This window comes from Adiantum capillus-veneris, chromosome 20 (assembly GCF_014529385.1).
Source record: "Adiantum capillus-veneris isolate H3 chromosome 20, ASM1452938v2, whole genome shotgun sequence".
NCBI classification, from domain to species: domain Eukaryota; kingdom Viridiplantae; phylum Streptophyta; class Polypodiopsida; order Polypodiales; family Pteridaceae; genus Adiantum; species Adiantum capillus-veneris.
The window spans coordinates 151,982,621-152,270,978 of NC_140950.1; the positions used below are offsets into that span (position 1 = coordinate 151,982,621).

The 288,358-nt window shown below is 44.5% G+C and overlaps 2 protein-coding genes and 1 pseudogene across 3 annotated transcripts; 2 read left to right on the forward strand and 1 right to left on the reverse strand.

Moving 5' to 3' along the window:
* The first annotated feature begins 28,196 nt into the window (after positions 1-28,196).
* Positions 28,197-154,639, forward strand: LOC147433412 (uncharacterized). 2 transcript variants are annotated; one of them, XM_086492981.1, is made up of 9 exons: positions 28,197-28,359; positions 28,428-28,527; positions 67,083-67,260; positions 67,357-67,429; positions 153,215-153,394; positions 153,486-153,583; positions 153,730-153,827; positions 153,906-154,076; positions 154,157-154,639. In XM_086492981.1, exons 1-9 carry the CDS (start codon positions 28,293-28,295, stop codon positions 154,335-154,337), a joined length of 1,146 nt encoding a protein of 381 aa, XP_086349107.1. In that variant the 5' UTR covers positions 28,197-28,292; the 3' UTR covers positions 154,338-154,639. The 2 variants fall into 2 exon arrangements, with proteins under 2 accessions (XP_086349107.1, XP_086349108.1); XM_086492982.1 differs by having other exon boundaries at positions 28,201-28,359; positions 28,428-28,523; positions 67,162-67,260.
* LOC147433413 (uncharacterized) lies at positions 56,403-57,633 on the reverse strand. The gene has a single exon (XM_086491762.1). It carries the CDS (start codon positions 57,631-57,633, stop codon positions 57,136-57,138), a length of 498 nt encoding a protein of 165 aa, XP_086347888.1. The 3' UTR covers positions 56,403-57,135.
* On the forward strand, positions 100,910-101,634 carry LOC147433414 (uncharacterized; annotated as a pseudogene).
* Positions 154,640-288,358: the final 133,719 nt, after the last annotated feature.

Consider the following 288,358-nt stretch of genomic DNA (forward strand, 5'->3'; position numbering starts at 1 on the left):
AACTGGGCATGCCATTGAACATAAAGGAATCTACATAATTGACAAGAAAATTATCACTGCAAAGTTGGATAGAGATGAACTAGTATGTATCAGTTGTGATGAAAGCACGGTGTTGCGATGGTTCAACCATTGTCTGCAAAATTGAGAAGCTGTTCTCATTCTCCACTTTAGCCATGAGATCAAAGGGCTGTAGTTCAGCGTGACGTTGGATCATATCGCGTAAAACATCTTCAAACAATATGCACACGCGTAGTCTCTTGTGCCCTCTTTCAGCCATACACTTGTACCTTTGTAGTGTCGGATTGTTCGGGATATTAAAAGCCAGAACATCTGAGATGCTTGAAGTAGAAAGTTCATGGGTCGTTGAATGCAAGGCACTCCTAGTTTTCCACGACAGCAATGGATTACCAAGTAGTGACCTCTTCTCTAGCAATCCACATGCTATAGCATGAGTGGTTCTCAGCACACTGATGGAGACGTCAACAACATTGAGCCCCCATGCACATTTTACTTGTTTGTGGGCCAAGTCATCGAGCAATAGCACTGGCGCTAGGGTTGCAGAAGTAAGCGGTTTAGATGTCGGGTATTGTTGTTGATCATTATATGTGAGATCTAACAGGTCGCAAGATGAACAAATTTCTAGATTGTGGACAAGAATGTCACATTGTGTTGTCCAATCTCTATGCAAATTCAACCACCTTAAACCATGATCTAGCATATGGGTGTTGGGCTAGCTTCATGTTTGTTGTGACTCGGTATCTAGCTTTCTGACGTTTGGATTGAAGTATTGCATGATGAGAGCTCCTCATTTTTTTTGACTGACAGAAGACAGAAACATTGTTTATAGAAAATATCTACTACGCATCACTCAATAGAACATGTATTACCGAACGATTACAAAAGTTGGTGTCAAATATTGAAACTCTATAAGAATGTGCAGTGTCTGAAGGGTGTTATTAGAATTGATTTTAAAATTCAGTATGTAAAGCAAAAATACCAACCCGATATCTAGTTGGAGTGGATTTGAAGTTCAAAACACAACCCAGCCTTATTTGTAGCTACCAAAAAACCATACGACAAATTATAATTTTGATCATGTACTGAGTACATGAGGGAAAGAAACTAGAGCATGAAGTAGTGGCAAGTGCACGTCATGCAAAGGTGCCATAGAGAAGAATGGTGGAGAGTATGACGAACCTTTCAGGAAGTGCTACTCGGAAGATTTTGGCACTATGCGGGTGATGTCGACATCGAGCAGGACAGGTTTTTGTGCAGCTAGACAACATCTAGTACCCTATGAAAAAAATGAGTCCTTAATCATTTTTTAATTTCCTCTCTAGAATACACTCACAATATTTTGGTATCTACTTCTTTCCATGGACCTATTTTGTGAATGTCATGCAAAAAGTGATTATTGTGCTAGGAAATTAGCTAGGATATGTGTAGATTAAAGGATAAAAATTAGATATTTGGTCTACTTTACTACGACTTAAATTTCAAAAGAAAAATATAGAACATGATTTTAAAGAGTAATTAAAAACCATAGCTTAAAAGGAAACAACTACCTTGAATTATAATAATTACATAGAATGCCAGATCAATTTAATCCTTAGAAGAATACTACAAGTGGAGGAAGATGAATTTGAAGAGTGACATTATCAAAAGGAGGAAAATCACATTAGTGATGTGATGATACCTTTTGATACTTCTGAACAAGGAGAAATAGAATTGATGTGTGTAGGCAGTAGAATCACAAGAGATCACGGTTTTTTCATAAATTTTATAATAGTGAATCTCAGAATTTGTGTACCTAGAAAACCATATTGCATAGAGTAACATGCCTTCAAGATACAAGCGTAAGTGCTTGCATCTATCTAGAGAGAGGTCCTATGCAAAAAACAACACAAATATTCCTATGCTTCTAGTGTTGTATAGATCTTGCAATGAGTAAATTCCAAGAGATGAGGAAAAAAAACCGAGTCCTTTTTGCATTCTGATGCCGGAGTGACGTGGGAGATGTTGTTGCTACGTTATGCTACCGAAGCGACGTGGGAGATGTTGTTGCTGCATTTTGTTGTTGGAGTTGCAAGTCCCACTAGTGCAAGTCCTCATGAAAGCTTCAACTTGTAGGTAGGGGACAACATGTTATGTTCGTAACTTGTAGGTCTAGGATGACAAGGTAGGTCCGTACTGCGAGTACAAATCGTCACTCCAAGTGAATTTTTATAGGCTTTGAAAAACACCATCGATGAAAGGAAACTAGCTATGGTACGCGAACAAAGTAGCGCAGAGTTGAAAACGCCGGTGATGAAAAACATCAATGATAAAAGGCAATTAGTTAGAAAAGAGAACAGAGTACTACGGATTTGAAAAGCAAAGTAGACAAGGTTGAGGATTGGCCGTACGATCATGGCAGTCACCTAACATCAGACAATTGGTTTACGTGGATGAGCTTGCATGCATATTTGAAAAAAAGACCTTAGGCCAACCAAGTAAAGAGGATATTTTTGCATGGGCTATGAGGGGGAGGGAAAAGCATGGAAAAAAGGGAGCAGAGGAGAGTTTTACGGGTAGCCGATGAGGGATTTTGAAAGGAAGAACTTAGGAAGAGAGGAGAAGAGAATCAATTCTCTCTCTCTCTCTCTCTCTCTCTCTCTCTCTCTCTCTCTCTCTCTCTCTCTCTCTCTCTCTCTCTCTCTCTCTCTCTCTCTCTCTTGGTGAAGAGGGAGGGGAGGAGTTTTGACTCTCTCTTCTCTCGAACTCAAGGGAGAAGAGGGGAAAATTTTTTACCTTCTCTCTCATACTTGGTGACGAGGGAAAAGAAGGGGAATTGACTCATCCTCTCTCTCTCTCTCTCTCTCTCTCTCTCTCTCTCTCTCTCTCTCTCTCTCTCTCTCTCTCTCTCTCTCTCTCTCTCTCTCTCTCTCTCTCTCTCTCTCTCTCTCTCTCTCTCTCACTCACTCAAAACTCTCATCAGATAGATCTTTGAGGTCTCTTGGGATAGTTTCCTACAACGTTAAAATCCTCTTCTTCTTCTTCTCTCTCAAACTCGATGAAGAAGAAGGGCAACAAAGGAAACAAGAGGAAAGGAGGGTCGAGGAGAAATCGACGAGATGCTAATGAAGAACGCAGGAGGAGAAGAGTTTTTGTCTCCCTCTTAGGATGAACGAAGAAGAAGGGGAGGGGGAGTTTCTCGATCAATTCCATCTCTCGTGAGGAAATTGGGCAGACAAAGCTAAAGATGAGGAGAGTTTTCTTCATTTGTATGTTGATCTTGGTAATGAAGCACAAGACGATTGAAGTGCAAGTTTAAAGGAGGGGTGAAAGAGTCAACAGTTTATAGTTTATGCTTTATACGTGGTTGATTTTTGCAGGATAGATTTCTGAGTATTGGGTTCGTAAATGAAGGTGCATACAACGTGGCATATGCAATTGGACTGTATTTGGGTTTTCATTATCTAATATAGAAGCTTTTGCTATTTTTGAGCTTAAATTGTGTGTCTGTTCTTATTTTCTACTAATATTATTCTTATTTTATTCACTAATTATCTTTCATCTCCTACAATTAATCTCTAATTACATTCATATCATGTATTAGCTCTTGGATGCCTCTAGCTACACCATATTCATATGGTTCTAGCCTTGGAGACCTCTAGTTGGACCATGTTCATTTGGTTCTAGCCTTAGGCTAATTTCCATCCACAGCTAGAGGCTTGGTGCCTTCTTGCTCTCCCTTTGGAACTTTGTACACTCCAACACCGTACAACAAGTAGCCTAGATTTTTTCCATAAGAAAGTCCCACGATTGTTTATCGACATAAGACTCACCATGATCTTCATCCTCTTGAGAATAAAGTTGGAACTTGCAACAAAGCCAATGCAAGGATGGTGTGGAGAAGTGATTGGAAATAGACAATGAACTCATGAAATCACTGATTGAGCAAAGGTGTCCTTAGAGCTTCCTTCTGTGATATGAAGTCAAGAAAGTGCTCTTTTAAGGATCCCTTGGAGTAGCTGGTTTGAAATTATTTTCCCTAGTCCCTTCAATTGAGGCATATATCAAATTGGAGCCTTTAGAGGTATGGCTCAAATGAAACACGTGTGGCTTTACCCTTCTCCTTGTCATCGTGGTCCGAGCCTATGCCTCCTCTTAAATTTCAAGCTCTATCATTATATGATGGGGTCTTGGCCTCATATTGAATTTGGTAGGTGAAGGCTATGGTGTAAAGAGCAAAGTGGCATTCATCACATAAGTGTAATAGAGAATAGAAACTTATTACACACTAATCAATGCCCCATCAAAGCATGCACTGAGAGAGAGAGAGAGAGACAAAATGGACACAAAGTAAACTTGCTTATTGAAGAGGAGAAATGATAGCACATTTAAGTAGAGCTAGAGAAAATAGTAAAAATGAGCATTGCAAGTGCATGTAAATCCAAGATCAATCCAAATGAAGTTGCTAGAATTTGCAGTTGACTACACTTTGTAGGACACCTGTCCTAGTATACATCACATATCCCCTAGTGCATGTGGAACTAGGCAAATGATAATCACATGACTCTTTGCTGCCCCAACTGGGATTCGTGTAGACAAGTAGTGGCACACACCAACAAGCATATAGCATAGGCCTAAGCCACCTAACTTAACATTCCTTCCTAGGGGTTTGGGCATTACAGCCGTTGAAAACATTTCCAAGAGCAGGAACAAGAATAACTTCTCAATGTGTTATCTCAAATTGTTGAATTTTGTTATATATCACGGCCTATTCATCTTCATATTACATGATTCTTCAGTCATAAAAGAATAGGAAAGGAACATGCATGGTGACATTTACATAGTCATGGCCATTGCTTGTCCTACACAAAAACCGATTCTGAAAGCGGGAATTACATGGCTCTATGGTTGTCACACATAGTACATGCTTAGATATTGTAAAGAGAGTAGTAGCTAGCCTACACAAATAACTCTTTAGAGTCTATGAATCTGTGCGCTCCTTGCCGCACTGTCGAACCAAGGGCCTTGCCTAACACTGTGTGCGAGCCATAGACGGCTCCAAGCACACAACTAGCTTAACTAGTAAGCTCAAAAGAGGGCAATGGTGTGTCACTCACCGCTCTATGCTCCTGCCGTGGAGGATTCCTTGCCGCGAAGAAGAAGAGACATCGCTACGTCGCGCTCAACCGCTTCACCGCCGTCGTGCCGCCGCAATGCTCGATCGCTCTCTCTCTCTCTCTCTCTCTCTCTCTCTCTCTCTCTCTCTCTCTCTCTCTCTCATACACACACACACAAGGAGGTGAAGAAGAAGAAGATGGAGATGGAGATGGAGCAAGAGCACTCTTCTATTGCACAAATGAGAGAATGAGTGAATTTTAGGTTTAATTGGCTTTTATATGAGCTCACCCCTTTCACACTTGGGCGCCCATGCTTAGCCAACTAATCCCTTGAATGTCCCGGTTAGAGTGCGCCTCTCATCGGCGATCACTCTTACCCTTTTCCTATTGGTCCGACAAGCCCGGTACCTGACTCTACCAAATACATAATACACGTCCGTCGTAGGTGATGGGGTGTCCATGAGCCGTGAGGGTTAACATGCCCCCCTTCCTGATGTAGATTCCGTCCTCGGAAGCTATTGAGTTGAAGCTCGTTCGTCGAGGTGGAAGAGCATTTGAGATGAATGTCCTTAGCCTTCTTCAGTCACTGCAAAATCAAACAACATTGGCACAATAATTGCATTCTCATAAGTGAGTAAAAAGCATATGCAGTTTTAGGTAGACAAATTGATTGGTAAAAGAATTTCAAACAATTTGTCAGCAATGAACATTAACTTGCAATGTAATCAAATCCATACACACATGTAAAGGTAAAAAATTAAACAAGTCTGGGGTCGCTAATTTGACGGTCGAAAGGCACTAGAGATCGAATATTAATACCATGGGTAATCTTCTTAATTTTCTGTGGTCAATTAAGTTGTTTAATCGCGAGAGCCAAGTATTCATGTTCGAGGGCTGACTAGAGGCTATATCTAGAAGACCTTGTAGTTAATCTACCATAAAAGGAATTTCTCATGAAATCATCGCCTGACTGATTACTTTTTCTTTGACCCCCCAAAGTCTTTTCACATTGATTCAATTTGATGTGTGTGCTTATTTTGTATGCCTTGGGTTTTTTGCTTTTCAAGGAAAAGCGCCCACATTGGGAACCTCTAGGGCTCTAGTACCATAGGCAATACATGTGAGTGAAGTACCAAATCAAGCTGAGATTTCTCTTCCAGCTTAAGATTTTATAGTGTGGCACTTTGATTTTTTGTTTGTTCATTTTCAGCATTTTAATTTTGTAACTTTGGGGGGTCATATAACACTGATACACCTCCCCAGGCTCATCACACTAGTTAACTCCCTTTATGATACTTAAGCTAAAGGTCAATAGGGTTAAGCCCACTAGAAAGCCCTAGTACATTTCACACAATGCTGCCTAAATCGGATTAAGAACCTAAGTAACCATTGATTATTAGGAAGGCATTCCCCATGGTATTAAGAGAAGATTTCTAACACCTAACTTGGTCAAACTAGCTTAGTCGAACTGCTTGATTTTTAAACCTAGACAAGTGATTATGACAAAAAATTACATTGAATTAAATGTTTGATACTAAGCAAATGCGGTGAATATTAGGCTACCAATCACAATTAAAGCAGACAATCATAGATGCAAAAAAGATAAGGGGCAATGCTAATGGACAAGAAACACCTGTTTGTGTCGATGGTCGCGCTTGATTTGAAGAGTGAGTCAAGATAAAGATTCCATGAAGGTCCAAATCCTACCAATAGCAACACGCTCCTGTACACACTAGGAAACAAAAGGAATACCTCCAGGAGGCACATTAGTGGGAAAAGGTACCAACACTTATTGAACACAACAAAAAACATAAGGAACCCTAACCTAATTATTTGCACTCCCCCTAGAGAGTCAAGGGAATAGGATATTGTAGAGGTTGGGGGGAAACCCTAAGGCTAAACCCCTATCCTCGTCGTCGAGATAAACAAAGTCATCATCCATGAGACCAAATGTGCCATCCGTGTAGTCGTGTAAATTTTCTTCTTCATCATAGGTGCCCATGTTTACTAAGAAGGTCACTAGACGCCTATAGTCATCTTGGTCAAAAGGGTAGGCTTGTGCAATGGGAGAAACGGTCTTTACGAAGTATGGATCAGACGTGGTCAAGAGACGTATCAGCCATTCTAACTCCTCAAAATTCCTCTCACATGCTAGCGTACCTATCAAATCCCATTCACATGCAAGCACTGGAAAGACCATGTGAAATATTTGTGAAAAGTAACGAGGGTACCTCTCACCCAAGGCAGGAGTGGATGACTCTAGCGTACTAGCCATATCTGTACATGCAAATAGATGATGGTTAGAGTGCAAATATTACAAGGGTCGTGTTCTTGTGCATAATTTGTTTTTATGATTTGTGTTATGGCTCTTGCTCTTTTACTTTTTTATCTTGTTTTTGTGAGTATAAGGCTTTATATATACATTCCCTAAGATTGGAGATTAAGAGGTCAAGGAGAAAGGTTGAGAGGGAAGCAAGTGAATGATGGATGTCCACAAACACTCCCCCCTTCCTTGGGTAGATCATACCGTTTGAAGTGATGTCGTCACCCTTTGAAACCAATTGTTCCAGTTGGTAATAGGTGAGGATTTTTGCCATTAGTTTTCTATTACCCTAGGTGCCTCGTCAAGTTGCAAGGGTGGTAAGGTACTCTCCCAGGATCGAACTTGAAGTGGTTCATTAGGTGATTCTTGAACACTGGGAGGTGTGGATTCTTTTGTAGCTTCATGGAGGTCCACTACTATAGATGGAGGCTATGTAGAAGCTTTTACCTCTATGGATGTATTACATGAGGATCTAGAAGCTTCATGGAACTCCCCCCTTCCTGAGCTAGGTGGAATAAATTGGTTTTGCCTTGGAGCCCAAACTAGCTCTGGACTAGGTGTGTAGCATTCTGTGATCTTTCCCTTCCCACGGTCTGCCATTGGCTTTAGCGTTACATTGTTTGACTCATATGGGTTTGTTGTCGATAGGGAAGGACACATTTTACGTTTTGGTACCCAAATTTGCTCATTTCCATCATAGTAGCCTTCGGCTTCTAATAGTTGTTTTGGAATCCATCGTGATTTGGTCTTGACTGGTCTTGACTCTCCTAGGGCGTGCTCTTGGTTTTCCCGGGAAATTCTTTCTTGGAATGGATGGGAGGGTTGAGGTAGTTGGAAGTAAGGCCTTGGGGACCCATTGATATGTACTCTTAGGTCGTGCAGGTTGAGTACTTGCAATATTACTACTTGCTGCAACTACAAGTGTTGAAGTGCTAGGTTCATGGGTAGCCGGCAAAGACGAGTTAACCACCTTGGCTTGTGAATGTTGGCTATCCTTCAACTTTGCTAGAGTTTGCAACGTAGGTGACTTTGCTTGAATGATAGGGGTAAGAGTCGGTGGTCGGGTCGTGACACTACCAGTATCCCAATCAATAGTGCATTTGGTTGCCAACATCCACGTGCGTCCCAGGTTTACGTTGCCTTCCATAGCTCCCGCGGGCATGACTAGAAACCTCTGCACTATGCTTCCATTGTCATAGACAACAGGGGTCCGAAGGACTCCAAGAATAGCAGTTTTCTTTTTATTAGTTGATAGGCCATCTCATTGATTGGCCTAAGAATCTGGAAGGGACCATAGTACCTTTTTGCTAGTTTAGCATAGTACTTTTGGTGGCCCGTAGGATTCTTGCCCGTCGTGTGCCTTAATCGAGCCTTGGGAAACTTTAACAAGACCCAATCATTTTCTTTAAAGGCTTGGGCTCTTCTGTGCTTGTCAGCAGCAGCCTTTTGCCTTTGCTGTGAGATAGAGATAGCATCCTTAATCTTTTGGAAAGATTCTTGTAGGTCTCGGCTATACTCATCTGCAGCGAAGATCTTCCCATGTACCTTAAGTAGCAAGGGACTTTTTGATCTTCCCTCAATTACCTCGAAAGGTGCTTTTCCTGTGGAAGTATGTACAGTGTTATTGTAAGTATACTCTACTAAGGGTAAGTACTTCTCCCATTGGGATCTTTGATCTACTTCCGTTACATAGGCTTTTAGTAGATCGAGAATGGTTAGGTTAGCTATTTCACTTTGGCCATCAGTTTGTGGATGATAGGCCGAAGAGAAGTTTAGCCTTGTTCCTAAATTCTCAAAGAGACCCTTCCAGAAATTACTGGTCATTCTAGGATCTCTATCCGACACTATGGACATTGGCAAGCCATGGTATTTGAAAATTTGTGAAATGAAGAGGGTTGCCATTTGATGGGCTTTGATAGTCTTTTTGACAGGTATAAAATGAGCTTGTTTACTGAACCTGTCTACTATCGTCCATATTCCCGTATTCCCATGGATAGACTTAGGCAATCCAAAGATAAAATCCATGGATATGCTCTCCCGTGGTGAATTAGGGATTGGCAAGGGTTGAAGCAATCCAGGTTGCTTCCCTCTATCAAATTTTGTCTTTTGACATACCACACATTTGGAAACATACTCTTGTATGTTCACTTTCATGGTAGGCCAATAGAAATATGTTTCAATTCCCTTTAAGGTAGACTGAATCCCTCTATGCCCCGCATACGGGGGAGCATGAGATTCATACATTACTTTCTCACGTAGTGAGTTAGTAACACATAGTCTATTTCCATAGAGAAGATAACCATCTTGTAAAGTAAATGGTTCTTCTTTCTTCCCTAATGCAAGGGCTGAAATCACATCCCTAAAATCGGGATCAATAGCATACTCATCTATCATTGAAGATAGATCATTGTGAGTTGCTATGGAAACCGCATTCACTCTCGGTCGTCTTGAGAGTGCATCGGCTACTTGATTATGCTTGCCAGCAATGTGAGCAATATGAAAATGAAATTGCGAAAGGAAATTTTCCCACCTCATTTGTTTGTCGGAGAGCTTGGTCTGTGTCATGAAGTACTTAAGACTTTGGTGATCCGTTCGCAGAATGAAAGGAGTCCCCAATAAATAGTGCTTCCATGAGTCTAAGGCATGTAGAACTGCAAGGAGTTCCTTTTCGTATATGCCTAGAGCTTGCTCAACAGGGTCGAGCCTTCAGCTCTCATAGCCTATGGCGTGCCCTTCTTGGAGCAAAACAGCTCCAAGGCAATCACCACAAGCATCACATTGGACCTCAAATGGTTTTGAGAGATCCGGTAGTGTAAGCACAGGTTGAGAGATAAGCTTTTCGAAAGCATTGTTCTCCTTAGCAGACCATGTATACCTAACGCTTTTCTTTGTTAGGTCATGTAATGGTCCCACAATTTGTGAGAACTTTTCTATGAAGCGTCTATAGTATGCACACATACCTATGAAGCTTCTTAGTTCATGAAGATTCCTTGGTTTAGGCCATCCTTTTATTACCTCTAACTTGGATGGATCCATTTGGATGCCATCTTGAGAGATAATGTGACCTAAATACTGAATCTCTTGCAAGAAAAATTCACTTTTCTTTCGATTAACATAAAGTTTATTCTCTCTTAAAACTTGAAATATTACCTGGAGGTGTTGCTTGTGTTCCTCCAATGAATTAGAGTAGATGATAATATCATCAAAGAACACTCCAATGAAGGTTCGATGAGGCTTGAACAGCTTCTCCATCAAGCGGTTGAATGTGGCTGGTGCATTGGTCGAGCCAAAAGGCATGACAATGTATTCGTAAAGACCAAATGTAGTATGAAATACGGTCTTTACAATGTCTTGATCAACTATCCTTATTTGATGATAGCCACTTTTTAGGTCAATCCTACTGAAGTAGGTCGATCCTTGTAGCTTATCAAATGGGTCTTCTACTCGTGGAACGGGAAACCTATTCTTGATAGTGATCCTATTTAGTGCTCTATAGTCGACACACATACGATATGTGCCGTCTTTCTTTTGCACTAATAGCACAGGTGAGCAAAATGGAGATGAGCTAGGCCTAACCATGCCCTTCTCAACTAACTCATGCACTTGCCGCATAATCTCCTCTTGTTGAGCTTGAGAAACTCTATAAGGAGGTTTATTAGGCGGTGAACTTCCTGGAAGAAGTTCAATTGCATGGTCATCATTACCTCGTTTAGGAGGTAGCTCACAAGGGATGTCGTCAATAAAAACATCTTGAAACCCCTTGAGAAAATTGGATAACTCTAATTCCTTTTGGTTTCTTTTATTTTCTTTTGCTAAAGCATTAGGTTCATTTTGAGAATATTTAACAAAAATCATGTACACGGAAATAGAGCTCTTTATTGACTTGTTGAAAGCTGGTGTATGTACAATGGGGATGGTGTTACCCATCTCCTTAGCATCTATATACATGTCTTTTTCCCTGAACTTAAAGGAGATTCTCCTTTCAGGAAATTTAACATCGGCAGCCAGGCGGTCAACCATGGTGCCCCTAGGATTACATCCTCATGCTTGAGAGGAGAGATAAAGAAGTCCTCTTTGTCCACATAGCCTTGGACATGAAGCCTCAATTTCCCAATTAAGGGAGTGACTGAAGCTTCTTGCCCCTTGAAGGCACTGTCTGCAGGTAGGACATCTCCCATCTCGTAGGATTGTATTCCTAGCTTGGTGGCCAACTCTATAGATATAAAATTGTGAGTAGAACCAGGGTCAAAGAGAATAAAAGCATCATGTTCTCTTACCTTTCCCCAAGCATGTCATAGAGGAGATCCTTTGTGGTGAGTTTGGTGAGTCTCCTCCTCTTGGATTTCAACCAATGAAGCTCTAGGAGGATCTTGGCGGTTGTTCTTTTGGGGACAAGCGCGGTACGCATGCTCTTGTTCGCCGCACTTGAAACACCGGTTATCCTTACAATAACGCTCAAGCTCTTCAGGAGAGAGTTTATTCTTACCTTTGTAAACTCCCTTCTCTTTAGCTTTGTTGGAGTTGCCCTTAGGAGACTTTTGGACATTGTCCTTCCCCTTAGGCTCATTGGAACCCTTGTTTTCCGGGGGCTTATTATTTCTTTTTGCCCCCGTTTGGAAATTGATTCGAGAGGCGACCATAGTGTGGTGTATTACCGCCGATATGGTACGTGGTCTTTGGGAGTTGACATACTCCGCCATTTCTTCGGTTAAGCCCGCACAAAATTGTTGCTTTTGCTCTCCAAAATCCAACCTTTTGAAGACAGTGGCTTTGAGTTGTAGGTCCCAAAACTTGTCTACATATTTGTGGATGGATTCATTGGGAGAGAGCTTTAAGCTTCGCCATTCGGTGAGTACTTTGTCTTTGGCATCGGTGGCCAAAAATTGCTTCATAATGGAAGCTCTTAAAGCCTTCCATGTTCGTGGAGCTTCACCATTGGCTCGTAGGCTAGACCGCCATTGTCTGGTGGACTTTTGAAAGTGCATAGCTACATGGCGTAGCTTAGAGGACTCCGTGAAGCCCTCATCTCCAAACGCCGCATCGAATTGCTGGATAAAGGCCAAGACTTTGTCCGTAGCACCAAAGGTACCATCATAGGTAAGGAAAGAGATGCTCTTCCCTCCCTCTTTGAATTTCTTCACCTTGGACGACCTCTTCCATGCGGCATAGGATTTCCTATGGCCTCTTCTTTTTGATGGTTCAAAAGTTGCACCATCACTTTCTTCAAAAGGTGAAGAATTTGAAGAAGGTGGAGAAGAGGGTGACCTGTTTCTCGCCTTTTTCTTGTATTGATCTTTGTCATCTTCACCATAGTTTTCATAAGAGGAAGAGGATGAAGAAGATGGAGAAGAGGGTGTCCTCTTTCTCGCCTTTTTCTTCTCTTGCTTTTTATCATCCCTCTTTGAATTGTGGTGAGGAGAAGAATACGATGGTCTTCTCCGCTTTGGTGGTGATGGAGAGCGTTTAGCCCGCCGTCTTCGTGGAGCCATCTCCGCCGAGGTGGCGGGAGACTCGCTTCTTTCTCGTTCCTTCGGTGGAGGCTCTTGAGTTCTCCTTTGGGAAGGAGATGCATCATCAAGAAGTAAATTCTTGAGCCCTTCATATGGATTCTCTTCTTCTTCCCGAATCAGAGAGAGACCTCTTTTGGTAGTCTCACAAGGAGGCTTCCTATGTGTTCTCTCGTCATGGTGATGAGCTTGGAGAATCGCGTGAGCACGGAGCTGCCGTTGCACTTCACTTTGGAGAGATGGATTGCCCATGGCTTGTTGAAGCCTAGAAACAAGATAGTTAACAAGCATTGAAGCATCATTAGTAGCTTGCTCATGAGCAAAATCAAAGGTATCAACATTAATTTCACTCTCTTTACTATTGTCAGCCATTCTAACAACTTTTAGGTGTAAACTTTTTAGGTGTACTTTGGCACTTCAAGCCCTAGTTGCTACTCCTCTTTACCCCTTTAGAAAAAGCACTCAAGCTACTGTACCCGCGGCTCGAATACCATTAATTGCAAGGAATAGAAGAGAGGGTCTTTCGACACCAAAACAGCACCGGCTCCTTTCAAGCTTCTAATAACTCAATAGTGGTTAAGCTGTAGGTAAGCCCCGTAGGACTCCATTATTAAGACCATAGCTCTCGACGGTGATGCCCCGTTAACTGCACGAAGGCAGGCACACTGCAAGGCTGAAAAATCCCTATCCTACTTACTCACATGCAATTAATAATACCAACCATTTGTAGCTAGCTTGAGGACCTCCCTTCTTGAGCAAGAAAAGAGAAACCTTGAGCTCTGATACCAATGTAACATTTAATGGCCTAATAACTTATGTGTAGCGGAAATTAGCATGAACATAGTGGGCATTTCATTAGAATAGATTCCTAATGAGAATTACAAGAGTGCTTGGGTGGAGAGAGCAACAAAAAGCATAACACCTAGTTAGATAGCATCGACAATACTTTCAAAAGAGAGAGAAATTAAGCTATTGACAACAGTTGAGGACCGGATTTTCATGGAGCCGGTCCCCCCTCCAAAAGGCTTTGTATTATGGTTTCTCCCATCAAGAGAGACATTGTACAATACAATTCTTTGTGTTCCTTCAAGACTAGCTAGTGCAATGAAGATGGAAGCTTCATGCACCAAGCAAAACACTTAATCAAACACAACTTGAATTATCCCCGTTCTGAGACCCAAGACCTCACACACCTTCGAATATGGTGAGAGCTAGCAGGGTATGAGAGTAGATTGAGAGGAAGAAGGAGTATCTTACGAGAAAGATGTACATCTCCTCACATAATCACTCATATTAGCATAGCTTAGCTTAGTAATTAGCTTGGTAGAGGAGATGAGCATGCATTGAAGCTTGGCTCTTGGATGGATTTGCATCCACATGCCAAGAGAGTGTTGATGTAGGCTTCTATCTCACAAGCTTGGAGTAGGTGATGAGCTCTCCATTAAAGCTTGGGAGGAGATAGAGTATTCTTCCTTCACACATGGTCAAGTGTGAGTGTGTGTGTGTGTCAATGCCAAGCAAAAATCAGCCCCCTCTCTCTCTTGGGCGAGCCCTTGTTGCTAATTTGGTCTGGCTTTTGCCTCATTGGACCTCCCCAAGTCAAGCCAATGGGTATTAAGCAGCATAAGTGATAGCCTTCTGACATGTGTCCCCCTTTCCCCTTTTGTGAGAGCTTTAGGTAATTAAATAGTTAAACTAAACTCTCATTGGACCCCTTTGCCTCCTAGCCAATAGAAATCAGGCAAGCCATGGGGCTTCTGAATGCTCATTGGACCCTTTGGGAGACTGCCCAATAGTCTTCTAGGAGACTTAATTCTCATTGGTTTCTTTTATTAAATGTTTTTAAATTAATTAAACTACATTTACTCTAGCTTAATTCTCATTGGTCCACTTCAAGGGTCTTCCAATAGGAATTGGGCACACCTTGTGGGCATCTGGCCTAGGGAGCTGACATGTGTCCCTCATTCCCTTTGTGTAAAGGGAGCATGTGTGTGTGTGTGTGTGTGTGGCTTTCTCTCTCATCCCCTACCTTTAGGGCTCGCCCCCTCCCATGTAGGGATGTGCAAAGACTTTTAGGGCACACACAAAGCATCCAATTTTCCCTAGGGTTGACCTTTGGACACAACCTTTGAATTTTGGAACCTTAGCATTTTGGAAGTCTTAATGGGCTGAACCTTAGGGTCTTTTTAGCCCATTGTTGCACATGGCTCTTTTGCAGATGGCCCCCCCTTTGGATCCCTATTTTCCCTCCTTTGGATCCCTACTGTGGCCGGTCTGCTAGCTTAACCAATATTCTAGCTTTTTCTCCCCTGGCCTTCCCCACATTAAATGATCAGTTGAATATGAGAAAATCATTTAGGAGAATTAGATATTGATTATTATGATAGGTACCTTGCGGGGTAATTTCACACTCGATATGGTCCCTTACCAACGTATTTTAATTTCTTCTTTTCATTACGTACCCTGTACATAAGAACTTTATCACCAACCTTGATGTCTTTATCCTTTAAATGGCTATCAAATCACTTCTTTCTCCTATCCTTCTCCACTAGAGCATTTCGCACAGCTAATTGCCTCTCTTCATCTAGCCTTTCCAGGATATATAATCGCTCCACTAAGGGGTTACCATCCCAACCTTCTTGAGAAGCTACTCGAAGACTAGGAATGACAAACTCCCATGGCATAACTACTTCTTGGCCATACACCATCTTAAACGGTGTGCAATTAATAGCAACTTTATACGCAGTACGATAAGCCCATAAAGCTGATGTAAGCTTTAGGTCCCAATCAGTGCGATGAGCCTTGACTGTCTTTGTCAAAATGGAGATGAGAGTTTTGTTGGTACTTTTAGCTTGGCCATTTGCTTGGGGATAATAGGGTGTAGACTTTTGGTGTGATATCATGAAGTTTGATGTGAGTTCTTTTATTACTTCATTTATAAAATGAGTTCCATTGTCACTCACAAGTTCAAAGGGGCATCCAAAACGTGTGATAATGTTCTCAAAGAGGAACTTAGCTGTTGTTTTTGCATCCGCCTTCCGTGTTGCTTTTGCTTCAGCCCATTTGGTTACATAGTCGGTAGCCACAATGATATATCGTGATTGCGTGTTACGTGCAGCCGGACTAATCGGTCCTACAAAGTCTAAGCCCCACTTTTCAAATGGTTGGGTTACCTTGATGGGATGTAGAGGCATCCTATCACTTCTTTGTGGCTTCTTGAAGCGTTGGCATTCATCACATCCCTTTGCAAAAAGTGATGCATCCTTAAACAGAGTGGACCACCAATAGCCTGACTGTAAGATCTTTCGGGAGTCAAGTTTCCTGAAAAGTGACCACCAGCTACGCCCATGTGTGCCTCTTGTAGAATATATAAATACTCATCCTCGCGGGCACAGCGTCTAAGAACATCATCTTTTCCTCTCTTATAGAGAGTTCCAGCCAGTAAGCAATAGGGTTCGCATTCCTTGATTAATTTTCGAGCTATATCTTTTCGCAGTTCTTTGGGTGGAAAACCATTAACTAAGAAGTTAACAATCTTTTCACTCCATTCAGGCATTGTCTCAACAATGAACAAAGGAGTATCAGGCAATTCATCATCAACCCCCGTAGGAGCTTCGCCATTAGGGATACGAGATAAATGATCCGCCATGACATGTTTCCTCCCAGGCCTCACAACAACGGTGAAGTCGAACTAAAGAAGAATTAACAACCATCGTGTAATTCGACCTGTGGAACACGGCTTGTTTACCAAATATAGCAATGCTTGATGATCAACATAAAACACAAACTTGGTAGCAAGAAGGTAATAGAGAAATTTCTTTACTGCGTAAATCATAGCTAGACCTTCGCGCTCTGTAGTAGTGTAGTTCATCTCGGCATCATTTAATTGGCGACTTGCAAAGCTAATAGAGTAGTCCAATTTATGTTCTCCTGGTTGAGTTAGAACACACCCAATAGCAAAATTTGATGTATCAATATGCACATGAAAAGGTACATTCCAATCAGGTGTTCACAGGATTGGAGCACTTGTTAGGGCCTTCTTTAATAACTCATAAGATTGATGACATTCTTCCGTCCAGTGAAACTCGATAAGACGCTTGTACAATGGACGCGCTATCTCGGCAAAGTTTAAAATAAACCTTCGATAATAACCAACATGGCCCATAAATCTTTGAACTCCTTTATAGTTCGTAGGTGGTGGCAAATCGGCAATGGATTTAATCTTACTCTCATCTGTGGATATCCCATTCTTGGACACTATATGCCCTAGAATGACTCCATGCTTAACCCAAAATTGGCATTTGAAAGGGTTCAATGAGATGCGATAAAATCTGCACCTTTCAAATATTTTTCTTAGATATAACAAATGCTTCTCCCAAGAAGAATAAACACAAAGGTCGTCTAGGAAAGCTTCACAAAACTCCCTCAGAAATTCTTTAAACGCAGTGTTTATTAATCGTTGGAATGTAGCAGGGGCATTCGTTAAGCCAAAAGCCATAACACGAAATGCAAACACTTCAAACTCTGTGATAAAAGCAGTTTTAGCTTGGTCCTCTAATGCAATTGTGATTTGATTGTAACCAGAGTACCCATCTAAAAAGCTACAAGCTTCCTTGCCCGCAACTCTTTCAAGCACATGTTCTGAATATGGCAAGGGATAATGATCTCTCCTAGTGGCTGCATTAACTTTCTTGAGGTCCACGCACACTCTTAGTTTCCCATTCTTTTTTGGCACAATGACTATTGGAGAAACCCATTCTGAGTGCTCAATAGGGTATATGAATCCACATTGGATAAGTTTTTCAATCTCCTCTTGTACAATTTTGGCGTACTTAGGATTCATTGGATAGGGTCGTTGCTGGACGGGTTTAGCAGTGTTGATCATGGGAATTGTATGTTGCACCACAGAAGGTGGAACGCCCTTCATGTCATGATATGTCCAAGCAAAGATATCCTTGTATTCCTCGAGGAGCTCCTTAAGTACAGCCTCTTCAGTTTCGGTAAGGTCTTGAGCAATAAAGACTGGTTTAGACTCCTCACCTGGTTCTGCTAATTCTATCTCTTTAACTACCGCTGGACCATCATAGACTCCACTGCTTCCATTGGTAGGTATTCGTTGGGCTTTGGCATACACAACCTTTCGCTCCTCCGTGGTATAAGATTTAAAATGTTCAGGAGCCGTATGTAAGTCAGCAGGCTCTTGTCGTGACGGAGACCTTTCTTTTAGTTCTGCCTCCTTTTGTTGTTGTGCTAACTCTCGGTTTTGACGTCTTCTTATAGTTCGACTCAATTTCGGCTCTGTAACCTCCAATTGAGCGAGGTCAATGGGTCGCGGGCTACACCACATGACACTCTGGAGATGTTCACCCCAATTGTCCACTAGCTTTCGATGAGCATCACATGCCCCTAGATAACTAAGCCATTCTGCAGTAGATCTTTCCTTGTTTATCATAGCTCTCACATTTGCTCGATATCGTCGTCTCTTATATAACCTTTGTTTCTTGTTAAGGTTTTGATTTTGGTAAATGTTTGAACTCGACTCGCCTGATAGGTCTTCTCTTGTATCTTCTTCACTCTCATATGAATTACCATATATGGTCGTACTAGGCCTTGAGTGTTCAGTTTCTATACTTGGCTCACTCGATGTTTCCTCAGGTTCTGAATCCATTTCTTTCTGAGATTCCGTTTCCGATGTGTATTGGCCTGAAGCCTTTGAGGAATCATCAGTTTCACTCTCAGGTAGGTGTGCCTCTTTCTTATCATCGGATGTTACATGCGCTACACCTAACATGTTTACTGGTGCAATGTGTGGTATCTCTTCCCTATCTGGTGTTACCCAGGTTGTTCCTCTAGCTCCCCATGTATCTATAGTTGCCGCTAGGTGTACCCAATCGACATTGTCTGACTCAGCCATTCCGGGTAGGATATCCATATAAGGAGAGTTCTCCCCAATATCCGTGTCTTCGTTACACGTGTAACAATACTGTAATGGAGCTGAGTGAATTGTTGTGTCTGATCGATTATCAATGATGAATTTATTTCCTAGAGGATGCGTTCGACCACTTAAAAGATCAACTCGAATGACAGAGTCTTGGAACTGTAAGTAGACGTGGTTTTTGGACCAGTCATGCACCATTTTTGCTTCCCTCATGAATGGACGCCCTAAGATCATCTCAAATGACATAGGATGCTTGGAAAAATCCATAACAATGAAAGTTTGCCTTACCTTGTGTCCCAAGACCTTGACTCTGAGATCCTTTAGCATTCCAATAGGGGTAACAATAGATCCATTAGCCATTTTTACCACTACGCTTGTGGCTTCAAGGTGAGGTCGCCCCATAGACTCCCAACAACTCTTTGTCACCATGCTGACTCCCGCACCACCGTCAAGGACCCCCTTTACAGTTAATCCTTTAGTAGTGATTGGTAGAGTAGCATTAGATTCATCACCTTCAAAGTATTGCCCCAACTTGTTAATGGGTACTTCAATTACAGATTCATGTCCCGCTAGGTCAGATGGTGGTGCTAAATGTTCCTCATCATCCATTACCGAGTCAGGTTTGTTCATATGTGCAAACTGTGGTAATCAGGCCTGTAATTCTCCATTGAGGAAGGCTCGAAGAGCTGAGACTAGCTCGGGGTCTTTATATAGTTTGGACATGATGGTGGTTCTAACTTCTGAAGACATGAAATCCATCAATTTGGCAACATTTAATGGCATCTTGTGGGACGTAGGACCCTGACAAGAGAATGGTGAAGATGGAATCTCCACTTCCTCAAGGGGGTCGGGCATTCCCTCACCAAACATTCTCTCTAGTAGGAAAGGTGTGTGTCCACTTTCGGATGTCCTACCCTCACTCTCTTCCCGAATGATACTGGGTATAGCTAACGGCCTGTAGTTCTTGTGAGGTTGAACTTGTGTGGGTAACACTATGTCTGACATCTGGATATGTTTGGGTTCAGGTTCTAATGTTCGTTGAGTTTCTTCCACCAAACCCCTCAGTCGTTGGACTCGTTCAATTTCCACTGTTGGGTTTGGATAGGTTCCAATCTTTCTCTTGCAATCCTCATTTTTTGTCTCTCGTGGCTTATCTTGGGGGTTCGCAACTGGGTGGTTTAACTTTGAATACTCTTTTGGTGTTCGTCGTAATTCCCTCTCGTGATCCTCCTCACTGGCTTTTTCCTTTGTAGTAACAGTTTTGGTCTCCGTGGTCTCTATCGAATCTGAGTCATCCTCAGGGTCATACATATACACGGGATCCTCTCCTGTCCCTATGTTAGTCTTTGAACTAAGTTTTGAGCTAGAAGCATTAAGGGATTTCTTTCTTCGTGTTTTCTTCTTTCTCTCTCGGCCAATGGATGCAGCATCTCTCTGTTCGAGGATGTAATTTTGCTTTTGGAGCATCGACCGTGTGAGTGCATTCACTGGTGCTATGTTTATAGTTGGTGGTGTCCCATCAACAATCTCTATTATGTTCAATGGTGTGATTTTCGGTGCGTTTGGATTGTTAGGACACTGTGCGATCAAATGATCTATGCCACAACGATTACAAGTGAGTATTGGCATTGCCAATGCACTCCCTTGACTTGTTTGCATTAGTGCGGCATTCTTTTGCATTCTAATGGGGCACTCGGCTACTCGATGTGGTCCACCACATTCGTAGCACTGAAGAGGTGGTCTCCTGGAAAAACTATTAATGTTTTGGCCTCTTGCTGCTAGCGCAGTAGCTTGATATACCGGTTTGATTTGTCCCCAATGGTCTTCCATATAGTACATGGGACACTCCTCAAGCATGTCGACTCCATAGGTGATACTAGAGTCTATGTCCTCTTCGCAATCTACATAAGTACTAGATGACTCGCAACCTATTTCGTTCATAGGTGTAACTCTTGGATGAGGGGGTTGCGGTCCTAGCACTGGAGGTGGCAACGGTGTGGTTTGGACCACATTTTGGGTTCTAGGGACCATGTGTTGTAATGGCAACTGTTGCTCCATGGGTGGGGTAGGCATCAATGCAGGAACTCGATGTGAGTCTGCCCAAGCTATAGGCGGTCTATTTTCCATGATGCGTTTAAGCATTAGGCAATCCTTCGCTTGATGGCCATACCTACCACACGCGTTACAAGTCCCGTTAAACTTTACTCTGAAAGTAGGGCATTCACTCGTAGTATGTGGGCCCAAGCAAATTGAGCACCATTGTTGCTCCCTTCTTGGATACATATGAGTGTTTTGTGGAGCACGATTACCCCTAAGGCTTTCTTGGATGGCCTTTGTGAGATCTGCCAAAGTCATCTCAGATATCGTTTGCTCTTTCACGATTGGCTTTATCTTCATTGGCTCATGCCCTGATGCTTGCGAGCTACTAGACTTCGGCTCGGCAGATACTCTTTCTCCTGCAATCATTAAATTATCCTCCAATTGGATTGCATTCATGGTGACTGCTTCCCAAGTAGTGATACCTCTAATGACTAGGCCATTATAAATACTTTCATGTCGTAGTCCCCTAATGAATCTATCGAGCAATTGGTTGTTGTTGAATCGCTCGTTTGGATTGCATCGAGAATTCAAATTCTTTAGGCGACTAATGAAGTCTCTCACGGATTCACCTTCTTCTTGTTGGGCTTTCCGGAGCTGAGAGGCTACACCCCAAAGTACTCCCTCTCGTATGTATTCTTTTAAGAACAGTCTCCTAAGAGTAGAGTAGATCGTTTTCTCTTCTACTCTTAAGGTTCTATACCAATCTCCAGCCTTTCCGCTTAGGGTCAGACTCAAAGCCTTACACTTATGTAGCTCATTGTGCTCTTCCAAGGAATCGTACACATGTTCAAAGACTTCCATATGCTTTCTAGCATCTCCGTCTCCACTGAATTTCTGTGTGAGCTTAGCTACTTGAACTGCCTTGCTCCTAGGCTCTCTATCAGGTGCACTACGCATGTTTTCCGCAATAGAGCGACCGATAGTTTGAGCAAATGCTGCCAAATCTCCTATTTGAGCAGGTATAATGGGTGTATGTGCTCCTGGAACCACATGTGACATGGGAGTTGGCCTTGGCCTTGGCATACGCGCGGCTCTTGGGTCCCATATTTCGTATGGTGGTGTACCAGACGGTGGTCCAAAGTTTACAGGCGTGGCCCTAGGCATAGGGGGTGCCTGATATGGCATGTTATTATTAAATGGCATGGCTCCACTTGTATAAGAGCTTGGATAATGTCATTGTGGATTGTAAGCTCTTGGAATAATCGGAGGTGTAGGAGCTACATGAGGCTGAGGTACGACAGGTGCACATGATTGATACATACATGTAGGTATAGTTGGGGGCACTGTGCTACTAGGCATCGGCGCAGTGTTAACAAATGAACTCCATGGTGTATTTCTTGTCATGCTCACCACTGGGATATGCATGGTAGCCGTAGTGTCATTAAGAGAAAGATGAGCTAGATCTGGGAAGGTAAAGCTGCCACTTGTGGCCTCAGATTGTACTGAGGCCCCTGGCGAAACAACATATGGAGGATCAATGGGGCTCACTGAGGGAGTCTCCATTTGTGATAGGGTTGGTTGGTTGGCCTTTCCCGTATCCAAGAATCTCATTAGGCCTGTTGAAGGCATGTTGATCCCTGTGTTCTGTCTTTCTAACTCGACAATTCTATGGAGGACATCACAGACTTTCTGTTGTTGCTCATCTATGCTAGTAGCACCCGATGTGGATTGTAGAACATCTAACCAACCCACATGATAGGTGTGTCCTGTGTACCGATCAGTTAAAGCTTCTGCTTGTAGGTCATACTCCCAATTTTCGTTTAGGAATATCCCATCTAGGCCTCGCGTGCTGGAGGTTTCCCTTGAAGTGGAAGCATTATTGCTCCCCATAGCTTGCCCCTCCGTGACTGCTACCTTGGGAGCACTCGATTGCTCGGCTGGCATGATTGTTTTCATAGGAGCCTTTGCTTTCAGGGCTCAACTTTGTTCTAGCCTTCGTAGGTTCTCAATTTCCCTCTCCCTTGTTGCTTGCATATAGCGTTCGATCTCTTGCACTTTGGCAAGACTCCTACCATCGGGTAGTAGAACCTCAGAGGGAGATAGTCCTAAAGGATCAAGAGGTGCAGTGGATGGAACATTCACATGCACACTTCAAGAAGCATAGGGTCTATTTTAGGCATGAATGACGAATTTACTGTCCCACTCCCTTCATTTATTTCATTAACCGCATGTTCGGAGTAGCTCTACTAAGGGTCTCTTTTAAGCGGCTAAACACGGTGGACCCGGGCCATGTGCCCATGGCATGCATGTCTTGACTTGAACTATCAGGGTTTGGTGTAGGATACCCCTCCATGACTTCGTAGTCAGAGGAAGAATCACTAGACGCGATATGAGGATCTTGGGTCGCGCTACCTTGAGTCCCGACCGAAGGTCCAGAACCTAGGGTGGAGGAATAATGGGTGCCCGCGTAAATGGAGGCACTAACAATATGCTCGTGCTCTAACACTCGTCCAGAGCGTAGGTTCATATGACTTGGATCCCCTAGAAGTGTCAGTGAGTGCCCGTGAAGGCTGCTCACCTAGTATTTTTGGGTGTTTTGCAACCCAAGTCTTTTCTTTTTTTTTTTGATTTTTTGGTCCTTTTTTTTTTGACCCAGCTATAGAATAGAACTTATGATAGCTCAAAACGAGTGTCTCGGTCAGAGGGACGTGCCGTGCTTTACAGCCCTCCGTTTGGTCACTTTATGCCCTCGGAATCCCTAAAACCGTCAATTTCTAGTAGGGAACTAGGCCCAAATTAGAAAGTCTAAGGGTGCAAGTGGGAAGAGAAGGGAGGAGAGTGGAGGACTTGCCCCACATGCTCTCATTCCCTCTTGAGGGGGTAGGGTATATATATAAGAGTGAGTCTGGTATATATCATAAGACTGAGGATTGGGGCTTGGGCTTGGGCTTGGCCAAGGCAAATGATCCCGATCCCGATCAAAATTTTAGTGTAGCCGCCCAGTCACTCACGCTTAAATATTTTCGTTTTTTTTTATTTTTTTTTAATTTTTAATTTTTAAATTTTAATCCTAGTCAACAGCTCACAGTTTTTTTTTTAAACATCCTAGTCAACAGCTCACAGCTCACTACCTTATCTACTTCCTAACAATGCTGCTAACCACTAACTAATCTACTAACTAATCTGTTAACTGCTTATTGACAGTGAGCTAACTGTCCACCTACTTCCTCTCTCACTACCTTACTGTGCAAAGACTATGTGCAGGCAAACCTTGACAGAAAATTGTGTACAGACTGGGTGCAAGCAGAAATTGTTAATTGCCTTCCTACTTATTCATTCACTGCAAACAAGCTAACGACTACTAATTGTGCAAAGACTGTGTGCAAACAGAAAACACAACATTATGCAGAAATCACAGAACTTGCAGACAATACAGAAATTAACAACTTGCAGAAAAACAACTCATTCCTCTTCCTCTTCCTCTTCTTTTCTACTACAAACAACTCATAGGAGAAGCACAAAGTGCCTCTTGGGCTTAGTGCAGGGCGATTCCCCGGCAACGGCGCCAAAAATGTGCGCTCCTTGCCGCACTGTCGAAGCAAGGGCCTTGCCTAACACTGTGTGCGAGCCATAGACGGCTCCAAGCACACAACTAGCTTAACTAGTAAGCTCAAAATAGGGCAATGGTGTGTCACTCACCGCTCTATGCTCTTGTCGTGGAGGATTCCTCACCGCGAAGAAGAAGGAGACATCGCTACGTCGCGCTCAACCGCTTCACCACCGTCGTGCCGCCGCAATGCTCGATCGCACTCTCTCTCTCTCTCTCTCTCATACACACACACACAAGGAGGTGAAGAAGAAGAAGATGGAGATGGAGATGGAGCAAGAGCACTCTTCTATTGCACAAATGAGAGAATGAGTGAATTTTAGGTTTAATTGGCTTTTATATGAGCTCACCCCATTCACACTTGGGCGCCCATGCTTAGCCAACTAATCCCTTGAATGTCCCGGTTAGAGTGCGCCTCTCATCGGCGATCACTCTTACCCTTTTCCTATTGGTGCGACAAGCCCGGTACCTGACTCTACCAAATACATAATACACGTCCGTCGCAGGTGATAGGGTGTCCGTGAGCCGTGAGGGTTAAGAGAATCCCTCCAACAGAGAAAAGAGAGAAGTCTTTCTCAAAAAATCGTGTCTACTTCAGTAATCCGTGCATTAATATATCATAGTGTCTATAGGACAAAAAAGTTTGCACAAAAAAATCATCCTTTTTGTTATTTTGGATATGCACCACAAGTGTTTTTTTAAAGCTAGGCTTCTTTCATGAGATCTCTCGATATCTTTCTACCTTTGTTTTTGATAGTTTTTCTCCTTTCAACCCTCCTCTGACATTGCTCATAATGAGGATCCATACCTCCTTTTAATGATTTGCTCAGGTGGTTAAGGGTCTGCATCTTTTATCCACAATCGTTTTATATGGACGGACCATGCTTGCTATTCTAAACAATTTTTACATGAAGTATACTTTTCCAATGTCTTTTATCTAAGTTGTCACAACTTAGAAAATGGATTTACTCGGGTGGTTAAGGGTCTGCATCTTTTATCCACAGTCATTTTATATGGAAGGACCATGCTTGCTACTCTAAAGCAATTTTTGCATGAAGTATACTTGTCCAATGTCTTTTTTCTAAGTTGTCACAACTTTCTTAACTCATTGAGAAGCATTTCAAAAAAAAACTTTTTTCGGCATGCATATAGATATAGCATGTTAGGCATAGTTTTATTTGCTCCACACCAAGACATTGGCGTGAGACACAAATGATATTCTAAATCTTTGGTCTTATTTGCATCTACCAAATATAATTTGATGCTAACAAACCAGAAACCCACTTTAAGGACAATCAATGACCTACATGGGTAGCCATTAGATGTCAGATCCTGCTTGATTAGCATGTATGGGTAGCCACTAGCAAAATAGTAAACAAGGTGTTGTATAAAAAGTTGATATAAAAGAAAGTATTATCATTTGTTCAACCTCTCACCAATTACACGATCAATTACTACTTCAAAACATCTTCACTTATCTATTCTTACCTTTTTCAAGTTGGTTTAGATTATGTGTGCATGCCTTGAACCACTTGCGTCATGGGTAGCAACCCAAAATTTTCATCAAGATAATTAAGTGTAAATATTTAGTGAACATTAGCTATAAAATAAGAGGTATATGATGAAGTAGAAAAGAAAACAATTTAAGCAAATCAGTTAGTAGATTGAATGTGTTTAAGCTGAAAAGCTATGGCACTAAGGATGACTTCAAAAGATTGTGGCTACATGCCTTGTTATGTTTGAATGATCTTTTGTGAAGCAGGCAAAACATAAGTGATTTTACAGCTGTGGTCTTGCAATGAGTTTTATGATATCGTTTGCATGTCATAAACAAGGTTGTACTTTTCTTGATGGCATAACTAATTAGAGGTGTTTAAGATGGTATGGAGTAAAATTGAGTCACTTCGATAAGTTGAAGGTGTTATCATGATATGGTAGTGATGCATGTGAACTCACTTGCAGTTTATTGGTTGAAGTTGGATCCACGTCACTTCTTCACATGGGTTCACCCTTTTAATGCATTTGGCAAATTCCATTCAACAAACTCCAATCCTTCTAAAGAATTTTGTCAAGTCTGTAAGTAGGAAGCATTCTCGCAAGTGGCTTCAGCCTTGTGCCCCAAGGGCCTTTTGGTTATTGGCTTAGGAGCCCCTTCTCGCAAAGCTCTACTTCTATTCTCTTAACACTCGTGCTATCTCTTTTACAAAGATTGTTCTCACACAAGAATCTACAACAAAGCTTTCACATGCAACTAAGGGGCCTTTTTCACATGCGGCAAGCAGAGGCTTTTATCCAAAATTGTTATCAACTTAGAGGGTATTCACATGGGGAGACAAGAGTAGCCAAGGGACAAACGCACTTTCATATTCATATCAAAAGGGAAAACTCTCTCTCTCTCTCTCTCTCTCTCTCTCTCTCTCTCTCTCTCTCTTTGCCCCCCCCCCCCCCCCCCCCCCTCAAATTAAGACTTGAAATCTTTCCATCCACAAGCACAACATCAAAATGTATGTGTTTAGCTTTCTTGAAGGAGGTGATTTCATCATTGTGCTCTTATGAAGAGGATATAAAGTGATCAAAGGAGAGTCTCCTTGATGAAGATCCCTCTATAGCACATCATGGGACAAAGGGGAATTGAGTGATTCAATGGTGACATATTCATCACCTGGGAAACAAAGCTCAAGGGTTATTTAATGAAGAAGGGTTTATGGGGGCATAGTGGAACCCACCATTAGTGATTCCTCTTTGAGTGAAGGTGCACAAACACATTCCATGAGTGTACAAAACCTAGCCAAAGACAAGTAAGCTTTAGGGATCATCATCACATCCTTACATGACAATTATGTGTACTTTATAGATGATTGTGAGGCAACAAACATGGAACATACTTGGAAAGAATTTTGAGGCTAGGAGTAGAGTAAGCCTTAAAAAGGAACTTTACAAATAGAAATGGATTCTCTAAAAAACAACTAGTCATGTCAACCGCCTCAAGAGCATGATCACATCTCACGTATGTGAAGTGTGATGTGCCTGAAATGAACACGATTGTTTTTCATTTGTGTGTTTTACCTTCAAGTTTTGACCACATTGTCTCTATAACTAAAATAAAAGACCTAACTCTCGACATGCAAGATGTCATTATTTCCCTACAATCTAAAGAAAATAATCAATGAAGAGATCAATCATCAAGGGGGGGGAGCATTAGTAGTTGCATCTAATAAGCATTTTTTAAATGTGGGAAAGGACATTTGGCCAAGGATTGTTTCATATGCACGGCTTGCACAATTTGTGGGAAGCAGGGCCATCCTCCTTCCAAATGCTTCAAGACGGAAAAAGGGAGTACTACCATTAATTCAAAGTCCAAGGCACTAGTTCATGTAGCAAAAGGATACAAACAAGGAAAAGAAGTCAAAAGAAACAATCATGTTTCTTGAGGCTATGAAAGTGATGACATTCTTTAGTTTTCTTTAGCCTTTACCTTCTTGTAGTGTGGTTTTGTTGGAGATTGCTTGGAGTAGCATGGTTTGGTCTTGGTCTTGCATGCATTTGTTCAAGGGGAGGAATCTATAATTTGTTTCTAGGATTAGAAATGCTTCTCTGTCTCCTGAGTTGAGGATGTTATTTTGCTCCTACATTGAGAGAATAAATGATAAATGATTCTTTGGATTATTGGAAATCCTTTTTGGAGGCACGAATCTTGTCATGTGTGGAGTCTGCCACTAGCCACTAGAGCAGAGTGGGACTCGGCTCTTAGAGCTCTTCATTCAGTATGGGTTCGTCAGCTCTTGCGACTACGCTCACAGACAAGCTTGTGGTGGCCGTAGTGGGCGCGGGAGGTGGGCATCTTTCTAGTTTCTCTTCGGAGCGAGTTGCACTCTGTGTAAAATTTTGTGGGCTTTCGCAGTTGCTGGACTTGCATGCGCCTCTCGGCTTGCCGAGCATGGGTTTTCGGTCACCGTCTTTGACAGCGGACGCGGCCCTGGAGGCAGAATGTCTCAACGTAGGTAGTGGCATTTACCTTCTTTTCTGATTTCTCAGAAGGTGGGAAGTGAAAGATACCTACCACTTTGCTTCTAGTCTTACCGTGTTACCAGGTAGAAAGCTCAAGGTGAGGGAAACCCACAATAACTAATATAGAGAAAACCAAGGAGCACGAAAGAGGTAAAAAGCTGAAAGAGAGACTAGAAAAATCAAGAAAAGGACCTAAATGTGCACGGTGATGTGTCCCATGTTCCATTGGAACCATAGAGACCTTCATAATTGAATTGAGAATCGTGAAAGGGGTACTTACAGGAAAAGTGTTAAGCTCATAACACAACTGCAACAACTTATATATATATATATATATATATATAGAGAGAGAGAGAGAGAGAGAGAGAGAGAGAGAGAGAGAGAGAGAGAGATGTAATATTAACGACTTCAAAAGGCCAAAATGACCTATGAGACCAAAAGGTTACATGTGTGAATCTAATACCAGGTCTGGGTACAAAAAGTACAAAGAACTGAAAAGAAAATAGTGGATAGGGGTGGGATGAAAGCTGATACAAAGGGTGAGTTGATACAATGGAGCTCTCTAATAGTCAAGGCATCATATACATATACATCAGTATCCGGGACGGCTCCTATGTTGCGCTAGTATGGTATGGATCCTCTGTCGCAATCTGCGTCGATGTCGAGAGGGCCCCCTCATCCGTGGGCGACGGGACCGCCCCAACTCTATCGCCCGATCAAGTAGTATGCCTTTGGTGTGTCTGGTGTTGTTATGTTGTGGAGGATGCTCAAACTCCTCTGTCTGTGACTAAAAGAAATCTGTAATCTTCCGCTGTCTTTGGATCTCTCTCATTGTGCCCCTCTTCAAGAGGTCTTCTCTGTGTTTCTCCAGTAAGTATAATCGGAGGCATCTTTGATCCTGGTATCTCATGACTCTAGAAAGTGGCCCAAAACCCTCTCTGAATAGATTGTGAAAGCGGCCTCGTATCTCATAGTATACTAGGTAGTGACATATGTAATGTAGCTCTGTCTCTGGCTCTATTTGGCACACGTGACAAATCCTGGACTCAACGGGTACTCCTCTAAATCTGCCTGTCTCGATCTCTAGCTGATGTGAGGATGTGCGTATCTGACCAATAGTACATCGTATCCCGTGGGATAGATGAGTATCCATGTATCCTGATCTGATCACAAAACCATCCTCCGTGAGTTGGAGAAGATGCTCTCTATAGAAAGTCATCTTTGTACCTAGCTCATGTGTAGGTTGTATCCATGTCCTCTTCGTATCCAACTGAATCAAGTCCTGTCTGATGAGCCTGGTAAACTCTGCCCTAGTGAGGGAGATGGAGGGTGCATCCAAAGAGTATTGAAATGGGGGTAGCCGGTCCATACTAAAGCCATGTAACTGAAACCAAGATGCCATCTCTGCATACCAACATGATCTATCTTCCTGCAATGCCAGCTGTCGCGAAGACTCTAGTGCTAATCGAGCATATTTGTCTCTAGAGAGAGCCCAAGTGCTATTGTCACAAAGTGATGACGTGGCGGACAACAGAAACCCTAATTTCTGTCAAAAACCCTAATTTCCGGAAATCACAGAGGCTAAAAAAATAAAATAAATTTTTTAAAATTTTATTTTAATGATGAGCGACGTGAATCTTGCTTTTTCTGTACGCAATGAGAAAGAGAGAGAGAATGCTTTTGCTTTCAAGTTTTGACTCTCTGAGAGAGAGAGAGAGAGAGAGAGAGAGAGCAGTTGCTTTTGATTTGAAGCTTTTGGGGCTCTGCTTTTGGGCATCCCTTGAAACCTTTAAATTAGTGGTGAGGGCCTCACTTCTCAGAGCATTTGGACGTAGAGTCTGAGAGTGAATCCCGACCCACTCTCTTGTACTTTGAACTGATTAATATAAAAAGAAATACCGAAAGGGGCGCCAGTCTTTGGGGCCAATATCTCTAGGCACGGAACTCCGTCGGGCCAATGCAAATCTATTGTGATCTGTGAATTGTTTGGAAGTGGTTATTTGGTGCTGTCGCAGTTGATTCTTGACTTGGAGTGTCCAAGTCTGTTACAGTGGTATCAGAGCACGCGGATTTCTCTTCTACGGGAAATCCGATCCCCAATTTTTTTTCCGCGGCACCTATGGCTTCACGCAAGGATCAGTCGACTCCCTCTGCATCTGGAGATGCGGGCTGGGATCACAATAAAGATTCAGACAGAGAGTATGGCCCGCCTCGGCCTACTCAGGCGGAGCAAAGAGAGATGAAGCGTCATCAATTGATCGGCGATGCAACAAAGATGATGCTCAATTTTGCGAAGGACCCAAAATTTGCAAAATATATGAGCGAGACTTCTTTTCAAGAAGTGCATGAGCAGTGGCAGAAAACCACTACACCCACTCTCAAGAAACCTTCTGCTCACAAGAAATATTCAGACAAGGAATTAGAAGAGGTGGTCGATGCATGGATTGCTCAGCTTTTTGACGCGCAAAAGAAAGCCAAAAAGCACGACAAAAAGTAGAAGAAAAGCACTGACTTCCCGGGATATTTGGGTTGTCAGTCTACTTTGACAAGGCAAAGAAACAGAAGAAGCGTGTTCGATTTGAAGGAGTACCCGGTTCTTCTTCTTCTTCTTCTTCTGACAGTTCTTCTAGCTCTTCAGATTCGATCGAAGAAGACAGAAAAGGTAAAAAGCGAAGCAAGAAACAAAGCTTCGGAAAGGGCAAGAAAAGGCAAAGAAGACTAAATCTCGCCCAGAGACTGACAGTTCTATTGAGAACTCGTCTACAGACAGCTCAGATTCTGATGATGGAAACTTCTATGTGAACAAGAAGAATTTTTACAAAGCCAACCAGTACGACTTTCTCGAAGATAAAAGCAAGAAAGTCCGAGAGTTTAAGGAAGGTGGCCACTCGATCAAGTTTGATACTTTTTCAGGATACTCAGATGCTTCGAAGGCTTTGTCTTTTATACAGCAGTTTCACATCGCTTTCGCAGGAGGACGCTAATCAGAGCACTCCAAGATTCGGAGAGCTGCCTCTTACTTTAAGGGGAATGCTCGTACTTGGTGGTCCATGCTTCTTTTATATAAGACTGCGCCAGTTAAATGCCTGAAATTTAAGAAGCTTTTTATTTCTTCTTGGTTGACGCAAGAATATGAATGAGATATACGAGCTGCTTGGAACCATCTTCGGATGACCAAGAAAGATACAATCAATGCTTATTGTGAAAGATTCTGGAGCTCTTTTCTACCCGCCTCTTCATTCAAGAAGATCTTGTTCAGAGAACAGATTGAGCGGTTTACCTTGGGTCTACCTACAGAGATCCGAGATCACTGCTTGGAATAGAAGTCAGCTTCTATTCAGGAGTTGATGAGTCATGCGAAGCGGGGCTTTGCCATTCACTCTGGCAGTGTGACCTACCCCACAGATGAGGCCATGCCACAACGAGCCGAACAGACTTCTGGAAATGAAAGTAGAAAGAAAAAAGAGCAACCCAGAGAAAACGGATGCTCGACCCAAGCTTACTCCTGAGGAGAGAGCTCGCTTCATTAGAGAGGGGAGGTGCTTTGGATGCGGGGAACATGGACATTTCTCCGCGAAGTGCCCTAAAAAGGCACAGAAAGAAGAGAATGATAAGAACGACAACAGGCCTGAGAGTTCGAGAACTTTGCCGCTTTTTGGGGCAAAGTGAAGGATCAGGAAGCTCTTTTGAAGGAGCCAAGGCCAACTTCTTTTCACTTTAAATTGGCAGCTCGATTTGGAATTACGCCCGACAGACTGACGCCAGAGGCGGAGGTAGTTCGATTGGTACCCGGATAAGATGTTGCCATCACACCGAGCATTGGCAAACTTCGTTTGCAATGACAGGGGTGTTCAGGGCACACGAGTGACGTTCTACTCAGCATCCCTTGGTACCACAATAACTACGCCGTGGTTGACTACTGGGGCGAGAAAGCGACTTTGATAAATGAAGGGCTTTGAGATTGTACTTGATGAACTTCAATTTCTTACTCATTATTTTGGGAAAGAACTGAACGATGGATAAAGGTTGAATATGTTTTGACCTGATCAAAAGAACGCCAAGATTTTTCTCCACACTCATGCCGATTGCTTTTCAGAGGGCCTGAAGATCAAACCATTGATCTGATACCTGGAAGCACGCCACCGAATCGGCCACCTTACCGTACGCTCTGAATATCTGAACATTATATATGATGAGGATGAGCAATTGATTCTGGATTCAGAGATGAATAGCTACATGAACAGTTTAGGACCCACCTTTGTGCGGTCCGTAGCATTTAACATGGTGGCAGAACTATGGACGCCAGGGCCTTCCCAAGTTGTGCCACCTTGCATTGCACATCCTTTCTCAGGTGAATACTGAAGTCTGAATTATAATTTATAATTATTGAATGATGAATCTATATTGTCACACGTGACACTTGTGACCCATGAGTGTTCGCTATTTGAATTGTTGTAGGATTGCTCAGCTGGGGCATGCGAGCACAACTGGAGTGCATACTCTCTTATTCACACGAAGATCCGCAATTGTCTTAGCACCAAAAAGTTAGAGAGATTGGTTTATTGCCGTGCTAACATGCGGCTTGTGCGTAGCTTTCATGCCTTGGGGACACCCAAGCAGGTGAGATTTACATGCACATTTATGAAAACAAGTCAATGATCAAAAGACAGTGTTGAATCATGGACTCTGTTTTAACTTTTGTCTTGTCATTGTAGGTGGATCCCACAGAGTTGAAGATGGTGGCAGATCCTACTACGGAGAAGGTCGATGCACGGATTAGAGATGAGCAGGAGAAGATCCTTCGAGAGTTGCACAGGGAGCTAGAGAGCGTGGATCGCCGGGTCACTAGATCTCGCTCTCGAGCTTACAGTATTCCTCTTCGCATTGCTGCTGCAGATCCAGAGGTTGCACACAGAGAGAGCATTCGCAGAGAAAAGTTACCCGTTCGGCCTGCTCGTAGACGAGCCAATGAGGCTGTTCGACTCATCCACACCCAGAGTTTAGAGGCTGATGATCCAGATGAGGGTGATGCACCCCTAGCATCTATGCCAGAGGAGAGAGAGCCCGATTATGATGATGAGGGCAATGTCTTGACAGATGGAGACATGCTCTCTAAGTCTTCATCAGCCTCTGATGATGATTTTGAGTAGTAGTGATTGCCCAGTGCTTTGGGTCTTGGGACTTGGACATTTGTCATGACTCATTTATGCTTTTTATTTTGTTGCTTGAGCCACCTAGACTCTTTATTGAGTGACTATGTTATTTTTGTATCAGGATTCAACATTCAGTTATGTACTTTTGAGTCTTGACTTACACTATGCCATGTGGTCTGGACTCTATTCTATCGGTTACTTAACTTGTGGGGTGATTTTAAGTGTTTTTTGAAAGTTGTGGCTATGTTTAAGTATTTTGCAGTGTTTTTAAACTAGATAGGTTGTATATAAATTTGAAATTCTTTGTATTTTTAGCTTTTAAAAAATATACTACGAATTCACGTACCTTATGGCCCAATCCATACAGTACAACGTACAATACATCCCGAACATGTACTGAATACTACGTACCTTACAACCTTGCTCTGCCTTCAGTCTCACCCACATGTACCTAGCATGCTCATCCCTCCGAGCAATATGTGTCAGAGACTGTTAATGACTGAAAAAGGACCATACATACAAAAAGACAACTTTGGACACTTCTTTCTTACTTCCTTAAGACGTTGCTTCATGATCCTAAGATAGACCCAATCCCCTTCCTTGATAGTAACATCCTAACGATGCTTGTTAGCCTGGCGAGAATAAGACTCTTGAGCCTTGCTTAGCCGAAGCTTTACTCTCTCAGTAATCTCATCCAAAGACTGGCTCTCAGCATTGGCATCACGCAACTAGCTGACCGACCGAGTCAACGAAGACTAAAACGGACGGCCAAAGGTTGCCATGGAGTTCTTCCAATGGGACTGGAATATGAGTCATTCAAAACATCGAAAGCCAACTGATTGTAGATCTCAGTTTGATCATCGGATTGTGGGTGAAATGCGGATGAAAAATTCAACTTAGTACCAAAATTTTCAAAAAGTGTTTTCCAAAATTAGACGTGAACTTAACATCCCTATCTGACACAATCAACTTTGGCAAACCACAAAGGAGATACCAATGCTTAATGAATAGACGTGCTACATCTTGTGTTGTAACTGTGGCCTTGTAAGAATCAACATGCAAAATTTGTTGAAACGATCAACGATGGTTAGACACTGAGTGTTCCTTGAATGCAAACTAGGTGGAAGATTAGTCACAAAATCCATAAAAATGTCCCGAAATGGCTCGTCGAGAATAGGCAGCGGTAGCAAGAGGCCTTGTTGCTTACCCTAAGGAGCTCTTCATTCTTTTCTTCAATTCCCTTGCACTTTTCTTTGCTTTCCCGCTGAGAGGTGTTAGCTCTGTCAGATTCTCCACGAGAGCCCATGTGTGATTTTGGGTTCTTTATGGCTTGTGCCCCTTAAGACAGATGAAGGCGGGAGCGTGCCCGATGCGCAATGTACTAAGGGTGGGAGTGGCTAATAAGTCCGGGGCAAGGACATGAAGATTCCTTGACAAATAAAATCTCTATGAGATTCTCCTCAAGAATCTATGCGTGCTGTAGAAGGGATCGGATCCTTCGTAGAAGAAGAATCTTTCTGAACTCTGATACCACTCTTACAGGCTTGGTCACTCCAAGCGAGAAATCAATAGCAACACATGCACAAAAATTGCAAAATCGATGAATATATATTTATATATATATATATATATATAGAGAGAGAGAGAGAGAGAGAGAGAGAGAGAGAGAGAGAGGGAGAGTTGACACAGCACAGTGGAGTTCCACGCCGAGAAGCACTGGCCCCAAAGACTGGCGCCCCTTTCGATATTTCTTTATTATTTCTCACACCAAAGTACAACTCCCAAGAGTCCTCTCTCAGACTCTACGTCAAGATGCTCTGCAATTGAGAGGCCCAAGGGCTCTTTTAAACTTACGTGCGTGGCCTAAAAGCAGAGCCCCAAAAGCACTTCATTCAAGAGCACTTAACCCCAAAAGCATCTCTTGCCAAAAGCTACCAGTAGCGCGAATCACGGAAATCTATGCAGCCTACCACGTCATCACAGCAGCGCAAATCATGGGATTCCATACAACTGCCACGTCAACATGACCAACGCAAATCGCGAGATTCCGTACAACTGCCACGTCAGCATGACCAACACGATTTACAGAAATTGGTCCTAGGGATCAAGCTTTTGTGTTTTAGGTTTTAGGCCCCTCGGCCCGTGCTCAGTAAGTTCTTCAAGGTGGTCGGTGAAGGAAGAGAGGGGCTGGCGATGGATGCAAACAAGCCCATGAGCAGAGAGAGAGCGTGAGCGCTATTAGAGAGAGAGAGAGAGAGAGAGAGAGAGAGAGAGAGAGAGAGAGAGAAGATTGTACGCTGGTTTCGTGTGAAATAAGATAAGGCACACTCTCAAAAGCCTTGGGTTTTATTATGTGGGTACATTTTGAGGGTCACTTAAGTGACCCTAAGGGTCGTTCACACCCAAGATATAAAAGAATGAAGAAATACATATGAGAGGTGTCCAAAAGGGCCTTTAGACCCAACAACCTCCCACTTAAAGGCCCGATGTGGTACCTTTAAGCAACTCCCACTAAGTGTAAGCAATGCTGATGTTGTGTCTTAGCAAGACACTTAGTGAGAACATGTGCAGGGTTATCGTGTGCCTAGACCTTTGTCAGTGTGACAAGGCCATCATCAATACCTGTCGAATAAAATGGTACCGCACATCAATGTGTTTGGTACGAGCATGGAACATGGCATTCTTAGCCAGGCATACAACACTCTGACTATCACAACCAAGCATTGGAGCATATGCAGGAAGACCAAAGTCTTTGACAAACAAAGTGGTGAACACTGTGAATGAAGGTGCTGAGACTGAGAGATAGAGAGAGAAGAATACGACACCAGACAAGTTGTTAAACCCTCCTCCAAGGGCCCCTCTCTCGATGGCGAGAGAGGTCTATGCTATTGATTGCGCAATCTGGTACAAGATGTTGATGCAAATGTATGTGATGCTATGTCGAGGCCGACAGTGATGCCGACGATGACAAGACTATAGCTGAAAACTGAATGCTTGGAAATGCTTGGCGAATCTGCAACTGTCGACGATGACGGGGCTGATCTGCTATCGCAAAACGCTGTCCTTGCTGTCTACAAAAACGTTGTCTTGCTTCTTGGAAAAACGCTGAATGGCTGGTCCCTAAAATGCTGATAGGCTGGGCTGAAATCTGTTGCTTAAACGCTGGCTTACTGCTCATGAAAAACGCTGGCTAGCTGAGTCTTAAAGCTGAAAACGCTGATGGTTTAAAGTCGAAAAACGCCAGGTCTTTGGGCTGGTTCTTGCTTGAGAGGGGGAGAGAGATGCCTGCTGCAAGTGGATTGCTTGGTGCACTTCTCCTCTTCTGCCAAATAAGTCTAGCGCTATCTTTTCTTATATAATGCTTTAGTCATTTTGCCACCTAGTTCCCAACAAAAGTCACTTAAAATAATAAGTGAAAAATGTCAAAAATAGGTTTAATGCACTGGAAAATGCTCCCGATGGATTCTGATGGTAATGTTGATGATCGTGTTGTGTGCAACCAGAGGATATGCATCTACTCTAAGTGTCTGGACATGCACGGTCTGCGAATAGACTCAGCTAGAACACTTCCTATTCTAGACCGACTTGACTGAACTGAACCTGGTCATGCTGTAGCTTGTCCACGGACACATAGGGTTGGATGTGTCACGTGACATTCCCTCCTTTTCAAAGTGAGGTACTGGTACCAAAGTGTATGGCGTCGAGGGAGATCGCCAACAGGGGCTGGAATCTTGGGAAGGACTCTTCGCCGGCCCACTCTGATGCGTGGGTCGTGCGATACTTGAACTTCATAAAGGTCTGCAACGCTTGCTTCTTTGGGCTGCGCCGAAAGCGACACAAAGTCCTCTTGTGGCTCCTTCAATGCTTCAACTTCGTCTATAGTCATGCGTCTACCTTCTTCAAGAATCTCCGAGGCTGAAAATTTCTGAAACCACTTCCAACACAAAAACATGAACATACCCATTCCATGTAAAGTGGCTGGAAAATTATACTCTTTTGTAGAGCCTGTGCATGCAATGTAGATGAACAAATAGATGGAGTGCCAACCTGTTCACCACAGACACACAAACAATGAGATCGAATCTTGTGTTTCTAATCTAAATCAATCAACTGTGGCAAAACACAATGGAAATACCCATGCTTGACACTCAATCCTTCTTGTGCTCTTTCGGATACTGTGTCATGCCAAGGAAGAGACATGGAATGTAAATTCCTTGAATGCAAACATTTCATCTTTTCATGAATCATCCGCATACATCCGTGCTCATTCATGAGTGAATCGTGCTCATCGAACAATATGTCATGCCTTTGGAAAGGGACCTCATAAAGACGCTGATATTAAAATACAGGAAACAATCACGAATGAAACACTCGAACAATGCATGCTGACTAATCATTCGAACACATAATACTTCCTGTGGGGGTTCTTTGGAGCTAGACTCGAGAGCCAAGATCGGGTCTTCGTGATCAATCGAATCTACAATGAGGTTAGCTGCACTAGACAAAGTATCAACTAAACCATCAACCTTGTGAACAATCACATCATCATGCTCGTGAATAATCACATCATCTTCCTGCAAATCATCATGCGTGTGAGAAATCACATCTTGATAATGCAAATGCTTGTCGTTATCATCCAAATCATTATCATGCAATTCATCATGCTTATCATAATCATACAAAGCATCTGTGTCATGCTCTGGAGAAGAAGAGACTGAGAGAGTCTCCTTTTCCGGATTCTTTGCAATCTTCGCCTGCACATTAGAAATGAGAGATGAAGAATGCACAACTTGCTCTCCACGAATGACAAGGGAAGAGTTGAATCTAATGAATCTAAAGAACCCACAGAACCCACTTCATCTGTCAATGCCGGGGAACACCCCCTAGCCCCCGTTCCGGCGTTCCGGGGGGCAGTTCCCTTCCCGAACGTTCCGAAATGTTTGACGTTCCGGGTGGCCAGTGCAAACCGGAACGGCCGTTCCAGAACGTTCCGGAACGCCCCCGGAACGTTCCGGAATGCCCCTGGAACGGCCAACGGCTACAAACAAATTTGGCAAAAATTGAAAAAATTGAAGTAAATGTTTGGGCTTCTTTTTGAAGTGTGCAAGGCCTCAAGGACTCATAAAATGCACCCCCCTCCCCCTTTCTCTCCACAAGCTAATCCTCAAGGCTCAAGCTCTCTCCCTCTCAAGACTCACTCTCTCAAGGCTCAAGGCTTCACGCCTTCAAGCTCTCTTCCTCTCCCTCCCACTCTCTCAAATCTCTCCCTCTCCCTCTCACTCTCTCGAGTCTCTCCCTCTCTCTCTCTCTCTCTCTCTCTCTCTCATCATCATCATCTAGTCATAGCAAGGTTGAATGGTCTTCAAAACAAGTTTTTTGTGAGTATTACAATCAAAGCACTCTAATACTCCTTGTATTTAAACACAAGGAGCTAAAAAATGCACTATTTGGGTGTTTTTTATACCTCCCGTTCCGTGCCGTTCCCGTTCCGGACCCCTAGCCGTTCCCCCGTTCCGCAGGGATCCCGTCACCGTTCCCGTTCCGCGTTCCGGGTAACTATGGTCCATAACGGGAGAGAAGCCAGACACCTCGAAAGGAGATGTCTTGCGAACCTCCAAGCGGGCTCTTTCGACAAGAGAGTCACTAATCAAATCATGCATATTGCTTGGGTCAAACAATATGACAAAACGCTAACCATTTACATGACCATAACACTTAATGAGAGACTCATCAATGAAAGGATCATGAGAGACTTGAGTCACACTTGTGTTCTCACTTATTGCGTTGACAGATGAAGTGGGTTCTGTGGGTTCTTTAGATTCGTTAGATTCAACCTTAGGACATGTTATTTTTATGTGACCCTTGATGTGACAATGAAAACAACGACCTTCCTTAGAATAAATGCTTTGTTCTTCCGACGTGATGTATCCACCTAAAATTCCTTGTTCTACCTTTTCATATGGAGTGAGCTTAGGTTTAGCAATTGTGTTAGCCTTACCCTTAGGTTCATTTTGAGAGTTCTTTTCTGAGAGACTATTGGAAGATTGGTTAGAAGAGTTACCGTTCTTACCAGTCTTACCGTTCTTACCGTTCTAAGGGTTCTAAGAGGTACTTGTGGAAGTCTTGTTTTCCTTAGGCTTTCCCTTGTTGTGCTTCGTCTCCTGTGCAAGAGCAATCGCTACTGCCTTGTTGAGATCGATTGGATCGAGCACCTCGACATCATACTTGATATACTCGTCCAATCCATAAAGGAATGCCTCCTTGCGCTCTGCATCCGATTTGCGTAATTGAGTGCCGAGCTGCAAAACACGGTCAGAGAAAGACATAACTGGCATACCATTTTGCTTGAGACCGCGCCAATCGTCCTTCAATCGTGCGAGGTACTGAGGTGGCATAAACCGTGCCTTGAGCTTGTCTTGGAAGTTGGCCCAACTGAAAGAAAGGGCCGCGCCATCCTCGGCTTCCTCTAGGTGCGCGGCCAATTCCTCTTGCCATGGGTGGTACCAATTGATGGCATCACCGGCAAGGTACATAGCTGCCGTCAAAACCTTGCTATTGCCTGTCTTCTTAGTTGTCGCAAAATAAGCATTAAATTGATGCAACTAAAAATGAATAATCGTAGCATCCATCTTACCATCATACTTACTGAAGGTGATCTTCTCTGTGACTGGGTTGTTGGATCCGAATCTCGGCTTGCGCCACTTGATGAACTACCAACATCTTTGGCTGGCTCGGACTTCGAGGCAAGAATGTACAAACTCTTGCATGCGTCGTTCACTCTGTGCCGCACGCTCTGCCTGTTGTTCTTCGGCCTCCAAGCGCGCTCGATCACGCTCACGCTCCGAGGTAACACGATTTGCTTCTTGTTGTGCCATCATTTCCATCATCAACTTGACCAAAGCCTCCATAGGATTCGATACAACTCGTGGCGTAGTTGGGAAAACCTCCTGGTGGGGAAAACTCTTCTTCACCACTCCCATGCTCACCACCTCCATGCGAAGTATCCATTCCGCTTCGGGTGATGACCATACACTTGAAGTCTTGGGTTCTTAAGTTCACGAGGAACTTGGGTTCTTGTGGGTCTTGGGTTCTTGAGGGTCTTGAGGTTCTTGGGTTCTTGAGTTCTTGAGGTTCGTGAGTTCTTGAGGTTCTTCTTTCGCTTGCAATCTGTGTTAGAGACTTCTCTTCACCCGAGTTCTGCTCTTTTCCGTGGGCTCACCCCTTGGCAGCCTTGCGCTCACACCAAGGTTGCTTTTTCCCACCTCAGGTCAATTGGCCGGCCGCTAAGTGCACGGTCCGCTCTCAATGAGTGAAAAGAGGCACAAGGGGAGGCTGGACAAGACCTTCTTTCTTGGGTTTCTTGTCACTCTTCAAAAACACGATTAGGAATCGACACGCCCAAGTGGACTTGGGTTACGTGCGACCGCAACAAGCAAAAATAAATAAATTATGTGGTTCTTTCCTTGAGTGATACAGACTACAAAAACGCTGTCTTGCTGTCTTGGAAAAACGCTGAATGGCTGGTCCCTAAAATGTTGATAGGCTGGGCTGAAATCTGTTGCTTAAACGCTTGCTTACTGCTCATGAAAAACGCTGGCTGGCTGAGTCTTAAAGCTGAAAACGCTGATGGTTTAAAGTTGAAAAACGCCAGGTCTTTGGGCTGGTTCTTACTTGGACCTTCGGGCTGGTTCTTGCTTGAGAGGGGGAGAGAGATGCCTGCTGCAAGTGGATTGCCTGGTGCACTTCTCCTCTTCTGCCAGATAAGTCTAGCACTAGCTTTTCTTATATAATGCTTTAGTCATTTTGCCCTAGCCAGTTTCCAACAAAAGTCACTTAAAATAATAAGTGAGAAATGTCAAAAATAGGAAAAATAGGTTTAATGCACTGGAAAATGCTCCTGATGGATTCTGATGGTAATGTTGATGATCGTGCTGTGTGCAACCAGAGGATATGCATCTACTCTAAGTGTCTAACATGCAAAGTCTGCGAACAGACTCACAAAAGTGCCAGAACACTTCCTATTCTAGATTGACTTGACCGAACTGAACCCTGGTCATGCTGTAGCTTGTCCACGGACACGTAGGGTTGGATGTGTCACGTGACAATTAAATCTCTCAAGCACTTTCTTGATGTACTTGTCTTGAGAAAGGAATAAAAGACGCTTCTTCCTATCCCTCGTAATACACATACCCAAAATATATTCAGCTGCACCCAAATCTTTCATGAGAAAACTGAATTCAGCTCCTTTTTCAAAGCATTCAAAGTCTCCTTATGCTTGCCAGCAATCAACATGTCATCCACATATAGGACTAGCACAATAAGACTACCATCAGGAGCCTTTTTAGTGTAAAGAGAGTGATCTGCTTGGCTGCGTTTGAAACCATAATTGAGCATAAAAGTATCAAACTTCTTGTACCACTGTCTAAGGGCTTGTTTCAGCCCATACAAGCTGCGTTTTAGTTTGCATACCAAATGCTCTTTCCCTGGAATGACAAAGCCCTCAGGCTGTAGCATATACAGCTCCTCATCCAAGTCACCATGTAAGAAAGTAGTGATCACATCCATTTGATCAAGCTCCAAATCCAAGATAGCACATAGAGCAAACAACACACGGAGAGTAGATATCTTCACTACAGGTGAGAAGATTTCCTGGAAGTCATTGCGTTTCTTCTGTGCATAACCCTTAGCATTTAAACGCGCTGTGTATTTGGGTTTATCATCAACACATTTGATCTTATAAACCCACTTGTTAGGAATAGCTTTCCTACCTTTGGGCAAATGCACAAGCTCCATGTATTATTTGCATACAATGATTGCATCTTAGATTTCATAGCAAGCCCCCACTTACTTTTGTCTTCACAAGACTGGGCTTTTTTGTATGTAAGAGGCTCTCCCTCATCAGTCAACAAAATACAATCCAAAGATGGCTGAAACCTCTTTGGTTGACGTCTCTGACGCGTAGATCTCCTCACCCAATGATCTACGTTAGCAGGTAAAGGGTCTACATCCTCATGAATGATTCCGTTATCGTTTACCGGCTGATTTTCAGCATTAATACCCTGCTGTAAATCATTTTCAGCCTGTTGGTCATTGTGCTCTACCCCATTTTGTGCATCTATTTGCTGTCCATTCTCTTCTGGCTGTTGCACAAATGGTTGCTGCTCATTTTCAGCATCAATAGGCACCATATTTCAGCCAAAGATGGCGGCTGGTCATTATGAAATCTGACCCTCTTTTTGTCATGGTCTACATGTGTAGCATTTTGTAGCAATTTAGCCTCATTAAATAGTACATCTCGGCTGCGTACTACTTTTCTGTAATCAGATAGCCATACTCTATAACCCATCTCACCCTCATCTCCATAACCCATGAAGATGCCTCTGATGGATTTCATGTCTAGCTTAGTCCTCCGATCCACAGGCACATGCACAAACGCCTCGCAGCCAAAAACACGTAAATGGTCATATGAAGTAGGTTTGCCAGACCAAACCTCTTCAGAGATGCCATTGTCCAAAGCACGATTTGGAGAACGGTTGCATACATGAACTGCAGTTTTCAAAGCCTCTCCCCAAAATTCTTGTGGAAGATTAGCCGTGGACAACATGCAACATATCCTCTCACAAATTGTGCGGTTATACCTCTCAGCCACGCCATTAGATGATGGATTATAAGGGGCTGTTAATTCCCTTTTAATACCATGCATCTCACGAAAAACATTAAACTCATGTGATATATACTCTCTCCCATTATCTGTTCTTATGGCCTTTAACTTAAGACCCTTCTGTGTGGTCACAAAAGCATGAAATCTTTTAAAAGCATCAAGAACATCACTCTTGTTTTTAAGTACATACACCCAAGTCTTTCTACTGAAATTATCAATGAAAGATACAAAATAGCGTGCATCATCATGTGAACTCACAGGCATAGTGCAAACATCTGAATGTACTAAATCAAGAGCATGCAACTTTTTAGAGACACCAGACGAATAAGAGAACTTCACTTGTTTTCCATAGATACAGTCTTTACAAAACTCAAGGCCAAGACCTTTTACGTCAAATCTCCCAAGAGAGGAGAGAACCTGTAGTCCTTTCTCACTCATATGGCCAAGGCCCTTATGCCAAAGTTCCATTGGACAATGAACTTCAGCCATAGCAACAAACTTGCCAGGTAAGGCCTTGCAATGCAAATAGTATAAAGTTCCCTTTTTACTACCCTTTACAATCAACATAGAACCCTTTTGTATTTTCCAAAAGCCACCACCAAAAGTAGTGAAGTAGCCTTTTACATCAAGCTACCTAACCGATAGCAAACTTTTCTTAATGCCAGGCACATGCCTAACATCATGCAAAACAAGTTCTTGGCCGTTTTCAAGAGCCAAGTGAATGGTGCCAACACCCTCAATGTCACATGCATAGTTGTTACCCAAGTAAACTTTACCCAGGCTACCTGCAGTGTATGTGGCAAAAGACTCCAAAGACGGAGTTACGTGAAATGAGGCACCACTGTCTACTATACAAGACTGAGATAGCCCATCATGTGCTGAAAGCTAAGTGTCAATAAGATATGGATTTGTGATATACATATCACTTGCCATAGCCACAACCTCATCAAACGTACTCGAAGCTACGACAAGTGCTTCGTCCACATCAACAATTTCCTCTATGACCACACTGGAGGCCGCATTGACCTTGCCAACATCCTTAGAAGAAGAAGAGGTGTCATCATCACCTTTAGCATCTTTTGCATCCTTCTTCTTCTTACCCTACTGCCGTTGCTTCTTCCTTTCAAGCTCTTGCTTGTAAAACCTGCAATTGGGCTTTTTATGCCCTTTGCGTCCACATTGATAGCAAGTTATGTCTTGAGATTTTCCCTTGCTCTTACTCCTGCTCTTGCCCCTATTGGCCACATGGTTCCTTTTTTGTGACCCGCCCCTTACATGATAAGCTGTGCCACTGCCTTCACCACTTGCTTTTCTCCTAATCTCCTCATTGAGAATGGAGCCCCTTACACCATCATAGGTTAAAGCAGCATTGTTTGACAATGACACAACAAGCGCTTCCCAACTGTCAGGCAAAGTCATCAAAAGAAAGATAGCTTTCAACTTGTCATCAAATAGTTGCAGCCCTGAATCCTGAAGCTGACTCAAAACACCTGTAAACGCATTCAAATGCTTAGATTTTGGCTTTGCCTCATCTAATTCCTTGTTTACAAGTTTCCGCATGAGATGAACTTGATTCATAGGAGTTTTATTCTCATACAAACTAGTCAACTTCTGCCAGATAGCATGTGCAGTGTCATGACGCTTAATGTCAGTAAGCACATCATCTGACACAACCATTTTGATATAAGCAATAGCCTTTTTATTCAACTTTGCCCAATCTGCATCTGACAAGTTTTCAAGTTTAGTTGTGAGCAATGCATCTTCGCAATCTTTAATGAATAGAATGCCTTGCATTCTTTCCTTCCACAAATCAAGACCTGTGCCATCAAATCTTTTGATTTCCATCAAAGATTTTGACTCACTGCTACTTGTAGATGCATTGGAAGCCATTTTGGTGCAAAAATTAGACCAAAAATTCGCTGCTTTAATTTTATAACAGCAAGTTGCAAGTTGTAATTTTAGCCTCTTACAGGCTTAGAAAACACTGTAAAAGTGCAAGGGAACGTAATAAGGTGTTACAAACACTTTATCCAAAGTGTACAGCAGTTAAAGAGGTAAATTTCAGTAATAAATACTGAAATTTCAATACACACATAAAGCATACATCCTGTGCATGAATACTCTCACTTCAGCAGTAAAACCAAAGTGCATTTGCAACAACCTCAAGCCTGCAATTGAGGTAAAAGCTGCTGCAAAATGTATTTTGAGCAACACATAGACTCAATGGGAAGCATCCGCAGGTGAATACATTGTGTATTGTTACATAAACCTCCTGTATATGTGAACGAAGTCTCAAAACTCTGCTCATTTGGACCATAAATTGTAATACATACTACAAATTGTCAAGAATTGCATCACATTTGCAAAAGCCCCAAAAGTTACTGTGAAATTTGCTGAAATTTCTGAAAAATCAGCAAAAAACCCTAAATTTCCCAACTCGAGTCCCCGAAATTTCTCTTGTAATTGCACCTGTAAGGCATAAACTTGAATAATCTTGCACAAATGTGCAAAACCCCCAAGTTTAAAGTGACACTTTGCTGCAATTTACTGAAATTTGAGCAAATAGGGCAAAACCCCCAATTCTACCGGTGAATTGGTGTTGCCCAAAGTGTCCCAAATGTACCTGTAACACTTGTGCTTGCTGTAATTAACAGAAAAAACAGCCCCAAATGACCTGTTTTCAACCTGTTTAGCACTTGTAGGCTGAGGTATTGTCGTCCTCGAGTCCGGGGAGGAGAGAGAAAATACTAACGTTGCTGTTTTTAGAGAGAGAAAATTGCTCAGGAGAGAGAAAATTGCTCAGGAGAGAGAAAATGAAAATTTCTCGCGAGGGGATGCGCGCGGGAGTAGAGAACTTGGCTCTGATACCAGTTTGAAGGAAGAGAGGGGCTGGCGATGGATGCAAACAAGCCCACGAGTAGAGAGAGAGAGAGCGTGAGCGTTGTTTTAGAGAGAGAGAGAGAGAGAGAGAGAGAGAGAGAGAGAGAGAGAGAGAGAGAGAGAGAGAGAGAGAGAGAGAGAGAGAGAGAGAGAGAGAGAGAAATGAAATGTTATATTAACGTCTTCAGAAGGTCAAAATGACCTATGAGACCAAAAAGTTACAATTGGTGAATCTGATACCATGTCTGAGTACGGAAATTACCAGGTTACAAAGTTACCAAGTTACAAAGAACTAACACTAAAACACTAAGGCACTAAGGAGAAAGGGAATAAAGGGGGGGGGGGGGGGGGGGGGGGGGGGAGGGGGGGTTTGTGGGTTCAGATGAAATCTCTCATCGGTCGCTGTCGGATTTCATCGACTTCCTCCATGGTCAAAACTCTGGTTGGGCGTCTTGCATGTCGAGCTAGAGTGATCTGTATCTTCTGTTGCAACCTTCGTCGGTAGTGGGAGACCCCCCGAGGTCGTGGACGTGTGGATCTGCCAAGTTCAGTGGCTCTGTCAAGCAGTGTACCTCTAGTATGAGTAGGCTGTAATGACTGCTCCGTTTGCTCTCCTCTGTTTGGTGTAAAGAACTCTGTGATTCGTCTCTGAGACTGTCTTTCCCCTGATGTCCTCAGCAAGCTCTCCCTAAGTCTGCGCAGCTCTAGCAGGAACAATCCGAGACACTTTTGATCCTTGTATCTCATGACTCTAGAAAAAGGTCCGAACCCTTCTCTAAACAAGCAGTGGAAGCGTCTGTGTATCTCATAGTATGCCGGGCAGTGGCATGTGTAGTGCAGTTCTGTCTCTGGCTCTAAGTTACATAGGTGACATATCCTGGCTCCTGCCAGCACCCCTCGGAATCGGCCAGTCTCGATCTGGAGCTGATGTGAGGATGTGAGAATCTGTCCAATAGCGCATCTTATTCCATGAGATAAGTGTGTATCCATGTATGGTGGCCTAGTCACAAATCCGTCCTCCGTGAGTTGGAGAAGATGCTCTCTGTAGAAGGCCATCTTCGTGCCCAACTCCTGTGTCGGTTGTATCCATGTGCTCCTGGTATTTAGTTGAATCAGATCCTGACGTATGAGCGTGGTGATCTCTGTCCGTGTGAGAGACAAGGAGGGTGCATCCAAGGAGTATTGAAGCGGAGGTAATCCATCCATATTGAGATCATGCGACTGGAACCATGATGCCATCTGTCCATACCAACATGCTGTATCGTCTTGTAGAGCTAGTTGTCGAGATGACTCCAATGCAAGCCGAGCGTATCTGTCTCTGGGGAGATCCCATAAACCGTGCATAAAGGACACCGATCTCGTCAGTGCCTCCACCACGAGGGGGGGGGGGGGGGGGGGCGGCTAGCTCGGCTCGGATAATCTCATGTGGTACTGAGGCCTTAGCCCGAATCATCCGAGCGATCATAGAGACCAGAGGCCTCTCCATACATCTCCATCCATCTGTATTACCAGATCTCCCATGGTGGTCTACTGAGGGTCCCCATACGTGAACTCCATAGAGCATAGCTGGAGTCACTAGAGTGTCAAAGAGCCATAGCTTTGTTCGCGGTTCCTGAAACTGAACCTGCGAACAGATCCTCTCCAGTCCTCCCAAAGCTGCATATGCTCTCGTCAGTCTAGTCTTTGATGGTCTCCTTAGTGAAAACACCGGTCCACTGAATACTACCCCAAGATAGGTATATGCATCTGTGTACTCCACAGTCTCTTGGCCAAACATAAATGTGGGTGCCGACCTCCTGACCCACTGTGGTGTGGTGTTGAACACCATAACCTTGGTTTTTCCCAGATTGACCGACAATCCACTGTCACGAGCAAATGTATGCAGAGCATCCAAATGACGCTGCATCCCCTCTGGGGAGTGTGAAATCAGCACAATATCATCAGCATATAGTAACAGTGGAATCCATGTCCCTGCTAGCTGAGCCCCCCTGTCTCTTTGCCGCTCTACATAGTCTGAAAACTCATCCACATACATCCCCAAAAGAGTCGGGGATAGTGGGCATCCTTGCTTTACTCTGATAGTGGAGTGGACCATGTCAGACATTCCCTTAGTGGTGCGTACCCGTCCCATCACTGTCCTGTATAGAGCCAGAATACCCCATATCAGCTCTATAGGCACACCCATGTCCTGTAGTCTGTGTATAAGTCTGGCTCTCGGCACTGTGTCAAAAGCTTTGCGGAAATCCACAAAGCTACAATAGATTCTCTTGCCGTGGTGTCTACCCTCCTCAGTAATAGCTCTGAGTGTCAGAATCTGGTCCAGAGTGGAGAAACCTCTCCTGAAACCTGCTTGCCCTGGTGCTCTTATTCCCTTTCGCTCTGCCCATCTACTCAGCTCCTGCTCAAGGACGGATGCATACAACCTAGCTAATGTGTGGCCAACCATGATGGTGCGATAATTCGCGGGAATCATGGGATCTCCTGACTTGAAAATAGGCACAATCGTAGACATACTCCAGGTCTCCGGGAAGCCTTCATACATGGCTCGATTAAACATCATAGCCAGGAGCTCTGCAAGCATATCCCTGGCATGGATGAAGTGCTCTGCTACTAGACCATCATGATCATGCGCTCTCCTTGTCTTCATCCTGTCAATGGCTTTCCTTACCCTCTCCGCAGTAAAGAAAGAACATGTCTCTAGGCATGTCTCTAGTGGGTCCGGCAGAGGTGGTTGCCCTGATGCTGTGTAGAGAGATGTGGCATATTCCCCCCATGTCTCAGTGGAGGTGACCGCGGGTGCTGGTGAATGCTCGTGGAATAGCCTCCATGCTTCGCGTGAGTCCTCACTTATAAATAGCTGATATAGATCCCGCTCTAGCTGAGATAGATAGGCCCTTTTCTTTTGTCGCACTAGGCGGCGAAAGATAATCCGTGACTGTCGATGTGTGGTAATACCCGTGAGCACTTCCCTCTGTAGTTTGATCCTCGTCTCTTTGCACTCCTCATCATACCAACTGTTCTGGGGCATGTTCCCAGATCGTCTCCGTGTGGGCTGGCTGTGGGGGTATGCCTCTGATGCTGCATCATGGAGCGTCTCTGTCAAAATCTGAGTGAGTTCATCTAGTGGCCGTCCCGGCTCCTGGGTGCATAGCTGCCTGTATATCTCATCCATATACACAGAATCCATCTCCCTCATGAAGGTAATACCGAGTGTGTATGGGGACCCCACCTAATGGAGCTGTGCTGAACTGAAAGGTCAGGGTGAAAGACACGATAGCATGATCAACTGCTATTCCAACTGGCCTAGTGCCCACCATGAAATCCTGAAAGAATGGGATGAGACCTGGCTGGGCCATAACATAATCCACTGTGCTCGCACCATGTCGGTGTGGAAAGCAAGTAAAACCTCCAGCTGTCGAAAATCTTTGTAGGCCATTCACAATGGCCAATCTGTGTGCGGTTCCCATATCTATCAAGTATCTACCATACTCAGTGTATTCCTCATCTTGTGATAGTTTGGATAGACCCATCTCTGTGACGTCCAGCTCCCTGAGCATCTCTTCGGAAGTATCATAGAATATTGTCTGGTGGTGGGCAGTCCTAGCATTGAAATCCCCTAGTATGATAATGTCCCCTCCTTGGAAAACTCCCATATGTCATTATCCAAAATAGCAAAGGGGGATTGTTCTCTAGGTGATGCATATACCGACGTACTAGGAGGAAAGTAACAAATAGCAATGTAGAGGTATCTGCCCGTCTCTGCCCTGAGCCTCACCCACATGTACCTAGCATGTTCATCCTTGCGTGCTATATATATCATTGGTTGCAGTTCCTCCCTGAATAGAACTGCCACTCCCCCTGAGCCCCGTCCTCGATGCTCCGATCGGGTCTCTTGTCTGCAGGTTGTCTCCCATCTATATCCGCTCACCTGTGGCATGGATTGTCCTGGTGCTTGATGCGTCTCATAGTAGAAAATGATGTCTCTCCCCATAAAGCTATCCTCAAAGGCCCCTACATCAAGACGGAGTGACCCGTTACAATTCCAGGTTGCTATCTTTAGTGTGGTCCCATAGGTCTCGCACCGTCATGCAGGGCGTCGCTCCAATATCACCACCTTTCCATCCCTGTAAAAGGCAATCTTCCCCTTTTCCCTTGCGGCTCTTATTTCCGGCATTACTTCTTGCATATGAGCAATCTGCGAGAGGGTGAGGTCATCTCCAAGAAAGATGCCCGTCTTCTTTAGAGTCGCTCTCTTCTTCAAGAAATCTTTCTTCGCTTCCATGGAGGGGAAGCGGAGAATGAGTGCCCTTTCCTTCGAGGTTTCTCCGTTGCTCCCACTTTTCTTAGTGCCCACTCTCCAAGCCCTTGTATGCGTCTGCTCGTTGACCCCCACCAAGGTCATGAGTTCTTTCACCTCTTTGTCTACATTATCTTGGTCTCTGAGGCCACATACCCTTACGTGTAAGGCCCGCACACGTCTCCTTTGCTCCTCTTCGAGTGTCAGGTTGATGATGGTTGGTGTGGGGGTGGGAGTTATTTCCTTGCCTTTCCCTTTCTTGACAATCTCGATCCATTTTTCGGCCTTTTTTGCTTTCTACTGGGTCTTTGTGATGGCATCTACCCATGAGGTTGTCATTTCTTTTTGTTGCTCCCCACCTTCTTTGATGGCCCGTACTTGTTCCTTGATCGTGTTAAGCTCTTCAATGACAGAGGGTTGAAGTTCTCCCTCTTCGAGGACATTCTGCGATCGCACCTCTGCAAGCTCTTTCTTGAGTAGTGCGATTTCCTCATCTTGGGCCTTCACGCGATCTTCGAGTGTACGTATCGTGATTTCCTGTGCTGCCACACGTGCGTCGAGGCCGTTAATAGTACCTAAGAGGTGGCGGTTGATCTTGCAGATGGACTCGCTCAGTTCTTCTTTGCATTTTTGGATGGCATCCTCGACCGGGTCATCCTTGCTATTCAGCTTTCTCATGGTTGAGAGGCCGCGTGCACCCACAGTGCCGCGATAGACAGGTGGGGGGGGAAAGGGGGCGCGCGATAGACTGAAGAGGGAGGAGGAGGGGGCGCCGCGATAGACAGATGGGGGGGAAAGGGGGAGGCGCGCGATAGACTGAAGAGGGAGGAGGAGGGTGCGCCGCGATAGACAGAAGGGGGGGAAAGGGGGGCCGGTAGACTGAGGGGGGGGGGGGGGGGGGGGGGGGGGGGGGGCGCACGATAGACCCAGGAGGGGGGGTTAAAACTAATCATTAAACTAAAAATTAAAAAAAGGGGGGGGGGGGGGGGGGGGGGGGGGGGGGGGCGCGCGCGATAGACGGGGGGGGGAGGGGGCAGCGCGACAGAGAGGGAGCGGGGCGGGCAGCGCGAGAGAGCGGGAGAGAGGGAGCAGCAGGGGGAAGCGCGAGGGGCAGGGGCGGGCAGGGAGCGCGAGGAGAGAGTGAGAGAGAGGGCAGCGCGAGAGAGAGAGGGAGCGAGGGAGCAGCAGGGGGTGCGGGAGCAGCAGGGGGGGGCAAGAGAGAGAGAGAGAGAGAGAGAGAGAGAGAGAGAGAGAGAGAGAGAGAGAGAGAGAGAGAGAGAGAGAGAGAGAGAGAGAGAGAGAGCTTTATTAACGTCTTCGAAAGGCCGAACTCGACCTATGAGACAATATCAAGCAACATATGTAGGGTAGAGAATGTGGTATATCGGTGGTGGCCTGCTCAGGTATCTCTGGAATGCTGGATCCCCTGGTGCTGGTACATGACTCTGCTCTAGATACTGATGGTGTAGAGCTAGTATCCTCGAGATCTCCCTTTGGTGACACCCATGTGTCCTGTATCCTGGGAGCCTCGGTCTCCGACGTGCCCTCTGAGACTCTGCCTGCAGAAGGGTAAGCCCTCTACTCTGTGTAGGTAGTGTGGGGGGGTTTGGCCCTGCTCGTCGGAAAAACTGTGTGATGGTAGTCTGTGTCCTGCTATCCTGACTCTGGCGTGGTTGTAACAACTGCTCTCGAACCTCTAAAGCTGCAACCAGGAACTGGCCAAACCTCCTCTACTCTCGGCCTATCATATGCTGCTGTAATGAGTCTCCAATGCCATATCTCTCTCTCAGCTCTGTATATGCTGGGCATCTCATGACAAAATGCTCCTCACTCTCCACCTCCGTCTGGCAGATCCGGCAGGTACGCTCCTCTCGTGGTATGCCTCTGGCTCTGCCACTCTCAATCTCTAGCTGATGTGATGACACTCGTAGCTGGCCAATGCTGACCCGAAGTCGGTGTGGCATGTACTCCTGCATGTATAATGGAATCTCAATGAATCCCTGCACTGAGAACCTCAGAAAATGCTCATAGTAATATAGAATTTTAGGAGGTAGGGTGTCTGTGGGCCTGTGCCATGTCCTCTGAATATATGTATGCCATATCTCCTGTCTGATGACCCTATTCCGCTCAGAGCGTGAGAGGGAATAGGTCGGGGCCTGGGTGTCATACTGGAGTGGTGGTAGTCTATCGATATCAAAACCGTGTTGAGCTAGCCAATCTCTTGTCTGGGCATACCATGAGCTAGTGTCCCCTGCCTGTGCCATCTCTCTAGATGCAATGAAGGCTCTATGAGAGATCCTATCTGGATCCATATCTTTGAATCTGTGAAGAAGGCAGACAGTCTGAAAGAGTGCCTCTACCAACATCGGTGGTGCAGCCAGCTCAGCTCTAATAATGTTGTGTGGAACTGATGGCTTGCTGCGAATCATCCTGGAGATCATAATAATCTGTGGCCTCTCTATCTGTGTCCATACTGAGTCTGCCAGTCCTGGTCCCCAAATTGCCGAGGCATACATGAGTGCAGGTGTGACCAGTGTGTCAAAGAGCCACCCCTTCGTCCGGGGCTCCTGGAAGTGGGCCTGGTGGCACTGTCTCTCCATCAGAGCTAGTGATGCGTATCCTCTGGTAAGTCTATCTCTGGCTGCCTGTGTCATGGAGAAGGTCCCTGATGCTGCGGAGAGAGAGAGAGAGAGAGAGAGAGAGAGAGAGAGAGAGAGAGAGAGAGAGAGAGAGAGAGAGAGAAATGAAATGAAATGATATATTAACGTCTACAAAAGGCCAAAATGACCTATGAGACCAATTGATTACAATGATGAGTCTAGTACCAAGTCTGGGTACAAACAAAGAAAACTACAAACAAAGAAACTGATAGGAGTGCTACCGACTCCTATGGGTGGCTGGTAGCTGATCAATGGTATCATGCCATAAAGGTACAAAGTGGGGATAAGTGTCACCATGATACAATATAGCAGTAGCATGAAGCCTATCCTGATCGACACTCTGGGTGTCGTGCTAGAATCCTGTGGATCTTCTGCCGCAATCTCTGCCGGTGCTGCGTGGCTCCCCTCCTCAGTCGCGGTCGTCTCGATCTCCCTAACTCTATAGCTCGATCAATGAGAGTACCGCTGGTGTGTGTATGGGTGGGAACCGAGCTCTGTGATGGTGGTGTCCCCTCTGCCTCTGTGGTACTCAGGCTGAAGAAATCTGAGATGCGTCTCTGAGACTGTCTCTGTCTTTGCCCACTCAATAGAGCGTCTCTATGTCTCTGTATCTCAAGTAGGAATAATCCGAGACATCTTTGATCCTGATATCTCATGACTCTATCTAACGAGTCAAAACCATCTCTGAATAAACAATGAAAGCGTCCCCGTATCTCATAGTAGACTGTGCAGCGACATGTAGTGAAACTCTGTCTCTGGCTCTGCATGGCATAACTGACATATCCTACTGTCTGCTAGTATGCCTCTGAATTTACCTGTCTCAATCTCAAGCTGGTGTGAAAATGTGCGAATCTGGCCAATAGCACATCGTAACCCATGAGATAGATGTGTGTCCATGTAACTGGGACGTGTGACAAATCCGTCTATCGTGAGTTGGAGAAGATGCTCTCCATAGAAAACCCTCTTCGTACCCAACTCCTGTGATGGCTCTATCCTTGTCCTCTTGCTATCAAGCTGGATAAGATCCTTCCGAATGAGTCTAGTAGCCTCCATCCGTGTAAGAGCCAATGATGGTGCATCAAGAGAATACTGGAAAGGGGGCAGCCTGTCCATGCTGAAACCATGCCTCTGAAACCATGAGCTCATCTGTGCATACCAACATGATGTATCTCCCTGTAATGCCAGCTGTCTAGATGACTCAAGAGCAAGCTTGGCATACCTGTCCTTGGTGGTGTCCCATAAGCTGTGTACAAATGATACTGATCTGGTGAGAGCCTCAACCTCCATAGGTGGGGCAGCCAGCTCCGCTCGTATGATGTCATGTGGGACTGAGGCCTTGGCTCTAATCAGCCTAGAAATCATAGATATCAAGGGTCTCTCCATATTACTCCATCCAGCACTGTCAACAGACGGTCCCCAAACCTGAACCCCGTAGTGCATAACTGAAGCGACCAAAGTGTCGAAAAGCCAGAGCTTTGTTCGAGGTTCCTGGAACTCAACCTGCGAACAAATCCTCTCTAAACCGCCTAGGGCTGCATAGGCACGAGTCAATCTAGTGTCTGCTGCCACTTTCAGTGCGAACCTCGGTCCACTAAAGACCACCCCAAGATATGTTATGCATCAGTATACTCCATATTGTCCTGCCCATATGTGAAAGTAGGTGCTGATCTCCTAACCCACTGTGGCGTGGTATTAAATACCATGACCTTGGTTTTACCAAGGTTGACAGACAATCCACTATCCTCTGCAAAACTATGCAATGCGTCCAAATGTCTCCGCATACCATCTGGTGAGTCTGATATCAACACAATATCGTCCGCATATAATAAAAGAGGGATCCATGTCCCCGCAAGCTGAGCACCTCTATCTCCACCTCTGTCAATATAATCAGAGACCTCATCAACATACATACCAAATAAAGTAGAGGACAGTGGGCATCCTTGTTTCACTCCGGTAGTGGAGTGAACTATGTTAGATATCCCCTCTGACATGCGTACATGACCCATCACTGAACTGTACAATGCCATAATCCCCCATATCAGCTCTGTGGGTACCCCCAATTCTATAAGCCGGCGCATCAATCTGGCCCTCGGTACTGTGTCAAAAGCTTTGCGGAAATCCACAAAGCTGCAGTATATCCGTCTACCATGTGCTCGACCCTCCTCAATGATAGCTCTGAGTGTAAAGACATGATCTAGTGTGGAGAAACCCCTCCTGAAACCAGCCTGCCCAGGTGCCCGTATGCCCATAATCTCTGCCCAACTGCTTAGCCTATGCTCAAGGATGGATGCATATAACCGTGCCAATGTGTGTCCTACCATGATAGTACGGTAATTCCCCGGTACTGTGGGGTCTCCTGTCTTGAAGATGGGTACAATAGTAGATAATCTCCAAGACTCAGGGAAGCCCTCACACATGACACGGTTGAATAACCGTGCAAGCATCTCTGCCAACAAATCCCCAGCATGTATAATGTGCTCTGCTACCAAACCCTCATGATCCTTTGCCCGTCTGGTCTTCATTTTGTCAATGGCCTCCTTTACCATCTCAGTGGTAAAGAAGGTGCTCGTAGCCGGACATGGCTGTGGTGGATTTGGTAGTGGTGGTTGTCCAGGTACAGTGTATAAAGATGCTGCATACTGCCCCCATATCTCTGTAGAAGTAATCACTGGTGGGGTAGACTGCTCATGGAATAGACGCCAAGCCTCTCCTGAATCTCTACTAAGGAAGAGCTGATATAAATCTTGCTCCATCTGGACCAAGAAAGCTCGCTTCTTCCGTCGCACAAGTCGTCGTGTACCAATACGAGACGGTCTATATGTGATCACTCCCAATGTAAGCTCCCGTTGTATCTGAGCTCTACTCTGTCGACACTCATCATACCCGTTGTTCTGAGGTATGTGCCCAAAACGACGTCTCCGACCAGGCTGAGTGTGTGGGTATGCCTTTGTCGCTGCCCCATGTAACGTCATTGTCAGCATAGATGTGATCTCCTCCACTGTGTATACTGGCTCTGATGTGCATAAAAGCCTACGTATCTCCTCTGCATAGATTGAGTCAGTCTCTGGTGTAAAAGTATAGCGTGGATGTCTACCACCCCGTGAGGCCTGAGATGTACTGTACTCAAAGGAGACTGATAATGCATGATCTACTGCTATCCCTACAGGCCTGGGCCCCACTGTGAAATCCTGAATGTGAGAGATAAAGCTCGGATGTGTTAGAACATAGTCTACAGTGCTGGACCCATGTCTATGTGGAAAACAAGTAAAACCTGTAGACAATGGGAAGGTCGATAAGCCATTCAGTATGGCTAAACTGTGAGTAGTCGTCATCTCCCTCAGGTATCTCCCATACTCTGTATGTTCTCTGTCGTGTGAGCATCTCTCAAGCCCCATCACCTCTGGCTCTAACTCTCTAAGCATCTCCTCTGAGGTGTCATAGAAGACCGTCTGTGAGGTGCCTGTACGGGCATTGAAATCCCCCAGGAGTATGATGTCTCCATCTCTGGAGAACTCCCAGATATCATCATCAAGTACAGAGTAAGGAGACTGTCCTCTGGGTGAAGCATATACTGAAGTGCTGGGAGGAAAATAGCATATGGCGATGTACAAGAAACGTCCAGTCTCTGCCCTCAGCCTCACCCACAAGTATCTGGCCTGATCATCTCTCCGAACTATGTGCAGTAGTGGTTGGAGCTCCTCTCTAAAAAGAACTGCTACACCTCTTGATCCTCTAGTCCCATGCACAAATCTGGTGCATGTCCGGCAAGCTGTCTCCCATTTGTATCCTGATATGTGCGGCATCAACTGTCCTGGAGCCTGATGAGTCTTTGAGTAGAAAACAATGTCTCTGTCTCTGAAGCTGTCCTCAAAGGCCCCCACATCGAGTCTATACGAACCATTACAGTTCCAAACCGCCATCCTGAGAGTGGTCCCATAGGTCTCGCACTGTCATGTAGAGCGGTGTTCTGTAATCACTACTCGTCCATTTCTGTAGAAAGCTAACTTTCCCTTCTCCCTTGCTGCTATAATCTCTGGCATGACCTCTCTCATATGTGCAAGCTGTGAGAGCGTAAGATCATCTCCTAAAAAGATACCTGTTTTCTTGAGGGTTGGCCTCTTCTTTAAAAAGTCTTTCTTTTCTTCCATGGAGGGAAAGCGCAAAATGAGAGCCCGTTCTTTTGAACTCTCCCCATTACCTTCACTCTTCTTGCCCACTCTCCAAGCTTGTGTGTGCGAGGGCTTCTCCACCCCCATCATGGACATGAGGCTCTTCACCTCTTGGTCCACCTTATCTGAATCTTTTAGGCCGGTCACTCTCACGTGTAGAGCGCGTACCCTTCTTCGTTGTTCCTCTTCAAGTGTCTTGTTGATGATGTCAGGTGTAGTCGGGGTTTCCTTGCCCTTTCCCTTCTTGACAACTTCAATCCATTTTGCAGCCTCATCCATCTTCTTTTGCGTTTTGGAGAGAACCTCCACCCATGAGGTCTTCTTTTCTCCTTCCTCTATTTCTTTGACTTGTGCTCGAATACTATTCAGTTCATCGATCATTGATGGCTGAATTTCTCCATCTTCAAGGCGTCCTCCCTCTTTGGTTTCGTCGAGTTCCTTCCTAAGGGCTGAGATGCTACCTTTTAAAGCTTGAATTTCATCCCGGAACTCCTTGCGTTCTAGTTCCCTTGCCTGTTCCTCCCTCTTTTTCCATTCAAGAATTAAATTCTTCTCTTTCTTCCACTCATCCATGTGGGCTTTGCATTCTTTCAACTCCTTTTCAATGGCTGTCATCCTCTTGCTTGTGACCATGTAGTGCGCCGCCATCCTTCTTGCCTTATTTGTTTCACTTATCTGATTCACTTTCCAATAGAGAGGAGAGAGCGACCTATACGCACCGCATTATGCATACATGTGTTTCCACATTCAGCCTACATGGCATATATTTGCTTTCTGTACGTGTCAATGTGCAATTTCTGCGAGTTCTGCTGTTTCTAAATTCCTTGTAGAAATCCCTGCAAGTTTGAAATATGTAGGATTTTGAAATTTCGAAGGTTCGGAAAATCTGGAAAAGCCGAGAGAGAGAGAGAGAGAGAGAGAGAGAGAGAGAGAGAGAGAGAGAGAGAGAGAGAGAGAGAGAGAGAGAGAGAGAGAGAGAGAGAGAGAGAGAGAGAGAGAAGATTGTACATTGGTTTCGTGTGTTTGATAAGGCACACACTCAAAAGCCTTGGGTTTTATTATGTGGGTACATTTTGAGGGTCACTTATGTGACCCTAGGGGTGGTTCACACCCAAGGTATAAAAGAATGAAGAAATACATATGAGAGGTATCCAAAAGGGCCTCTAGACCCAACAGTCGGTTTAGTTTCTCTTGTCCACTTGGCCGTTTCTCTTCCAGTTGGTCATGCCACATCATCACTTGTGACAAGATCATTGGATACTGTTGTGAGCGCATCAAGAGTTCTAAACAGGATAAGATGGCTAGATTGAATGATTGAAACACATTGTTCAGTGCGAACTAAGCGTGTGATTTTGTCAACTGCATGCTATGTGAATGTACTGTCTTGTGGGGATGGTCATGGGCATGGTTTGCTTAAAATGTGAAAAGAAAGGATATGAATCTAATAGTAACAAGATTTAGTAGATCAAGACATCCGTGAAAAGAAAGGATATGAATCTGATAGTAACAAGATTTAGTAGATCAAGACATCCGTGAAAAGAAAGTATATGAATCTGATAGTAGCAACATATAGTAGATCAAGACATCTGTGAAAAGATAGGCACGGTCCGGATGTGATTGCTAAATAGGTTACAATGATCATCTAAGACCCTCGATAGAAATGTGATTGATCAATGACTGATGGCTTTTTGAAAGTGCTCATGATGATTTGTATCTAAGACCCTCGACAAAAATGTGATTGATCAGTGATTGATGTCTTTTTGAAAGTGTTGGATTTGTGGAGTTTGGTGCCTGAGTACATAGAGTCAGTGTCTACTGAAGAAAGTTTATGTCCTTTGTTTGTTTTACAGGAGTAATCAAGGGCAATTGCAATTCTTTCATGAGGGGGAAATGTCACAAGTTGGTGACGTGGCGCGTCAGCCGAGCGGACAAGACTTGAACCCAGAAGGACTTTAAGATGTGGTCGTGGGGCCTAGGGGATTAGAGCTTAAAAACAACCCTGCCCAACTTATGAGCATCGGCCGAGGGGCCTAAACCCAAAACATCAAAAGCTTGAACTCTTGCTGCAATTTTTGCAAATTGCGTTGACATGATGACGTGGCAAGCTGTATGGATTTTCGTGTTTTGTGCTACCAAATTTTGATAGTTTTCACGTGGGCTTTTGAGAATAGTTGGGTGCCATGTGCTTTAAGAACCGAAGCTTTTGGGCTCTGCTTTTGGGGCATCCCTTGTAAGTTTTGAAGTCCCCAGAGGGCCTCACTTCAGAGAGCATCTGGACGTAGGGTCTCAGAGAGAGTTGGATGTCACAAAGTGATGACGTCACGTGCCCAATTGGAAAGAATTGGTCGAGTGGACAAGAGGAACTGAACCCAAAAGATAGCGAGGGGCCTTTGGGGGGGGGGGGGGGGGGAGGGGGTAGGGATTAAAAATCCCAACCCCTACCAACTTAAAGAACTTATGAGCACAACCTAAAAATCCAAAAGCTTGAACTTTGGGCTGAATTTCCATAACTCCTGTTGTTTGATGACGTAGCAAATCGTACGAAATTCTGTGATTTGCACTGGCTATTGATGTGGCACTCCTGTACGGATTTCCGCAAAAAGTGATGGCAGATTTTGGAGATTTTGCGCAAGCTTTTAAAGAGCAGGAGCTTTTGGTGCAAGAGATTTTAGAATTGGAGTTTTTGGGACTCTGCTTTTGGGCATCCTTGTAAGTTAAAAGAGCCTAAAACCTGAAAATCCAAAAGCTTGAATTTTGGGCTGAATTTCCATAAATCGCGCTGGTGATGACGTAGCAGATTGTATGGAATTCCGTGATTTGCAGTGGCTATTGACGTGGCACTCCTGTAGGGATTTCCGCAAAAAGTGCTGGCAGATTTTGCGTAAGCTTTCAAAGAGCAGGAGCTTTTGGGTGCAAGAGCTTTTAGAATTGGAGTCTTTGGGACTCTGCTTTTGGGCATCCCTTGTAAGTTTAAAAAGAGCCCACAGGGCCACTCTTCCGTAGAGCATCTCGACGCAAAGACTCAAAGAGAGTTGTACTTTGCAAAGAGCAATGATAAAGAAATACCGAAAGGGGTGCCAACCTTTGGGGCCAGTGCGTCTTGGCTCGGAACTCCGCCGTGCTGTATCCTCTCTCTCTCTCTCTCTCTCGTCAAGTTCAGTGATTTTGCAGTTTTTGTTTGTGTGTTGCTATTGATTTCTTGCTTAGAGTGTCCAAGCCTGTAACAATGGTATCAGAGCTCGAAACAATTCTTCTTCTACCGAGGATGCAGCTCATCATCCTCTAGTTCCAAAGAGGATGAAAAATAGCGAGAAAAGCAGATTTTTGAAAAAGTCTAGAAGGCACAGAGAGCCATCTAGCAGTGGAGGAAACTTCATCCTCTGTCGGTAGTTCAGACAATGAAAAAATGGACAAGAAGACCAAGGAGTTCAAGGATGGGGGTCAAGCACTCAAATTTGACATGTTTTCAAGCTAGCAAGACACGAGCCCTTGCAGGAACTTCCTTTGGTCAGGTCGCGACACTCAGATTGCCCGAGCCAAGGTGGCTTGGTCGGTCATCACACTTCCTTGTTCTCAGGGAGGGCTTGGGATCATTGATCCAGCACAGCAGAGTAGAGCCCTTCTTGGGAAGTTCGTCGTCAGAAGACTTCTTCCGGGCGAGGAGCCCTGGAAAGAGTTCTTGCTGCAGAGGCTTCGTGCCAGGGTGCCTCAGTCAGGAGGCCCTTGGCAACCTTCGACCAGATGGATCTTTACAGAGTTGCGCCGAGTTGGTTTGAGCAGGAGACTGGAGGACCGATTCGCTGTGAGTTTGCTTCGTTCTTGGGAGCTCTTACGGCGTGGCCTAGAGCAGAGCGAGTTGTAGTAGAGGCCCCGCAGGTAGCAGAGTGCTGTTTCCAGAGGATCCGAGTTGTGGGCATCTGTGGGAGGACTTGCGTCATAGACCCTGACCCAGCAGCTCTTGAGAGAGGACACTGGAGGCTATGGGCTTGGGAGTGCTGTCCACTGGCACGAGTACAGTGGGATCCTGGTGAGTGGCTATGGAGGGACCCCTTCTCTTTTGCAGACCACCCAGGAGTCCCTTTCTTTCAGTACACTGTTCGGCTTGGACGTCATATACTTGCAGCGCAGAGAGAGGCCCGCCCCGCTGCAGCACGTCATTGGCAGGAGGAGGGCCTCACAGTTGAGTTCTTGGTAGCTTTTTGGCAGAGGCTGTGGGACTCCAAACAGCCGAGGCGCGTCACTTTGTTCCAGTGGTTGGTTGCACACAGAGCCACAGCAGTTGGGAGCTGGCTTGTGCATAGTGGTCTCTCGGCCGCATGTACAGCTTGTGACCAGTTGGTGGAGAGTCAGCGTCACTGTCTTTGGGACCGTCCCTCGGCCTAGCAGGTGTGGCTACGAGTTCTTTGGCTGATGCCTGCCCTCTCCACGGCTCGACAGTACACTTGGGGGGCAGCGGCTTGGTCCACCCTCACGGGCCCGGCACTTCAGTTTGAACTATCTTCCACCAGCAGGATGATAGTGATACAGGGGGGGCGACCTACACTCCAGCCTGCTACAGATCTTACTCCACAGGAGTGGAGCAGTGAGAGAGAGGAGTGTTGGGAGCTCATCAGCGGCTTAGCTCTCTGGTTCATCTTGCGGGCCCGTTGTTTCCGCATCTTTGAGGCTCGCACCAGCAGAGACTGTTCGTGACTTTGGCTAGAGCTGATCCATACTCTCAGAGGACAGCTTGAGGGACTACAGGGCAGCTCCGACCGCATGCGGGAGCGCCGAGAGGCTTTCCTTCGACTCTGGCGCCCTGGGCCTTTCTACACCATGGTCCAGGGGGTGCTCAGATGGCACTACTGTCCACCTGTGTGGCTCTTCCCTCCTCCCATCTCTTGATTTAGCCCCATTGTATATATGCTGTTTTTTCATTGGGAGAGTCTCCCCATCATGCTTGTTGTAGCCCTCTCCTGCAGAGGTGGATATAGCCCTATGGGCAGTTTTCATTAACTAATAGAAGGATCTTTTTCTCGGAAAAAAAAAAAAGACACGAGCCCTTGAGTTCATACAACAGTTTGACGTCGCCTTTTCGGGGGGGGGGGGTTGTTTCTCGAAACGCTCCAAGTGTTAGGTGCCACGGAATGAATGTTGTATTTTCTCAAGATTAGTGATCTTTATTTCTCAAGGTTCCTTTTAGTTCTTAGGGAAAGAGAGAGCTTTCCGTCTTATGGAGAGTGCTTTGATCACGAACAAAGTGAGTGGATATTGTGCGTGCAAGTGAATGAGACTGAGAGAAGGAGAGAGAAGAGATACGATACCCAAGAGGTTGTAAAACCCTCCTCCGAAGGCCCCACTCTCGTCGGCGAGAGTGGTCTACTTTGATTGCACAAAGGCGTACAATGCGTATGCAATGGATTGATACAATGGGACTATGCCGATGACGACGACGATTCGATGGCTGAAATCTAAGATCTTCTAATCGCTGAGTTCTGGGACTGTTTCGGTGGCTGAAATTGATTGTTTTGGCTGCGTTTTTATGGCTGAAAATGGGGGGACATCTGCAACGGTCTAGGGGCTGATCTGCTACTGTGTCATAGGCTGAAAACTGCGAGAATCCACCTGCTGAATTCTGCGTTTTTGCTACTGCTGAGCTGGCGTTTTTGACAAGGATGAAAAAACGCTGAATCTGCAAGTGATGGTGGCGTTTTTGTCAAGGCTGAAAAACGTTGGCTGGGATGTATTTGCTGAGGTTGGAAAACGCCAGGCAAGAGGACTTGTAGGCGATGGCTTGCTGGGAGGAAACGCCAAGGGAAGGAGTGGATGGCGAGGGTCTACTGCTAAGGGGGGGTACTGCTGAGAAGTTGCCTGTTGAGCGGGAAGCTCCTGCTGCCTCTTCTGCCAGAAAGTGCTAACTTGGGTTTGCTTTTATATTAACTTAGCAAAATTGCCCTACCTACTTTTGTTGGAAAGTCACTTAAAAAGAATAAGTGAAAATAACCAATAAATAGGAAAATAGGCTAAATGCACTGGAAAATTCCCCTAACTGATGCTAATGGATTCTGATGGGAATTCCGATGATCATGCTATGTCCAACCGGAGGATATGCATCTATGCTAAGTGACTGGGCATGCACGGTCTACGAATAGACTCACAAAAGTGCCAGATCACTGCTAATCTAGACTTGACTGAACTGACTGAACCCTGCTGTGGTGTAGCTTGTCCACGGACACATAGGGTTGGGATGTGTCACGTGACACCAAGGTGCGAAGGGTGTCATCTTACTTGGAAGGAAACCCACAAACATGGTGGTCTACTCTATTGTTGCATAGAGAAGCACCTAAGAAGTCGATAAAATTCAAGAGAGTTTTCACTTCTGCCTCGATAATGGAAGAATATGAAGATGTCATCACGGCTTGGCATCATCTGAGAATGACTAAGAAAGACACCTTGGATGACTAGTGCCAAAGGTTTTGGGATACCTATTTGCCAATGTCCTCGTTTCGGAGGGTCACTTTGAAGGACCAGATAGAGCTGTCTTGTTGTAGATTGCCAAAAGACATTCGACGGTATTGTCTGCAACAAAAGTCTAACTCCATTCAGAGACTTATGGGACATGCCAAGCAAGGTTTCGGTATGCATGCCGGCTCATTGACCTATCCTATGGACAAGCCAAGTGTCCACCTCAACAGGGCAAGAGTCTTTCAAGGAAGAGAAAGAACCAAGGGAACGCCAACACGACCGAATAGCATGACAATGAATTCGTAACGATAGCGCTCAAACCCAAAGGCCGTCCTGTAATGTCTCGCTTTGAAATCCTAACCTAGTTGATGCGAGGCACAAGAAATTGGATCTGGATTATCATCTAGTTTAGAGCTTCTTTCTTACAAACAAACAAAAATTCTTTGGGCCACAAACACAGGTACAAGCGGGGGCTAAATCACAGTTGTACCGCCAACTTTCCTAATAACAAAGATGCTAGGGGACTTCCTAGCATGAGCATTTTCTGCCATTGGATAAACCCAAAGTTGCATTGCATATGAACCTCCTCTTCTAGTCACTTATTATTAAGTATTTATCAAGGGATATTTGAATGAAAAAATCGTGGGGGCTGGCTAATGACTGCTCCACCCAGTTGTGGGGAATACAAAAGAAGCACATTGCCTCCAACGTTTCCTCAGTAGCACCATCAGCGTTTTCAGCAAGGACAGTTTGCCTGGCGTTTTTGCCTCGACCCAGACAACGTTTCAGTTCTCAGCCCTTGGACAGCAGCGTTTTTTGAATTTTCCCTGGACAGCAGCGCTCTCAGCCTCGGACAGCAGCGCCTCCGATCAGCCACTGCACCCGCAGATCCTCACCGAGGTTGTCCCATCGCAGCAGGTCTGTTAGCGATCAGTTTTCAGCCCATCTCGGCATCGGCGTTTCCAATTTCCAGCCATCAGATCACCTTGCGTTTGCAGTCTCCGACCTCACCGTCATCGACCTCTGCATAACCTCCCAGTACCACCACAGTAGCAAATCCACGGCGGTAGAACCATCATTCTAGATCTAAGCCCTTCAGTCTCGTGGTCGGCATCATCGTCATTGTCGTCTTCATCGTTGACATAGCCATCATCAAGTACCACAACATCTAAAAGCATTGTACCAGACCTTTGTGCAATCTAAAGGAAATACCTCTCTAGCAATAGAGGGGGGGGGCCTTGGAGAAGGGTTTGGGACCCCATATGGTGTCATTTCTCATCTCAGTTTCACCCACTTTGTTTTGGTCATTGCACATTCTCTCACTAAGCACGGAAGGCTCTCCCTTCCGTTAAGTAAAACCTTGAGATCACTAATCTTGAGCCATACACCTTCATTCACTTCCGTTGCACATTACACCTAAGTTGACGCTTGATGAAAAATATGCTCAAGGAATGTTAGGAGGTAGGTTAACTCTTGAAGAACGAGCCGAATATGCACCAGACAAGATGTTTTGAGTGTCACACTAAAGGTCACATTACACGAGATTGTCCTAAGAAAGCACCTAAAGAACCCACAAAATCCACGTCATCTGTAGTGTGTGTGTGTGTGGGAGCATATATTGTTACCTAGCTCTACACCCACTATTTGGCACTGACAACGTTAGTGGGGTTGTAATATTTGTCTGTACTATGCATGTTGGAGCTGATGACTATAATGTCTTGTCGATGACTATCATGAGTCTATACCTTGCACTTTCCTTTACAAGTGAATTTAGGATTATCTTGGATTCATCTAGGTATAAAGAGGGTTCATTGGGACCCTGCAGAGTGTCATTGTGTCTATTTACATATAATTTGATCTCTCTCTAGGTGTATATTCATGATATTTCATGTCCCCGTATCATAGTTGCTGGGATTTTTGTACTTGTCCTTTTCCATTATGCCACTGACTCATAAGTGGAATGTATCAAACAGGATCTGTTTTCTATAGGCCAGAGACGCATGTACGTTTTGTAATAACTGATGCTGGACGTGTTCATTACCCACTGCTTGTGATAGTGTTGAAACTTGCTTGATGATTTTTTTCCCAACATATGTTCGGTTTGTGATAGTGTCTTCGGCATGTTAAAGTTGGTTGGACAGTACATTGAATATGTCCAGGTATTCTAGACCATTTGGGTTTAATGTTTTTAATTTTCTTCTTTCTACCTCTTATGTGGCTAAGTGTACATTTAAGCTACCATTTCCAAGCTTTTAATTGGCTGATAATGTCAGCACAAGAATTTTAGTGCTTGGATAGCAAACAAGCTTGAGCTTGCAATAAGGAAACATAGCAAATAATGTTGTTTTCCTATGCAGCATTGTTACTTTTTGGTTTTTTGTGGCTTTTTTTGAAACTTAAGTTTTTTTTTTTGTTGCTGGGTTTTTTGAGCAACGTGGAACAATATTTGTGTGTCATGTTATGATATATAATGCGGAATCTGAGCTTTGTCCAAGAAGGCCATCAAATCATGTCAGGTAGACAGTAGAGAGCACTGAGTGAAATGAAAAAAATTTGGGTGTCCATATTTCTCTATCATCTTTGTATTGTTTAAGGCTGCTTTGCTAAGTGGTTTCAACAGAAGTGCAAGCTTTGACAGAAGAGCAAGCTTTGATGTCATTACATGAAGCTGCATTTATTGCTGCCCGTCTGCTGCTGAGATGCAATGTTCTGTTTTGCTTGTCAGGACAGTTGACTCCCTTGGTGATTGTGTGGGCAAAGTCTTGTCTACGTAGTTGATAGAGGAAATGACGTGCATGGTACTATCAATCCTGTATACTTGATCGTGAAACAAAATAAATGGTAAGTTAGCCTGCAGAAATTACACCTTGGTTGATTGCAACTTGTTTAATTGGGTCAAGACACTAACTCAACTTGTTCTGTGAGGCCAAAAACTGTGTTAGAAAAAGCGCTTTCAAGCATGGAATAATACAAGGGTAATTTTGGCACCGTGATTTTTCCATGTCATGAGTTGGCACAAGGAGTTAAAGTTATACGTTTGTTGTAAGGTTACAAAAAAAGGGAAGGCGGTTAGATACCAACATGAAATATTGGGAAAACAAAATCTCCCTCTATTATGTTTTCCCTCCATGTCATGACTTGAAACAAGGACCAGAAGCTATTGACATTCCTAGGGAGGCACAAGATTATTGGAGAAACTTGAGGATTAGAAGCAGTTTAACATTAGTAAATATTGTCTCATTGTGATATCAAGACATTTTATTAGACTCTTTTCTTTGGGGCAGGGAAAAAGGTTCTGATGGGAGCTTTCTTTATTTTGACCATGGAGCACAGTATTTTACAGTAAAAGATCCCATGGTACAGGGCCTTGTTGACAACTGGGAGGCAGCTGGCATTGTTGCAGAATGGAAAGGCAAATTTGGGACCTATGATGCAGAGACAAAGAGGTTCAGCGAAGATACAGTGAGTGGTATTTTTGGACAAAAAAGTCTCAAATGGTGCTTTTTGCAAGTGCTTGAAATTTGTTAAGGTTTCTATATGACAAATTGATTGCTACAGGATTTTTCCAAGAAGCGTTATGTTGGTGTCCCAGGCATGAATGCCATCTGTCAGACTTTGTCTCAGAAGCCAGGTCCTCCAATGGTCTATTCTGCTTGATCAACATTATTTTATACTGTGATTTCTAATGATGAGAGTGAAGGCTCTGAATGGTGGCCATTGTACTTTGAGCTATGCGAGATAATGCATTTTGTACTTTTGAGCTGCGTGAGACAATGGTGGCTCCTTGGAAGTTGGGCTGTTATGAGTAGGAGCATTTAACCCTAGTTACAAATGCTTTCGGCTTTCAGTTCAAAAGAAGGATATGTTTATCCTTTTATTTCTGGGATGCCAAGGGTGTTACAGCTATGGCAGCTCTGCAAGGTGAGGAGTCAGATGTCTCCTGGATTTAGAGAAGCCCTATGGCAGAGTTGACAGGCCTTCCTTGAGGGCGCTTTGAAGTGGTGCTTAACTCCTATTCTCTTTGTGTAAATCTTGACATTTGGATGACACAGACACCTTGCATATGTTATTGTCTCATAAGTCAGTTCTCTCTTTGGTCTGCTACTAAAACCTATGATCATTTACCAACATGCTGTACCACCACCCTCCTCCCTCACCTCTGCATTCATGCATGAAGAAATACTGGAGTCAGGGTCCTTTCGTGAGGCTGGGATCTCTCTGCGTAGGACTGTTGTAGGAGTGGAAATTGCGTGATGAAGCTTGCTGCTTGGCTTGCTTAATGGTTTGTTTTGTCCACAGCTTTTGTGACTCTCAAGAGGTCCCACAATTATGTGTGTGCGCTGGATTGTGAACGTCGAGCAAGGGTAGGGGTCACATACGTCCAACTTAATAAGGAGCTTGGTGCAGATCGTATGGTGTGAGCACAGCACAATCAATGTAAACTTAATTTATACTTAACCTGGCCAATCTTTAGCAACCTTAGGAGGCCTGTGCTCTTCCCTGCAACATATATGGAAACAGATGGTGGGCTTTGGAAAAATTTGAGTTATCTTTGCAAGCATTGAGGTTCAAAGGAGAAATGGATATACTGGTAAAATTTGACGATGAAAGTACTTATCAGACATTGCCGAGAGCGAAGCACACTTTCGGAATGAAGATGTGAGAAAGCACATTATTGCTGGCCTGCAAAAGATGAACTCATGTATGAGAAAGTGCAAGTGATGATTAAGGCTGAACGGAGCCTTATGAGGAAAGAGATTGAAAGAGAGATGTAGAAGGCAATGAAAGCTTGCAAGAATGATACTTTGTACACATGAGGCAATGACCTGCAAAATGAATTAGGTGAATTTTGAGCTGAGATGTACACAGCCTCAAAGGGAGATATGCACTCCATTTGAGGGCAGAGGTGAATGTAATGGAATTTGTGGTGCAAAAGAAATTGGAAGATATACTTGCTCCTTTTGAATCTTGGAAGTTGAAAATGGAGAGTGCGTAAGTGAGAGTTGGCTCTGGAAGTGGATGTACATGTCCATTGGCACTACGAGTAATGTGCACATGGCAGCAGCGTCACCATGAAAACGCGTTTCTTCAGGTAAGGACAGGTGAAATGTTTCGGGCCTTGAAACGTTTCGCTCACCAAGTGAAACACAAGCCGTTTCACTAACAACAACTCACCATAGTTTTAGTTTCAAAGTCGCTAAACGCATGTTTCGGTCTCACGTTTCACTGTGCTCTCATTTTGAACTAAAACGTTTCGTGATGAAATGCCGCGTTTCAGGGTGAAACGTTTCGGCCTTGAAACGGTTCGCGGTTACGTTGCATGGCAGTTAGGAAGACGTGGTCAAAGAAAACTTCAGCAAAGAGGTGAGAGAGGAGTCACAAAAAGAGATGCAAATTGTTCACACTGCCTTGGAGGAAGAGAAGATGAGGCATGGACGTTGCTTGAACATACGAGTGATTGGCATCCCCGAATGGCCCGCCTCTTATCTTGAGGAGGAAGGCATTATGTAAGAAGGTTGGCTACGAGGGGAGGGCCCCTCCCCTATGAAGAAAGAATGGAGTGGTTCAAGCAAGGCAAATGCTTCACATGCCGAGAAGTGGGACATAAGTTTGTTGAATGCCCTACTAAAACTTCCTTCTAAAGCTGTGGAGAGCGCAAAGGAAAGAAAGTGGTTGAAGGAATAAAGGGAAAGACCTTGAATTAAACGCTAAAGAACTAGTTAGTCCTGATTGTACACGCATCAACAATTTCTAAGTTAATAAAGAAAGTTCGTGCTGGTGAAAGCAACGGTTGAATAGAAGTTGAGAGGTTTCTCATTTATTTTTGAAAGAAGGATCACAATAGATTGAGTAACTGGTCTTTAGATACTAAGTGGTGACACACTTTGAAGTATCTGCAAGCTAAAGGAAATGTAAAAGGGTAGTTACTGAATTAATTGGAGGTGGGCCAAGTGTGACTTGGTTGCCGAACAATTTGGATAGAGTGGCGGATGAATTGGTAGATAACCCTTAGGTTTGGGATCTATACCTTGAGACCTTTGGTTTTGGAGATTCCAAGGAAAAAGCTCGGTTAGGTCGTTTCAGTAGTTGATTTGGTGTAGTGCCTGCTTCATAGAGGGGAGCACTCTGTACGGGCGTGGCAAAAATGAGCACCTGTAGCGGTTATAATGTGTCGTGCTCTTAACAGTGGGTGCTCCTCAGTGCAATGTACGTGAAATCTCACTCCAACAACATAGAAACACTGAAAACACTGTAGACAATGACTAACAGAGCGAACACAGTGACTTAACAATAGAGCCTGAACAGCATGGGACTCGACTAACTCAAAGGAACCAATACACACTCTGGCATGGCAACACACACAACTCCACGCCCAGAACTCACGGGTACAATCGGGGTGTCGAGGCTCAAATGTGCAGGGATGTGCAGACGTGCAGTGCATAGACTCAAGACGCCAAACTCAAGATGCTCAACCATACAAAGTAGATGATGATGATAGAGTATTCGACGACTCGAACCAACCGCACATATGTATCTCCTGAAGAGCCACCAATGGCTAGCAGATATCCCAATCCAGCGAAGCCTATCTCCAAACTGAGGTGCTGGTGATCTGGCCATGGTGTCCACTAGATCACCGTCCGTATCACTTGCCACGTGTCATTGCCCAGTCGAGAGCTTGTGCAGTGTGAACTCCAGCCCAACTGCAACTAATTGCTTGTCTTGTGCCAGTGACACTGTAGCCCTCCTACAAGGTTCCCGCCACAAGACCACTCACCGTCCCGGTAAGAGAGAACACTGAAGCTGGAGAAAACACTGAAACTAGTAGAGACCACTGAAACTAGCAGAGAATCCTAAAACTGTCACAAATTGGTGACGTGGCTAGCCCCTGGACACACACACACTCCTGTTGACTCAGGCTAACAGACACGTGGCATGCCGTACGGAACACCGAAAATCACGCTGATGACGTGGCAGGCAGTACGAACGCTTGGAATTTCTGCCGCAGATACACTGACGACGTGGCAGTTCGTACGCTGTATGGAATTCCAAAAATTACGCTGGTTGATTTTTATGGCAGCTTTTCAGCAAATTGCTCTTGAGATTAAAAGCTTTTGAGTTTAGAGATTTCTGGGGCTCTACTTTTGGGCATCCCTTGTACTTATAAATAAGTGGGCAGGGCCTCACTTCTCAGAGCATCTGGACGCAGAGTCTGAGAGTGAGCACCTGCCTACTCTCTTGTACTTTGAACACAGATTAATACAAAAAGAAATACCGAAAGGGGCGCCAGTCTTTGGGGCCAATACCTCTGGGCATGGAACTACACCGGGCCGTGTCAATTTTGTGAACTGTTTGGAAGTGAATCTCTGTTGTGTCGCAGTAGAATCGCTCTCTGGCGGCAATTGCGACGGTAATGAATTAGAGATATAGTCACTAAACTCTCGCAAAAATGTGTAGCAAGCTACAGTGTCACTTCACAAGACAGACAGTTGGACAGTTAGCTACAGTTGGTCTGGTTCACACTGGAGGACCTTTGGGCTGGGAGTGACACGTTGCAGGTACCTACAGCGGTCTAGTGGACATCGTGGCCAGGTCACCACCACCGCTCAGTTTGGAGATAGACTTAGCTGGCTGGACATTTATGGGCCGTTGGTGGCTCCTATGGTTGTACATATCAGTAGTCGTTTTGGGGAGTTCTATCTTATCTTGTATGTAGTCGTCTAGAGAGAGTCTTACACAGAGCACGGCTTCACCATCCCTGCACATCTGAGCCTCGACACCCCATTTGTACCTGTGAGTCCTGGGCTGGAGCTGAGTGTGCTGCCACGCCAGAGTCTGTACATGGTTCTTTGAGCTAGTCGAGTCCACATGTTCTGGTCCACTGTTGTGTCTCTGTTGTTATCCATTGTTTCTGTGTTTCATTCTGTTTGAGAGAGTTTCCATTTGTTTGAGTGAGATTGTCACGCACATTGCACTGAGGGGCACCCACACTGTAGAGAGCACGACACATTATCCGCGCTACAGGTGCTCTCATTTTGGCAATCACGGTGGGACCTCAACTGAAATCTCACTCTGTGAGGTGCAAATCTTGAAGCTGGTTAGGTTGATCTAGCTTCGCATGCCTTCTTCGCCGACCTTGCTTTGCAATGTTCCCCTCTCACCTGGTCCATTAGTCCTTGGTCTAGTCCTTTCTCGCCCTGGTTCAACTTATCCTGGTCCCTGGTCTAGACCTCCTCGACCCTAATCTAGTCCTCCTCGTCCCTGGTCTAGACCTCCTCGACCCTGGTCTAGTCCTCCTCGTCCCTGGTCTAGACCTCCTCGACCCTGGTCTAGCCTTCCTCGTCCCTGGTCTCGTCCTTGGTCCAGCCGAGTCTAGTCATTTACCTGGTTGGTTTGGTGGAGTCTAGACCTGTCACAAGTTTCTTGCCCAAACTTGGTTGGACTGGTGGTCACTGCATGACACATACAAGGAGGTCAGTTGAGCGTCAAAGCCCACTACTGAGCCCTCTGAAGTACTATCACAGAAGACGACCTTTGACACCTTGTAGAAATCCTTCAACCTCATCACCTATACCTCCACATATCACATCACCCATTCCTTCATCAGGTTCCCCATCTTCCCGATCACCTTCTCCAGAAAAGTTCTCACCCATTCCTTCGTCATCAGGTTCCCCATCTTTGCGATCACCTTCTCCCGAAAAGCTCTCTCCTATTCTGCTACAGCAAGCTATTGTGCAACAGACCCAGCAAGGAATCATGGAGCCACTAGCTAGTGTTTTGGCCAAGGTGAACATCAAGTTTCCTACCTTCAAAGGGCTTTCTTCAGAAGATGCTGACGACCATGCAAGAAGATTTGTATCTCTCTGTAGGGGACATGGGCTGAATTGAGAAGATGCTTACTTGGTACTATTTCCATCCACCCTAGATGGCCTAGTAGATAAATGGTACAGCCAATTTGCAGAGAACCATTTTGCAACTTGGGCAGCCTTAAGACAGCAGTTCTGTGCAGCTTTCAGGCTGGGTGACTACCAGGAGAAGGTGTTGGATGAGTTGGCCAACATGGTGCTCAAGCCTGAGGAGACCTTTGCGGAGCTTATGACTAAAACTAAGTCACTGGTGGCCAAGCTTCCCCAACAACCCGGTGAATTCATGGTAAAAAGTGGATGGAGAAGGCGCTTCCCAAAACTTCTCAGCAAAAACTCCGAGAGAGTCTCCGACCCGACGCCACTCTTGACGAGTTCATCGCAGCTGCTACTAGAATAGAGGGGGCTAGGAAGCTCTTCAACAACTCTCCTCAAATAGATACTCCCTCTGTGTTCTCTGAAGGTAGTCCTACTGATCCTTTAACTTCTTTACGCAGGGAACTAGAAGCCCTAAAGCTACAACGAGCTCTTCAAGAGGAGAGGTCCTTCTCTCTTAGACAAGAGAAGCCTACACATAATGAGGCATTGGAACAGATTAAGCGCGAGTTAGAAGAGCTCAAGTGTCAGCAAGAGACTAAGGCTATGGTTTGGTGTAGCTCATGCCGCTCTCCAGGGCACCCCCCACAGGAATGCCCCCTTCGGGTTTACTGCCACTTCTGTGAAAAATCTGGACATGAGGATAAGGATTGTTACTACCTCAAGGGATTGCGACAAATACAACAAAATCTTGGTCCTTCTCTCCAACAAGGGCTAGCACCTGTATCCAACATGGTCTCACCCTACGGCCATCAAAACCAGTTGCCTCCTCTGCTGACAACACCCCCTATGCAGCAAGGTATGCACAACAACTTTGCACCCCACAGCTTTTATCATGCCAGTACTCCCTCAGTTCCCCAAAGTTTCTACACCTCAGCCTCCAACTCCGTGCAGCAACCACCTCGTCCCCCGTTTCGTCCTTCCAATCGGCCCATACTCTGCTACAGATGCGGAGAATTTGGGCATTATCAGAGCAAGTGTCCTTTACCCGAGGGGTCCCCTCCTTGTCGTCATTGCCCTGATTCGAAGGATCACTACAGTAAGGATTGTCCCAAGCAAAGGGCATCCACGTCTTCAGGCTTGACTCAGAACCAGCCCAAATTCACCTTTCCGAAGATAAATTTGATTACTGTGAACACCGTGCCGCAACCTTCACCTGCTACTCATGTGGTTAAGCCTCTGCAAGTGGAGGAGCCTGCTGGTGTCCTTACTCGGGCACAAAGAGCAGCTCTTGGTCTCAGTCTACCCGCAGGTCCACCTCGCCAGTCTCCACTTCCTCAATCTGGTCTACCTGACCCAAAGGACAAGTCCTTCCCAATTGCTCAAAGCAAACCAACTTCCTTGTTATGTGACATTGATGGAGCCTTCTTAGAAGTTGTGGCTGACGTGGAACAGATTAAGGTCCCAAAAGGAGCCCAGTTCGAAGGCGCCAAGCCCACAACAGAAGCCATCTTGAAAAATACTTTTCAGCAGGTGTCACTATACGACATGCCAAGGCTCGATGCAACACTTAGAAGTGACAGCCTGTCAGTCATTCAGTCTCTGTACCCGGGGGCTGGGCCTAGTGGCGGGCACCTCCCTGTACAGCCCTCAGAGTCCTATTTGATTTCCTATCCATCTGCTCCCCTCACCGATTATAAAAGTCCTCGCCTCACTGTATCTATTCTTGGGCACCAGCTATCCGGCGTCATCGTTGATGGAGGATCTGGAATCAATTTGATGCCCGAATTCACTATGATGGCCTTAGGTCTAAAGCCTACCCGACCTGCTTCTTTCACTGTTACATTGGCTGATCAGAGAACAGTCTACCCAGTGGGCACAGTCGACAAGGTGCCTCTGAAGGTACAAGATTTCACTTTTAACTTGGATTTTGTGGTAGTTAATCTTCCCCAGGTAGAGGGAGGTTATCCCTTGCTGATTGGTAGGCCATGGTTGCGACATACGAAAGCACTTCACGACTGGGGAACCGACGCCATGTGGATACATACTCCTGGCTCTCCAATGCAACAAATTCGTCTCGAAGGAGGTATGGATACGGTCGTTCAACATAGCTCTTTGTCAGTAGAGTCCAACCCTGACTTGGAGCAGCCGGTCCCTCCTGATGGGTCCGATGAAGACTTACTGCAGTGGTTAGAAGCCACCTCTTCGATGCCATGCTATGTAGTCTCTCTTCAACCTTTGCCAACAGATTCACGCTCTCCCCCTGATCCTACATCTGAAGCTACACCTGAAGCCAGTAATCCCAGTCAGCCAAGAGAGCCAGAACCAAGTGGACTAGTCTTAAGTGAGCCAGAACCAAGTGGACCAGTCTCTGGTGCCCATCCTTCAGAGGGTCCCTTGATGGAAACCGTCGGCCTGGGTGAGCCTATAACCCACCATAGAAGGGGAAAAAAGTCTCCCTTGCAAGAGTTGGCCAACACCGCAACTCCCTCCTTAGCCTCTACTCCATCTGACTCTCCACCAATGCCGGAGCACTTTGAGGTATCTGAGGATTTACCATTTGCAGAGCTTCCATCAGGATGGTTGCAGGAAGAGTATGCTGATTTCAACATTGATCAGACGCCAGCTCATAATGTCCAAAGGCTAACAGAGGCGGCACAGTCTTCTCCCCCTGACGCAGCCTCGACCACTGCACCGCCTTACCCAGTTAGAGAGGTCAACCTAGGCGGCCCTGACAACCATCAACCCATCTTATTAGCCACTTGGTTATGAGATCACCCCGCTCTACTCGACCTGGTAATCTCCTTCGTGCGCTCTTTCAAGGATGTGTTTGCCTGGTCTTACCACGATTTAGAAGGAATCCCAGTAGAGCTAGGAGTCCACACAATTCCTCCGGTTGAGGGGGCTAAGCCGGTCAGAGGACGGGCTTACAAACTGAATCCCAAGTATGCAGAAGCAATCAAAATCGAGTTGGAAAAAATGCAAGAAGCAGGTATTATTGTACCAGTAGAGCACTCAGAATGGTTGTCTCCTATGGTTATTGCCCCAAAGAAGCAGTCCAACAAAATTCGAGTTTGCGTCGACTGTCGGGCTCTGAATAAGGTCACAATCCCGGATGGATTTCCGACACCTTTCACTGAGAGAGTCCTCGAAGATGTCGTTGGCCATGTACTATATAGTTTTATGGATGGGTTCAGCGACTACAATCAGTTAGGAATACATCCTGACGACCAAATCAAAACAGCTTTTGTGACTCCCTGGGGTATTTTCATCTACACCAGAATGTCTTTTGGGCTTAAAAATGCACCGCCTTCTTTCAATCGCATAGTATATCTCATCTTTTGTCCTCTGCTTACTGATCACCTTCGCATATTCATGGATGACTTTTCCACCTTCTCGGCTGCTCAATGTTCGACCCCAGTAGAAAATCTAAAGGAGCATCTTGCTCAGCTCTCTGCAGTCTTCCTCAGGTGCAGAGAGGCACGGTTGAAGCTCAATCCGAACAAATGTCATTTTTTGGTCACAGAGGGTACACTGTTGGGCCATGTGGTGTCTGCTCAAGGTTTGGCACCTGACCCAGAGAAGATAGTGGCCATCTTGAAGTTACCTCCTCCCATAAATCCCAAAGGTGTTAAGAGCTTTGTGGGCCACACCGGCTATCATCGCAGGTTTATACGTATGTATGCACAGGTGGCTCAACCATTGACCCGGCTCACCAGTGCTGCTGTTCCCTTCCAGTGGTCAACACCTGAGGCCGAAGCATTTGCATACCTCAAAAAACGCCTCACTGAAGCGCCTATTCTAGTTGCCCCGGATTGGGCCCTACCTTTTCATGTGCATACAGATGCCAGTCTGCTGGCTGTGGGTGCTGTGCTGACTCAGCCTAGCAAAGAGTTCAACTTGGATCGCCCTGTACATTATGCAAGTCGCCTGCTCACCAAAGCAGAGCGAAACTATAGCACCACAGAGAGGGAAGGGTTGGCTATAGTGTATGCTCTACACAAATTTCGTCACTATTTGCTAGGGGTCCACTTCACAATTATCACTGATCACCATGCCTTGCGCTATCTGCTTAATAAGCCACAGGTTGCAGGTCGAGTATGGCGATGGCTCCTCCTATTCTAAGAGTTTGATTTTGAAGTGGTACTCCGTCCTGGTAAGCATCATGTAATGGCTGACCACCTCTCTCGCATTCACACAGGTGAAGAAGCTATCGGGATTGCGGATGACTTTCCAGATAGCAGTCTTTTTAAAATAGATACAACACCAGAATGGTACGGCGAGGTCCTACATTTTCAATCTACTGGGCTGTACCCAGAGAAGGCATCCCCACTGCAAAAGAGGAGATTGCTGTTGAAGTCCAGGCCTTTCACTCTGATTGGGGGCCAGCTCTACAAAGCGGGACCAGATGGTGTTCTGAAGCGTTGTGTCTCGCCTCATGAGGTGGGGCATATTCTGGAGGATGCCCACAATGGTCCCACCGGTGGCCATTACCTTGGTCACATCACTGCCCAGAAGATTCTACAGAGTGGTCTATGGTGGCCCTATGTTTTGAAGGATGCAATAGCATATTCTAAGGTTTGTGATGTATGCCAGCGCTGTGGGCCGAAGCCAAGTAAGCAATCCAACCGTCCTCTGCAGGTTTCGATGGCGTGGCTACCTTTTGAGAGATGGGGCTTGGACTTTGTGGGTCCAATATATCCCCCGGCTCAACTAGGTAATCACAAATATCTGTTAGTGGCTACAGACTATGCAACAAAGTGGCAGAGGTACTTGCGACAGTAGATTGCACTGGCAATACAGTAGCCAAATTTTTATATGAAAATATTTTATGCCGATTTGGATGTCCCTTAGAGATCACCAGTGATAGGGGAAGTCATTTTGTCAATGACATGATCTCAAATTTGCTGGCCAATTACAAGATTTTTCATCGCAAGTCGTGCTCTTATTACCCTAGAGCCAATGGGCAGGTCGAGAGCACCAACAAGGTTCTGATCGCCCTACTGAGGAAAGCATGTCATCTCCATCCAGCATCGTGGGCTCAGGCTGTGCACGGCACTCTTTGGGCATACCGCACATCTTTCAAAGCAACAACGAATCAAACGCCTTTTCAACTCGCTTTCGGTTTGGAAGCCATAGCTCCATTTGAGTTCAACTCCGGATCCCCTAGGGTGGGCAGTCTGCGTGCAGGTTCGGCTATGGAATGTGCTTCTATATCCCGTCTCACCTTATTGGAGGAAAGCCGTCGCTTAGCTTCACATGCTCTGCAAGCGGAGCAACTTCGTCGCAAAGCGTGGCATGATTGCCACCTCAGAAAGCCGAAAATAACGCAAGGCACATTGGTGCTACTCTATCAGGCAAAATATTTGAAAAAAGCAAAGAAGCTGGTTCCAGCTTGGCAAGGGCCCTTCGTGGTGGAAGAGATTCTGCCACAGGGGGCTGTGCAGTTAGTCACCTTGACAGGAGTTCCTTTGCCACTGGTCAACGGATCCAGGATCAAGTGCTATCACTCGCCCTAATCATATACAAAGCTAATGATGATAGCCATCTCACCAACATATGATTATCAGCTTCCCAGCTCGGTAATTCTCTAGGGCTTATCATCTTCATCTCTTCTCCAAACTTCATCATGGCAGTTCTTATCTTGGAAAACTCCCCTTGTTTCACTGACCAATAATTGACTCTGTCTCTGCTACATTCTGTTCTTGTAATTTTCGAATTCAAGTCTCATTTAATAGCCATTTTAATTATGGATAGTGTTCGCAGATTTAAGCAGCTCAATTGCATCTCCCTTTCAGCATTTAAATCTAGCTCTTCTCTCCTCCCTGTTCCTTCCTTTTCTACCGCATTGGTCCCTTGCTCAATAAGTATCTTAGCATTTCTTAACCTTCCCCGTGTTCTCGTGTGTTCCTTGGCTTAAATGGAAACCACATAACCCTGCGGTAAGAATCAGCCCAGATTCTTAATTCCCCTCACTTTTTCCCTTATCTCCACCTCATCCTAGTCATTCTATTCCCCGCCCTTTTTTCACCTATTTTACCCCTATACCACCCCTCCTCACTTCAGCCCTCGCCCTCTCTCTCCAGCCCTCGCACTCGACCTTCCCCTATCGACCCCTAGCATCAGCCCTGCAACATGCGCCCCTGCCTGAATTGTTAGAAAAAAGAATCTTGCCCAGAAACCCTCTCGCCTCCTACCCTATACCCTCGCCCCCTACCCTCACTTAAACCCCTCGCCCCTACCCTCTCCCACACCCCTCTCGCCCCTACCCTTAACTCTCGCCCCTACCCTCTCCCTGCCTCCCCTCTCGCCCCTACCCTCCCATCTCGCCCCTACCCTATACCCTCGCCCCCTACCCTCACTATACCCCTCTCGCCCCTACCCTCTCCCACACCCCCTCTCGCCCCTACCCTTAACTCTCGCCCCTACCCTCTCCCAGACTCCCCTCTCGCCCCTACCCTCTCCCACACCCCCTCTCGCCCCTATCCTCCCCTCTCGCCCCTACCCTCTCCCACACCCCCTCTCACCCCTAACCTCTCATAGCACCCCTCGCCCCTAACCTCCCAACCTCTCGCCCCTAACCTCCCACTCTCGCCCCTACCCTCTACCTACCCAATTGCGCCCCTGCCTGCCTGTCTTTTTTGGTTTGAATTCGACCCGACCTAAATTACTCAGCCCTTCTGTCCAGCCTCTGCATACAATCCTAAACGTTTTGCAGACCAAGCTGCGGACCGTGTGCTTTTCCATCACTTTCTACTCAAGAAAAGAACGTGTCTACTCAACTAATTGCTCTGTTTGTCATCCAAGACCCCACCATGGCAGGGGGTAGCAAGCAAGAGAAACAACACGAAGGAAGTAGCAAGAAGAAGGTAGAGTTGAAGAGGAGGAAAGCTCTGGTTGAAGAATCAGAGAGTGAAGCAGATGAAGTATCTGCAAGCAGCAGCAGCCATGACATAGATGACTTTACCTCCAGTGACCCAAGTGATGAGAGCTACAAAGCAGACTCAACAGCATCTGATGATTCAGATGTAAATTCCGAGTCAGGTGCTTCCAGTGATCAGGAGGAACATTCAAAGGTGGCTCAGAAAAAAGAAAAGCAGCAAATCATCACTCATGAAATAAAGAGGCCTGCTTCTTCAAAAAATCGCACAGCATTCTCATTACATTTTCATATGCAGCAACCTCGACCATCTCTCAATGAGGTGCTTTCGACTGCTCAGCTGCGGACTCTGGGCCTCACAGCATTGGCTGATGCAAATTTACCTGATACTGTTTCAGCAGAATTGATACATCAACTGTTGAAAAACTTTCCAAAGGTCCGGGGTCACAAGCTAACAGCTACAAGGCTTGGCCATGCCATGGGTATGACCAACTTTCCAGCTGTGAAGTCTACTACTCGCACTTTCTCTTTGTTGTCCAAGGATGCGACAATTCAAGCATGTCAAGAGCTATTGAGCTCGGATCACCCAAATTATGAGCGAAACAGACGGCTTCTCGCAATCTTCAAGTATTACTTTCTGGCTCGGGATGCCAAAGAAGACAAGGTTCAAACAGATATTCTCACTACATTCTCCCACTGCGACGGGCTATACTGTTTAATCCACACTTTCCCGTGTGGATTCCACCAAATTCTCTTCAGCTCTTTGCATTCTAGGGCTAAAAGATTTCGGGCCCAAGTGCAGTCTGTGCAGTTAACTTTTAGATGTTTTGCGGCACCTCTCTTGGCATGGATCATAAACATACCTATTAACATAAATGAAGTGGATGAGGAACAGGGAACCTCGAAAGGGAAAAGGAAAACCGTGAGCATGCAGGTTGACCCCATAGTCACCAAGAAAAAGAAGATCAAGGCGAAAGTGGTGAAGGATACAGTGAAGTCTGTACTCTCCTTGCCAGTTTCTGAGAGCCAGCAGACTAGGGTACATCTTCAGCGTCATACGTCTACTTCTACACCTGGTTCTGCTGTGCCGGCACCAGTGTCTACTGCCGCTCCTCAGGACAGGATGGTCACTTCACCCATACAGGATCCTCTTCCTTCTTTTCCCATCTTCACTCATACACCGGTCAACATATCACTCGCTCCACCTACAACAACAATCTGCGAGGCACCTACTACACCAAGTGTCCCTACTTCTAGCTCGCCGGCAGTGCCACATGTGCGTCCTCCAGCATCACATCCATCTGAGGGATCTTCAGGTAGGACCGACTCCACTTCTCTGTTTCAGCTTTCAGAGAAGTTGCTTCAGGACTCCAGAGCTGCTATTGCCACCATCGAGCTAGGCGCGGAGCAGCTAGCTGCAACCCACCAACATCACTCCGCCACATACGCAGCTATGGAGGGATCTCTGCGAGTTGCCGAGAGTGCCATCGCAGATCGAGATGCAACGATTTTTGCACTACAGCAGGCATTGAAGATAAAGTCGAGGATTATTGATGACCTAAAAGCACAGGTGCACGAATTTCAAGAAATGCTTATGTATGATAACAGGCCTACACAGGCTCCTGTGGGATATGGATGGACTGGGCCAGGGATACAGGTCCAGAATCCAGCAGGCTTTGGAGCGCCAGCAGGTCCCTCTCAGCCCTCTTAGCAGTTCATGGGACACTACCCACAGCCCCAGTTCCAGTACTTCACTCAGCAGGGGTCTCAGGTCCAGATGCCACACATGCAGAGCCAGAGTGTTCCTTGCTGGGACGGTGTTGCTGGTGCACACCGCCATGGTTGCGTTACTAGGCGTCCGGAGTTCACTTCAAGGCAGGTGCTCCCATCCGCTGTGCAGCAGATGGCTGCTACAACCACAAGAAACCAGGTTATGCAAATCACAGTACAGCAACCGAATAGTTACACTATCGATGTGATGGCTCCTCCCGATCCGGATACTTCTGGAGAAGCAGTGGCGACGACACTTTCCCTTGGGTGACAGGATTGTGCTCTTACCCCACCTTTCATTGTACATAGAGTTACTTTTGCAGTTTCATTCAGTTTTGGCTCACCGAGACGGTGACCAGTCTTGTGGCGGGCAACCTGTAGCAGGCTACAGTGTCACTTCACAGGACAGGCAGTTGGACAGTTAGCTACAGTTGGTCTGGTTCACACTGGAGGACCTTTGGGCTGGGAGTGACACGTGGCAGGTACCTACGGCGGTCTAGTGGACATCGTGGCCAGGTCACCACCACCACTCAGTTTGGAGATAGACTTAGCTGGCTGGACATTTATGGGCCGTTGGTGGCTCCTATGGTTGTACATATCAGTAGTCGTTTTGGGGAGTTCTATCTTATCTTGTATGTAGTCGTCTAGAGAGAGTCTTACACAGAGCACGGCTTCACCATCCCTGCACATCTGAGCCTCGACACCCCATTTGTACCTGTGAGTCCTGGGCTGGAGCTGAGTGTGCTGCCACGCCAGAGTCTGTACATGGTTCTTTGAGCTAGTCGAGTCCACATGTTCTGGTCCACTGTTGTGTCTCTGTTGTTATCCATTGTTTCTGTGTTTCATTCTGTTTGAGAGAGTTTCCATTTGTTTGAGTGAGATTGTCACGCACATTGCACTGAGGGGCACCCACACTGTAGAGAGCACGACACATTATCCGCGCTACAAATGTTGACTTTTCTTTATCTAACATATATAAATTTGACTGATCATTATCTGAGACATCACGTGCAAAAATCAAGTACACAGGAAGATGATTCTTTATTACAGAAGTGATAGCAGACGCATATATAATAGGGACAGACTCCCCTTTGAGCTTTACATCCAAAACATGAGTTTTGCCCCTATGCTGAAGAGTAATCATCTTGCCGAAGGCATCCAACACACCGTGTACTTTGAACATCGAGGGAATTCCAAGTAGCGCATTGCACCCTTCCAATGGCATGATATAAATTTCTTTTGTGTCCACATAAGACTGAATATGCAGACGAAGCTTTCCAATAATGGGAGTAACACAGTGAGTCGCTAGGACATGCCAACCTTGCCTGTGCTGTGTATTCCATTTCTTTAGCGCTGATTCCCAGCTTCATAGCTAGCTCTGGTGAGATAAAGTTTGCTTTGGCACCTAGATCAAAGAAGATGAGTGCCGTCTGATCCCTAACTTTACCCCATGCCGTGCATAACTCATTGGCATTTGTACTGGGCCTATCACCCACCATATCTTGCACCAAACCTGCCGTGGGTTTAGGCTTCTTGCCTTTTTGGTCCTCTTTATCATCTGAGTCAGCTGGTCTTTTCCTTTGTGGACAATTGATAGCAAAGTGACCACGCTGCTCGCATATAAAGCATTTGTTTTCAGCCATTAGGACCTTCTTTCCCTTGAGCGACTTGCGCACAAAAGGCTTCCTTTTTTGTTTCTTTGCTTGCGCTCCAGAAGTCCCGGCTGAATCCTTGCCTTTGGTGGCCTTTTCTGACCCCTGTGACGCTTCAGGAGCCGTTTTCACAAAGGGCTTCTTTGCTGAATTTTTCTTTTGCTGCCCTCCTTTCTCGTTGCTCGGAAACCCACTGTCCTCTCCTATCAACAAGGCAAGACCAATGTTAGCAACTTCCATAAGCTGAGTGAGGGTAGTCGCTCTGTTCTTGGTACAGTAGTCCCGAAGCCCTTTAGGCAGCCCACAACAATACTTCTCTATATGCTCTATCAATGGCACAAATCTGTAGGAGGTCACTGAGAGTAACGCTTTACAAAACCTTCGATTATACTCCAGCAAGCTCTTGCATGTAGCCGAAGTAAGCTGGTGTCAATCTGTCATGACGTCGGCTTCAAATTCATTTGACAGCCAAGCAGACGCAAACATTTGCTTGAAGTAAACCCAAGTGGCGGGTGCCTGTCCTTGCATTAGCAGTGTCGTCCACCATGTAAGCAAATTGTCCTTTAAGAAAGTGGCAGCTTTTCTTACTTTAGAGGCCTCTGTAAAATTCCCTCCTGCATAGGCTGTATCAAACTGCTGGAGGAAAGTGAGAGCCTTTGCTTTATCCTCAAAGCCACTAAAAGTGCTGAACTTTACAGCTGCACCACCTTCTTTGTAAGCTTTCAGCTTTTCCAGTGCCCCCAAGTTGTCATAAGGAATGGTCTGCAACATGGGCACTGTAGTAGGCATGATCGGCATATCTTGGCCATTAACATTTTGCGTCAGAGGTGCGATATCTGATGCTGTCCAGAAAAACCATCCATGCCAAAATGACCCTGTGGCACCCCAAACTGGCCCTGGTTGCACTGACAACCCTGCTGCATGCTGATACTACCATACATGGGGTTTGGCATCATGCCTTGCATACCCCCAAACATTGTTCCTGGCATGTACGGCTGACTTCCAGGCGCATAACCAGACATACTTTGGAACACAGATCCACCCCTGAAATACCCAGGATGTATCATGGGTGGTGGAAAAACTGGGTGCATTGCTTGGTAACTAGTTCCTTGTCCATCCAAGACAACATGCGAGCTTTGAAAGGTGGCAGGCTGAACTGACATAACCTGTGGAATAGCAGTTCTAGCCACCTGTTCAAGCACAGGAGGAACCTGTATTGGAGCCCCTGACTCCGCAACATGCGAGTGTTCCTATCCTGCCGAGTCGCATAAAGTACTTGGGCTTGAGTCTCGACAAGCTCTGTACGCGGTGTAGGTTGCCTATTTTGCTGTTGCACTGGTGGCGTTTGCAAGAACTCCATAAACCTTGGATTTTGCACCAATTGTTAAGACATTCACCGTAGCAACTAACCGAGTCCTGAACGCATCATCCTCAAGTTGCCCAGTCATAAAGCCTTGTACTACTGGAGGGACATTCACAACAACATGAGGTACAGTCTGACATGGCCGTGAGCTCTGGCCAATCTCGAAGACCATAGGAGTTTCCTGTCTGTCCTTCTAAGAGGAACCCTCTTCCATAATGCCCTTCCCTTTGTTGGCCATAGTGTAATCCCGCGTACCTGTACTCTGTGTCTTTACCCAAAACAACCGAGGCTCACTCTTTGCGGAAAAAGTGATTGATGTTCGGGCAACGGAACCTTGAAAACCGGCCTGTAGGGCGGTAGGCGTTGGCTTTCACCCGAAATTCTTTACTTTAGACACACACACACACAGAACGTGGAAAGGAAACCTGCGATGGGAATTAACACTTAAGCACACACACGGCTTGGAAGCTAGAATGCTCCGAGCATACGCTGACAACCTGTAGGCCCCGAAATTGGCGCCTCTTTCAGTATTTCTTTATACTTTGAGGGGGTAAAATACAAAGTAGAGTCATGGGAATTCTTTACTTGTATCCAGCTAGATACCACTTGTTTTGGCCAAATTTTGGCAGCATATGTTGCTAAATGGACTATTTTCTTATTTTCTTAATTTATCGAGTAATTTCTTTTTATTGAAATTAGGATATTTAAAGATGTGCACTTGAACCATAAAGTTAGGAACTGTAGATCTACTGGAATTATTAAAAGCCATCAGGAACGGAAAACTCTTACGCGTCATATGATGGGTGACATTAAGCATCGCGAAGGGGTTTTACCGTTAGTTCGGTGGGAGAGACCGGAAAACGAATATTCCTGATGCGTCATGTGATGGGGTGACGAGAGCATTGGAAAGGGAATATCTCGTGGGTCTGGCAAGAAACCCGAACTGGAAAGAGGAATACGCGTAAAGACGCAAGCACAAGAATAAAGATGGGTTCTAAGAAGCTTTTCTTAAAAAGCGGAATATTTTAACGAGTTTTCCGGGAAGAGCAGACGCTTTCCCACGAGGAATCTATGTTTGCATTGCATTCGTGCATGTGGTTGCATCCAGGGACGCCTGGGAAATGTTGTGAAAGTCATTGTTTTTAACTTATAAGGTTTTATTGAGTTTTTGGGCAGGTTCAGACCAATATGCCGGCCGTCCACTCAATAAATGGGCAGCCACTTAGAAAATAAAGCAACAAAACCAGCTAGCGAATTCTCTCTCCCTATTTCGGGTAAAGCAGCGCAAAAAAAAAAAAACCCCGGCCGCGATCTCTACGCGAGCAGCTATTCGTGCCGTGGCCAAGGAGCTATAAAAGCACCACATGCCCTCACTGAAAGAGGGTTACCAACCGTAACCAACGTCAGCAAGAGAAGACTCTACCGCAAGAGATCGCGAGACTACGAAGCACGGAAGTCGCTTTTCCCGCGCAAGAGCGACAGTGGTATTAGAGCTCGGATTCCTCTCTTTCTCTGCAAAGAAGGACGATTCCGGGAAGGAACGGGAAGAACCATGACAAGCCACGGAAGAACCGGTGAGACAAACTTCAGCAAGTGCGAGCCCAACTCGCGGAATTGTAACAACTCATTTCGTTACCGGCTGTCCAAAAGGCTTTGGACGGAATCAAGAAGCCACAAGAAACGGATGCCGATGGGCGTCAGGAAAATCTTGTTAATGGAAGCAACCAGCAGGTGGATGGTGTGGAAACAGGTGCCGAAACGCACAAGGGATCTCCGGATCAGGACAAACGGCCTTCTAAGAGCAAGGGCCAGGAAAAAGAACTCTCTCTGCTTAATGAAAGCAAGGATATCTCTATCTCTTCTCCATCATACTCTCCTGATTATACTACTACATCTACTTCTCATACAGTATCTTAATCTTCTCCCAAGAAGAAAACTCCTACTACTTCCCTACATGCTACTAAAGAGAAGCCTTAGTTCAAGAGGGATAACCGTAGACGTCACCGCAAGATGCGGATTTTCAAATCCGGTGACAAGGATGTGAAGTTTGATAACTACACAGGACGGAGAGATATCTCCAAGGCACTGTCTTTCATCAGGCAGTTTGAAGTTGCTTTTGCCAACGGAAACTTCACAGAAAAATCCAAGTTACGTCATGTTGGGATGCATCTCAAGGAGACTGCAAGCAACTGGTGGCTAGCCAAAATTCTGGAAGGTACTCAAGCCAGAACCTGGGCTCAATTCAAAGCTGAATTCTATGAACAATTTCTTCCACCGGATTTCGAGGACATTCGGAAGGAATGGGATTGGCTCGCCCAGAAGGAACAAGAGAAAGTCACGGCTTATGTTGACAAGTTTTGGTCGGTTCTTCTAAAAGTTACGCCTTTTATGAAGATTTCCGACGAAGAAAAGATGCGAAAGTTTGAAGCAGGTCTTCAACCACCGCTTCGGAAGAGCATGAAGGTGTACCCACATGACACCCTTCAGCGGATGATGGAGTCGGCAATCATTGCCGAGGATTTACATTCCACTGGTTACCCCAGATGGATGGAACATAGCACATACCGTGCAAGGCAAAGAGCGGTCTATGATGACAATGGCAACCAAGGCAAAAAGCGTTCCCCAGAGGATCCGGATGAGCCTAAGAAGCTAGAGGGTACTGGAAAACGGCTTAAGTATCTCACACCAAACCAAGTACAAACCTTCAAAGAGCAAGGAAGGTGCTTCTACTGTGGTGAAAAAGGACATGTGAAGCCCGACTGCCCTGTTCGGCAGCAACGGCAGGAACAAGCATCTTCGAAGAGGGAACAATCGAAGAAGGAACCCGCTCTACCGAGCTTGAATTCCATTCCTGATGTGTAAGGGAATACAGAAACCGAGAAAGGGAAGCGCCAGCTCCTTAAAGGCTGGGGATCTCTGAATAACCAGCGGGTGTTGATCCTCTACGACCCTGGATCGACGGACAAGTTCATCTCACTGGAAACTGCAGAACGTTTGGGCCTTACACCGGCTCAGCTTGGAACTCTAGTCACTTCCGGATCGACATTTGAGGGGCTGACCACCAATGCAACTCCCGTGCAAGGACAACTCAATCTCCGGATTGGTGAATACAAGGACCGCGAATGCTTTTTGATGGCACCTATCGAGGGATGTGATATCATCTTGGGTATGCCATGGCATTACCATATGCAACCGGTCCCAGATTATGTAGAAAAGACCCTCGCTTTTGAGCATGAGGGCAAGAAAATTAAAATTTTTGCTGATGCAGGGGATTGGCTATTCCCTATTGTAAGCCATATCTCCCTTAAGAAGGAAATAAAGAAGTGCGTTTCTGCTTACTTGATTTTCGCACGTGAAAGAGATAAAACTAATGAGGGTTCGCTCTCTAGTTTGGAAATTAAACGTTTTCAATTTCTTGAAAAAGTATAAAGATTGTTTCACGGATACTCTACCAGACAAGCTACCTCCGGAACGTCCGGATGATCATCGCATTGATCTCGTACCAGGTAGCTCTCCCCCAAACCTACCCCCTTATCGGGTTAGTCTTGCTCAGCAAGAGGAAATTTTGAAGCAAGTCAACGAGCTTCTGAAAAAAGGTCTAGTACTACCAAGTACTTCGCCTTACTGCTCTCCAGTTCTACTGGTGCAGAAGGAAGATGGCACATTTCGAATGTGCATAGATTATCGATCTCTAAACAAGATCACTATCAAGAATCGCTTTCTGATACCCCAGATTGATGATATTCTCGATAAGCTGCAGGGAGCAAGCATCTTTAGTCGTGTTGACTTAAAAAGCGGGTATCATCAGATACGCATAGCCCCTGAAGATGTCCATAAGACTGCCTTTCGCACAACTTTTGGACTTTATGACTTTTTGGTAATGCCGTTTGGCTTGACCAATGCTCCTGCCACATTCAATCGAATGATGGACCGAATTTTCAGCCCACACCGAGCTTTCACAGGAGTGTTCTTTGATGACATACTCGTCTTTTCAAAGACCGAGGAGGAACATCGGAAGCACTTGGATATAGTGTTTCAAGAATTGCGAAAGCATGAGTTGCATGTGAATGCAAAGAAGAGTGAGTTCTTCCTCACTGAGATACACTATCTCGGCCATATAGTCTCACACAACCAAGTGAAAATGGATCCCGCAAAGATCCAAGTCGTGCAAGATTGGCCAACTCCCACTACGTTACATGATGTACGAAGTTTTCTGGGATTGTGTTCTTACTATCAGAGGTTTATCCGAGGCTTTGCTCAAGTAGCAGGACCACTTCATGACCTAACAAGGAAAAAGATCCCTTTCAGGTGGGGATCGAGACAACAAGGTGCCTTTGGTAGGCTAAAGTACCTATTAAGCCATGGACCTATTTTGATAGTGCCAGACTTAAGGAAACCATTCAAGGTTCACTGCGATGCTTCAGGTGATTGCATCGGTGCAGTGCTTAACCAAGAAGCCCATGCAGTGGCTTATGAAAGTAGACGACTTAAGGATGCAGAATTGCATGCCTTGATCTACGAGAAGGAACTTATGGCTGTGATCCACGCCTTGTCTACCTGGAAGCATTATCTTCTAGGAGCGGATTTTGTGATCAAAACCGATCACCAGAGTTTGCGGTATTTTTTTACGCAACGGAAATTATCTGAGAAGCAAATGAGATGGGCCAACTTTTTGTCCATGTTTCACTTCCAGATCCTCCATACGGCTGGGAGTAAGAATGTGGCTGCAGACGCATTGTCTAGACGGCCTAGGGTGAACGCAGTTACTTCTGTGTATCACCAAGAATTGGAATCACTTCCAGAGTTGTATCCGAATGACCCAGACTTCTCCTCCACTTGGAATAAATTACAGAACGGAGAGGATGAATACCCCTATTCTATTCGGGATGGTTACCTCTATCACCACCAAGCAATTTGCGTGGCAGAACCATTGAGAAAGAAAATCATGGAAGAAGCACATGCTTCACCATATGCAGGTCATCAGGGAATTCTCCCTACGACCTTAGCATTGGAAAGATATTTCTTTTGGCCAAGCCTTAAAGCAGACATTGATCAATATGTCAAACAATGCTTGGTTTGCCAAAAAGTAAAGTATGATCGGCATAAGACGCCTGGGGTTACTCCAACCTTTACCTGTCCTGATCAACCCTGGGAGAGTATTGTGCCAAGGATTTAATTATGGATCTCCCAAAGACTCAACTGGAAATGATGCGATCTGGACTATCGTGGACAGATTTAGCAAGCAAGCTCACTTTATTCCAGTTAAGAAAACAATCAAAGCAGACCATATGGCTAGACTTTTTATAGCACAGATCTTTAAGCATCATGGACTGCCCAAGTCTATTGTGAGTGATCGAGATCCTCGCATGACAGGCAACTTTTGGCGTGCCTTGTTTAATAACCTTGGCACAAAGTTGAAATTTTCTTCTGCATATCATCCTCAAACGGATGGGCAGAGTGAGATCGCTAATTCCACAATATTGGATATGCTGAAATCTTATGTGTCAGAGAGACAATCTGACTGGGAGAAGTATTTGCCCCTTGTTGAGTACGCGTATAACAATACCGTGCATTCGTCTATGGGAAAGCACCTTTTGAGATTCTCTATGGTAAGCCTTTGCTTCCACTGATCCTTGTCACTAAGGATAAGATTTTCGCAGCAGATGAGTTTGTCCGGGATTTGGACACGGCCTACGGGCAAGTTAAGAGAGCAATTTTGCGCTCTCAGGAAAAACATAAGAAAGCTGCGGACAAGCATAGAAGGAATCTGGACTTAACTGTCGGTCAATTAGTCTTACTCAAGTTTGAGAAGGCAAGACTAAAGAAAGAAGCGACTCATAGGTAAAACTTTCCAATCGCTACTATGGGCCGTTTAAGATAATTGACCAAGTGAACGATCTGACGTTCCGATTAGACTTACCATTTAATTGGAAGATCCACAATGCTTTCCATGTTAGTTTACTCCGGCCATATGTGGGACCGCCTCCAAGTCAGCCTATTGCTGAGGAACCTCCTGAGGTTGAGGAAACGGAAGAAATACTCCAACCGGAACAGATCATTCATCATCAGGAGCGGCCACTTAAGTCCGGGAAGATTACACAGAAGTATTTGGTAAAGTTTAAGAATTATTCTACTCTAGATGCCCAGTGGATGACCGAGCAGGAATTAGCACCCTATCCCGAGATTCTGGAAGGATATGTTCAAGCACTACAGTTGAGGACAACTGTTTAGAAGCCAGAGGGATGTTGCTAAATGGACTATTTTGTTATTTTCTTATTTTCTTATTTTCTCGAGTAATTTCTTTTTATTGAAATTAGGATATTTAAAGATGTGCACTTGAACCGTAAGGTTAGGAACTGTAGATCTACTGGAATTATTAAAAGCCATCAGGAACGGAAAACTCTGATGCGTCATATGATGGGTGACATTAAGCATCGCGAAGGGGTTTTACCGTTAGTTCGGTGGGAGAGACCGGGAAACGAATATTCCTGATGCGTCATGTGATGGGGTGACGGGAGCATCGGAAAGGGAATATCTCGTGGGTCTGGCAGGAAACCCGAACTGGAAAGAGAAATATGCGTAAAGACGCAAGCACAAGAATAAAGATGGGTTCTGAGAAGCTTTTCTTAAAAAGTAGAATATTTTAACGAGTTTTCCGGGAAGAGCATACGCTTTCCCGCGAGGAATCTATGTTTGCATTGCATTCGTGCATGTGGTTGCATCCAGGGACGCTTGGGAAATGTTGTGAAAGGCATTGTTTTTAACTTATAAGGTTTTATTGAGTTTTTGGGTAGGTTCAGACCAATTTTAAATATGCCGGCCGTCCACTTAATAAGTAGGCAGCCACTTTGAAAATAAAGCAACAAAACCAGCCAGCGAACTCTCTCTCCCTATTTCAGGTAAAGCAGCGGAAAAAAAAAAAAAAACCTAGCCACGATCTCTACGCGAGCAGCTATTCGTGCCGTGGCCAAGGAGCTATAAAAGCATCACATGCCCTCACTGAAAGAGGGTTACCAACGTTAGCAAGAGAAGACTCTACTGCAAGAGATCGCAAGACTGCGAAGCACGGAAGTCGCTTTTCCCACGCAAGAGCGACAGCATAATAGCCCCAAAACTTGCGCGAAACCAATTCCCCTGCTTGAACTCACTTCCACTAGCATAAATCCTCTGATTCTTGACCAAAAACAGTAAATTCAGCACGCTGTATTTACTGGTTTTTGCCCTGTTTTCAGCCCTAAACAGTCCCCGAATTGTCCTCTGCCAGTGAGGCACAGTTTCCAATGGTTCTGGCGTTTGTATGGCTGAAAAACAGTCAAATTACAGTGCATACACAGCGCTGAATTCGGACCTGTACGGTGAGGTTATGACCCTCACCGGTACCTGCTTTGGAGTAGCAATTAGCTGCCCCTGTTTCTGCTCAAGGAGGCTCTTGCCTCAGCACAAAAGCATGAAACCACACAACTGTACATCAATCAAATGAAGAGCCCTCTTGTGGGGCATCACATAATTGCACGTAGGAGAGAGAGAGAGAGAGAGAGAGAGAGAGAGAGAGAGAGAGAGAGAGAGAGAGAGCAGTGTGTAGTGTGAAGTGTGTAGGGCATCACTCTTAGCACAACACTGTACATAGAGTGGAAAGGAAGCACTCCATAGCTCTTAACCTGTGTGACAGGAAGTTGCAAATGAGCCTTCTCTCTAAATTCAGCGCCACTTCTTCATGCATGAGGAAAGTGCACAAAAATGTGCCACTTGGCGCATTTACAAGCATTTCCCCGTTTCGAGGTTGCCGCCTAAAAATCTCCCGACTAGTTGGCCACTTGACTTCGCGGCAGAGTTGTAAGATGTTCCCCTTGTCATTCCAAAGGTCGGAAGGTAATGACGTGAACACATTTCACGGCCCAAAATGGCAGTTCCCTAATTTTTAGGAGATGCTTCCGTTGGGTTCCCACTAGTCATTTGACCATCTATCCTCTTTGGGACCGCATCCAAAAGTGCAATGTGGCCCAACTGTCGGATACTTTCCGTTGGTGATCCCACCTTGACTTTATGCCTTTATTGAGTTCACTTCCTAGTATCCACCAACTTGCTAAGTGCGACGGGGGGACCTACATGACCTTGCACTGAGCCTAGACATCCTCTTACTATGCGAATTCCAGTGCCGACCAACTTCCCATCTACGGGTGAAACTACCATTCACATTGGCCATAGAATGTCCGACCATTTGCAACTTCAATAAGAGGGTCTCAAAATAAAATAAAAATCATTGGAAAGAAACCAACAACTAAGGTTAGCAATTGCCACATCCTCGTGACATAGTTAACAGCTGCCACGTCCTCGTGACAGTCAAGAAGTATCGCAAGGTCTGATGGTCTATTTGAACTAGGTTGAATCAGCCCCTTCTCTTATAACTCCTCAACCTAACCCATAATCTCTTTCTGCTACGCCGCGCTAACCCTGTAGGGAGGTCTATTTGGTGGACTACACCTTGGCACCAAATCTATCCGATGATCCTCAGGCCTCTCTGGCGGCAATTGCGACGGTAATGAATCAGAGAAATAGTCACTAAACTCTCGCAAAGATGTTGACCTTTCTTTATCTAACACAGATAAATTTGACTGATCATTATCTGAGACATCACGTGCAAAAATCAAGTACACAGAAAGATGATTCTTTATTACAGAAGTGATAGTACAAGCAAATACAATAGGGACAGACTCCCCTTTGAGCTTTACATCCAAAACATGAGTCTTGCCCCTATGTTGAAGGGTGATCGTCTTGCCGAAGGCATCCAGTACGCCATGTACTCTGAACATCCATGGAATTCCAAGTAGTGCATCGCACCCTTCCAATGGCATGATATAAAATTCTTTTGTGTCTACATATGACTGAATATGCAGACACAGCTTTCCAATAATGGGAGTAACACACTCTGAGTGGCTAGGACATGCCAACCCTGCCTCTGTTGTGTATCCCATCTCTGCAGCTCTCTTTTTTTGACCCCTGTGACGCTTTAGGAGCCGCTTTCACAAAGAGCTTCTTCGTTGAATTTTTCTTTTGCTGTCCTCCTTTCTCGTTGCTTGGAAACCCACTGTCCTCTCCTTTCAACAAGGCAAGACCAGTGTTAGCAACTTCCATGAGCTGGGTGAGGGTAGCCACTCTGTTCTTGGTACAGTAATCGCGAAGCCCTTTAGGCAGCCCACAACAATACTTCTCTATCTGCTCTGTCAATGGCACAAATCTGTAGGAGGTGACTGAGAGTAACGCTTTACAAAACCTCCGATTGTACTCCAGCAAGCTCTTGCATGTAGCCGAAGTAAGCTGATGCCAATATGTCATGATGTCGGCTTCAAATTCATTTGACAGCCAAGCAGATGCAAACATTTTCTTGAAGTAGACCCAGGTGGCGAGTGCCTGAAACTGGCCCGTGGGGCGGTAGGCTTTGGCTTTCACCCGAAATTCTTTACTTTAGACACACACAGAGAGAACGTGCAAAGGAAACCTCCGACGGGAATTAACACTTAAGCACTCACACGGCTCGGAAGCTAGAATGCTCCGAGCAAACGCCGACAACCTGTAGGCCCCAAAATTGGCGCCCCTTTCGGTATTTCTTGATTCTTATTATACTTGAGAAAAATAACCTGTAAACTTCCACAAGATGTCCCACTTTTATCGGGCTGAAATTCCTCTACTCCAACCCGATTTCGACGAGAATAGACTTGCCCCTTGAATTAGACGAGATTCCTCGCAGGAAATCTTTTCAAAATGGCCTGTACAAGCACCCAATGGTTTCCTGAGGCTCCCTTGACAAATAAACGATCCGAACCCTTGCACCTAGCCCTCACCAAGCTGTCCAAACCTGTCCATGGCTGTAATTGCAGGTTTTTGACCCAATTTCGCCAGCATAACGGCGCAAATATCCTTGTAGGTCAAAAGTACACGTCAAGGACACTTTCCCTTGCGGTAAGGAAGCTCTCCAGTGAGCTGTAGGTCAATTTCACCGTGCTGTAATTTTTTGTTTTGCCACTTTTAGGCGCCTACTGCCTTGTACACGCATCCCAAGGCCTTTCCGAGGCTCCCTTGGCGATTCCCTGCAGTTTAGGTGTGAAACCCTAAACCTGCAGAAAAACACAGCAGGCTGTAATTCTTTGTTTTGGACCGTTCGAGCAGAGCGAGCACGCCTACGCGTGTCTCAGGTGCTCCTGCACGCAATGGGACAGTTCCCTTTCAAATCGGATGAGTTTTCACACGAGAAAACTCTCCGTTTTTTGCATTCCTTCGCGATGGAACTGTGCGTACCCGAAGGGGATTAGCAATTAGCTAATCCGGTTCCTGTACAGAAGGCTCTTGCCTTGGCAAACGCGCATAAAACCCCCATAGCTGTACATGGTCATCTGAGAAGCCCAACTAGTGGGGCAGTACCATATGTGCAAAGGGGAGAGAGAGATGCACGAGAGCAAATCATCGCGCTACATAGAGCAAGGGGGAAGGCAAGCTTTCCATTAAAGCTGTGATCACCTGCACCCACTACTCACACACACTGTAGCACACACACTGAAGCAAAAATCAGCCCCCTCTCTTGAAATGGGCGGCTCCTCTTCTTGCAGACCTGGCAAGCATGTGGAGCCGCCATGTGTCCAGTTTGCCTCTTTTGAGTTAATTCCCTAGTACCCACCAACTTATAAGTGTTGCGAGGGGCCTAAATGACTTTGAATTGAGCCTAGACACCCTTTATTGCTCGGATTCCAGTGTCGATTAGCCCGACCAACTCGTGGTGACCTACCCTTCCCGACTGCGGGTGAAATTCTAGGCCGTCAGCCGTTTCACACTGGCCACGCAATGTCCGATCATTTGCAACTTAAAAAATAGGTTCCCAAAAATCAAACAAAAATCATAAGAAAGAAACCAACAACTCAAGTTAGCATTTGCCACGTCCTCGTGACAGTGCCTGTCCTTGCATTAACAATGTCATCCACCATGTAAGCGCATTGCTCTTCAAGAAAGTGACAGCTTTCCTAACCGTAGAGGCCTCTGTAAAATTGGTTCCTGCATAAGCTGTATCAAACTGCTCGAGGAAAGTGAGAGCCTTTGCTTTATCCTCGAAGCCACTAAAAGTGCTGAACTTTACAGTTGCACCATCTTCTTTGTAAGCTTTCGGCTTTTCCAGTGCCCCCAAATTGTCATAAGGAATAGTCTGCAACATGGGCACTGTACTAGGCATCATCGGCACATCTTGGCCATTAACATTTTGCGTCAGAGGTGCTGCTGTCCAAAAAACGAGCCATGCCAAAATGACCCCGTGGCACCCTAAACTGGCCCTGGTTGCACTGAAAACCTTGTTGCATGCCGATGCTACCATACATGGGGTTTGGCATCATGCCTTGCATACCCCCAAACATTGCTCTTGGCATGTACAACTGACTTCCAGACGCATACCCAACCATACTCTAGAACACAGATCCACCCCCGGAATACCCAAGATGTACCGTGGGTGGTGGAAAAACTGGGTGCATTGCCTGGTAACCAGTTCCCTGTCCATTCAAGACAGCATGCGGGCTCTGAAAGGTGGTCGGCTGAACTGGCATAGCTTGTGAAATAGGCATTCTAGCCACCTGTTCAAGGACGGGAGGAACCTGTTTTGGAGCCCCTGACTCCGAAACATGCGAGTGTTCCCTATCTTGTTGAGTCGCATGAAGTACTTGGGCTTGAGCCTTAACAAGCTCTGTTCGCGGTGTAGGTTGCCTATTTTGCTGTAGCACTCGTGGAGCTTGCAAGAACTTCATAAACCTTGGGTTCTGCACCAATTGCGAAAACCTTGCATGTCCTCTACAAAGCCTCGCTGCCGGTATGTCCTTTGATCTAGCCAAGTCCTGCATGCAATATACTGTAAGAAAGGCATCCTAGGGTGGTCCATTAGGATTAAGGGGTCCCTTTAAAACCACTTTCCAAGGTCCCACACGCTTTGCAAAACCTGGCAAGAATCTGCAGCACGCTGAATTCTCTGTTTCTGCCCTGAAAATGCGCCAAATCAACTCTATAGCGGCCCCCTCGCGTCCCCGGACCTCATGGGGGTATTAGGGACCGTTTAGGACCGAAACCCTAAACCTGCAAAATTTCACAGCAGGCTGTAATTCCCTGTTTTGGGCTCTGTTTTGCGAGCCAGTCGTATCCGTAGCAAGTCCTCGAGCCCCCGCACCTGTAGGGCTACTTGTCCTTTGAATCGGACGAGATTTCTCACGTGAAACCTATCCGAATTCACTTGTACTACTTGCGGGGGATTAGCAACTAGCTAATCCAGTACTTGTGCAAGAGGCTCTTGCCTCGGCAATCGCCCAAACCCACACAATTGTACATAGGTCAAATGAAAAGCCCTCTTGTGGGGCATCGCATAATTGCACGTAGGGGGGAGAGAGCAGTGTGTAGTGTGCAGGTCATCACTCCTAGCACCACGCTGTACATAGAGTGGAAAGCAAGCACTCCATAGCTCTTAACCTGTGTGACAGAACTCTCAAAATGAGCCTCCCAGCTATAAATTCAGCGCTACCTCTTCTTGCATGAGGAAACTGCATTAAAATGCGCCACTTGGCATGATCACAAGCATTTTTCCGTTTCGGGGTTGCGACCTAAAAATCTCCTGACTGGTTGCCCAGCTGACTTTGCGGCAGAGTTGTAAATTGTTCCCCTTTTCATTCCGAAGGTAATGACGCGAACACATTTCATGGCCCAAAATAGCATTTCCCTAATTTTTAGGAGATGCTTCCGTTGGGCTCCCACTGCTTCTAACCATCTATCCCCATTGGGACCGCATCCAAAAATGCAATGTGGCCCAACTATCGGGTATTTTCCTTTGGTGATCCCTCCTTGACTTTGTGCCTTTATCGAGTTCACTTCCTAGTATCCACCAACTTGCTAAGTGCAACGGGGGGACCTACATGATCTTGACAGAGCCTAGACACCCTCTTACTATACGAATTCCAGTGTCGACCAACTTCCCGTTTGCGGGTGATACTACCGTTCACATTGGCCATACAATGTCCGACCATTTGCAACTTCAAAAAGAGGGTCTCAAAAATAAAACAAAAATCATTGGAAAGAAACCAACAACTAAGGTTAGCAATTGCCACGTCCTCGTGACATAGTTAACAGTTGCCATGTCCTCATGGCATCAGCCCTTAACGTTTTCAGTTTTCAGCCTGTCTCATAGTCGTCGACATCGTCGGCAAGTCCATTGCATTGTAGAGATTTGTCAATCAATAGTAGACCTCTCTCACCATAGAGAGTGGGACCTTTGAAGGAGGGTTTGACAACATTTTGGTGTCGTATTCTTCTCTCTCTATCTCTCAGTCTCAGCACCTTTATTCACAGTGTTTATCACTTTGTTTGTGATGATTTGCACTCTCTCACTAAAGGAACGGAAGGCTCTCCCTTTCGTAAATAAAAGCAACCCTTGAGCACAGTTCGGAGCACTCATCTTCTGCTGCACCTTACACCAAAAAGCACAATAAAAAGCACAAGAAAGGGACTGACTTCCTGGGTTATTTGGGTCGTCAATCTTCTTTTGCATCGGCAAGAAAGCAGAAGAAGCATGTACGATTTGAAGGACTAACCAATTCTTCTTCTTCTTCTTCTTCTTCTTCTTCTGACTCGAGCGAAGAAGATAGAAAAGGCAAAAAGCGAAGCAAAAAGCAAAGCTTCGTAGAGGGCAAGAAAAAGGCAAAGAACCCTAAATTTTGCCCAGTTTCTGACAATTCTACAGAGGAGTCATCCTCAGACAGTTCGGACTCCGACGATCACATGTTTTATGCAAAGAAGAAGCATTTTTACAAAGCCAACCAGTATGACTTCCTTGAAGATAAAAGCAAGAAAAGTAAAAGAATTCAAAGAAGGTGGATAGTCAATTAAGTTTGACTCTTTTTCTGGATTTCGAGATGCTCCGAGGGCTTTGGCCTTCATACAGCAGTTTGACATAGCTTTCTCTGGAGGGCATTACTGTCGCGTGCACATCTAACCCTATGTGCATGTGGACAAGCTGCTTCAGGTCTAGGGTTCAAGTCAGCTTAGAAAGTATTCTGGCACCTTTGTCAGCCTGTGCGCAGGCCGTGCATGTCCAAACACTTAAGAGTAGTTGCATATCCTCTGGTTGCACACAACATGATCATTAGCATGACATTCAGTACGCATCATGAGTATTTTATAGTGCACAGAACCCATTTTCCCTATTTTATCCATTTTTCACTTATTATTAATAAGTGACTTTGTTGGGAAACTGGGTAGGGCAAATTTGCTAAGCTCTATAAAAGAAACCTACCGCTAGCACTTTGTGGCAGAAGAGGCAGTAGAAGTTCACCAACTTACTGTGCACCTTCTCAGCAAGACCGGCAAGCGACCTAGCGTTTCCAGCCAATAGCAGATCAAGGACGAGCGTTTTGGCTCAGATTCACCCTAGTGTTTTCTGTCATGTGACACATCCAACCCTATGTGTCCGTCGACAAACTACAGCATGATCAGGGTTCCGTCAGTCCAGTTAGTTTAGATTTAGAAGTGATCTGGCACTTTTGTGAGTCTATTCGTAGACCGTGCATGCCCAATCACTTAGTATAGATGCATATCCTCTGGTTGCACACAGCATGATCATCAGTATTCCCATTAGAATCCATCAGATTCCATCAGGGAAATTTTCCAGTGCATTTAGCCTATTTTCCCTATTTTTGACATTTTTCACTTATTATTTTTAAGTGACCTTCCAACAAAAGTAGGTAGGGCAATTTTGCTAAGTTTGTATATAAGCAAACTAGAGCTAGCACTATTTGGTAGCAGAGGCAACAGGAGCCAAGCTCAACAGGCAACTTCTCAACAGAACCTTGGCGGTTTTCCCCTCCAAGCAAGAACCCCCATGCTAGCATTTTCTGCATCAGCCATCCTCTAGCGTTTTCTGCATCTACCCATCGCCAGCAAGTTCAGACATCAGCGTTTTGCATCAGCCTTCATCGCCAGAAGAATTCACAGCTTCCCTAGCATTTTTGCAGATCCAGCCTCCCTAGCGTTTTTGAGAACATCAGCCCTGACGTTTTTGAATGATCAGCCCAGCCTTGCAGATCCCAGCCTTGGCGATCCCAAGCAGTAGAAGACCCGCCAGTTTCAGCCTCGAAGAGTAGCAGATTCAGCCCCGGTAAGACCATCAGTTTTCAGCCTTGAAGATCCTCGGTTTTCAGCCCTAAACCTGCAGATTTTCAGCGACAAAAGACCCACAACCCCCAAATCAGCGTTTTTGGACTAGTAGCAGATTTCAGCCCATAACGTTTTTGGACAGCAGTAGAAGATTGCAGATTTCAGCCCTTAGGTCGACTTCGTCATCACCGTCGTCATCGTTGACATAGCCTAGACTTGCATTAGTCACTTGCATTCAGTTGTACCAGATTGTGCAATCATAAGTAGACCACTCTCGCCGACGAGAGTGGGGCCTTCGGAGGAGGGTTTTACAACGTCTCTGATGTCGTATCTCTCTTCTCTCTATCTCTCAGTCTCATTCACTTGCACGCACAGTGTCCATTCACTTTGTTTGTGATCATAGCATTCTCTCATTAAGAACGGAAGGCTCTACCTTCCATAAGAACAAAAGGAACCTTGAGCACAGTTCGGAGCACTCATCTTGAGCAAAGCGCAAACATTCATTCCGCTGCACCTAACATTTTCAGCAGTAGCAGATCAGCCCTGGCGTTTTGCAGATTGTAGATCAGGCCTAGCGTTTTTGCAGATAGCATCAACGTTTTGCAGATTCCAGAGACGGATCAGCCCCAGTCATTAGCGTTTTCAGTTTTCAGCAGTTAAGACTCCGCAAGATCAGCCCCAAACCTCGTAGATCTCACCTACCCGCAGCAGATCCTTGTCGTACCGCACATCAACCAGCGTTTTCAGATTCAGTCCGCTGTCTGCAGATTTCAGCATCTGCGTTTTCAGCGCATCGTCGTCGCGTTGTCGCCGTCGCCGTCCTCGCCGACACAATGTTAGAATTGAGTAGTTAGTAGATTTGCAGATTTCAGCCCGTCCTCGTCTGGCCATCATCATTGTCGTCAACATCGTCGGCAAGTCCATTGCATCTAGACCATTGTACCAGATTTGTGCAATCAATGGCGTAGACCTCTCTCGCCATAGAGAGGGGGGCCCTTGGAGGAGGGTTTGAGAACCGTCTGGTGTGGTATTCTTTTCTCTCTCTCAGCTAGCCAGAGTTTACTATCACATGTCTACGAGGGGATCTACACTCTCGACCCAGATACACCACTCTACACTCACTAGCCAGCTTTCCGCAGTTCTACACACCTCAGCCCTCAACTGCTTTCCACATACTACCCACACTGGTAGACCTCCACCCTCTGGGACGATGCCCTAGAACCGGTGGTACGACGAGGAGTGTAGGGATCTATACAGGCACCTACGGGCTCGACGAGCCTTGGAGGAGATCACTGAGAGCAAGGGCCGGCGACAGATAAAGGCCATCACACCCCGTAAACGACGGGCCTGCAAAGAGGCACAGGAGCTCGAGCTATACCACCTTCTCATGAGTACAGATTGCGCTACCGCATGGAGGATTCTCAGAGAGCCACATCCTACCACCCCCCTGGAGGATCCTCAGATCTGGCATGATTACGCCGAGCGCCTATACCAAATACCTGGGCAACCACTGATCCCGGAGCCACCCGACCCCCGACCTACCACCTCGACTTTCTTCACATCTAGTATGGTGAAGAGGGCTATTCGACGCCTCCGGCATGGCCGCTCAGCAGACCACACTAGACTACAGAGTGAGCACCTCATCTATGCTCAGACACCCTCTCCCCCTTGATAGCACGTCTCTTCAACCGCGCTTTGGTTGAGGGACTACCAGAGGAGTGGACCATGCACAACATTGTGCCGATCCACAAATCTGGCGACACCTTGGACCCTCGGAACTACAGGACTATCATGATTGGCCACACATTGGCCAAACTATATGGGGCAGTTCTTGAGGCAGAGCTCAGCACATACGCAGAGGCATCAGGGCTACATGCACCAGGACAGGCAGGGTTTCGACGCACTTTCTCGACTATTGATCACATCTTCGTGCTTCGCTGCCTGATCGACGGAGCGAAAGCACGGAAGAGACGACTCTACTGCTGCTTTGTGGATTTCCGCAAGGCTTTTGACACCATCCCTAGAGAGAGACTCTTTCAGCGTCTCCAGGAGCTACATATATCATCTGAGATGATATGGGCCATTCATTCTTTGTATGCACAAAGGTCATAGGTAGAGTGCGGTGCCCAGGTGGAGTATTGGACCCCATTGCTAGCACCATTGGTGTGAAGCAATGATGCCTCCTCTCCCCGACCCTATTTGGCCTCTACATCGACGAGATAGCAGATTACATCCTACGAGCAGGCGGGACATCGAGGGCTCACAGTGAACCTTGGCAAGACCAAGGTCATGATCTTCCACACCTCCAGGACAGTCCGGAGTAGAGCAGTGCTCATGGTAGCAGGTGGACAGGTTGAGGTCCTTGTATATTTGGGGGTGACTTTCATTGGCACCACGGATAGATTTTCCATGACCCAGGCACCCAGAGACCGGCTTACACAAGGATATGCAGCACTGGCCACCTTAGAGCGCAGATGCCACCAGGCCCACTTCCAGGAGCCCCGTACCAAGGGGTGGCTTTTTGACACTTTAGTTACACCTGCCATGATGTACGCTGCCGCAATATGGGCACCAGGACTCTCAGCATCTCTCTGGACACAGATAGAGCGCCCACAGATCATTATGATCTCTCGTTTGCTCCATAGCAAACCATCAGTACCACACGACATCATCAAAGCAGAGCTAGCGGCACCCCCGATGCTAGTAGACGCCCTCTTCCAGACAGTTTGCTTCATCCAACGCATGCAAGAGCTTCCACCGGACAGACTCACACGCAGAGCTTTCGAGGCATCGATACAGCTACATCAGGAGGGGGACACCAGAGCATGGTACTCACAGGTCACAGAGTGGTTCACATCCCATGGCTTAGACATCATAGACTTGCCCCCTTTTCAGTATGATCCCGACTCCCCATACATACACCTCTCACACCATGAGAGGAATTGAGTTCTTAGACAGGATCTCTGGAAGCTATATATCCGAGAGACATGGATCACACCCAGAGAGCCTCTTCCTACGAAGAGGCAATACTACAGAGACCACTTTCTGACGATCCTAGCAGATGGTTTCATCCAAAGACCGAGATAATGGATGTCCACATGCCACATAGAGTACGGGTCGCCATTGGACAGCTCAGAGTATCATCACACCAGCTAGAGATTGAGGCAGGGAGAGCTGCACATGTCCCCAGGGCAAGAGGATATGCAGACTTTGCATAGCAGACATTGAGAGTGAGGAGCATTTTGTGTGCAGATGTAGAGCATATGAGGGGATCAGAGGCAAATATCCGACTTTGTTTGCAGATCAGCCCACCTTACACCAGATTCTTCAGTCCAGAGACCAGCGACTTTTCGGCCGCTTCCTCATAGAGGCACAGCGGCACCGGGACTCTCTCCTTCAGACATCATCAATCGTGAGAGACGAGCGCCAGACAGCTTACAGATTTCTTCCAGAGGGGCACAGTAGTACCACCATCCCAAACTACTCAGAGAGGAGTGACTCTACAGGAGGCTGAGGAGGTCCGAGCTCGCAGACGTCCACGTCCCCATGGGCGTAGGGCACCCCGACTTCACCAGAGAGAGATCCAGGAGATCCAGGAGCGCTACTGCAGATCTGTCTTTTTCTAACCGTGTTTTGCAGCTTGGTACCCAATTATGCAAATCGAATGCGAAGCGCAAAGAGGCTTTTATTTACGGGTTGGACGACTATATCAAGTTTGATATCGAAGTCTTCGATCTCGTAGATCTCAATAAGGCGGTAGCGATTGCTCTCGCACACGAGATGAAGCACAACAAGGGAAAGCCTAAAGAGAACAAGTCTTCTCACAGTACCTTTTAGACTCCTCAAAACCCATAGAACGGTAAGAATGGTAAGAACGGTAACTCTTCTAGCCAATCTTCCTCTAATCCTTCGGAAAAGAACTCTCAAAATGAATCTAAGGGTAAAGCTAACACACTTGCTAAACCTAAGCTCACCCCAAATGAAAAAGTTGCACAAGGAATCATAAGAGGATACATAACGGCAGAAGAACAAGTCATTTATTCTAAGGAAGGTCGTTGTTATCAATGTCACGTCAAAGGTCGTATAAAGAGCACATGTTCTAAGAACCCATCCAACGAACCTAAAGAACCCATAGAACCCACACCCCCTGTTAATGAGAACACTCGTGTGTCCGAAGTTTCTCATGATCCTCTCATTGATGAGTCTCTCATAAAGTGTTATCGTCATGTGAATGGTCAACACATGGTGGTCTTGTTTGATTCTGGTAGTATGCATGATGACTCTCTTGTCGAAAGAGCCCGCTTGGAGGTTAGCAAGACATCTCCTCTCGAGGTGTCGGGCTTCGCTCCTGGTATGGACTCTCATTATACGAGAGTGCCTTGATGTGTTGTTCACTGTTCAGCAAGGGTCCTTCCGCAAAAAATTTGTTGTGTCTCCTCTTTCAAGATGTGATATTATTTTGGGCATTAAATGGTTTCGTGAGCATAACCCTCTAGTCGATTGGGCGGACAATACTCTCACTCTAAATGCCAAAAGTGACTCTCCCGTCATCATTGGTGGTGAGGAAGTTGTTCATTGTTTACCTCTCATTTCTAATGTGCAGGCGAATCTTGAAAAGAAAAAGCAGAAGGAGACTCTCTCAATCTTTTCTTCTCCAAAGCACGACACACATGTTTTGCATGATAAAGACAAGGATGATGGTTTAGTTGATGCTTTTGCTAGTGAAGCTAATCTCATTGCAGATACAGTTCGATCACACAGAACCGATCTTGGCTCTCGAGTCGAGGTCCAAAGAACCCACTCAGGAAGTATTGTGTGTTCGCATGATTAGTCAGTACGCAAATCGAGTGTTTCATTCGGACAATGTCTTGTATTTTCGTCACCGTCTTTAGGTGTTCCCTTTTGATAGGCATGCCGTATTGTACGATGCACATGATTCACTCATGGATGAGCACGGATGTATGCGGATCACTCTCGAAAAGAAGAAAAGTTTGCATTCAAGGAATTCACATTCCATGTCACTTGGTATAACACAGTCTCAGAAAGCGAACAAGAAAGATTGTCTATCAAGCATCGGCATTTTCATTGTGATTTGCCACAATTGATAAGTTTAGGCCGAAAAGTCAAAATTCGATCTCACTTTTTGTGTAATTGGTGAACGGTTTGACACTCCGTTACTTTGCTCATCTGCATTGCATGCACAGTTCTTTAGAACGCATAGTATTTTTCCAGTCACTTTGCATGGAATGGGTATGTTCATGATTTTGTGTTGGAAGGAATTTTCCTCCTCGGAGATTCTTGAAGAAGGTAGATGCACGACCATAGCCGAAGTTGGAGCATTGAAGCAGCCACAGATCCCTTTGTGTTGCTATCGACGCGGCCCAAAGAAGCAAGCATTGTAGACCTTCATGAAGTTTAAGTTTCGCATGACCTATGCTTCAGAGTGGGCCGGCGAAGAGTCCTTCCCGGGATTCGAGACGTTGTTGGCGCTCTCCCTTGATGGCATACAGTTCAGTACCAATACCTCACTTTGAAAAGGAGGGGATGTCACGTGCACACCTAACCCTATGTGCATGTGGACAAGCTACTTCAGGTCTAGGGTTCAGGTCAGCTTAGAAAGTGTTCTGGCACCTTTGTGAGCTTGTGCACAGGCTGTGCATGTCCAGACACTTAGAGTAGTTGCATGTCCTCTAGTTGCACACAGCATGATTATTAGCATGACAGTCAGTACGCATCATGAGCATTTTATAGTGCACAGAACCCATTTTCCCTATTTTATCCATTTTTCACTTATTATTAATAAGTGACTTTGTTGGGAAACTGGGTAGGGCAAATTTGCTAAGCTAGAAACCTAGCGCTAGCACTTTCTAGGAGAAGAGGCAGCAGAAGTTTACCAACTTACAAGGCACCTTCTCAACAAGACCAGCAGGTGACCTAGCGTTTCCAACCAACAGCAGATCAAACCAGCGTTTTGGCTCAGATTCAGTCTAGCGTTTTCAGCAGTAGCAGTTCAGCCCTGGCGTTTTGCAGATAGCATCAGCGTTTTGCAGATTCCTAGAGACAGATCAGCCCCAGTCATTAGCGTTTTCAGTTTCAGCACTTAGACTCCGCAAGATCGGCCCTAAACCTCGTAGATCTCACCTACCTGTAGCAGATCCTCGCCATACGGTCACATCAGCCAGCGTTTTTAGATTCAGCCCGTTGTCTACAGATTCAGTATCTCCGTTTTCAGCCCATCGCCGTCCTCGCCGACACAATGTCAAAATTCAGCAGTTAGCAAATTTGCAGATTTCAGCCCCTAGCGTTTTCAGATTTCAGCCCGTTCTTATCGCATCATCATCGTCGGCAAGTCCATTGCATCTAGACCATTGTACCAGATTTGTGCAATCAATAGCATAGACCTCTCTCGCCATAGAGAGGGGATCTCTTGGAGGAGGGTTTGAGAACCGTCTTCTGGTGCTGTATTCTTTTCTCTCTCTCTCTCTCTCAGCACCTTCATTCATAGTGTCATTCACTTTGTTGTGATCATTGCACTCTCTCACTATAGGAACGGAAGGCTCTCCCTTCCGTAAGTAAAAGGAACCCTTGAGCACAATTGGGAGCACTCATCTTGAGCAAAGTTCAACATTCACTTCCGCTGCAACTTACAATTACTCAGAGCACTCCAAGATTAGAAGGGCTACATCTTTCTTCAAGGGAAATGCTTGAACATGGTGGTTGAAATTCAAAAGGCTTTTTATTTCTTCTTGGCTGACTCGGGAGTACGAACGAGATATGCGAACTGCTTGGAATCATCTTCGGATGACCAAGGGAGATTCTTTGGACGCTTATTGCGAGAGATTTTGGAACTCTTTTCTACGAGCCTCTTCATTTAAGGAAGTCTTGTCTAAAGAACAAATTGAGCGGTTTTGCTACGGACTTCCTACAGAGATCCGAGACTACAGCTTGGAACAAAAGTCAAATTCTATTCAAGAATTGATGGGTCATGCGAAACGGGGTTTTGCGATACATTCAGGCAATTTGACTTACCCCATTGATGAGATCTTGACTCGGAGAACCCAACAGACTTCTAACAATGAAAGTAGAAAGAGAAAGAGTTCCCAAGAAAAGAAAGACAAGGATTCACGACCCCGGCTTACTCTTCGTGAGAGGGCCAACTACATCAAAGAGGGGAAGTGTTTTGGATGCGAGGAACATGGGCACGTCTCTGCAAAGTGTCCTAAAAAGGCACTGCAAGAACAGAATGAAGACACGCCAGAGAGTTTGAGAGCAGCAGAAGAACGTGGCAGAAAAGGCAAGATGAAAGCATGACTGGTACCAGATTGCATGGGTACTGACCCAAGCACGATTGATGAAAGTACAGAACTTTGTCGAGCCTGGGGCAAAGTGAAAGATCAAGAAGCCCTGATTTTCTTTGATGGAGGAGCCAAGGCCAACTTTATTTCACCTGAATTGGCGGCGCGGCTCGAGATTACACCTAATTGGATGGAAACACAAGTAGAGGCAGTTCTAGTGGCACCCGCACCCGGACGGGACATAGCCATTACACATTTCATTGGCAAACTTCGGTTGCATTGTCAGGGGTATTTGGGGCACGAGGACTTTTACAGAATGCCCTTGGAAGGTTGTGATGTTCTCCTTGGATCCCATGGTACCATAAGGACAACGCCGTGGTCGATTATCGGGTGAAGAAATCAACATTGACAAATGAAAAGTGCCGAAAAATTGTAGTTGATGTGAAATTGAAGGGAGAATCTGTCCCTATTGTATCGGCTTTGGCCGTTTCCAAATTAATGAAATCTAGTCTTTTTGTTTACTCGATCTATTTGAAAGAGTTAAATGATGAACACAAAACAAATATGTCTGAACTTGATAAAGAACGCCAAGATTTTCTCCACACTCATGCCGATTGCTTTTTTGAGGGCCTACCATGCGAGTTGCCATCAACTCGTCCTGAGGATCATACTAATGATCTGATACCTGGAAGCACACCAGTGAACCGGCCACCTTAACGCGTGAGTCCAACCCAGGATGAAGAGATTACGAACCAAACGAAAGACCTTTTGGAAAAGGGTCTCATCCAGCCAAGTACTTCACCCTACTGCTCTCAGGTGTTGTTGGTTTTAAAGAAAGACGGATCTTGGAGAATGTGCATTGATTATAGAGCTCTCAATAAAATCACCATCAAGAACAAATTTCCAATTTCGAGGATCGATGATATTCTTTACAGATTACAGGGATCCTCTTGTTTCAGCAGGATCTATTTGAAAAGCGGATATCATCAGATCCGAATCACGCCGAGAGATGCAAGACAGCTTTTCGGACGAGCTTCGGTGTCATGTGCACATCTAATCCTATGTGCATGTGGACAAGCTACTTCAGGTCTAGGGTTCAGGTCAGCTTAGGAAGTGTTCTGGCACCTTTGTGAGCTTGTGCGCAGGCCGTGCATGACCAAGCACTTAGAGTAGTTGCATATCCTCTGGTTGCACACAGCATGATCATCAGCATGACTGTCAGTACCCACCATGAGCATTTTACAGTGCACAGAACCCATTTTCCGTATTTACTCATTTTTCACTTATTATTTAATAAGTGACTTTGTTGGGAAACTGGGTAGGGCAAATTTGCTAAGTTCTATAAAAGAAAACCTAGCGCTAGCACTTTCTGGAAGAAGAGGCAACACAAGTCCACCAACTTACAGTGCACCTTCTCAGCAAGACCAGTAGGTGACCTAGCGTTTCCAGCCAACAACAGATCAAGACCAGCGTTTTCAGTAGTACCAGATCAGCCCTGGTGTTTTGCAGATTGCAAATCAGCCTAGGCATTAGCAGATTCCAGATTCAGCCTGGCGTTTTTGCAGTTTGCGGGTTGCTCTAGCATTTTGTAGATTCCCGGCGTCAGATCAGCCCTAGCATCAGCGTTTTCAGTTTTCAGCACTTAGACACCGCTTTCAGCACAACACCGCAGAACTAGCCCCTAACCTCGCAGATCTCACCTACCCGCAACAGATCCTCGTTACATGGTCAGATCAGCTAGCGTTTTCAGATTCAGCCCGCTGTCCGCAGATTTCAGCATCTGCATTTTTAGCGCATCGTCGTCACGTCGTCGCCATCGTTGTCTTCGTCGACACAGTGTCAAAATTTTAACATTTAGCAAATTTGCAGATTTCAGCCCGTCTCGTCGTCTTCATCATTGTCGTTGACATCGTTGGCAAGTCCATTGCATCTAGACCATTGTACCAGATTTGTGCAATCAATAGCATAGACCTCTCGCCATAGAGACGAGGGCCCTTGGAGAAGGGTTTGAGAACCGTCTGGTGTCGTATTCTTTTCTCTCTCTCTCTCTCTCTCTCTCTCTCTCTCTCTCTCTCAGCACCTTCATTCGCAGTGTCATTCACTTTGTTTGTGATCATTGCACTCTCTCACTAAAGGAACGGAAGGCTCTCCCTTCCGTAAGTAAAAGGAACCCTTGAGCACAGTTCGGAGCACTCATCTTGAGAAAAGTTCAACATTCACTTCCGCTGCAACTTACATTGGTATTAGAGCTTTGGCAGTGTTCTGTATCACTCAAGGAAAGAACCACAAGAATTTTTTTTTTTCGCTTTTTGCGGTCGCACGTAACCCAAGTCCACTTGGGCGTGTCGATTCCTAATCGTGTTTTTGAAGAGTGACAAGTAACCCACGAAAGAAGGGCTTGTCATGTGTCCCCTTGTTCCTCTGTTCACTCGTTGAGAGCGAATCGTGCACTTAGCGGCCAGCCAATCAATGCGAGGTGGGAGAAAGCGACCTTGGTGTGAGTGCAAGGCCACCAAAGGGTGCGCCTGCAGGGAAGAGTCGAGCTTGGGTAAGAGAAAAGCCTTCTCTAACACAGACTGCAAGCTAAAGAAAGAACTCAAGAATCTCAAAACCTCAAGAGCGTCAAGAACTCAAGAACCTCAAGACCCCAAGAACCTCAAGAACCCAAGTTCCTCGTGAACTTAAGTACCCAAGAAACAAGAAATAGCAAGGTTTTGACGGCAGCCATGTACCTTGTCGGTGATGCCATTAATTGGTACCACTCATGGCAAGAGGCACAGTTGACCGCGCACCTAGAGGAAGCCGAAGAAGGTGCGCCCCTTTTTCTTCAATTGGGCCGACTTCCAAGACAAGCTCAAGGCGCGGTTTATGCAACCTACAGTATCTAGCACGGTTAAAAGACGATTGGCGCGGTCTCAAGCAAAATGGTATGCCAGTTATGTCTTTCTTTAATCGAGTTTTGTAGCTCGGCACCAATTACACAAATCGGATGATGAGCGCAAAGAGGCATTCCTTTATGGATTGGACGAGTATATCAAGTTTGATGTCGAAGTACTCGATCCAATCGATCTCAACAAGGCGGTAGCGATTGCTCTCGCACAGGAGATGAATCACAACAAAGGAAACCCTAAGGAGAACAAGTCTTCTCACAGTACCTCTGAGACTCCTCAGAACCACAAAATGGTAAGAATGGTAAGAGCGGTGACTCTTCTAGCCAATCTTCCACTAGTTTTTCAACAAACAATACTCAAAATGAATCTAAGGGTAAAGCTAACACACTTGCTAAACCTAAGCTCACCCAAGATGAAAAAGCCGCAGACGCAATTATAGGAGGATACATAACGGCAGAAGAACAAGTCATTTATTCTAAGGAAGTTCGATGTTATCAATGTCACATTAAGGGTCACATAAGACGAGATTGTCCTAAAAACGCACCTAAAGATCCCACAAAGGAACCCACGGGATTCACATCTTCTATTAATGCAATCAGAGAGCACACTAATGTGTCCCAAGTTTCTCAAGATCATGCAGATGCATCTCTCATGCATTGTTATGGTTATGTGAATAGTCAACGAATTGTGGTTTTCTTTGATTCTGGTAGTATGCATGATGTGATTAGCGACTCTCTCGTGACGAGCACACGTCTAGAAGCTCGACCCATTGATCCCATTAAGGCCTCTAGGTTTGCTCCTAACATGCACTCTTCGTTTACGCATGAATGTCCCGATGTGACCGTGTCCATTCAAAATGTCCGTTTTCGTCAAAAGTTTGTGATTTCTCCTCTTTCAAGATACGATTTGACTTTTGGCATTAAGTGGTTTAAAGGTCATAATCCACAAGTTTGTTGGAAAGCAAAGACTCTCAGTCTCGCAGTTGAAGGAGCACCTTCCGTGGTTCTTCAAAGACACTAAGATTCCATCTATGTCACTAATTTCTCACTCTCATGTTTTGGGTGAGGATAAAACACGTAGTCTCATTCTAGAGAAGCATGATTTGTTTCATGACAAAGAACAAGAAAAGACACATAATGTTTGTTGTAGCCCTCTCTTGCAGAGGTGGTTGTAGCCCTATTGGCAGTTTTCATTAACTAATAGGAGGATCTTTTTCTCGGAAAAAAAAGAAAAGACACATGAACCGGAACACGAAAAAGAACAAGAAAAGGAGACTCTCTAAGTCATTCCTTTTCTCCAGCACGACACGTATTTTTTGCATGATAGAGATGTGATTGTTCACAAGGATGATGGTTTGCATGATGATTTTTCTAGTGAAGCTAACCTCATTGCAGATACGATCAATCACAAAGAACCGATCTTGGCTCTTGATTCGAGGTCCAAAGAACTCACTTGGGAAGTATTGAGTGTTCGCATAATTAGTCTGCACGCATTGTTGGAGTGTTTCATTCATGACGGTTTCTTGTATTTTTGTCACCATCTTTATGTGTTTCCTTTCCATATGCATGCCGTATTGTATGATGCACATGATTCATTCATGAATGAGCACGGATGTATGCGGATCACTCTCGGAAAGAAGAAATGTTTGCCTTTAAGGAATTCACATTGTTTACCGATTATCCGTTTTGTCAATCGCTTTTCCATGTCTCTTCCTTGGCATGCCATAGTCTCAGAAAGAGCACAAGAAAGATTGTCCATCAAGCATCGGCATTTTCATTGTGATTTGCCACAATTGATAGGTTTAAGTCAAGATTCGATCTCACTTTTTGCGTGTGTTTGGTGAACGGTTTGGCACTCCGTCACTTGGCTCATCTCAATTGCATGCACAGTCGTTTAGGAAACATAGTATTTTTCTAGTCACTCTACATGGAATGGGTATGTTCATGATTTTATGTTGGAAATAGTTTCAAGAATTTTCCTCCTCGAAGATTCTTGAAGAAGGTAGATCCACGACCATAGCCGAAGTTGGAGCATTGAAGCAGCCACAGATCCCTTTGTCGCTTTCGGTGTGCGGCCCAGAGAAGCAAACGTTGCAGACCTTTATGAAGCTCAAGTATCGCACGACCTACGCATCAGAGTGGGCCGGTGAAGAGTCCTTCCTCGGATTCGAGACATTGTTGGCGTACTCCCTCGACGCCATATAGTTCGGTACCAGTATCTCACTTTGAGAAGGAGGGGATGTCACGTGCACATCTAACCCTATGTGCATGTGGACAAGCTACTTCAGGTCTATGGTTCAGGTCAGCTTAGAAAGTGTTCTGGCACCTTTGTGAGCTTGTGCGAAGGCTGTGCATGACCATGCACTTAGAGTAGTTGCATATCCTCTGGTTGCACACAACATGATCATCAGCATGACAGTCAGTACCCATAATGAGCATTTTACAGTGCACAGAACCCATTTTCCGTATTTACTCAATTTTCACTTATTACTTAATAAGTGACTTTGTTGGGAAACTAGATAGGGAAAATTTGCTAAGTTCTATAAAAGAAAACATAGTGTTAGCACTTTCTGGCAGAAGAGGCAACAGAAGCCCACCAACTTACAGTGCACCTTCTCAGTAAGACCGGCAGGTGACCTAGCGTTTCCAACCAACAGCAGATCAAGACCAGCGTTTTCAGCAGTACCAGATCAGCCCTGGTGTTTCGCAGATTGCAAATCAGCCTAGGCATTAGCAGATTCCAGATTCAGCGTGGCGTTTTTGCAGTTTGCAGATTGCTCTAGCGTTTTGCAGATTCACGTCGTCAGATGAGCCCTAGCATCAGCGTTTTCAGTTTTCAGCACTTACACACCGCAGAACCATCCCCTAACCTCGTAGATCTCACCTACCCGCAACAGATCCTCGCCGCACGGTCAGATCAGCCAGCATTTTCAGATTCAGCCCACTATCCGCAGATTTCAGCATCTGCGTTTTCAGCTGATCGTCGTTGCCATTGTTGTCCGCGCCGACACAGTGTCAGAATTCAGCAGCTAGCAGATTTCAGCCCCTAGCGTTTTCAGATTTCAACCCGTCTCGTCGTCATCATCATTGTCGTCGACATTGTTGGCAAGTCCATTGCATCCAGACCATTATACCAGATTTGTGCAATCAATAGCATAGACTGTAACAAACTGCTGACGTGGAAAAACCCTAAAGAATGGAGCCAACTTATATATGCCGGCCGAGGGGCCTTCTAACGTGTTGATGCAATATAAAGAAATACCAAAAGGGACGCCAAGGTTTGGGGCCAATACTCTCTGGGGTGGAATTCCCCCACTCCGTGTCACGTGTCGTCTCTCTCTTTCAGTTCAGTTGTTTTTGAAGTGTTAAAAGTCTGTTCAGTCTGTTCTTTTCTATTGGCATGTGGTGCCCGTCTTGTGATAGTGGTATCAGAGCATTAGGTGTGTCCTTTTCTGAAAGCATACCGGTCCTACAAAAGAGCAGATAGAGCTTTTGGAATTTTATTTGAGGTATCTTCGCCCTTAACCCGGACTTATTAGCCACTCCCACCCTTACTTCATCGCGCATCGGGCGCGCTCCCGTCTTCACCGCAGTGTCTTACAGGGCATAAGCCAATTAAGAACCCAATACTTGGAATTCATGGATTCAGCAGAATATTTGCAGTTCCTGCTCAACGAACTCCACGACATTCTTTCGCGGCATCCTCAGTAGAATCTTTTGATGCTGCAAAGTTTTCAACAATTTTTACCCCCTCTGATGCCCCAGGTGGTACCTCCTCCTCCGGCACTAGAAAGTACGAGAGCTTCCAACCGACAACCTTCTCAGCCGTCTGTTCCAATCGGGGGAGTCTCCAGGAATATGGTGCAACCATCTGACCCTGATCCAGTGCAACCACCTTTGCCACCGCCATTGCCTCCACCTCCACCACCACCGCCACCAGGGTACAATGGTTGGAGCCCATATGGATACCCTTATTATCCATACCCGGGATATGCGCCTAACCAACCCAAAGATTTCAAAGATGGTGGCACGACAATCAAATTTTTCACTTTTTTCGGGGTGAAAGATCGCAAGAAAGCATTGTAGTTCCTACAACAATTTGACAACATCTATGCTTTGGGGAACTATACAGAAGATCCAAGATTTCTCGAGCAGTGGGATTTCTTAAAGATAATGCTATGCAATGATGGAGTTCAATCGCGACACAACATGCTCCAAGGACCTGGCAAGCTTGCGGTCGGCTACAAACTGATGAAGGGAAAGCTAGAGTTTACCACAGAAAAATCTCCGACCACTAACCACAACTCTCGGCAACAATGAACAAATTCTCGAGAGTCTCGTGAAAGTCAACCACAAGGCCTCGTTTGACACCTCAACAACGAGACACCTTACTACAAGAAGGCCGATGTTTTGAATGCTTTCAAAGAGGACATAACTATTTTGGTTGTCCCCAACGCACTGACAGACCTGCAGAGCCGACTCCCGCGTCGACAGTCAACAGAAACCTAGGACCATCTCCAGCCAAACGAGCTAAACCGGCCATTGGATTAGTACCTGACATCTATGGCATACGCCTTGAAAGTACAAATGAATTGTGTCGAGCATATGGCAAAGTCAATGGTTTGAAAGCCCTAATTATCTTTGACCCAGGAGCTACAGAGAACTTCATCCATCCACAATTCTTGAAGCAGGTGGACTTTGATTATGATGCAGAGGGTGGAGAAATTGAAGCTGAGCTAGCCACAAGGCAAACTCAGAAAGTGGTACCACTCATTGGTGCTCTTCCAGTGACTATCCAAGATTATCATGGAAAAGCCGATTTCCACATTATGAAGTTGGGCAATTGTGACGTTCTATTAGGCATGCCTTGGCATGACAACAACGATGCGACTCTCCAAGTTCGGAACTGAACCATCACCATGATGCAGAAGGGCAAGCCAATCGTCCTCAAAAGTTCGGTTGTCTGAACAAAACCCTGAATGAACTCTCTAGTTGTTCTATAGTTAGATACTTCTGAACTTTGTTTGAGAAAGTATTGTTTGAAGCTTTGTTTGAAATGGATGGTATCTGTTTTGAACTTGTCTTGGTGCCGATTTGAATTGTTTGACTCTGGTTTTAATACTGGTTTCAATGATTGGTGGTTTTACTCCCGGGTGGAGTAGTGAGAAAAGATGTTTGAGAATGCTTGTTCATACTCATGGCCCGGACCCTTGTGGTTATTTGCGGGGGGGAGTATTGAATGATTGAAAAGTGTTGTTTTTACTCATGGCCCGGACCCTTGTGGTTATTTACGGGGAGAGTATTGTTGTTGTTACTCATGGCCCAGACCTGCATGGTCTTTTTTTTTTCCGAGAAAAAGATCCTTCTATTAGTTAATGAAAACTGCCCATAGGGCTACATCCACCTCTGCAGGAGAGGGCTACAACAAGCATGATGGGGAGACTCCCAATGAAAAAACAGCATATATACAATGGGGCTAAATCAAGAGATGGGAGGAGGGAAGAGCCACACAGGTGGACAGTAGTGCCATCTGAGCACCCTCTGGACCATGGTGTAGAAAGGCCCAGGGCGCCAGAGTCGAAGGAAAGCCTCTCGGCGCTCCCGCATGCGGTCGGAGCTGCCCTGTAGTCCCTCAAGCTGTCCTCTGAGAGTATGGATCAGCTCTAGCCAAAAGTCACGAACAGTCTCTGCTGGTGGCACAGGGCGAGCCTCAAAGATGCGGAAACAGCGGGCCCGCCAGATGAACCAGAGAGCTAAGCCGCTGATGAGCTCCCAACACTCCTCTCTCTCACTGCTCCACTCCTGTGGAGTAAGATCTGTAGCAGGCTGGATTGTAGGTCGCCCCCCCTGTATCATTATCATCCTGCTGGTGGAAGATAGCTCAAACTGAAGTGCCGGGCCCGTGAGGGTGGACCAAGCCGCTGCCCCCCAAGTGTACTGTCGAGCCCTGGAGAGGGCAGGCATCAGCCGAAGAACTCGTAGCCACACCTGCTGGGCCAAGGGACAGTCCCAAAGACAGTAACGCTGACTCTCCACCAACTGGTCACAGGCTGTACATGCGGCCGAGAGACCACTATGCACAAGCCAGCTCCCAACTGCTGTGGCTCTGTGTGCAACCAACCACTGGAACAAAGTGACGCGCCTCGGCTGTCTGGAGCCACATAGCCTCTGCCAAAAAGCTGCCAAGAACTCAACTGTGAGGCCCTCCTCCTGCCAATGACGTGTTGCAGCGGGGCGGGCCTCTCTTTGCGCTGCAAGTATATGACGTCCAAGCCGAACAGTGTACTGAAAGAAAGGGACTCCTGGGCGGTCTGTAGAAGAGAAGGGGTCCCTCCATAGCTACTCACCAGGATCCCACTGTACTCGTGCCAGTGGACAGCACTCCCAAGCCCATAGCCTCCAGTGTCCTGTCTCAAGAGCTGCTGGGTCAGGGTCTATGATGCATGTCCTCCCACAGATGCCCACAACTCGGATCCTCTGGAAACAACACTCTGCTACCTGCGGGGCCTCTACTGCAACTGGTTGTAATCGTCCCCCACCCTGAAGCTCGAAGAACAGGGCTGGGACAGTCTCTGAACAAGCCCTGACTGAGATGAGAACCTCTAGTCGTGTGAAGGCTCCCATCCATCGGGGTGCTACTGGCTCGAGAGGCGTGAGCCACTCAGCTGGAACTGACTCTGAGATGTCCTTACACATGCTCTGAACCCCTCTGATGCCCTGTAGCTGGACAGCTTGCACCTCCTCTGACAAAAGTGTGAACTCTAGCCAGTCACCTAGAGAGCGCGCTGGACCTGCTGCCATGGGACCCCAAGAAATATGAGGCCTACTCCCAACCAAGTGGCCTCTCTGAGTGCTAACCATGGGGTTCCAGACGAGGGGCTGTCGTAGGCGCTCCTCCGTGCATGTCGGCTGTCTCTGCTCTAGGCCACGCCGTAAGAGCTCCCAAGAATGAAGCAAACTCACAGCGAATCGGTCCTCCAGTCTCCTGCTCAAACCAACTCGGCGCAACTCTGTAAAGATCCATCTGGTCGAAGGTTGCCAAGGGCCTCCTGACTGAAGCACCCTGGCAGGAAGCCTTTGCAGCAAGAACTCTTTCCAGGGCTCCTCGCCTGGAAGAAGTCCTCTGACGACGAACTTCCCAAGAAGGGCTCTGCTCTGCTGTGCCGGATCAATGATCCCAAGCCCTCCCTGAGAACAAGGAAGTGTGATGACCGACCAAGCCACCTTGGCTCGGGTAATCCGAGTGTCGCGACCTGACCAAAGGAAGTTCCTGATCAGCCTCTCTACCTGGCTGATACAAGAACTCGAGAAGATCCAGCAAGAATTGATGTACCACATAGTTGCCAACAACACCTGGTTGGCAACTACTACTCTACGAGCCAGCGAAAGTCGTGCTGAGCTCGAATGTAACAGCTTTCTCCTGATGGACAAGAGAAGAGGAGCAATCTGCTGCTCGGGGGACAAATCCAAACCAACCTGACAACCCAAGTATCGAACTGCAGTCCCTGGTGGAATCCACCTGAAACCCTCTCCTGGCATCCACTCTGGCACAAGAGCACTGCCAACCGAGAAAGCCACTGTCTTTCTCCAGTTGATCAGTGCGCCCGATGCACAGCAGAAGGTCTCCAGAGCCTGCCCACACCTGTGTAAATTGGCCTCCTGGCCTTGTACAAGGTTGAGTCGTCGGCAAACTCAGCGTCCAGAAGCTCATCTCCCCGTATAGGGAGTGCTAAGCCCCTCAAACCAACTTTCTGTGACACCAAAAATCTGCTCATCGCCTCCGCATAGAACAGAAAGAGAAAGGGGGCAAGACGACAACCCTGTCTGACCGATCGTGTGAGCATGAAGCGCTCACCTCTACCTCCTGCCAAAAGCACCTGACTGTGAGCCTGTCTGTACAAAGCTGACACCCCTCTGATCCAAGCATCTGAAAAGCCCATCCTGCGAAGTGTGCCCTCTAGAAAGTCCCAGTCAACTCTGTCGTATGCCTTCTCAAAATCGAGAAGAAGAATCACAAGGTCCTCCCCACGGAGACGTGTCAGGGCAGAAGCCTCCCAGAAAGTGAAGATGTTGTCAAGGATACTACGTTGCTTGACAAAACCTGTCTGAGTCCCATGTATAAGGCTCTCCAAAAGTGGCTGAATCCTCAAACTCAGAGCCTTGGCAAGAATTTTGTAGGCTGAGTTGAGGATGGTGATGGGGCGCCACTGTCGAAACTCATCCAAGGAGCCACCCTCCTTTGGAATGAGGTAAATCAAGCCCTCACTCATGCTATCCGGCATCACTCCTGTGTGCTTGAAAGGCACTACAAAGATCTGGGCCAAGCAAGTCCCAGTACTCCAAGAAGAAGCTGGGAGTCAGCCCATCCTCACCTGGACAGCTACCACGAGGAAGGGCCCTAAGAGCCGTGTGCAGCTCCTGAAGCTGAAGAGGTATCTCTAGCCTCTAGCGCATCTCCTCAGTCACAAGACAAGGCATCTGCGCCCAAACCTGCTCCCTGCATGCATCCTGTCTCTCTGACTGGGGCTCAGCCGACAGTAGCTCACGGTAAAAGTCAGTAGCAACTGCACGCATATCCTCAGGCTCACAAACAACTGACCCATCGGGTCTCCTCAGCTGATTGACCTTGGCATGCGAGTGCCGAGGTCCCACTGTCTCAAAAAAAGCACCTGTCACTCTGTCACCTACCTGAGTCCACTGAGATGCTTGTCGGTGAAAGGCAAACTCATGGCGCCTCTCCTCTGTGCAAGCAAGCTCCTGTCGAGCCTGCTGTAACTGCTCCTCCAACCATGGACTGTCTGGATGCTGCTCCTGCATCCTCTGTAGTGAAGCAATGCCTCGTCTGAGACGCTGCTCCTCCTCTCTCGCTGCAGCCCGTCGAGCCAAAGACTCCTGGAGAAAAAAGTGGCTAAGCTGAGCTAGGCCTAAGGCCACTCTGTCTGCCGGAAGAGCCTGGCTGTCCATGCCCTCTGTCCAAAGAGCCTCTACCCTCTCTCTGAGTGCTGAGTCCAACAAGACCCGCTCTGGGATGCGAAGCATCGTGCTCCCACTCCTCTGCCTGTCTGCCACTGTGAGGATCACTGGTGCATGGTCCGAGAAGGATGTCCCTGCCAGGATGCCCATTTATCCCCCCAAGTCACTGAAGTGGTCACTAGTGTAGAAGCGATCTATCCGCGATAGATTCACTCCTCCCACTCTGCGGTCCGATCTAGAGAAGGCAAGACTCTCTGGAGGCCTCACAAAGCCAAAATGCTGTAATGTATCCGAGACCCTCAAAGTCATACACAACCTCTCCCAAGCTGCTAACTCGACTCCATGCACAGTAGCATGGCTGCCTCCGATCCTGTCAGAGGGGTCCTCCAACATGTTGAAGTCCCCTCCTACACACCAATGGTCAACCTGTGGCAAAGACTCAACAATCTGTGACCAAAACTCTGCACGAGCACTTGCCACATTGGGCGCATAGATGTTCAGGAAGCCCACAAGGCCACCCTGAACCTGCAAAGTGATCCACTGAGCCCTGCCTAGCACAATAATCCCTCTGCCCACAATGGCCTGCTGCAATGAGTCCGCAATAGTCATACATACCCCATCCTGGATGCCTCCAAGTCCAAAAGCAGCTAACCAAAAGGTATCATAACGTCCACGCAAAATCTGACCACATCGCCGAATGCGGCTCTCAGACAAATGGTGCTCCTGAAGCTTAAGGAGATCAATCTCTCCTCCCACAAGGCAACGCTGAAGCTCCTGATGCAATCGGCCCCGCTGTCGCTGAAACTGGGACCCACCTAATCCCTGCACGTTCCACGAGACGATCCTCATGGGGAGCGAGAGAGAACAGATGCTACCGCAGCAGCAAGACGGGCTATCTTCGAGGCAAGCTTGGATGGGGAGTAATCCGCATCCGAGCGTCCTCTAGATAGGCGAGCCTGTAGTGAGTGCCTGGCCCAAGCCCAAGCAGAGCGAGCCGTGCGTAAAGCAACCTCCTCTGTCCAGGAGTCCTCATGTATGTATACATAGCAAGGCAAACACTGTGTATTAGCAAAAAAGTACACCACAATGTGCCTACATCTTGCTGAGTCTGGGGGTGTCACCACAAACTTGGCCAGTGGCCACAGAGTCTGCAACAAATCTGTAACTCCTAGTTCTCCCATGTGGTGAGAGAACTCGAGAACCTGTGTATGCAACCATCCCACCACTGAGTCGAGGGACCACTCTGTCTCGGTCCTACCACAGAGGGGAAAGGAGAAACCAACTGCTGAGTCCAAGGCCTCTGTCCCCCTAGCGGCGAGGAACAGAGCGTGGACCCTGAAGCAGTCTGCCTCGTGGTCTGCTGCGGAATCGCCGAGAAAGCGAGTGAATCCGTAATCGAAGAAGTCCCAGCGGCGTCGGAGGTCAATGCTCGTCAGACCATGAGGGATAGCTGCAAGGGAAGATGTCTGAATCTGCAGAGGGGGCCGCAAGAAGGGCTGACCCTCTCTCGCTAGGCAACTCGTGGCAAAAGCGCTGCCAAGAGATCTCCTAGCCGCCGGCGAGGGACCAGTCTCCTGAGTCGACTGTGGTACTGAAGCAGGAGGAAGGGCAGAAGGAGTTGGGGGGGGGGGGGGCGGAGGAAAAGAGAAACGGGGTGGGGCGACAGGGACAGGGGGGCGAGGTGGGGAGTGGGCGGGAGCAGAGGGCGGGGGAGTGGATGAGGAGGAAGAGGGGAAATCTGAAGGTGGGGGGGGCTGTCGAGGGTGAAGCGGAAGTGGAGGCTGGCGTAGGGGGCTCCTCCTGCTCAAGAGGACCAAAGCGGTTCCCTATGGGAACCCACTGCTGCTGAGTAGGCACCTGAGGGCCACTCTGAGTGCCAGGCTGTCGCTGTGGCCCCTGGCGTCGACAGCCACGGGCCTGCTACCACCCCTCCTCCGCTGGAGCCCTAGGCTCGGAGGGTGGCTCAGAATCTGTGCGCTGTCGCTGGCTGAGGCTGCGGCCAGCCTTGGCAGGCTGGGGCTGAGGCTGAGGTGTAGGTCGTGGCCTCCTCCGTGGACAGGCCTTCGCTAGGTGGCCCATCTGTCTGCAAATGAAGCACTGGTTCGGGAGACCCGAGTACTCTACACTCTGTCTAAACCAACCCCCACTCACCCGAGGCAGAAGGATGACCTTTGGAAGCGTGTGGGTATCTCTGACCAAAACTCGAACTGAAGGGATGCCGGCCGCCTTGGCAGCTACTGACGCTGCCGTACGAGGTGTCTCCAGAACAGTCCCGATGGCGGAGCCAATCCTGGAGAGAAGCGGAAGGTACTCCCTCCGTAAACCTGGAAAGCAGACTGAGATGGGGATGTCTGCCTCCTCTACTAGCACATCCGAAGTCGGGTCAAAACCATGTCGCCACTGTCGAAAGTGGGCGCGTGATGCTCGGATAGCGAGTGGACTCATAGCTATGACCTTGGAGGCCATCTCGGAAGTCTCGAACCCGATCTGGTAGTACCCCCGTCCGAGGATCTGGACATCCAAAATCTTGCCCACCTCTGCGAGTAGGCGGGCCTGGAGAAGGTCTCGCAGCTCTCCTCTGCTAGGACGGGTGCCGAGAACCTTGTAGATGACTGAAGTCGCCTGCAAGCGCTCTACCTTTGCGGCAAGGCTCGCTTGCTCTGTCGGCGAAAGAGCAAGTCGAATGGTAGGCTCAGCAGGGTCGGGCGAGGGGGCTTCAGGCGAGTCCCTCTGTGGCGGAGCTGTAGCCTCCATCTGTGTCTACTGCTGAGTCGAAGAAGCGGACGGAGAAGAACAATCTGCAACCGAGTGCGCCGAACACTTGTCCGAAGAAAAAGTGTTGCAGAGCCAGGCGCAGAAAACCCTTCGGGGATAATGCGGACAGGGGGGGGGGGGATGGAGGGAAGGAAAAAGAGGCGAGCACGGGTACAGAAGGCTGCGAGGGGGGGGGGGGGGGGGGGGGGGGGAGAAAACAGCCAAGGAATTGGGGGGGCAGCGGGCGGGCTAGGGGGGAGGGCGGCGGGCAGCAGGGGGCAGTAGGTGGCGGGCTGGGCTGGGTGGGGGAAACAGCGCGAAGGCGAGAGGGGGCAGGGGATGACCTGCATGGTTATTTACAAGGGGAGTATTAAGAAGTCTGAGCAGTGGTTACTCTCAGCACCTCCAAACGACGCAGGCTGCGGTCTGGGGGGCGTTTGGTTGTAAAAGGCCTCTGTATCTCATGGCCTCGACCTTTTTAGGTTATTTGCGGGAGGAGTGATGAGGGAGTCGTTGAACAGCTCATGGCCCAGACCTCGATGGTTATTTGCGGGGGGAGTGTTCATCGGCGGCTTTATGTTTCTATGTCTTGTAACATGCATATGTGAGCATTTGTGTTGCATTGTGATGTGTCAATTACTGAATATTCCTAATTGGATGAGATTGCCCGGGTATGTAATTTTTTAGTGCATCAAGACACCCTTGGAAGATCAGTACGGTCTGGGTGTGATGGCTAATTTTGCTACGCCTGAATATCAAGAGTTCTGATCTGGACGAAAGGAGAAGCTAACTCCTTGATCAAAAGAGCAGAAAGGAGAAGCTAACTCCTTAATATAAAGAGCAAACTAATTGTCCCACGGAATGACCCTCGGAATTTATTTTTTTTGAGTTAACTTGAGTTGTTTTGCAGATATGGAGTAATCGCGGACGATTACTCTCTTTCAAGTAGGGGAGATGTAACAAATTGTTGGCGTGGCAAAACCCTAAAGAATGGAGCCAACTTACATATGCCGACCGAGGGGCCTAAACCCTAAGAAGAACAAGTAGCAGAAGCAGAAGAAGTCCTACTAACTTATGGGGACCCCGTCCGACGGGGCCCCAAGTGACATAAAGGATTAAAATAAAGCAGGATCCGGACACACGCCAAAACTGATGACATGGCAGATTTTCAAGAATTGCGCTGACATGATGACGTGGCAGGCTATACAGATTTCTGCGTTTTGCACTGGTTGATGACGTGGCAGGCTGTACGGATTTCCGTAAATTGCGCTGACAGCTTTTGGCATTGCTTTTTGGATCAAAAGCTTTTGAGTTTTGAAGGCTTTTCACTATAACTGCTTTTCAGGCCAAGGGCCTTTAAATATGAGACTAGGACTCATTCTCTGGCATGCTTCCTGAAGAAGGTGCCGAGTTTGGAGTACCGGCTTGTACTGTGTTGATGCAATATAAAGAAATACCGAAAGGGGCGCCAAGGTTTGGGGCCAATACTCTCTGGGGTGGAATTCTGCCACTCCGTGTCGCGTGTCGTCTCTCTCTTTCAGTTCAGTTGTTATTGAAGTGTTAAAAGTCTGTTCAGTCTATTCTTTTCTATTGGCACGTGGTGCCCGTCTTGTGACATAGACCTCTCTCGCCATAGAGATGGGGGCCCTTGGAACCATCTGGTGTCGTATTCTTTTCTCTCTCTCTCTCAGTCTCAACACCTTCATTCACAGTGTCATTCACTTTGTTTGTGATCATTGCACTCTCTCACTAAAGGAATGAAAGGCTCTCCCTTCCGTAAGTAAAAGGAACCCTTGAGCATAGTTTGGAGCACTCGTCTTGAGCAAAGTTCAACATTCACTTCCACTACACCTTACATTCGGTTTATATGAATTTTTGGTGATGCCTTTTGGCCTTACCAATGCTCCAGTGACTTTTAACCAAATGATGGATAGGATTTTCCCAGAGTACAGATCTTTTGTTGGCACTTCTTTGATGACATTATAGTCTTCTCCAAGGATGAGGCAGAACATAGACAACATTTGCTACAAGTCTCTCAGGCATTGCGAGATCACAAGTTAGTAAACAATGCAACGAAGAGTGAATTTTTCTTACCGGAGATGCACTTTTTGGGACACATCGTCTTAGCAGCAAGAGTACAGATGGACCCGACCCAGATTGAGACTATTTGTGATTGGCCCGATTTGAAGAATGTTTATGAAGTAAGAAGCTTTTTGGGCTTATGTTCTTACTACCAACGGGTCATTAGAAAATTTGCAGAGGTTGCTTCCCCTTTGCATATTTTGACACAAAAAGGAGTTCCTTTCTCGTGGTGACCCACAGAGGTGAATGTTTTTTTGACTTTGAAAGAGAAATTGACTACGGGACCAGTTTTGACTTTGTCGGATTTGCAAAAGTCATTCAAAGTGGTCGTAGTTTAGGTGCGGTCTTAATGCAAGAAGGCCATGCCATTGCCTATGAGAGCCGATTGTTTTCAAGGCCAGAATTGACAACACAGATTTATGAGAAAGAGCTTTTGGCGGTTATCCATGCTCTTACTCAGCGGCGGCATTACCTACTCGGAGCTGATTTTACAGTCTTCACTGATCATCAGAGTTTACGCTACTTCTTGTCACAGAAGCAGCTTTCAAAAAAGCAGATGTAGTGAGCTAACATCTTGTCACAGTTTCACTTCCAGATGGTCCATGCACAGGGACAAAAGAACTTGGTGGCAGATGCTTTAACTGGAAGCCGTTGGTCTTGGCTATTTCCTCGATTCATCATAGAAGCTTCGAGGACATGGTCGATCAGTACGCCACAGATCGAGATTTTTCTAATGTATTCACACGAACATAGAATGGGGAGGTAGTAGCGGAATATTCCATACGGGATGGCTACTTGATGAAGAAAACGATGTTGTGTGTTACACAACCGTTGAGGGAATAGGTTCTAACTGAATGCCAGTGTCCACCATTTACAGGTCACCGCGGCATTGGCACCACCTTGAAAGGTGTGGAGCGTTACTTCTTTTGGCCGAGACTCAAGAAGGACCTAGACGATTTTGTACGCAGTTGCTTGGTATGCCAGAAGGTCAAGTTTGATAGGCATAAAGCACAGGGATTGTTACAGCCTTTATCCATCCCCACCCGCCCCTGGGAAAGTATTGCTATGGATTTCATTTTTGATCTCCCGAAGACACAGAGTGGGCACGATGGTATCTTGACTGTTATTGACAAATATAGCAAGCAAGCTCATTTCATTCCAGTGAAGAAAACACTCAAGCCGGATCATTTAGCGAGACTGTTCATTGCCCAGATATTCAGATTACATAGCATGCCTGAGACAATAGTCTCTTACAGAGATCCCCGATTCACGAGTTTGTTTTGGAAGGCTATTTGGGAGAACATTGGCTTACGGTTGCAGTTCTTGTCATCTTTCCATCCGCAGACAGATGGGCAATCTGAGATTGCAAATTCAGTCGTACTAGGTTTTTTGAAATCTTAAATTTCTTATCAGAAGACTCAATGGGAGAAGTTTTTGCCCTTGGTGGAATTTGCCTACAATAACACGATCCACTCTTCGACGGGGAAGGCGCCATTTACCGTTCCTTAGCACAAAAGATAAGATTTTTGAAGCCGACTAGTACACGAGAGACTTGGACACTGCTTTTGCCAAGGTCCGGGAGGCTTTAGGGAAATCTCAAGAAAGACACAAGAAGGCAGCAGATCGACACCGTCGCGATTTGAAATCAAAGAAAGACGATTGGGTGCTCTTACGATTTGAGAAGGCACGCCTAAGAAAGAAATAGGGAAAGGACTGACTTTTTCCAAAGCTTAGCATGAGATACTATGGACCTTTCTAGATAAAAGAAAAGATAAATGATGTCTCCTTAGACTGAAGCTGCCTGATACTTGGAGAATTCACAATGCTTTTCATGTGAGTCTCTTGAAGCCATTTAAAGGCGATGTGCTCGATGATGGGATGCCAGATGAGCAACCCGAAGTGGAGGAAAGCGAGGAGATCCTCGTTCCAGAATAGATATTGGCGCATAAAGATAGAAAAATTAAAGGTAAAGTGATTAGGTGGTTCTTGGTTAAATTCAAGAACTATCATGCATTGGATATGAAGTGGATGGAGGAGGAGGACCTAGCAGATACTCCTCAGATTGTGGAACTTTACCTTGAAGCATTCGGTTGAGCATAGTCTACTCCGATAGAACCCCGATTTCAGCATGGGTGAATCTAGTGCAACGGGCTTGCACAAGAGGGGAGTCACTCTGCTCCTTTGTCAACAGATTACCCCGATTTTTTGATATAGAGTCACTGATGTTGCTTTGGGTTTCAAGGATACTGCTTGGCTGACAGTATTCTGCTATATGACTTTATGATTTCGAATTCCCGAAAATGAAAATGATATTGTTTGATTTGTACTTGACTTGTTTGAGCGCAGGAACTGAAAGACGAAATGACTGCAACATTTCGGTCTCATAAATCTCTATAGACATGATTGCAATAAGGATTAGTTAATTGGGCATCTGTGAGGTCCCGACTGGATCTAGATGCGATTACTAAACGCATCGCTGATTAATCATGGTTTGAGATTTGGAATGAATTTGAATGTGATTTGTCATGTGATGTCCTCTGATGTCAAGTGATGTGACTGTCGATTGATACATGTGCTAGATGTGTCGTGTCTAGTGCGTCGGTACTAATAGTCAGTGTCTACTAAGAAAATTTATGGCCTCTGTTTGTTTTGCAGGCGTAATCGAGGGCGATTACAATTCTCTCAAGAGGGGGGTATGTCACAAACTGGTGACGTGGCTAGCCCTTGGACACACACACTCCTGTCGACTCAGGCTGACAGACACATGGCAGGCCGTACGGAATGCCGAAAATCACGCTGATGATGTGGTAGATAGTATGGACGTCCGGAATTTCCGTCGCAGATTACGTTGATGATGTGGCAGTCCCTACGCTATACGGAATTCCAGAAATTACATTGGCTGATTTTTATGGCAGTTTTAGGGCAAATTACTTTTGAGATTAAAAGCTTTTGAGTTTAGAGGTTTTTGGGGCTCTGCTTTTGGGCATCCCTTGTACTTAAAAATAAGTGGGCAGGGCCTCACTTCTCAGAGCATCTGGACGCTGAGTCTGAGAGTGAGCACCTGCCTACTCTCTTGTACTTTGAACACAAATTAATACAAAAAGAAATACCGAAAGGGGCACCAGTTTTTGGGGCCAATACCTCTAGGCACGAAACTACGCCGGGCCATGTCAATTTTGTGAACTCTTTTGAAGTGAATCTCCGTTGTGTCGCGGTAGAATCTTGACTTGGGGTGTCCAAGTTTGTTACAAAAACGAGCAGGAAAATGCAATCAACCGGACTGGAGCTCTGTGGAGAAGAAATGATGAAATGTAAGTATTTGTAGAAAATGAGGAAGAAGTAGCCAACCTGCCACAATGAAATAAGTTGGCAGAGATCAGAACCGAAGAAGGCCCTCCAAATTTAGCTAGTTTTCTTCAAGGCGACCCGCCAACTGGCATGGAATTTTCAATTTTTTGTCCTTAGAAAATACACTAAAGCCGGTTCTTTGCGAACATTGTGGGGTAGGGATGAGAGGAGTTGGTAAGGGCGAGGGGTTGATTAGAGGGTGGTTAGGGGTGAGAGAGGGGTAGAGAGGGGCGAGGGGGTAGAGAGGGTCTAGGGAGTGGGTAGGGGCGAGGGGCTAGAGAGGGATGAGGGGGTGGGTAAGGACTAGGGGCGAGGGACTAGAGAGGGACGAGGGGGTGGGTAGGGGTGTGGGGGCAAGAGGGGAAGGGGTGTGAGGGTAGGGACGAGGAGAGGGGTTGTGAGGGACGAGTGGGGGGTGCGTAGGGGCGAGGAGAGAGGTGGTGAGGGACGAGAGGGGGTGGGTATGGGCGAGGAGAGAGAGGGTGGAGAGGGGTGAGTGCAACATAATGTCATACTGCCATGGTGACCAACAGAAGCAAAAGCCAAATCCATAGGTAGCCTCTTGTGATATCAAGAACAATGCCACCTAGTGATATCCATCCACGCTTCCCATTTCTTTGAAAATACTTGACTATCCAACAGGGATGGAGTGCCCGAAAGATGACCACATCAGGCTTAAAGATGTTGAAGATGCCAATGCCGTCAATAAAGAAAAACCAGACAAGGACACAAGGGGAAAAGAAGAACACCACCTTCTCAGTTCCAAAGTGCTGTAGGCTGAAGAGGATTACTAGAATGGCAATATAGATAAGGACAACATATTCTTCTTGTAGTCGTCCTTTTGGAAGCTCGTCGAAGGGAACTTCATCATATACAGAGGAGAGTTTTGGCTTGGTGGGAGAGTCAAACACCGAGGAGGTTGAGGTGAAGTTTGCGGTTTCTATGAACTCTTGTAAAGGAGATTTCTTTCCTCTGCAATGATTCTTGATAGGCTCACCAAGCCCAAAGGCTTTTATTGGGGTCAGCCTCTGTCTCTTTGACCTCCTCTCCTACTGTAGGAACATGGGGAGAAGTTGTATCCTCGGGCAAAGATTGGATGGAGGCCACATAACAAGGCATAGACCTGGTAGCTTCCAACCACTCCAGGAGATCTTCATCAGACCCATCAGGTGGACTAGGCTGCTCCAAATCAGGATTGGACTCTAGTGACAGAGAACTCTGATGCACTACTGGGTCCATTCCCCCTTCAAGACGAATAGGTTGCATAGGGGAGCCAGGGGTGCGTATCCACATTGCGTCATTTCCCTAGTCATGAAGTGTTTTCATGTGTTGTAGCCATAGTCTACCGATGAGCAAAGGAAATCCTCCCTCAACCTGCGGGAGACGAACAACAACAAAATCCAAGCTGAAGGTGAAGTCTCGTACCTGTAGAGGCACCTTGTCAGTATGCCCAATGGGTAGATTGTCCTCTGGTCAGCTAATGTAACTGTGAAGGGAATAGGTTGAGTAGGCTGTAGACCTAAAGCCAACAAAGTGAACTCGGGCATCAGGTTGCTGCTTGATCCACATCCACATCACTCTTGAGAATTGGCGCCCCAAGATAGACACAGTGAGACGAGGGCTTCTATAATCAGTGAGGGGAGTAGCGGGATAGGATATCATATAGGACTCTAATGGTTGCACTAGGAGGTGCCCACCACTAGGACCTGCTCCAAGGTAAAGCGACTGAATAACTGCAAGGGTGTCACTTCCAAAAGTTTCATCTAGCCGCAGCATGTTATAGAGCGACACTTGTTGGAAGGTGTTCTTCAAGATCGTCTCTGTTGTAAGCTTTTCTTTTTCTACCAGTGGTTTCTTTGGTACCTTAATCTGCTGCAGGTCGGCAAATGCTTCTAAGAAAGCTTCATCAATACGAAGAATAGAGATGGGGATCCTTGCTTGGCACCAGGGGATGGCTTGTCAACATGCAAGGCGACCCTTAGACTAGCAAAGAGGGCAGAGAAAGGGGTAGGACTAGTGGCGTTCAGCAATTGGGAGAGCATGCAAGGCAAAGGGACACTCTGATGGTCCATGGAAGTCAATTGGAGTCTATGCATGGCAGGTAGGAGTCCATGCATGGCAAGCGAGAGTCCATGCAAGTCAATTGGAGTCCATGCATGACAAGTGGGAGTCCATGCAAGTCAACTGGAGTCCATGCATGGCAGGTGGCAGTCCATGCAAGTCAATTGTGTAGACACTTGGCACTTGGACTGTGTGTATACACCCACACCCACACATCTTTATGTAAAGGGCCTATTTAGCTCATTGTAAGGTCCTTTTGCTACTCATATTTTGTCACGGGGCAGGAGCATGTGGAATAGCAACGCGCAGGTCCAACGACAGAAGAAGGGCAGGTAGAACAGGTTCTCTCTCAATAACACTTTGTAGCGCAGATAATGTGTCGTGCTCTCTAAAGGTGGGTAGCCCTCAGTGCAATGTGCGTGACAATCTCACTCAAGAATCTCCCTCAAACAGACTGAACAGAAAGGAACAATAGATGTCAACAGAGCTCGCAAAGACACAACAGCAGACCAGAACATATGACTCGACTATCTCAAAGACTCATACAGACTCTGGCATGGCAGCACACTCAGCTCCAGCCCAGGACTCATAGGTACAATGGGGGTGTCGAGGCTCAGATGTGCCGGGATGGTGAAGACGTGCTCTGTGTAAAGACCCACTCTAGACGACTACGTATAAGATAATGCCATTGGCCCCAAAACGACTACTCATATGTACAATCATCAAGAGCCACCAACGGCTCATAAAGAACATCATCTAAGTCTATCCCCACTGGGTGGCGGTGGTGACCTGGCCACGATGTCCACTAGACCACCCTGCCACGTGTCTCTGCCCAAGTGTGAACCGACCATACCAAAGACCAACCAACTGTAAACTACTGTCGTGTGAAAGTGAAAGTGACACTGTAGCAGGCTACAGGTTGCCCGCCACAAGACCGCTGCTCGTCTCGGAGAGCGGAACTGAAGAACTGAAATATCGGCGATCTACTGTTGGTGGTCGGATGATGGAGGAGGAGGACGAGGCTGATAGTAAGGTGGGTAAGGAGATGGAGGCCAAGTGTATGGTGAGGGGTAGTGGCCATGAGGAGGGTACATCGGGTATGGAGTAGCCACCCCATGAGCAGCAGGCTGCGTCATGTGAGACGGTTGAGGGTGAGCAGGTGGAGCTGGTGGAAACCCAGGAAAAGACTGGGCAGGCTGCAAGGGTGGAACAGGTTGTTGGAATCCCGGGAAGCCATAGAAGCGCTGAGGAAAGGATGGGGACTGGGAGGGGGAGGCCATAGAGGGACCATGAAATTGTGATGAGACCGATCCTGTTGGCTTAGACTCCATATTGGTAGGATTTGCTTTCTCTGTTGTTTGAGAATCCCTTGAATGTGCTTTGGAAACGTCCGTCTGTGTCGGTATCTGTGTTGCCATAGCAGGAACTTGTGGAGAAACCGGGGTTGTAGTTGTAGTTGTAGCTGTAGCTGGAATTGCCTGTGAAATGGCTACAGCTTGGTATTTTGCACAAGAGGGACATAGTGTATGTACCACCGGAGAGGGGTCCTGAACTGCTGCAGTCATATCATTTGCCTCTTTTAACTGTTTTGCTGAGTGTGGACAATATGTTTGAGGTCCACTACCTGTTGAGTTAAGATTCTTATGCGATCTTGAGCTGTAGCAATGAAATTGTCCCTATCCATCGCTCGTTGAAGATGAGCCTGCACTTCCCTTGTCATACCCTCATAGCAAGCGCGATGCAGACCGTTGGTACCTTGCAATGAGAGGGCTGCATTGATAATCGTCGAAATGGCTCTTCTGTCTGCCTCTAAAAGTCTGTCGGCCTGAGGGGCAAAAGTATCATATATGTCATGCTTGTGAGATGTAGGCGTCCCAGAGCTAGATGCCCCTGCAGTATCCTTCGGTGCCCCAGCATTATCCCTAGGTGCCCCTGCACTAAGAGTAGTACGTGGTGCTGGCGACCCAACTGGAGGTTGTGTTTTAGTGACTGCAACACTACTCACAAGAGGTGGTGTGAAAGTTGAGGTGGCCACAAAAGTAGACATACGCACTGTTGGTGTTGTAGTATGGACGTCAGAGATTTTGACCTGTGATTCTGAGAAAGGTAGTGTTGCTAGCTGCTCAGATGAATCTTTTTGTACCTTTGCCCTCTTGCGCAAGATGCCTTTCCCTTTGGCCATTTTGGAACGGTCTTGCTCTTTTGGATCATCTTGAAGGGTGAGAATTGCTTTTGCATCTGTCTTTTGCTGCATAATCTGCACTACCCAATACATAATAGGGGCTGCATAGCAATTGAACCTTTCCGCTGTGCCTTTACGCTGAGTCCGAAAACGCTTTGCCCAGTCCTGTAGCGCTTTAAACATCAAATTGTGAAATGGGTACGGCAGGCAGTGGTAGAGACAAAAAAGAGCATTTCATATTGCTAGAGAACCTGGAGAAATGGAACCCCTGTTCTTTCCGGTGCTCGCAGTAAAAAATAATACTGTAACACTGAATACAGTTGTTGACTCCTGTGATAGTCTGGATGTGAGTCCAGCAAAAGTTCCTGACAAGCATTTGCAGTTTCTTCTGGTGACAGATTCGAGAAGGTTTTGGTTGCGGGCAGAGGTGCCAGCACAGTCAATATTCCCATAGCCTATCTGATATCCTCCGTTGTAAGTGCAGTATCATGCAGCTTTGGAAAAATTAGCAAGAGGGAACATAGCTTGGCAGTAGAGATATTGGCAAACAATTCGGTCTGAGCCAAATTTTGAAGACCCAAGTGTATCAATTGTTGCTGAGAGAACACATCCTTGAGTGCTGGATTCGGAGCGTGTAAATCATATATCATTATTAAAGGTACCTTGGAGAGGGCACCAGACGGGCGAGGCACTTGGAGAGTGGTGAGCCTGTTAGCAGTGACGGACTGGGGCGAATCTTCCTCTAAAGATTCCTCTGAAAGCTGCTTTGAACTAGGAGTGTAATCTAATTTACTGTCAGAGCTATCCCCAGAGGCAGAGGACTCTTCCTCCGATTGAAGATGCTTGTCTCTATTCCGAGTTTTAACCATCTTGTTAAACTGTGCCTGAGAATCTATACTGATTGATGAGTCCCACTGGAGCAGGAGCAAGGGCGAGACCCAATTCGGTACTGGATGGACTGAATGGAGTACCAAGTTTATCTCTCTGCTTTTTGCTTTTGCTTTTCCCAGTTAAACGCTCTCTGCTTTTTTGTTTTGCTTTTCGCAGGTAATTACCGCCCTTGTTGAGAAGTGCGAAACGTCCTTGCTGGGAGTTGCTATTCACAGGATATACGGCGCTTGCTTTTTCTTCTTGGTTTGTCGAAAGAGTCTAGAGGCTAGGGCGCTGGGAAGACTAGACGAGGGGACAAGTTAGGTCTAGGGGCGAGGGGCTAGGTACTAGGGACTAGAGGCTAGAGGCTAGGGCGAGGGCTAGGGGTGGGAGGGTTAGGGCGAGGGCGAGAGGGACTAGGGCGAGGGCCGAGGGGTGGGAGGTTTAGGGCGAGGGCGAGAGGGTGAGGAGGATAGGGCGAGGGGGTGGGGGCTAGGGCGAGGGGATAGGGGGAAGGTTAGGGCGAGGGCGAGAGGGTGACGGGGGCTAGGCGAGGGGCGAGGGCGAGAGGGTGAGGGGGAAGGTTAGGGCGAGGGCGAGAGGGTGAGGGGGCTAGGCGAGAGGGTGAGGGGACGAGGTCGAGACGGGATAGGGGGAAGGTTAGGGCTAGGCGAGAGGGTGAGGGGGCGAGAGGGTGAGGGGGCTAGGCGAGGGGGCGAGGGCGAGAGGGTGAGGGGGCTAGGCAAGGGGCGAGGGGGCTAGGCGAGGGAGTGGGTTAGGGCGAGGGCGAGAGGGTGAGGGGGGGCTAGGGTGATGGGGTGGGAAGGTTAGGGCGAGGGCGAGAGGGTGAGGGGGAGGGTTAGGGCGAGGACGAGGGGGTGGGAGGGTTAGGGCGGGGGGATAGATAGGGCAGGGGCTAGGGGGCGAGGGGCGAGGGAATGGGAAAGGGGGAAGGGAAGGGTTAGGGCGAGGGGATGGGAATGGATGAGGAAGGTCAAGACTAGGGCGAGGACAAGAGTAAGGGGCAGAGGCGAGGAGAGCAGGAAAGCGCTAGGGTGAGCATTAGGGCTAGGGGATGGGGTTGAGAGGAGAGACAACGTAGAGAATAGAAAAATAAGGAGGGATTTTTAACGCTTAGGAAACTATCCCAGAGACCTTAAAGATTTAGCTACGACCAACTAATAGAAAGCATTGATAAATTCGAGGTACTCAGAAGTGGCGGATAAAACGCGAATCATTTCATAATAACTATCCCACTCAAAGATACAGAGGCATTTATGCATACCAACGAACTGAGTTTCACTTGAGAAGCAAAAGCTAAGAAAAGGAATTGAGTAGAGACTTAGGGGATTAGGTTATGCCCGAGAAAGACAGAGATTGAAGACAGAGAGTGAAGGATAGAGTTGATCCAATTTAGAATCAACCCCCTTGAGCTTAAGAGAGTCTGTAGAAGGAGAGCTGTCTAAGGGGAGGGTGATTTGGTTATTGAAATGTTCAGGAATCGGCGAAACTCCACACTTGATGTAGCTTGGCTAGACCCTTGAGCTAGACCCTTCAGCGGCAGCTTAAGCATGATAGCATTTGATCCGAGATCCATTGACTAAAGGCAGTGGAACTCCTTCAAGAGTGGCTAATTGTACAGCGCCGTGGGGTAGAATCTCCATCACCTTATATGGTCCTTGCCATGCTGGGACCAACTTCTTTGCTTTTTTCAGAAACTTGGCCTGATAAAGTAGCACCAGTGTTCCTTGCATTATTTGCGGCTTCCTGAGATGGCGATCATGCCAGGCTTTACGACGAAGCTGCTCTGCCTCTAGAGCCAATGAAGCCAAACCTCTGCTTTCCTCCAAAAGGGAAAGACGAGAGACAGATGCCGACCCCAAATTTCCATTGGTACGAAGACTCCCCACTCGCGGGGATCCTGAGTTGAATTCGAATGGTGCTATCGCTTCCAAACCAAAAGCCAATTGAAATGGGGTGTGATTGGTTGTGGCTTTGAAAGAAGTTCGATATGCCCAAAGTGTACCGTGGATAGCTTGAGCCCAAGTCGAGGGATGAAGATGACATGCTTTCTGCAGGAGTGCTATCAGAACCTTATTTGTGCTCTCTACCTGCCCGTTTGCTCTAGGGTAATAGGAACAAGATTTTCTGTGAAAAATCTTGTAGTTGGCCAGGAAGGTAGAAATTGTTTCATTCACAAAGTGACTACCCCTGTCACTGGTGATTTCCAAGGGACATCCAAACCTGCACAAAATATTTTCGTAGAGAAACTTGGCTACCGTAGTGCCAATGCAGTCCGTTGTTGCATGTACCTCTGTCCACTTTGTTGCGTAGTCGGTAGCCACCAAGAGATACTTCCGATTGCTAGGTTGGGCAGAGGGAGTAATTGGGCCTACAAAATCTATGCCCCATCTCTCAAAGGGTTGCCATGCCATAGAGACCTGCAGAGGACGGTTTGATTGTTTGCTTGGTTTAGGGCCACAGCTCTAACATACATCACATACCTTTACATAGGCAATTGCATCGCGGAAAATATAGGGCCACCATAAGCCACACTAGAGAATCTTCTGTGCAGTAATATGGCCAGGGTAATGGCCACCAGTGGGACCACTATGGGCATCCTCTAAAATATACTCGACTTCATGAGGGGAGACACCACCTCAGAACACCATCCTGCCCTGATTTGTATAGCTGGCCCCCAATGAGAGTGAAAGGCCTAGACTTCAGCAACAGGCGTCTCTTCTGCAGGGGAGAAGCATTCTTTGGGTAGAGGCCAGTAGAAAGCAGATGCAAAACATCGCCGTACCATTTCGGAGTGGTATCCACCTTAAAGAGACTGCTATCAGGAAAGTCGTCAGCAACCCCTGTTGCTTCTTCACCAGTGTGAACGTGAGAAAGGTGGTCGGCAAGGACATGATGTTTGTTGGGCCTGAGTACCAGTTCGAAATCGAACTCTTGAAATAAGAGTAGCCATCGCCATACTCTACCTGCAACCTGCGGCTTGTTGAGAAGATATCGCAGGGCATGGTGATCAGTAATAACTGTGAAGTGGACCCCTAATTAGTAGTGCCGAAATTTTTGCAGAGCATACACAATAGCTAAACCTTCCCTTTCTGTGGTGCTATAGTTGCACTCTGCCTTGGTGAGTAGGCGACTTGCATAGTGAACAGGGCGATCCAGGTTATACTTCTTACTAGGTTGAGTCAACACCGCACCCACAGCCAGTTAACTGGCATCTGTATGCACATGAAAGGTGAGAGACCAATCGGGAGCTACTAAGATAGGCGCTTCAGTGAGGCGTTTTTTAAGGTATGCAAAAGCTTCAGCCTCTGCCTTTGATCATTGAAAGGGAACAACAGCACTGGTTAGGCGGGTTAGGGGTTGAGCCACCTGTGCATACATGCGTATAAACCTGCGATGATACCCTGTGTGGCCTACAAAGCTCTGTACCCCTATTGGGTTGATGGGAGGTGGTAACTTTAAGATTGCCACAATCTTCTCTGGGGCAGGCGCTAAACCTTTAGCAGACACCACATGGCCTAGAAGTGTGCCTTTAGTAACCAAAAAATGACATTTGTTAGGATTTAGCTTTAGGCGTGCCTCTCTGCACCTGAGGAAGACAGCAGAGAGCTGAGCGAGGTGTTCCTCTAGGTTTTCCACTGGGGTTGAACATTGAGCACCTGAGAAGGTCGAAAAATCGTCCATGAAGATGCGAAGATGATCCGTAAGCAGAGGACAAAGGATGAGATATACCGCCCTATTGAAAGAAGGTGGGGCATTTTCCAACCCAAAAGACATTCGAGTGTACATAAAAATACCCAGGGAGTCACAAAGGCCGTTTTCAGCTGATCACCTGGATGGATGCCTAACTGATTGTATCCACTAAACCCATCCATGAAACTGTACAATACATGCCCAGCTACATCTTCGAGCACACGCTCAGTGAAAGGTGTTGGGAAACCATCTGGGATAGTTACCTTATTCAGAGCACGGTAATCTACGCACACAGGGATTTTGTTGGACTGCTTCTTAGACGCTATCACCATGGGTGATAACCACTCAGAGTGCTCCACAGGTACAATGATCCCTGCCTCTTGCATTTTTTCTAACTCTGCCTTGACCGCCTCAGCATACTTCGGGTTGAGCTTGTAAGCTCGGCCTCTTACCGGCTTAGCCCCTTCAACCATAGGTATAGTGTGGACACCCAATTCTGGTGGAATTCCCTCTAAATCCTTGTAGGACCAAGCAAACACATCTTTAAAAGAGTGTATGAAAGAAACTACCTGATTGAGTAATGCGGGATGCTCCCATAACCAAGCTGCTAACAGTACGTGCTGAGGGTTGTCAGGATCTCCCAGGTTGACTTCTCTGACCGGGTCCGGGGGTGTAGCTGGAGAGGGTGCTTCTGAAGATGAGAGGTGAGCTGCCTCTTGGAGCTTCAAGACATCATGTGCAGGTGTTTGATCGATTAGAAACTCTGCATACTCTTCTTGTAACCATCCCTATGGGAGCTCCTCGAAGGGTAAATCTTCAGATGCAGACGACATGAGAGAGTGCTTTTGAAGGGGGTCCGACTTGGGAGATGCTCTAGGAACGGAGAAATCTTTGGCGAGTGCATGCAGAGGAGATTTCTTTCCCCTTCGATGATGTGTTATAGGTTCCCCAAGACCGAGGGCTTCCATCGGCGGGTCATTCGAAGCATGAGAATTTGGGCTGACACACTTCTTCGACTGTTGTACTGTCTGCTGTAGGACTTTGGACATCTAGGTACTGGTAGAGAGAGTGTTACTGGCGGCACAGGTAAGTTTTGAGTAGATACCATGTAGCATGGCATCGATGTGGTAGCTTCCAAGGGAACTTGATGTTTACCTTGGCCAACACGCTAGCCAACGCCTCCATGGCCCCTTGTTGAGCTTGTTGCTCAATAGCCTGCTGTAGCAGAATAGGAGAGAGCTTTATTGGAGAAGGTGATCTGGAAGATGTGGAACCCGATGAAGGAATGGGGAATGAAGAAATGGGAGATGAAGGAATGGGGGATGTCGTATGTGGAGGTAAGGTTGATGAGGTTAATGGACTTCTACTAGATACCATAGGGCGTCTTCTGTTATAGTGCTTCAGAGGGCTCAGTCGTGCGCTTTGACGCTCAACTGACCGCCTTGTATGCGTCATGCAGTGAATAGTGAACAGTGAACAGCACAGGTCTAACACAGAACAAGTGAGGATAGTGACTAGACCACCTGGTCCAGGACCAGTGACTAGACCACCTAGCTGGCAGGACGAGGAGGGCTGGACCAGGGCGAGGACTAGACTAGGACCAAAGACCAAGGACCAGGGACAAGGACTAGGACTTGGACCAGGGCGAGAGAGGACCAGACTTGGAGACTATCGACACAGTGTAAGCAAGTGTGCAGAGCCAAGTAACAACCGATTAGCTTTACGATTTTATCTCCACAAGAGTGAGACTTCCTTTGAGGTCCCACCGTGATCGCCAAAATGAGAGCACCTGTAGCGTGGATAATGTGTCGTGCTCTCTACAGTGGGTAGCCCTCAGTGCAATGTGCGTGACAATCTCACTCAAACAGACTGAACAGAAAGGAACAATAGATGTCAACAGAGCTCTCAAAGACAACAGCAGACCAGAACATATGACTCGACTATCTCAAAGACTGATACAGACTCTGGCGTGGCAGCACACTCAGCTCCAGCCCAGGACTCATAGGTACAATGGGGGTGTCGAGGCTCAGATGTGCCGGGATGGTGAAGACGTGCTCTGTGTAAAGACCCACTCTAGACGACTACGTACAAGATAATGCCACTGGCCCCAAAACGACTACTCATATGTACAATCATCAAGAGCCACCAACGGCTCATAAAGAACATCATCTAAGTCTATCCCTACTGGGTGGCGGTGGTGACCTGGCCACGATGTCCACTAGACCACCCTGCCACGTGTCTCTGCCCAAGTGTGAACCGACCATACCAAAGACCAACTGACCAAAGCCCAACTGTAAACTACTATCGTGTGAAAGTGAAAGTAACACTGTAGCAGGCTACACATTCGATAATACAGACTTGTCTCCTCTCTCTTGTAGTACTGAACGTGGGCTCTTACAAGGATACGAAGCTTGGGGCAACATTGAGGGAAAGTTGGTCGCTCTCCAGAGGAGAAGCTTAGGAACACTGCATACGTAAGAGAAGCTGGCAGAGAAGCACACGAACAACGTAGGTGCTCTCTCTCTCGCTATCCCATGGCATCGTCGCGCTACTGCCCACACACGCACTTTTTTTTTTCCGAGAAAAAGATCCTTCTATCAGTTAATGAAACTGCCCATAGGGCTACAACCTCCTCTACAAGAGAGGACTACAACAATCATGATGGGGAGACTCTCCCAATGAAAAAACAACATATGTACAATGAGGCTATATCGGGGGATGGGAGGAGGGAAGAGCCACACAGGTGGACGGTAGTGCCATCTAAGCACACCCTGATCCATGGTGAAAAATGGCCCAGGACGCCAAAGTCGAAGGAAAGCCTCTTTGTGCTCCCGCATGCGGTCGGAACTGTCCTGGAGTCTCTCGAAATGTCCTCTGAGAGTATGAACCAGCTCAAGCCAAAGATCCCGAACAGTCTCTGCTAGTGGTACAGGCCGCGCCTCGAAGATGCGGAAGCAACGGGCCCGCCAGATGAACCAGAGTGTCAGGCCACTGATGAGCTCCCAACACTCACTGCACCATTCCTGTGGAGTAAGCTCTCTGGCAGGCTGGAGTGAAGGTCGCCCCCCCTGCATCACTATCATCCTGCTAGTGGATGAAAGCTCAAACTGAAGTGTCGGGCCCATGAGAGTGGACCAAGCAGCTGCCCCCCAAGTGTACTGTCGAGCCGTGGAAAGAGCAGGCATCAGCCAACGAACATGAAGCCACACCTGTTGTGCCAAGGGACAGTCCCAAAGACAGTGACGCTGACTCTCTACAAGGTGGTCACAAGTTGTGCATGCGGACGAAAGGCCACTGTGCACAAGCCAGCTCCCAACTGTTGTAGCTCTGTGTGCGACCAGCCACTGAAACAAAGTGACTCGCCTCGACAGCCTGGAGTCCCACAACCTCTCCCAAAAAGCTGCCAAGAACTCAGCTATGAGACCCTCCTCCTGCCAATGAGGTGCTGCAGCAGGGCGAGCCTCTCTCTGTGCTGCCAGTATGTGACGTCCCAGTCGAACAGTGTACTGAAAGAAAGGGACACCTTGGTGGTCTGCAGAAGAGAAAGGGTCCCTCGAGAGCCACTCTCCAGGGTCCCACTGTACTCGTGCCAGTGGACAACACTCCCAAGCCCACAGCCTCGTCCAGTCTCAAGAGCTGTTGGGTCAGGATCGATGACACAAGTCCTCCCACAGATGCTAACCACTCAGATCCTCTGAAAACAGCACTCTGCCACCTGCGCGGCCTCTACTGCAACTCGCTGTAAGCGTCCCTCACCCTTTATCTCGAAAAACAGGGAGGGAACAGTCTCTGAGCAAGCCCAAACAGAGATGAGAACCTCCAGTCGCGTGAAGGCTCCCATCGAGAGGCGTGAGCCACTCTGCTGGTACTGCCTCTGGGATGTCCTGACACATGCTCTGCACTCCTCTCATGCCCTGTAGCTGAAAGCCGTGTAGCTCCTCTGACAAGCTTGAAAACTGTAACCAGTCACCTAAAGAGCGTGCTGGATCCGCTGCCATGGAACCCCAGGAAACATGAGGCCGACTACCAACCAAGTGCCCTCTCTGAGTGCTAACCATGGGGTTCCAAACAAGTGGCTGTCGTAGGCGCTCCTCCATGCAAGTAGGCTGGCGTTGCTCCAAGCCTCGCTGCAAGTGCTCCCAAGATCGAAGCAACCCCACAGCGAAGCAATCCTCCAATCTCCTGCTCAAACCAACTCTACGTATCTTTGTGAAGATCCATCTGGTCGAAGGTTGCCAGGGGCCTCCTGCTTGAGGCACCCTAGCACGAAGCCACTGTAACAAGAACTCCCTCTAGGGCTCCTCGCCTGGAAGAAGACCTCGGACAAGACCTCGGACGATGAACTTCCCAAGAAGGGCTCTGCTCTGCTGTGATGGGTCAATGATCCCCAGCCCTCCCTGTGAACAAGGGAGAATGATGACCTGCCAAGCCACTTTGGCTCGGGCAGTTAGAGTGTCTCGCCCTGACCACAGGAAATTCCTAAATGCCGCTCAACCTGGCTGATACAAGAACTCGAGAAGATCCAGCAAGAAGTGATGTACCACATAGTAGCCAACAACACCTGGTTGGCCACTACAACTGTGCCAGCCAAAGAAAGTCGTGCGGAGCTCCAATGTAACAGCTTCCTCCTGATGGACAAGAGGGGAGCAATCTGCTGCTTGGGAGACAAGTCAAGACCAACCTGACAGCCCAAGTACCGAACTGCAGTCCCTGGGGGGATCCACCTGAAACCCTCACCTGGCATCCAGTCGGGCACAGGAGCACTACCAACCCAGAAAGCCACAGTCTTTCTCCAGTTGATCAATGCGCCAGATGCACAACAAAAGGTCTCAAGAGCCTGCTCACACCTGTGAAGGTTGGCCTCCTGGCCATCTAAGTACAAGGCTGAGTCGTCAGCAAACTCAGCGTCAAGTAGCTCATCTCCCCGAATAGGGAGTGCTAAGCCCCGTAGACCAACCTGCTGCGACACCAAAAACCTGCTCATCGCCTCAGCATAGAACAGAAAGAGGAAGGGGCAAGAGGACAGCCCTGTCTGATCGAACGTGTGAGCATGAAACGATCACCCCTACCTCCTACCAAAAGTACCTGATTGTGTGCCTGTCTGTACAAAGCTGACACCCCTCTAATCCAAGCATCTGAGAAGCCCATCCTGCGTAGAGTGCCCTCTAGAAAGTCCCAGTCAACTCTGTCGTATGCCTTCTCAAAATCGAGAAGAAGAATCACCAGGTCCTCACCACGGAGCCGCGCTAGGGCAGAAGCCTCCCAAAAAGTAAAGATGTTGTCAAGGATACTACGCTCCTTGACAAAACCTGTCGGAGTCCCATGTATAAGGCTCTCTAGAAGTCTGGATCCTCAAACTCAGAGCCTTGGCAAGAATTTTAAAGGCTGAGTTGAGGATGATGATGGGGCGCCACTGTCGGATCTCATCCAAGGAGCCACCCTCCTTGGGAATGAGGTAAATTAGACCCTCACTCATGCTGTTAGGCATCACTCCTGTGTGCAAGATGTACTGAAAAGCACTACAGAGATCTGGGCCAAGCAAGTCCCAGTACTCCAAGAAAAAACTGGGAGTCAATCCATCCTCACCTGGACAGCTACCACGGGGGAGGGCACTAAGAGCCGTGTGCAACTCCTCAAGCTGAAGTGGCAGCTCAAGCCTCTGACGCATCTCCTCAATCACAAGGCAAGGCATTTGTGCCCACACCTGCTCCCTGCATGCATCCTGAAGCTCTGATTGAGGCTCTACAGACAGTAACTCACGGTAAAAGTCAGTAGCAACTGCACACATATCCTCTGGCTTAGAAGCAGCTGACCCATCGGGCCTCCTCAACTGACTGACCTTGGCATGCGAATGCCGAGGTCCCACTGCCTCGAAGATAGCACCAGTCACTCTGTCACCCACCTGTGTCCACTGAGATGCGTGTCGATGGAAAGCAAACTCATGTCTTCGCTCCTCTGTGCTAACAAGCTCGTAGCGAGCCTGCTGTAGCTGCTCCTGTAACCAAGGACTGTCTGGATGTTGCTCCTGCATCCTCTGCAACGAAGCAATGCCCCGTCTGAGACGTTGCTCCTCCTCTCTCGCTGCAGCCAGGCGAGCCAAAGACTCCTGGAGAAAGAAATGACTAATCTGAGCTAGTCTTGAGGCCACTCTGTCAGTAGGGGAATCGTGCATGTCCAAGCTCTCTGTCCAAAGAGCCTCTACTCGCTCTCTGAGTGCAGAGTCCAGCAAGACCCTCTCTGAGATGTGAAGCATCGTGCTCCCCCTCCTCTGCCTGTGTGCCACTGTGAGGATCATTGGTGCATGGTCCGAGAAGGAAGTCCCTGCCAGAATGCCAATTGTCCCACCCTAGTCATTGAAATGGTCACTAGTGTAGAAGCGATCTATCCGCGATAGATTCACTCCTCCCACTCTACGGTCCGAACGAGAGAAGGCTAGGCTGTCCAGGGCCTCACGAAACTAGAGTGCTACCACGCATCCGAGACCCTCAGAGTCATACAAAACCTCTCCCAAGCTGCCAGCTCAACTCTATGTATAGTAGCATGGCTACCTCCAATCCTGTCAGAAGGGTCCTCCAACATGTTGAAGTCCCCCCCTATGCACCACTGTTTTGCCTGCGGGAGAGACTGAACTATCTGTGACCAAAACTCTGCTCGTGCACTCGCCACATTGGGCACATAGATGTTCAGGAAGCCCACAAGGCAACCTTGAACCTGCATAGTGATCCACTAAGCCCTGCCTGGCACAATAATCCCTTTGCCCACAATGGCCTGCTGCAAAGAATCCGCAATAGTCATACATACCCCACCCTGGATGCCTCCAGGTCCAAAAGCAGCTACCAAAAAGTATCATATCGACCACGCAAGAGCTGACCACAACGTCTAATGCGGCTCTCACACAGATGGTGCTCCTGTAGCATAAGGAGATCAATCTCTCCTCCCACAAGGCAGCGCTGAAGCTCCTGACGCAGTCGGCCCCGCTGACGCTGAAACTGGGGCCCACCAAGTCCCTGCACGTTCCATGAGACAATCCTCATGAGGAGCGAGAGAGAACAGATGTTGTCGCAGCAACTAAACGTGCTATCTTCGAGGCTGGCTTGGATGGGGAGTAATCCGCATCCGAGCGTCCTCTAGATAGGTGTGACTGCAACGAGTGCCTGGCCCAATCCCAAGTAGAGCGAGCCGTACGTAAAGCAACCTCCTCTGTCCAGGAGTCCTCATGAATGTGTACATAGCATGGCAAGCACTGCGTACCGGCAAAGAAGTAAACCACAATGTGTCTACATCCTACTGTATCTGGAGGGGTCACCACAAACTTGGCCAATGGCCACAAAGTCCGAATGTGTACATAGCATGGCAAGCACTGCGTATCGGCAAAGAAGGCGAGGTGCGGGAGCAGCAGCAGCGAGCATCTTGATGTCTCAGTACGCTACAGCTGCCCACGCACGCACTTGCTTCTACCACTCAATGAACGGCATCGTGCATCAGATCTGGGTGCTCTGAACCTTTGTCTCCGAATTTTTAATACGCTAAGAGGTAGCTTAAGCAAAGGGGGTGCTTAAGCAAGGGGGCTCCTCAGGCAAAGGCACAAGGGACTCTCCTTTGATGGACCAACCAGACGTTATCGGAGATCCAAATGCATAACAAAACCCACCCAAAGCAAAGGATACATTTAGGCGGAAAAGTCGGGACAACACATTGTCGCCCGGATCTTTGAGAGTAGGGAAACTATCCAGGGTAAAGGATGACCTGATATTTGAGAAGATACAAGTGATGATTAAGAGGGAGTTGAACCTTATGAGGGGAGACAATTGAGAAAGAGATGTATGCAATTGTGGAGAAATATAGAAATGCTATGTATACATATATGAGGAAAGAGCTGGACAAAGAGATGCTCGATAAGCGTGATGGCCCTTCCTCAATGGCCATATTGATAATGGTGGCTCTTGGTGTAGCTTCAACCATCTTGGCTTTTGCCTTCTTTGCAACCTCAATCCACTCTTCAGCTTTAGCAACCTTCTTTTGCGTTTTGGTGAGGACATCCACCCATGAAGTGGCTGCTCTCAACTTCTACTCTTCCTCTTTCCGGAGAGTTTTCACCTGTTATACACTTACAAACTACCAATTCTCCCTTAAGCTCTTCAATCAATGTATCTTTTGCACTCATGCCTTTTTCCATGTCTGACTTCCACAACTCACTAGCAGCAATACCATCGTCTAACCTTTTTTGCATCACGACTTCCATTACCTGCACCTCTACCCTCACAATAGTTTGCATCAGAAGAGGAAGACTAGAGCCCTTCACGTGCATGTCACATGCCTTAAGGACATTGGAAATGTGGAAGAAGAAGCGAAAGAACTCTTGAAACGCATGGGCATTTGTGAAGCCACACACACAAGCGCATGGAGAGTAGGGAAGAAAGGAAACGGTGGGGAAGGAAGTTCTAAAGAAAGAGCACTCATTTTACGCTTCCCTATTATGGAAACTAGGAGAGAGTTCTTGAAGAAGAAACCAACTCTTAAACAAATTGGGATATGTCTGGGCGATGACCTCACTTTAGCGCAAATTGCTCACATGCAAGAGGTGATGCTAGAAATCAAGGCTGCGAGGGAGAAGGGAAAAAATACTTTCTATAGAGGGGAGAGAGTGGTGATCTTCAAAAGACGTACTACATGACGGTGCAAGACCTATGGGACTAGCCTTAGAATGATAGTCTGGAATTCTAATTGATCAGTGAAGCTAGATGCTAGTGCATTTGAGGATAGCTTCAAGGGAAGAGACATTATTTTCTACTCCGAGACACATCAAACTCCCGGTGTCACACTTTCTAGAGTGACGTGATATCACTTGGTGACCACTTGTAGACAGGAGGTGAGATCAGAGCATAGATGATGGGGTCAGAAGGTGTGCCAGTTTTATTCAAGGAAGAGTTGCACCCTCTCACTTGTATTGCTTTGAGAGATGAGCATGCTAGATATATGTGGGTCAAGGTGAGCGCAAAGACAGGGAGGCCACTTTATGTCGCAATATGCTATTTGCCTCCGAGCACATCTCTCTATGCATCGCCCAAGGGGCAGTCACTATACATGATTTAAGATGTATACATATGGGAGTTCTTTGGGAATGGTGTTGTCATCCTCCTATGGGACTTAGGAGATGTTAAGAGAGTTGGATGTCGTGATCTTGGATTGCCCAAGTGCTCACAAGATGTGGTGCATAATGAGTATGCGAGATATTGACAGACATGGGAACTGCACATGGACTAGCGATCCTGAATGGCCTATAAGATTTCCAGCAGCAAATGAGTTCACTTGTTTTCCTCACAGACATGGGTTAGCACAGTGGACTATGTTATGGCTCAACCCAATTTTATACCATCTATTCAAGATTTTACAAACGGCCCCAGGCTTGTTGGGGTAGCAATAGATCACACCCTCCTCACATTAACATTTTCATTCCGGTTTAGTACAACTCCGTTGGCCCAGGCAACTATGCATACTCGATATACTTTTACATCGGAGATTGACTCTGTCTACATGGATAGTATTTACTAACGCTTGGCCACAGAGGAGCCGGGACGCCCATTAGAGGAGCTTACCCACACCCAACCCGGGGACAAACGACTTTCTCGGAGTATGCCCCAGAATAGTTGGTATAATGAGGAGTGTAGAGAGACGAGAGCCACACTTTAGAGAGAGGTGCTTCTGGGAGCCATTACTCATAGACAATCACAGATAGCCTTCCGACGCCTAGTGCTGCAGCAGGGCTAGAGTGTCACGGGCACAGACAGACAGTTAGTTACAGTTGGGTTGGAGTTCACATTGGATGGACTTTTGCCTCGGGAGTGACACATGGCAAGGATACGGGTGGTAGTCTAGCTGACACGGGGCCAGTTCACCACCACCACAATCTGGAGATAAACTTAGTTAGACTGGATATTTTGTGAGCCGTTGATGGCTCTTAAGATTGTATATATCCGTAGTTGTTTTGAGTCATTATTATCATCATCTACTTTGTATGGTCGAGTCTGGAGTTCATGCACAACATGTAAGGATTCTAGGTACTAATTCTTAATTAAGTACTTAAACTCATGATTAAGACTTAAGAAACTTAAACTAAACTCAGAAACAAGATTCAGAAGACTCTGTGTTTGATTGATTGAATGATTGCCTGCTTGAAACTGAGTACAATAGGCTCCTTATATAGGAGACGAAGAGACACAAATGAAAAGACACGTCTCTTGGTGAAGAGACGTGACTTTAGACGTAAAGACACGTTCTTTCGGCGAAGAGTTGCAACCATTGGGCGAAGAGTCGCACCCGTAGAGCGAAGGGGTGTGATCAGTTGTCGAAGGAGTGTGGCTTTTGGCGAAGAGGCACGTCTCTTGAGTGAAGGGGTGTGACGATCCAAGCACAGGGGTCCTCCTTGGCATGGCACTTCGCGTATCTGCAACTAGGAGTAGATGTAATACTACAACATAGTCACAATCATGACATTCCCTCACTCTTTAAATAAAACCCAGGGTAGTTGTAGAAACTCCGGGAGAAGGAAATGTATAGTTGTTGTGCTTAAGCTCTTTCTGTTAAGTCCATGTCATGGCACTGTTATTGATCATAACTATCTTGCCAAACTGAAAACTGATCATATCTGCAACTTGTCTCATCTTTGTCAAAAGTATCAGTATCACATCTGCAACTTGATTAGTGCTTTTGGCAAATTCATTTGTAACTTCGAGCTTTGTCCAATAAAAGATGATACATGTATCTGCTTCGAGTGAAATTATTGGTAAACTGACTTGAGTTTTCTTTTGAGTGATGACCACTCATTGGTTTATCTGGAACAGTAAAATCCTCCTGAAGGGATGTTGTAGACTGAGACAGAGCAGTGTTTGAAGGTATATCCATCTGTTAAGGTTTATCACTAGAACAAGTTGTGTCCAAAGATTCAATTGCAGCGACTTAAGTCGTGCTACAAGATTTTGCATCTGATTTATCCTTTGCACTGCTGAAGACAAGGGCTGGAGTCTTCAAGTTTGAAGGATTATCATTCACCACTGCATTTGGCATCTGTTCAAAGACAGACTTTATTCTGCAAGGACGGTGACGAGGCAAGCTTTTTTGCCTGGATCACCGCCAAAGAAGGTGTTTGTGCTTGTTGGTTGTCGCACAAGAACCAGAATCTTCTGAATCTTCAGCTTTCTCAGCGGGTATTAAGGCTTCCAATTGACAAGGGGGAGGTTGAGGAAGTTGTTGCCTCTTAGACCTCTCAAGGATCCTCTTGCACAAGGAAAGGATCAATAAATCTTTGACTTTACCACCATCAAATAAGAAAGACTGAAATGTAGGGCATGGCTTGCGAGGGGGAACTTGTCCAGCGTCGCGGCGTTCACGACCGAGTACTCAACTAGGGTCGGATATCTGTGCGCAAGTAAGCCCGTCTTGATATGGCTGATATCTTTTTAAGATGAGATTCTTTGGAAGCTTCATGTTGCTGCTTTTGTTGATGATTCGAATAAGAAGTTGGTTGCTTAGAACTGTAGCATTTCCAAGAATATTCATGCTCAGACTTTTGCTGCTCGCACGAAGGTACTTTGTGTCTAGTTGTCTCTAAGAAACCATGCTTTGGGTGAGAAAATTTCGTTTCCGAAGGCTTAAGTTTGAGTGGTTCTTTCTAATCGACCACTGAAGCGTCAGAAGAAGATGCATGTATTGTCCGAGAAGTTGTTGGTTGACTCCGAGAAGAGGTTTGCATTTGCATCTGATACAAGCGAGTGTGAATCGATGCGAGGCTTGTTGAAATTGCTGCCATCTCCTTTTTGAAAACTGCTATCGGATCTTCGGTAATATATGTCATCGCCATCTTGTCTTCATCGCCGATTATGTAGCAATAGCTACTGGGAGAAGAGAGTGTGATGAACCATTGTTGGGCTGTGCTCGTGTGCAAACCAGGCACCAAGGGGGTAGCGAAACCATGTTGTGGGCTAAGGGTGGGTGATGCCAATATCCGGGGTAATGGGACTTTCAAATCTGCTAAACCCATGCTGGGTTTTATTTTCCAGATTCGTTGCTGCCCCAAAAGCTATACGCTGGCTGAATTCGTGGGTGTTTTTAAATGTTCAAGTGGGTGCCCAAAGTGGCCCTTTAAAAAATTTGGTCATCATCTTTTTAAAGTGGCCACCCTTCGTGTGAAATGTGTAAAAGACACCATCGAGCAAACTCAAGTGGCACCAGTGTGAAAAAGAAAAACTCCAGCGTGAACTGCAACATGTTGTTTGGCTGATTGCAGCAGCGTACAAGAGGGGATGCGATCACTTGAGAGTAGGGAGTTGCACCAAGGGGCACACACCCTCTCACCAAGAGGTGCGTCAGCACTTGAAGAGGAGCGCAGGGCGGGAAGTAGAGCAACCGGGGAGGGCGCACGACCAGCAGATGTGCACGAGGAATCCCATCATTTTTCACCTCATATCAGCCCGGGTAAGCAAGAGCTCTCCTGTATGCCAAGGATGTGTGATTCGTCCGGTGAGGGTGCGGGTAGGGGTTACATGTGTCAACTACACATCGCCTGTAGGATTTGTCTTTCTGCTTCCTCCATGAAACTCCGGGAAGAGGATTAAGAGGCTAGCGGCGAGGGTGAGAGGCTCAAAACCCGCAGGGCCGGGAAAAAATTGCTCTTATACCACTGTAAGGATTCTAGGTACTAATCCTTAATTAAGTACTCAAACTCATGATTAAGACTTAAGAAACTTGAACTGAACTCAGAAGCAAGACTCAGAAGACTCTGTGTTTGATTGAATGACTGCTTGCTTGAAATTGAGTACAATAGGCTCCTTATATAGGAGACAGAGACACAAATGAAAAGACACGTCTCCTGGTGAAGAGACATGACTTTAGACGTAAAGACGGGTCCTTTCGGCGAAGAGCTGCAACCATTGGGCGAAGAGTTGCACCCGTAGAGCGAAGGGGTGTGATCAATCGTTGAAGGAGTGTGGCTTTGGGCGAAGAGGCACGTCTCTTGAGTTAAGGGGTGTTACCATCCAAGCGCAGGGGTCCTCCTTGGCATGGCACTTCGCGTAGCTGCAACTAGGAGTAGATGTAATACTGTAACATAGTCACGATCGTGACACGACACATCTGCACCACCCCTGCACATTTGAGCTTCGACACCCCCATTGTACTCGTGAGTTCTCGGCATGGAGCTGAGTGTGCTGCCATGCCAGAGTCTGTACTGGTTCGTTTGAGTTAGTCGAGTCCCATGCTGTTCAGGTTCTACTGTGAGTCGCTGTGTTGTTTCTGTTAGTCGTTGTTTTCAGTGTTTTCATTCTATTGGAGTGAGATTTCACGCAAGGAGCACCCACTGTAGATGGGCAGAGAGAGCAGGCATTCGGGCATCAAGCCAGGCAGGTTTCAGGAGGGTTTTTTTTACTCTTGATCATATATTGACACTCAGAGCTATTATTGAGGAAAGTAGATCACGTGGTAGGAGGATTTACTGTACCTTTGTGGATTTTCGCAAAGCATTTGGTACGGTTCCTAGAGCTCAATTGATGCAAAGACTACAAGAGATGGGAGTACCCTCAGAGCTGATATGGGGAGTCATGGCTTTATACAGGACAGTCGTCGGGCAGGTTCGTACTCCGAGGAGTTATTTAAGGATATTCACTCCATTGTTGGAGGGAAACAGGGATGCCCACTCTCCCCTACATTGTTTGGTTTGTATGTAGATGGGGTTTCAGATTACATTGAGAGGGGAGGTGTCAGAGGAGCATAGCTAGCAGGGACCTGTATCTCATTAATATTGTGTGCAGATGATATTGTGTTGATCTCAGATTCGCCAGAGGGGATGCAACGACACTTGGATGCATTGCACACTTTTGCTAGTGATAGCGGCTTGTCGGTGAACCTTGGCAAGACCAAAGTTATGGTGTTCAACACCATAGCACAGAGGCGATCTACATGGACCTTCAATATGGTCAGCTGAGTATACAAACGCATACACTTTCCTGGTAGTGGTCTTTAGTGGTCCAAAGTTCTCCTTGAGGAGAGCAGCAGAGATTGGACTGACGAGAGCACATGCAGCTTTGGGGAGCATGGAGAGGATGTGTTCGTAGATTCAGTTTCTGGAGCCTCGAACAAAGCTCTGGCTATTTGACACGTTGGTTACTTCAACTATGCTCTATGGGGATCATTAGTAGACCATCATAGCCGAGCTGGCAGTACTGATGGAGGGAAATATATGGAGAGGCCTCTGGTCTCTAATTTCCTAGATGAGTTAGGGCCAAGGCCTCTGTACTACACGAGATTATTCGTGCAGAGCTTGTTGCTCCCCCGCTAGTCATAGAGGCACTTACCAGATCCGTCTCTTTTATACACAGTATTTGGGATCTCCCCAAAGATAGATATGCTCGCCTAGGTTTGGAGTCTTCTTGACAGCTTGCCTCACAGGGAGACACATCTTGTTGGTATGCCCAGATGACGACATGGTTTCAGCTTGTTGGGTTTAAAGGCCCTCTGACCGCCCTTGTACTTATTATTTATTCTTTGGGTGTGAACCACCCCTAGGGTCACTTAAGTGACCCTATAGTGTCTACCCTAAGATTTCAATAAAACATTACATTGAAAGTGTGCCGATTTAGCACACTCTCTCTCTCTCTCTCTCTCTCTCTCTCTCTCTCTCTCTCTCTCTCCCCTTCGTTGTCTGTAGAATACACCAACGCTACCCTCAGCGCTACCCTCTGCCTTCTGCTAGTGCTTCTTTAAACTGGTATCAGAGCATAGTTCGTGCATGTCTCCGCGCCGGGAAGCAGCATCAAACACTTTCTCCCTCTTCGATTTTCAGTCCTCTCTCTCTCTCTACGATTTTCAGCCATATGCTCTTTCTCTCTCCTCTCACTACAGCCACAGCTTCTTGAGGAAGCTTTGAGATTGTGAGAGTCTCGCTTTTGCGAAACAGCAAGGATTAACAGGCGAAATAATTCACAGCAGAAAGGGGGATTTTATAGGTGGCTGAATTTCAGCAATTTCACAGTATTTTGATGCTTTACAGGTGGAAATTGTATGCCATGGTTGCTACACGACCGGATATTGCTTATGCAGTGGGAGTTGTTAGCAGGTTTATGTCTAACCCTAGCAAACCACATTGGGAGGCAGTGAAGAGCATTTTCAGGTACTTGAAAGGTACACAGAACACATGCATATGTTATGGAAAGTGTACATTGTCTCAGCGGGGATTCTGTGATTCGGACATGGCAGGCGATCTTGACACTTGGAAATCTACCAGTGGTTATGTCTTTACATTTGGCTGGTGGAGCTATTTCTTGGTGTTCAAGATTGCAAAAGATTGTTGCATTGAGCACTACAGAGGCTGAATATATTTCAGTCACAGGGGCTTCAAAAGAAGCCATTTGGCTTGGCTGTCTTGTGAGGACTTTTGGTCTTCCAGCTCATGCTCCAATGCTTGGTTGTGATAGTCAGAGTGTTGTTTGCCTGGCTAACAATGCTATGTTCCATGCTCATACCAAACACATTGATGTGGGGTACCATTTTATACGCCAGGTGCTGGAAGATGGCCTTGTCACACTGACAAAGGTCAAAACACAGGATAACCCCGCAGATGTTCTCACTAAGTGTCTTGCCAAGACACAACATCAACATTGCTTGCACTTAGTGGGAGTTACTTAAGGTACCACATCGGCCCTTTAAGTGGAAGGTTGTTGGGTCTAAAGGCCCTCTGGCCACCCTTGTACTTATTATTTATTCTTTGGGTGTGAACCACCCCCAAGGTCACTTAAGTGACCCTGTAGTGTGTACCCTAAGATTTCAATAAAACATAACATTGAAAGTGTGCCGATTTAGCACACGCCAACACTTGGATACGTTCTCTCTCTCTCTCTCTCTCTCTCTCTCTCTCTCTCTCTCTCTCTCTCTCTCTCTCTCTCTCTCCAGCTAGACACCAGGAGGACATGGATAGAGCCAACACAAGATCTTGGCATAAAGATGGCTTTCTATAGAGAGCATCGTCTACAGCTTACAGAGGATGGATATTTGATTAGATCTAGCTATATGGACACTCATTTATCCCGTGGGATATGATGTGCTATTGGTCAGATAAGCACATCACCGCATCAGCTAGAGATTGAAGAGTAACAGATTTAGGAGAGTACCAGCAGAGGCCAAGATTTTCCAGTGTTGTCATATAGAGCCAGAGACACAGTTACATGACGTATGTCATTGTCCAATATACTATGAGATACGAGGCTGTTGTCATTGTCTATTCAGAGAGGGCTTGGACCACGAGATATCAGGATCAGAGATGCCTCGGGTTGTTTTTGCTACAGCTACACATACACAGGGAGAGTCTCTTGAGGAGATTAGACAGTGGGAAACATTCACAGAGGGAGATCACTGACTTCTTTAGAGCAGAGATTCGGCAGTCAGATGAGCAAGCTTCGCAGTAGACTTCAGAGTCCACCTATGTCAGAGGTATATTGACTGATAGAGCCATTGAGCTTGGGAGAGCTAGACGCCCACGTCTATGAGGGCCACCACGACATCGACGGAGGCTCTATCAGAGGATCAGGACTATTCTAGCACGCCATGGGAGACGTCCAGCTCTCTATCTCTCTCTTAATCTTGTCTTATATCTACGTTACCTAAGTGCTGAAAATTCTGTCTTTGCATTACCGCACCGCCTCGGTGGTAGGATAGCCAGTTACATCTACATAATTATGATATTTAGAGATACAAATTGTCCCTTGGAGGCATACCTATGGCTCATCAAGTAGATGCATTGGATGCTTTGAATAACGTTTTTTTGCCCAAGTGCTTCCGATACACATCTTTCTTGTTGAGAGAAACTTGTGTCTTTGACTGCCATAACTCAAAAACAAGTTGCTTAATCTGTAGGGTGATGATGGTACATTGAGGCTGTTGCCGCTCAGATAATCGCAAGGAGAATGAACCATCCTCACATTGCCGTTAAAGTTACATGTCAACTATTATTGGTCAAGGAAACTGTTAAAATTGAAATTTACTCAAGTTAACAGTTCAGCAAAGCACCTTTCCAAGGTGTCCCACAAGTGGTGTCAAAGAAACTACTTTTTGACCTCCTTTTCTTACCAACACCCTTCACTCCCTCCGTGCCCGTGCATGACATCCTACACCCTCTTTTTGGTATGGGATGGAGCTAGCCAGATACATGCATATTATGTTTGCACTCCTTGAGCATATAGTTTTCTCCCCGCAGAATTAGAGCTCAATCCCTCCCATCACTCATAACCAATGTAGTCTTTCCCATCTTCAGTTTGTTTTGTAGCACTTTTATTTTGTACCTTTTATAGATAACCAGAGGAGACACTTGGTACATCGATCATGGGCCGAGTTTCACCTCGAGAAGCCTTAAATAAAGCTCTCTTTCTTGCTATGGTGATCAACTGTCTTGAACCATGACATGTTTGGTCTTTTGAGAACAAGGTGGGCAGAGTCCTGAATGCCCGTGCTGTATTAATTGTGAACACCTTTTTTTTGTAGGAGTTCAAGCCAAATTTACTACTACAGTAGCAAAGCTGGACTGGTTGAAAGAACGGAAAGTATGGATGCTGGCTGATAAAGATGAAAACCAGCTTGGAGAATTCTGGGCAGTAGTGGCAACAGACAAGAACATGGCTTCACCTCGATTTTTCATCCAAACTGGGCTTCCTTCCCCTTTAGGTAAACTATTGTTTCTTCGATCTTCTGGATTTTTGAAGTCACAGCAGACCTCTGTTTAGTTGGGTGTTGAATGCACTTTGTGTGAACATAGCTGGAGCAGGAGTTCCCACTTTAGCAGAGAAGGTATCTGGCGTCACATCATCACCAAGCTTTGCTTGCATGCTGGCCTTTCCCTTGCATCTTACCTCGGTGAGATTCTACTGTCCAGGTTGTCAGTTGTGTGTTTCCAATTTTGCAGATTACAAAATATATTTTGCAAAAAGTAGGGAGGGGGCCCAGGTTGATTAATCATTAAATCACTGAAGAATCTAGTTTTATCTTTGGTTTGAGAGCAGATTCCTTTTGACGGTTTCACTGTTGTTGGATCAAAAGTTTTGGCTTGGGCTGCCCGCGACAGCAGCAAACCAAAGCGTAATACACCACTTTCAGCTGGGTGAGCCTCATTTCATCAAAGCACACCCACCTTTCTCTAGTGAATAAGCTTATATCCTCCAGGCTCTCTATTGTACAGTGAATGCTGGGTTCTTCACTCAACATCGGAATATGCTGAAGAAGTTGTCCAAAGAGCTGGTATGGGAAGACCTTCCGATGAACTCTTATCGGTGGTTGCCCAATCCTTGCTCGAAGACTTTAGGAAGATTGGAGAGATCCCTACTCCTGTTTTTGCTAAAGCCCATAGATGGTACACTTTAAAGGCTTGACCAAATAAAAAAATTTAAATGTCATTTGGCAATCAATATGTAAGTAATGCTATTTTTGCAGGGGTAGCGCTTTTCCAAAGATCAGCATTGCAAAGGAGGAGCAGTGTCTCTTTGATGAGGCTCGGCACCTTGCAGTGTGCGGAGACTTTTGCCTGGGTCCAAGAGTTGAATGTGCTGTTCTAAGTGGGTTATCGGCAGCTGAGAAGATTTGGGAGTTGACACATTCTGATGCTAAATTGTGACCTCAGAAACGGACTGTCTGATCCGCTAGGCCCCAAAACGGAGTTTCCTCATGACTGCAATATGTGAGGAATATAACACTTGTGGTGACCCCTACCCTGTTTAAGGATTGAGACACCGCAGTCCGAGTGTCCCTAGTTCATGTAATGGCATGAATTGATTACATATAGCTCATCCTGAAAGTCATCCCAGCTTAACACAAATGCCCCTCCACTGTTGGACGTGTATGAGTGCCAATGATTACTCCATGTTAGAAAATTGATAAACTATTAATGATGCATCTTAAGGTCCGTATTTATTGAAAGCTTGGGTTGAAAAAAATCTCGACTGTTTCAATAGAATCGTTTCTCGTTGCTGTCAAGCATCGATTCTAATTACGTTTTGCTGCCATTCTGAGAGGCTTATCAACTCAATGTCAAGCAATTGTTTCTTGTCACATGTGATACCTACATTGTGTATTTATCGTGAATGGTTTGGTTGCATGGCAGTATGATGGTCAGAGCTAAAATGTGTTTCAAGCGGAGAGACCACGCATCGCTGCCAAGTTGTGAGCCTCTTTGTGCCAGAACACTCTCAAGTGCCTTGGATTTGAAGTTCTATCTAGCCATAGATGACACGAGTCCAGATTGGGCTGCTCAAGGCTGAAGAAAGAGCCTACAAGGTGTTTGACATGAAGCAATTAAATCAGGATCTCTCCTTAAGCTTGAATGTGTTTCCACCCTAACTAACAAGTTTTTTGGTCAGATCGAGTGGAATTGGGATCCGAGGCCTTGAAGAAAGCACAGGAGGCATAAGTGAAGCAAAGAAAAAGAGTAGAAGAAAAAAAAGGAGGAATGGACACGAGAAGGAGGTGACCAATGGGGATTGAACTCCTCAAAGGGGAGGTTGCATCTCTAGGAGTTAGGTCCTCAAGAAGAAGGATAAAAGACCAAAGTGGACCCCCTGACCCCCCCCCCCCCCCCCCCCCCCCCCCCCAAAAAAACACAAAATCAAGGAAGAGCTACCTCATTGCAAGGGTAAACGAGAAGATTGAAACTAAGAAAAGGATGCATGGCTGAAGATGGTGAAGAAAAACCTCTGCAAAGAGGTATATTTGAGGGCATCATTGATGGCGACAGCAAAGCATGTTTGGTACCAGAGCAGGACAGTTGTGTTTTTTCCACTAGGTTTGAGTAAAATGCCATGTGCAGAAAAGAATTGCAAAATTTTTATTTTTTTGTGACAGCCTTCATGCACCTACCCAAGAATTTTGAAAATTGTCTCCTTGAACTAATCATGGTAAAGCATTGGACGGCTGACAATTGCACCTGATGTTTCCAAAATTGGCACTTTAATGTCCAAATAATGGAGAGGCTGAGAAAGGATTCTAGGCTACTTTAATAACTGGTGCCAAATATTTCCACAAGTTTTGCTTTTACTAAAATTGTTTTAGGGTGTATAAGTTCTATCAAGTTGAGGGAGGGTATTTGGATGCATTCCACCATAAATGAAGGAAAACTCATGATTTTGGTGATTTTCAAGTTGCATCTTGTTATATGTTCATGTATAACATCTATCATCATTATCAATGTTTATGCGAACTACAAGTAGAAGGAGCTAGCTTGGTTGGTTGAGCATTTGACTGTCGTGACCTGGTCAGGGTTCGAATGTGGCCAAGTGACTAGGATGGTGCTCATAGATGCGTTTTGTATCATTGCAAGTCGTATTGCTACAAAAAAACAAAACTTGCGTTGTCAACTTTGGCCTTTTTTTTTTGGTTTATAGAGGGATATGGTAGACAAAATTGGCCACATTTTCAGAAACTAATGTGAAAATCATTGGATACAAATTGGGACACCATCTCACTTCAATATCATACCACTCATGTCATCTCTATACATGGTGGACCTAATAAATGACGACTTCATAACCTAACTACATGTGCACCAAAGCTTTGCACACACTATGAGAAAACAACTTTGGTTTGATGGGTTGCATTTTTATTGAAATATTGATATCACTCCATCCATAGTGCCTATCGTGAGAACATGTGAATTTCCATACAGCTGAGGGTTGACCTCACACATTGACACACCCAACTAATTGGGCTATTAGTTTTGGGTAAATGGACTTTCAAGGACTAAAATGAGTTACAAAAGCTTAAAGAAGTTGAATTCTTAGATCTAGGTATGAGATGTTATTGACAAAGGGTGACAAACGTAATGGTTGTCCGAGGTGCATCATCCAATGGGAGCAAAGTGAATCAAATTATAAGAAGAGAACAATAGGAATTTTTTGTATCGTTTGTTCACAAAATACAAATTATTTTGCAAGAATTTTATAGAACTCATGTTAGAGAGAGAGAGAGAGAGAGAGAGAGAGAGAAGGAAGAAAAAGTAAGCTTTATTAGCGTATTCTAGAGGACAAATTCATCTCATGAGACAAAACGATGTGCATATGTGTCCTTAGGTATCCGACAAAAATGACAAAAATTGCAAAAAATAAACCTACTACATAACAAAATAGGTTGACATGTGTATATATGTATGAGGGGTGAGGGCGATGGAGCTCTAACTCTAACTCTTAGCTATATGCATAAAGGCATAGAACCATGATATCCAAAGGGCTAGCTAGTCCCATCTAGTACCAAATTGGGGGTGTAGTATGGCATGCATAGGTGGGTAGGGAGTGAAGACTCCCTGCAACATAGGAGCAAGGTTTGAGAAGGCCTATAGGCCTAGGGACATATAACCATGATATGTAAAGGGCTTGCTAGACCCATCCGGTACCAAATTGGGGGTGTACTATGTCATGCATAGGTGGGTAGGGAAAGTGAAGAGTCCCCGCAACCTAGTAGTAGGGTTTGAAAAGGATTCCTTTATGTTCCTTTGTCTATTTGGCCTACTCATGTCGTAGTCAAATATCCAAGAATGCGCTATAAGGTTCTCTCTGGGCATTGTATAGTCGTACTTTGAAGCCTCTATGGGCTCAAACAATCTCTCCTTACTATAGTGTGACCCCCCTCTAAGTGTCGGTGTGTGGAACTAGCACAAGTCTTTAAAAGAATTCCATGAGTTGTGATTGTTGCTGTGTGTGGGTGATTGGAGGCAAATCTCATTGTCTCTGAACCTCTAGTAAGTAGCGACCAAGCCATCTTTGGCATCTCAACTTCAATAACACTCTTTAACTTTCTTGCGAAAAGGGCTGCATATCAGCTCCGTATGCTCTCATATGCTAGACATTTGCATACATTGCGCTTCTCGTTCTCCATCTCACGTCCACACACCCTCCATGTTCTCCTTTCTCTATGAATCTATGTTGCCCACCCAATCTCACTCTCTAGTCTTCGAGATGAGACCCTGAGCTATCCAATCACCATTCTAGCACTATGTGGCATATATTTGTCCAGGTATTGTGTCCATGGATGAAGCCATTCTCTAGATTAGTTCATGAAGCACTCTCTATAATACTCTATCTTCAATGGAAAGGCAGTCTAGGTATAATCCACGTCTCTCATATGTATAGGTGCCAGAGATCCTGCATGAGGACCCGGTTCTTCTCACTACATGAGAGGTGTCTAGATAAGGAGTGAGGATTGTACTCAAAGAGCACTAGCCACTCCATATGCAAACCATGTGTGCTAAATCGTTATGTCATCTGTACACACCATGACTTGTGCTCTGCGTCTGCCTAGATATCTCAAAGAGCTCTGCATGACAGTTTGTACCTCCCTCGATCTCTGGATGAAGCATACTGTCTAAAGAGAGTCTCCACTACCATGGGTGATTAGGCCAGGTTTGCTTTGATAATCTCATGTGGGATGAAGGGTTTGTAGTGGATGATGAAGGAGATTGTTGGTGATTTCTTAATCGATTTAAGTCCAATTGCCCAAACTGCTAGTGCGTATATCTGAAAGAGAGCCTCCATTACCATGGGCTATGTGGCCAGCGTCGCTCTGATAATCTCATGGAAGACGAAGGGTTTGTAGCTTATGATACGAGAGAGTATCATGTCTAGTGGTCTCTCAATCTATGACCACCATGAAGCTATAAGTCTACGTGCCCAGATTTCTACTACATATATCATTGTAGCCTGTAGGGGTAACTATGTTGCCACCCGTTGTGTGGGACTCTTAGAAGTGCACCCGGTGGGAATGACCTATGGTGGTTGGGAAGGTAATCCTATGCTGTACTTATGAGTCAACCACCTCAACCGCCCTCCAGCTAGTGTGAATAGGGATCTACATTTGCTCAGACGTATGGAAAATTAGAACCTTCATCTTTCCAAGGTTGACTCTGAGTCCTGTCTGTGTGCAAAATCCATTTAAAGTCTATAAATGGGATTGGAGAATCTCATGTGACTCAAATACCAAGATAATATCATCAAGATATAGCATAACATGAACTCGAGTACTTGTGAGATCCATGCATATGCCTCTTACACAAAGAATGTACTCTGATATCTCATTAAATAGGGATCAAACATAGTCGGTGAGAGTGAACACCCTACAGATTTACACCAACAGTGCTAGCCATTGGCTCTGAGGTGCCTCTTGAGCAATGTACTTCCTCATAGAGAGTAGATCCCCCAAATCACCTATGATGGCACACCAAATGTCTACACGCATTGATAGAGTCTGTCAAGTGGGTATGAGTCGAAGGCTTTGCATGAATCCACAAAGCAGCATTGTAGTTGCCTCTTCTGTGCCTTTGCTTGATCTATCAAGAAACACATAGTAAAGGTGTGATGGATGGTACAGAATGCTTGTCTCAAACCAACTTGTCTAGTGGCCCATAGCCGTTGATCTCTTCGTATGAGGTCATCTCATCCTCAAGCATTGCTCCATAGAGTTTGGCCAATCATGATGGCTCAAAAATTTCCTGGGTCAAGAGTGTTCCTCGACTTGTGGATAGGCACAATGGTGTGCCTAGTCCACTCTTCTTATACTCCATCTACTCGTGATCTTTTGAAGAGCAAGGCAATGAATGGGGCAAGGGTGCCTACAACATATATGAGGTGCTTACTGTGCATTCCTATGTGATCAGAGGAATGGCCATGTTGCATGTGAAGAATAGCCCTCTTCACCATCATGGTTGTAAAGAAAGTAGATGTGGTTGGGTGTGTGTCTAGAGGCTCTGGAATTGGTGGCTATCCACGTACCTGATAGAGTCTTTGTGCATAGTCATGCGATCTTTGTTGGTAGTAAATGGGGGTGGGTTGGCGGGGCTCAGCTGGACATTTATCCCCACCAAAACATACCCATGGATACGATAAGGGAGCTTCGATGACCTAATCCACCTCAAACTAAGTAACCAGGCCCTTAGCTCTCATGGCTTCCAAAAACCTCACCACACCCTCACAAAATGCTATGCAAAGTTGACTCAAGAAAAACTGCCATAAAATGCCTAGTCATCACCTTATGAGCATACAAGACAATATCCACATAGTCGTACATAAACATGAGATCTTACTGAACTTTGGCCTCAATCAAAGTCTACCTCAATCATTGCATGAGAACATCAAGAGAACAAAACATTGCCAAAAGTGCATCATATTTGTTGTAAACTTGTATCAAGAAACTATTGAGCATCAAGAGACCATAATCCGGCTCATCTAAGTAAGTGCATCAAAGTGGCATCAAGACATTCTAGTCTTGCATAAAGAGAGCAAAACTTGTAGCCTATACACAAATCCAATATCACTGCCCATAAGCTGACAAAAGCACATCAAAAAATGAGATGCTCAATGCACCATACCCGGCTCAAAATGCGGCACCTCAAGACTCATAGCCATAAGACAAGAAAATGTCCATGATCATAGAGCATCAATCAGCATAGTTACCATACAATGTATCAAGAGGACATAGAATTGCCAAAAAAAAAAAAAACAATTCATTAATGTTGACATATTGATCAACAAAAATATCCATACATAGGGCTCCCAAAACTTACATCAAATCTGACACCAACAACACTAGGCATTAATGCACATCTACAGAAGCATTTAGAATCAAGCCCTCGTGCTCTTAACATGTTACAAATTCACTTATAAATACAAACTGTATGAATGTTATTACAACAAGTCTCTTGAGCTTGAAGCCATGAGCAAAAGCCTACGGCTACCTAGTATGCTTAACAAGTCCTCTCAAAGCTGAATTTTAGCCATGCAACACATACACACCTATTGTTTTTCCCAGTGCTCAAAGCTCTACCCGGAATTTGCACTCAATGCTTTTTTTTTTTGGCAACTGTGTGTTGCTTGCTTTAATTATCAAAGGCAACCTATTCTTTTGTGCTACCTTTGCTAACACATTTGCTAATATAACGCCAACAATTTGGAACACAATACTAACTTGGACATATGGGATACTTACTTTCCTAGTGCTTTTAGTTTTGGCCTTTTGGTTCTTGAATCTCTATGCCCAAGCAAACAATCATGGCTATAATACCACTTGATGCGGATGATGCAATGTGTTCTTGGAGAGAGAGATAGAGAGAGAGAGAGAGAGAGAGAGAGGTACGGGGTAGGGCTCTTTGTAGTAGGGTAGCTCGCTTATTCTTTATTGTGTGTACATAAGGAGAAAATTTGTGAGGTTAGTAAGGTGGGCGACTGACCATGTCGGGCCGGGAGTAATGGCCCTTTACCAGACACTATCTTTGAGATGCAACTCCAAAAATTTGGATAGATACCTTTGAATAGACTCTCCTCGCCTTAGCTTAAGGCTTTTGCATGCTATGAGAACATCATCCTCGACTTCACTTGAGAGGAATTGCTTCATGATAGAAATTTTTGCATACTTTCCAAGTTTTAGAGCCTCTCTTTTGGATTGAGGAATAGCCCACCATTTACGAGCTGATTTACAGAGTGCATAGAAATGTCATGCATCAACTTTGAAGATTGCGTGAGTTCTTCATCTTTGAATATAACATCAAATTGCTAGATAAAGCTAAGATCTTTGTTAGTGTTGCCAAAAATTCCATCATAGGAGAGGAAGGTTATGCCTTTTCCTCCTTCCTTGAACTTCTCTAGACGACAAGCTCTCTTCCAAGCCACATGAGAACACTAATGTCTATGGAGCTTACTCCTTGGAAGGCCGCTTCCTTGGGGCTTTTCTTCTTCCTCTTCAATTGAGGTTTCTTTTTGTCTCTTTCATCTTGAGGAGGAGAATTAAGACTTGGTGAACCCTTCTCTTTAGCTAAAGAATGATATTTCTTCTTTCGATAGTTACTTTGGATGCACTTCCTTCATATTGTAGCCTCAAGACCACCTTCATCATCCGTAGGAGATACCTCCCTGCTGATGATGGGAGAATGTCTCTGCTTTTGTGGAGGTTGTTACCATATACATGTGGTAGTGATGTGCGTGGACACACTAGGACTGCCGGGGCATTTTTTCCCTCTTTAGGAGGTTTTTTCCCCGTGCATTGTATATACGCCCATCACTCTAGGGCTATCTATCTTTCCATTGCACACTAAGTAACACACTCTCTATTGTGTGCCTTGAGCTTCCTTCGTCTTCTCCAATCTGTGTGCGTTTCTCTGCAACCCTAATTCCAACAATTGGTATCAGAGCAGGTCACGTCCTCCCGGCTTAGTCGCCAACTGCTCCAGCACACGCCTGCTCACTTTCTCCGATTTCAGTGAGGGTTGGCGAGCGTTCGCAGGTTGACAAATATTTTGGGAGATCTCCAAGAGCTCGGTCTGCTCAAAATTTTGATTTGGGCTCATTTTGGCCTCCATTTCCATTGCAGGCAGTACTACACAGGCTATTTCGTCATTTTGTGCAGAATTTCTGTCAGTGCCAATTCCTGCATAACAGGTGCCTTATAGTCTTCTACGGTTTGTGCTATATAGCGCATGTTGTTCCCGCTCCGTTTCTCCTATTTTCGGGCAGTTTTCACATCAGGTGCAGCATTTACCATGGCTGACAACAACAACACAGCTGTGTTCAAGATGTTTGCTGCTGAGGACAGGTTGGATGGGGACAACTACCCTATGTGGGTTTATATGATGCAACATGTTCTTGTGTCAAAGGGTGTCTGGAACATTGTGTAGGACATTGATGTACGTCCTGGTTCTGAGGATGTAGGCGATGTTGAGGATGTTGCAGGTCTTGCTGCAAGGATTGCAGCTGTTAGAGTTGTTTTGCCTACGGCAGAACAAGCTCGTTGGGATGTTAAGGATGCGCAGGCTCATGCATTGATTGCGTTGTCTGTGAAGCGCACAATTGTTCCTCACATCCGTTCAGCAAAATCTGCAAAACAGGCTTGGGATATTTTAGCAGGTCTTTATGCAAGCCGCAATGAGGCTAAAATTGCTTTGTCGCGTAAAGAGCTGGAGTCGAAGATTATGCATGAGGAAGATGATATGGACACTTTCCTTGCTAGTGTCAAGGATATCAATGAGCAGCTTATTTCTGCAGGTGAAGTCATTTCAGACAGTTCCCTTGTGCAGACTGTTCTTGATGCCTTACCAGATTCCTACCAGACTTTTGCTAGTACTTGGAGACTGATGACCCAAGGAAATCCTGAAGTTGTCAAGTTTGATGCATTATGCACATTGATGTTGCAAGAGTCACTTTCCAGGAAAAACAGGACTAGACAGCGTGTAGTTGAATAGTCCTTTATTGCTTCTCAAAGAAAGGGTGGTAACAGTAATGTAGCCACTTCTTATGGTTCTGCTGCGAGTGGCAAAAATTATGTTCCTAATGCTTCTGCTGACAGTACTTAGTCTGGCAATTCTGTTGATAACGGCAAAAAGAAGATGCGTTGCCATTATTGTAAAGCCAATGATCACTTGATCAAGTCGTGTCCTAAGTTGAAGGCCAAAGAGGCTAAGAAGAAAGAAGGTGGTTCCACTGCAAATGCTGGTTCCACTACAAATGCAGCCATTGTTGAGTCTTCTATGAAAGGAGACTGTGTTGCTAATGTTGATGCACAATGGGCTTTTAGCGCAGAGTGCACTTACAATCCTGCTGTCCATGATGCATGCTTGTCAGTTGCTGCAGATTCACATGTGTGGTATTTCGACAGTGGTGCTACAAAGCACATTACCTCACATCGTGAATTGTTTACCTCTCTCGAGTCTGTCCCTCATGGGAATTCAGTCACTTGTGCCAACAACGCCTCTTATCCAGTTCAGGGAGTTGGAAAGATTGTGCTCACTGCTACTAATGGCAGCTTCTTCACACTTGTTGATGCACTTTATGTACCTGGAATCAAGAAGAATCTCTTGTCTGTATCCGCACTTGCTAGACTTGGACTTGTAGTCAAATTTGTGGATGACAGATGTACAGTTCATGATCTCAGTTTTGGTGATGAAATTGTTGCATCTGGCCTTTTGTGCCGTGGGCTGTATAAGCTCACTTTGTATGACAAGTGTGGACAAAATTTTGCAAATGTTGTTGCAGATTCAAGGGCTATTTCAGATGCAAAACTTTGGCATGCACGTTTTGGTCATCTGAATTTTGCCAGTTTGCTACGTTTGCAGAAATCTGATATGGTTGCTTCTTTGCCGCCTCTTGAAGCACCTGTCAAACATGTTTGTGAAGGCTGTATTTTGGGTAAGATGCAGTGTTCTAAATTTCCAAAGGATGGTTCAGTTCGGGCCACATGCAGGTTGCATCTTGTGCATAGTGATGTTTGTGGGCCCATGCAAACTCCGTCCTTGGGCAATTACCTGTACTTCGTGACTTTCATTGATGATTACTCCAGGCATGCATGGGTATTTCCGCTTAAAGCGAAATCCGAAGTTTTTATGTGCTTCAAACAATTTCTGGCTATGGCTGAAAATGTCTCGAAATGTACTATGGGCACCCTCCATTCAGATCGAGGGGGGGAGTATATGTCTCATGAATTTAATGCATTTCTGGCTAGTCGTGGGATAAAACACCAATGTACAATGCCTTATACACCTCAGCAAAATGGTGTTGCTGAGAGGAAAAACAGGTCATTGACGGAAATGGCACGATGTATGGTCAAAAGTCAAGCTTTGCCGCATTCTTTTTGGCTTGAGGCCATTATGTGTGCCACTTATGTACTGAACAGGTGTCCTACGAAAGCTTTGCAGTCTATTACTCCATATGAAGCATGGCATGATAGAAAGCCTTCTATTGAGCACATGCGTGTTTTTGGATGTTTGGCATATGCTTTGGTGCCACAAGTGCAGCGCAGAAAATTGGATGATAAGGCTGTCAAATGTATTTTTGTTGGTTATAGTGCTGAAAGCAAAGGTTACAGGTTGTATCATCCGCAAACAAAACGTATTCTGGTTTCACGGGATGTAGTGTTTGTGGAAGATTCTGTTCAACCCTTGTTGTCATGTACTAGAGACAGTAATGTAAGCTCACAGGACATTTATGACACTTTGTTGCCTCTTTTCAGTGGTGGAAATACGAATGTAAGTTCCAATGAGGCAAATGTACAACCTATGGGGGTTTCTGAAAATGTTTTAGATCAGCCTATTACTGATGCAGATGTACATGATGTACTTGATGAGGAAAGGGCTGAAAATGAGCAGGCTAGAGGTATGCCAAAATGGCTGGTGCACACTTTGCATGACAGTAAATCGGATGCACCTTTGTCTAGTCGTACTCGTTCAGGCTCTCACCATTCATCTTATGCATCAGATTGTTATGATTTGGCTGTGTCTAGCTTACATGATGTTGAGGAGCCTCTGACTTTTGATGAAGCACAAAATTCAGAAAATTGGATGGCTGCCATGCAATCAGAATATGATGCACTTATAGAAAATGACACATGGACTTTATGTGATTTGCCTCCTGGCAAAAATGCCATTGGTATGAAGTGGGTTTACAAGTTGAAACGCAAGCCTGATGGTGAGATTGATCGCCATAAGGCTCGACTTGTTGCAAAGGGTTATGCACAACAAAAAGGCATAGATTATGAAGAGACTTTTTCTCCCACTTGTCGTGTGACTACTGTGCGTTTTCTATGTGCATTGGCAGCTCATTTTGGTTGGGATGTACATCAATCAGACATTGTTATTGCTTTCTTGAATGGTGACATATTTGAGGAAGTTTATGTAACGCAGCCTCGCGGTTTTGTCATAAAAGGACACGAGGACAAAGTGTGCACATGTAACAAGGCTTTGTATGGGTTGAAGCAATCTCCTCGTGCTTGGTATGAGAAAGCTGACACTCATTTGGTCAAACAAGGCTTTCGTAACAGTCCAACAGAAAGCACATTGTATGTAAAGCGTGAGGGTGATGTATTTCTCATCGTGGTTCTTTATGTTGATGATTTGCTGGTCACTGGACCAAATGAGAGACATATTGCTGAATTTAAGGCTGATTTGAATGCTACTTTCAAGATGAAAGATTTGGGGCCGTTGCATCATTACTTGGGTATACAGTTTAAGCAGTGTGATGGTGGTATTGCCTTGTGTCAGAAAAGTTACATAGAGACATTGCTATGTAAGTTTGGACTTGAGGATTGCAAACCTATTGCCACTCCCATGGAAACAGGTTTGAAGTTGAGTCTACATGATGCTGGTGATCCTGCTGATGTCACTCTTTACCAAATTGTTGTTGGCTGCCTCATTTATGTATGCAACACGAGGCCAGATATTCAGTTTGCAGTCTCACAGGTCATCAGATTTATGCATAGCCCAGGGTCTAAGCATTGGCAGGCTGTCAAGAGGATTTTCCGCTACCTTAGTGGCACTTTACATCTTGGCTTGTTTTATCCCAAGGGGGGATCATTGCTGCTAGACTTACATGCTTTTTCGGACTCAGATTGGGCTGGTTGTTTTGACACGCGAGTGTCCACAAGTGGTTTTTGTTTCATGCTTGGCAGTTCATGTATATCATGGTTGAGCAAGAAGCAACCTACTGTGGCCACTTCAAGTTGTGAGGCTAAGTATAGGGCAGTCTTCACAGCTACGGTTGAGTGTGTATGGCTCAGACGCCTTATGGCTGATTTGGGTGTTGGACAGGACACTGCCAACACTATCTACACTGACAGTCAGAGCGCATTGGCAGTTGCGAGGAGCCCAGTTTTTCATGCTCGCACAAAGCACATTGAGGTGCATTACCACTATGTCAGGGAGAGACTCTCAGCAGGAGAGATCAGCTTGGCTTATGTGCCAACACAGGACAACCTTGCAGATCTTTTCACAAAGGCATTGTCTCGTGAGAAGCTTGAAGCTTTCCGCAAAGCTTTAGGCTTACTTCCCTTTGTGGACTGATCATGTCCTTAGAGCATGGCACTTCCCTTTACTCATGTGCCAGCTCTCATTCACCGCATCACTCCAGGGGGGATTTGTTACCATATACATGTGGTAGTGATGTGTGTGAACACACTAGGACCGTCGGGGCATTTTTTCCCTCTTTAGGAGGTTTTTTCCCCCGTGCATTGTATATACGCCCATCACTCTAGGGCTATCTATCTTTCCATTGCACACTAAGTAACACACTCTCTATTGTGTGCCTTGAGCTTCCTTCGTCTTCTCCAAGCTGTGTGCGTTTCTCTACAACCCTAATTCCAACAGAGGTTCATCTTCCTTTTTTGAAGGACCTCTTCATCTTCATTCAAGAGAATGTATCACTTGATCAAAAAAGTGTACCTTCTCTTTAATAGTTCTCTCCTCTTCATCAATTAGAAAAAAATTGTTGTTTTGAAGTTACACTTGCATCATCATTTGCAAAGCATCTGTGATGAGAAACTCAAGAGCCCAAAGTCCATAAGGAGTTGCAACATCATTAGTCAAAGCAAAATTCACAACATCAAAAATCCTTTCTTCTTTAGAATTACAATCAGACATGGTGATGATGCTTTGTAGATTTAAGCTTCTGTGTGATCGTAATTTATTATGAGAATAAATTGTGCTTAATCTTTTCTATACTATTTTCTCCTAAATAAGAAAGAAAAACCAGGATTACTATGATACCAATCTCAAAATAAATTGTATTATGCAACAGATTTAAGATTCATTAATGGGATTAATTTGTGTGTGGGCATGTAATAGGGCATAAACTTGCATAACTTATAGACCAATCACCCTAAACACATGTATTGATGTGTGTGTGTGTGTGTGTGTGTGTGTGTGTGTGTGTGTGTGTGTGTATATATATATATATATATATATATATATATATATATATATATATATATATATATATATATATATATATATATATATATATATATATAGAGAGAGAGAGAGAGAGAGAGAGAGAGAGAGAGTTATGGGTTACAATGGTAACTCCATAACATTAACATTTTTTTGATAAGAAGAAAATCATCTCAGTGCAAGGATGAGAAGACTAGAGAATTGACCAAGAGAAACCTTAAAATTCACATTCGATTGTAAAATTGTCATAATTTTGAAAAATAGAACTTTATAAAACTACTCGTGCTCAATAAGAGTTCCAACTTGTAATGAATTCATAGATGATAAGCATAACTCAGTAGATTGGGGATAAATGAGTTATTATTGAGCATACATTACTCCCCCATTTTCATTGTTTGGCCTTGTCACTATTCTCTCTCTCTCTCTCTCTCTCTCTCTCTCTCTCTCTCTCTCTCTCTCTCTCTCTCTCTCTCTCTCTCTCTCTCTCTCTCTCTCTCTCTGTGTGTGTGTGTGTGTGTGTGTGTGTGTATGTGTGTGTGTGTGTGTGTGTGTGTGTGTGTGTGTGTGTGTGTGTGTGTGTACAGCGAGCGAGAACCTCTGTGCCTCCGGTCTCTCTTGGGTGAGGGGGCAACCCTAGGGGAGGCCACAGAGCCCTGCTCCCCACCTCTAGCAGCAACCCCATCCTTGTTGGGGTATAGGCGTCTGTGCCTTGCCCGGCCGCCCAGATTCTGGGCGCCCACTGACTTGTATACCTTATACATAGCATAAGTGTATAGGGGGCTGCTCACTCTTTGAGTCTCCCCACCCACATCGTGTGTGTCTCTCTCTCTCTCTCTCTCTCTCTCTCTCTCTCTCTCTCTCTCTCTCTCTCTCTCTCTCTCTCTCTCTCCGTCTGTGGTGCTCCCCGATCCCCTTCAATTGGTATCAGAGCGATAGGTGTGAGAGCGTAGATGGACGGCTTCGCGATGAACTCGTCAGCTATGGCGGAGAGGCCACAAATCTGAGCAAAGAAATAGAGGAGGTTTGTGGACAGTCATACAGAGGCTTGCAGGAGAGCTCTCAGGAGCTTCCTAGTGCTCACAGATCAGAGTTCCTCTACAGATCAGCCCACAGTGTACATCATTTTCCCTCTTCGGGCAAGCTTTGCAACGGCTACATCGGCGACAAGTTGGAGCTTTGAGCTTCCATAGACATGGAAGCATTGTGAGATTGATGCATTCAGCTCACGCATCGAGGTGGAAAGTGAGTTTGAGCCTTTCTATGAGTTTGAGTCGTTCAGTTTTTGGCAGTTTGACAGCAGTCTACTATTTTGCTCATAACTTGATCTACAGAGCTCCGATTCCAAAACTTTTTGGTTCAAAACGGAGCTGGCTTTGAGCTCTACGACTTTGTAGAAGGAATCGTTTTCTGATTCGGAGTGCAGGTGGGTCTGAAATTAAAAACACAGAGACTGTTTTTCATGACAGTTTTGGGCTCTGTTGTTTTCTTTGCTGCAGACAGCTTACCCGTGTACACTGCAGGTAGCAGGCACATATGAGGTGTTACAAGATCGGGTTTGACTCCCAGGTACAGGTTGAGTCTAGTACTCCCACAGGTGTTGCCAGTTGCAGTTGAGTGGTTCTTCTGCAGTGTTGAGTGTTTGAGCGGGTAATGCTCTATGTATGCTTATGTCGTGAGCAGTAGATCTTGTGAGCAAGTGCAGAGGTTGGTTATGGATGACATGTATGATCACCTGTGGTACTCTTTGTGAGCATTTGTTGGACACAGGTTTGCAGAGCTTATGCATGTATATTGAGTGTAGTTTGATGCGCATTGATTGCTCATTGTATTGAGCTTGCAGGACAATGGTCATTTAGTGTTGATAGCCATTGTGCGTCAAAACTCTGGCGAAATTTTTCCAGGAGTTTTATGCGTATCATTTATGCGATCTAGGTAGAGATTGCGGGTTGCACTCAGCATTTGCGTGCGGTGTTCTCTGCAGGTGGGAGATTTGTGCGTGTGTATGCATCGATACCGCACATTGTGGGATTGGTGATTAGCTCACGGGTTTGACAGACGTACAGTTATCTTGGCACACTCACAGGAGTGAGTATTGTGATGTATGCTTGTGTGGCTACGAGCTAGGTAGCCGGATTCGAGCACTAATGGCTTGAGGTTTTTCAGCAGGTTTCAGCTACAGGTTTACAAGTTTACAGGCAGGTTTGAGGGCTTATTTGGGCGCTGAATTTTCAGCCATTGTTTCCTCTTTGCAGGTGTCCATGTATGGCTCAGTTGTAGGCTGATTTGGGACACATTTGTGACTTGTTTATGCAGCTGTTTAAGAGCTGAATTTTGGGGCTGTTTTGGGGGCTGATTTGCAGCCATATCTTACAGCCATATTTGCAGACTTTTGTTGATGCGATTCGAGCCAGTTTAGGGCTGATTTGGTTGACATTTGCTACTCATTGTTGGTTGCTCTTTTGAGAGCATTATGGCTGATTTTTCATTTGACTTCCAGCGTTATGGTCTGGCACAGTTTGATGGTGTAGATTTTGTTGCTTGGAAGGAACATATGCTTGTTGCATTGGCGGATTTGGGGCAGGATAAACCCTTGCGTGGTTTATCGGCGAAGCCCAATTCTATGCGTGATGATGATTGGCAGGATCTTGATGAGTTAGCCATGTCTACGATTTGTTTGCATCTGGTTGAGTTTGTTTACTGGCAGGTCTCGAGGGAGACTACAACTCATGCTTTATGGCAGAGTTTACATGCTATGTACGCGACATCCATGTCTACAGGGGAGTCTAGTCCCACTTCTATGTCCATGGGAGAGATTAGTCCCACACGCAAGTCTCGACGGAATAGAGACTTGACATGTTGGCATTGTGGACATAGAGGGCACATTAGGCGCCGATGTTTCAGGTGTTTGAGACAACGGAGGCGACAGATGCGTGATGCAGATTTGGGCATGACAGATGCTAGTGAGATCAGTACGGTGGTTACTGAGTATGCTTGTGACGGCGATGTCACATTTACATCTAGCTTGTCTTCAGACGATCTTATGTCTACAGATTGCATATCGGATTGCACATTGTCTTCACATTGGTTACTAGATTCAGATGCTACTTTCCATGTCACGTCACATCGTGAGTGGTTTAGCACGTTTTCTAGTGGGAGACTTGGTTGTGTGCACATGGCTTGATGGTGTTGTGTATGACATTGAGGGTGCAGGAGACGTATGTTTGTCCTTGCCCAATGGTATGATATTTACCCTGCGTCATGTGCGTTATGTGCCAGATCTGAGACGGGATTTGATCTCAGTCAGACAGTTACGGTATAGTGGATGTCGGGTATCGCTACTTGAGCGATCTTTTGCGTTGCATTTGGGTTCGCTAGTGATTGTGAGAGGTGCCAGGAGTGGTACAGGTTACCCATTGCATGTGGATCACGAGAGAGACGGTGTTGTCTCTGTGATCATGCAGCCAGGTAGAGAGCGAGAGAGCAGGCGAGTCTCTTTTGCTTGTGGGTTGAAGGATGCTTTGCATGGAGTGCAGAGTAGTGAACTCGTTGTGCACACAGTTGGGGCACGACTTGAGCAGTCACACAGAGAGGTGACAGAGTCAGACATGCATGCTTTGCTGGTGACTAAGCAAAGCAGAGAGTCAGTTGTGCGAGATACTTCTATGCAGGATAGACAAGTAGAGCGGTCTTGCTCTAGTGAGTCACGACAGGAGGACGTTGTGCAAGAGTCTATGCATACGGAGTTAGAGCATGAGAGCTCTAGTGAGTCACAGCAGATTGAGTGGTCATGTTTGCAGTGGATGATTGCAGAGGAGACTGAGATGTCAGCGATTATGCAGTCATTCCTTTCTATGCTCGACAGTGAGCATGGGGATATAGTTGTGCAGGATATGTCTTCCAACAGACACCTAGAGCAGCTGGTTTGCTTTGAGGTTGCACGACAGGTTGATGTGTCTTTTGCGGACAATCAAGAGATGCATGTGGCTGACACGCCTTGTCAGTCAGAGATGCCTATTGCCAGGGATATATATGTTGATGCATGCTCCGTAGAGCTAGCAGGGCCCGCTAGCATTGCATCGGCATTCGGTGGTCTCATGTATGAGATGCTGATCTTGAGACCGGATATCGCAGTTGCAGTGGGAGCATTTGCAGTTAGGGTTGTCAGTCGTTTGCTGACTGATGATGGCATAGTGCACGAGGGAGATATGCAGGTATTGCGTACATACTTGCAGTACGTGTGCGGTACGTCTGGTGGTGTATGGATTTACACGGGAGCAGGACAGCCGGATGCACACGATCACAGCCAGCCAGTGGGCATCGGTTGAGAGCGGTTTTCTCTCGCCTTTTGTAGTCTTTAGACTAGGTACCCTTGCTTAAAGGCACAGTCACCTTTAAGTGGGAGGTTGTTGGGGTATAGGCATTTGTGCCTTGCCCGGCCGCCCAGATTCTGGGCGCCCACTGACTTGTATACCTTATACATAGCATAAGTGTATAGGGGGCTGCTCACTCTTTGAGTCTCCCCACCCACATCGTGTGTGTCTCCTTCTCTCTCTCTCTCTCACTCTCCATCTGTGGTGCTCCCCGATCCCCTTCAGTCCTCGCTCTTCTCACGTGCACTCTCACTCTCTGCAGCTCCGACCTTGCTCGCCAGTTTCGTCCCCTGCTCGCCCGGCCACCCGCTGCCTCGCCAGTCTCAGCCTCTGCTCGCCAGGGTCTCGACCTGCTACACAGAGAGGTTTCTTTTAATTAAACTGAGTATAAGCATTGAATGTGATTTACTTTCTTGACTGAGTGCACACCATGGCCACTCGGGCCTCTTCTCGCGGGAAGCCCACATTTGCCGGCGTCGTGGCAACACCCCCAAAGGTGGACAGCATGGCCCGGCTTCAACATGAAGTCAAAAGACTTCGCAAGGAAAATGATGCCTTGAAGGAAAGACTCACAGCCATCGAGCCTCACCTCACCACAGTGGAGGACTTCAACAAGGGAAATACGGAACAAAAGGAAATCAAGCTCAATGCGGAAGCGGACATCACCCTCACAAAGAAGGTCAAAACACAAGTGCAAGATGTCATTTTTGGCAAAGTTGAAGTTCATGTTGGCGTCTACGCTACGTGAACAACAGCGACAAGATGCTATTGCTCTCAATGTCCGCATTGGCGGGCTCGCGAGCGATTGGCAAGGAAAGGAGGACCCCAAGTTCTACGATTGTTTCGCTCGCATCCAAACAACAACCCCCATGATACAATGGGATCCAGCAACAATCACCACTCTCGTTCACGAGCATCGCACCAACCATGCAATTCTTACCTTCAAGACCAAAGCAGATCGAGTCAAGCTCCTTGAGCAATCAAATCTTCTCAAGGACACAAAAATTTGGTTTGCCGAATATCTCACACCCACCCAACTCAAACAAAAGAAGGCCGAACTCCAAAAGATGAGAGAAGCGCACACAACAAGGAAATGGGTAGTTTACCAAGGAGGCAAAGCCATCATCCAAGAGTTTTGAACTCCCAAACACCCCCCCCCCACCTACCTCATCTTAGATTTTTGTTCATCCCACCTTATCTTTTTTTCCCCACTCGATGGACCCTCAGTCCTTAACTGATATGTATCAGACAAAATCCTTTGTATTGTTTAGTTCTGGTCCTATAGGTCATATATGACCTCCGTGGACGACAATTCAATCTATCTATCTATCTCTCTAGAATGGACAATTCTGGTAAGAGAGTCGTGTTAGGTAGGTCTTGTTGGTACTCTTAGCTTGGCCATTTGCTTGTGGATGATAAGGTGTGGACTTATGGTGAGCTATCATGAAGTTTGTTGTGAGTTCTTTTATCACTCCATTTATAAAATGAGTACCATTGTCACTCACAATCTCAAACGGACAACCAAATCTTGTAATAATGTTCTCAAAAAGAAACTTGGCAATTGACCTTGCATCAGCCTTACGTGTTGCCCTGCCTTCCACCCACTTTGTCACATAGTCAGTGGCAACGATAATATATCGAGGTTGAGAGCTGCCGGACTAATTGGGCCTACAAAGTCTAAACCCCATTTTTCAAATTGTTGAGTCACTTTAACAGGATGTAAGGGCATCTTATCCTTTCGCTATATGATCTTGTAATGTTGGCATTCATCACATCCTTTTGCAAAAAGTGATGCATACTTGAATAAGGTAGGCCACCAATAGCTTGATTGCAACACCTTTCTCGCAGTTAGTTCCCCCCTGAAAAATGTCCTCCGGCTATACCCATGTGGGCTTCTTGCAGTATGTATAAATACTCATCCTCATGAGCACAAAGTCTAAGAACATCGTCCTTCCCTAGCCTATAGAGAGTTCTCGCAATGAGAGAATAAGGTTCACATTCTTTTAACAGTTTTTGAGCTATGTCCTTACTTACGAAGCTCTTTGGGTGGAAAACCATTAACTAGAAAGTTCACAATCTTCTCACTCCATTCAGGCATGGTCTCAACTAGCAATAAGAAAGTATCGGGCAATTCATCATCGAGTCCAGTAGGGGCTTCACCATTGGGTATGCAAGACAAATGATCCGCCATGACATGTCTTTTACCAGGTCTCACCACAATGGTAGAATCAAACTCAAGGAGGATTAACAACCATCGTGTAATTCTTCCCGTGGAACCAGGTTTATTTACTAGATACAACAAGGCTTGATGATCCACATAGAAAACAAACTTATTGGCAAGAAGGTAGTAGCAAAATTTCTTTACTGCGTAATCATAGCTAAACCTTCCCGCTTTGTAGTGGTGTAGTTTCTCTCGGCATCATTCAATTGATGACTTGCAAAGCTAATAGGGTAGTCCAATTTATGTTCTCCTGGTTGAGCCCAATAACAAAGTTTGATGCATCAATATGCATATGGAAAATTATATTCCAATCGGGCACTCGTAGAATGGGAGCGCTTGTCAAGGTGTTTTTCAATGACTCATAAGCATGGTCACACTCCACGGTCCAGTGGAACTCAATAAGAAGCTTGTATAAAGGACGAGCTATCTCGGAAAAGTTTAAAATAAACCGCCGATAATAACCAACAATGGCCCATGAACCTTTGAACTCCTTTATAGTTTGTAGTGGTGGCAATTCAGCAATGGCTTTGATTTTGCTCTCATCTATGGAAATCCCATTTTTGGACTCTATATGCCCTAAAGTGACTCTATGTTTAACCCAAAACTGACATTTGAAAGGGTTTAAGGAGATGCGATACAATCTGCACTTCTCAAACACCTTTCGTAAGCATGATAGATGTTCTTTCCAAGAGGAATAAACACAAAGGTCATCTAAGAAAGCTTCACAAAACTTCCTCATATATTCTCTAAAAGCAGTGTTTATTAATCTTTGAAAGGTAGAAGGGGCATTGGTTAAGCCAAAAGCCATAACAAGAAATGCGAACACTCCAAATTCGGCTATAAAATCTATTTTAGCTTGGTCCTCTAGTGCAATTGTAATTTAATTGTATCCAGAGTACCCATCTAAAAAAGCTATAAGCTTCCTTTTGTGCAACTCTTTCAAGCACATGTTTTGAATATGGCAAGGGATAATGGTCCCTCCTAGTGGCGGAATTGACCTTCTTGAGATCCACGCACACTCTCTAAGTTTCCCATTCTTTTTCAGCACAATCACTATCGGAGAAACCCATTGTGAGTGCTCAATAGGGTATATGAATCCGCATTTCACAAGCTTTTCAATCTCTTCTTGAACGATCTTTTCATATTTAGGATTCGTTGGTAGGGTCGTTGCTGAACTGGTTTAGCCATGCTATTCATGGGGATTGTGTGTTGCACCACGGAAGGCGAACACCTTTCATATCATGATATGTCCAATCAAATATATTCCTGAATTCCTTGAGAAGTTCTTTAAGTACACACTCTTCAATCTCTAACAGGGCCTTGGGCAATGAAAACAGGTTTGGACTCTTCTCCTAGGTTTGCTAACTCTATTTCGTTAACTATCGTTGGACCATCATAAACTCCATTGCTTCCATCGATAGGTTTTCTTTGAGCCTTTGTAAATACAACCTTACGTTCCTCTGTGGTGTAGGATTTGAAATGTTCAAGTGCAGGGTGTAAGTCTGTGGGGTCCTGTTGTTCTATGGACTGTGATTTCACTTCCAATTCCTTTTATTGTTGAGCTAACTCTCAATTTTGTCGTCTCCTTACGATACGGCTCAAATTTGTCTTCTCTGTAGCCTCTAGTTGTGCGATGTCAATGGGTAGTAGACTACACCACATAATGCTTTGAAGGCATTCACCCCAGTTATCTACCAACTTCTGATGAGCATCACATGCCCCTATATAATTAAGCCATTCTGCAGTAGATTTCTTTTCATTTATTCTAGCACGCACATTTGCTCGATATCATCGCCTCTTATATCTCTTACTCTTCTTGTTTAATTTTTTATTACGGCCAATCTCTAGTGAAGAGTCACTAGATGAATCGCTACTTGTGTCTTTTGCTCCCTTGGATAGATTGTCATCTAGGGTACCACCACTGGGCCCTGAATGGTTTGTACCCACATTTGCACTAAGATTTAACTCAGATTCTTCGTCCTCATAGTCAATTTCAATTGATGATTCTGACCCCAAATCCTGTGGGCTATAGTCTTTTGAGACGCTACTGGTTCCAATGCCAGTCAAACCTTCATCTTGTAGGTAATCATAAGCTATATGCATTGCTTCTAGCATATTTAAGGGTATGAGTGGTGGCATTTCATCCCCCTCAGTGTTACCCAGGTCGTCCCCCTGTTTCTCCAAGTATCTATGGTTGCTGCTAAGTGGACCCAATCCACATTGTCCGACTCATTCATCCCAGGTAGTACATCCATGTAAGGAGAATCTTCCCCAACATCAGTGTCAATTTTACATGTGTAACAATACTGCAATGGGGCCAAATGAATCGTGGTGTCAGATATGTAATCAACTATAAACCTGTTTCCTAGAGGATGTGCTCAACCAGTTATAAGATTTACTCGAATGACACAAATTTGGAACTGCAAGTAGACATGGTTTTTAGACAAGCCATGCAGCATTTTTGCTTCCCTCGTGAAAGAACGTCCTAAAATCTCTCAAATGCCATAGTGTGGTTGGAGAAATCCATGACAATGAAGGTATTTCTTATTTTATGTCCAAAGACCTTGATCTTGAGATCTTCTAGCATCCCAATAGGTTTAACAATAGACCCATTGGCCATCTTTACTACTATGGTTGTGGTCCCAAGGTGAGGTCTTCCCATAGTTTCCCAGCAATTTTTAGTCACAATGCTAACCCCAGCCCCACCACCAAGGATTCCCTTCACAGTTAATCCCTTGGTAGTGATTGGTATGGTTACATTGGATTCATCGCCCTCAAAGTATTTTCCCAACTTGTTAACATGTATTTCTACAACAGGGTTCTCATTTAGATTGGGTTGTGGATCTAAGTGTTTCTCCTCTATTGGCATCTCCCTAGCTCCATCCATCAGTGTAAATTGTGGTAGCCTGACCTTCAATTCTCCATTGAGGAAAGCTCGAAGAGCTACAAATAGCTCAGGGTCTCCATATAATTTGGACATGATGGTGGTTCTAACTTCTGAAGCCATGAAATCCATCAATTTGGAAATATTTAACAACACCTTTTGGGCTTTAGTCCCTTGACGTGGGGAAGATGGGATCTCCATTTCTCTGTAAACATTCTTTCCAACAAGAAGTGAGTACGCCCACTTTCCCATGACTTTAAGTCACTTTATTCTTGGATGACATTAGGTATGGCTAGGGGTCTATGGACTTTGTGAGGTTGTTGTTGCGTAGGGAACAATGTGTCTGTAATTTGGATCTGGCTAGGTGTTGGTTCTAGATCCCTTTGGGTATCTTCTACCAAATTCCTTAATTGCTTGACTCGCTCGATCTCCTCTGTAGGGTTTGGATAAGTTACTACCTTCTTCTTAGATCCTGGCCATTGTGGCTCATGATGATCTTCCTTGTTGGTTTCTTTCTTAGTGGTCATTTTGATCTCCATGGTTTCACCTGAATCAGAATCCTCCTCTTCAGCGTCGTTCATATATACGGGGTCATCACCAGTCCCTATGTTGGTCTTTGAACTAGGGTCTGACTTCGTTGCTTTTTGCGATCTCTTCCTTCGTGTTTTCTTCTTCTTCTTAGATTGGGTAATTGATGCCGTGTCTCTTTCTTCAAGAATATAATTTTGTTTTTGGAGCATCGATCATGTGAGTACATTTATTGGTACCACAGGTGTACTTTGTGATGGCTCCTCGGTAACCTCAACCAAGTTTAATGGCGTGATCTTTGGCACATTTGGATTATTCGGACATTGGGCAATCAAATGATCTATGCCACATCGATTACACATGAGTGTTGGCATTGTAGACATGCTCGCTTGATTGGTTTGCATTAGTGTGGCGTTCTTTTGTAGCCTAATAGGACACTCGGCCACTGTGCGCTCCTTGCCGCACTGTCGAAGCAAGGACCTTGCCTAACACTGTGTGCGAGCCATAGACGGCTCCAAGCACACAACTAGCTTAACTAGTAAGCTCAAAAGAGGGCAATGGTGTGTCACTCACCGCTCTATGCTCTTGCCGTGGAGGATTCCTCGCCGCGAAGAAGAAGGAGACGCCGCTACGTCGCGCTCAACCGCTTCACCGCCGTCGTGCCGCCGCAATGCTTGATCGCTCGCTCGCTCTCTCTCTCTCTCTCTCTCTCTCTCTCTCTCTCTCTCTCTCTCTCTCACTCTCTCACATACACACACACACAAGGAGGTGAATAAGAAGAAGATGGAGATGGAGATGGAGCAAGAGCGCTCTTCTATTGCACAAATGAGAGAATGAGTGAATTTTAGGTTTAGTTGGCTTTTATATGAGCTCACCCCATTCACACTTGGGCGCCCATGCTTAGCCAACTAATCCCTTGAATGTCCCAGTTAGAGTGCGCCTCTCATCGCCGATCACTCTTACCCTTTTCCTATTGGTCCGACAAGCCCGGTGCCTGACTCTACCAAATACATAATACACGTCCGTCGTAGGTGATGGGATGTCCGTGAGCCGTGAGGGTTAACATGCCCCCCTTCCTAATGTAGATTCCGCCCTCGGAAGCTATTGAGTTGAAGCTAGTTCGTCGATGTGGAAGAGCATTTGAGTTGAATATCCTTAGCTTTCATTAGTCACTGCAAAATCAAACAACATTGCACAGTAATTGCATTCTCATAAGCGATTAAAAATCATATGCAATTTTAGGCAGACAATTGATTGGTAACAGAATTTTAAACAATTTGTCAGCAATAAGCATTAAATTGAAATGTAATCAAATGCATAAACAGATGTAAAGGTAAAAAATTAAACAAGTCTGGGGTCGCTAATTTAACAGTCGAAAGGCAGTAGAAATCGATTATTAATACCATGGGTAAGCTTCTTAATTTTCTCTGGTTAATTAAGTTGTTTAATCGCGAGAGCCGAGTATTTCATGTTCGAGGGCTGACTAGAGGCTATACCTAGAGGACCTTGTAGTTAAGCTACGATAAAAGGAATTTCTCATGAAATCATCGCCTGACTGATTACCTGTTCTTTGACCCCCCAAAGTATTTCACAGTGATTCAATTTGATGTGTGTGCTTATTTTGTATGCCTTGGGTTTTTTGCTTTTCAAGGAAAAGCGCCCATACTAGGAACCTCTAGGGCTCTAGTACCATAGGCGATACATGTGAGTGAAGTACCCAATCAAGCTGAGATTATCTTCCGGCTTAAGATTTTACAATGTGGCACTTTGATTTTTTGTTTGTTCATTTTCATCATTTTAATTTTGTAACTTTGGGGGGTCATATAACACTGATACACCTCCCCAGGCTCATCACACTAGTAAACTCCCTTTATAATACTTAAGCTAAAGGTCAATAGGGTCAAGCCCACTAGAAAGCCCTAGTACATTTCACACAATGTTGCCTAAATCGGATTAAGAACCTAAGTAACCATTGATTATTAGGAAGGAATTCCCCATGGTATTAAGAGAAGATCTCTAACACCTAACTTGGTCAAACTAGCTTAGTCGGACTGCTTGATTATTAAACATAGACAAGTGATTATGACAAAAAATTACATTGAATTAAATGTTTGATACTAAGCAAATGTAGTGAATATTAGGCTACCAATCACAATTAAAGCAGACAATCATAGATGCAAAAAAGATAAGGGGCAATGCTAATGGACAAGAAACACCTGTTTGTGTCGATGGTCGCGCTTCATTTGAAGAGTGAGTCGAGATAAAGATTCCATGAAGGTCCAAATCCTATCAATAGCAACACGCTCCTGTACACACTAGGAAACAAAAGAAATACCTCCAGGAGGCACATTAGTGGGAAAAGGTACCAACACTTATTGAACACAACAAAAAACATAAGGAACCCTAACCTAATTATTTGCACTCCCCTAGAGAGTCAAGGGAATAGGATATGGTAGAGGTTGGGGGGAAACCCTAAGGCTAAACCCCTATCCTCGTCGTCGAGATAAACAAAGTCATCATCCATGAGACCATATGTGTCATCCGTGTAGTCCTATAAATTTTCTTCTTCATCATAAGTGCCCATGTTTACTAAGAAGGTCACTAGACGCCTATAGTCATCTTGGTCAAAAGGGTAGGCTTGTGCAATGGGAGAAACGCTCTCTACTAAGTATGGATCAGACGTGGTCAAGAGACGTACCAGCCATTCTAACTCCTCAAAATTCCTCTCACATGCTAGCGTACCTATCAAATCTCATTCACATGCAAGCACTGGAAAGACCATGTGAAATATTTGTGAAAAGTAACGAGGGTGCCTCTCACCCAAGGCAGGAGTGGATGACTCTAGCGTACTAGCCATATCTGTACACGCAAATAGATGATGGTTAGAGTGCAAATATTACAAGGGTCGTGTTCTTGTGCATAATTTGTTTTTATGATTTTGTGTTATGGCTCTTGCTCTTTTACTTTTTTATCTTGTTTTTGTGAGTATAAGGCTTTATATATACATTCCCTAAGATTGGAGATTAAGGGGTCAGGGGGAAAGGTTGAGAGGAAAGTGAGTGAGTGATGATTGTCAGCAAACACTCCCCCCTTCCTTGGGTAGATCATACCGTTTGAAATGAGCTCGTCACCTTTTGAAACCAATTGTTCCAGTTGGTAATAGGTGAGGATTTTTGCCAGTAGTTTTCTATTACCCTAGGTGCCTCGTCAAGTTGCAAGGGTGGTAAGGTACTCTCCCAGGATCGAACTTGAAGTGGTTCATCAGGTGATTCTTGAACACTGGGAGGTGTGGATTCTTTTGTAGCTTCATGGAGGTCCACTACTATAGATGGAGGCTGTGTAGAAGCTTTTACCTCTATGGATGTATTACATGATGAGCTAGAAGCTTCATGGAACTCCCCCCTTCTTGAGCTAGGTGGAATAAATTGGTTTTGCCTTGGAGCCCAAACTAGCTCTGGACTAGGTGTGTAGCATTTTGTGATCTTTCCCTTCTCACGGTCTGCCATTGGCTTTAGCGTTACACTGTTTGACTCATATGGGTTTGTTGTCGATAGGGAAGGACACATTTTACGTTTAGGTACCCAAATTTGCTCATTTCCATCATAGTAGCCTTGGGCTTCTAATATCGTTTTGGAATCCATCGTGATTTGGTCTTGACTCTCCTAGAGCGCGCTCTTGGTTCTCCAGGGAAATTTTTTCTTGAAATGGATGGGAGGGTTGAGGTAGTTGGAAGTAAGGCCTTGGGAACCCATTGATATGTACTCTTAGGTCGTGCAGGTTGAGCACTTGCAATATTACTGCTTGCTGCAACTACAAGTGTTGAAGTGCTAGGTTCATGGGTAGCCGGCAAAGACGAGTTAACCACCTTGGCTTGTGAATGTTGGCTATCCTTCAACTTTTCTAGAGTTTGCAACGTAGGTGACTTTGCTTGAATGATAGGGGTAAGAATCGGTGGTCGCGTCGTGATACTACCAGTATCCCAATCAATAGTGCATTTTGTTGCCAACATCCACTGCGTCCCAAGTTTATGTTGCCTTCCATAGCTCCCGCGGGCATGACTAGAAACCTCTGCACTATGCTTCCATTGTCATAGACAACAGGGGTCTGAAGGACTCCAAGAATAGCAGTTTTCTTTTTATTAATGCCCTTGACTTGCATCGTACTCGGGGATAGGGTCGGTTTCCCTAATTGACACCAAACTCCATAGGATAACAAATTGTGTTTAGCTCCCATATCTAATAAGGCATTGTATAGTACTTTTCCATAGGGGCTATTTAGCTCAATTGGGTATCGTAGGGGTGGCTCAGATTCTAATGAATCGTCATCTATGTCCTCAAAAAATGCTTGCGTGATTCCCAGATTAGCCTCTCGTTGGCGTCTAAGACGTTGTTGTCGTTATCGAGCCTCAACTCTTGCTTGGATTTTTTAAAGCTCTGCTTGTTCCTTGGCAGCCTTCTTTTGATGGATGGCTTGCAACTCTTCCTTAAACAGAGTGGGCCACCAATAGCCTGACTGTAAGATCTTTCGGGCAGTCAACTTTCCTGAAAAGTGACCACCAGCTACGCCCATGTGTGCCTCCTGTAGAATATATAAATACTCATCCTCGCGGGCACAGCGTCTAAGAACATCATCTTTTCCTCTCTTATAGAGAGTTCCCGCCAGTAAGCAATAGGGTTCGCATTCCTTGATTAATTTTTGAGCTATATCTTTTCGCAGCTCTTTGGGTGGAAAACCATTAACTAAGAAGTTAACAATCTTTTCACTCCATTCAGGCATTGTCTCAACAATGAACAAAGGAGTATCAGGCAATTCATCATCAACCCCCGTAGGAGCTTCGCCATTCGGGATACGAGATAAATGATCCACCATGACATGTTTCCTCCCAGGCCTCACAAAAACGGTGAAGTCAAACTCAAGAAGAATTAACAACCATCGTGTAATTCGACCTGTGGAACACGGTTTGTTTACCAAATATAGCAATGCTTGATGATCAACATAAAACACAAACCTGGTAGCAAGAAGGTAATAGCGAAATTTCTTTACTGCGTAAATCATAGCTAGACCTTCGCGCTCTATAGTAGTGTAGTTCATCTCGGCATCATTTAATTGGCGACTTGCAAAGCTAATAGGGTAGTCCAATTTATGTTCTCCTGGTTGAGTTAGAACACACCCAATAGCAAAGTTTGATGCATCAATATGCACATGAAAAGGTACATTCCAATCAGGTGGTCGCAGGATTGGAGCACTTGTTAGTGCCTTCTTTAATAACTCATAAGATTGATGACATTCTTCCGTCCAATGAAACTCGATAAGAAGCTTGTACAATGGACGCGCTATCTCGGCAAAGTTTAAAATAAACCTTCGATAATAACCAACATGGCCCATAAATCTTTGAACTCCTTTATAGTTCGTAGGTGGTGGCAAATCAGCAATGGGTTTAATCTTACTCTCATCTGTGGATATCCCGTTCTTGGACACTATATGCCCTAGAATGACTCCATGCTTAACCCAAAATTGGCATTTGAAAGGGTTCAATGAGATGCGATAAAATCTGCACCTTTCAAATATTTTTCGTAGATATAACAAATGCTTCTCCCAAGAAGAATAAACACAAAGGTCGTCTAGGAAAGCTTCACAAAACTCCCTTAGAAATTCTTTAAACGCAGTGTTTATTAATCGTTGGAATGTAGCAGGGGCATTTGTTAAGCCAAAAGCCATAACATGAAATGCAAACACTCTAAACTCTGTGATAAAAGCAGTTTTAGCTTGGTCCTCTAATGCAAGGGATAATGATCTCTCCTAGTGGCTGCATTAACTTTCTTGAGGTCCACGCACACTCTTAGTTTCCCATTCTTTTTTGTCACAATGACTATTGGAGAAACCCATTCTGAGTGCTCAATAGGGTATATGAATCCACATTGGATAAGTTTTTCAATCTCCTCTTGTACAATTTTGGCATACTTAGGATTCATTGGATAGGGTCGTTGTTGGATGGGTTTAGCAGTGTTGATCATGGGAATTGTATGTTGCACCACAGAAGGTGGTACTCCCCTCATGTCATGATATGTCCAAGCAAAGATATCCTTGTATTCCTTGAGGAGCTCCTTAAGTACAGCCTCTTCAGTTTCGGTAAGGTCTTGAGCAATAAAGACTGGTTTAGATTCCTCACCTTGTTCTGCTAATTATATCTCTTTAACTACCGCTGTGGACCATCATAGACTCCCCTGCTTCCATTGGTAGGTATTTGTTGGGCTTTGTCATACACAACCTTTCGCTCCCTCGTGGTATAAGATTTAAAATGTTCAGGAGCCGTATGTAAGTCAGCAGGCTCTTGTCTTGACGGAGACCTTTCCTTTAGTTCTGCCTCCTTTTGTTGTTGTGCTAACTCTCGGTTTTGACGTCTTCTTATAGTTCGACTCAATTTCGGCTCTGTAACCTCCAATTGAGCGAGGTCAATGGGTCGCGGGCTGCACCACATGACACTCTGGAGATGTTCACCCCAATTGTCTACTAGCTTTCGATGAGCATCACATGCCCCTAGATAGCTAAGCCATTCTGCAGTAGATCTTTCCTTGTTTATCCTAGCTCTCACATTTGCTCGATATTGTCGTCTCTTATATGACCTTTGTTTCTTGTTAAGGTTTTGATTTTGGTAAATGTTTGAACTCGACTCGCCTGATAGGTCTTCGCTTGTATCTTCTTCACTCTCATATAAATTACCATAGACGGTCGTACTAGGCCTTGAGTTTTCAGTTTCTATACTTGGTTCACTCGATGTTTCCTTAGGTTCTGAATCCATTTCTCCCTGAGATTCCGTTTCTGATGTAAATTGGCCTGAAGCCTTTGAGGAATCATCGGTTTCACTCTCAGGTAGATCTGCCTCTTTCTTATCATCGGATGTTACATGCGCTACACCTAACATGTTTACTGGTGCAATGTGTGGTATCTCTTCCCCATCTGGTGTTACCCAGGTTGTTCCTCTAGCTCCCCATGTATTTATAGTTGCCACTAGGTGCACCCAATCGACATTGTCTAACTCAGCCATTCCGGGTAGGATATCCATATAAGGAGAGTTCTCCCCAATATCCGTGTCTTCGTTACACGTGTAACAATACTGTAATAGAGCAGAGTGAATTGTTGTGTCTGATCGATTATCAATGATGAATTTATTTCCTAGAGGATACGTTCGACCACTTAAAAGATCAACTCGAATGACAGAGTCTTGGAACTGTAAGTAGACGTGGTTTTTGGACCAGTCATGCACCATTTTTTCTTCCCTCATGAATGGACGTCCTAAGATCATCTCAAATGACGTAGGATGCTTGGAAAAATCCATAACAATGAAAGCCTGCCTTACCTTGTGTCCCAAGACCTTGATCCTGAGATCCTTTAGCATTCCAATAGGCGTAACAATAGATCCATTAGCCATTTTTACCACTACGCTTGTAGCTTCAAGGTGAGGTCGCCCCATAGACTCCCAACAACTCCTTGTCACCATGCTGACTCCCGCACCACCGTCAAGGATCCCCTTTATAGTTAATCCTTTAGTAGTGATTGGTAGAGTAGCATTAGATTCATCACCTTCAAAGTATTGCCCCAACTTGTTAACGGGTACTTCAATTACAGATTCATGTCCCGCTAGGTCAGATGGTGGTGCTAAATATTCCTCATCATTCATTACCGAGTCAGGTTTGTTCATATGTGCAAACTGTGGTAATCCGGCGTGTAATTCTCCATTGAGGAAGGCTCGAAGAGCTGAGACTAGCTCGGGGTCTTTATATAGTTTGGACATGATGGTGGTTCTAACTTGTGAAGACATGAAGTCCATCAATTTGGCAACATTTAATGGCATCTTGTGGGACGTAGGACCCTGACAAGAGAATGGTGAAGATGGAATCTCCACTTCCTCAAGGGGGTCGGGCATTCCCTCACCAAACATTCTCTCTAGTAGGAAAGGTGTGTGTCCACTTTCAGATGTTCTACCCTCACTCTCGTCCCGAATGATACTGGGTATAGCTAATGGAATGTAGTTCTTGTGAGGTTGAACTTGTGTGGGAAACACTGTGTCAGACATCTGGATATGTTTGGGTTCAGGTTCTAATGTTCGTTGAGTTTCTTCCACCAAACCCCTCAGTTGTTTGACTCGTTCAATTTCCACTATTGGGTTTGGATAGGTTCCAATCTTTCTCTTGCAATCCTCATTTTTTGTCTCTCGTGGCTTATCTTGGGGGTTCGCAACTGGGTGGTTTAACTTTGAATACTCTTTTGGTGTTCGTCGTAATTCCCTCTCGTGATCCTCCTCACTGGATTTTTCCTTTGTAGTAACAGTTTTGGTCTCCGTGGTCTCTATCGAATCTGAGTCATCCTCAGGGTCATTCATATACACGGGATCCTCTCCTGTCCCTATGTTAGTCTTTGAACTAGCTTTTGAGCTAGAAGCATTAAGGGATTTCTTTCTTCGTGTTTTTTTCTTTCTCGCTCGGCCAATGGATGCAGCATCTCTCTCTTCGAGGATTTAATTTTGCTTTTGGAGCATCGACCGTGTGAGTGCATTCACTGGTGCTATGTTTATAGTTGGTGGTGTCCCATCAACAATCTCTATTAAGTTCAATGGTGTGATTTTCGGCTCGTTTGGATTGTTAGGACACTGTGGGATCAAATGATCTATGCCACAACAATTACAAATGAGTATTGGCATTTCCAATGCACTCCCTTGACTTGTTTGCATTAGTGCAGCATTCTTTTGCATTCTAATGGGGCACTCAACTACTCGATGTGGTCCACCACATTCATAGCACTGAAGAGGTGGTCTCCTGGCAAAACTATTAATGTTTTGGCCTCTTGCTGCTAGCGCAGTAGCTTGATATACCGGTTTGATTTGTCCCCAATGGTCTTCCATATAGTACATGGGACTCGCAACCTATTTGGTTCATAGGTGTAACTCTTGGATGAGGGGGTTGTGGTCCTAGCACTGGAGGTGGCAACGGTGTGGTTTGGGCCACATTTTGGGTTCTAGGGACCATGTGTTGTAATGGCAATTGTTGCTCCATGGGTGGGGTAGGCATCAATGCAGGAACTCGAGGTGAGTCTGCCCAAGCTATAGGCGGTCTATTTTCCATGATGCGTTTAAGCATTAGGCAATCCTTCGCTTGATGGCCATACCTACCACACGCGTTACAAGTCCCGTTAAACTTTACTCTGAAAGTAGGGCATTCACTCGTAGTATGTGGGCCTAAGCAAATTGAGCACCATTGTTGCTCCCTTCTTGGATACATATGAGTGTTTTGTGGAGCACGATTACCCCTAAGGCTTTCTTAGATGGCCTTGGTGAGATCTGCCAAAGTCATCTCAGCTATCATTTGCTCTTTCACGATTGGCTTTATCTTCATTGGCTCATGCCCTGACGCTTGCGAGCTACTAGACTTTGGCTCGGCGGACACTCTTTCTCCTGCAATCATTAAATTATCCTCCAATTGGATTGCATTCATGGTGACTGCTTCCCAAGTAGTGATACCTCTAATGACTAGGCCATTATAGATACTTTCATGTCGTAGTCCCCTAATGAATCTATCGAGCAATTGGTTGTTGTTGAATCGCTCATTTGGATTGCATCGAGAATTCAAATTCTTTAGGCGACTAATGAAGTCTCTCACGGATTCACCTTCTTCTCGTTGGGTTTTCTGCAGATGAGAGGCTACACCCCAAAGTACTCCCTCTCGTATGTATTCTTTTAAGAACAGTCTCCTAAGAGTAGAGTAGATCGTTTTCTCTTCTACTCTTAAGGTTCTATACCAATCTCCAGCCTTTCCGCTTAGGGTCAAACTCAAACCCTTACACTTATGTAGCTCATTGTGCTCTTCCAAGGAATCGCACACATGTTCAAAGACTTCCATATGCTTTCTAGCATCTCCGTCTCCACTGAATTTCTGTGTGAGCTTAGCTACTTGAACTGCCTTGCTCCTAGGCTCTCTATCAGGTGCACTATGCATGTTTTCCGCAACAGAGCGACCGATAGTTTGAGCAAATGCTGCCAAATCTCCTATTTGAGCAGGTGTAATGGGTGCATGTGCTCCTGGAACCACATGTGAGATGGCAGTTGGCCTTGGCCTTGGCATACGCACGGCTCTTGGGTCCCATATTTCGTATGGTGGTGTACCAGACGGTGGTGCAAAGTTTACAGGCGTGGCCCTAGGCATAGGGGGTGCCTAATATGGCATGTTATTATTAAATGGCATGGCTCCACTTGTATAAGAGCTTGGATAATGCCATTGTGGATTGTAATCTCTTGGAATAATCGGAGGTGTAGGAGCTACATGAGGCTGAGGTACGACAGGTGCACATGATTGATACATACATGTAGGTATAGTTGGGGGCATTGTGCTACTAGGCATCGGCGCAATATTAACAAATGAACTCCATGGTGTACTTCTTGTCATGCTCACCACTGGGATATGCATGGTAGCCGTAGTGTCATTAAGAGAAAGATGAGCTAGATCTGGGAAGGTAAAGCTGCCACTTGTGGGCTCAGATTGTACTGAGGCTCCTGGCGAAACAACATATGGAGGATCAATGGGGCTCACTGAGGGAGTCTCCATTTGTGATAGGGTTGGTTGGTTGGCCTTTTCCGTATCCAAGAATCTCATTAGGCCTGTTGAAGGCATGTTGATCCCTGTGTTCCGTCTTTCTAACTCAACAATCCTATGGAGGACATCACAGACTTTCTATTGTTGCTCATCTATGCTAGTAGCACCCGATGTGGATTGTAGAACATCTAACCAACCCACATGATAGGTGTGTCCTGTGTACCGATCAGTTAAAGCTTCTGCTTGTAGGTCATACTCCCAATTTTCGTTTAGGAATATCCCATCTAGGCCTGGCGTGCTGGAGGTTTCCCTCGAAGTGGAAGCATTATTGCTCCCCATTGCTTGCCCCTCCGTGACTGCTACCTTGGGAGCACTCGGTTGCTCGGCTAGCATGATTGTTGTCATAGGAGCCTTTGCTTTCAGGGCTGGACTTTGTTCTAGCCTTCGTAGGTTCTCAATTTCCCTCTCCCTTGTTGCTTGCATATAGCGTTCGATCTCTTGTACTTCGGCAAGACTCCTACCATCGGGTAGTAAAACCTCAGAGGGAGATAGTCCTAAAGGATCAGGAGGTGCAGTGGATGGAACATTCACATGCACACTCTCAAGAAGCATAGGGTCTATTTTAGGCATGAATGACGAATTTACCTCCCCACTCCCTTCATTTATTTCATTAACCGCATGTACGGAGCGAGTAGCTCTACTAAGGGTCTCTTTTAAGCGGCTAAACACGCTGGACCCGGGCCGTGGGCCCATGGCATGCATGTCTTGACTTGAACTATCAGGGTTTGGTGTAGGATACCCCTCCATGACTTCGTAGTCAGAGGAAGAATCACTAGACGCGATATGAGGATCTTGGGTCGCGCTACCTTGAGTCCCGGACGAAGGTCCAGAACCTAGGGTGGAGGAATAATGGGTGCCCGCGTAAATGGAGGCACTACCAATATGCTCGTGCTCTAACACTCGTCCAGAGCGTAGGTTCATATGACTTGGATCCCCTAGAAGTGTCAGTGAGTGCCCGTGAAGGCTGCTCACCTAGTATTTTTGGGTGTTTTGCAACCCAAGTCTTTTCTTAATTTTTTTTTTATTTTTTTATTTTTTGGCCCTTTTTTTCTGACCCAGCTATAGAATAGAACGTATGATAGCTCAAAACGAGCGTCTCGGTCAGAGGGACGTGCCGCGCTTTACAGCCCTCCGTTTGGTCACTTTATGCCCTCAGATCCCTAAAACCGTCAATTTCTAGTAGGGAACTAGGCCCAAATTAGAAAGTCTAAGGGTGTAAGTGGGAAGAGAAGGAAGGAGAGTGGAGGACTTGCCCCACATGCTCTCATTCCCTCTTGAGGGGGTAGGGTATATATATAAGAGTGAGTCTAGTATATATCATAAGACTGAGGACTGAGGCTTGGGCGCTTGGGCTTGGGCTTGGGCTTGGGCAAATGATCCCGATCGCGATCAAAATTTTAGTGTAGCCCCCCAGTCACTCACGCTTAAATATTTTTGGTTTTTTTTTCTTTTTTTTGGGAAATGATCTCGATCTCGATCAAAATTTTAGTGTAGCCCCCCAGTCACTCACGCTTAAATATTTTCGGTCTTTTTTTTTTTTTTTTTGAGTCGACAACCGCGCACGGTTTAGGTGACCCTTTCTTGGCCACACACACTATCAACACCTACCTAACCTCTCTGTCAACAGCTCACAGACAGCTCACTACCTTATCTACTTACTAACAGTGTTGCTAGCCACTAACTAATCTGTTAACCACTCTGCTAACTGCTTACTGACAGTGGGCTAACTGTCCACCTACTTCCTCTCTCACTACCTTACTGTGCAAAGACTGTGTGCAGGCAAACCTTGACAGAAAACTGTGTACAGACTGTGTGCAAACAGAAATTGCTAACTACCTTCCTACTTATTCATTCACTGCGAACAAGCTAACGACTACTAATTGTGCAAAGACTGTGTGCAAACAGAAAACACAACATTATACAGAAACCACAGAACTTGCAGACAATACAGAAATTAACAACTTGCAGAAAAATAACTCATTCCTCTTCCTCTTCCTCTTCTTTCCTACTACAAACAACTCATAGGAGAAGCACAAAGTGCCTCTTGGGCTTAGTGCAGGGCGATTCCCTAGCAACGACGCCAAAAATGTGCGCTCCTTGTCGTACTGTCGAAGCAAGGACCTTGCCTAACACTGTGTGCGAGCCATAGACGGCTCCAAGCACACAACTAGCTTAACTACTAAGCTCAAAAGAGGGCAATGGTGTGTCACTCACCGCTCTATCCTCATGCCGTGGAGGATTCCTCGCCGCGAAGAAGAAGGGACGCCGCTACGTCGCGCTCAACCGCTTCACCGCCGTCGTGCTGTCGCAATGCTCGATCGCTCTCTCTCTCTCTCTCTCTCTCTCTCTCTCTCTCTCTCTCTCTCTCTCTCACACACACACACACACACACACACACACACACACACACATACACACACACACACACACAAGGAGGTGAAGAAGAAGAAGATGGAGATGGAGATGGAGCAAGAGCGCTCTTCTATTGCACAAATGAGAGAATGAGTGAATTTTAGGTTTAGTTGGCTTTTATATGAGCTCACCCCATTCACACTTGGGCGCCCATGCTTAGCCAACTAATCCCTTGAATGTCCCAGTTAGAGTGCGCCTCTCATCGCCGATCACTCTTACCCTTTTCCTATTGGTCCAACAAGCCCGGTACCTGACTCTACCAAATACATAATACACGTCCGTCGTAGGTGATGGGGTGTCCGTGAGCCGCAAGGGTTAACAGCCACACGTTGTGGACCTCCACACTCATAGCATTGAAGAGGTAGTCTCTTGGTAGTGTAATTGATATTTTGGCCTCTTGCAGCAAGAGAAGCTACTTGATAGACAGGTTTGACTTGTCTCCAATAGTCATCCATGTAGTATTGTGGACTTTCTTCAAGCGCGTCAATCCCATAGGCAATATTAGGGTCTATATCTTCCTCACAGCCTTCCAAACAAGCAATAGATGATTCACAAAAGTGATTCTCAGATGTGGTGGTTGCGGTCCTAGCACTGGAGGTGGTAAGGGTGTTGTTTGAACAAAATTTTGGGCCCTAGGGACCATGGGTTGTGACGTTTGTTCAAAAGGTGGGGGGCCGGGATCAATGCAGGCACTCGAGGTGTGTTTGTCCATGCTAAGGTTGGTCTATTGGCCATCGTGCGCTTAAATATTATGCAATCCTTAGCTTGATGACCATACCTCCCACAGGCATTGCAATTCCCATTGAATATTACTCTAAAATTAGGGCATTCATTGGTACTACGCGGACCATATCATACTGAGCACCATTGTTGCTCCCTTCTTGGATATATATGATTGTTTTGCGGAGCATGATTGTCTCTAAGACTCTCTTGAATGGCCTTGGTGAGATCTGCTAAAGTCATCTCAGATATCTTTTTCTCCTTAGCAATAGGCTTTAGGGTCATTGGCTGATGCCCCGATGCTTGCGAGCTAGTAGATTTAGGCTCAACAAACACTCTTTCTCATTGAATCATTAAATTATCCTCCAATTGGATCGCATTGGTGGTGACTGCTTTTTCCAAGTGGTGATACCTCTAATGACTAGACCATTGTAGATATCCTCATGTCGTAATCCCCTAATGAATCTATCAAGCAATTAATTATTATTGAAGCGCTCATTTGGATCACAACAAGAATTCAAATGCTTCAAGCGACTAATAAAGTCTCTCACCGACTCTCCTTCCTCTCGTTGGGAATTTTGGAGCTAAGAGGCTACGCCCCAAAGCACTCCCTCTCGTATGTATTCTTTCAAAAACAGTCTCCTGAGAGAAGGGTTAAAAAAAATTTCTTCCACCCTTAGGATTCTATACCAATCCCAAGCCTTCCCACTTAAGGGTAGGCTTAAAGCATTACTCTTATGCAGGTCATTGTGTTCTCCTAGAGAATCGCATATTTGTTCAAACACTTCGATTTTCTTTTTCACATCCCCGTCTCCACTAAATTTTTGTGTGAGCTTGGCTATTTCACTGCCTTACTTCTAGGCTCTCTATCAGGCGTGTTACGCATATTCTCAGCAATAGATGGACCGACGGTTTGAGAAAATGTTGCCAAATCTCCTAAATAAGCAGGTATAGTGGCCGCAGGTACAGGCGCTCCTGGAACTACATGTGGGATGGGAGTTGGCCTTGGCCTTGGCATACGCGTAGCCCTCAGGTTCCATACCTCATATGGTGGTGTACCGCGTGGTGGTCTAAAGTTCACAGGTGTGTCCCTAGGCATAGTTGGTGCCGGATACGACATGTTATTGCTAAATGGTATGGCCCCACTTGAATAAGAGCTCGAATAATGCCATTGTGGAGTGTAAGCCCTTGGCATAATTGGGGGTGTGGGAGCTACGTGGGCATGAGGTGCGACAGGTACATAGGCTTGATGCACACCTGTAGGTATTGTTGGGAGCACTGTGCTACTAAGTAGCGGTGCAGTGCTAAGAAACGAGGTCCAAGTTGTAATTTTTGTACTCATCACCGCAGTAGGTATCGTAGCCGTAGTGTCTCCGAGAGACAGATGACCTAGATTTGGAAAAGTAAAACTACTACGTGTGGGTTCATATTGTACCAAAACTCCAGGCGACACAATATATGAAGGGTCCATTGGACTCAATGAATGAGTTTCCATCTGTGATAGTGATATCCCTCGATTTTGCCTCTCCGATTCGATGATGCTATGGATGACATTCAAACCATCTGTTGCCACTCCTCTAGACTTATGGTGCTAGAAGTAGATTGTACAACTTCTAACCAACCTATATGGTATGTGTAACCCGTGTATAGGTAAATCAAAGTTTTAGTTTGTAGGTCATATTCCCAATTTTTGTTGAGAAATAACCCTTCTAGGTGAGCGTACTAGAGGTTTCCCTTGAGGTGGAAGTATTGTTGTTCCCCACAGTTTGACCCACATTGCCTACTAACTTAGGAGCACTCAATTGCTTGATTACTATGCTTGTTGTCCCAAGGGTCTTTCCCTTCATGGCTTGGAATTGTTCTAGGAAACTCTCCATTTCCCTCTCCCTAGCCGCTTGCATATAGCGCTCAACTTCTTGCACCTCCGTAAGACTCCTACCATCAGGTAGTAGAACTTCGGGGGGTAATTGCTTTGCAGGGTCTTTCATGAAAGCAAGGGGAAAAATATCAACGTGGAAACTCTTGAGGAGTATAGGCTCCCCTTGAGATACCAAAGGCAAATCTACCTCTCCCTCACCTTCCTTAACTTCACTAGCCACAGGCTCAGAGCAAGTAGCTCTACTAAAGGTTTCTATAAAGTGATTAAACACACTAGATCCAGGCTCTGGGGCCCAGACAGGTACGTGTTTGTTTACTTCCTTGGGGTTTGGTGTAGGATGCCCTTCCATAATATCATAGTCAGTTGAAGAGTCACTAGCCGCTATGTTTGGATCTTGGGTTGTACTACCTTGGGTCCCCGCCGAGGGCCAGGAACCTAAGGTAGGTGGGTATTGAGAACCCACATAAGTCAAAGTGCTCGCTAGTTTCTCAGCCTCTAGCACACAACCAGAGCGCAAATGCATGTTCCTTTGGCACCCTACAAGCATCGATGAATTCCCTCAAAGGTTAACCGCTTGATTTTTGTGCATTTTGCACCCCGTTTTCACACTTTTTTGATGTTTTTCAATGTCTTTTTACGATAGATTTTTTGATTAGAGTGTGTGATAACCCAAAATGAGCGTATCTCTCAGGGGGTTGTGGTGCGCTTTACAGCACAACGTTCGGTTATCCGAAGCTCCGATGGTCCTCAAAAGGGTCGATTTTTACTTAGGCGTGAAGATAAAATAAGTAAGTCCAAAGGGTGACTGAGGCCTAAAGCCTGGGCTTGGGCTTGGGCTTGGGCTTGGGGAAAGGGTTTGGGGAATGTTCTCAATCCCGGTCCTTCATTTTAAATAAATAAACTTTTTATTTTATTTTTTTTAAAAAAATTAGGATAAGGTCACCGCGGTCGTGCCACGCACGCGCACACACACACCTAACCTACCTACTTGCAACTAATAGAGCTACTATTACACACTGTTTAACACAATACGATAGCAATTAATTAACTAACCGATTTACTTACTGCACCTTATAGATCTAACGTTATAGATCTAATACCTTAAATCTAACACCTTATCAACATAAAACAGTACATTGCAGCAAAAACAAAGTTTACAAATCCTTCTCAACATCCACACACATTCTTTCTCTACCTTTGCTACATCTCACATTGCACCACAAAGAAGCATAGAGTGCTATTCGAGCTTAGTGCAGAGCATCTCCCCGGCAACGGTGCCAAAAATGTGTGCTTCTATCGCACGCGTCATAGCAAGGGACTTGATGTACACTGTGTGCAAGCCACAAATGGCTACAAGCACACAATCAGATTAATCTAGCACGTTCAAGAGACCAAGGATGTGTCACTCACCGCCCTATGCTCGCCTTTGTGGAGGATTCCTCGCAGCGAATACGAGGGATCTACCGCCGTTCCGCGCTCAACCACCTCGCTGCCGCCGTCGTTCCATCGCAATGCTCGATCTCTCTCTCTCTCTCTCTCTCTCTCTCTCTCTCTCTCTCTCTCTCTCTCTCTCTCTCTCTCTCTCTCTCACACACACACACACACACACACACACACACATGCACGCACGCACGCACGCACGCATACACACGCATACACACACACACACAAGGAGATGAAGAAGAAGATGGAGATGGAGCAAGAGCACTCTTCAATTGCACAATGAGAGAATAAGTGATTTTTAGGTTTAGGTGACTTTTATATGAGCTCGCCCATTCACACTTGGGCACCCACGCTTAGCCAACTAACGCTTGAATATTCCACTTAGAGTGCACCTCTCATCGGCAATCACTCTTACCCTTTTCCTATTGGACCGACAAGCCTGGCCCATGACTACTAGAAGTGGACGCCGGTGGTTAACATCATCTTATAAAGAAGAAGCCAAGCATGGAGCTCTAACATAAGGTGATGGCGGATTGATTACATCATGTTATAAGTGAGAAAAATTGGCCCCAATTTCTAGGGATGCTTTTGGACTCTACTGAGTGCATAAATGCCAATTAAGCTACACGTGGAGTGTCACATGACTCTATGCCACATAGGCTCCAAGTGGACTAGAGAGGATACATATGGAAACTCAACAATGGTGCTCCAAGGTGGGGTTCTTCCAAGGGTTATAGGACATAGCCTTTACTCAATAGAGCCTTCGTCTTGACACAAACCTCCTTTATGTCAAGGTTTTTATACTCATCCACCTTTTTCTCAAAGAGCTAGATTTGGTTACGGCTTGCTTTGCACAAACGTGACTAAGAGATTGGTCTAATATAAGGTGCTCTTTTAGTTTCCATGGTTGTTGCTTACAAGGAACTTGAGTGCACCTAATAGTCCAATCCCTCCCTTACTCTCTCTCTCTCTATACTTTTTTGCAAAATATCTCACACCTCATTGTGTGGGTAATCTAACACTAGTGGCTCATCATGTGGGTAATCTAACACTAGTGTCTCATCGTGTGGGTAGACTATTGACGTGGTATTGTTTTCTATTTACACAATGATAGTGCTAGAAATAGGAATACAACATCCTAAGATTGCTACATTCATTTTTCCAATTCTCTGTTAAGAGAGAGAGAGAGAGAGAGAGAGAGAGAGAGAGAGAGAGAGAGAGAGAGAGAGATTATATTTGTACTTGAAGGTCAAGTATGACCTATAGGGACCAAATGAAACTTCACAAGTTCTATGTGGAGTTGATCAATGACTCTCAATGCTTGAGGACTGTGGATATGAAGGTGGCAATTGAAAGTCCACCATGGAGTGGCTGAAAGAGGAAGCATGTAGGGAGTAACGTGAGCTCAACATATGAGAACTCAAGTAGATTATGATACTCATACTCTTGAGCTTGCAAGGAGCTAATGTGGTGTCATGAACAGTCTCTTCCCTGGTGCACAATACATGATGTCTAGCATTGAAGAAAGTGGGAGCTAGGTACCATGGTGCAAATTGTAGATAAGGGTATATTCTCAAGCATGTATTGTCATTGTAGGGAAGCCTCATTCATTGAAGATTTTTGTAACATTTAATGCACTAGTAACTTGTGTGTAGCAAAAATTGATAACATTGTAGAATTTCATTAAGAACAAATTCCTAATGAGCATAGAGACAGTACTTAATTTGAGAAAGCAACATAGCAATTTACACCTAGCTAATTTGGCATTGACAATACTTGACAAGAGAGAGAAATAGAACAATTGACAACAGTTGAGGAGCGGATTTACATGGAGCCGGTCCCCCCTCCATAAAGGCTTTGTATTATAGCTTCTCCCATCAAAGAAGACTTTTATAGGATATAATTCTTGTGTTCCTTGACAAAACTCGTTGGTGCAATGAAGATGGAAACTTCATGCACCATATTATGCTTTAAAAATACACCTAGTGTCCCTAGCCTTAGTCCCAAGACCTCGCACACCTTCAAAAATGGTGAGAGCTAGCAGGGAATGAGGATAGATTGAGAGGAAGAAGATATATCTTACGAGAAAGAAGTATTCTCCTCACATAATCACTCTAATAGCATAGCTTAGCTTAGTAATTAGCATGGTAGAGGAGATGAGCATGCCATTGAATCTTGGCTCTTGGTTGGATTTACATTCCATAGCCAAGAGTTGTTGGTCTAGGCCTCAACTTCTCAATGCTTGGAGAAGGAGATGGAGTTGTTCTTGCACACATGACTTGTGTGTGTGTGTGTGTTTGTAGCAATGTGTTAGACTAAAATGCATCCTTCTCTCTCATCTTGGTCGACCCCTCTTGCTATTTACTCATGCTGGACTCCCATTGGCTCCTACAAAGCTTAGCCAATCACAATTTAGAAGCATAATTGATAGCTTTGTGACATGTGTCCCCCTTTTCCCTTTTGTGAGAGCTTTATTTGATTAAATAATTCATTTAAACTCTCATTGGACCTTTTAGTCTTCTAGCCAATAGGAATCAGGCAAGCCATTAGGCTGTTGGATGCTCATTGGACCCCTTGGTAGACTTTCCAATAGTCTTTTAGGGAGCTTAATTTCTATTGGTTCTTTTATCAAGCATTTTTAACTTGATTAGAATAATTTTAATCTAGCCTAATTCTCATTGGTGCACCTCTATGGCCATCCAATATGATTTAAGGAAAGATTGGGGACAACTGGCCTAGGATTCTGCCATGTGTCCAAGTTTCCCGTTGGGGAAGCTTTCGAGTGTGTGTATGTGTGCCTTTGTCTCTCCTCCCCTACTCTTAGGGCTCGCCCCCTCCTTGATAGGGATGTGGGAAGACTTTTGAGTCTTCCCTCCACCATCCAATTTTCTCAACTTTGACCATTTGGACTTTTCCATTAAAGTTTTGGAACCTTAGCCTATGGAAGTCTTAATGGAATTGAGCCTTAGGTCTTTTAAGCTCAAGTGATGCACATTGCTCTTTTGTAGACTGCCCCCCTTTGGATCCCTATTTTCTCTCCTTTGGATCCCTGCAAAGACCGGTCTTGCAGCCTTACCAATATTCTAGCTTTTACTCCCCTGGTACTTCCCCATGTTAAATGATCAGTTTAACATGAGAAAACCGTCTGGGAGAATTAGATATTAGCTTTTATGACATTACCTCTCTCTTGAAATCATAGTCATCCTCGACTATGAGGTAGAGAAGGTAAAGTCTAATCATTAGTCCATTTGCTAGTGGGTAGATGATCCCTATTTTATCCTACGACACCGTTTTAGAATGGATGACTAGTCCATTTGGTGCTTGAGAGCCTTAGCTTCCGCAAGCATGTCTGCACATTAATCCGTATCAATCTTCCATAGTAGAGTGACAAAGTCTACTTGGTGTTCGGGAAACGTTGTCTCCACAAACATGATCCTAAGCATGCATACTTAATAACATTTGTGCACAATAAAGAAAAAGAGAGTCTTATAAGACAAAAACTTTGTTCATTTAAACACACTTACATTTGCTTACTCTAGGGAATCATTGTAAGCATTGACAAGGTTTAGGTTATCCTTTAATTCTATGCCTTGCATCCATCTAGCATCTTCAAAAGGATAATTTTTAAACTTGATAAGATATCGTTGGATAGTCTTACCACCTCATAATACCTTATCTTTGTGTCGGAGAATGGACTCGGCCTGCAGCACCTCTTCTTGGTCCTCAATCTCCGGTGGGTCTTCAATAATTGCTTCTTGAGGTGGATCTCCTTTGTAAGGCTTTAGTAGGCTCATGTGAAAATCATTGTGTATGAGCCAATGGCTGGGCAACTTGAGTTGATAGGCCATCTCATTCATTGGCCTAAGAATCTGAAAGGGACCATAGTACCTTTTTGCTAGCTTAACATAGTACTTTTGGTGTCCTGTAGGATTCTTGCCCGTTGTGTGCCTTAATTGAGCCTTGGGAAACTTAAGCAAGACCCAATCATTTTGTTTAAAGGCTAGGGCTCTTTTGTGCTTATCAGCAGCAGCCTTTTGACTTTGCTAAGATTTGGATATAGCATCCTTAATCTTTTGGAAAGATTCCTGCAGGCCTCGGCTATATTCATCTACAGAGAATATCTTGCCATGTACCTTGAGTAGCAGGGGACTCTTTGATCTTCCCTCTATCACCTCAAAAGGTGCTTTTCCCATGGAAGTATGTACAATGTTATTGTAAGTATACTCCATGAAGGGTAAGTACTTCTCCCATTGGGACTTTTGACCTACTTCTGTGACATAAGCTTTTAGTAGATCAAGAATTGTTAAGTTAGCTATTTCACTTTGGCCATCCATTTGGGGTTGATAGGCCGAAGAGAAGTTTAGCCTTGTACCTAAATTCTCAAAGAGACCCTTTGAGAAATTACTGGTCATTCTAGGATCTCTATCCGACACTATAGACATTGGCAAGCCATGGTATTTGAAGATTTGTGATATAAAGAGGGTTTCCATTTGATGGGCCTTAATAGTCTTTTTGACAGGTATGAAATGTGCTTGTTTGCTAAACATGTCCACTATTGTACATATTCATGTTTCCTATGGATAGACTTGGACAATCCAAAGATAAAATCCATGGATATGCTCTCCCATGGTGAATTAGGGATTGGCAAAGGTTGAAGCAATCGAGATTGCTTCCCTCTATCAAACTTTATCTTTTGGCATACCATACATTTTGAAACATACTCTTTTGTGTTTGCTTTCATGGCAGACCAATAGAAATATGTTTCTATCCCTTTTAGGGTAGACTGAATCCCTCTATGCCTTGCATAAGGAGGAGCATGAGATTCATACATTACTTTCTCACGTAGTGAGTTAGTAATGCATAGTCTATTTCCATAGAGAAGATAACCATCTCAATGGTTCTTCCTCTTCCCTAGTGCAAGGGCTAAAATCACATCTCTAAAATAGGGATCGATAGCATACTCATCTATCATAGAAGATAGATCATTGTGAGTTGCTATGGAGACCGCATTCACTCTCGGTCGCCTTGAGAGTGCATCAGCCACTTGATTATGCTTGCCAGTAATGTGAGCAATATGAAACTAAAATTGCAAAAGGAAATTTTCCCACCTCATTTGTTTGTCGGAGAGCTTGGTCTGCGTCATGAATACTTAAGGCTTTGGTGATCCGTTCGCAGAATGAAAGGAGTCTCCACCAAATAGTGCTTCCACAAGTCTCGAGCATGTAAAACTGCTAAGAGTTCCTTCTCATATATGCCTAGAGCTTGCTCAACAGGGTCGAGCCTTCTAATTTCATAGTCTATGTTGTGCATTTCTTGAAGCAAAACAGCTCCAAGGCAATCACCACAGGTGTCACATTGGACCTCAAATGGCTTTGAGAGATCCAGTAGGTAAGCACAGGTTGAGAGATAAGCTTCTCTTTAAGCTTTTCAAAAGCATTGTTCTCCTTGGTGGACCATATATACCTAACGTTTTTCTTTGTTAGTTCATGTAATGATCCCACGATTTGTGAGAACTTTTCTATGAAGCGTCTATAGTATGCACACATACCTATAAAGCTTCTTAGTTCATGCAGATTACTTGGATTAGGCCATCCTTTATTCCCTCTAACTTTGATGGATCCATTTGGATGCCATCTTGAGAGATATTGTGACCTAAATGTTGAATCTCTTGTAAGAAAAATTCACTTTTCTTTCGATTAATATAAAGTTTATTCTCTTGTAAATATTGAAATATTACCTGGAGGTGTTGCTTGTGTTCGTCTAATGAATTAGAGTAGATGATTATATCATCAAAGAATGGTGAGGCATGAATAGCTTCTCCATCAAGCAGTTAAATGTGGTTGGTGCATTGGTCAAGCCAAAAGGCATGACAAGTACTCATAAAGACCAAACGTAGTGCAAAATGCGGTCTTTACAATGTCTTGATTAACTATCCTTATTTGATGGTAGCCACTTTTTAGATCAATCCTACTAAAGTAGGTCGACCACTCTAGCTTACCAAATAGGTCTTCTACTTGTGGAATGGGAAACCTATTCTTGATAGTGATCCTATTTAGAGCTCTATAGTCGACACACATACGATATGCGCCATCTTTCTTTTTCACTAATAACATTGGTGAACAAAATGGAGATGAGATAGGCCTAACCATGCCTTTCTCAACCAACTCATGCACTTGGCACATAATCTCCTCTTGTTGAGCTTGGGAAACTGGATAAGGAGGTTTATTAGGCGGTGACCTTCCTGGTAGAAGTTCAATTGCATGGTCGTCGTCCCCTCGTTTGGGAGGTAGTTCACAAGGGGTGTCGTCAATAAAAACATCTTGGAATCCCTTGAGGAACTTGGATAATTCTAATTCCTTTTGATTGGTTATATCTTCTTTTGTTAAAACATTAGGTTCGTTTTGAGAATCTTTAACAAAAATCATGTACATGGAAATAGAGCTCTTTATGGACTTATTGAAAGCTTGCTTATGTACAATGGGTATGGTACAACCAAACTCCTTAGCATCTATGTACATATCTTTTTCCCTAAACCTAAAGTAGATTTGCCTTTCAGGGAATTTAGCATTGACAGACATGCGATCAAACCATGGTGCCCCTAGGATTACATCCTCATGCTTGCGAGGAGAGATTAGGAAATCCTCCTTGTCCACATAACTTTGGACATGGAGGAAAGATTAGGAAATCCTCCTTGTCCACATAACTTTGGACATGGAGCCTCAATTTCCCAATTAAGGGAGTGACTGAGGCTTCTTGCCCCTTGAAAGCACCATCGGCAGGTAGGACATCTCCCATCTCATAGCCTTGGATGCCTAAATTGGTGGCCAACTCTGTGGATATGAAATTGTGAGTAGAACCAGGGGCAAAGAGAATGAAAGCATCATGCTCTGTTACCTTTTCCCAAACATGGCATAGACGAGATCCTTTATGATGAGCATCCTCTTCTTGAATTTCGACCAAGGTAGCTCTAGGAGGCTCATTATGTGTGTTCTTGTGGGGACAAGCACGATAGGCATGCCCTTGCTCCCCGCACTTGAAACAACGGTTATCTTTTCAATAATGCTCTAGCTCTTTAGGAGAGAGTTTATTTTTGCCTTTATAAACTCCCTTCTCCTTAGCTTTGTTGTTGTTGTCGTTGCCTTTGGGAGACTTTTGGAAGTTGTTCTTCCCCTTAGGCTCGTTACGGTCCTTGTTTTTCGTGGGCTTAATATTTCTCTCAGCCCCTTGTTGGCAGTTGATTCTTGAAACCACCATGGTATGGTGTATGACCGCAAATATGGTGCATGGACTTTGGGAGTTAACATACCCCGCCATATCCTCAGTTAAACCCACACAAAATTGTTGTTTTTTCTCTCCAAAATCCATCCTTTTGAAGACAGTGGCTTTGAGGTGTAAATCCCAAAACTTGACTACATATTTGTGGATAGCTTCGTAGGGAGAGATTTGCAAGCTTCACCATTTGGTGAGTACTTTGTCTTTGGCATCCGTAGCCAAAAATTTCTTCATAATGGAAGCTCTTAAAGCTTTCCATGTTCATGGAGCTTCACCGTTTTCTCGTAGGCTAGACCACCATTGCAAAATCCATAGCTACATGATGTAGCTTAGAGGACTTCGTGAAGCCCTCATCTCCAAACGCCACATCAAATTGTTGGATGAAGGCCAAGACTTTGTCCATAGCACCAAAGGTGCCATCGTAGGTAAGGAAAGAGATGTTCTTTCCTCCCTCTTTGAACTTTTTGAGCTTGGACAACCTGTTCCACACGTCATAAGATTTCCTATAGCCTCTTCTTTTAGAAGGTTCAAGAGTTGCACCATCACTTTCTTCAGAAGAGGAAGAGTATGAGGAGGATGGAGAAGAGGGTGACCTCTTTCTCGCCTTTTTCTTCACTTGTTCTTCCTTGCCTGCACCATCACTTTCTTTAGAAGAGGAAGAGGATGAAGAAGGTGGAGAAGAGGGTGACCTCTTTCTCGCCTTTTTCTTCTCTTTTTTTCTCTTGTCCCTCTTTGAATTATGGTGTAGAGAAGTGTGCGATGGTCTTCTCCATTTAGGGGGTGTTGGAGATTGTTTTGCCTGCCGTCTTTGTGAAGCCATCTCCGCCAAGGTGGCAGGAGACTTACTTATTTCTTGTTCTTTCAGTGGGGGCTCTACCGTTGAAACTTGAGTTCTCCTTTGGGAAGGAGATGCATTGTTGAGTAGTAGATTTTTGAGCCCTTTGTATGGATCCTCTTCTTTTTCCCTTATCGAAGAGAGGCCTCTTTTGGCAGTCTCACAAGGAGGCTTCCTAGGTACTCTCTCTTCTTGGTGGAGAATTTGGAGAATCCCATGAGTACGTAGCTGCCGTTGCACTTCACCTTGGAGGGATGGATTGCCCATGGCTTGTTGAAGCCTGGTAACAAGGTAACTAACAAGCATAGGGGCATCATTAGTAGCATGTTCATTAGCAATAATCAAAGCTATCAACATTAATTTCACTCTTTTTACTATTGTCAGACATTCTAACAAATTTTAGGTGTAAAATTTTTAAGTGTACTTTGGCACTTCAAGCCCTAGTTGCTACTCCCCTTAACCCTTTTGAAAATGCATAGATACATGATGTAGCTTAGAGGAATCCGTGAAGCCCTCATCTCCAAACACCACGTCAAATTGTTGGATGAAGGCCAAGACTTTGTCCGTAGCACTAAAGGTGCCATCGTAGGTAAGGAAAGAGATGTTCTTTCCTCCCTCTTTGAACTTTTTGAGCTTGGACGACCTCTTCCACATGGCATAGGATTTCCTATAGCCTCTTCTTTTAGAAGGTTCAAGAGCTGCACCATTACTTTCTTCAGAACAGAAAGAGTATGAGGAGGATGGAGAAGAGGGTGACCTCTTTCTCGTCTTTTTCTTCCCTTGTTCTTCCTTGTCTGCACCATCACTTTCTTCAAAAGAGGAAGAGGGTGGAGAAGAGGGTGACCTCTTTCTTTTCTTTTTCTTCTCTTGTTTTCCCTCGTCCCTCTTTGAATTATGGTGTAGAGAAGTGTGCAATGGTCTTCTCCATTTAGGGGGTGTTGGAGAGTGTTTTGCCCGCCTTCTTTGTGGAGCCCTCTGTCGAGTGGCAGGAGACTCACTTCTTTCTCATTCTTTCAGTGGGGGCTCTACCATTGAAACTTGAGTTCTCCTTTGGGAAGGAGATGCGTCGTCGAGTACTAGATTTTTGAGCCCTTCATACGGATCCACTTCTTCTTCCCTTATCGGAGAGAGGCCTCTTTTGGAAATCTCACAAGGAGGCTTCCTAGGTACTCTCTCTTCTTGGTGGGGAGTTTGGAGAATCCCATGAGTACATAGCTGCCGTTGCACTTCACCTTGGAGGGATGGATTGCCCATGGCTTGTTGAAGCATGGTAACAATGTAACTAACAAGCATAGGGGCATCATTAGTAGCATGTTCATTAGCAAAATCAAAGCGATCAACATTAATTTCACTCTCTTTACTATTGTCAGCCATTCTAACAAATTTTAGGTTTAAAATTTTAAAGTGTGTGATGGTCTTGTTGAAGCCTAGAAACAAAATAGCTTACAAGCATAGGGGCATCATTAGTTGCTCTTTCATTAGTAAAATAAAAGCTATCAACATTGATTTCAATCTCTTTTCCCTTGTCAGTCATACTAGCAAACTTTAGGTGCAAATTTGTACCTGTACGTTGGCACTTCAAGACCGAGTTGCTACTCCTCTTTACCTTCAAAGATAAGCACTCAAGCATCTATACTCGTGGCTCAAATATTATTTATTGCAAGGAATAGAAGAGAGGTTCAACAGAGCCAAGACAGCACCGGTTCCTGTCAAGCTTCTAATAGCTCAATAATGGTTAAGCCATAGGCAAGCCCCGTAGGACTCCATTATTAAGACCATAGCTCTTGACAATATCCCCATTAACTGCATAAAGCAGGCGTACTTCAAGGATGAAGAATCCCTATTTGAATTACTCTTTTGCAATTAATAACATCAACCATTTGTAGCAAGCTTGAGGACCTCTCTTCTTGAGCAAGAAAAGAGAAACCAATAGCCCTAATACCAATGTAACATTTAATGCACTAGTAACTTGTGTGTAGCGGAAATTGATAACATAGTGAGCATTTCATTAAGAACAAGTTCCTAATGAGCATAAAGAGTACTTAATTTGAGAAAGCAACATAGCAATTCACACCTAGCTAATTTGGCATTGACAATACTTGAAAACAGAGAGAAATAGAACAATTAACAGCAGTTGAGGATCGGATTTACATGGAGCCGGTCCCCCCTCCATAAAGGCTTTTTATTATAGCTTCTCCCATCAAAGGAGACTTTTGTACAATACAATTCTTGTGTTCCTTGACAAAACTCATTGGTGCAATGAAGATGGAAGCTTCGTGCACCAAATTATGCTTGAAAAACACACCTAGTGTCCCTAGCCTCAGTTCCAAGACCTCACACGCCTTCAAAAATGGTGAGAGCTAGTAGGGAATGAGAATAGATTGATAGGAAGAATATGTATTTTACGATAAATAAGTATTCTCCTCACATAATCACTCTAATAGCGTAGCTTAGCTTAGTAATTAGCATGGTAGAGGAGATGAGCATGCCATTGAAGCTTGGCTCTTGGTTGGATTTGCATTCCACAGCCAAGAGTTGTTGGTCTAGGCCTCAACTTCTCAATGCTTGGAGAAGGAGATGGAGTTGTTCTTGCACACATGAGTCGTGTGCGTGTGTGTGTGTGTAGCAATGTGTTTGACTAAAATGCAGCCTTCTCTCTCATCTTGGTCGACCCCTCTGGCTATTTACTCATGTTGGACTCCCATTGGCTCCTGCAAAGCTTAGCCAATAACAATTTAGAAGCATAATTGATAGCCTTGTGACATGTGTCCCCTTTTGCCCTTTTGTGAGAGCTTTAATTAACTAAATAATTCATTCAAACTCTTATTGGACCTTTTAGTCTTCTGGCCAATAGGAATCAGGCAAGCCATTGGGCTGCTAGATGCTCATTGGACCCCTTGGTAGACTGTCTCTTCTAGGGATCTTAATTTCTATTGGTTCTTTTATCAAGCATTTTTACTTTGATTAGAATAATTTTACTCTAGCCTAATTCTCATTGGTCCACCGCTATGGCCATCCGATAGGATTTAAGGGAAGATTGGGGGCAACTGGCCTAGGAGTCTGCCACGTGTTTAGTATTCCCTTTGGGGAAGCTTTAGAGAGAGAGTGTGTGTGTGTGTGTTTCTCTCTCCTCCCCTACTCTTAGGGCTCGCCCCCTCCTTGATAGGGATGTGGGAAGACTTTTGAGTCTTCCCTCCACCATCCAATTTTCCCAGCTTTGACCGTTTGGACTTTTCCATTAAAGTTTTGGAACCTTAGCCTATGGAAGTTTTAATGGAACTGAACCTTAGTTCTTTTAAGCTCAAGTGATTCACATTGCTCTTCTGCAGACTACCCCCCTTTGGATCCCTATTTTCTCTCCTTTGGATCCCTACAGAGACCGGTCTGGCAACCTTACCAATATTCTAGCTTTTACTCCCCTGGTACCTCCCCATATTAAATGATTAGTTTAACATGAGAAAAACATTTGGGAGAATTAGATATCAATTTTTATGACAATTATAGTGATTTGGCATGAAGCAAGAGTGTTGCATTCCATCTTCCAAACCATTTCTTGATATCTTTCCCTCCTCTTGAGCTCACTATTTTGATATCATTAGTCTTTTGAACTTTGTTATTTGTCTCCATCCCCTTGAGCTCAATACATTGAGGACAATGTGGGTGGTCTGATGCTTAAAGTATGCGCCTTCAGATATTTCATGTGGCACCTCATTCATTGTAGAGTCTAGTGATTTGGCATGAAGCAAGTGCATTGCATTCCATCTTCCAAACCACTTTTGTTAGGAGATTGGGAGAACATAAGCTAAAACTCTTCAACTTTCCTCTCTCTCTCTCTCTCTCTCTCTCTCTCTCTCTCTCTCTCTCTCTCTCTCTCACACACACACACACACACACACACACACACAAGAGAATAGATATGATAGTGATAGTATGTAAGAGAATAAGGAGAACATAAGCTAAAATTCTTCAACTTTCCTCTCTCTCTCTCTCTCTCTCTCTCTCTCTCTCTCTCTCTCTCTCTCACACACACACACACACACACACACACAAAAGAGGATAGATATGATAGTGATAGTATGTAAGAGAATAAGATGGTGACACAATTTCTCCACACAGCTTACCATAAGAGAATAGAGAGAGGAATCTTATAAAAAAATGGCCTAGAGTTGTAGCCCCCAAACTCCACGGAACCTCTTGTGGAGTTGAGTATTTAATTTCATTATTGACTTATTTTGGTGCCAAAAATTTGAGGCCTCTCTTTACACTTTAGTTCATATGTGGTAGCTATTGCTTATTGTATGGCCCTTTATATAGTGGGTTATCACTAAACATGTACAATGAATCCATATGGCTTATTGAAAAAATAACTATAACACTATGCAAAAATAAATGGCCAAGAAGTATTTATTTATTGCTGGTGTCTTTTCCTTAGTTCCCAGAGTTCCAATCTACACAGCCCCATTAGGTCACTATTATTGAAAAATAAAGACATCACAATAATTAACCACTACATGCGAGTTATCCCAATTGTAATGCTAACCACATACAACAAGAGGGTGCCCAATGTCGTAGCATCCCTCCCACTAGGGATAGAAAATGTCCTCAGTTTCTCAATTGAGAATCAAATGGACCATGAGTGATGGGAAAGTGTGGAGAAGATCTAAAAAGTTCTGGAAAAAAATTTAGGCATCCATTTGGAATCTTCTCTAGGATGGCCTTTAAAAGTGAAAAGATAGTGATTGTAAACCATCCCACTGCGCATGGTGGTGGTCTTATGATCAACTATTTGTGCAGGAATGAGTTGTTCTTCTTGACCTACAAGTGAAGGTTGATCTTCACAAATGTGATGTGTAGGTAGGGGTCCTCAGAAGGGTTGTAAAAGACTAATGTGGAAGACATTGTGAATGTGTCACTATGAAGGTAAATCTAAACAAGAATATGAAACATCATTAATAAGAACAAAAGACTTGAAAGGACCATAAAAATTGGGAGTAAGCTCTACAAAAACATTGGTGTCAACACTTTCAATTCTTTGCTTTTCAATTCGAAGCATTACATAATCATCTTCCTTAAATTCATGTGCCTTGCAATATTTTTAGCATGCTTAGTGCAAACTTTCCCCATGAACGCTTGATAGCAAAATGAACACTTGCATAAATGTCATAAAAAATTTGCAATAGGCACAGCATTAAAAATAGCAAAATGAACACTTGCATAAATGTCATGAAAATTTGCAATAGGCACAGCAGTAAAAAGACATGACGCAAGAGTAGGAAGAGAATGACCATACACAATCTCAAATGGAGACTTACCTATAGCAGAGTGAGTGGTATTGTTTATAAGCAAACTGTAAAATATGCAGGTAGTCGGTTTATTTCTTCGGTTGAGAAAAAACATAAGCTTTTAATACATCAATGATGGTACCATTAGTTCCTTTCGTTTGACCATTAGACTCAGGATGGAATGCAAAAATAAAATCGTGTGTAGTACCAAGATTTTCAAAAAATTTAGTCCAAAGTGTACTACAAAATTTGGAATCTTGATCAAGTATTATTACTTTAGTCAAACCATGATGTGGAAAGACAACTTTAAGAAAAATAAGTGCAACTTGATGTGTTGTGAGAGTTTTCTTGCAAGGAATGAAGTATGCTTTGTTGGAAAGTGCGTTCCCTAATCACCAATGGTGTAGTGTTAGGTTATACTTCATGCTTGTTGAGTGCTTGACACCCCTATAGTTGTAATTCCCAGGGTGCCCAGCCAAGGAGATCCCAGTGCCTTACTGGAAAAATCCACCGTCTGATTCTGAGATGGAACTACCTAGTATCCTTCCACTGAACCCGCTTCCTCTTGCCCTTCTTTTGTGTTGGTGCCTTGGAAGTCCCAGTGCCAGCATTGTCCTTCTGGATAAGTCTATAAATGGCCTCCTGCTCAAGCTGATCCCGCCTTTCAGTGGACATCTCAAATTCATAAGGCATGAGAGGATTGTAGGTTTTGCTGTTGCAATCATATATAGTGTGTTTTCCCTTTGTCAAATGGGTTCTGGCCAATTTATGACAATGCGAGGTTGTGTAGATCCATCCTACAGAAGAGGCTAATTCGTCTTGATTCTAGCTTCAAAGAGAATCTCAGTCATTTCTCTATATTCTGGTCTCAGTGCTGGTTTAGCAGTGATATCCTTTTCAGGGATCTTGGAAGACTCCACATTTAGTTGAGGCAACTAATTTGTGATCTTCGTTAAACCTCGGAGCTGGATCTTCCACTTTCCCATACAGAGTTTGACCCTCTTTATTTCTCCCTGCAGTTCCATGACATCATCCAGTTTAAGACCGTCATTGATCAGTGTTTGCCAGGTTTTCCATTCCACAGTGGCTCGCTCATACCAGTCCTGAAGCTCATTAGTGATACTGAAGTAGGTGAGCCGATCCACTGGTTCTAGATGCTGAGGATACAAAGCTGGGAAGAATCTAGGCAGTTTAGCCTCTTTAGCAGGTAATGCATACAGTAAAACTAGAGAGTCAAGCACAAACTCCAAAAAATTGAGAACAGCTTGGTTCTCCTGATGCATCATCTTCCTAGTAACTTGGACGAGCTGGAAGTATCTTCGGAGAGCAGTTGTCTGTTCTCCTACTGTCATTTGAGTCCGAGGTCCTTTGCTGCTAGAAGAGTGATCTTCAATGATAGCTTGCACCCTCTGGTCCAAAACTCCTCTGGCAATTTGCATCTGAAGTAAAACTTCTTTCAGTTGAGTTCTAACTTCCTTCATACACTTGTATGTGGGCCTATTTCCAAGCAGTAGGTCTAATTCAAGAGCTAGTGAATGTCTGTCTATAGTGGATCCTCGTTGCAATCTGGATTGACTATCCTGTCATCAGAAGTCATTGCCCACTCAGGTACCCTTTCCAGCAGCTGGATTCTGTTGGGATGCACAGGCAATTAGCACAATTCTTGATCATGGAAGGCAGCTGATTTCCAGTCCTGAATCATTTCTCTAGCTCCAACATACAGCATTTGAAAGCGTTCCAGATCAGAGATCAGAGTATCATCCTCCAAATACATCCTAGTAATAGGAGCTTATTGATGTCTTAATCTCTTGTTCAGTGTGATGAGTTGTAATGAATGAATGTTGCTCATCACCCTTGAAGGACTCAGCCATTGTTTCGGCTTTTCCTTTGCTGTCAGCAAGGTGCTGTGACTGGTGTACTGGAAAATCTCCAGTGTTACCCTTCTGTCCACTGCCTGGCTGTTGATCATCAGACCGCTGGTGACCAACTGTTGGTCTCGCGCATCCTTGTGCTAGTCTGGCTGGTCTTTGTTGGGTTGACTGTCCACTATGACAGTAGATCCACCAGCTCCAAAGCCTAAAGGTGGGGAAGGAGGAAAGTCATTATCTTCATCATCTAGTTTGTCGCCCTGGTTGTCCTCCCCTTCCTCATATTTCTCTTCTTCCCTCTCAAAATCCTCATCAAGGTTATTTTGCTTTTCAATATAATCCAAGATGGCTTGATTTGCTAATGTCGTGATGTATTCAGAGAGCTTGTCTTGCAGATCACTCTGCATAGTCTCCATAAGTGCCTTCAGATTATCCATATTTAGAGTGACATTGCCTTCTGGACTCAGAATATCAGCAAGATTATTTTAAACATATCTCTCTGTAAGAGAAGCCTTTACTGTAGTGTGAGCTGTCATCGGTTCTTTGAAGTCTATCCGCCTCATTCAAAGTAGAGTCTAAAATCGATCAGCATCTCTCAAAGCTGCTGCCTTGTCTTCCTTTCATTGCCGATTTTCTATTTCTATCTTCAACAGCTTTGTTTGCAGATCATTAATTGTCCTCACTGACTAATTTTTAGCAATGGTATGCATGAGTCTATGTGCAGCCACATCCTTCTGTAGTTTCTAAACTTGTTGCTGGCTGCTTTCCACTTCTTCTCTTAGCTTAGCCATCTTCTCATTGGAAGCTGATGCAGCCATCATCTGGCTTAAGGCATTGACAATGGTGTTCCATGATGATTGGATAAGCATTGAGCAGCCATCAGCTATTGTTGCCTGGTCAGATTGCATTGGCTCATAAACCATTACGGGAGCCATGTATGGTGGTAAGTGTACCAAATCAGATGTTTGAAAGAACAATCAGCCTTTAAGGGGGTTTTGCTGCAACTACTACATTTTATCCTTCTTGGCTAGACTGTCAGGTACTGGGCCCTTTCCCTCCGCTCCCTGTTCAATACTCGTCCTTTCTTTCTGGACCTTTTCAGTGCTAGTGTCTGCTGGAGTCTTCTCCTCTTGGTGGCCCTTCCTAGCACTTGTCTGTGCTGGAGTCTGTTCTTTAGATGTGGATGAAGTCTGGCATGCTGAAGGTTTTCTAGTGGGTAAGGATTTGACCCGACTTTCCAGTTGCTTTATAAAAGCAGTTCTTTTGTCCAATGTATTCCTTGCTTTCTTCGAACCACTAGCTTCCACCTGTGTGGCCTTTCTCTTTTCTCCAGTGAGGGCCAACTGATTGCCTAGATCTTCTTCATGTAAAGACAGCTCGACATTGTTAGTCTCTGGAATTGGCTTCTAACTCCAAGCCATCCATACTTGGTCATTAGCTTCTGGCACAGCCCCCCAGTATAAAAATTGCCAGACATACCAAGCTTTGAATACACTCTGGAATTTCAGCTTGGCAGTCTGCTATAGCACATTGTGAGACAAAATCTGACATAAATTTATTTTATTTGTAGCATTTAATATTTTTGCCAGTAGCATAACAAACAGATTTTCTGACATATATGTGGGATTATTCTTCAGGCTAACAGCCTCAGCAACAAACATGTAAGCCGAGGCGATGTCTAGTCCTGCTACTGGAACCCCTTGTGCACTGGCTTTGCATTTCTTCTTGGCTGCTTTGTTCTCTTTTAGAGCCACGCTTATCTGTTCCGTAGATGATGTGGTCGACTTTGGCTCATTAGGCATCTTGAAAGCATATGCGATGTTGTCAGGAGTCACTATGACTTTGACATCGTTGACAACAGCACTACCATCCTCGGCATTAAAGGAATCAAGAACTTGCTTGATTATGGCCAAGTCAAAATCTATCCTTGTGGCTTGTACCACCACATGCAAGTCCCATAGCTATAGCAGCGCTTTGGCCTGATCAGTGAACACATACCTTTGGATCTTACTGCGTGGGATAAGTGGTAGAGAAGCATGCAGAGAAGTGATGATTACAGAGGTTTTGTCTATGGTATCTTGCATCTTCTTCGATGTTTTCTTTCTACCCATACACTGTGAAGACGGTAAGTCTATAGAGGAAGAAGACTTACTTGTGTATTCAAATCCATAACCAGGTGTGTTGGGTAAGGACAAGCAATGATCAACAGAGTTTGTTGACGATGAAGTTTGTCGTTGTAGTGAAGACTCCTCATAGCTTGGCCATGGCGAATGTGTAACAGCAGGGAGACATCGTGTAGGAGATTTATGAGGAAGAAGGCCCACTCTCCTTATTGTTATACGTGTTTGCACCATAAAAGCTCCACTACTTACCATTCCTAGAGTTTTGTGCACCGTCGACGACGTGGCATACATGCATTGGCTTATTCTTCCCATGTTCTCTTTAATGATTATCACATGCAGTCCCACTAGCCCTTCTCCCCATAAAAACTGGTACTGACTCTGACACTTTACTAACTCTACCATTGGCACTGTTTTGTCATACTGAGACTTTTCTGACACCGTGACTGGTTCAGGTACTGGTTGTACATGGAAGAGGTTTAAAAACGCTGGTTCTGAAAATTCATGGCCATCAGTACCCAGAATGCCAGTATCTTCTTCTCTAGAAGTCTCTTTCTCATTAGAATAATATAGCTTGATCTTGGCCCCATTATAAACACGTGGCAACAGTAATCCAGATAAATCCTTCAACCTTACTATGCCATTGGAAAACAGCCATTCCACTTCATACGGGCCAGCCCAAGCTATCTTTAAGTTTGGTTTCTTAGGGCCCAATTTGGATCGATAGAGTAAAACCAAGTCGCCCTTTTGGAATTCCCTCACTTTGATTCTCCTATCATGCCAGTGCTTCCTTCTTTGCTGGACAATCTCCTGTTCCATCATAGCACGTTGTCTTATCTCATCCAATTATGTAGCTCCTCCAGTCTCTGTTTAAGATTGTGATTAAAATCCAATCCATATGCAATGGCCATCCTAAGATTGCCCATAGAGTAGTCTGGAGCTTCAGATCCCACTGGTGTGGCTCCTTCTACACAATCTTGGTGAGAATGTTCTTGATGGTTTTGTTACTACTTTCAACTTTCCCATTACACCAATTCAATACATACCCAATGGCCATCCTGAGACTGGGAATCACAAATTCCATAGGCACTACAGCTTTTGTCCCATATACCATTATGAATGGTGTCAGTCCAATGGTGACTTATAAGCTGTCCTGTAGGCCCATAGAGCAATCTAGAGCTTCAGATCCCACTAGTGTGCACAATCTTAGTGAGAATGTTCTTGATGGTTTTGTTATTGCTTTTAGCTTGCCCATTACACCTAGGATAATATGGCGTTGACTTCTTGTGTTTTACTGAAAGCATTTCCATCAGAATATCCATAGTATCATTAATAAAGTGTGTCCCTTGATCAGACACATCTCCACAGGGCATCCATAACGACAGATAATATATTCAAATAAGAATACAACAATGTACTTTCTAGTGTTGTCTGGAAGAGCCTTGGCCTCTACCCATTTGGTGGCATAACAAGTAGCCATCAATATATTTTCTTGGAGTTATTTTCTTGAATGGACCCATGAAGTCCATACCCCATTTCACAAATACTCCCAGTGGTTGAATTGGAGTAAGTGGAGTCATATCGGCTATTGTTGGTCTGCCCATCCTCTGACAAATATCACATGTTTTGCAAAAACTTCTAACATCATATATCAGAGTTTGCCACCACAATCCAGCCTACAAAATCTTCTTGTATGTAATATCAGTGGAGAAATGTCCTCCAAAATCCCCATCATGTGCCCAGAAATAACTTGCATTCTTCCTTCCATCGGCACACACTTCAAAGAACCCCATCTACTCCCATTCTATAGAGCAATCCTCCTATGATAGTGAACTTCAAACTCTTAATAATCAGAGCCTTCTTCTGGTTCTGAGTCCAGTTTTTTGGGAATCCTCCTTTGGACAGGAACTGATATACATCATAACATTCTGGATTTGTGTTGTCCTCAACTGTCATCTGAAACAGCTCTACGTCCACTGGCTCATCTCTCAAGGATACTTCTAAGTAAACATCAGTGCTTCTGTACAAGAAATCATCTCCACAATGGGATTTACTGGGCTTATGAAATATGCAAAATTCAAATTCCATCAGGAACATCATCCATCTAATCAATTGGCCTTGAATAATAACTTTATTAATCAAAAATTATAATGCCTGATGATCCACATAAAAATGAAACATCTTGCCCAGCAAATAATATCGAAACTTAGTGGCACTACAAACCATTCCTAAGGCTTCCCTCTCCGTAGTAGTGTATCCTTGTTCAGCCTGACTGAATCTCCGACTAGCAAAATACATTGGATAATTAGTCCTCCCTTCTGGTTGAGCCAGAACTGCTCCCATTGCCAGTCCCGATGCATCGACATTCACATGGAAGATAACTTCCCAATCCGGTTTCCGGAGTACTGGCTTACTGATAATGGCATTCTTAAAACATTGAAAACTCTCCTCACATTTAGCAGTCCAAATGAACTTGTTGGTTTTCTTTGTGAGCTCATACAAGGGTAATGCCTTGGAAGCAAACATATAAATAAATCTTCTATAAAAATTGATATATCCCAAGAATGAACTTAACTCTGATGTTGTATGGGGTGCCTTGGCCTGCTGGACACTGTGGATCTTATCATTGGCCATCTCTATGCCATTCCTAGACACTATATGTCCCAGTAGTTGTCCCTCCACACCAGTCTTTTCCTTACATCTTTGGAAGACCATTTCCATGAATAATAAATGCTTCTCCTCTATCGAGAAAACAGTGAAATCATCCATAAATATGGCAAGAAATTGATGCAAAAATTCATTGAATATTTCCATCATACACCATTGGAACGTTGCTGGAGCATTGCAAAGACCGAATGGCATGACCAGATACATGAATGCATCCCATTCATTAATAAAAGTGGTTTTACTCCGATCTTCAGGAGCAATCTTTAGCTGATTATAACCACTATAGCCATCCATGAAGCTATACATCTCATGGCCTACAATCTCATCAAGAAGCATGTCTGTAAAAGGTAATGGAAAAGGATCCTTGATTGTTTGAGCATTCAGCTTCCGATAATTCACACAAACTCTGAGCTTTCCATTCTTCTTGTGCACTACCACAATCGGAAATAACCAGTCACTATTGGCCACCTTTGTGATGAATCCGGCCCTTAGAAAGCTAAAGCCAAAATACAAACAGCTAAGAAGCGTGTTTACAATGTAGAGGGTCATATTTATAGCTCTCAAGAGTTACTGCAATAACTGCTTGCTGTAATTACTGCCAGTGTGATTTCCTCCCGTTCGTCAGTCTTCTAAGGGACAGTCCCAGCCTGCTAGGACTATCCTCGCCTTCTACAAAGGTCTACTGTGGTCAAGTCTTTAGTAATTGGATTAACCGCTCTGTCATCATTGGTAAGGTCCTATTCTGGAATTCTTTCCAGTACTTAGACACAAGCAGGATGTGCAAGTAATTGATTTGTCGTGATAACTAATGATTTGCAATCTACAACCATCCATCTTGATCCCACATAAAGCATCTAAAATATTTCTGGATCCGAGTAGACTGAGTCATCATCCAGAAAGTGCTAGATCTGAAGATTTTTCTCTCTTCGCAGACTTTTTCTCAATGCTAGTAGCTCAGTGGAGTGATTGTGGTCAGACGCATAGTCCGTGTCTACTAATATAGCCTTCCCTTTGTTCTGACTATGATCTCCCTGGCCTTCATGTCCTCCAGCCTGTTGAGGTGGATCCTGAGGTTCTCAAGGTGGTGGCCCTTGGTCTTTAGTTGGTCTAACTGAAGCTTGATCTGGAGGTGTACTCTCAATTGTTAAACCCCCGACAATTGAACCAATATTGTGACCACATGTTCCATCCTCATCATCATCATCAAGTTTCTTTTGGGTTTGTTGGTCCTGATCCTGAGTTTTATCATCATCACCATCTTCCTCATAATCCTCATCCTGATATTGCTAATTTTTTATATATTCCATGATGGCTTCATTGACTAGTGTTGTATTGTACTAACCTGCTTTCTCTCTTAGCTTGGACCGAGCTGTCTAATAAAATTCTCAAGGTCAGACACATTGAGAGTTGAATCCACAATCTGTACAGATTGTGATAAATGTATTTCTGGGAAATAACTTCTTTGTCAATTGTTGTGTCTTGAACAGGTCCTTGTAGTCTGCTCTTTTAGCCTCCAAAAGTGTCTAGAAGTGATCAACATCCACTGAGCATCCTCTTTTGAGTCCATCATTATTTGATTTTCCTGTGTGAGCTTATGGATCTTCTTCTCAAGTCCTTCCTTCTCTCGCCTTTGCTATCGTTCTTGTATCTACAGGGCTAGATTTCTATAGACTAGGTAGTCTTCTCCTCTCGTAGATTCTTCACCTCAGCTTGGGTCTTATATTGAATTTCATCCGGAAGTCATGTTGTATCAGCACTGGAGGTAAAGGCCTAAGCTTCCATCATTTGACCAATGGAATTGACAATTGTATTCCTACCAGATTGGATGGCTGCTACACACCCTTGAATGATGGCTTCTGGATCAGTCTGATCTGTCTCATAGACTATCATTAGAAAGGGATATGGAAATGCATCCACCTCCGGTTTCTTCGTGATCAACTTCCCTTCAAGGGTACTGCTTGTTGTCTATATAGCATGTCCAACTTTACCAGTGGCAAATTGCTACTCTCTGGTATTGAGCCGCTTCCAAACGCATGTTTACCCTCTTCAATTTTGATGGTTATTTGTTGCTCCATTGTGATGTTTGGCTGATCAGTAGGTTTCTCCTTTTCAGGTGTACTCTGTTCAGTAGTGTTGTCAGTACCAACTAATTTTTAACTTCTAGCCTTCTCCCCAACTAGCTCTTTTCCTTTGCCTTTGTCATCAAATGGCTTTGTTGGACTTCCTTTACCTATGAACCAGTCTTATTGGCTTTGTCTTCATCAATGATTCCATATTAATCTTGTTTGCTCTTGAAGCAAAGACTTTGTCTCAGATTGTCTGAACAAGCCTAGGTACAACAAGCAAATATACCCTATACACAAACTGCCATACATACCAAGCCTTAAATAAATTCTTGGATTTGTCCTTGGCAGTCTAATGAATGACACTATTATATAGAAATTGTGTGATGTTGATACTGGTTTTTGGGTTCTGAACCTTGGCCAGCAGCATGGCAAACAACTTGTTTGACAGATACATTGGGTTATTTTTCAAACTAATGGTCTCAACAATGAATCTATATATTGCAGTGTGTTCTATTGCTACTATTGGAATGCCTTGAGCAACATATTTGTGCTTCTTTTTGGCTTGGTCGTCTTCTCTCAAAAACTGGCTGACTTCATCACTCGTTGCGGGTGTGGCTTTCTAAGCAGTTGGGAGTCAGAAGACGTGTTCCAACTTGCCAATTGTTAATTCAAGCTCTTGTCCATTGATAACAACATTATTCCTCTCTGCCTTGTATGAGGCTAGTACCTACTATGTAATCTTCCCATCAGAGGAAAGTGCCGCAGCCTCCACAATGATTTCTAAACCCCATAATTTCAGCAGAGACTGCTTGTTTTCTTGAAACACATACTTTGTTATTTTGTTGTGTTGAACCATTCCCAAAGATTTCTTAAGGCTCTATATCTTTGTTGTCATCTTGTCAAGGATTTCTTGCATGCACTATGACTTCGATTTTCTTCCCATACATGACTTAGATAAAGAAGTTTCATTTGAAGATCGCTTACTTGTGGTAGCTGTCATGAATGAGTCGTTGAAAGTATAAGACCTAGGAGACTGAGATGTCGGATCCACCACCCTATATAAAGGCCGGCTCCTAGTCCTAGCTGTAATACGGATCCCCAATCCCCACTGGTTTAGTCCCTCGCTCAGGTCCTTGACCCCCTAGGTTGAGCCTTGCTCCTTAGGATGCTTGTCCTGACATTACTCCCCTCTTGGAGAAGCATTTTTGTCCTTGAAAACAAGAGTGGTATATTACACTAATGTTTTCCATCTTGGCATCCTTCATGGATCCAGTTGTTCGCTTGACCAAAATACGGCTCGGTAGTAGGTTCAATGAAACCAAGAGTAACATCTTGATTTTCCACATTGTTGTCCATTTGCAATCATCATGTGTTATTGGCTCCTATCCAAGATAATGTGTAGACTCCATTTAGAACACATACGAGCATGCTAAACGAGTTATCACAACAAAGATGTACCCCAAAGAGTACCTCTTGTCACTTTCCATGAAAGTACCTAGTTGATGTAGCTTATCAGCAAAATATAAGTCCTTGACTTGTTCTCAATTTTCATTTGTACCATAATTAGTGTTCAAGGTTGAGAACCTGAATTACACATGAAAAGACTAAACCTCGTCGCAAACATGCTTTAATTTATGGTAAGCAAACTCCAACTAGAGCAATACATGCTTTCTAATTGAATTGCTTGGTGCTAACGTATGCACTTTGCATATCCTTTAGCACAAGATTACACTTTTTAATCCGGATATCCTCTTTGGATAACTTTCAGTACTAAGTTTTTGTAATCTGCCTATCCCCTTGGATATTGACAGCAGTGAGGTGTGTGCGATTCCCCAATGTTTACTGATAGTCTTCCCAAATGAGTGGTAAATAGGGATCAGAATATCATACAACATTTCTGAGGAATCAACAATGTCCTAAATAACCGTCTTTGTTATCTTGAAAGATCCACAAGCACCCAAACCAAGCCATGACCTCTATTGGTGATTGGTAGATCCAAAAGTAACCTGATAGAGATATTGCACATAAAGTGAAAAATGCTTCATAAGCAACTAATGTGATGAAGATGCATGCCGCTCCAAATCAGTTGTTGCTAAACACTAGGGTCCATAGTGTGCATGCATTTATCAAAAATAGATTTGAACCTGCAATCCATGATCATACTTTCCAATACTTATGCCGAATGTTATGCTCTTAGCACACAGGAAGAATAGGTCTAAAGAGAATCTAAATACTTTCGACTGCAATCATTTGCAAGCCTTGCTGAAACGTTTGAACCATAATAGAACGTGAAACATTAATCACTTTTAGGTACAAACAATGAAACCTTCTCATTATATCAACTCATAGCCTTGCTTTATGCATAAACAACCATCCATTAATGTTGTTTAACAGGACTTGTACCTTAACAAGTCATTCTGAGTATCCAAAAAATTCTAGCACTGAAATTTTTCCTGATACGGCGTGTTGAAAATGGTCTAGAAAATGGAGTAATGACCAACACCCAGGGACTTCATCGCGACACATAATTGATATGACAGGCGCCAATGTCAGTCCCAGAGACTCATATTCTCCACACGTGGAATATATCTCATGTAAGGATGTGTGGAAAAAGAACATCCTTCAAGTACGAGATGTACTTGTGTGTGGAGGTAATTGCAAACAATCCATTACTTGAGTGAGAGGGACCCTCATTATCCTTACTGCACACTGGCTAAACCAAACTCCTTGAGTTCCTTGACCATGTTGTATCCCATGTGACAACATGTGCCAAACCAAACCCTACAAGTGGGCCCATAATTTTGTAATGCAAAAATTTATTTTGGACACTACAGCCCAAGTTTTGTGGCTCTTACATGACCTTGTCATCTCACTGAAGAGCAAAAATGGATGAAAACATGGAAGTTTATGCGTCCTACTTGGAAAAGGAAACAAAAACATAGAAACAAAACCAAATGAGATGTGTACCTAGAGGTTGAATATAGTGTTCAGTTATTCATAGTGAAAGGCACGTGCCCAAATTTCCCATATGCAAAGGCCTAGGAACACAAATTGAAAACTCGTGAAATGCAAGTAGTATTGCACATGTAACCTTGGGTGTTGCCTTTGCAATCCAAACCCCTTGGCTAAAATTGACATTGTCAAACCCCTTGGTTAAACTTTGCAAGAAAACTGCTCAACTAGTATCTAGACCTTGGCCTATGTCTGTGACCCTCCTTGGGTTTGCCTGTGGCATCACATTACTCTGGAAGTTGAAACTGTCCACTATCTCTTGGCAGCTTGTGGACTTCTTTCCTTGAAAGTGCAAGTGTGAAGGTTCCACGAATTGACCATCAACACTTAATAAGTGATTTAGTAATCACGAGCTAGGTCTTACCCCAAAGCCGTACTCATATAGACACTCTTAGTGCTATAGGAGATCCACGCAAATTGGAATCGTATTCACAACTGGATCTTTTCTAGATCCAAAAATCAATAATTGTGGTTTTTTCTGAACAACCATGTTGTCATAAATGTTGAGTCTCATCTATACACCTTGGTAGACATATGTGGGGGTTTGTCGCACCTGTCAATGTAAGGGACTTGCCGTACACTATGTGCAAGCCACAAATAGCTGCAAGCACACAACCAAACTAATCTAGCAAGCTCAAGAGAGCAAGGGTGTGTCACTCACCGCCCTACGCTTTCCTTATGGAGGATTCCTCACCGCGAAGAAGAAGGAGCTACCGCAGTGCCGCGCTCAACCGCTTCGCCACCGCCCTGCCGTCGTCGCAATGCTCGATCACTCTCTCTCTCTCTCTCTCTCTCTCTCTCTCTCTCTCTCTCTCTCTCTCTCTCTCTCTCTCTCTCTCTCTCTCTCTCTCTCTCTCTCTCTCTCTCTCTCTCTCTCCTGCTAATGGATAGATGAATCTTCATCTATGGTAACTACCTGGGGTACCTTTTACCCCTCGATACTATTGATAACACTGGTATCTCTCCCTTTTGGAAATTTATCTTGCCAACTTCCAAGAGAAGATCCTTTTTTCTCTAACTCTCTTTCCCTCTACACCCAGATAGGGATAATTGGGAATTCTATCGTGAAGTATCATTGGGCTTCTCGCAATCCTGATAAAATATCTCTCTTGTTTTTTTCCCACATTGTATCTGGGTATCCATTGTAAAACAATCAGGCTCTAGATATTCTATTGCCATAATTTATCACTAATTTCCACCTTAAAATCCTTGACAATCATCAGATGGCATAATGTTTCATATTTACTGAGGGTATGATTGCTCTCCGTATGGATTGAAAATACTATCAGATAGGTACCCCGGTTAATGAGACTTTTTTTGAAATATCTCTTGTGTAGCACTACTTGAGGTCGGGATTTTGTACTTGGTACATTTTTCTAGGCCTATGGCTCTTGTGGGGAGAGGTAAAGGTAATAATACGTGGGAATAGAGCCCATGGGGGGAATAACTCAAAATTTAAGGCACCTATTGGAGCTTTAAGAGTATCACTATTTTTTGGGCCATCACGCTGGCGTGACAGCGATACACGAGCCAATGCAGGAAATGATTGCCGCCTGCTCCATTCTGGGGCTGTTGCAAGTGGCACCACCGCATATCCTCTGACTTGGTGGGTGGATACTCAAGGGGTGCCCATTGTTGAGTATTGCCTCCCAAAGTATGTATATCCTTCTAATTCTTTCTTGCCCATTGTTGAGTATTGCCTCCCATACTTGTCGTAAGCGGCAATTTTCACTTCCGATCCCTCTGTGTAGGTAAAGACATAAAGTCTTTTTTGGTCTGTCAACTCTCCGGTGTAGGGTTCTTCACATCTATAATAGAGATCTTGCTCCCCATTATTATATTTGTATAGCCCCACATAGATGTTATCAGTGTTGATCCTTGTAGTTTAATTCTCTCTTCTTAACCTCGCATCAGGGAAGTTCATTATTGGTGCTTTCTCCTCAAGTTCTTCATCTACTTTGGCTTTGGTGCCCATCAATCCCCACTTGTCCACAATGTTAGGGTTTAGGACTACCAAGTACATGGTACCCTCGTCATCTAGATATCTATCTCCGCTATAGCTCACAGGCACTAAGTCCTTGAACTCACTAGGTCTATCTTCTATCTTTACACAATAGCGGTCCATTCCATCTTTGTAGATCTTGGCACCTTGCTCATTGTCGTACTAATATTTTATGAACAATAGCTTCATTGTGGCGGAAGGGTTTGATGATCCTGCTGCCATTTTTTCTCTGTTGTTCAGGTTCAAGTGTTCCAAGTGTTCGGTGAAAATCTCGTAAGATCTCTCCGAAGAAGTATCAGAAACACTTCCTTCAAAGATCGGCTCTAATGGTTGCACCCAACTTTGGTTTACACTTCCCTCGGTTGATATGACACTTGCTTGTTCCCCTTGTTTTGGTTGGTTATTCTGGAGATTCCTGCCCGATCTCAAATTCATCAATTCCCCTAAAGGACTTTAACTTTTCCGTCTCGGCAATTTGTTTTCCCAAGTTTTTGTGGTCAGAATTGATCCAAACTGATTGATACTTGGTCAATTGTTTAATCTTGTCAGTTGGACAACTTCTGTTTCATCAAGTGAGAATTTTGTTGCAGTTATGCTGAAAAAGACATTATACGCGTATGATGTCTTTTTTCACAGATTTGGACTATTTTGGTTATGCTCACTCTCAGTAGCCTGCTTATGCTCTGTCCACTCACAAAATTCAGTTTGAACTCTGTTTGAGCAAGTTATGGCTAGTTTAGGCTTTTCTTGGCAATTTTCCGCTTTTGACTTGTTTTGGGTCAATTGTGATCCAAATGGGATGAAACTTGAAATATAACCTCTACACAGCTATTACACTTCTATCAACAACTACTCAACACCGACAAAACAACAAACAAATCTAAACTAAACTAAAAATACTGTCAACACGGAAGACCCAGGAATACCCCACTTACTAGTATCTCTCGAGATCTTCGGAGTCCACCACTCCTAGATCTTTTCTAACTAAAGTATACAAAGTAGTTTATACGACTCACCTCGTAGGATTAGTCTAAGGTCACCTACTTAGGGCTCTCGTCCCCGGCAGCGGCGCCAAATGTTAAGGCGGTTACGCTGCTAGCGGAAGCTAAATAGCGAGAACTCAACCAACAATAGAATTTGTCAGACGAGGACGGAGCTTGACCCGCAGGTGCATGGAAACAACTAGGTGGGTGTCAAATCACCTACTCGACCTTCTAATGACAATCACTACTAAGGAAATCAAATCTAAGTTCTAAAATACGCAAGTGACTGAAATCCGTACTACGAACGAATGCTATACGAAACAAAATCTAGAATCATTGAATCGATCTCAAACTCAAGGGGAAGTCTATACACTAGGTAAGAACAACACCCTAAAGACTCGAACTGCAAAATCAACCTATAACCACTCCGTGCGATAAACGCGTATGAAGACAGGCCGAAAAATACAGGTGATCGAAACTTGACCCCGATGGTACTAATGTGTAGCTCTACTCATTGTGGTTCTATAGATATGCTGCACGCTCCATTCCGACACAGAAGTTGGAAGAAAACTCACACCAAAGCTCGTAGGAACTTACCACACATAGAAGCCGATAGCGCGCACTCTTGGTATCTGTGCGTAGCTCTCGCCGTTGCTAAAACAATGGCGGTGTCGCTTCTCCAATGGCGGCTCCGTAGCTCGCGTAGCAAGTAGATAAGACTCTCTCTCTCTCTCTCTCTCTCTCTCTCTCTCTCAGACACAGTCACCGCGCTCAAAAACTCACTTTGATTAATAATCTGAATCCTTTAGGTTACAAAAACTTTGGCTTATATACCTCAGCCTTGGAGGTGAGAACATCTCTAATTAATTACATCAGCAAGTGAAATTACTTCGGGATTACAAGCTGGAAACTCAATTGAGTCCCGTTACTTAATGAATGGCTCAAATCAAAATTAATGTCGGAAAGACATTTATTACAATCAATGGTTACAAAATGATGAGTGTGAGCAAAAATGTGGGTGTGATCCTCTGCTGGCTCAACACTCCCCCCCTCCACGTTCATGTCATCCCTGACATGACTTTTATGCTTGGTCAATAAAGTCCTGTCGCCTTGAGCATCTGCAAATGTGATTCATATCGTAGGTTGCCTATGGTCAAGGTTGGGCCGAATATTTTGCTTTCGTGGGTGAAAAAGCCGGTGTAGAAAGCTTCTTCGAATGTTTGCCTGTGGAAGCTAGGCAAAAACATAATCCTTTGGTATAGGAGGTGTAACACTTTTGGAGAAGGCTGCAATGAAAGATCGTACATCATATCAGTCACTGTGTCGGCCGTCGATAGTAGACTCGAGGTCGTGGCTTTATCTGGCGCGAACACTTCAATGCAAGCTAAGAGAGTCCTGCAGATTTTCTTGAGCATCTAACATGAAAGGTCAGGAGAGCCGAAGTGAAGCTTTTAACTATCCAAATGCCTTGAAAATTGAAACATGAGCTATTCAGGGCCTAAGGATGCAAGGTAGGTGAAAAAATATGCAAAATGGGCTCAAAATCATGCTGGAGACATCATACGCGTATGATGTCTTTTGTGTCAAAATGACTTCATATTGGTTGTGCTTGTAGCTGATAGTGTATACATGATTATCATATGCTTGGATTTGAGTTTGGATCCCATTTGGTCAAGTTTTGGCCAATTTAGTCCAGTTCCGGCTCTTGGCAAAATTTTGAAAGGGAATTGGATTTTATGATCCAAATTGGATAAAACTTGGTGGTTCACTTTCAAATGGCATGTAGATCACTTCTGTTTGGTGGTTGAAGCCCTGAGGTGCCAAAATCACATAGTGAGACATCATAAGCATATGATGTCTTTTAGTGTATTTTTGGACCAAATTTCTCTATAAGCTTGGATTTGGCTTTAGATAGGCTTATTCAGTGGATTTATGAAGTTTGGATAGATTTTGGGCTAAAAATGGCTCTGGAGACATCATACGCGTATGATGTCTTTTTCATCAATTTTGCATGGGATTGGTTCTGTGGACTCCCCATGTACTAGTAAAGGACTGTCTCTACTCAAATCTTGGTTTGAACTTGAGTATGTTGGATTTGGGCCAAAAATAGGCTTTAGGTGAAGGATTTTCCCTCAATTGGGCTAATGGGGTGATCCTCTTGACCAAATGGTTCCAAATTTCATATGTAGCATGTATTAGATATATATAATGGATGTATGATGACAAATGAGCAGTTTTGGTTCTGTAAGTGCAAATAGACATCATACGCGTATGATGTCTTTGGTGTCAAAATGGTGCTTTTTGGTTCCAGATAGCTTGTAAATGTGTTTAACAACAATCCTACAAAGTTTCAATGTGTTTAGAGTTATTTTGACAAAATTAGGACCAAAAATCAATTTTATGGCCTACTTTGCGTCTTTTTGGTTTTCCTTGGGTTTTCTAACTCCAATTCTCATGATACTTGGTTCATAGGATGTGATTAACATGTGGAATGAGGCTATGCACTCAAATGTTGAAATGGATGTGAAATTCATGCTGTGAGACATAATACGCGTATGATGTCTTTTCTTGAAATGTTGGTCCTTTTGTGCAAAGAATGCTTTGTGCTAGTGCCCTAAGCCCTGCTAACTAGTTTTCAACTTAAGAAGTCATCAGTTTAGCTAAAAAGCCCCCTTATAGGCATTTTAGTCTCCGAAGTCGTCTTTTTGCCTTGGAGTTGAATCTCTTCAACTTTTCTTCTCGAGAGTTGCATTTCCAGCTCATTGGAGATGTTGTAAAGCCATCTATTTGGTTGAACTTGACTTTGGCTCCCCGTTCTCCATCTTTCTCCATTTGGTTGCCCAAAAGCGTCTTTTTCACCATTGGTAAGTGAATCGGCTTTCTTTTGGGTTTTGCTTGCAAACATAAGTCATCAATAGTTACTTGAAGCTGCTTGTGAAGTTTCATTTCATTCGGTCGTCAATTTCAGCCGTTATGCCAAAATGACGCTTTGTGTGTCTGTCGTCGAATCGGTTGTTTTGACCCACTTTTGGTGGTCCAAACTTGGAGATACTCCATGGTTGCATTGCCCTCGATGTTGTTAAGCTTCCTGAGAAGTTTTGTGTCGTTTCGACAACTTTTTCCTGTTTGCCTCTTGCAGGCTCTGTTGACCTAGGGTTTTTCCAGTCGTTCTTTCTCGAGCTTTGAGTGTTAGAAACCCATCTTCTATACTAGGGTAACCCACCTATAAGTTCTTGCAAGGTTTGGTTAGGCGGTTGTGCCACTACCTAGCATTCTACCGCATTCTCCGTCTGCTCTTGTTTCTTGGTTTTGCTTAGTTTTCGCGACAAAAGTTAATGATAAGCATCAAAAGCTTATGGCAACGAGTCTACCTCTCATGTCTGGTGTCCTCTGAGCTCTCGTAGCAGTCGTAGAAGGCTGTAGAAGGTTGGATGCTCCTGTGTGGTCTTTGCTCTCTCCAAGTGGGTAATAGTGCAAATGAGCCTGTAAGTGAAGTAAAAAATACTTAACTTTGGACTTCCTGGATCACTTGTTACCAAATTTGACATGTGCTCCTATCTCGTCGTGAAATGCACTTTAGGATTTGAAATTTCTCAATTTGGACTCCGTTTGACCTTTTTCTGAGAAATCTGTCCACTTTACCAAAATTCTGTCATTTCGGGCTTTCCGCAACTTTTCCCGAATTGTACTCAATTTTTACCATGGGTTGCCCTTGTCATTAGGATCATCACCATCTATTCTTTTCTTTTTTCTGATCTCGTTTCACCTGCTTTTTTATTTTTCTTTTACTTTTATCAAGAAAATCATAAAAAATAAAGGAAAATAGCAAATTGAAGCCAAAAATTTCCAAACATACACAATAAATAGCTGGTAACCCTGTGTATATGAATATACACTTCTGGTCCCAGTCAGTGTCCATAATGTTGAATGCAACTTCTGGTCCCAGTCAGTTCTCGACTCAGATACAATCTTCGTAAGGACCGTGCATATGGTTTTGTTTGTTGCTTCAGCTTGTCCGTTTGCTTGTGGATGATACGGAGCTGATTTCCTATGGATTACCATGAATTCATCTAGAAGGATCTCTATCACTTCATTTATAAAATGTGTGCCTCGATCACTCACGATTTCTATTGGCAATCCATATCGTACAAAGACGTATTCATATAGAATTTGTGCCGTGGTCCTGGCATCTGCTTTTTGAGTTGCCTTTGCTTCGACCCACTTTGTTAGATAGTCTGTAGCCACAACGATGTATTGTGCATGAGTCTTATATGCAAGAGGTGAAATTGGTCCGACACAATCAATCCCCCATTTTGCAAAAGCTCTTGCCCCATCATTGGTCTAAGCGGCATATCATCTCTTTTAAGTGGTACTTTGGTCCGCTGACAGTCATCACACCGTTTAACGTATTCCTCAACGTCCATATGTAATGTTGGCCACCATATTCCTGCGGCTAAGACAAGTTTTGTTGTCTTATCACCTGAGAAATGGCCTCCACCTACTCCTCCGTGAGCTTGCTCCAGGATTATCACATACTCAGACTCTGATGCGCAAATCCTAAGCTGGTTGTCTTTACATATTTCTAGAAACAACCTTAAGTATTCTTTAAAAGCATGCGTCATCAGCCTCTGGAAGGTTGCGGGAGCATTGGTTAGACCAAAAGTCATAACTCGATAAGCATAAATTCCCCACTCCGTTGCAAAAGCTGTTTTATGTTGATCAGCCGGTGCTATGGCTAGGTGGTTATATCCTGAAAAACCATCAAGAAAGGAGTATGTTGTTTTCCCTGATACACGCTTTAGAACATGATCAGTTATCGGCAAGGGATAATTGTCCCTGATTGTTGCAGCATTCACTTTCTTTAAGTTGACACACACTCAGAGTTTTCCGTTCTTCTTGGGTACCACCACAATCGGAGATACCCAATCGGTGTGTTCAATCTCGTATATGAATTCAGCTTCCATTAGCTTATCTATCTCTTCTTTGATTCGCTTAGCAAACGTATCATTATATGTGTATGGTCTCTGTCTGCTAGGCTTTGCATCTTGTTTTAGTGGGATTGTGTGTTGGCATATCGATGGGTCAACTCCCTTTAAGTCCTTATAAGACCATGCAAACACGTCCCTGTACTCTCTGAGAAGACTCAAAAGTCTCTCTTCCTCGCCTGGAGACAAATCTGTGGCTATGTACACCGATCTAGGTGTCTCGCCTGGAGCTGCTAAATCAACTTTTTTTGCATCCTCCGGTCCGTCATAAGATTCGTTCTCCTTTCTCTCTCGAATAGGTTAGGTTAATACCACCTTCCTATCCTCTATTGTGAATTTCCTGTAGTGAGAGGGAACATCCATGTTTTCCTTGATTTTGGCGTTTTCGTCCTCTCCACTCTCAATTTCTGTTGTCCAAACTTCTTTCAGAGTTTTCTTGAGCTCTCTGTACTTGTTTCTACGTTCTAACTTGGACTCCGTGTGTTCTCTGTTGCGCTTGTTCTTTTCTGATTTTTCTATTTCAGTTTTCGTTCCATTCCTTTGAACTTGATTTCTTGAGCCTCTTTTATCTTTTCGTAAGCTCTTTTGATCATTGCCTCTCATTCTTTCAGAAATCTTGTCCTTAACACAATCTTCCGCCTTTACTAGCATTAGGAATTGATTTTTTCCTCTTATTCTAGGCATCGGATTGGTTCTAACCCCCTTTGCTTTTCTCTTTGCTCTATAGTGTTTCTGGCGTTGTTTAGTTTGGTTCGGAAAATCATAAAATCGGACATCCGTTATAGTTTCTTCGTTTCCGCTTGAATTGTCCGTTGACTCGTTGTCTGCTTCATTTCCCCACTCTGGATGATCGGGAATGTCGTGAAACACCTCTTCTTCATCTTTCTTTTCCAGTGTATCGTTCTTTTCAGTTTCTTTTTCGAGTATAGTTCTCAGCATGAAGTACAGAACCACGTCGTACCCGTTCTTGTCGCAAAATTTTGTTGTGGGAACATCCGGAATTCCAAAAAAAACCACCAAGGGTTGCTAGAATGTGTGTCCATTCGAATGGTTTAAGCGTGTCCTCTGGAAAGGGTTCTCCTATATAAGTTTCGTCTTCGATAGCCCTTTCTAAAACATATTCTTCTCGCCTCAGACTTCCACATTTCGAGGCCCCACACATCCATAACTCCTTCGGCTTACCTAACCAAGCTGGAAATTCGGATCCCGCCAAAGTAGCTGAATCAAACTCCTCTACCGGTGTTTGGTTCACATCTTTGTAGCTATGGTCTTTCAGGTTCACACGTGTAGTGGTTTCCATATTTCTCAGGTATATGTGATCGTAGCCCCAATCCTGGACCATTTTCAACTGTCTCATGAATGGTCTTCCCAGTATGATATCATAGTTATTCTCCTTGCCAAAATCGACAATAGCAAAAGTATGTTCGTATTCAATGCCGCAAGAAGTCACTACGACTTTCTCTAATAACCCCATAGGTTTCTCCATGTGTCCATCTGCTAATTGGAGTTTCAACCTAGTCTTCCTTATTACTGGTTTCCCCCATTTTTTCCAGATTTCTTTTGTAGCAATGGCTACTCCAGCTCCGCTGTCTAGTATTGCCATCGTTTTCACTCCTTGGAATTCAACTGGTAAGGTTGTATTCCCCTCTTCACCTTCGCAATACTCTCCAACCTTGTTTAAGGGTACAGGCTTAGCGTTCTTTTGTGGTTTGCTCAGCTCTTGTATACCCTCTTGCAGTCTCGATGTTGGGTCTTTTATCCCAAATTTCTCCAAGCATTTTCCTACAAAGGTCCACATATGTGGTCTTAGCCTCAAAAGCTCAGCTAGAGTGATAGTGCATGTCACTGGTGTTGACAAGATCTCTATCAATCCTTGCGAGTCCATGACTTTTTCTGATGAGATTCTTCGTGAGGGAAGTGCTCTAATCTCGGATTTTGCTTCATACTCTCCTAAGTATGAAGGTAAGGTATTCAGTGAATGAGGTTTCCTCTCCATTGTTCTAACAGAGCCCCCATCTCCCCAGTAAGATTGTAGATCCAAGTCCACTTGAGATCCTGCCTCAAATTCCACTATGGGAGGATTCCTGATGTCCTTTTCCCAATTTTTCTGATTAGCTTGGCAACTTAGCTCGTTTGTGAAGTTTGCCTCTCTCACTTGTTTCCAAAATGCATTGTAATCCTCATCTCTTCCGTAAGACCTCTTTATGACTGGATGAAAACTCTCTATCTCCTGATCGGTTGTGTTCAATACTATGCGGTCATCCTTGTGTGTATTTTCAGGCTTTTGTGCACTGGGAATCTTTTCAGCTATCCGTGAAATGATAGTCTCTTGCTGAATTGGGTTTTCCGTTCCACAATTCATTGTTTCTCTTGGTAGTTCTAATAAGGCTTGTGCAATCTCGATCATTCTCTGGCACATTTCAAGTCTCTGCTTTTCCGATTCCGCGTTTGGGTATGTCATCCACCTCTGTTCTTGTGTTTGGTTGTTCTTTAACCTAGCTTCGTAAGCTCTCATCAGTGCGTCCAATGGTTCGTGTACTTTGTCGACTAGCACTGATCCCCCTGAGCTTAAGCTCGTTGTTTCTTTGATACTCTTTTGTTTCGTTCTTTCCGGGCTCATCTCTCGTTTCCCGTTTTGACTCTCAAGTTTTTCTAATCTATCTTTACTTTGCTTTAGTTCCTCAGCTAGAATAGCATCTTCAAGTTCTTTTCTCAACTTCATGCGTGCGTTTCTAGCTTTCCATGTGTTTCTCTGACTCCGCGGTCCTTGACTAACCACTTAAGTCGCTAACTTTCCATTCTCAGGTTCTCTAGTGGTTTTCTTAGCTTGAGCTCTAGTAACAACTTGCGTTGGTATCAGAGTTTCATTTTCAGACCCACTGCTGGTAGGAATAGTTTCTAGCATATTCAATGTCGTCTTTTGCACTTTGTTTGGATTCTTTGAACAATCCTCAATGAAGTGAGTAACCCCACACTCAGTGCAATAAGCGTTAATTCTAATGATTTCCGTATGTGGACAAACATTCATCAGATGGTCACCTCCACACTTGTAACAGGGTCATAGTGCTGGTCTTGGTCCCATTTGATTCGTCCTTTGTGGATAGGATGGTCTTTGTCCTGTTAACCCTCCATGAGATATGAACATCAATGGTCTTGCGTCCAAATTGTATCTCTCTTCATCAGTAGCACTTGTAATTGTTAGGGTTCCAACATTCCCAATCATGCCCCATGGTTCTGGTTGTTTGGGTTCTTCTGGTGGGTAATATACAATTGGAGACATGTGTGCACCAGATTCTTCATAATAGGCTTGAACAGGCACTAGGGATTGTTCTTCCTGATTCTCTAAGGTTGGTGCATATCTAACGCCCACTGGTCTTGCTCCTGGTAAAGGTGGTTGTTGTCCCAATACCGGTTGCGGTCTTTCTATCCCCATAGGTCCTGGTACATTTCTCGTTGGGTATCGAGGTACAAGATGTACCTGAGGTGGTGCTAATTGAGAAGGAGGTGCATACTGACTCTCCCTTACATACCCTTTTTTGTAATAGCACTCCTCTGTTGGATGGTTCGTCCATTTTTGTTCAATAGCACACCATTTCAGTGGTTTTGGCAATGGTTTTTGGTATGGTGCCATCCTTTTTAGAGCATCTTCTATCATTTGCTCTACATTTGGCATGGTTGTTGTTTGAACATTCTTTTTAGTGGTAGTCTCGCTCGCTATGGAGGAAGAGCTACTGGATGTAAAATCTGTATCCGCTGACACCTCTCCATAAACCGTACAGTTATCCACTAAGTACAATGCTTCTCTCGTTACTTGCCCGAAACTTGTACAAGCTTTCAAGTGCAAGTCCTTCTTGAGAGTGTCGTTTCTCAATCCTTCAATAAAGAGAACAGATAGTCTGTCATCCTGTGGTCGTTCACGTACTGGACATCTCTCAATGTATTGTTTGAAGCAAAGTGAAGCTTCCTTTACTTTTTCGTGTTCTCTCTGTTTAAAAGCATATATTTGTGAGACCGTATTGTGCTTAATCCCTCGTTTTGAGAATTCCTCAGCAAACTCTCTTAGCAAATGGTCAATGTCATGGAATCCCCCTCTGTTAAATGGTTGAAACCATGTCAATGCCGTACCTTCTAGAGTAAGACCAAATCCCTCGTATTGTGTATGGAAATCGGTTATCTGCTCAGCTCTTAAGACTTGCTTAAAGAGTGACGCATGTGCATACGGATCTCCTGAACCACCATACTTCTTTGGCATACACTTGGCTACTTGAGATGGTCTCATACGTCTATAGTCTGCTACCAATCTCATTGCTCCTGTGTCCCCGCTAAAGCTTTCTCTAGCATCATGGACTTCATGGGTTACCCTTGTCAGTTCCCCTGCCCCGAATCTACTACTAGGAGGTAAATGTGATGGTTCCGCTTCGAACCTTGGACCTGGAGTGGTATATGTGGGGATTGGAACTGTACTACCTCGATTCGTATCCATTGACTCTCTGGAATGTAATGATCCCATTGGTCCGGGCTTCGAGTACTGAGGTTGACTGAAAGAGTCAGCACCCTAAGTTCTTTGTCCTCCTGTCGTCATTGGGTTTTGCACTCCATTTGTTGGTGTTGGTCTTTGTGAGCTAGAAGTAACATAATACTGATGTAGTGGTCCCCAAAAGTATGTATATCCTTCTAATTCTTTCTTGCCCATTGTTGAGTATTGCCTCCCATACTTGTCTTAAGCGGCAATTTTCACTTCCGATCCCTGTGTGTAGGTAAAGACATAAAGTCTTTTTTGGTCTGTCAACTCTCCGGTGTAGGGTTCTTCACATCTATAATAGAGATCTTGCTCCCCATTATTATATTTGTATAGCCCCACATAGATGTTATCAGTGTTGATCCTTGTAGTTTAATTCTCTCTTCTTAACCTCGCATCAGGGAAGTTCATTATTGGTGCTTTCTCCTCAAGTTCTTCATCTACTTTGGCTTTGGTGCCCATCAATCCCCACTTGTCCACAATGTTAGGGTTTAGGACTACCAAGTACATGGTACCCTCGTCATCTAGATATCTATCTCCGCTATAGCTCACAGGCACTAAGTCCTTGAACTCACTAGGTCTATCTTCTATCTTTACACAATAGCGGTCCATTCCATCTTTGTAGATCTTGGCACCTTGCTCATTGTCGTACTGATATTTTATGAACAATAGCTTCATTGTGGCGGAAGGGTTTGATGATCCTGCTGCCATTTTTTCTCTGTTGTTCAGGTTCAAGTGTTCCAAGTGTTCGGTGAAAATCTCGTAAGATCTCTCCGAAGAAGTATCAGAAACACTTCCTTCAAAGATCGGCTCTAATGGTTGCACCCAACTTTGGTTTACACTTCCCTCGGTTGATATGACACTTGCTTGTTCCCCTTGTTTTGGTTGGTTATTCTGGAGATTCCTGCCCGATCTCAAATTCATCAATTCCCCTAAAGGACTTTAACTTTTCCGTCTCGGCAATTTGTTTTCCCAAGTTTTTGTGGTCAGAATTGATCCAAACTGATTGATACTTGGTCAATTGTTTAATCTTGTCAGTTGGACAACTTCTGTTTCATCAAGTGAGAATTTTGTTGCAGTTATGCTGAAAAAGACATTATACGCGTATGATGTCTTTTTTCACAAATTTGGACTATTTTGGTTATGCTCACTCTCAGTAGCCCGCTTATGCTCTGTCCACTCACAAAATTCAGTTTGAACTCTGTTTGAGCAAGTTATGGCTAGTTTAGGCTTTTCTTGGCAATTTTCCGCTTTTGACTTGTTTTGGGTCAATTGTGATCCAAATGGGATGAAACTTGAAATATAACCTCTACACAGCTATTACAATGGATCTGTGTTGGCAAAGTATCAAAATATGTCCAAAATTAGGTCAAAGACATCATACGCGTATAATGTCTTTTTCATCAATTTGGGTCAAGACTTGATATTTATGCTTTCTACAGTGTTTGTAACAATCTTGTCAGGTCAGATATCAAAAATAAGTAGTGGATGTGTTTTTGTCAGGTTTGAATGTAAAAACAAGATCTGAATCCAAAATTTCCTATTCTTTGCGTTTCTTGGACTCCAGCTTGTCTTTTTGGGTTTCTTTGAGTGTTAATGCTCTTGTTTTAAGTTGAAATTAGGGTATAACCCCCCTTTTGAACACTTTGGTAAAGTCAAAATTTCTGTTTTGGTCTCTGTTTGGTCATTTAGACATCATACGCGTATGATGTCTAAAGTTGCAGATTTCCAGTTTTTTGGCACAGAATCCTTCCTAAAGCTTTCTCAAGTGCTCAGCAGCTCCCAGATACACAGAAAATTTCTCTGACTTTTGTTTATTGCAATTTTCACTACTAACTCGACGGTTTAGTGATCTATCATGCATTCACCCGTATCAAGCAAATACTCCAATGATTACTAGCTCTAGACCAGGATCAAATGAAGTCCTACCTAAGCTATTCCTAATCATAAAATGGGTTTGATAATTGTGATTTTAAAGAGATCCACTGTCACTCACGGACTAGCAAATTCTTCTTCTATCAACAACTACTCAACACCGACAAAACAACAAACAAATCTAAACTAAACTAAAAATACTGTCAACACGGAAGACCCAGGAATACCCCACTTCCTAGTATCTCTCGAGATCTTCGGAGTCCACCACTCCTAGATCTTTTCTAACTAAAGTATACAAAGTAGTTTATACGACTCACCTCGTAGGATTAGTCTAAGGTCACCTACTTAGGGCTCTCGTCCCCGACAGCGGCGCCAAATGTTAAGGCGGTTACACCGCTAGCGGAAGCTAAATAGCGAGAACTCAACCAATAACAGAATTTGTCAGACGAGGACGGAGCTTGACCCGCAGGCGCATGGAAACAACTAGGTGGGTGTCAAATCACCTACTCGACCTTCTAATGACAATCACTACTAAGGAAATCAAATCTAAGTTCTAAAATACGCAAGTGACTAAAATCCGTACTACGAACGAATGCTATACGAAACAGGATCTAGAATCATTGAATCGATCTCAAACTCAAGGGAAAGTCTATACACTAGGTAAGAACAACACCCTAAAGACTTGAACTGCAAAATCAACATATAACCACTCCGTGCGGTAAACGCGTATGAAAACAGGTCGAAAAATACAGGTGATCGAAACTTGACCCCAATGGTACTAATGTGTAGCTCTACTCATTGTGGTTCTATAGATATGCTGCACGCTCCATTCCGACACACGAGTTGGAAGAAAACTCACACCGAAGCTCGTAGGAACTTACCACACATAGAAGCCGATAGCGCGCACTCTTGGTATCTGTGCGTAGCTCTTGCCGTTGCTAAAACAATGACGGTGTCGCTTCTCCAATGGCGGCTCCGTAGCTCGCGTAGCAAGTAGATAAGACTCTCTCTCTCTCTCTCTCTCTCTCTCTCTCTCTCTCTCTCTCTCTCTCTCTCTCTCTCTCTCAGACACAGTCACCGCGCTCAAAAACTCACTTTGATTAATAATCTGAATCCTTTAGGTTACAAAAACTTTGGCTTATATACCTCAGCCTTGAAGGTGAGAACATCTCTAACTAATTACATCAGCAAGTGAAATTACTTCGGGATTACAAGTTGGAAACTCAATTGAGTCCCGTTACTTAATGAATGGCTCAAATCAAAATTAATATCGGAAAGACATTTATTACAATCAATGGTTACAAAATGATGAGTGTGAGCAAAAATGTGGGTGTGATCCTTTGCTGGCTCAACAGGATTGCTTGCTTATATATTTGCTACCGAGCAAGAGACAATTGAGATGATTACACTTATGGTAATTTGAATTTCGGGTAATCATTATAGCGTAATGGAACGTGCAGGCAATCCAATATGCTTTAAAGGTGGTACTGACCATGTATCCATGGCATGGTGGATTTAGTTCGGGTGTTTTACTTAGAATGTTGAAATAAAGGAAGGATCGGATCCTTGCCATGGTTTGATATAGGATAGCTTATGCTATCGTATGTTGTCTTAGCCAATTTGCATTTTGGGTTGCCTTTCTTTCTATGGATATTTTGCAGACACTTTTTCGGGTGCGGACTGTTGCATAGCTCACTCTATCTGTCAAGGAGTAAAGTGTGAAACAGAGAGCAGTTTCGGGCTGCTGGACTGCTCTTCCCTCTCAGTTTGAGGGGTCTGACATACCCTAAGTCTTAGCATTATCTGATAATGCTGAGTGGTTGGACTGAGTTTTAGTGTATAACTATGTGAGGTTCCTTGCCGATGATGGAAAGGTAAGCTTTCTATTGCTGGTCTTGATTGGTTTTTTTTGCCGACTGTTTTTTCTGACTCTTGGCAGTATTTGGTAAATGGTATATTGGTAAGTGGACTGGCTAATTTGACTGATTTGCTGATGGAAGTTCTACTTTTGGCTGACTTGGGTCTCGGATCTTGTACGACTGTATAAAGTTCCGTGAAGATCCTTGCCATGGATTGAGGTATGTAAAGGCAAGATACCCCTTGCTGGTCTTGACTGTTTTTTTGCCGATAATTTTTTGCCAACTCCTGGCAATATATGGTAGTGGTATGGGAAAGGGTTACTGGACTTTTTCGACTAGATTACCGGTGAATTAAAATGGTGCCTAGACCGATTGGCTGCTTGTAAAAGGTTCTTATCATTACTGTGAATTTCATTTGAAATGGGGTTGTGGCTCAAAAGATTGTTAAAATTTATTTAAAATTAGGTTCTCTGAAATCTTTATGATGGTAAAAGTACTGGAAGAAAAAGACAGCCCTTGTCATTGACTATTTAAATCTGATTGATAACACTAAAATCTGACTACATATTAACAGAAGAAACAATTGGAGTAGCATGAACATTGTTCTGGGCTATAAAAACTTCACTTAAAAGAATGGAAGGAAAGAATTCAACTTGAACCAGAACTGAAAAGTTGTTTTCAAATTCTAAACCTTAGCAGCATGATTTTTTTCTCTTTTGGTACCTTGGTGACATGGATGACAACTAGGTCACCCCAGTTACCTGCAATGCTGTTTGGAAGCTAACGAATGGTTTGTTTTCTTACTGTGGATGCAGGTAAGGGTGTCCTTTCCTTGGTTGCTATTTGAGAGGATGAAATGTTGTATACTTTCTACTGTAACATTTATCAGGACCTTCTTTCCCTAATATGGCCTGACATTGGCATGTATTTTTTAGATATTCAGTCGAAAGGAATACATGATTATGTACTTTGACTGTAGACATTGGTTTTTGTAGTTCATCTCATGTGTTATGTATATTGAAAATAGATTAAACTCTCTCTCGTTAAGCACATGGGAACCTTGGGTCTTAGATCCATGACACCAGAACCAAGTCTTCAGTACGTTTTCCTTAGGAAATACGGTTGGAAATTGTATTTTCTATGGAAGGGGGTATCCCACACAACCTTTATGACTTATGTCTTGGTTGGTTTTAGGATGGAATACTTACCAGCTTCTTTTTTTAGATCTTACTAATATGGATGCTTTTTCACTTCAAATTGTCCCTGTCTCGGCTGCTCTTGACCTTTCCACCCTTCCCTTTTCCCCGGCATCCTTGTTGGTGATTAAACTCATTTAGGACCCTTTGGCGGTTTCTTTTTTAAACCAATTCTCAAAAGTTACAGAGCACCATGACTCTATAATGAATCTGCTAACCTTTAATGACTGGGTTCTAATCCTCGCCAATCTAGTGGCTGAGACAAAAGAAGGAGTTCTTCACCTTCAGAAATTGGCTTCTAACCTTGCTGCTATTGAAGCAAGTCACAAATCTGATCTGCTTCTATTCTTGGAAAAAGGAGCCGACCTGTCTAATTTTATCAGGAAACTATGTGGCCTTGCTTCTTGTTTTGCCACTTCTAAATCTTTTGATCCTGCTAAGTCTCCCAAAAGCCTATTTTGTAGGGATGATGCTGCTATTGAAGCAGTTAAAAGCTTTCAGCAAGGACTCAGCTCGTCTAGTGAAACTTCTTTACTAGACATGGTCCCAAAAGTTTCAAAGTGTTTTCCCTTCTTACCTCCAAGACAAATTTCTATCGAAGGGATAGAGCTGGACCATCAGCTTTGGGAGCTGCAAAACAAGGCTTTTGTGGCACCTATCTCGATTGAGACTTGGGTTTTTCTTGCAGCCTTACCTGCCTCAACTAGTGAAGATTGTCGGCTAAAAACCCTCAAAGGAGTTCAGTTCTTGGACAAAGGTGATGTCATCAAAGCACCCTTTAGTATGCATTTCTTAGATTCAAGGAAATTCCCCATCTTATCTGGCATTTATGTCAGAACCAAGGGAACTATGACCTTTTCTAAACAAAGCAGTGAATTCTATTTTGAATCCATCTGGAACGTCTACCGCCCCTACATCAAATGTGCTTGCAAAGCTTTAGATGAAAAGCCTGATTGTGAGAGTAACATCCTTTGGTTTCATCATGCAATTTGGTTCCTCCTCAACCATCTGGAAGACCTCTTCCCATCATACACAGAAGAGCATTTTCTACCTATTATTTGTTCTTGGCTTGGAGATCGGGCTAGGGAAGTTGTGCGAGCCCATATAGCTTACCTTCACTTTAGAAATTTCATGTATGAGTCTCTGAAAGAGTTAAAGTTAGATGCACCGAGTCATTTACTCTCTAATTTAAGTGCTTCTAAAGGCATCAAACATATCCTATCCCTTCTTAAACCTTCATTGGATGCAGATGAGTCTCCTCACCTCAAAAGACCTATGTTAACAAGTTCTGCTTCGCACTCAATCACATCCTTTTTATCCCCTTCTTCTACACCAGGGTCCTCTGATGGAAGGAGTAAAGCTAGATCCTTTGTCAAAGGCAGGGGGAAGAATCTCCCAATCAAGAAAATGTTTTAACTCTTAAATTGTATTGCCCTTTTCAGATCAATCGGACCGCTTCTGGAAAGTTGTTTTTATGCAAAGAAGAGAATCAAAAGAAGCAAATTGTTCACTGCCACTTTGCAAATCGTATTTTGGAATTGTTTACTCCAAAAAGTTTGATACAGTATGCTTTCTTACATATATTTAACAACACTGACAGAGTAGATGAACTAACCTTCGATTGGACCTTTGATCCTCACTTTTTTAAAAAAAATTATTCCACTGAATTTCTCACTTTAGGCAAAAAAACATCTTGTAAGTGCTCTATCTTTGGAAATTTTTGTTCTGACTTCCAAGTTTTTGGAAAACACGTATGCACTACGGATTTATCTCTTATTGATTCTGGGGAAATCAGAAACCTATTATGTAAAGGCCTTAATCATATACCACTCCAACCACTAAATCCACACTTGGCATTTACCTCATTACTTACTTGCTTGACTGACATAGTCAAAATACTGAATTTATACAATCTACAACATGCTAGACTGGCTGATTCTTTATCTGCTCGCTTTCAAACGAGTGTTGAGTCAATTCCACCCTCTTGGATTAGTCGGGAAACAACATGGCTATCCTGTTGAGTCAGCAGAGCCAGCAGAGGATCACACCCACATTTTTGCTCACACTCATCATTTTTGTAACCATTGATTGTAATAAATGTCTTTCCGACATTGATTTTGAATGGAGCCATTCATTAAGTAACGGGACTCAATTGAGTTTCCAGCTTGTAATCCCGAAGTAATTTCACTCGCTGATGTAATTAGTTAGAGATGTTCTCACCCCCAAGGCTGAGGTATATAAGCCAAAGTTTTTGTAACCTAAGGAGATTCAGATTATTAATCAAAGTGAGTTTTTGAGCGCCGTGACTGTGTCTGAGAGAGAGAGAGAGAGAGAGAGAGAGAGAGAGAGAGAGAGAGAGAGAGAGTCTTATCTACTTGCTACGCGAGCTACGGAGCCGCCATTGGAGAAGCGACACCGCCATTGTGTTAGCAACGGCGAGAGCTACGCACAGATACCAAGAGTGCGCGCTATCGGCTTCTATGTGTGGTAAGTTCCTACGAGCTTCAGTGTGAGTTTTCTTCCAACTCGTGTGTCGGAATAGAGCATGCAGCATATCTATAGAACCACAACGAGTAGAGCTACACATTAGTACCATCGGGGTCAAGTTTCGGTCGCCTGTATTTTTCGGCTTGTCTTCATACGCGTTTACCGCACGGAGTGATTATAGGTTGATTTTGCAGTTCAAGTCTTTAGGGTGTTGTTCTTACCTAGTGTATAGACTTTCCCTTGAGTTTGAGATCGATTCAATGATTCTAGATCCTGTTTCGTATAGCATTCGTTCGTAGTACGGATTTCAGTCACTTGCGTATTTTAGAACTTACATTTGATTTCCTTAGTAGTGATTGTCTTAGAAGGTCGAGTAGGTGATTTGACACCCACGGATTTCAGTCACTTGCGTATTTTAGAACTTAGATTTGATTTCCTTAGTAGTGATTGTCTTAGAAGGTCGAGTAGGTGATTTGACACCCACCTAGTTATTTCCATGCGCCTGCGGGTCAAGCTCCGTCCTCGTCTGACAAATTCTGTTGTTGGTTGAGTTCTCGCTATTTAGCTTCCACTAGCGGCGTAACCGCCTTAACATTTGGCGCCGTTGCCGAGGACGAGAGCCCTAAGTAGGTGACCTTAGACTAATCCTACGAGGTGAGTCGTATAAACTACTTTGTATACTTTAGTTAGAAAAGATCTAGGAGTGGTGGACTCCGAAGATCTTGAGAGATACTAGGAAGTCGGGTATTCCTGGGTCTTCCGTGTTGACAGTATTTTTAGTTTAGCTTAGATTTGTTTGTTGTTTTGTTGGTGTTGAGTAGTTGTGGATAGAAGAAAAATTTGCTAGTCCGTGAGTGACAGTGGATATCTTTAAAATCACAATTACCAAACCCATTTTATGATTAGGAATAGCTTAGGTAGGACTTCATTTGATCCTGGTCTAGAGCTAGTAATCATTGGAGTATTTGCTTGATATGGTTGATTGCATGTTAGATCACTAAACCATCGAATTAGTAGTGAAACTTGCAATAAACAAAAGTCAGAGAAATTTTCTGTGTATCTGTGAGTTGCTGAGCACTAGAGAAACCTTTAGGAAGGATTCTGTGCCAAAAAACTGGAAATCTGCAACTTTAGACATCATACGCGTATGATGTCTAAATGACCAAACAGAGACCAAAACAAAAATTTTGACTTTACCAGAGTGTTCAAAAGGGGAGTTATACCCTAATTTCAACTTAAAACAAGAGCATTAACACTCAAAGAAACCCAAAAAGACAAGTCGGAGTCCGAGAAACGCAAAGAATAGGAAATTTTGGATTCATATCTTGTTTTTATATTCAAACCTCACAAAAACACTTGAAACTCAATTATAAACATTGGAGAAGGCTTAAAATCAAGAATAGTCAAAATCTGGGACAAAAGACATCATACGCGTATAATGTCTTTTAGCACATCCACTGCTTATTTTTGATATCTGACCTCACAAGATTGTTACAAACACTGTAGAAAGCATAAATATCAAGTATTGACTCAAATTGATGAAAAAGACATCATACGCGTATAATGTCTTTTACCTAATTTTGGACATATTTTGATACTTTGCCAACACAGATCCATTGTAATAGCTGTCTAGAGGTTATATTTCAAGTTTCATCCCATTTGGATCACAATTGACCCAAAAAACAAGTCAAAAGTGGAAAATTGCCAAGAAAAGCCTAAATTAGCCATAACTTGCTCAAACAGAGTTCAAACTGAATTTTGTGAGTGGAAAGAGCATAAGGGGCCTACTGAGAGTGAGCATAACCAAAATAGTCTAAATCTGTGAAAAAAGACATCATACGCGTATAATGTCTTTTTCAGCATAACTGCAACAAAATTCTCACTTGATGAAACAGAAGTTGTCCAACTGACAAGATTAAACAATTGACCAAGTATCAATCAGTTCGGATCAGTTCTAACCACAAAAACTTGGGGAAAACAAATTGCCGAGACGGAAAAGTTGAAGTCCTTTATGGGAATTGATGAATTTGAGATCGGGCAGGAACCTCCAGAATAACCAACCAAAACAAGGGGAACCAGCAAGTGTCATATCAACCGAGGGAAGTGTAAACCAAAGTTGGGTGCAACCATTAGAGCCGATCTTTGAAGGAAGTGTTCCTGATACTTCTTCGGAGAGATCTTACGAGATTTTCACCGAACACTTGGAACACTTGAACCTGAACAACAGAAAAAATATGGCAGCAGGATCATCAAACCCTTCCGCCACCATGAAGCTATTGTTCATAAAATACCAGTACGACAATGAGCAAGGTGCCAAGATCTACAAGGATGGAATGGACCGCTATTGTGTAAAGATAGAACAGAGACCTAGTGAGTTCAAGGACTTAGTGCCTGTGAGCTATAGCGGAGATAGATATCTAGATGACGAGGGTACCATGTACTTGGTAGTCCTAAACCCTAACATTGTGGACAAGTGGGGATTGATGGGCACCAAAGCCAAAGTAGATGAAGAACTTGAGGAGAAAGCACCAATAATGAACTTCCCTGATACGAGGTTAAGAAGAGAGAATGAAACTACAAGGATCAACACTGATAACATCGATGTGGGGCTATACAAATATAATAATGGGGAGCAAGATCTCTATTATAGATGTGAAGAACCCTACGCCGGAGAGTTGACAGACCAAAAAAGACTTTATGTCTTTACCTACACAGAGGGATCGGAAGTGAAAATTTCCACTTACGACAAGTATGGCAGGCAATACTCAACAATGGGCAAGAAAGAATTAGAAGGATATACATACTTTGGGGGACCACTACATCAGTATTATGTTACTTCTAGCTCACAAAGACCAGCACCAACAAATGGAGGGCAAAACCCAATGACGACAGGAGAACAAAGAACTCAGGCTGCTGACTCTTTCAGTCAACCTCAGTACTCGAAGCCCGGACCAATGGGATCATTACATTCCAGAGAGTCAATGGATACGAATCGAGGTAGTACAGTTCCAATCCCCACGTATACCACTCCAAGTCCAAGGTTCGAAGCGGAACCATCACATTTACCTCCTAGTAGTAGATTCAGGGCGGGGGAGCCGACAAGGGTAACCCATGCAGTCCATGATGCTAGAGAAAGCTTTAGCCGGGACACAGGAGCAATGAGATTGGTAGCAGACCATAGACGTATGAGACCATCTCAAGTAGCGAAGTGTATGCCAAAGAAGTATGGTGGTTCATGAGATCCGTATGCACATGTGTCACTCTTTAAGCAAGTCTTAAGAGCTGAGCAGATAACAGATTTCCATACACAATACGAGGGATTTGGTCTTACTCTAGAAGGTACGGCATTGACATGGTTTCAACCACTGAACATAGGGGGATTCCATGACATTGACCATTTGCTAAGAGAGTTTGCTGAGGAATTCTCAAAACGAGGGATTAAGCACAATACGGTCTCACAAATATATGCTTTTAAACAGAGGGATTAAGCACAATACGGTCTCACAAATATATGCTTTTAAACAGAGAGAACACGAAAAAGTGAAGAAAGCTTCACTTCGCTTCAAACAATACATTGAGAGATGTCCAATACGTGAACGACCACAGGATGACAGACTATCTGTTCTCTTTATTGAAGGATTGAGAAACGACACTCTCAAGAAGGACTTGCACTTGAAATCTTGTACAAGTTTCGAGCAAGTAACGAGAGAGGCATTGTACTTAGTGGATAACTGTACGGTTTATGGAGAGGTGTCAGCGGATACAGATTTTGCATCCAGTAGCTCCTCCTCCGTAGCGAGCGAGACTACCACTAAAAAGAATGTTCAAACAACAACCATGCCAAATGTAGAGCAAATGATAGAAGATGCTCTAAAAAGGATGGCACCATACCAAAAACCATTGCCAAAAACACTGAAATGGTGTGCTATTGAACAAAAATGGACAAACCATCCAACAGAGGAGTGCTATTACAACAAAGGGTATGTAAGGGAGCGTCAGTATGCACCTCCTACTCAATTAGCACCACCTCAAGTACATCCAGTACCTCGATACCCAACGGGAAATGTACCAGGACCTATGGGGATAGAAAGACCGCAACCGGTATTGGGACAACAACCACCTTTACCAGGAGCAAGACTAGTGGGCATTAGATATGCACCAACCTTAGAGAATCAGGAAGAACAAGCCCTAGTGCCTGTTCTAGCCTATTATGAAGAATCTGGTGCACACATGTCTCCAATTGTGTATTACCCACCAGAAGAACCCAAACAACCAGAATCATGGGGCATGATTGGGAATGTTGGAACCCCAACAGTTACAAGTGCTACTGATGAAGAGAGATACAATTTGGATGCAAGACCATTGATGTTCATATCTCATGGAGGATTAACAGGACAAAGACCATCCTATCCACAAAGGACGAATCAAATGGGACCAAGACCAGCACTAGGACCCTGTTACAAGTGTGGAGGTGACCATCTGATGAATGTTTGTCCACATACGGAAATCATTAGAATTAACGCTTATTGCACTGAGTGTGGGGTTACTCACTTCATTGAGGATTGTTCAAAGAATCCAAACAAAGTGCAAAAGACGACATTGAATATGCTAGAAACTATTCCTACCAGCAGTGGGTCTGAAAATGAAACTCTGATACCAACGCAAGTTGTTACTAGAGCTCAAGCTAAGAAAACCACTAGAGAACCTGAGAATGGAAAGTTAGCGACTGAAGTGGTTAGTCAAGGACCGCGGAGTCAGAGAAACACATGGAAAGCTAGAAAAGCACGCATGAAGTTGAGAAAAGAACGTGAAGACGCTATTCTAGCTGAGGAACTAAAGCAAACGAAAGATAGATTAGAAAAACTTGAGAGTCAAAACGGGAAACGAGAGATGAGCCCTGAAAGAACGAAACAAAAGAGTATCAAAGAAACAACTAGCTTAAGCTCAGGGGGATCAGTGCTAGTCGACAAAGTACACGAACCATTGGACGCACTGATGAGAGCTTACGAAGCTAGGTTAAAGAACAACCAAACACAAGAACAGAGGTGGATGACATACCCAAACGCGGAATTGGAAAAGCAGAGACTTGAAATGTGCCAGAGAATGATCGAGACTGCACAAGCCTTATTAGAACCACCAAAAGAAACAATGAATTGTGCAACGAAAAACCCAATTCAGCAAGAGACTGTCGTTTCACGGGTAGCTGAAAAGACTCCCAATGCACAAAAGCCAGAAAATACACACAAGGATGACCGTATAGTATTGAACACAACTGATCAGGAGATAGAGAGTTTTCATCCAGTCATACAGAGGTCTTACGGAAGAGATGAGGATTATAATGAATTTTGGAAACAAGTGAGAGAGGCAAACTTTGCAAACGAGCTAAGTTGCCAAGCTAATCAGACAAATTGGGAAAAGGACATCAGGAATCCTCCCATAGTGGAATTTGAGGCAGGATCTCAAGTGGACTTGGATCTGCAATCTTACTGGGGAGATGGGGGCTCTGTTAGAACAATGGAGAGCAAACCTCATTCACTGAATACTTTACCTTCATACTTAGGAGAGTATGAAGCAAAATCCGAGATTAGAGCACTTCCTTCACGAAGAATCTCATCAGAAAAAGTCATGGACTCGCAAGGATTGATAGAGATCTTGTCAACACCAGTGACATGCACTATCACTCTAGCTGAGCTTTTGAGGCTAAGACCACATATGTGGACCACTGTAGGAAAATTCTTGGAGAAATTTGGGATAAAAGACCCAACATCGAGACTGCAAGAGGGAATACAAGAGCTGAGTAAACCACAAAAGAACGCTAAACCTGTACCCTTAAACAAGGTCGGAGAGTATTGCGAAGGTGAAGAGGGGAATACAACCTTACGAGTTGAATTCCAAGGAGTGAAGACGATGGCAATACTAGACAGCGGAGCTGGGGTAGCCATTGCTACAAAAGAAATCTGGAAAAAATGGGGGAAACCAGCAATAAGGAAGACTAGGTTGAAACTCCAATTAGCAGATGGACACATGGAGAAACCTGTGGGGTTATTAGAGAAAGTTGTAGTGACTTCTTGCGGCATTGAATACGAACATACTTTTGCTATTGTCGATTTTGGCAAGGAGAATAACTATGATATCATACTGGGAATACCATTCATGAGACAGTTGAAAATGGTCCAGGATTGGGGCTACGATCACATATACCTGAGAAATATGGAAACCACTACACGTGTGAACCTGAAAGACCATAGCTACAAAGATGTGAACCGAACACCGGTGGAGGAGTTTGATTCTGCTACTTTGGCGGGATCCGAATTTCCAGCTTGGTTAGGTAAACCCAAGGAGTTATGGATGTGTGGAGCTTCGAAATGCGGAAGTCTGAAACGAGAAGAATGTGTTTTAGAAAGGGCTATCGAAGACGAAGCTTATATAGGAGAACCCTTTCCAGAGGACACGCTTGAACCATTAGAATGGACACACATTCTAGCAACCCTAGATGTTTGTGCAATTCCGGATGGTCCCACAACAAAATTTTGCGACAAGGACGGGTACGACGTGGTTCCGTACTTCATGTTGAGAACTATACTCGAAAAAGAAACTGAAAAGAACAATACACTGGAAAAGGAAGATGAAGAAGAGGTGTTTCACGACATTCCCGATCATCCAGAGTGGGGAAATGAAGCAGACAACGAGTCAACAGACAATTCAAGCGGAAACGAAGAAACTATAACGGATGTCCGATTTTATGATTTTCCGAACCAAACTAAACAACGCCAAAACGCTATATAGCAAAGAGAAAAACAAAGGGGGTTAGAACCAATCCGATGCCTAGAATAAGAGGAAAAAATCAATTCCTAATGCTAGTAAAGGCAGAAGATTGTGTTAAGGACAAGGTTTCTGGAAGAATGAGAGGCAATGATCAAAAGAGCTTACGAAAAAACAAAAGAAGCTCAAGAAATCAAGTTCAAAGGAATGAAACGAAAACTGAAACAGAAAAATCAGAAAAGAACAAGTGCAACAGAGAACACACGGAGTCCAAGCTAGAACGTAGAAACAAGTACAGAGAGCTCAAGAAAACTCTGAAAGAAGTTTGGACGACAGAAATTGAGAGTGGAGAGGACGAAAACGCCAAAATCAAGGAAAACATGGATGTTCCCTCTCACTATAGGAAATTCACAATAGAGGATAGGAAGGTGGTATTAACCCCACCTACTCGAGAGAGAAAGGAGAACGAATCTTATGACGGACCGGAGGATGCAAAAAAAGTTGATTTAGCAGCTCCAGGTGAGACACCTAGACCGGTGTACATAGCCACAGATTTGTCTCCAGGTGAGGAAGAGAGACTTTTGAGTCTTCTCAGAGAGTATAGGGATGTGTTTGCATGGTCTTATAAGGACTTAAAGGGAGTTGACCTGTTACCATATACATGTGGTAATGATGTGTGTGAACACACTAGGACCGCCGGGGCATTTTTTCCCTCTTTAGGAGGTTTTTTCCCCCGTGCATTGTATATACGCCCATCACTCTAGGGCTATCTATCTTTCCATTGCACACTAAGGAATACACTCTCTATTGTGTGCCTTGAGCTTCTTTCGTCTTCTCCAAGCTGTGTGTGTTTCTCTGCAACCCTAATTCCAACAATTGGTATCAGAGCAGGTCACGTCCTCCCGGGCTTAGTCGCCAGCTGCTCCAGCACACGCCTGCTCACTTTCTCCAATTTCAGTGAGCTTTGGCAAGCGTTCGCAGGTCGACAAATATTTTGGGTAAGCTCGAAGAGCTTGGTCTGCTCAGAATTTTGATTTGGGCTCATTTCGGCCTCCGTTTCCACTACGGGCAGTACTGCACAGGTTATTTCGTCATTTTGTGCAGATTTTCTGTCAGTGCCGTTTTCTGCATAACAGGTGCCTTATAGTCTTCTACGGTTTGTGCTATATAGCACAAGTTGTTCCCGCTCCATTTCTCCTATTTTCGGGCAGTTTTCACATCAGGTGCAGCATTTACCATGGCTGACAACAACAACACAGATGTGTTCAAGATGTTTGCTGCTGAGGACAGGTTGGATGGGGACAACTACCCTATGTGGGCTTATATGATGCAACACGTTCTTGTGTCAAAAGGTGTCTGGAACATTGTGCAGGGCATTGATGTACGTCCTGGTTCTGAAGATATAGGCGATATTGAGGATGTTGCAGGTCTTGCTGCAAGGATTGCAGCTGTTAGAGTTGTTTTGCCTACAGCAGAACAAGCTCGTTGGGATGTTAAGGATGCGCAGGCTCATGCATTGATTGCGTTGTCTGTGAAGCGCACCATTATTCCTCACATCCGTTCAGCAAAATCTGCAAAACAGGCTTGGGATATTCTAGCAGGTCTTTATGCAAGCCGCAATGAGGCTAAAATTGCTTTGCTGCGTAAAGAGCTAGAGTCGAAGATTATGCATGAGGAAGATGATATGGACACTTTCCTTGCTAGTGTCAAGGATATCAATGAGCAACTCATTTCTGCAGGTGAAGTCATTTCTGACAGTTCCCTTGTGCAGACTGTTCTTGATGCCTTACCAGATTCCTACCAGACTTTTGCTAGTACTTGGAGACTGATGACCCAAGGAAATCCTGAAGTTGTCAAGTTTGATGCATTATGCACATTGCTGTTGCAAGAGTCACTTTCTAGAAAAAACAGGACTAGGCAGCGTGCAGTTGAACAGGCTTTTATTGCTTCTCAAAGAAAGGGTGGTAACAGTAATGCAGCCACTTCTTATGGTTCTGCTGCGAGTGGCAAAAATTCTGTTCCTAATGCTTCTGCTGGCAGCACTTCGTCTGGCAATTCTGGTGATAAGGGCAAAAAGAAGATGCGTTGCCATTATTGTAAAGCCAATGATCACTTGATCAAGTCGTGTCCTAAGTTGAAGGCCAAAGAGGCTAAGAAGAAAGAGGGTGGTTCCACTGCAAATGCTGGTTCCACTACAAATGCAGCCATTGTTGAGTCTTCTGTGAAAGGAGATTGTGATGCTGATGTTGATGCAGAATGGGCTTTTAGCGCAGAGTGCACTTACAATCCTGCTGTCCATGATGCATGCTTGTCAGTTGCTGCAGATTCACATGTGTGGTATTTCGACAGTGGTGCTACAAAGCACATTACCTCACATCGTGAATTGTTTACCTCTCTCAAGTCTGTCCCTCATGGGAATTCAGTCACTTGTGCCAACAACGCCTCTTATCCAGTTCAGGGCGTTGGAAAGATTGTGCTCACTGCTGCTAATGGCAGTTCCTTCACACTTGTTGATGCACTTTATGTACCTGGGATCAAGAAAAATCTATTGTCTGTATCCGCACTTGCTAGACTTGGACTTGTAGTCAAATTTGTGGATGACAGATGTACAGTTCATGATCTCAGTTTTGGTGATGAAATTGTTGCATCTGGGCTTTTGTGCCGTGGGCTGTATAAGCTCACTTTGTATGACAAGTGTGGACAAAATTTTGCAAATGCTGTTGCAGATTCAAGGGCTATTTCAGATGCAAAACTTTGGCATGCACGTTTTGGTCATCTGAATTTTGCCAGTTTGCTGCGTTTGCAGAAATCTGATATGGTTGCTTCTTTGCCGCCTCTTGAAGCACCTATCAAACATGTTTGTGAAGGCTGTATTCTGGGTAAAATGCAGCGTTCTAAGTTTCCAAAGGATGGTTCAGTTAGGGCCACATGCAGGTTGCAGCTTGTGCATAGTGACGTTTGTGGGCCCATGCAAACTCCGTCCTTGGGCAATTACCTGTACTTCGTGACTTTCATTGATGATTACTCCAGGCATGCGTGGGTATTTCCGCTTAAAGCGAAGTCCGAAGTTTTTATGTGCTTCAAACAATTTTTGGCTATGGCTGAAAATGTCTCAAAATGTACTATGGGCACCCTCCGTTCCGATCGAGGGGGGGAGTATATGTCTCATGAATTTAATGCATTTCTGGCTAGTCGTGGGATAAAACACCAATGTACAGTGCCTTATACACCTCAGCAAAATGGTGTTGCTGAGAGGGAAAACAGGTCACTAACGGAAATGGCACGATGTATGGTCAAAAGTCAAGCTTTGCCGCATTCTTTTTGGCTTGAGGCCATCATGTGTGCCACTTATGTACTTAACAGGTGTCCTACGAAAGCTTTGCAGTCTATTACTCCATATGAAGCATGGCATGATAGAAAACCTTCTATTGAGCACATGCGTGTTTTTGGCTGTTTGGCATATGCTTTGGTGCCACAAGTGCAGCGCAGAAAATTGGATGATAAGGCTGTCAAATGTATTTTTGTTGGTTATAGTGCTGAAAGCAAAGGTTACAGGTTGTATCATCCGCAAACAAAACGTATTTTGGTTTCACGGGATGTAGTGTTTGTGGAAGATTCTGTTCAACCCTTGCTGTCATGTACTAGAGACAGTAATGTAAGCTCACAGGACATTTATGACACTTTGTTGCCTCTTTTCAGTGGTGGAAATACGAATGTAAGTTCCAATGAGGCAAATGTACAGCCTATGGGGGTTTCTGAAAATGTTTTAGAACAGCCTATTACTGATGCAGATGTACATGATGTACTTGATGAGGAAAGGGCTGAAAATGAGCAGGCTAGAGGTATGCCAAAATGGCTGGTGCACACTTTGCGTGACAGTAAATTGGATGCACCTTTATCTAGTCGTACTCGTTCAGGCTCTCGCCATGCATCTTATGCATCAGATTGTTATGCTTTGGCTGTGTCTAGTTTACATGATGTTGAGGAGCCTCTGTCTTTTGATGAAGCACAGAATTCAGAAAATTGGATTGCTGCCATGAAATCAGAATATGATGCACTTATAGAGAATGACACATGGACTTTATGTGATTTGCCTCCTGGCAAAAAGGCCATTGGTACCAAGTGGGTTTACAAGTTGAAACGCAAGCCGGATGGTGAGATCGATCGCCATAAGGCTCGACTTGTTGCAAAGGGTTATGCACAACAAAAAGGCATAGATTATGAAGAGACTTTTGCTCCCACTTGTCGTATGACTACTGTGCGTTTTCTATGTGCATTGGCAGCTCATTTTGGTTGGGATGTACATCAATCAGACATTGTTACTGCTTTCTTGAATAATGACATATTTGAGGAAGTTTATGTAACGCAGCCTCGCGGTTTTGTCATAAAAGGACAAGAGGACAAAGTGTGCAAATGTAAGAAGGCTTTGTATGGGTTGAAGCAATCTCCTCGTGCTTGGTATGAGAAAGCTGACACTCATTTGGTTAAACGAGGATTTCGTAACAGTCCAACAGAAAGCACATTGTATGTAAAGCGTGAGGATGATGTATTTCTCATTGTGGTTCTTTATGTTGATGATTTGCTGATCACTGGACCAAATGAGAGACATATTGCTGAATTTAAGGCTGATTTGAATGCTACTTTCAAGATGAAAGATTTGGGGCTGTTGCATCATTACTTGGGTATACAGTTTAAGCAGTGTGATGGTGGTATTGCCTTGTGTCAGAAAAGTTACATAGAGACATTGCTATGTAAGTTTGGACTTGAGGATTGCAAACCTATTGCCACTCCCATGGAAACAGGTTTGAAGTTGAGTCTACATGATGCTGGCGATCCTGCTGATGTCACTCTTTACCAAACTGCTGTTGGCTGCCTCATTTATGTATGCAACACGAGGCCAGATATTCAGTTTGCAGTCTCGCAGGTCAGCAGATTTATGCATAGCCCAGGGTCTAAGCATTGGCAGGCTGTCAAGAGGATTTTCCGCTACCTTAGTGGCACTTTACATCTTGGCTTGTTTTATCCCAAGGGGGGATCATTGCCGCCAGACTTACATGCTTTTTCGGACTCAGATTGGGCTGGTTGTTTTGACACGCGAGTGTCCACAAGTGGTTTTTGTTTCATGCTTGGCAGTTCATGTATATCATGGTTGAGCAAGAAGCAACCTACTGTGGCCACTTCGAGTTGTGAGGCTGAGTACAGGGCAGTCTTCACAGCTACGGTTGAGTGTGTATGGCTCAGACGCCTTATGGCTGACTTGGGTGTTGGACAGGACACTGCCAACACTATCTACACTGACAGTCAGAGCGCATTGGCAGTTGCGAGGAACCCAGTTTTTCATGCTCGCACAAAGCACATTGAGGTGCATTACCACTATGTCAGGGAGAGGCTCTCAGCAGGAGAGATCAGCTTGGCTTATGTGCCAACACAGGACAACCTTGCAGATCTTTTCACAAAGGCATTGTCTCGTGAGAAGCTTGAAGCTTTCCGCAAAGCTTTGGGCTTACTCCCCTTTGTGGACTGATCCTGTCCTCAGGGCATGGCACTTCCCTTTACTCATGTGCCAGCTCTCGTTCACCGCATCACTCCAGGGGGGCCGCCGGGGCATTTTTTCCCTCTTTAGGAGGTTTTTTCCCCCGTGCATTGTATATACGCCCATCACTCTAGGGCTATCTATCTTTCCATTGCACACTAAGGAATACACTCTCTATTGTGTGCCTTGAGCTTCCTTCGTCTTCTCCAAGCTGTGTGTGTTTCTCTGCAACCCTAATTCCAACATGACCCATCGATATGCCAACACACAATCCCACTAAAACAAGACGCAAAGCCTAGCAGACAGAGACCATACACATATAATGATATGTTTGCTAAGCGAGTCAAAGAAGAGATAGATAAGCTAATGGAAGTTGAATTCATATACGAGATTGAACACACTGATTGGGTATCTCCAATTGTGGTAGTACCCAAGAAGAACGGAAAACTCCGAGTGTGTGTCAACTTAAAGAAAGTGAATGCTGCAACAATCAGGGACAATTATCCCCTGCCGATAACTGATCATGTTCTAGAGCGTGTATCAGGGAAAACAGCCTACTCCTTTCTTGATGGTTTTTCAGGATATAACCAGCTAGCCATAGCACCGGAAGATCAACATAAAACAGCTTTTGCAACTGAGTGGGGAATCTTTGCTTATAGGGTTATACCTTTTGGTCTAACCAATGCTCCCGCAACCTTCGAGAGGCTGATGACGCATGCTTTCAAAGAATACTTAAGGTTGTTTCTAGAAATATACATGGATGACTTATGTGTACATTCTCTTCTGAGAGATGAGCATCTAGAACACCTAAGAAAAGTATTTGAGAAATGTAGGACATATCGCATTTGTCTCAATCCTGAGAAATGTGCGTTTATGGTCCGACAGGGCAGAATTCTGGGACATATTGTCTCACAAAACGGAATATCCACGGATTTAGAGAAGATAAAAGTTATAGTGGATATGCCTAGACCAACCAATGCGAAACAAGTACAGAGCTTTATGGGACATTGCAGATATTATAGACGATTCATTTACATGTACGCTATAATAGGCCAACCACTTTACAGGCTAATAGTGAACTTTGAATGGACAGAGGAGTGTGAGGAATCGTTCAAGAAATTGAAAGAGGCACTCATTACTGCTCCAGTTTTGAAATCACCAGATTGGGAGAAGATATTCCATGTGCATATAGATGCTTCGGCATATGCAATAGGGTGCATTATGGCTCAGCCAGAAGAAGGAAACATGGATTTTCCTATCTGTTACGCCAGTCGACAGCTCAACAATGCAGAGAAGAATTATACCACAACATAGCGAGAAGGATTAGGAATGATATATGCTGTGAAGAAATTTCGGCATTATCTTCTAGCCAACAAGTTTGTGTTTTTTACGGATCACCAAGCCTTGCTCTACCTAGTGAATAAACCATGCAATACCGGGAGAATAGTGAGATGGTTCATTATCTTACTGGAATTCCACTTCACGGTAGTAGTAAAGAAAGGAAAAACACATCTTAGAGCTGATCATCTTTCGCGATTGACGAATGGAGAAGACCCTATAGGAGTAGATGACGACATGCCAGACACGTACTTGTTCAACATAGAAATGATACCGAAGTGGTCTCAAAATGTCGTTGGCCTATTAACCTATGGAGGAGAGTTTGATAAAAGAGAATACAACCAGAAACATATTGCTATTCAGCAATCCAAGAATCTTCAATTGGTTGCAGGAAGGTTGTATCAATTGGGAAATGATCATATTTTACGACTATGCATCAATCCTGAGGAATATAATATATATCTGCGCGAAGCACATGTTCAGGAATGTGCATTTCATTGTTCAAGAAGGAACACATATAGGAATTTGTTACAATTGGGAGTCTATTGGCCAGGAATGAAAGAAAGCGTACATGAATATGTCACTGTATGTATTGTATGTTCATTAAAACCGCCAGCAGAGTATTCGACATTATATCAGATAATGATCGCTCCAGATTGGAGTCAGTATATTGTTGAATATCTCACAAATAGAACTTTCCCAGAAGGAACGTCAAACTCGTCAGAAATCTATAGAGACAGAAGCTAGAGATTACGCTTTAATTGGATATCAACTCTATAAGAGAGGTAAAGACAACCAGCTTAGGATTTGCGCATCAGAGTCTGAGTATGTGATAATCCTAGAGCAAGCTCATGGAAAGGAATGGTGGAGGCCATTTCTCAGGTGATAAGACAGCAAAACTTGTCTTAGCCGCAGGAATATGGTGGCCAACATTACATATGGACGCTGAGGAATACGTTAAACGGTGTGATGACTGTCAGCGGACCAAAGTGCCACTTAAAAGAGATGATATGCCGCTTAGACCAATGATGGGGGCAAGAGATTTTGCAAAATGGGGGATTGATTATGTCGGACCCATTTCACCTCCTGCATATAAGACTCATGCACAATACATCATTGTGGCTACAGACTATCTAACAAAGTGGGTCGAAGCAAAGGCAACTCAAAAAGCAGATGCCAGGACCACGGCACAATTTCTATATGAATACGTCTTTGTACGATATGGATTGCCAATAGAAATTGTGAGTGATCGAGGCACACATTTTATAAATGAAGTGATAGAGATCCTTCTAGATGAATTCATGGTAATCCATAGGAAATCAGCCCCGTATCATCCACAAGCAAACGGACAAGCTGAGGCAACAAACAAAACCATATGCACGGTCCTTACGAAGATTGTATCTGAGTCGAGAACTGACTGGGACCAGAAGTTGCATTCAACATTATGGGCATATAGGGTAGCATATAAAACATCAATAGGAACGACCCCATATAACATGGTTTTTGGGCTAAATGCTATCTTACCGATAGAATTCTTGATTTCAACATTAAGGGTGGCTAAGGATCTAGAGTGGACAGGGCACGAGCTTTCTGATAGAATAGATGACCTGGAAAAGCTAGATGAGCTTCGCCTAAAAGCAGTAGCTTCTATCTACGCTCAAAAAAGGCGACAAAAGGAATTTTTTGATAAGCATGTGCGGACTAAAGAGTTTAAGGTTGGGGACTATGTCCTAGTTTACACTCTGAAACAGCATGCTAAGAAGCTTAAAAAGCGAGGGATGGGACCTCTGGTGATTAAAGATCTATCACCAAGTGGAGCCGTCAAGCTTGCTACATTAGACGGAGAAGAAATGCCCAATTGGATTAGTGGATGCAGAGTGAAAAAGTATCTTTTGCCGCTAACCCAAGACATGCTTCTCAAAATACATCAAGAAAAGTTGCGTGTCCAGAAAAAGAAAATGATTGTGGAGGAAGCGCAAGCCGAGGCGAAGGAAAAAATGGAGAAAAGAAGACTACTGCGTCAGAAACAGCGCAATGAAGGAGCAATACGAATAAACGCAGTCAGTATAACAGAAATGGATAATGACAAAGAAGAACCCATCATTGAATGCAAAGTAGGAACCAACCAAATCAAAGCCAGAGCACTATTGGATTCAGGAGCTCAAGCTAACCTACTTTCACTCAGTTTGTATAGACAATTGACAAATGACACTAAACTACTAACTGCCAAGCAAGAGTTAAAGAGTTACTCTGAGAATTCAATCAAAACTGTAGGATGCACAGTTTTACATATACAGATTAACCAATATGTGTATCCTCATATGTTTTACGTGGTTGAAGACCAAGCTACACAACAACCATTATTGCTAGGACAACCATGGCAAAAACAATACAATGCAATGATTGACTGGAGTTCTAAATCAGTGCTTATCAAATACGAAGGTGAAAGCCAATCAGTTAAGTTCACCAAAGAAACAGAGCCAACTCCAAAGGAAGAATCCAAGCACAAAGGTAAACAACAACCAGAGAAAAAGAAGAAGCAATGGCAACCAAAAGTTTCTATACAACCGGATTACTCTTCGACAAAGAATTCTCAACAGTGGATAAGGAAGACAAGCAATAATATACCAGCTCAACCTTGGGAAAAAACGAAGTCAAAGTTGATATGGAGACCAAAAAAGGTGGTGCCAGAGAAAACAAAGGTGGAAAACAGAGTCTTCAATACCAGACAACAGAGTGATTCCAGACAATCAAGGACAGTGAAATAGATCTGGATTCCAAAGAAATTCATGACGGTACAAAGCTATAGCAAGCAAATTTGGATCCCAAAGATTTGTAAACAGGAACTCCCTTCAGTACAATCAACGGAAACTCCTAGGTATTTCAAGGCGAGGAAATCAACACAAAGGACAAAGCAGGTTTGGGTCGCAAAGAGTTCGTGGCAAACACAAGCGAAGCGGAAGCAGATTTGGATTGTGCAAAAGAACAACAAGGTAAAGATGAATCCATCTACTGATTCTACTACCGAAGTAAAACCAACCCAAAACCCGACCACCAATCCTTCAATCAAACAAAGAGCAGCTTTATTGGAAAGACTGTTATATCATCGCTCTGCAATTGCATTGGGAACATATGACCAAAACAACTACAATGCTTCGCCCACAGACACTTCATAGTCGTCCGGGAGGACTCAGACTAGGAGGGGGGGAGGTATACAGGAATACAGGAGTGACAAAGCAGCTACAAGCGCCAAAAACAAAGAAAAACAAAAATTATATTACAAGGGCAGTGTCTTACATGATTTTGCAATTTTTATGTTTGATTGCGGATATTGATAATATTTATGCCCTTATATACCTTGTTTTGCAACAAGAAGAGATCAAATGATGAATTTGGGTCTCTAGACATGTAAATATCACTAAATAAGAGTGTTTTTGGAGCTAAAAAGTGGTAATCCAAGTCCAGAAATCACAAATAAGTGTATATTCATATACACAGGGTTACCAGCTATTTATTGTGTATGTGTGGAATTTTTTGGCTTCAATTTGCTATTTTCCTTTATTTTTTATGATTTTCTTAATAAAAATAAAAGAAAAATAAAAAAGCAGGTGAAATGAGATCAGAAAAAAGAAAAGAATAGACGGTGATGGTCCTAATGACAAGGGCAACCCATGGTAAAAATTGGGTACAATTCTGAAAAAGTTGCGGAAAGCCCGAAATGACAGAATTTTGGCAAAGTGGACAGATTTCTCAGAAACAGGTCAAACGGATTCCAAATTGAGAAATTTCAAATCCTAAAGTGCATTTCACGACGAGATAGGAGCACATGTCGAATTTGGTAACAAGTGATCCGGGAAGTCCGAAGTTAAGTATTTTTCACTTCACTGTCAAGCTCATTTCCACTATTACCTTCTTGGAGAGAGCAAAGAGCACACAGGAGCATCCAACCTTCTACGGTCTTCTACGACTGCTACGAGAGCTCAGAGGACACCAGACATGAGAGGTAGACTCGTTGCCATAAGCTTTTGATGCTTATCATTAACTTTTGTCGCGAAAACTGACCAAAACCAAGAAACAAGAGCAGACGGGAAATGGGGAAGAACGCTAGGTAGTGGCACAACCGCCTAACCAAACCTTGCAAGAACTTAGAGGTGGGTTACCCTAGCATAGAAGATGGGTTTCTAACACTCAAAGCTCGAGAAAGAACGACTTGAAAAACCCTAGGTCAACAGAGCCTGCAAGAGGCAAACAGGAAAAAGTTGTCGAAACGACACGAAACTTCACATGAAGTTCAACCACATCAAGGACAATGCAACCATGGAGTATCTCCTGGTTTGGATCACCAAAAGTAGGTCGGAACAACCGATTCGGCTGCGGACACACAAAGCGTCATTTTGGCATAACGGCTAAAATTGACGACCAAATGACATGAAACTTCACAAGCAGCTTCAAATATACATGGATGACTTATGTTTGCAAGCAAAACCCAAAAGAAAGCTGATGCACTTACCGATGGTGAAAAAGACGCTTTCGGGCAACCAAATGGAGAAAGATGGAGAACGGGGAGCCAAAGTCAAGTTCAACCAAATAGGTGGCTTCACAACATATCCAATGAGGTGGAAATGCAACTCTCGAGAAGAAAAGTTAAAGAAATTCAACTCCAAGGCAAAAAGACGACTTCGGAGACTGAAATGCCTATAAGGGGGCTTTTTAGATAAACTGATGACTTTCTAAGTTGAAAACTAGTTAGCAGGGCTTAGGGCACTAGCACAAAGCATTCTTTGCACAAAAAGACCAACATTTCAAGAAAAGACATCATACGCGTATGATGTCTCACAGCATGATTTTCACATCCATTTCAACATTTGAGTGCATAGCCTCATTCCACATGTTAATCACATCCTATGAACCAAGTATCATGAGAATTGGAGTTAGAAAACCCAAGGAAAACCAAAAAGACGCAAAGTAGGCCATAAAATTGATTTTTGGTCCTAATTTTGTCAAAATAACTCCAAACTCAATGAAACTTTGTAGGATTGTTGATTAACACATCTATAAGCTATCTGGAACCAAAAAGCACCATTTTGACACAAAAGACATCATACGCGTATGATGTCTATTTGCACTTACAGAGCCAAAACTGCTCATTTGCCATCATACATCCATTGTATATATCTAATACATGCTACATATGAAATTTGGAACCATTTGGTCAAGATGATCATCCCATTAGCCCAATTGAAGGAAAATCCTTCACCTAAAGCCTATTTTTGGCCCAAATCCAACATACTCAAGTCCAAACCAAGATTTGAGTAGATATAGTCCTTCACTAGTACATGGGGAGTCCACAGAACCAATCCCATGAAAAATTGATGAAAAAGACATCATACGCGTATGATGTCTCCAGAGCCATTTTTAGCCCAAAATCTATCCAAAATTCATAAATCCACTGAATAAGCCTATCTAAAGCCAAATCCAAGCTTATAGAGAAATTTGGTCCAAAAATACACTAAAAGACATCATACGCGTATGATGTCTCACTATGTGATTTTGGCACCTCAGGGCTTCAACCACCAAACAGAAGTGATCTACATGCCATTTGAAAGTGAACCACCAAGTTTTATCCAATTTGGATCATAAAATCCAAATCCCTTTCAAAATTTTGCCAAGAGCCGAAACTGGACTAAACTGGCCAAAACTTGACCAAATGGGATCCAAACTCAAATCCAAGCATATGATACTCATGTATACACTATCAGCTACAAGCACAACCAATATGAAGTCATTTTGACACAAAAGACATCATACGCGTATGATGTCTCCAGCATGATTTTGAGCCCATTTTGCATATTTTTTCACCTACCTTGCATTGTTAGGCCCTGAATAGCTCATGTTTCAATTTTCAAGTCATTTGTATAGTTAAAAGCTTCATTTCGGCTTTCAGTACTAAAAAGACGCTAACTTCTGAAATTGGAGTTACAGGATCCATGGATTCCGCCAAGTTATCAGCAACAAAGAGAAAAAGACCGACAATCAAAGATGCTCTTGCAGAAGCAGAACCCTTTGACATTCCAGCAGAAACCCTCAAGCCAACCAAAACTTGGGTGGAGTAAGCAGTACTGGAACAAGAGGGAATAAAGATCTACCAGGGGACTTTCAGAGATCCTCAAGGGCAAGCGGTGGATATACCGATGATCCCACAAGAATTGGTGGATTATAGCAGGTCAGAGAACATCAACAGGTACCTGGAAAGGGCAGACTTGCACAGATTCTTCACCTCGAGACCATCAGGTGTAGATACAAGAAGAGTGTATGAGTTGGCAACCTCCATTTAGAAGGATGGGAAAGCCACATTGACAGCAATAGATGGAGAGAAAGTAGAGGTACAGATCACTCCACAGCTCATTGCAGATGCATTGAAACTGCACAACAAAGGGAGCTCTGTCAGGGAAAGAAGGGAGGCTATAGAGGTTTATGGGTCCAAGAAACAGAATGCAACCTATGGAGATATGGCAGACCAAAGAGCGGCAACCCTTTGCCGACTGTACAACCAGTTTCTCCATATTTGCAGTAAAAGACCACAAAAGTATACGACACCACCCCATGCCATTGCAACTACCATCACATGGGCATTGAAGAGCAATATGCCAAAAGAGGTGAATTACGCTCAACACATCCACGAGCAAGTAATTTCCATGCACAACGAGAAGCCAAAGTATATAGGAGGAGCTGAAGTTCTGACAAGAATAGCTTATGAAGCTATTGGAGCCAGAGATCAATGGCCAAAGGTTCCCTCCCAGAATGAGTGGCTTAGAGAAGCCGATGAGGAGGAAGAACAGCCTGAAGTATCCAAGAGGGCGTCCACAAGAGCACGCAGGAAACTAGAAATAGTTTCAGAACCTGAAGAGAATGTGGATGAGCCGCTTATGAAGAAAGCAAAGAAGAAGGTTGCTCCCAAGCAAACCAAAAGTCAGAAAGCGGCAAGAATGGAAAGACTGGTGGAGCAGTTTAGAGCGGAAAGAGCTCTAAAGGGGGACTTTGAAGAAAAGTGGGTGCCAGACCCCACCAAAGTCGGAACTAGCTCAGTCAGGCCACATGTTGATCAATACGATCAATATATTAGAGCATATGAGGAGTCAGAGGCTATACTGGAGCGGCAACCTGTCGAGCCATACACTGAAGAGGAAGTACAGCTTTTAAAAGCTGAGCTGAAAAAGGACGACAAGGGGAAGAAGAAAGTAGATGAGTCTACTGAACCTCAAGAGAAAGACGGGCAAGCAAACAAAGGGAAAGCCAAGATGACTGAGGACAATCAGCCCTCCTTTACTGATGTACCAAGCCCGAAGAAGACGGAAATCATTGTGGAAGAGACCACAGTAGAGATGGACACGGCTGGTATGGAAAAGCCGGTGGCCGGGACCAAGGAAAAGGAGATAGATCCAATTCAGCAAAAGAAAAACGATTATGAGGATCTGGTAGCGATAGGGTACACTGAAGAAGAGGCCCTTGAGGCAGTCTATGGGATCCACCTACAAAAACAAGATGATCGGAGAGGGACAGAGGAAAAAATAAAGAGCACAAAAGAGAGTGAAGAGAAACTGGACGAGCAGAACCTACTAGAAGAGCCGAAGCCAGTGGAGGTGGTGGCAGAAAAAGCTTTAGAGTTGACAGATGAAGATGAAAAAGACATGCACATGGTGCATGAACTGCTCAGCAAGATCAAAGAAAGATCCAAGGCAAAGGAAGTGGAGATTGAGACAGCCAAACAAAGGGAAGCCGAGTTGCAGAAGAAATTAGAGAATGCTATGACTGAATCTGAAATTCATAAAGCATCACTCTACGATGCGGAAAACGAGAGAGACGGCTTAATACTCCAGCTAGCCGAGGCCTCAAGAGAAGTAACAAGTGCACAGGAAGCAAGGGAGCGGATGGAAGACGACTTGGAGGCGGCTAAAGATGAGCTCATTGAGCTAAGGGAAAGAGTCGAGCTCAAAGAAAGAATAATCACTAGACTCAGGACTACTCCTAGAGCTAGCAGAGTAGGAACCGAACAAGAGGGAGCTCTTGTACCAGCTCTGGAAGACTAGGTCCGAAGCTTACAAAGAGAGCTAAGATTAGAGCAAGTGCAAAGGTTGCACACTGCGGAGGGATCATTGGCAGCAGAGGAGAGGCTCACATTAGAAAATCAAACACTAAGAACAGAGAATGAGACCCTCCGCAAACAGCTCCAACATCTATAAGAGCAACAAAGAAGAGAGACAGAGACACCACAAGAAGAATCAGGTGGAGCAGCCATAGAGCTACCACAAACTGGAGAGGCAACCACAATTGAAGATCCAGCCCCAGTTCACGAGGTGGCCTCGACTTCAGGAATCTCTGAAGAAGAAGAACAAAGGCTCCATGACCAAATAGCAAAGTCAACAGAGGAGAGTGCCAAGGCGGAAATGGAATGGGAGAGGAGACTCCTAATTTCCATTAGACTTCAGGGATTAGACACAAAAGTGCTCCATGAAGAGTGGATGCAACCCAGTCTGCCTTTCCCTTTGATGAAGTTTGAAGTGATAAAAACGAAAAAGAGAATAGAGGAGGAGCAGTATGTCGCTCTTTACGAAGGCGACATCACAAAAGAGGAGCAATCAAAGAAGATTGTAGATTCGCAGCCTAGATGGAGGAAAGGTTGGCTGAACAAATACCCAGCCTACCTCATCTACTTGGTGGAGTCACCAAAGGAGATTCGGGAGGATGCAACCTTCTGCCCGGTGCCAAGAGTCAGAAGCTGGAAAGAGCATGGCAGGATTGCAGAAAAGAAGCCAAATTGGCTTAATTACCCCAGGATGCCAGGACCAAAGGCAGGAGAGAGAATAGGTAAAGCCTACATGGTGAAAACCCTAACGGGCACCATCAAGCTCTTTACTGGCTCTCCTGACCTTTCGTGCCAGATGCTCAAGAAAATTTGCAGGACTCTCTTAGCTTGCATTGAAGTGTTCGCGCCAGATAAATCCACGACCTCGAGTCTACTATCGACGGTCGACACAGTGACTGATATGATGTATGATCTTTCATTGCAGCCTTCTCCAAAAGTGTTGCACCTCCTATACCAGAGGATTATGTTTTTGCCTAGCTTCCACATGCAAACATTCGAAGAAGCTTTCTACACCGGCTTTTTCACCCACGAAAGCAAAATATTCGGCCCAACCTTGACCATCGGCAACCTACGATACGAATCACATTTGCAGATGCTCAAGATGACAGGACTTTATTGACCAAGCATAATAGTCATGTCAGGGACGACATGAACGCGGAGGGGGGGAGTGTTGAGCCAGCAGAGCCAGCAGAGGATCACACCCACATTTTTGCTCACACTCATCATTTTTGTAACCATTGATTGTAATAAATGTCTTTCCGACATTGATTTTGAATGGAGCCATTCATTAAGTAACGGAACTCAATTGAGTTTCCAGCTTGTAATCCCGAAGTAATTTCACTCGCTGATGTAATTAGTTAGAGATGTTCTCACCTCCAAGGCTGAGGTATATAAGCCAAAGTTTTTGTAACCTAAGGAGATTCAGATTATTAATCAAAGTGAGTTTTTGAGCGCCGTGACTGTGTCTGAGAGAGAGAGAGAGAGAGAGAGGGAGAGTCTTATCTACTTGCTACGCGAGCTACGGAGCCCCCATTGGAGAAGCGACACCGCCATTGTGTTAGCAACGGCGAGAGCTACGCACAGATACCAAGAGTGCGCGCTATCGGCTTCTATGTGTGGTAAGTTCCTACGAGCTTCGGTGTGAGTTTTCTTCCAACTCGTGTGTCGGAATAGAGCATGCAGCATATCTATAGAACCACACGAGTAGAGCTACACATTAGTACCATCGGGGTCAAGTTTCGGTCACCTGTATTTTTCGGCCTGTCTTCATACGCGTTTACCGCACGGAGTGATTATAGGTTGATTTTGCAGTTCAAGTCTTTAGGGTGTTGTTCTTACCTAGTGTATAGACTTCCCCTTGAGTTTGAGATCAATTCAATGATTCTAGATCCCGTTTCGTATAGCATTCGTTCGTAGTACGGATTTCAGTCACTTGCGTATTTTAGAACTTAGATTTGATTTCCTTAGTAGTGATTATCTTAGAAGGTCGAGTAGGTGATTTGACACCCACCTAGTTGTTTCCATGCGCCTGCGGGTCAAGCTCCGTCCTCGTCTGACAAGTTCTGTTGTTGGTTGAGTTCTCGCTATTTAGCTTCCGCTAGCGGCGTAACCGCCTTAACATATCCCCTTCACTATCCGCTTTGATACATAAACTCAAAAACGATTGGTTTGTGGTAGGACTTGAAAAAGCCCCACATATACCCACTATTGTCTGTAAACACTTAGCCAGAATAATGGCTCAGTCAAGGCTTAATGGACCGGAATTTTTGCTTTCGGAGATGAGTCCTGAAGAAGTCATTCGGTATCTAGATTCCTCAATGAGATACCTCAAATTGGATACTCGGAGTTCGAAACTACCTATACTTTTTCCCACTTACAAAAGTCACAAACATAAGTTTAGGTGGATTTCGGATGCCTCCAACTGTATCATGTTACATGCCACCGATGTTGTCACAGCTTGCCTTAATCTTATTCTCACGGACTTTAATAACATTTGTGAAGAAAAGTTTCTAATGATGAAGACCTTCACTGGACTAATGATTAATAACTTCTGGCTTGTGAAGAACTCTTCTGAGGTATTCATCAATCTACCGCGAAACATTTTTTCAATATTTTCAGCTGATATCACACAATGTTATGAAAACATTTCACTCTTTGGTCCTTCTTGGCTGCTCTTTGTTCTACAGCAGATAGGCAAATTGGTTTTCACAAGGAGAAATAGGATGGGACACCAAACTACCTCACTGGTTAGAAGCCCGAGATGGGTAAAAAATATGCAAAAAGCACCACCCACCCATTATAATCTCCATAATCTAATGGAGGTAATTGAATGGTTATTTCATAATTGCTTTGTTATATTGGGTGAGGAATGTTTTCAACAAATCCATGGTATCCCGATGGGATTCTCATGTTCACCAGTCATGTGCAATCTATACTTGGCGTTTTTTGAGTATCAATGGATACTTAAACAACTGGAGATAATTGACCCGACCATTGATCTTACTCAATTTCAACACACTTATAGATATATGGATGATCTATTAAGCTTAAACAATCCCAGCTTTGCACAATGCTTACCGTTCATCTGTCCTGATACTCTTAGAATTGAACCAACCCTTTTGGAGCACCTTATTATTGACAACAAAATTGTTGTTACTAAAACGGTTTTCTTAAATATGGAATTATCACTCAATTCTCCACTTACTGGGAGATATATCACTGAGTATTCTTGGAAGAGGGACAAGCTACACCTAGGCTTGATTGAATTTGTCAGGAAAAAGAGTAATCGTCCACAAAAGATAGCTATAAAAACTTGTCTCGGCATGATTTATCTCATTATGTACTCATCCTTTGACTCTTTCATTGCGTTTCAGGCAATATGTCATCTTATCAGGAAATATGTAGCAAATGGGTTTGCTATGAATAAGATGGTTGCCACCATTAGGCATTTTCTAGAAAAAAACTCTTGGCCATTATGCTTAGCTAAAAAAGAAACAATCATTGAACTTCTGAAACTTGTTCACTAATACACTGGTTGTAGGGAAGGTCTCACCAACTGGTGTTGATCTTCCTCACAAGGTGATGGACCTCTCCCTGGGTAAGGGTGGGTCTCTCTCTCTCTCTCTCTCTCTCTCTCTCTCTCTCTCTCTCTCTCTCTCTCTCTCTAATGGATAGATGAATCTTCATCTATGGTAACTACCTCGGGTACCTTTTACCCCTCGATACTATTGATAACACTAGTATCTCTCCCTTTTGGAAATTTATCTTGCAAACTTCCAAGGGACGAGCCTTTTTCCTCTAACTCTCTTTCCCTCTACACCCAGATAGGAATAATTGGGAATTCTATCATGAAGTATCATTGGGCTTCTCGCAACTCTGATAAAATATCTCTCTTGTTTTTTTCCCACATTGTATCTGGGTATCCATTGTAAAACAATCAGGTTATAGATATTCTACTGCCATAATTTATCACTGATTTCCACCTTAAAATCCTTGACAATCATAAGATGGCATAATGTTTCATATTTACTGAGGGTATGATTGCTCTCCGTATGGATTGAAAATACGATCAGATAGGTACCCCGGTTAATGAGACTTTTTTTGAAATATCTCTTGTGTAGCACTGCTTGAGGTCGGGATTTTGTACTTGGTACATTTTTCTAGGCCTATGGCTCTTGTGGGGAGAGGTAAAGGTAATAATACGTGGGAATAGAGCCCATGGGGGGAATAACTAAAAATTTAAGGCACCTATTGGGGCTTTAAGAGTATCACTATTTTTTGGGCCATCATGCTGGCGTGACAGCGATACACGAGCCAATGCAGGAAATGATCGCCGCCTGCTCCATTCTCGGGCTGTTGCAAGTGGCACCACCGCATATCCTCTGACTTGGTGGGTGGATACTCAAGGGGTGCAGAGCCATCTACTACGGATCGAGCTCCACAGCCAATACCTTATAAGGTGAGCTGCGGCTCACTTAGCTTCCATTCGGTTAAGGTTTTTTTTCTTTATTCTGTTGTGTGCATTCAAACGGGTGTGTGCTTCGTACTTTTCAAGCAATTTTGGTGATGGCTCCTAGCAAGAAAGCACGGGTCGACTCTACAGAGGTACTTATGCGGAATTTTTTTTGCATTGGTAAATAATCTTTAGGATAAGAAGGGTATGGCATATAGTTATTTGTTGATTTCCGCAGAGAGTACTGTGTGGCGGTGCCATGTTGTACATGCTCGATGATTATGTGGAAATACTTACCTAGGATTGGCTTGATGAACTGGCTGTAAGGGTATATGTTGACTGAACTTACAAATGGTTGCATGCTTGTCTATATATTGATAGAGAATTGGATGTGAATTTGAAATGATCGACTAGCTTATTGCCGATCCTTTGTATAGGATACTCGGAGCTACTCTATGCTGGCCTTAGAGGTTGTCGACTGACCATTTGTCTAACTACAAGAATAACAGATTTATGATGCTCTTCTGAGTGATAGGTATGAGGTATTGCATGCTTTCTAAAGTACTTACCTAAAGTTGACTGGTTAGTCTCTCTCTATAAAGGCTATATCTCCAAATCTGTAAGGTATTGGTCGGGGTTGTAGCATGTCTCTTGGTATCCAATTTAAGGTTTGGATTTGGAGAGGATAAGGTCTCCGACTTTGGATCTGGTTTTCTCTATATTTGAGTTTATGGTCGGATTGACTTACCCTAACCCTTGGCGTGTATGGAAATGACATCTCTCTGTGCTTTGATCATGTTACCTGGCTTTTTTCGCACTACTTTTTGACTGTTGTTTTTCTAGACCGACTGGGTTGCTGTACAGTCACTACTAACAGGCTGTTTGGGATGAGTATGCTTAGACTCTTGGCAATATATGTTGGTGCCATATTGGATAGAGTGAGGGTATTTGCTTGCGGATTTATTTGCTGCCGAGCAAGAGACAGTTGACTGTTTTTTGCAGTATTATCTGACTGTTGTTTGTAAACCGACTGGATTGCTTGCTTATATATGATGACTGAACTTACAAATGGTTGCATGCTTTTCTATATTTTGATAGAGAACCGGATGTACAGAACTAGGCTGGGAAAATTTAGTGGCTCTTTTATGGTGTGACTTTGAATTGATCGACTGGCTTCTTGCAGATCCTTTGTATGGGATACTCGGAGCTACTCTATGCTGGCCTTAGAAGTTGTCGACTGACCATTTGTCTAACTACAAGAAGAATAGATTTCAGATGCTCTTTTGAGTGATAGGTATGAGGTAATGCATGCTTTCTAAAGTACTTACCTAAAGCTGACTGGTTAGTATTTCTCTATAAAGACTATATTAAAAAATATGGATGGTATTGTTCGGGGGTGTAGCATGCCTCTGTGTATCCAATTTAAGGTTTGGATTTGGAGAGGATAGGGTCTCCGGCTATGGATCTGGTCTTCTCTATATTTGAGTTTATGGTCGGATTGACTTACCCTAACCCTTGGCGTGTATCGGAATGGATATCTCTGTGTGCTTTGATCATGCTACCTGGCTTTTTCGCACTACTTTGTGACTGTTGTTTTTCTAGACCAACTGGGTTGCTGTACAGTCACTATTGGCAAGCTGTTTGGGATGAGTATGCTTAGACTCTTGGCACTATATGTTGGTGGCATATTGGATAGAGTGAGGGTATATGCTTGCGGATATTTTTGCTGCCGAGCAAGAGACAATTGACTGTTTTTTGCACTATTATTTGACTGTTGTTTTTAGACCGACTGGATTGCTTGCTTATATATTTGCTGTCGAGCAAGAGACAATTGAGATGATTACACTTATGGTAATTTGAATTTCGGGTAATCATTATAGCGTAATGGAACCTGCATGCAATCCAATATGCTTTAAAGGTGGTACTGACCATGTATCCATGGCATGGTGGGTTTAGTTCGGGTGTTTTACTGGGAATGTTGAAATAAAGGAAGGATCGAATCCTTGCCATGGTTTGATATAGGATAGCTTATGCTATCGTATGTTGTCTTAGCCAATTTGCATTTTGGGTTGCCTTTCTTTCTATGGATATTTTGCAGACACTTTTTCGGGTGCGGACTGTTGCATAGCTCACTCTATCTGTCAAGGAGTAAAGTGTGAAACAGAGAGCAGTTTCGGGCTGTTGGACTGCTCTTCCCTCTCAGTTTGAGGGGTCTGACATACCCTAAGTCTTAGCATTATCTGATAATGCTGAGTGGTTAGACTGAGTTTTAGTGTATGACTATGTGAGGTTCCTTGCCGATGATGGAAAGGTAAGCTTTCTATTGCTGGTCTTGACTGGTTTTTTTTGCCGATTATTTTTTCTGACTCTTGGCAGTATTTGGTAAATGGTATATTGGTAAGTGGACTGGCTAATTTGACTGATTTGCTGATGGATAAAAATGCTGCCTAGACAGCCGGACGAGTAAAAGTTCTACTTTTTGCTAACTTGGGTCTCGGATCTTGTACGACTGTATAAAGTTCCGTGAAGATCCTTGCCATGGATTGAGGTATGTAAAGGCAAGATACCCCTTGCTGGTCTTGACTGTTTTTTTGCCGATAATTTTTTGCCAACTCCTGGCAGTATATGGTAGTGGTATATGGGAAAGGGTTACTGGACTTTTTCGACTGGATTACTTGTGAATTAAAATGCTGCCTAGACAGATTGGCTGCTTGTAAAAGGTTCTTATCATTACTGTGAATTTCATTTGAAATGGGGTTGTGGCTCAAAAGATTGTTAAAATTTATTTAAAATTAGGTTCTCTGAAATCTTTATGATGGTAAAAGTACTGGAAGAAAAAGACAGCCCTTGTCATTGACTATTTAAATCTGATTGATAACACTAAAATCTGACTACATATTAACAGAAGAAACAATTGGAGTACCATGAACATTGTTCTGGGCTATAAAAACTTCACTTAAAAGAATGGAAGGAAAGAATTCAACTTGAACCAGAACTGAAAAGTTGTTTTCAAATTCTAAACCTTAGCAGCATGATTTTTTTCTCTTTTGGTACCTTGGTGACATGGATGACAACTAGGTCACCCCAGTTACCTGCAATGCTGTTTGGAAGCTAACGAATGGTTTGTTTTCTTACTGTGGATGCAGGTAAGGGTGTCCTTTCCTTGGTTGCTATTTGAGAGGATGAAATGTTGTATACTTTCTACTGTAACATTTATCAGGACCTTCTTTCCCTAATATGGCCTGACATTGGCATGTATTTTTTAGATATTCAGTCGAAAGGAATACATGATTATGTACTTTGACTGTAGACATTGGTTTTTGTAGTTCATCTCATGTGTTATGTATATTGTAAATAGATTAAACTCTCTCTCTCTCTCTCTCTCTCTCTCTCTCTCTCTCTCTCTCTCTCTCTCTCTCTCTCTCTCTCTCTCTCTCCCATACACACACACACACACACACACACAAGGAGATGAAGAAGAAGAAGATGGAGATGGAACAAGAGCACTCTTCAATTGCACAAATGAAAGAACGAATGATTTTTATTTTTATGAGCTCGCCCATTCACACTTAGGTACCCATGCAAAGCCAACTAACCCTTGAATGTTCCAGTTAGAGTGCACCTCTCATCGGCGATCACTCTTACCCTTTTCCTATTGGACCGACAAGCCCGGCCCATATAAGTGGACGCCAGTGGTTAACATGCCCCCCTTCCTGATGTAGATTTCGTCCTCGGAAGCTATTAAGTTGAAGCTCGTTCGTCAAGGTGGAAGAGCCTTTGAGATGAGTTTCCTCAGCCTTCTTCAGTTACTGCAAAATCAAACAAAATTGGCACAGTAATTGCATTCTTATATACAATTAAAAAGCATGTGCAGTTGTAGGCAGACAATTTGATTGGTAAAATAATTTTAAACCATTTGTAAGCAAAAAACATTACCTTGCATTATAATCAAACGTGTAAACAGTTTTAAAGGTCAAAAACTAAAGAAATATCGGGTCGCTAATTTAACGATCAAAAGACACTAAACATCGATTATTAATACCATGGGCAAGCTTCTCAATTTTCTTTGGTCAATTAAGTTGTTTAATCACGAGAGCCAAGTATTTCATGTTCGAGGGCTGACTAGAGACTATACCTAGAAGACCTTGTAGTTAGGCTACGATAAAAGGAATTGCTCATGAAATCATCGCCTGACTTATTTCCTTTTCTTTGACCCCCCAAAGTCTTTTCACAGTGATTCAATTTTGGTGTGTGTGCTTATTTTGTATGCCTTGGATTTTTTGCTTTTCAAGGAAAAGCGCCCACACTAGGAACCTCTAGGGCTCTAGTACCATAGGTGATACATGTGAGTGAAGTACCAAATCAAGCTGAGATTTCTCTTCCAGGTTAAGATTTTACATTGTCGCACTTTGATTTTTTTGTTTGTTTGTTCGTTTCCAACATTTTAATTATGTAACTTTGGGGGGTCATATAACATTGTTCCCTCCCTAGGCTCATCTCATTAGTAAACTCCCTTTATAATACTTAAGCTAAGGTCAATAGGGACTAAGCCCACTAGAAAGCCCTAGTACATTTCACACAATGCTGCCTAAATCGGATTAAGAACCTAAGTAACCATTGATTATTAGGAAGACGTTTCCCATGGTATTAAGATAAGATCTCTAACGCTTAACTTGGTCAAACTAGCTTAGTTGGATTGCTTGATTTTTAAACCTAGACAAGTGATTATAAAAAAAAACTACATTGAATTTAATGTTTGATACTAAGCAAATGTGATGAATATTATGCTACCAATCACAATTTTAGCAGACATACATGGATGCAAAAAAGATTGTTAACCCTCACGGCTCACGGACACCCTATCACCTACGATGGACGTTGTAACCTATGACAGACATTGTATTATTTATTTGGTAGAGTCAGGTACCGGGCTTGTCGGTCCAATAGGAAAAGGGTAAGAGTGATCACCGATGAGAGGCGCACTCTAACTGGAACATTCAAGGGATTAGTTGGCTAAGCATGGGCGCCCAAGTGTGAATGGGGTGACTCATATAAAAGTCAACTAAACCTAAAATTCACTCATTCTCTCATTTGTGTAATTGAAGAGTGCTCTTGCTCCATTTCCTTCTTCTTCTTCTTCATCTCTTTGTGTGTGTGTGAGAAAGAGAGAGTGAGAGAGGGAGAGAGAGGGAGTGTGTGGGAGATCGAGCATTACGAAGGCACGACGGCGGTGAAGCGGTTGAGCGTGGCGTAGCGGCGTCTCCTTCTTCTTCGCGGTGAGGAATCCTCCACGAAGCAAGCGTAGAGCGGTGAGTGACACACCATCGCCTTCTTTGAGCTTACTAGTTTAGGCTTGTTGTGTGCTTGGAGCCATTTGTGGCTCGCACACTGTGTATCGGCAAGTTCCTTGCATTGACACGTGTGACATACGCACACATTTTTGGCATCTTTGTCGGGGAGTGCCATTCATGAAGCTCGAGTATCACTCTGTGCTTCTCCGTGGTGCAATTTCTATTGTAGGAAAGGTAAGGAAGGAGTGTGTGTGTGTGTGTTGAGAAGAGGGATTTGGTGTTATACTGTGTGTTTTTTCTATTGATGGAGTTTTCAAAGGTTCTGTGTTTATTCTCTGTGTATTAAGGTAGTTAGTTTTCTTTATTAATAGAGATTTCAAAGGTTCTGTGTTTATTCTCTGTGTATTAAGGTAGTTAGTTTTCTGTGTACAGTAAGTAGGAAGTAGATTAGTGATAGTTAATAGAGTGTGTTAGTGTGTAAGAGTAGGTGTATTAGTTAGAAGTAGGTAGAGAGTGTGTGTGTGCTCTCGCGCAGGCTGCGGCGGCCTTATCCTTTATTTTATTTTATTTTATTTTTAAAAAAAATTTAAAGGTAGGACCGGGATCGGAAATATCTCCCAAACCCAAGCCCAGACCCAAGCCCAAGCTCACGCTCAGGCCTAGGCCTCAGTCGCCTTTTAAAAAAATGAATTTTAGCTTCACACGTAGCTAAAAATTGATTTTTGAGGACCAACGGAACGTCAGATGCCCGAAAATTGTGTTGTAAAGCACACAGCGACCCTTTAAGTGATACGCTCGTTTCGAGCTATCACACACTTCAATTAAAAAAATCAAACATTAAAAAACATTCAAAAAACATCAAAAACAAGAAAAAATCAAGTAGAAAGCAGAGTGCAAAACACCCACAAAACAAAGCAAGTAACCTTTGAGGGTACTTGTTGACACTTTTAGGGCACCCAAAGCACATGTATCTACGTTCTGGTCATGTGCTAGAGTCCGAAAAACTAGCTAGTGCTTCGATTTATGGGGGTACTCACTATCCTTCCACGCTAGGGTCTACGCCCTCGGCGGGGACCCAAGGTAGTGCAACCCAAGACCCAAATATAGCGGCTAGCGACTCTTCCTCTGACTACGATATTATGGAAGAGCATCTTACACAAAGCCCCGGGGGAACAAATGAAACCGTACCTAGATGGGCCCAACAACCTGAAACTAGTGTTTTTAGCCGTTTGATGGAAACTTTTAGTAGAGCTACGCGCTCTGAACCTATGGCTAGTGAAGTAAACGAAGGGGGTGGGGAAGTAGAATCACCATTCACATCTCCTGTAGACCCCACACTCCCTCAGAGTGTCCACGTGGACATTCCACCTACCTCATTTAATGAGGGCCCTACCGAGCTACCACCTTCGAAAGGTGCCTCTAAGGTAGCGGTGACTAAAAGTCAAAACATGGGAAGCAACATTACATCCACCTCACGGCAACCCTCTAGTACACCAAGTTTGGACAGGGTATTTCTCAATGAAAATTGGGAATATGGCCTACACATAGAGACTTTGACCGACCTATACATGGGCTACACATACCATGTGGGTTGGTTAGAAGTTGTACAATCCACATCTAGTGCCACTAGTCTAGAGGAACAACAACACATGATCTGCAATGTCATCCATAGGATTATCCAGTCCGAGAGGCAAAATCGAGGAATAAACATACCTTCGACGGGTCCTATGCGATTTTTAGACACGGGCAAAGGGAAACAACCCACTCTATCACAAATGGAGACTCCCCCAGTGAGTCCCATCAATCCCCCGTATGTTGTTTCGCCAGGGGTGTCAATGCAATCTGAATCCACAAGTGATAGCTTTACTTTTCCAAGTCTAGCTCATCTTTCCCTGGATGACACCACGGATACTATGCCTACCCCAATGATGGGCATGCCAAGAAACATGCCATGGACCTCGTTTGTTAGTAAAGCACCGCTACATAGTAGCTCAATGCCTGCAATAGTACCTACAAGTGCGTACCAATTGTATGGATTTACGGATCCAGGTACTCATGTAGTCCCTACCCCTCCCATTGTTTCAACTACCTATGCTCCACAACCACAATACACAAGTTCTTATTTCCATGGGACTGTTAGGAAATAAGACGTAGCTAAATAGATAATTGAGTAGATTACTTAATGGAGAGAGACAAATTTATATACACGAGATTATAGCGTAGAGAGAGAGAGAGAGAGTATACACGATATACGTGGTTCACCCAATGTGGGCTACGTCCACGGGAAAGCAGCCACTCAATGGCTTTGGTACTTCAAAACAAGAAGTAGTTTACAAAGGGATTATACCCTTAATGGAGCTCCCGCCTTGCTTCACTCTCACCACCTCACACTCACCTTGTTGCATCAACTTCACACTATGAAATGTGTGTAGAAATGGCCTCCTTTTATAGGCCAAAAGGGCTGCCCTCTCTTATGAGAGACAGCCATGTGTAGCCGCCCTTGTGCGAATAAGTCCAAATCGGACCCTCCAATCCGCCCATGTGTGGCCGCCCTTGAGAAGACAAGTCCGCTTTTGAATTCGGCCACCGGCCATTGAATTCGGCCACCGGCCACCGGCCATTGACTTCCGACCACCGGCCATTGGCCATTGACTACCGGCCACCGGCCAACCGACCGGTTGTTTTCCGACCACTTTCCGACCGCCGTCCGGCCATAATATTCCGGCGAAAAGGAATATTCCGGCGAAAAAAAGTCTCGGGGGCCTCCGCCCCCGAGGCCTTTAAAGTTGCCCCTGATTCTTGTCCGTGAAAATTTTGGTTTCCGGTGAGTGATTTTCCTTCACGCACGATGGCTTCTCCTCATAATGGGGGCCTTACAAATGTGCGCTTTTACCACAGAAAATTACAAGGGTAAATCAGGCTCCATACTTAACAATCTCCCACTTGGAGACTGATCTCCAAACCAAACCTGTGACTGCTTTCCATTCTGGCTTTTTTTTTATCCTTGAATGCCGATTGAAGATGAGCAAAAGCTCAACTTCTCCTTGTTGACCACCTTTGTAAACATGTCTGCAGGATTTTCACTTGTATGCACCTTTCCTAGCTTTAGTTGTCCCTCTTCCAAAAGAGTGCGTATGAAGTGATATCTCACTTCAATGTGCTTTGTCCTTGAATGAAAGGCTGAGTTCTTCGCAAGATGGATAGCGCTTTGGCTATCACTGTACAAGACACAATTGTCTTGTTTGAATCCAAGCTCTTCTAAGAATCTGTGAAGCCACAGAATTTCTTTGCTTGCCTCCGTCATTGCTACATACTCTGCTTCCGTGGTAGAAAGTGAAACCACTTTCTGCAGCTTTGAAGCCCAGCTTACTGCTGTGCCTCCAACCGTGAACACATAGCCAGTAGTGCTCCTTCGAGTATCTTTGTCACCTGCCATATCTGCATCAGCATACCCTTCTAGAAAAATATCAGTTCCTCCAAAATACAAAGCATTTGTTGTTGTCCCTTTTAGATACCTAAGTATCCACTTCACAGCTTGCCAATGCTCTTTACCTGGGTTGTCCATGAACCTGCTCACAACTCCCACTGCATGTGCAATGTCTGGCCTTGTCCAGACCATAGCATACATTAGAGAACCTACCGCTGCAGCATATGCAACTTTAGACATATAGGCTATCTCCTCTTGTGTCTTTGGACACATATCCTTCGTTAGTTTAAAATGACCAGCCAAAGGTGTAGAAACTGGTTTTGCATTTTGCATTGCAAACCTTTCTAGTACCTTCTTGATGTAATCTTCTTGAGATAGCTTTATTGTCTTCTTCGTCCTGTCCCTTGATATTTTCATACCAAGTATCCTCTTTGCAGCACCTAAATCTTTCATTGAAAAAGATTTGGACAGCTCCTCTTTTAGGTCTTTGATGTCCTGCATGTTAGCACTTGCAATCAACATGTCATCAACATACAACATTAGGATGATGAATTTCCCATCTCCCAAATTCTTCGTGTAGACGCAGTGATCCGAGTTGCATCTTGTGAATCCATGATCCAACATCCATCGATCAAACTTCAAGTACCATTGTCTTGATGCTTGCTTTAAACCATACAAGCTCTTCTTTAATCTGCAAACCATTTTCTCCTTACCTTTTACTTCATACCCCTTTGGTTGAAGCATGTAGATTTCCTCCTCTAAGTCACCATGAGGGAATGCCGTATTTACATCCATTTGCTCGAGATTTAGATCATGAGCAGTCACAAGGCTTAAGACAAGCCTAATTGAGTTCATTTTTACAACAGGAGAAAATATTTCATTGAAGTCAATACCTTTCTTTTGAGAAAAACCTTTTACCACAAGCCTAGATTTGTACCTTTTCTTCCCACCTTCTTCTTCCTTTATCTTGTACACCCATTTGTTTTGAAGTGCCCGCTTACCTTTAGGCAACTCAACCAACTCCCATGTTTGGTTCTGATGTAGTGAGTCCATCTCCACTTGCATGCTCTTCGTCCATTCTCCTTTGGATTCATGTTGCATAGCTTCTTCATATGATTCCGGCTCTCCAGAATCTGAGATCAAGAGATGGTTGAAGGAAGGAACAAACCTTTCTGGAGGTCTACTTGCTCTTGTAGATCTTCGGGGAATAGGTTGAGGCTCCTCATTGTTGGGATTAAAGCCCAAGTGGCCTCTTATGCGGATATGGCCGGCCGCCCGCCTAACTCACTTACCTCTAACTCTTTGTATATACTAACATATTCTTTGTGAATACTAAGGATTTTAGGAGATAACCCTTCTAACAGATCTCTGCGTACTGTACTGTGTAAGCTCACTGTGTGTGTGTGTGAGAGAGAGTTGACCCACGCTCCGCTCCGCGACTTCAATTGGTATCAGAGCCTTGGTTCAGTGCGGATTTGCGCAATCGCGCGCGCGCACTTTTCCGGCAGATTCTGGATCCGGAGTTCGAAAATTCACACTCGGCGTTCCGGGAGCGTTTCCACCAGGCGACCTGGGGTTTTACCCCCCTTTCGAAGCCGTTTATGCCCTCAGAATTTCGTTCTGAGCACTACAGCAGAAGATAGATTTCAGCCGCAAAGAAATCCGTCTTGTGTAGATTGGCAAGCAGGAGGTGGTCGACATCAATATCGACATCGACATACATCACTTATTCGTCTTCAGAGCATCATCTATAGACCAGGTACACATATATATCATCAGATATATATATTGCAGTCTGCATTGCTACTTCTTGTGCTTGCCAGGTTCCAGGGGAGGTGTGGCCATACGACGGCTTGACACCACTGGCATGTATTGCAGATTGATGTACTGTGATTGTGGGTCTGCTAGTTGTGAGTCACGCTAGCAGACAGACCGCCGCAGCGGTCATAGGACAGTGATTGGTCTATTATAGGATGTATGCTAGTTCTGGGCAGTTTGCTGAGCCATCTGAGAGGGTCGTGTGTGAGGTTTTTTGAAGCCAAGCACTGGGGGCTGGGTTACCCAGTGTGAGGTGGATTAGGTTGCTGGAGTTCCCCTCTACACGCATCCTCTTCGGCGACTTTTATCCCTTAGGATGTATGACTTTGTGTAGACACTGGATTGCATCTTATGCGTCAGGCCGTTGAGGCATTGTTCAGAGTTCAGTCTTGAGACAGATACAGGTTCTGTCATCGCCCAAAGAGGAGACAGTGTATGCTTACAGGATTTGTCACTGGTCAGCTATTTATGATTGTTTCTTGAGCTATCTTTTGGTTCCCAGAGCTCAGTTTACAGGGGAGACTCTGTCAAAAATTTTCAAAATACTGACAGTTCCTGAGGAGAGGTGTTCAGCTTGTTGATTACAGCTTGTTTACTGTGTACAGAGGCCAGTTTACAGGGGAAACTCTGCCGGATTTTTCTCAGGAGTAAACAGTTTGGCAGATATGGCATCTTCTCACAGTGAGACTCTTTACAACATAAAGAAGCTGGATGGCACAAACTTTCCATTCTGGAAGAAGCAGATTTGGCAGGTTTTGGTGCAGAAAAAACAAGTGAAGCCACTGAAGCTCAAAGGGGAGAGACCAGAATTTATGGCTGAAGATGAGTGGGAAGAGCTTGACGAGTTAGCTTGTTCCACAATCATGCTGACACTGGCAGAAAATGTTTACTTCAACGTAGCAGAAGAGACTACAGCGTATGGCGTATGGCAAAATCTATGTGATATGTACGAGAAACAAAGTGCTGCTTTTCAGATTTACTGGCTCAAGAAATTGGTGGATTTGAAGATGAAGGAAGGGACAGCCATGTCAAATCATCTGAATGAATTTCACTCAATTTTCAGCCAGTTAACAGCACAGGAGATAGTCTTTCCAGATTCAGTGAAGGCTATGTTTCTCTTAATCACTTTGCCAGACAGTTGGGATACTTTTCGTACAGCGTTAAGTAATTCTGTCGCACCAGAAGGTCTTACGAGTGCCAATGTAGAAGGCAGCTTGCTCACAGAGGAAGTGAACAGGAAGAACATTGACAAAGGCAAAGGCAATAGTGCTTTGGTCGTTCGAGGGAGACAACAGTTTAAAGAGAAGAAGGGTAAGAAGGCACAAAACCGAAGTAAGTCTCGTGATTCGAAGTCAAAGGATGACATAGAATGCTACCATTGTGGCAAGAAGGGTCACATGAAGCGAGACTGTACGAAGTGGAAACAAGAAAAAGGCAAAACAAAGAGTTTTGAGCAAGATGAAAAGAAGAGTTCAGTGAAGATTGAAGAGGTGAATGTCACAGGATCTGGTTCAGACAGTGATTCTGGTATAGCAGCTGGTGACATCTTCCTTACAAGCAATCTTGATTCTGTTTTCTTGACTGCAGAGGATGGACATGCTATGAGTGATTGGATTATCGACTCAGGGGCATCTTTACATGTTTCTCCGCACAAAGAGTGGTTTACATCATATGTGGCTACTAAAGACTATGTCAGACTTGGCAATGAGCAGGTTTGTGACATACTTGGAGTGGGAGATGTGCAGTTGAAGTTTCAGAATGGCTCTTCTTTATGGCTCAAGAATGTCAGACATGTTCCAGCAATCCGAAAGAGCTTGATTAGTACAGGGAAGTTGGATGATGCGGGTTATGTGACAGTTTTTGGGAACAACGCTTGGAAGATCTCCAAAGGTTCGATGACTGTAGCACATGGCAGCAAGTCAGGAACTCTGTACACTTTACATGTTTCAGAGGTTAAAAACCATGTAATTAATGTGATTGAGCAGCCAAGTGTGTCACTGTGGCATCGTAGGTTGGGACATATGTCAAAAAGAGGAATGGAAATACTTTCTCATTATGGTTATTTGCCTGGATTTTCATTTCAAGATTTCGAGTTTTGTGAGCATTGTGTTTATGGTAAGCAAACACAGGAACCGCACAGATCAAAGAGGAATCGTCGGGACGAACGGTTAGCTCTTGTACACAGTGACCTATGCGGACCAATGCCTAGTTTGTCACTAGGGGGAGCAGCGTACTTTTGTACATTCATAGATGACTATTCTCGCAAAGTATGGGTTTACTTCTTGAAGCACAAGGATGAGGTGCTCAAGGTCTTTAAGACATTCTTGCAGCTGGTGGAGAATCAGAGTGGTCAGAAGCTGAAGTGCTTGAGAACTGACAATGGTAATACTAAGGATTTTGGGAGATAACCCTTCTAACAGATCTCTGCGTACTGTACTGTGTAAGCTCACTGTGTGTGTGTGTGAGAGAGAGTTGACCCACGCTCCGCTCCGCGACTTCACTCATTTGGTTGATGTTGTTGCACATTGTCACCGTTTGCAGTCCTTGAGTCTTCACCGTCCTCAAGCTCCATGTACTCATCACCTGTTTCTTTTGTTTGTTTTCTTTCCAAGTAATCTTTGTACATATTTTGTTCATTAAAAATTACATCCCTACTCCTTAAGATTTTACCATCTTCAGGATTCCATAGGCGATACCCAAAGTCTCCTTCTCCATAGCCAATGAAGAAACACTTTTTGGACTTTGCATCTAACTTTGATCTTAGGCTTCTATCTATGTGCATGAAAGCCTCACACCCAAACACTTTGAGAAATGCATAATTCACCGGTTTACCTGTCCATGCCTCTTCTGGAACTCCCCCATCCAATGCCGTTGAGGGTGACCGATTGATTAAGTACACAGACGTACTTACAGCTTCCGCCCAAAGTTCAAGCGGTAGGCCTGCATGTAGCCGCATGCTTCGTGCTCGTTCCATAATTGTCCTGTTCATCCTTTCCGAAATCCCATTTTGTTGAGGTGTCCTTGGGGTTGTCCTTTGCCTCCGAATTCCATTGCTAGCACAAAAGCTTTCAAAAGCTTGGCTGCAATATTCACCTCCATTGTCGGATCTGAGGCATTTAACCTTGGTACCTGTTTCATTCTCCACAAAGGCTTTCCACCTTTGAAATATGGAAAATACATCGGATTTATTCTTCATGACATAAACCCATGTTTTTCTAGTCGCATCGTCTATGAATGTTACATAGTACAATGAGCCACCAAGTGATGGTGTACTTGCAGGACCCCAAACATCAGAATGAACCAACTCAAGTTTTTTATTTTTTCTTTCATTTCCTGATTTTTGAAATTTTACCCTCTTTTGTTTACCATAAACACAATCTTCACAGAACTCTAAGTCCACTTCTTTCAAACCTGGTAGAAGCTTCTTTGTTTGAAGGATTTGCATTCCTTTGGCACTCATATGCCCAAGTCGGTAGTGCCACACCGCACTGTCAACTTCTGTAGTTGCTGCACAAGCTGAAGGTTGCATGCTAATAGCACACAAGTAAAGTGTACTGACTTTTTCACCCTTGGCAACCACCAAAGATCCCTTTGAGATCTTCCACCGTTTGTTTCCGAATGTAATATTGTGACCTTCATCGTCCAATTGTCCTGTAGAGATCAAATTTTTGCGAAGAGAAGGAACATGCCTAACATCTTTCAGCTTCCATTCATTTCCGTTAGCAGTTTTGATAGAAACTGTACCTTTGCCGACAATCTCACAAGCTTCATCATCTCCCAAGTATACATACCCAAAATTACCTTTGGTGTAGTCTTGGAAATGTTGCTTGTGTGGTGTCGCATGGAATGAAGCCCCGGAATCTACTATCCAGGAATTAGACACATTGTCTAATGAGAGAATTAGAGCATCTTGCTCTACTTTACCTGCCACATTGGCCTCCGATGTTGGCTTGTTGTCTTGAGACTCTGTCTCCTTCTTCTTCTTGGACCAGCAATCCTTCTTGACGTGGCCCTTCTTGCCGCAGTTCCAACATTCAAGAACTGACTTTGTTCGTGATTTGCTCCGTCTTGAGCGATCACGACCCTTTTGGTTTTTGAACCTCTCCTTAGGCCTTCCTCTTGTTTCCACTGATAGTGCAGCACTTGATGATTCTCCTGTGCTTCTCCTTCGCATTTCCTCGCTTAGAAGAACACCCACAACATCATCAAACTTAAGAGTATTTGTGCCAGAGATAGAATTACTTACAGCCATCACAAGGCTGTCCCAACTATCCGGTAGAGATGATAGTATAAGGAGAGCTCGCACTTCGTCATCGAAATTGATTTTCACTGATCGAAGTTGACTTATGTTTGTGTTAAAGTCATTTAGGTGTTCTGCAACTGAACCATTCTCTGCCATCTTTAGATTGAACAAGCGCTTCATAAGAAATACCTTATTGGATGCCGATGGTTTCTCGTAGAAGTCGTCAAGTGACTTCATCAAGTCCTCCGTGGTCTTCATCTCCGAAACATTGAAGGCCACCGTTGACGCCAAGCTTAACCGGATTGTTCCCAGTGCCTTTCGATCAAGGACAATCCATGCTTCATCTGCCATTGTTGCGGGCTTCTTCGCAAGACCGCCTAATGGCAAATAGAGGTCCTTCTGGTAGAGATAGTCTTCAATCTGCATCTTCCAATGTTGGTAGTTTTTGCCGTTGAACTTCTCAATCTTGAGCTTCCCCTCCTCCGCCATAACTCCCACTCAATTTAAGGAATCCTTTCCTTGAGATAATTTAGCTACGAGCAAACCTTGCTCTGATACCAGTTGTTAGGAAATAAGACGTAGCTAAATAGATAATTGAGTAGATTACTTAATGGAGAGAGACAAATTTATATACACGAGATTATAGCGTAGAGAGAGAGAGAGAGAGTATACACGATATACGTGGTTCACCCAATGTGGGCTACGTCCACGGGAAAGCAGCCACTCAATGGCTTTGGTACTTCAAAACAAGAAGTAGTTTACAAAGGGATTATACCCTTAATGGAGCTCCCGCCTTGCTTCACTCTCACCACCTCACACTCACCTTGTTGCATCAACTTCACACTATGAAATGTGTGTAGAAATGGCCTCCTTTTATAGGCCAAAAGGGCTGCCCTCTCTTATGAGAGACAGCCATGTGTAGCCGCCCTTGTGCGAATAAGTCCAAATCGGACCCTCCAATCCGCCCATGTGTGGCCGCCCTTGAGAAGACAAGTCCGCTTTTGAATTCGGCCACCGGCCACCGGCCATTGACTTCCGACCACCGGCCACCGGCCATTGACTTCCGACCACCGGCCATTGGCCATTGACTACCGGCCACCGGCCAACCGACCGGTTGTTTTCCGACCACTTTCCGACCGCCGTCCGGCCATAATATTCCGGCGAAAAGGAATATTCCGGCGAAAAAAAGTCTCGGGGGCCTCCGCCCCCGAGGCCTTTAAAGTTGCCCCTGATTCTTGTCCGTGAAAATTTTGGTTTCCGGTGAGTGATTTTCCTTCACGCACGATGGCTTCTCCTCATAATGGGGGCCTTACAAATGTGCGCTTTTACCACAGAAAATTACAAGGGTAAATCAGGCTCCATACTTAACAGGGACTATACCGGCTAGCATTAGCATGTCACATCCGACGTCTGCTATGCCTAGGGCCACTCATATGAACTATGGACCACCACATGGCACAACATCGTACCCAACATGGAACCCAAGGGCTTTCTATGTGCCAAGCCCAATGCCAATACCTACTCCACATGTAGTCTATGGAGCACCTTCACCCACGGTGCCTGCTCACTTAGGTGACTTGGCAACATTTGCTCAAGCTATTGGTCGATCTATTGCTGAGAATATGTGTAACACGCCTGATAGAGAGCCTAGAAGTAAGGCAGTACAAATAGCCAAGCTCACACATTAATTTAGTGGAGATGGGGATGTGAGAAAGCATATCGAAGTGTTTGAACAAATATACGATTCTCTAGGAGAACACAATGACCTGCATAAGAGCAATGCTTTAAGCCTAACCTTAAGTGGAAAGGCTGGGGATTGGTATAGAACCCTAAAGGTGGAAGAAAAAACAATTTACCCTACTCTTAGGAGACTGTTCTTAAAAGAACACATACGAGAGGGAGTGCTTTGGGGTGTAGCCTCTCAGCTCCAGAAAGCCCAACGAGAGGAAGGAGAGTCGGTGAGAGACTTTATAAGTCGCTTGAAGCATTTGAATTCTCGTTGTAATCCAAATGAGCGCTTCAACAATAACCAATTGCTTGATAGATTCATTAGGGGATTATGACATGAGGATATATACAATGGCCTAGTAATTAGAGGTATCACCACTTGGGAAGCAGTCACCACCAATGCGATCCAATTGGAGGATAATTTAATGATTCAAGGAGAAAGAGTGTCTGTTGAGCCTAAATCTATTAGCTCACAAGCATCGGGGCATCAGCCAATGACCCTAAAGCCTATTGCTAAAGAGCCAAAGATATCCGAGATGACTTTAGCATATCTCACCAAGGCTATTCAAGAGAGTCTTAGAGACAATCGTGCTCCGCAAAACAATCATATGTATCCAAGAAGGGAGCAGCAATGGTGCTCAGTATGCTATGGACCGCATAGTACCAGTGAATGCCCTACTTTTAGAGTACAATTCAATGGGAACTGCAATGCATGTGGGAGGTATGGTCATCAAGCTAAGGATTGCATAGTATTTATGCGTGCGATGGTCAATAGACCAACCTTAGCATGGACACACACCTCGAGTGCCTGCCTTGATACCGGCCCCACCTCTTGAACAAACATCACAACATATGGTCCCTAGGGCCCAAAATGTTGTTCAAACAACACCCTTACCACCTCCAGTGCTAGGACCGCAACCACCACATCCGAGAATCACTTCTATGAATCAAGTGGGTTGTGAGTCATCTATTTCTTGTTTGGAAGGATATGAGGAAGATATAGATCCTAATATCGCCTATGGGATGGATGTGCTTGAAGAAAGTCCACAATACTACATGGAGGACTATTGGGGACAAGTCAAACCTGTATATCAAGTAGCTGCTCTTGCGGAAAAAGGCCAAAATATCAATTACACTACTAAGAGACCACCTCTTCAATGCTATGAGTGTGGAGGTCCACATCGTGTAGCCGAGTGTCCTATTAGGCTACAAAAGAACACCACACTAATGCAAACCAATCAAGCGAGCACGTCTACAATGCCGATACTCATGTGTAATCGATGTGGCATAGATCATTTGATTGCCCAATGTCCAAATAATCCAAATACACCGAAGATCACGCCATTAAACTTGATTGAAGTTACCGAGGAGCCATCACCAAGTACACCCGTGGTACCAGTAAACGTACTCACACGATCGATGCTCCAAAAACAAAATTATATTCTTGAGGAAAGAGACACGGCATCAATTACCCAATCTCAGAAAAAGAAGAAAACACGAAGAAAGAGATCGCAAAAAGCAGCGACGTCAGACCCCAGTTCAAACACCAACATAGGGACTGGTGACGACCCCGTATATATGAACGACGCTGAAGAAGATTCTGATTCAGGTGAAACCATGGAGACCAAAACGACCACTAACATAGAAACCAACAAGGAAGATCTTCATAAGCCACAATGGCCAGGATCCAAAAAGAAGATAGGAACATACCCAAACCCTACAGAGGAGATTGAGTGAGTCAAGCAATTAAGGAGTTTGGTAGAAGATACCCAAAGGGATCTAGAACCAGCACCTAGGAAGATCCAGATTATAGACACCGTGTTCCCTACGCAACAACAACCTCACCAAGTCCATAGACCCTTGAACATACCTAGTGTCATCCAAGAAGAAAGTGACTTAAAGTCATGGGAAAGTGGACGTACTCACTTCTTGATGGAAAAAATGTTTACAGAGGGACTACCTGATCCTATCGAAGAAATGGAGATCCCATCTTCTCCACGTTAAGGGACTCAAGGCCAAAAGGTGCCGTTAAACATTGCCAAATTGATGGATTTCATGTCTTCAGAAGTTAGAACCACCATCATGTCTAAACTATATAAAGACCCCGCGCTAGTCTCAGCTCTTCGAGCCTTCCTCAATGGAGAACTAAAGTTTGGGCTACCACAATTTTCACAGATGGATGGAGCTGGGGAGATGCCAATAGAGGAGGAATACATAGATCCACAACCCAACCTAGATGAGAGAACCTTGTTATAGAAATACCTGTTAACAAGTTGGGACAATACTTTGAGGGTGATGAATCCAATGCGACTATACCAATCACTACTAAGGGATTAACTGTGAAGGGAATCCTTGATGGTGGCGCTAGGGTTAGCATTGTGACTAAAAATTGTTGGGAAACTATGGGAAGACCTCACCTTGCGACCACAACCACAGTAGTGAAGATGGCCAATGGGTCTATTGTTAAACCTATTGGGATGCTAGAAGATCTCAAGATCAAGGTCTTTGGACATAAAATAAGGATTACCTTTATTGTTATGGATTTCTCCAAACACACTATGGCATCGGAGATGATCTTAGGACGTCCTTTCATGAGGGAAGCAAAAATGGTGCATGGCTGGTCTAAAAACCATGTCTACTTGCAGTTCCAAGATTCTATCATTCGAGTGGATCTTTTGATGGGTCGAGCACATCCTCTAGGAAACAGGTTTATAATCGATCATAGATCTGACACCACAGTTCACTCGGCCCCATTGCAGTATTGTTACACGTGTAAAGCGGACACTGATGTTAGGGAAGATTCTCCTTATATGGATGTACTACAAGGGATGACTGAGTCGGACAATGTGGATTGGGTCCACCTAGCAGCAACCATAGACACTTGGGGAAATAGGGGGACAACCTGGGTAACACCTAAGGGGGATGAAATACCACCACTTGTACCCTTAAACATGCTAGAATCAATGCATACAGCTTCTGATGATCTACAAGATGAAAGTTTGACTGGCATTGAAACCAGTAGCGCCTCACAAGACTATAGCCCACACGATTTGGGGTTAGAATCATCAGGTTAAATTGACTCTGAGGACAAAGAATCTGAGTTAAATCTTAGTGCAAATGTGGGGACAAACCATTCAGGGCCCAGTGGTAACCTAAATGATAATCTATCCAAGGGAGCAGAAGACACAAGTAGTGATTCATCTAGTGAGTCTTCACTAGAAATCGACCATAATCGAGAATTAAACAAGAAGAGTAAGAGATATAAGAGGCGACGATATCGAGCAAATGTGCGTGCTAGAATAAATGAAAAGAAATCTACCGCAGAATGGCTTAATTATATAGGGGCATGTGATGCTCATCGAAAGTTGGTAGATAACTGGGGTGAATACCTTCAAAGCGTTATGTGGTGTAGTCCACAACCCGTTGACATCGCACAACTAGCGGCTACAGAGAAGCCAAAGTTGAGCCGTACCGTAAGGAGACGACAAAATCGAGAGTTAGCTCAACAACAAAAGGAATCAGAAGTTAAATCACAATCAAGAGAACAACAGGACCCCACAGACTTACACCCTGCACCTGAACATTTCAAATCATATACCACAGAGGAACGTAAGGTTGTGTATACAAAGGCTCAAAGAAAACCTATCGATGGGAGCAATGGAGTCTATGATGGTCCAGCGATAGTTAAGTAAATAGAGTTAGCAGACCCAGGAGAAGAGTCTAAACCTGTTTTCATTGCCCAAGATCTGGCCGAGATTGAGGAGTGTGTACTTAAATAACTTCTCAAGGAATTCAGCGATATATTTGCCTGGACTTATCATGATATGAAAGGTGTTCCACCTTCCGTGGTGCAACACACAATCCCCATGAATAACATGGCTAAACCAGTTCAGCAACGACCCTACCCAATGAATCCTAAATATGCAAAGATCGTTCAAGAAGAGATTGAAAAGCTTGTGGAATGCGGATTCATATACCCTATTGAGCACTCAGAATGGGTGTCTCCAATAGTGATTGTGCCAAAAAATAATGGGAAACTCAGAGTGTGCGTGGATCTCAAGAAGGTCAATGCCGCCACTAGGAGGGACCATTACCCCTTTCCATATTCAGAACATGTGCTTTAAAGAGTTGCAGGGAAAGAAGCTTTAGCTTTTTGGATGGGTACTCTGGCTACAATCAAATCACAATTGCGCTGGAGGACCAAGCTAAAAGAGCCTTTATAACCGAATTTGGAGTGTTCACATTTCGTGTTATGGCTTTTGGCTTAACCAATGCCACTGATACCTTTCAAAGATTAATAAACACTGCTTTTAGAGAATATTTGAGGGAGTTTTGTGAAGCTTTCTTAGATGACCTTTGTGTTTATTCCTCTTGGAAAGAACATCTATCATGCTTACGAAAAGTGTTTGAGAAGTGTAGATTGTATTGCATCTCCCTAAACCCTTTCAAATGCCAATTTTGGGTTAAACATGGAGTCATTTTAGGGCATATAGTGTCCAAAAATGGGATTTCCACAAATGAGAGCAAAATTAAAGCCATTGCAGAATTGCCACCACCTACAAACTATAAAGGAGTTCAAAGGTTCATGGGCCATGTTGGTTATTACCGATGGTTTATTTTAAACTTTGCCGAGATAGCTCGTCCTTTGTACAAGCTTCTTATTGAGTTCCAATGGACTACGGAGTGTGACCATGCTTATGAGTCATTGAAAAAGACCTTGACTAGCGCTCCTATTCTACGAGTGCCCGATTGGAATGTAATTTTTCACGTGCATGATGCATCGAACTTTGCTATTGGATGTGTTCTAGCTCAACCAGGAGAACATAAACTGGACTATCCCATTAGCTTTGCAAGTCGTCAGTTGAATGATGCCGAAAGAAACTACACCACTATAGAGTGAGAAGGTTTAGGTATGATTTATGCAGTGAAGAAATTTCGTTACTACCTTCTGGCCAACAAGTTTTTGTTCTATGTTGATCATCAAGCCTTGTTGTATCTAGTAAATAAACCTTGTTCCACGGGAAGAATTACAAGATGGTTGTTAATTCTCCTTGAGTTTGATTTTACCATTGTGGTGAGACCTGGTAAAAGACATGTCATGGCTGATCATTTGTCTCGCATACCCAATGGTGAAGCCCCTACTGGAGTCGATGATGAATTGCCTGATACTTCTCTCTTCCTAGTCGAAACCATACCTGAATGGAGTGAGAATATTGTGAACTTTCTAGTTAATGGTTTTCCACCCAAAGAGCTTCGTAAGGACATAGCTCGAAAACTGTTAAAAGAATGTGAACCTTACTCTCTCATTGCAGGAACTCTCTACAGGCTAGGGAAGGATGATATTCTTCGACGTTGTGCCCGTGAGGATGAGTATTTATACATACTACAAGAAGCCCACATGGGTATAGCCGGAGGACATTTCTCATGGAAACTAACAGCTAGAAAGGTGTTGCAATCAGGCTATTGGTAGCCAACCTTATTTAAGGATGCATCACTTTTTGCAAAAGGATGTGATGAATGCCAACGTTACAAGATCACACAACAAAAGGATAGGATGCCCTTACATCCTGTTAAAGTTACTCAACCATTTGAAAAATGGGGTTTAGACTTTGTAGGCCCAATTAGTCCGGCAGCTCGTAGCACTCAATCTCGATATATTATCGTTGCCACTGACTATGTGACAAAGTGGGCGGAAGCCAGGGCGACACGTAAGGCCGATGCAAGGTCAACTGCCAAGTTGCTCTTTGAGAACATTGTTACAAAATTTGGTTGTCCCTTTGAGATTGTGAGTGACAATGGTACTCATTTTATAAATGGAGTAATTAAAGAACTCACTACCAACTTTATGATAGCTCACCATAAATCCACACCTTATTATCCACAAGGAAATGGCCAAGCTGAGAGCACCAATAAGACCTTAATTTCTATCTTAACCAAAACGGTGGAAGCTCATCGCACAGATTAGGATTTAAAGCTTACATGAGCTCTATGGGCTTATCGTACTGCGTATAAAGTTGCCATTAACTGCACACCATTCAAGATGGTGTATGGCCAAGAAGCGGTTATGCCATGGGAGTTTGTCGTTCCTA

Coding starts and splice junctions, on each gene's coding strand:
- LOC147433412 (XM_086492981.1), top strand. CDS start 28,293: ATGGGTTCGTCAGCTCTTGCGACTACGCTCACAGACAAGCTTGTGGTG. Junction 28,360..28,427: donor GGCCGTAGTGGGCGCGGGAG/GTGGGCATCTTT, acceptor GGGCTTTCGCAG/TTGCTGGACTTGCATGCGCC. Junction 154,077..154,156: donor TTTGCTAAAGCCCATAGATG/GTACACTTTAAA, acceptor CTATTTTTGCAG/GGGTAGCGCTTTTCCAAAGA.
- LOC147433413 (XM_086491762.1), bottom strand. CDS start 57,633: ATGGATGAGGCTGCAAAATGGATTGAAGTTGTCAAGAAGGGAAAGGGC.